The sequence below is a fragment of the Zootermopsis nevadensis genome, unplaced genomic scaffold (assembly GCF_977971745.1).
Source record: "Zootermopsis nevadensis isolate Lab colony 2312 unplaced genomic scaffold, Znev_1.0 Znev_ptg000028l, whole genome shotgun sequence".
Taxonomy (NCBI): domain Eukaryota; kingdom Metazoa; phylum Arthropoda; class Insecta; order Blattodea; family Termopsidae; genus Zootermopsis; species Zootermopsis nevadensis.
Genome location: NW_028259160.1, coordinates 558,887 through 798,412, shown reverse-complemented (window position 1 = coordinate 798,412; position 239,526 = coordinate 558,887). Strand labels below are relative to the sequence as shown.

General features: G+C 38.6%; 2 protein-coding genes and 5 long non-coding RNA genes across 8 annotated transcripts; 5 read left to right on the top strand and 2 right to left on the bottom strand.

Moving 5' to 3' along the window:
- Positions 1-5,042: 5,042 nt before the first annotated feature.
- Positions 5,043-238,777, bottom strand: LOC110831755 (LIM domain only protein 3). Of its 2 annotated transcripts, XM_022068106.2 has the most exons (8): positions 177,617-177,900; positions 176,464-176,772; positions 154,590-154,856; positions 50,468-50,558; positions 49,646-49,783; positions 45,988-46,113; positions 14,843-14,987; positions 5,043-10,118 (listed from the first exon to the last, which is right to left on the bottom strand). In XM_022068106.2, the coding sequence occupies exons 4-8, from the start codon at positions 50,551-50,553 to the stop codon at positions 9,915-9,917; spliced, it is 699 nt and encodes a 232-aa protein (XP_021923798.1). In that variant the 5' UTR covers positions 50,554-50,558; positions 154,590-154,856; positions 176,464-176,772; positions 177,617-177,900; the 3' UTR covers positions 5,043-9,914. The 2 variants fall into 2 exon arrangements, with proteins under 2 accessions (XP_021923798.1, XP_021923800.1); XM_022068108.2 differs by lacking the exons at positions 176,464-176,772; positions 177,617-177,900 and adding an exon at positions 238,458-238,777.
- Positions 27,348-28,534, top strand: LOC110831756 (uncharacterized). Its single transcript, XR_002543695.2, has 2 exons — positions 27,348-27,445; positions 28,295-28,534. It is a non-coding gene; the product is annotated as an uncharacterized LOC110831756 (long non-coding RNA).
- On the top strand, positions 32,322-34,887 carry LOC147872306 (uncharacterized). The gene is made up of 2 exons (XR_015537433.1): positions 32,322-32,419; positions 34,648-34,887. It is a non-coding gene; the product is annotated as an uncharacterized LOC147872306 (long non-coding RNA).
- Positions 38,848-41,161, top strand: LOC147872305 (uncharacterized). The gene is made up of 2 exons (XR_015537378.1): positions 38,848-39,002; positions 40,753-41,161. It is a non-coding gene; the product is annotated as an uncharacterized LOC147872305 (long non-coding RNA).
- Positions 54,437-61,396, top strand: LOC147872304 (uncharacterized). Its single transcript, XR_015537415.1, has 2 exons — positions 54,437-54,728; positions 60,249-61,396. It is a non-coding gene; the product is annotated as an uncharacterized LOC147872304 (long non-coding RNA).
- LOC147872303 (uncharacterized) lies at positions 103,434-106,194 on the top strand. The gene is made up of 3 exons (XR_015537417.1): positions 103,434-103,912; positions 104,915-105,023; positions 106,110-106,194. It is a non-coding gene; the product is annotated as an uncharacterized LOC147872303 (long non-coding RNA).
- LOC110831754 (uncharacterized) lies at positions 103,947-106,206 on the bottom strand. Its single transcript, XM_022068105.2, has 4 exons — positions 106,090-106,206; positions 105,793-105,980; positions 104,663-104,822; positions 103,947-104,561 (listed from the first exon to the last, which is right to left on the bottom strand). The coding sequence occupies exons 2-4, from the start codon at positions 105,974-105,976 to the stop codon at positions 104,021-104,023; spliced, it is 885 nt and encodes a 294-aa protein (XP_021923797.2). The 5' UTR covers positions 105,977-105,980; positions 106,090-106,206; the 3' UTR covers positions 103,947-104,020.
- Positions 238,778-239,526: the final 749 nt, after the last annotated feature.

Genomic DNA, 239,526 nt, shown 5'->3' with positions numbered 1-239,526 from the left:
ACTTCAAGAGGTCATCTTCAGTGGCATCAGACGACCAGCTACGGCCACCGAACACGAGATAAATATCTAAGTGCAAGGTTTACTCCTATGAATAACAGCATCTAGTGCAGTGTCACTTCAAAAATCTTGTCAAATACCTTTTCATTTTTAATTCTGAATCTAGTTTGAACCATTTGACTAAATGTATTAATTTCCCTGATGCCACTGATGATGACCTCCTGAGGTCGAAACGCATATGGCAGTAGTGTCTTTTTTATGGTGTTAATAGTTGTTGGTTTACTTACTCTATATTCTAATACACTACACGGCGTGCAAAGTTTTAAGATTCCATTAAACTACATGGCGCTTCAACCCAGAAGACAGCCATCTTCAGGAAATTCTCTGGCTAGAATCTATTAGAAAGATTTAATGATTCGTGCCGTATATTAAAAGCAAGTTTGAAGTTGACTGGGGTCTGTTGATGTGGAACGCCTATAAAAAATACAAGAAAGAGTCCGGCTTAGCTTCACACAGACCAGTGGCCGTCGCCAGGTAACGGTAAGGCATCTACATACAACACTCCTCTGCTGTAGTGTGCCGACGCAATATCAAAATAGCGGGCCTTAGGAACGTGACATAAGAGATGCCAGCAGGGGTGGCCAATTAGTTATATTGGAAATGACCGGAGGTGGCAAACTCGTGAAAGACATTCTACGGTGCATTGAAAGTATTCAATTCTTAAGCTGGGCAAGGCTCAAGGCGAACTATGATTGCTATCAAAATTGACTGAATATTTTTCGCAATGGATCGTGAATAAAAAACTTGAGGGGCCAAAGTTTAGGATTTGGGGCGAAGTTTACTCACAAAATTTTAGCATGGAAGTTGGAAGTGGGTTTAGAAATTTTACGAGAATAAGACCATCAGATTTTCAATTTTTTTGGAGACTGTTACTGGGTTCAAATTGCCTAGACAGGAAATCTATAACAGTAAATTAAGTTACGTTTTGATTATTTTATTTTTCTTGGTTTATTGATTACATTAAAAAATGTGAACCTTTTATATGCAAATCATCAGGGCACTTTTACGTAGTAATCACCACTTTCAGACTTCTTGGCATTAGCCGTTTTTCATATTGCACCTGTTTATTAAGACACACGAATTTTGATTTTCTTTTCAATAACGTCTACACCAATTTCTATGTCGAAAGGAATTCCTTGACATGCATCATTCATCATATTTCGATTTTATGACCTTTGAAGGACATTCCATAAACATTTTCAGAAGTATTATTGCTATATCAGATTTAACATTTAGTGTCAGGACCACTCTACACCCATAACTAAACGAGGATAAAAAAGTCTCCATAATTTAAATGTGCAAAAGAAAATGTTTTTAACCGAAGATTAAAATTGCAAGAAAAAATAAAAAATATATTTATGTGTTATGTTAAATTATTAGTAATATTTTTAATTTGTTTATATATATTTTTTTTTCAACATCGAAGCACGCAGATCAAACAGACGAACGCTGTTCGCTTTCAAGTTTACCGTTCCGCTACGAAACGTGAAAAGTTCGCATGTTCTCCAAGTAATAAATGCTCACAAGAAAATTTCGACAAACATCGAACTGAGATACATTTCGCCCTAGTCTCTGCCCACATAAATGTTCTGCTCTATGTTGATGATGATAATTTATTGGGTGAAAACATGAATATTGTGACAGAAAAAAGTTGATGCCCCATTAGATGTTAGTAGTGCAGTTGGTCTGGAAGTAAATGTAGATAAAAAGTTGTCAGTGGAACCACGGTTCCGGAGAATTTGACGTAAATACGTCTATACGGAAAGGAAGTTTATATATTGGCTTTATTCTAAATATTTCCTTTATACATGCTTTACAATTGAGCTAATTTTGACTAAGACTTAGCTTATTTAACTTGAATTAGTTACGCTTAAGATGGGTCTGTGGTATTATTATTTATTTAGTGTTCTGTCTGACGACAGGTCCATATGAACAGGATCCTTCCATCCTTTTCTCGGACTGGGACCTGTTCATATACGTTCTTGGCAGATGATCCAGAAGTGGTTTGCCATTGCCTTCTTCTGTGTGTGAATGGAGTAATTGTTGGGATGCCACGGAGGAAAACTCCGTGTTGCCTAGACCACGGCCTTGCCCAACACAAGTTATAAATTCGAACCCGAGACCCCAGGATTACAAGGCCAGCGTTCTAACCGCTAGACCACCGTGGCTGTGGAGATGTGGTAGATGAATGTAATGTAAAATAATGTATTTTAATGTAATGTAATGTTTCCTATGTAACAACAATGCTAAGTGAACAGATGACGTTTCCTAGGTAACATAACAATGAAGTTACACTTTTTCGTAACACTTTTTAGCCGAATGACCCTTCCTCATAGACGTATTTACGTCAAAAAAGTGTTAGTGTCTCGACAAAATCGTGAATGACTCGGTTATAGAGTTAGTTAATTAGAAGGTAAGAATGGGAATCGCATTATTAATAATCAGTCCGGACACGACATTTTGAACTATACTTTGTTTCTCAACGTGTCAAGGCATGCGCAGTTCGTCTATATTTGACAGTACGCGTAAAAAGTGAGAAAACCATGGGTCAGCGTGTACTAAGGGCACTAAAAACCTGATTTCGTAAAACTCTCCGATTTATTTATTGTTTGGTTATGCCTCGTAGCCGACTTTGAGCTTTTGGATTTTCTGGGCAAATTTTCGACACTGGCAGGACTCCTTGTCACAAGGCCTGAATCCATGCAGAACAGCAGGACACAGATATTCGACCGACAATATTACAGTATTATTCATTAATAATAATATTATAAATTTTAAGCGGCATTATGAACAATATCTGAATACTGGGCCCACGTGTGGACCCTTCTACATCTACAGCATGTCTACTGTAATGTGGTATAACAGTTTAATTTTTTACCCACTGAGACATCGAGATGCTTAATGTGACGTCATGCAATTTATATAATCCAACGAAAGAGGTTGAGATGGATGGGACATGTAGCACGCACGATGGAAACAAGAAATGTACACAGAAGGCCCAAAATATTTATATTCTTGAGGGATATTACAAATCAATTTAAATATAATTTAAATAATAATATAAATTAATTTAAAATGTATGCGAGAAATGTGCATCATGTCCAAAATGGGCTCATAATTTACCGTAATAAATAGTGCAGTTTCCCTACTGTCTTTGCACCATGCCATAACAGCATACGGGGCGTGGAAGTAATTCGACAAATTTTATATCTCAACACAAAGTGACCAGTTTCGATCGTTGACCGCTGTAACCCGGTAAACAACTAAAGATTCTAATTGGACAGGAGGCTGGGTGGGCGCCACTGTGTTAGGTACCTATGCGGAAAAGCGACCATTTCTATAATTTGGTTCAGTTTCACAGATTTTCTTGTTATTTACCATTAATATCTAGGCGACTAGGAGAGCAACTGCTTTCTTACCGGATACCGTGTTCTTCAGGTAGTGTCTAGTGGCGTTGGCGGAAAGTAGCCCATATTATTTCTTCTTCATGTTAGGTTAATATCGAGGGAAGCCATGGCAACACAATGAAAATGTGAGCTCGCTCTGTTGCCGACTGCATACATACTCAATCCAGTGTCTTCCTTGTACTGATGGGACCAGATCACCTGATCATAGTGGCACGAGGTGAGGAGCTGAAGGTGCGCGCGCACCTCCACGCTGTTCTATCCTTTCAAAAAACGTTGCCTTAAAGATAGCTGTCTTTTCGGTTATTGTGCCGTGTAGTGTATGGTAGAATTTTACAGACGTTTCGGAGGTGGTTTCAGCCTCAATCATGAAGGCACTCCACATTCTATTGACGGGTAACAGACATTACATTGAAATTAGTAATTTCTTTAAACAGCTATTATGATACCTGGCCGTTCCGTGCACCGACCGGGCCGTGCTGAGTGCATCTGTCTGCAGCACAACGGACAGCTAGCAAGCGAGCTCACTATATTATGAGGATGTGAATTGAGATGTGTTCTGATCACGGTCAAATGTTTAATTTTTACGGCGATGCTGATGAATCTTCAGATTCTATATAACAATAATCATTCTGTGAGATATATTGCCCAGAAAATATACTGCAAATTAATTCTGAATCAGATTTGAGTATCTAATCCTTGGGATGAATATACTTACCATTAGCGTTGAACGTACCGCGACATAAGCAATGCACGACGCACACACAAGTGTCCTTCATCAAATCGCATGCTTCAAGGTCACGGAAGGGCTTAATCCTCCCCCCCCTTCTACCCCGCATACTGCGCGGCTGAAAGTCTGCAGTACAGCGCTGCTAGCTTTGCTTTGCTGCTAGTTCTGAGCTGTCTTCGCTCACCTGGGCACCTATTACTGGTGCAACGGTAATAAGCATTTGATGTGACCTTGAAGCATGAAATTTGGTGGCGGTTGCTACAGACAGTGCTGGCGGAGCCATATGTTACATGGGACAGGGTTCGAGACCCAGCGGGGCTGTCCATGCATCGTGTTTGAAGAATCTATTTAACGACACTTTATCAACTCCATAACTTATAATAATGTCAAATGACGATCTTTATGACGTGGAAATAAGGTAGGCGGAAACAGGTCGTGGCTTATTTTAAGGTACTACCCGGTAACTTTTTGAGAGACTAAGAAAAATTTCGAAGGATATAAAATAAAAATGGCCTTCAGGCCGAGAAGCAGTCTTCTATTAGATCATGTGATGATAAACATAGCGTTAATATACATTGTTTATCGTAGGTCTAATACATGTTAGTATTAGGACAGGTCATGGACCAACACGTTCCTTCTCTTAATTAATGAATTGATCACTAATTAACTTATAATTTATACATTTATTTTACGAAGTTGCCAGTACCTCATACTTTGTAGCGTCGGATGGTTATTGGTTTGAATAATATATTGGAAAAGGCAAGGATGTTCTGTCATTGCTTGTAATATGTTAAGTTCATTATTTAGTAGCTGAACTTTTGATGTTTCTTTAGCTGGGAAGAGAGAGCGTGTCAGGATAACAATATCTACTTTATTTTACATTACACTTAGTCTACAGTTTGGTATACATCTCATTTGTACGTACAGTGCTGCACTCTACTGGCTACATCTCGAAACCATATCACATGTTTGTACACCTGCAGTGTAACACAAGATGGCGCACGAAACAGGAAGCATCAGTCAGCTGTTATCCACATACACGAATTACAGAAGACTTCGGCGCAAGAGAGAATTTACAACTGATTTCAAGGCAAGGAAGCGCCCGCTATCAAAAAGTGCAGTTCCTGTTTTGTGGGCCCCAAATTTCGTAAACTTTAATAAAAGTGTATTACATTATAACTCCAATCCAGAAGTAATTTAAAATCTTGCATAGGACAGAGCAGCCTATAGCGAACCTACAATTTTTCTCAAAACTCATAAATGTTGACGTTTACACTTGTTTTTCGAAATTTATCTGGAGGCACTGAGGAAAATCACGATAAACCTCGCGGTCGAAATTTGACGCGAGGTCCTCCCAAACGCGAAGCTTGAATGCCGATGTCAACTCCGTGATGTATTGCTTGTGGGAAATAAAGAAAAATATAACCGCTATCATATCTCATCCATTTAGGATTTTTGTAACGTCACCAATTCCTTTCAATATTTTATAATTTACATACTACAAGTGTTCACTTTTATCAAACCAAATTTCTGACTATTGACTAAAATAATTATATTTTGGTTTCATATACGTGCATTAGATTACCCTTTCAATGCAATGTTGTTACATAAAAACACTCGCCCCCTCCCCAAATATACCGTATTAACTTTTAATTTTATTTATAACTGATAAACAATTTTGTGTGTCTCGAATGCCTTAGGGCGACAGGTTATAAAAACACGTACCTCATGACATTAACACATTTGGGGGGTTGAAATGTAATAATGTGGCACAATGATAATGTTTCACGGCCCGCAGAAGTTTTTATAAATTAATATGAACATCTTTTATAATTCTCAAAATAATGATTTAACTCGCACCTTTGGGCTACTGAGATAGACGCTTTGAAATGGAGGCAGTAGGAATTTTATATTTACTGATGATGATGATGATGATTATGTTTATACGCTATGTAACTCTTTGAGGGTATAGCAAATTACAGCTTGCTGCATAGATTTTCTTAATTTTATATAGGAATGAAGTTATAATTCACAAATCTCAGGGAAGTGAAAATATGTACAAATATCAGGTGATGTTCTTTTGTTTTATTGTGGTTAAAGATGGCGTCTTATTTTTACGATTGAAGATTCGAAGCTACAAACGGATGAGCATTTCGTGGTGGATTTGGCGATGGTCCTAGTGGAATGATATCAAATCATTCAATATTGAACAATAATGGGACCAGAAGCTGTTTAAGATGTATGCTGAGTTATTTCCCCAGTCAACTGTCGCATGAATAGTTCACATATTGGCCGCTAGAATGCGGGTCACGTCCACTTGCCTTTCTTTAGCTCCGTCATCACATTTTATGAAGCGCTGCTTCGATCAATGCAGTTTACATTTCTGTGCCAGCGCCCAGACAAATGTCCAAGAATTCCTTCACAGAACGTTTTTCCTTAAATCGAAATGCACCGAAGTGTGAACATTTAAAATACCCTATGCAAAATTTTGGAAACTGATTAATTCCTCAAAACGCACTCAGAAACACATTTCCAAGTAAGATTATAAAATAGCTGTCTTGTAGGTTGTAGTGCCGCGTAGTCTGGTAGAAGTCTACCAACGTTTCAGAGATCCCTGCTGCCTCCATCGTCAGAGTAATGAGTAAAATTTACTCATCAGCGCTACAACCCATAAGGCAGCCACCAATTTAAACACAAATTATCATAAATATATGTTCTTTGCGTCGAATGATAGGGCGATGATCCATTATGAATTATTACGAAGAATATGAAAGATTACGGTCAAGGTCTGCTTTAATTCGGTATCCTAGAATTCACCCAGGGCGGACTAATATAAGCCATAAAAAGTCTGGATACCCTGCCTCCTAACTGAGAGACGAACCCGGGAGCTCCCGATTTCAAAGCGGTAATAATTTAAGTCTTCCATCCTCACGGGAGAGAGCATTTAAAATAGCTTAATCTGTCCCGTTCTGCCATTCGTCGCATTTACGGACAAACTAATTCAGTATCACTTTCTTCATTCCATTTGCAACCAGTACTGAAGATGAGTTTCTTCCTTGTAAGTACTGCATGTGGAGGCTTAGCTCCACACATTCTGAAACTCAGCACTAAGCGACTTCCAAGCTGCGTCTAGTATTACCGTAGTTATCCACACAAATGTCCTCTCAACTTTAAACAACTGCATTTATTTTCTCTCAATATGAATATCATTATGCTTTTTCTTTCGCTTTATAGCTCTTGCGATTTTCGGTAGTTTGTAAAACATACCTCATATAAACACTGAATTATTTTAAAATTCGCTTCCATTCACCAACGAAACCGCACATCAGCTGTTTGTCTCTAGTAGGCGTCAAGGCCACAGAAGGGCTTCAGCCCCTCTACCGCTCGGCTCCAAGTCAACAGTACAGCATTGCTAACTCTTCTACGTTACGTGTTCTGCGAGTATTGCCTACAGTCCACGGATCAGGAGAAAACTCCCTGCTAGGAATTCGATATACGCGCATGCGCAAGATTTCGCGGTGAGTGACGACCGATCCTAAAAGCATTCGTTCCACGACCACTGAACGAACAACAGACGACAGGCTCTCATGTTTTCTGATGGGTACAGCTTTAAGATTACCTCACAGTGGCAAAGTTATTTAATCTAGAATATTATGACAACGCCCACAGAACACATTAGAGGTGCACTCACTACACGCTAATCTCAAATGTTTGATGTTTTCAGTCTGTGTGTAGTAGCGTAAAACTCTGACGTATCACACTTCCCACCAATAGCAGCCCTCTAGTCCAGCTGATAAGTAACATTCCCCCCGCACAGCACCAGAAACGACTTCTCGTGATCTGTGGACAGTACATTCGCCTGGACTCCGCTGTTCATGTTGCAAAGTTGTGCGACTTTCCTTTACCTTGAAGCATGTCATTTGGTGACAGATACTACTGGTAGAACACGGTTAAGAAAATATACATGTTTAAGCGACTTTTCGTCGTTGTGGTTTTAAACTCTGGTATTTATAGCGACAGATGGGATATTGCGTACTCGGATCGTTAAGACTCGGAACAATTAGTGTTCCCTAGAGCATTACGGCTGAACATCGGCACTTCGTACCGAGAAAAACAAGATAGCGTTGCTAGAATACGCCCGGTAGTAGAAATAGAATTAATTACCTCAGAGAAACAAGTTCGGGAGTAATTTAAATTTTTTTTTCAACAATTATGTAAATCATAAATACATCTAGAGACAAAACATTTAAATAAACCCACAGCTTTGGGACATCCCCAATCACAGTAGCTACCCCCACTCACTGGACTTTTGTTTTAAACTCGGCACAGAGAAATGTCAGTTCCTTCCCTCCGGAGCTGATATAAGTAGGCCTACGAATTGAATTGCTACACAAAGTTACTCGTAACATGGTTAAGCTTCATCGTACACCCTGCTGAATTTTCTACAGCTCACATAGCTGCTCAAAACCGAGGTCATAAGAAATTCTACTAAAACGAATTAAGTGTTGTTAGTTTGATAATTAACTCTCCATGTCATGTTTATAAGGACAGAAGCACGTTTTGTCGAAGTTACATGTTAGAAGTAGATTTCATCGATACAACAAAATGTCGAATTGTAACGTCGTGAAAAGGATTGAAGACAAGTAAAATCAAGTGTCTTTATTAAAAGAACCTGAAATTCGACGGACTAACTTCTCCCGTTCTGTCTGTGTCAGCTGAAGTGCAAAACATCTTAACCATGACAGTTTTTAAAGATCAGTGTGCAGTAAAATCTTATATCCTGGCGAATCACATGTAGCGCGCCATTTTCAATGACAGCGTGATGCCACGATGGACTCCACTGCCATCTGGTGCCAGACGAGCTAGAGTGAGCAGTTTTGGAAATTGTGCTCGTCTCATAACCTTTGCTTGCAATCGCATGACACTGAGATCGTAAGTTTCATGCACCTTTAAAGGATCACGTAGATTGTTTAAGCAGGACCGTAACCAATCGAGGTCAGGTAATCTGCAGTTTTCGTTTGCTATAATATTTATATGGTTTTGCTTCTATGCTGTGACGCAAAAATTAGCAATCTATTTTTATTGTTCATGATTCATACGCTGTGATCCAATCGGTATTAACAATTAAATTACCCCAATATATATATATAGGGCCAGTTTTGGGTTTCGAACGAGTTTAACATCTCGACAGACGTTTATATTAGCAAGTTGAATAATTATGGCCTTAGTCTCCTTAAAATATGAAATAAAACGATTCAAACAAGTAAACATAGGATAAGTCATAAAAAACACAACGTAATATTCTGTACAGCCATGACCATAAACAATTCGTAGCCCCATTCGAGGTGTTATCTTAAATTTCTGTGATCACAATAATCGACGGTCGTATGTTTAATGACGCCAATATTAATTGTAATATTGATGGTTGAAGGTAATATTTGTTTCCAGAATATAGATGTCCATGCCTTTGACATGTAAACTATACGTACGTCCCACCAGATCACCAAAATAGGCGGAAAAGTTACAAGAATTTCCCAGTGTTTTCATTATTCTTGTACAAAGCCACGGTTTGAAACCATCTCGCTAAGATTAAACTATGTATTACACGAGGAAATGTAACAATTATGTTAAAAATTTCTACCAGAGATCCAGCACCTCCTTCGGCACACACGACACTGTCTGATACGATAAAACGATATTGGCGCCAGTTATTACCAACTATTTCATTTGGTGTCGAAGCTGGGCGCCACGGTGGTAGCTGGAAGAAACCCATTGTTACTGTGGTTCCCCGTCTCGCCGTTAGTAGCGTGTCGATCAACAATGTCGCTGTTACTTCCCAGAGTGCAACGCGGTGGAAGATTACTACTTAAACCGATCACCGTTGATCGTAGAATACCAGTCGCTTCTAAATGGTTAGGTATAGTAATCTGGAACATAAAGAGTGCATTAATTAGGATAAAACGCAAAACATTTGAACTATTTAGAACATTCTGAAATTTTAAACTCTTGCACGAGCGAGCGAGCGTAAAATTGTTTCTTCAAGGAACTGGAAGTGACAATAACTCACTTTGTATATAATTCTATCTCATTAATGCAGTTATACGTTATAATAATTAATTCTGTTGTACTATTATTTATCAATCTCTTGACTTTATGACTGCAAATACTTTCCGTTGCTTAGTTAATCGCTGAAACAAATAACTGGCAGACCCAAGCGATCGACATTTCTGTTAGACATTTTAATTTAAATAAGTATAAAATAACTGTTTATCATTTTCATAGCATGTTTTTATTAAATATTCCGCACGTCAAATCGTACAGAATCATCGAGTAATGAGGCACAATTAATTAAAATACGCATTAACAGCCCTGTAGTTTTCATCTCTTCGCTATGCGGTCTGTATGTCCAGTCAATCTATAAGCTATTTCATAATACTGCTATACCCACTGAGCTAAGCCATTGATTCAGGTAAAAATGTAACTTCCTAGAAAGCTACAATTAGAATCAGTTTTAAGAACAATTTCTGTTATTTCCTCTTACTAAGGGGATCATTAAAAAAAGAGTACAAAATAGTTTGATGATTTGTAAAGATTTTAGAAAAGAAGTAAAGGGAGAAAATTATGATCTCGACGACAACTATTACATCCAAGAGCCTATTATAATTAACTTTGGTGGTCCGAGAAACGCGACGACCCTTTTTTGAGTGCCAGGGTTCCACCCTGGAACTTCTTTAAAGAAAATGACGTAAAATATAGTCGAAGTAGCCGAAGGGCCCTTTATATAATAGACTTATGAGGACAGAGCCTATCTAAAAATCAAGAACAGTTCGTTGTATAAATTCAGGCGAAATATGAAATTATTTGCTACAATATTAAAAAGGCACGCTTTCACTTCAGTAATACGATATTATTTTCACGACTACACTTAAAGGTATGTATTAAACACTGCGCCTGGAAAGGAAAATAAGAACATATGTTATAATATCCAACTTCTATGTTTGAGGAAGGGTTATCCTCTTCAGTTATTTATTTATTTAGTGTTCTGTCTTACGACAGGTCCATATGAACAGGATCCTTCCATCCTTTTCTCGGACTGGGACCTGTTCATATACGGTCTTGGCAGATGATCCAGAAGTGGTTTGCCATTGCCTTCTTCTGTGTGTGAATGGAGTAATTGTTGGGATGCCACGGAGGAAAACTCCGTGTTGCCTAGACCACGGCCTTGCCCAACACAAGTTATAAATTCGGGCACCGCCGAGAATCGAACCCGAGACCCCAGGATTACAAGGCCAGCGTTCTAACCGCTAGAATTTAATGACTTGGTTATATTTCACGTAATGGTATAACTGTAACAGCATCATATCATGTTTAATGACAATTTTCTTTAACCTGGAACACGCGCCTGGAGGAATTTACGTCCAGATTATTGTAAGAAGAAAAGTGAGCCACGATTAGCGTTACATAAAAACGGGGGGGGGGGGGGGGGAATGTCCTGGCCATACAAAATAGTCTCATAGACGAGATTAACATAAGAATGCATAAGTAGTTGTAAAATATTAAGAGTTGAACACAAATGAAACTTATGGCTGACTAAAATGTATCACGATCCAGCTAATGAAGCTGCAAATCCGAACTGCGTGTTCAGCTCACACAAAAAAGAAAAAAAAAAAGAAAGAGGAGAAGAATCATTAGAGCGTGGCAGCGCTGTGAACTAATGTTGTGAGGTTTCCATGTTTGGGGCTCATTTGTCCAGGGTGGAGTCTAAACTGCCCCTTCGCTTCTGATCTGAAGCCTGCAAATTACCCAGCATGCCTTGCAGGTGGCCTGGTTCCCAAGCCAAGGCATCCTAACATAACGCGCGCAAAGCACCGCAGACAAATGACACGCGATTTGAGCCAATTGAGACCTCAAGCGGCACCTCCTACAGGCGATCAGCTGAACTAGCACGACGGAAAAATTCATTCTCTTTCTGAAGGGACGAATGTATCAGCCGTTGACAGTCTGCATCGTGGAATGACTTGTGGAACGACATCGATAATAATACTTTTTAAAATCATTTTACACTGCAAATATTGTGAAATGCAGAATCATCGTGTTCTGAAGATCTTCGGGGGCAGACAGGAGGATGAAGTGGACTGGACACGTAAAACTCACGAGAGAAATAAAAACTGCACACAGATATTTGGTCAGGATATCGGAGGGGCAGAGACAATTTTGGAGACAAAGGTTGATAATATTAAAACTTATCGTCAAAAAAACATCGCGTGAAGGTGTTGAGAATTAATTAAACTGGCTCAGGTTAAAGTCCAAAGTAGGGCTTTTGTGAAAACGGCTTTGGGTCCATTACAGCTATGTAATAATTATCACCTTTTAAGAAACACTCATGGCTACGCAGACAAAAGAATTTTAACTGTGTAAGACGGGATTTCCATAAGTAAGTTCTACAAATAAGTGCTTAATTGAATAAAAATTTCCTTGGATATTATCCATCGTCTCGGAGATGGGACTCTATCTCCGTCTTCAGGTTCCTACACAGTTGGGCCCACTACATAGAGCTAATCCCTATCTCCGGACTAGTCCCATCTCCGAAACGTCGTTTTACGTTTTATATTTACTAGACGATGGATAATATCCAAGGAAATTTTTATTCAATTGACTCTTCACCATCGTCAAGAAGTTTTAGATTTGATATAAATAAGTGCTTGTTCAACCATTCCACTACAGCGATCGTGTGTCGAGGCCTAGTGGAGCGCGGGAATCTGATTAATGACTCAACAGAAGAGACGCGGGTTGTTGCCTGGAGCCCGCGGGTCGATGCCTACCACAGGAGAGGGACGCTATCACAACTGAACGATATCAAGTTTCATGGAAACTCGAAACTTCCACGCTTTCTAGTTCTGTACAGTGGCCGCAACACAACTCGGAGCCTAGGTGGCCTTTAACAGTATACACGTAGGAGGAAATTGAAGACCACAAAGCGATAGAATATACGGATATTCTTTGTACTATCGGTTCCGAAATTATTACGTTTAGGCTGTAAAGCAGCGCGTGTGGGTCAAGGCGTGTGCCTACACTGAACGTTTTTTGTAGTGCCTTTGGTTCATAAAATATAATGGAGCGTGAATGTCAGAGTATCAAATTTCCACAGACTGTCGAAATTAAAAGGAAGAAGTTGTTTTAAGTTGCATTATACATTATGAAGCAAACACCTTACTGTCTTGCTCAGCTTTGCATTTTCACAGCCTCCGTATCTGAATTTATCCAATTTCATAATCGGACTGATCTCAGAGCACTTCGTGGTGCTGGCGAGGATAGCCGAAAGTTATGAGCAATATATACAGAGTCGATTCTCCAATCAGAAACTTCGCTACTAGCCAGTTCATTTAAAACAGATCTAACGTTACAAACAAAAGAAGGGATTTACTGTAAGATAGCAGTTGAATTAATCAAATATAGTTTAAAGAAAAATTCTCCCTTTCATCACGCAATCTTTATATTCAAAAGAAATTCTGTTGAATAAAAACATTCTCATAACCTGACAAATGTTCAATAGTTTTTCTATAAAACAGGCCATGATTAATTTTTATCGGATTTTTTTGTCGTCTTACGGGGTTATAAAACCACAGGAACTGAGACAGAATTGTAAAATATTTTAGGTACGGCCTAGAGCGCCGTAAGAAACAGCTGAATAAAGTTTCGTATGCGCGTAGTCTGCTGGCAGCAATGAAACTCGTAGAAAACCAACGTTTTGTGAAAGTGTGACACGCGCTTGGATTCCAGTTTTTGTCTCCTTTTTATCCCTTTGATTTAGGTGTTGGATATTCCCTGGCACTCGGCCACTGCGTTATCAGCGCCACTAGCTTACAGTGACCGCTCCAGACACTGCGTATCTGATCGTGCGATTGAAAACTAATACGAGGCTTTTCCCCACATGTAGCGAGGCGCATGCGCTGTATGCAATACCTAAGTAGCAAAGGAACTAACGTACTGCGCAAGCTGCTATGCGACTAATACTGCGATCAGTTTATATAATAATTCCTTGCCTTTTACACAACCCGAAGTTTCATTACGGTGTTCGTAAGGGCCCACAAATGATCCCTATCCTAGGCCATATGAATCAAATCCATGTCCCCAAACCCTATTTTCTTACGACCCATTTTAATAAAAAGCTCCATCTTAAAATGGATCTTCCGAGATCCTAACAGACACTTCTCTACCCAATTGTATTTTCCTATCTTTGCATAGTTGCATTAAGAGGATTGTCTCAGCACTTCCAAACTTCGACGCCTCCAAAGACGCATATTTTATTTGCGTAATAAGATTCCTACAATTGATGTAGGCTACGTTGTAGCTCCTATACTCTACGCCAGTGGTATTCGACCTTTTTTGTTCGCGTACCCCCAGATATAATTTCTCTTCAACTTTGTACCCCCAAAGTTGTTGATGTATAATTCAAGTTATACATAGTATATAATCTACATCTAAAATAAATTAAATAAATTACATTACTTATTATTCAGTGTTTATCATAAAATAATTTTTTTTTTAAATTTCACGTACACCCTAAGATGTCTTCGCGTACCCCAGGTTGAATACCACTGCTCTAAGCTACCTGGCGAGTGGAGTAAAAGTGTGGGAGCGGACGTCGTACCGGGTGTTGTGGTAGTTGTCGCTTGATGTGGGCGAGGCTGGGATGGTTGTACGCCGCCATGTTGGCGAACACGAGTCTCTCCTCGTAGTCGTACTCGCAGAGGATCTTGTTGTCACACAGGTAGAAGCGGTCGCCCACACAGAACCTGCAACACAACGTAAACATCGTTACTCTGTACTTAATACGTTATGTCCCGATAGGCTGGGACCACAGGAGAAGAGGTTATTTAGCAAAAAAAACAGGCAACTTTTAACAGGGAAATTTTGGTCTCAAATCACGTGTTTCCAATCTCAAGTTATGGTATTTACTTTGTTCTAGGACGAGCAGCTACGGCGCTGCGCGCTTTATAATAGCAGCCATAAAAAACTTATGATGATGTTGCAACGTTGACATGACAGTTTTTTCTGTAGTACCTGTGTCTCCTTCACTACTGTTTTCTACTACTCTGCAAAAACATCTCCAAGGTTTTTCGACCAATCGCGTTATTCAGCGACGACAGGTCTTCGTGACATACCAAGTGAAGGACCTTGCAGGTTGCACTAATCACGTGTTTCTTTGTTTTTGTTGTTGTTGTTGTTGTTGCAATCGAGTGAGGCTACATCGCTGTGGCACTGGGCTGCCAGCGGTCTTTCTACGAATCTTGTGTATCCCCCAGATGATACGTAATTGAATATGGAACACCAGTGGAATGATAATTACGGGAGGCCTTCGAGAAAATCAAGTCCCACCACAAATAGCACATGGACTTAGGCGTAAATATGGGACTTTTGTTTGGAAATAAAAAAACGCCTGAGCTATGGTACGATCCGAGGGTGTACTGATTTATTTTTTAAAACAGAAACGGTGGTTTAATATTAAATTCAGAAAATACGCTCAGAAAAAAATCCTATTTTCAAGTTTGAAAACTCATAATGTCTTCAGTTTTGTAAAAATAATTCAATAGAGAAACAATTATTTTGTGTAACTCTGAAACGCATTTTCTAACAATGAGGTGAGAACGGAAATTTCTTGCGTTTCAAAACAAAGTTCTATGGAAAATATCAAAACCGAGGAAATTTGTGATTTATGAACCTCCGTTGTCGGTAAGTTCAATACGATGCTTAAAAACATGGACGAATTTCGTAGGAGCTATAAAAGAGGTTAGCGACCAGGGCATCAGTGGGGAAACAATATTCACATTTTAAGGCCGAATGGTAATTATATGTACCACCGACGTTAACGTTCAGTATCTTTGTATCTTGCCCGTAGAGTGTATATATATGGCTTCGTATTGTTCTCAGAACAAACAGCGATCATTTCCTTAAATAGCATTAACCGACTGGTCTTTGTAATGATTGAGTTGTGTTTTCTTTGCGGTACGACATAAATATTTAAATATGTAGACGAGCTTTGGATCCGAAGGGTTAACTTTTTTTTATTAGGTTGTCGTACTTTGGGCAGGTTTCAGCTGAAGTAGGAAGTGATTTTCCGGAGGGATTTCTTTTAATGATTGTGACGAAGCTTCTGAGTATAATGTCGGAGATTTAGTCAGTTGTAGGTGAGTTGCTATGAGGCCGCTGCAGTGGAAACTGAGTTTTCGGAGCGTGCGTCTGATATCGGCCCATCAATATTTAGGGTGTTCAAGAGACTGGGCCCAGCTGCGAGCGGATTTAAACAAACAGTGGGGACCCCTGAAACTTAAGCAGGGGGCAAACGGTGGCACATCACCATTTACTAGGCGATGCATTAAGCCGAATTTTTAGGTTATTGATGAGTATGTAAGGATTTGGAAGGAAGAGGTAGTGACCTATTTGAAGGCAGACCATCTTGGCGTTAATTTAATCCTTTATTAGGTGAAAATATTTTATACACATCTGTACAAAAGTACACAGAAACATATTAGTGATAAAATATTTGTTACTTTTATTTTAATCCAATTTTAACAAAGTACATAAAATAAGATGGTAAAGTTGCGTCATATTGTGATATAATAAGTATATATTAAATCTTGTCCGTCTAATCACAATAATTCTTATTAAATATTAAAATATTACAATAATTAACATTTAAAATATTTAAAATATTAAATGATGTTCCTTATCGAAATATTCGATTTACATTGGACCATCATTTTTCATGTTTAACGACATGTTTCAGTTCCTAAAAGAACCATCCTCAGGTGTATATAATTATATAAAGCTTCAAAACGATAAATAATTCAAATACAATTTTCATACATTATGCTAGCGTGCATTTTTATCAGATTTTATACCAGATATAAAATGATGTTCTTTTCCAGATTTTTATTCCATTTTTAATAACAAACTCGATGTTGTTCTGTATATATACATCATGCTCAATGTGACTTTAGTGTGGGTGAACGTTTTGTTGTTTTTGTATCAGTCTGTAATGTAAATAACATAAAGGTTAAATGAATATTAGTAAAATAGAAAACAAAGTAATATATATTGAAGATAATTTTTGAAACATACCAGAATACTTATATATATATATATATATATATATATATATATAAAGTACATAAAGAAGCGGAGAACATGAAGATGGCTGTCTTCTGGGTTGTTGCGCCGTGTAGTCGGGTAGAAGCCATCTGCAGACTCATCGCCGTGAAAACCTCAAATCCTACAAAGCGGAGGACATCGTAGCCGTCTGATGAGCAAATACCGAACGACAATTAAAAGTATAAATTCGTGCTTCCATCTGTAAGATTTTTGGTAAATCATATTGAACCGGCATCGGTGGTTCGCGTGGCGTGTTGAAACACTGTGGGTTATAAGTAATTAGAAAGCGTTACAAACGCTAATGGAAGTAGACATAGCATACGTCAAGTGCGACAGGCAGTCCCCAGAGAGCAGCACGAGCAGCACGTCCTGCCTGTCAAGAAAGCATGTTTCCCCGACTCAGTAAGACTTGTTTCTCAGCGCGAAGGGGTAAAGTTCGAAAGTCGCTCTCTCTGCTGTGGGTTCAAAACCTGCTCTCCAATATGTGGCACGAAACAAACAAGATGAACTTGCAAATTAACCTCTAGAGTGGTATGAAGACGGAACTGCACATTTTGTTACGCCTGTCTGCTTGTCTACTGTCTAGGTGAGAAAAAGACACAACAGTTTAGGCGAATGACCTCAAGGGACAATGCCATTTGGAATACCGAGAAACAGCTGGTAAGATATGAATAATCGAACGGGCGCTTTCGATAGTGTACTATATAGGTAGATTAGCGATTTTCTGAAAACCAGTTACTTATAAACAGATATTCGTATAGGCCAAATATATAATCGTTTCTTATCGATATTCTTCCTTTAACTAAGGGCGCTTTCCTCTCAGAAAGCTACAACAATAATTTCATTTGCTTTCAGATGTGATGTGGGTCTTAAAAACAAATTATAGTGAATGAAACACATGATAATAATAGTATAATGAAAAAGTAAAGTTTGTCCCGCTATACGCCATGTAGGCGCTTGGGGGGAGTGGAGGTATAGCTCCTCTCTTCCTTGACCTCGGCACTAGATGGGGGTGAGTGGTCAGCATCACGCTCCGGCCGGCTTTACCCCCGGGAAAGGACCCCCGGTACCCATTGTAGAGGAGGCTGGGTGGGCCCCAGAGCCGGTCTGGACGCAGAGACTAGAGGAAAAATCCTCTGCCCCCGTCGGGGACTGAACCCCGGTCGTCCAGCCCGTAGCTAGTCACTATACTGACTGAGCTATCCCGGCTCACAATAGTATAATGTAAGTATCATATTTTGAGGGTGGTACAATAAATGAGCAAGAGTTGAGCGTTACTTGCAGCACGGGAAGGGAACATTTTGGTTGTTGGAAATACTGAACGGAAGAGCTCACTCGGAAGACGTATGCATAAATGAGGGATGTAATTCAGTAATTGATTTTAATCAAACATGGCGAAGTGCACTAGATTCATGTGACATTGGGTAAGAAATATGTAGGCCGGCTCTCGTGAAAACTTTATTGAAGTTTCGGGTACCATAAAACGTGAAGAATTTCTTTGATTAGCTAAACCACTATCATCTTCTCAAGAAGTATTCTGCTACATGGAGTTACATGTGTGTTATAGAAAGTTTCTGTTAAATCTGTAGAAAGACAGAGGTCGGCTTTAGGCCTAAACGATCCGGTACGATATTTAAACTAGGCTAGAAATAAAGTTACCCTTAAAAAAATCGATGTGCGTGTATATATATATATATATATATATATATATATATATATATATATATTTATTGCTATCCATTAACGTCTATAAATAATGCAGTCACTAAATAACCAAGTGAAACCAAAATCAAATTTCATTCTACTTTAGTCGTACCGAGTTTCATTGATATGGATGAAGTAGTATGGACTGTTATATGTGAACAGAAGCCAGGTAGACTGGAGGGTATAGCGAAACTAACACGCGGTTTCCGATTATTTTCGGAAAGCCTCTGAAGAGAAAGATTCTTTTCCTTATCACTTTTATCTGGGGATACTTTTAAAACAAGGACTTTACGCCGATAGAAAGCTGGATTGCGAAACATGAGTGGGGGGCGTAAGAAAAAGAGAGAGACAACTATCACATATGTCACATGGTCTGCTGCTAGTCCCCGGACTAGAAACGTAAAGGTATTGCAGCTTCTGCAAGTCTCTCTGGCGTAGTGTGTTCAGAAAATAGCACGTGACTCCTTGAGAGCGGCGCTGCCACATCGGCTTGGCATTAGAATCACTTATCATACACGTAAGAGGAGAGCGACGATGTGGCAGCTATGCCGACGGGAGAGTAGGAGAAATGGAGTTGTGGAGATTGTTCGATTTTAATATTCTGAGTCGTGGCGAATTTATTTGGGGGCAAGTCCTATTTCGTGGGCTACGTGTAGTACGACACAGAAGATGAAGAGAACTTTAACAAGATTGTAGTTGGATAACTTCAAAGGAGAAGACTTATTGGAAGATCAATATACAAATAAGAAAATTATACTAAAATGAATATTTAAGACATTATAGTGACAAATAAGATATTCCCAACATTACACTGGTGAATGCCTCTCAGGAGGTACAAGACGCGTGCTGTTGCATTTCTCATGGTTCCGACTGTACAAAAGCAGAGTGTGGGATTAGTCACAGCGGCTGCCACAGAACTTTCTGCTCTTTGAGTTTCTAATCGCATCTCCCGATCTGATCCCCCCCCCCCCCATCACACCCCATATAAACCCCGGATCTTGAAGTCAAAGTCGTTCCAATTCGAAAAGCCAAATTGATCTTTGTACATCGAACTAATACGCTGGCGCTGAATTCCAATGTGTATTGTATGTGATATGAATATCCTGTTTTATACACGATCGAGTCTGGAAAATGAAAAACATAGTGACCACGGGGTGCTGCATATGTCCCCCCCAAAATTCAGTTGCTACGTTTAAAAAAATGTTATTTCAGAAACAGAAAAAAACAAACGAGATTAAAAATATGTAATAGAGAAATTCAAGCAATTTATACTCTTGTATAGTTTCAAATTTCAGAAGGGTGGAGCACACAAATAAACACAGTAATGTAAGATATTGAACGAAAAATATTAAAGCAGATTAAATTATTATGTACGTAAGATTTGAGGTATTCACAGCGGTGAGTATGAAGATTTCTGTCTTCTGGGTTGTTGCGCTGTGTAGTCTGGTCGATGTTAACCAACGTTTCAGAGGTCATACTGCCTCCATCATCAGGGCGATGAGTATGAAGATTTCTGTCTTCTGAGTTGTTGCTCTATGTAGTCCGGTAGATATTTACCAACGTTTTGGAGGTCATACTGCCTCCGTCATCGGGGCGATGAAGATTTCTGTCTTCTGGGTTGTTGCGCTGTGTAGTCTGGTCGATGTTAACCAACGTTTCAGAGGTCATACTGCCTCCATCATCAGGGCGATGAGTATGAAGATTTCTATCTTCTGGGTTGTTGCGCTGTGTAGTCTGGTTGATGTTAACCAACGTTTCAGAGGTCATACTGCCTCCATCATCAGGGCGATGAGTATGAAGATTTCTGTCTTCTGAGTTGTTGCTCTATGTAGTCCGGTAGATATTTACCAACGTTTCGGAGGTCATACTGCCTCCGTCATCGGGGCGATGAAGATTTCTGTCTTCTGGGTTGTTGCGCTGTGTAGTCTGGTCGATGTTAACCAACGTTTCAGAGGTCATACTGCCTCCATCATCAGGGCGATGAGTATGAAGATTTCTATCTTCTGGGTTGTTGCGCTGTGTAGTCTGGTCGATGTTTACCAACGTTTCAGAGGTCATACTGCCTCCATCATCAGGGCGATTCTTAGTATGAAGATTTCTGTCTTCTGGGTTGTTGCCCTGTGTAGTCTGGTCGATGTTTACCAACGTTTCAGAGGTCATACTGCCTCCGTCATCAGGGCGATGAATTCATCGCCCTGATGCCATTTTAATATTCTCCATCGTGTGAACCTGACATCGTATATAACTGAAATTTGATCACGGTGACTATGGAATAAAAGTAAAATGAGTTGAGGTGTCGGGTCCAAGTGAAAAGCTTGTTTCAAAATGATCCAGAGTCTGTACGAAAAATACAATGCAACATAACTTTCCACACCAAGGACCTAGACTGTCGCACTAACTCTATAGTACAACAGAAGTCATTTCCTGACTATTTTTCTGCTATAAGAAACAGACACATCGTGTGAACCGCACTTATGGGAACTTCAGCATTTGCTACCAATTCGAGGTTAACTTATGTCGCTACTTGTCGTCATGTGCTTAAAGTCAGTTAACAGATATTATAGACGAAATAAAGGCGAACCAGTTGATGAGGCAGCTAAATTATCATGCAGTTAGTTATTTAGTAGGTAAGTCACTTAGAATGAAAGAACTGTACAGTGAAAAGGATATCAGGAATAAAGAAAGACCGAACAACAGAATGGAGGATAATGCGACACTTAGTCATTTCGTTCGTTTGTTAGTTAGTCAGTTGGTAACGACGTATAGTTTCAAGTTCCAAGGAAAAGCTAAGGAGAACGCGGAACAACGCTTCTCGAGGCTATAGGCACTTTGAAAAATGCCACTCAAGTTTGGAAACTTCAGGAGTAGCGAGAACTTGGGAGAGAATTCTCGCTGCCAGGGTCATGAAACATGCAGCATCGTCCCTGGGGACGCGGCCCTACAATTATCAAGCACGTGTGCCTTCTGCATTACTCAACAGTCACAGATTCGAGTCCGGACACGGGGAATGGCGCAGATTCCTTTGAGACGCTACCAGTTGTTCATTCGGGCAAGAAATTATTCGACTTCATAGAACTGGAAGATTTATTGTCGTGGTCACGCGGGTTTGCCAATGATGGGTTCATTTAACGACGCTCTACAAATGAAATAAGTTATACCGCATCGATTATTCTTGAAAATTTGAAGGAAGCGGTTTTGGACCATTTTAAAATAACGACTCAAAGGAATCATAACAGAAGGACCATCTCCGGTGTATCAGCAGGATTTAAAACACGCGATCTACAATGTATGAAGCAGGAATAAAATTACCATATCCCGACGACCCGTCACAGCCTTTGTGATTTATACCGCTATTAATATTTACACTTTCCACCTGAACTGTTTTGAATGGGTCCAACATTATACTTGCTTATATGGTAGTAATTATTTGTTCTGGTTCAATGATTCTTGCACCATTAAATTTGATATAAATTACACATCTGATAATAACTCTTTGAATTCATGTGATTGAATGCAGAAAGCATTTTCCCCATTTAACTCATTAAAGCACGGTAATAAATGCCTACACCAGCTACTTTAACTTTTAAAACAGTTGATTTTGTCTACAATGCATTTGTGGATTTCGTATGATTATCAGAATAAAATATTAATTAGATAAACGTTATGGTTCCGAGGGTTAAATAACATCCCTATACTTCAAAATCCTATCTGTTATTCCATGTTTAAAACTTTAAGAGCGGAAAATTTAAAATATAAAGTTGTGAACACGAGGCGAGTAGAAATAAGTAAGTAAAATTTAAGTTTGTAATGTTTCAAAACATGTAGGCATGACACTTATTTTACAGATTTTTTAAATTTCCATACGTCAATGGTCTTGATATTCATTTATTGCGCAATATAATTCTACTGCTAAAAAGTTTGTCACTTTGTGTGGAATAAAATTACTTTTTATTATTTTTACGTGAATATATTAATTTATTAACCATTTGTTACAATACAGTTTGGCGTAATTTTGCTGAGATACGAGCCGCCACTTAATAAAGTTGTCTGGTGTATAGTTTTGGTACAAGTCAGCACAGAGAAGAGGTTTTGTATTTATGTTGTTCATAATACACAGTCACCGCTAATAGGTGTTGTATGTCTTATTTTACTAATATATTTGAAGCCGCTTACAAGAATTAGACCCTATGCAATAAAAATTTATCGAAAATTCAGGCAACTCTGATTTTCATGCATTGATGGTTGTAATTGCAAACTATTAGATCGGATTAATAAACACAAAGTTTCGCTTTAACCACAGTCAACGAATGTTACGTCATATTGTAATCTACTTCCTCAAGTCAGTAAGTTGTCTTTCAACAATCAAACTGAAAGGATGTCTATTTCACAAGTGCCTCGAATATTAATTGTGGCATCTCATGTTTAATTAACTTGCCAGAATGCGTTTAGGGATCTATTTAATTACTTTTCCGTGCCACACAAATCGTTCCGCTCGGTGTTAAGTGACGATAGTTTAGCGGATATCAATCAACGTTGTTAAGATCTGGACATTTATAATGTATTTTGTTTTCTGGTTTCAATGTAATTTTATTTTTTGACAAATACAACAAGTGTCAGGAATTGTTTACGTGATTTTTCGACCACTCTCTATATTAATCACCACTAACAGCTGTTATCTGGTGTAATGTTTGAACACATTACAATTTTATCATGGCAGTAATGCGATTTATTATTTGTAATACATTAGCCGCCGCTGGCGTATTGTTTATCGTGTTGTACTGGCTCACCAGCCGCCACTGACATGTTATCTGGTGTATTGTTGGTCTGTCACTATAACTTTGCAGCTAATTCCCTGTCTGTCGTCTTCAAGTTAAGCAACTTAATGCCTGCACATTATCATGTCTGCCCACTTGTCAACTATCTCGCGGTGTGTCTCTACCTGTCAGCATTGTTCCACGAGACGCGTAGCAGGCGATGCACAACTTCGCACAACTGTCTGTCCGTCTGTCGACAAACTGCCCGATTTTATTCCAACATCCGAACTCAATTTCCATAGTCGAGAATAATTAACAAAGCTAGATACATTTTTTTCCCCACAGATTTCAGAATGACAGAAATGTTCAGAGACTTTTCTTGTCAACTTCATCAAATATCAACGGGATGTCGCCCGAAAAAAGTAACTAAGGAACTTCCACATATTGTTGCCACAGTGTGCGTTACAGTTGAAAAACAAACAGACAAATAATTACGCACAAGTCCTGAACGGACCTTAAGACAAATATCATAGAAAATTCCCTGCTCACCACAGCGAGCTTCTGAAATCAACACACGGGAAACTATTTATCTATGATCCGTTTAATATTAAACTATTTCCATCTAGGTTTTCCAAAAGACAACAGAATGCCACGTGTTTTCCCCACTGAAGATCTACTCATTTCATTTTTACCATTCTCGGTCCACGCCATTGTCATCATCACCCTGTTAGTAAGTCGTAAAACCTTTCGAGGTGTAATGCCATCCAGTATGTTCATTATTCTATATCGCAGGACCACATATTATCTGTTTTTTTTTAAATATCCGCAGTCAATGTTCTTCCCCAAGAAGAACAAAAAAGTAAAGTTAAAGCTGTCCCAGCACTTAAAATATCACGTCTTTAAATACAGGCGTACCTCGCTTTATTGCGCTTCGCAGATATTGCGTCTTTTACAAATTGAAGGTTTGTGGCAACCCTGCGTCGAGCAAGTTTATCGGCGCCATTTTTCCAACAGCATGTGCTCACTTCGTGTCTCTGTGACACATTTTGGTAAGTCTCGCAATATTTCAAACTTTTTAATTATTATTTTATCTGTTAATAGACTACAGTACAGTGTAAACATAACGTTTATATGCACTGGAAAACCAAAAAAAATTCGTGTGGCTCGCTTTATTGCGGTGGTCTGGAACCGAACCCGCAATATCTCCGAGGTATGACTGTATAGAGTAGTAGAGGTTCAGCTCCACACACAATTATCTGCATTAGTGGAGGTGAATGATCTGCTTCACGTCCTGGTATCCCTTGGATATGACGTAGAGCGGTTCTGAATGCGATGGAAAACAGATTATCCCAGTCCTCAGCCTAGTCTCTGTTTTGACTCAGTTCGTTGTCCCTAATGGCTTCTCATACTTAACTCTTTTATTACATTGTTTAATCTTTATTTTCTGAAATGCAGATAGGAAAACTGATCACAGTACACCGCAGAAACAAACGTCCGTGATTTTCGTCAATCCACTCGCAGAATTGGACACTGTCGTTTGCCTACTGAACCGCTAGGAGACACGACAGTTCGCTGCACGTGACGCATAGCTAATTGCACTTGTCGGCCACACTAGAGCCACCTGTCGACTACAACTGGCAACCTCTATCCCAGTTATTATGGTTGTGATGTAACATTATCAAGCGGAAAACAACAGCTGCCCCTGGGCGATGCATCTGTGCATTTAGCAGCGATACTAACCTCTATAGTACAAGTTGTTTAGTAAAATTCAAATCTGTGAAGACTTCGGAAATATGTGATCTTATACAAGAATCAGTACAGAATCGGCCTGAAAATAACTACACTGATACCTGTACTTTGACTAACGTACGTAACCACGTACAAGACCACACGGCATCACAACCACAAAACCACCAACAACAACTTCAGCTCGGTGAGAACTTCAACCATCTGATATTGTGGCATAACAGCGGTGTTTGCGTTAATGAAAGTAAGAGAATTTCTGGAACTGAGGTTTCACTCAAATTACCGACGGTGTTAGAGATGAGAAGGAATATTCAGCTGTACAGTTGCCAGTTATGATTGTGCCCTTTGTTCATGTTAAATGTAGAGAAAGGTTTGCAAATGCAAGGTATAAACAATGCAGATAAAGTCTTATGTTTGAAACCAGCGCAAATATCGGGGTTCCTACAAGTGAATATGATGACGAGCACGGATAAGTGAGAGATTTTTATACCACCTTCCACTTGCGATCACTTCGAAATAAACCCAACAGATCGCCAATGCGGACTGCATTAATCTGTCGATGTTCGGCCTTCTGGGTTGAAACGATATGTGAACTTGTAACCCCGAAGATGGAGGCATTATGTTCCTCCGAAAAGTAATATCTACCAAGAAGTTCGCACGGCCTTGCAAACCAAAACATCGATATCGACACATCATCACTGTAAGAACATCTAAGCTCATATGGATTAATCTGGCTACGGCTAGGTGAACTTGATGACAAATTCCTGTTCCATAAAAGACAGATTTTCCTTGCTATGTGAGCGACTATAATTTTTTTTGGCGTTACTATAAGACTGTATATAGTAACTCTAATAAATTATTTGACATCTTAAATCCAGAGGCTTCTAGCGCCATGCATGACGGCAACTTCTCCACCTCGGCTGTAAGGCAGGTAGAGAGTATTTCAGGCGATCCCATGATATTTACCAAAGACCTAAACTTTATCGTACGTAGGCCTCTCTGGGCTTAAAATTAAGATACTGCAGACACAAACCCATTGCACCGGGTAGTTTTTTAGAGTAATGACCGACGTTTCTGAGGAGGTTATTACGCCGTCATCAGATCAGGGCTATGAGTGATGGATAGAGTAAGTTTCTCTGAAACGTCGGACAATATGTGCTAGACTACGCGGCCCAAGATCCCGGAAGACATCTACATTCATATTTTTACGTGTATAAAAAAAGGACGACAGTGTGAATTATTTTGAGCATACGCTTGTTTGTTTACTTCCAGGTAACTTCAGTCTCATAAAATATTATTAACCGTATTAAAAACCCATGGAAAAAAATTTTAGATCGAAAATGAGATCATCGTGTATGAAATGTTATACGAATCCGTTCTTTTGTTCCACAGAGGTAACATTATTGTATACATTTTTGTGTAGTCAATTCATAGGACCATAAATGCAGACCAAATCTTATAAGTACACTTCTAAATTAAAGGTTAACTTTAACAGGAGTGGAAATGTGTACTCCACCGGAGTACAAATATAACCATTTCAGATGATTTCTTTATAGATTTTCCTGCTTAGTTTGTATCGACAAAGATTACATAGTAGGAATATACCAAAATTAATGTACGAAATGGATTATATTATATGAGGTTATTTTTACGGTAATAAAGACTTTAAACGAAACCATCGGAGTTCTGAAGTAGCTGGACAAGGGTTCAATAAACTTTCACTAGTTCACTGCTCAGGGGCAAATTACCGGGTAAACGTCGTTTATCATATAGAGTCAGTAGTGACGCACAAGATGCACCTGTGCCTACAGAAAGCACGCTATATATACTGGCTACAGTACACGCAATTATACCCCAGAAGCATCAGCAGTAGAAACAGCAGAATGTCGATCTACGCGGTAAGTAGCCAGAAAGTTATAAAAGCTGTTGTTATCTCCAGATGGCCGTCTTCTGAGTTGTAACGCCGTGAAATCTCGTAGAAGTTTACCAACGTTTCAGACGTCCTAGCTGTCTCCACATCAGGACCAGACTACACGGCGCTACAACCCAGAAGACAGCCATCTTCGGACTCACGGCCGTCAGGACCTCATATCCTACTGTTGTAATTTCGTGCACAAGTTTGTTTACCAAACAGCGAGAAGGAAGGTGTCTGCAACCCTTCTATTAGATTCTACATCATTATGTAGGCATTCGCTATAAGTACAAGGATATTTGAAAGTCTTCTATATATTCCTGCACTATTTTGTCGTTGTATAGAGCCAATAGAAAATTCTCCCCTAAATTATTGCAAAAGTATTTTGTTCTGTAGGACAAATAGTCCTAGAAATATATTTGAAGCATTCCTCATTTTACGTTCGCGCACCGACGTATCAGTACATTTCGTAAACAGATTTTCCCTGCAAATTTATTAAGTATGTTCTTGTATGCGGTATACATAAAACTAACATTCAAGTTTTTTATGTTAACATGTTCTACATAATAATTAGTCTGATCTTACACAATTGCAAGTAATTAATTAAGTTACTGTCTGGAGCAATGATTAACTTTTTAAATAAAAAAATCCAGTCTGTAATAAACTGACGAACTGGATACGTGATAAACAAAGCAATAATACATTAACCTATTCGACGCTAATCACCTGTCTAATCGATACGACATCCCTCGATGATACGGAATCGAAACATCTCTGCTGCTCCATTATGTACACAAGTTTGTGCGATATGTGATAGTTTTTTGATTTGTTCCAGGTATTTATATTTCTGGCGCTGTGCGCTTGTGCTGTCAGTGTCGAGTACCCGTATGGGAGTTATGGTGGATACGATCTGCTTGCTAACGCCCTCGAAAAACTACAACAGCCCCTGCCACTAAATTCAGCTGCCAAATAACCTGCTTCAGTGGTACGATCTCGTACAGCTAAGACAGATTTCAGCACTGAATTCAGGACAGAAATGTAACGAAAGCTCAAATAAAGTTCTTAGGAATATTTATCTGAGTTTTAACTTTGTTTTTAAACCTGAGCAACTCGTACGGTGTTTAATAGAGATCCATCTTGACGACAGATCACTCGTCTGTGTAATTCAGCTTATCTGACACTACAGAGAAACATCTGTGCAAATGAATGAGGATTTATACGATAAAAATAATCTTCTTGTTCTAGCTATGGTTCTTTGTAATAATTAAACACATTTTACATTGAAATAAGAAGTCGTTGATAGTCGTTGAACTCAGTTTCCTCAATGAGAGTTCACTTTAGATTTGTGGTTTCTGCGTCGATGACTTTAAACCTATTGAACCAAACGTCTCTACATAAACGGAGTACGCATGCAGATCTTCACTTCATCATTGATTTACTAAACGACGTGCATGTATGTTTAATAATCTGAGGATTCCGAAATAAATGTTGACGAACGCACAATTTTTGCACTCATATTTCAATGTTACATTTACCGTGTAAGCAAAATAAATTCGACTTTGAGCCACGTCACAGTAGAAGGGAAGGAAATTCTGAATATTAACTAAAAACATTTCTTCCTTTTTAAGTTAGACGCAATCAGTAGAATTTTGAAAACTGGCTTTTACACAACACTGTATTTTTAGAACCAAAGGCACTATAAAATTATAACAATGAAGGCATAAGCTTTTACCCGCATGAGCTACTTGTAAAGCTTAAATGTAATAATTTCACTTCCGATTGTACAAGCAAAATCTGGGTTATCCCTCAACACGTGTAATTGTTTTCGCGGACTTAGCCCGGTATCAACTAGCTGATACAATAAAATGTTACGTATAACAATACTGAAGCCGGATTGTAAGGAATATTAGGTGGATTAGATACTTGTATCATTGTTATTTACGGTGGTATTGTAACCCGGTCATGCGATAGATATATGGAAATATCGTTATCGAAGCCTCCTTACACACGTGCGTCTTCCTCTTCGATGTTACCTGTATTCCAAGCCCAAATCGTCAAGCTGCGTGCCGCTTGTACAAATCAGAGAGCTACAAATGTTTATTTTTAGTGTCATATTTAAGCAATGCGAATTTGTAAGCGAAAGATAGAGACGGAATTTAGGTGATGGGTTAAAATGTCAAATGGCCATATGATCGAATGGTACTAGAGTTTGAATATTTGTAGTCCTATTTACACGAATTGTGATATATTACAGATTTTTATCATCATCATGTTTCGAAAGAACGTGTATCAGAAATCAAAATTTGGTATGTTTAATTTGCCCATGTAACTTAAACGATTCGCATCGTCACCATATTTGTAATAACTACGTGGCTTATAAACAGAATTTAATATCTAGGTTATATTTGCGATCTGACGTGTCTGGCGCTGATGGTTCATCATTTAAATAGAGTTCATGCCCCCATAATTTTATGTTATAGAAGTTTATCATTTCCCTCAGTCCCTCTGGAAAAATGTTTGAACAGTACCTTCAATTAGACACGATCGCTTCCTTACATGTGTTTTCCAATTACATGTTCATTAATAATTGGTTCGTTCAGAGCTCTAAACTATAATCTGCTGACAACTTCGTTAATTGAAATAACAAATCGTCAAATAAACAAATATGTTTGTAAGTACGTCATGTTGTTATGATCGATTGTAGAATGAGGTTGACTTTATTTACAGTAGCATAACATTCATGGAAAGTCTTATTAAATTTGACTGAATGGTTTATAAGTCAAAATGGAGCACATACACGTTCTAAAATGAAAGTATACTAAGGAATTACCCGTCAACATATTCTCCTTAAAGTTGCACATTAGAAAATATGACAGAAAATTGGCACAGACCCACGGAGGTTTAGCGAAATAGGCCTCTCATTGTCAAAATGCTCAAAGTCTTATTTTTTGTAACGAATTAGAGTAATACGCTTGCTAAATATATTATAAATTGTGTACCAACCACGTAGAATGCAATTCTTATGGGATCCACACACACACAGTATATCTCCCGCATACGTACATATATTTTACTGTATATTATCTCAATATACATATTTCTACACCAACAAATACCTTTAACAATACAGGCCTTCGTCAGTAATGGAAAATGATCTTTTGTTACACTTTGAGAGGAGACGTTTTGCAGAATACCAAAGGAAAATAAATTATGGTTGATCGAACAAAAGGTTTATTTTAAAAATTATAGACTTCAGTTAGATATGTGTGTACGACGGTTTATTCTTACTGTATTAGTAAACACGGGCAATTGTGTGAAAGAATACAAACAAACATGGCGCAGGGAAATGTATAACGAAATGCGTCAAGTCTGAAAGACATGTGGCACTGTTTCGCTCTAGATATTTTCGTTCCACGAACTGAGAGACTGCAAAATGAAATAAACAAGGAACCAACAGTTCAGCACAGATTCACGATAGAACTTTATCGACATTTCAGAGGAACTTGCTGCATTTATTGTTAAAGCGATGAGTAAAACCTGATGATGGAGGCAGAAAGCACGTCTGAGACGTTGATTTATAGCACACTATACGGCATCACAACCTAGAAGTGAATCATCTTCATATTAGCCGCCGTGGGAACCTGAAATATCACCACAGACCAGTTCTGATAACACATTGGCGAGTTCTGAAAACTGAGGTGCATTGACCTGGCAGGAAAGGACAATTATTTTTTTTCGTCGCGTAGCAATGATATGTCAACACAGATGTAAGCGTCACGTTGACTTGAACGCTAAAACAAACAGAAAGCAGCCTCTGTTATGTACAGAATTATCATGTTGTTACGGAGTGATGATTCTGCAGGTTGGGGACTTTGTTGGTATCCGTAATTAGAAAATACGAGAAGTAACACAGATTGAGCTACGTAGAATATTTCTAGGAACAGTCACCGCTGATCGCCCTAGAAGATGCTACTGCATTTAGTCACCGTGAACACTTCAACTTTTACACAAATGTCAAAACAGCTCCACAGTCTGTCCCATGCTCTTTAAGAAATTGGTTGTTATGTAGCTCTAGTGTTCATCGCTGTTATCAGAAACGCTGATATAATTATCGTGTTCACAGCATAATCAATTAACAATATGCAGAAGCAACATCTGTGATAATGAGTATTTTAAATATCGGCAATTAATTAGCGTAATTTTGCTAACTCGAATTATAGAACCGTAATATTGCCTTTATATACTATAATGTATGAAATAAGTGAACAAATAAGCCTAAACGTATATAAAGCCATAATAATAAAAATATTTACCATATATCAAATATTAAACCTGTAGCAATTAATGCAATGAATTTGGAATAATAAATTATTATTATATTATTTCAGGTTATGTGGATCCCTCAACATTGCACTGACTATATTTTTGCAAGTATTAATTAATATAAATTATTTTATATTCGCTGAATTACTATACAGCCGTGGCAAGGGGAAAAGAGTGGACTGAGAAACCATGTTGTGAGGTACTTCAAAATTCTGAAAATAGTGTCTCATAAGACAGAAGATCTTACTTACATACATTTTCAATAGAATCGCATGAAAAATACAGGCTGAAAGCTCATGAAAATTCACAAACTGTGAGACAAAGATTACATAGTAGGAATATACCAAAATTAATGTACGAAATGGATTATATTATATGAGGTTATTTTTACGGTAATAAAGACTTTAAACGAAACCATCGGAGTTCTGAAGTAGCTGGACAAGGGTTCAATAAACTTTCACTAGTTCACTGCTCAGGGGCAAATTACCGGGTAAACGTCGTTTATCATATAGAGTCAGTAGTGACGCACAAGATGCACCTGTGCCTACAGAAAGCACGCTATATATACTGGCTACAGTACACGCAATTATACCCCAGAAGCATCAGCAGTAGAAACAGCAGAATGTCGATCTACGCGGTAAGTAGCCAGAAAGTTATAAAAGCTGTTGTTATCTCCAGATGGCCGTCTTCTGAGTTGTAACGCCGTGAAATCTCGTAGAAGTTTACCAACGTTTCAGACGTCCTAGCTGTCTCCACATCAGGAGCACATACACGTTCTAAAATGAATTTATACTAAGGAATTACCCGTCAACATATACGAGGTGCGATCGGAAAGTTTCCAGACTGTGTCAATAGAGGGCGAACCGGAGGAAGTACGAGCTTCTGCCGCTAGGGGGTGCGGCCTACATTCATAGTGAAACAGTGTGCCAGCCGGCATCATCGAATTAGCATTTGTTTCTTAGTTACGGGCGTTTTGGTAGTGCATTACACCGACCCTCCTGCGATTTCGGAATGGCATGTGCATCAAATTTTGCCAAAGACTCGCCAAAACGGCTACGGAAACCTATGAAATGCTAAAGCAAGCATTTGGCGAGTCCGCAATGGGTCGTGCACAAACGTTTGTGTGGAATTCACGTTTTAAAAATGGCCGAACCTCTGTCGATGATGACGAGCGTTCTGGACGACCATCTTCGAGCACAACGCCCGAAAATGTTACGAAGATTCGGCAGGCCATTCACGAAGATCGACGTCGTACCATCAACGACTTGTGCGACATTGTTGGGATAGGCTATGGGACCTGTCAGCTGTTTCTAAAGGAAGAACTCCACATGCGACGCATCATGACAACGCGCCAGCGCACACCGCCCTCAAAGTTCGGCAGTTTTTGGCCTCAAACACCATGGCCGTCATCCCGCACCCTCCTTATTCGCCGGATTTAGCTCCGTGTGACTTCTTACTCTTCCCAAAGATGAAAATTCAGCTAAAGGGAAGGAGATTTGAGACGACAGAAGAGATTCAGGCAGAATCGCAGATGGTGCTTGACAGGCTGACAAAGAAAGATTTCCAGGGATGCTTCCAGGCTTGGCAGCGGCGCTGGGATCGTTGTGTTCACTCCCATGGGAACTACTTCGAGGGTGATGGATGAATTTAATACCTGAGATAAGTGTACGGGTTTTTATACGCGCAGACTGGGAACCTTTCGATCGCACGTCGTACTCCTTAAAGTTGCACATTAGAAAATATGACAGTAAAATGGCACAGACCCACGGAGTTTTAGCGAAATAGGCCTCTCATTGTCAAAATGCTCAAAGTCTTATTTTTTGTAACGAATTAGAGTAATACGCTTGCTAAATATATTATAAATTGTATACCAACCACGTAGAATGCAATTCTTATGGGATCCACACACACACAGTATATCTTCCGCATACGTACATATATTTTAATGCATATTATCTCAATATACATATTTCTACACCAACAAATACCTTTAACAATACAGGCCTTCGTCAGTAATGGAAAATGATCTTTTGTTACACTTTGAGAGGAGACGTTTTGCAGAATACCAAAGGAAAATAAATTATGGTTGATCGAACAAAAGGTTTATTTTAAAAATTATAGACTTCAGTTAGATATGTGTGTACGACGGTTTATGTCAACACAGATGTAAGCGTCACGTTGACTTGAACGGTAAGACAAACATAAAGCAGCCTCTGTTATGCACAGAATTATCATGTTGTTACGGAGTGATGATTCTGCAGGTTGGGGACTTTGTTGGTATCCGTAATTAGAAAATACGAGAAGTAACACAGATTGAGCTACGTAGAATATTTCTAGGAACAGTCACCGCTGATCGCCCTAGAAGATGCTACTGCATTTAGTCACCGTGAACACTTCAACTTTTACACAAATGTCAAAACAGCTCCACAGTCTGTCCCATGCTCTTTAAGAAATTGGTTGTTATGTAGCTCTAGTGTTCATCGCTGTTATCAGAAACGCTGATATAATTATCGTGTTCACAGCAGAATCAATTAACAATATGCAGAAGCAACATCTGTGATAATGAGTATTTTAAATATCGGCAATTAATTAGCGTAATTTTGCTAACTCGAATTCTAGAACCGTAATATTGCCTTTATACACTATAATGTATGAAATAAGTGAACAAATAAGCCTAAACGTATATAAAGCCATAATAATAAAAATATTTACCATATATCAAATATTAAACCTGTAGCAATTAATGCAATGAATTTGGAATAATAAATTATTATATTATTTCAGGTTATGTGGATCCCTCAACATTGCACTGACTATATTTTTGCAAGATTGTGCGATATGTGATAGTTTTTTGTTTTGTTCCAGGTATTTATATTTCTGGCGCTGTGCGCTTGTGCTGTCAGTGTCGAGTACCCGTATGGGAGTTATGGTGGATACGATCTGCTTGCTAACGCCCTCGAAAAACTACAACAGCCCCTGCCACTGAATTTAGCTGCCAAATAACCTGCTTCAGTGGTACGATCTCGTACAGCTAAGACAGATTTCAGCACTGAATTCAGGACAGAAATGTAACGAAAGCTCAAATAAAGTTCTTAGGAATATTTATCTGAGTTTTAACTTTGTTTTTAAACCTGAGCAACTCATAGGGTGTTTAATAGAGATCCATCTTGACGACAGATCACTCGTCTGTGTAATTCAGCTTATCTGACACTACAGAGAAACATCTGTGCAAATGAATGAGGATTTATACGATAAAAATAATCTTCTTGTTCTAGCTATGGTTCTTTGTAATAATTAAACACATTTTACATTGAAATAAGAAGTCGTTGATAGTCGTTGAACTCAGTTTCCTCAATGAGAGTTCACTTTAGATTTGTGGTTTCTGCGTCGATGACTTTAAACCTATTGAACCAAACGTCTCTACATAAACGGAGTACGCATGCAGATCTTCACTTCATCATTGATTTACTAAACGACGTGCATGTATGTTTAATAATCTGAGGATTCCGAAATAAGCTCAATTAACCGGCTAACAACGCCTATGTGGCTTTGGAAAGGATGTGAAAGGAAGGGGTTGTAGCCAAAAATAAAGTACCTGGATGAACAGAGGAAAACCACGAAATACTTCAGGACAGCTGATCTAAGTGCTGAGATCTGAATTCGGGACGTACTGAATACGATCGAGGAATGCTAACCACTCGGCCATGACACTCGGTATCAACTAGCTGATACAATAAAATGTTACGTATAACAATACTGAAGCCGGATTGTAAGGAATATTAGGTGGATTAGATACTTGTATCATTGTTATTTACGGTGGTATTGTAACCCGGTCATGCGATAGATATTTGGAAATATCGTTATCGAAGCCTCCTTACACACGTGCGTCTTCCTCTTCGATGTTACCTGTATTCCAAGCCCAAATCGTCAAGCTGCGTGCCGCTTGTACAAATCAGAGAGCTACAAATGTTTATTTTTAGTGTCATATTTAAGCAATGCGAATTTGTAAGCGAAAGATAGAGACGGAATTTAGGTGATGGGTTAAAATGTCAAATGGCCATATGATCGAATGGTACTAGAGTTTGAATATTTGTAGTCCTATTTACAGGAATTGTCAGGAATGTATGACCATACTTTATGTTCGGCGATAATCGAACGAATTTCAAAACTTCTTATACCGAAGCACTTGGTGGGTAACTGAAATAATGGCGGAACGAACTGAATGAAGTGTAAAATAGCAGTAATTGTGAGAAGTTTCTCTTCGTAAATTAACCTCTCGGAGGTGCTACACAGCAGCCAGTGAGGACGGCACAACAAACGGAGTTCAATGAATGTCAGCGAACACTTGTTCTTGTAACGTGGTGATAGAGTAGAGTACAAGTGTCCTAAAGCTCACGCAACCTAAAGTTGAATTCCATGTTCATTATCATATTGTAAACAGAAAATTAGCAAACATTAATATTGTAACATGACGATCTTGTTACTTACACATCTTTCGAATTCTTCCACAGACATATCTGAGCTTATAATGTACGAAAATAGTGATTTAAAACATGAATACCAACTAACATATCTGCTTCTACACATCAAGACCCTCTGAATCTACACTAATCAGTTAGCGACAGATAAGATTATATTCAACAGTGTAGATAGTACCATCTACCAGCACTGAAGGCGTTTAAGTACCTGTAATGTGTTTCCATCTCGCGGAAAAAGAACGAATAACTTACAATATTTTAAACAGCCAACAGTTGTCTGTAATGTAGGTAGGCTACATATTGAGGTTATGTTTACATAATTACAACATATTTTGAAATGTTCTCTCACCTGTTTCTCTAGTCGAAAAGTGGTTCAACTTATTTGGTAGATCAACAGCAGGTAATTCGAAAATGTTTACTTACAACAGACGCCGCACTGTTGAAAAGACAATCGACTAAAGAGCAAGGAATACGAAGGAACTGCTTTAAACAACCGATCTGATTCAGTGACCGGAGTCCAGTGTTGCCACCGGGCACGGCAAATTGTAAAGTCTCTATTACACTAACAAAATATTTGCCTTTAAACAGAGGGTTGTGTGACTTTTAGGACGTCCGTATATTATCATCTCAATGAGATGGTTTACAGGAAAAAAAAATCTCCATAGCATTTACATGAAGAATGCGATAAAAATGTTGTAAATGCAGAAAGTGACAATCGCCTATCTAGGTGCGCACTTCACATCAGAATTAAATACATAATTAGGGGAAGGAAAATTACGCGAAGACAAAAAAAAAGAAATTTTAAGAAGAGCACAATCGCTGATTACATTTTAGTCGAGTTTCGTGTCGACTGTCGTGTGTGAAACAAAGTATCTTTAGACAATTATCGGAATTTGATTGCGATTCTCTTCTAAATAACTATTCAACCAGTTACTACTTTAGACCACTCACAATCTTATTGAGAGCTACGTCTACAGTCTACGTAATAATTTCACATCCGACAGTACAAAGAAGACAGGGCAACCTCTCTGTGTGTGTTATGTTCCTTTCACTGTATAATGAACGAAAATGTTTAACACCTTACAATACATGAAGAGTTGCATGTAATTAAGGTTAATCATTGAAATATGTTAAATTATCGAACGTTGAGATGGGCTGGTTATTTTATCAGGATGACCGGTGTGTAACCGAGTGAAACATTGGCTCTTAATAAAAACGTGAGTGGTGTTCGAAAGTGGGGGGAGGGGGGTCGAGTATTACCATGAAAGCTAACAGAAGCAGAAGGAGTGTTTTGAGAAATGTTCCTGACGATAAGAAGGCAGAGAAGAACTGAAGACAAATAGTGATAAAAGAGAAGCATAATAGGTAAAATACGGAGGATGAGACGAGAGTAGTAGGAGAAAAAGATAAGAAAATATAAGTTAAAATAAATTTAAGTAAAACAGAAAGAATTACTCATCCCAGATACATACGAGGTGCGATCGGAAAGTTTCCAGACTGTGTCAATAGAGGGCGAACCGGATGTAGCACGAGCTTCTGCCGCTAGGGGGTGCGGCCTACATTCATAGTGAATCAGTGTGTCAGCCGGCATCATCGAATTAGCATTTGTTTCTTAGTTACGGGCGTTTTGGTAGTGCATTACACCGACCCTCCTGCGATTTCGGAATGGCGTGTGCATCAAATTTTGCCAAAGACTCGCCAAAACCTTGGAAACCTATGAAATGCTAAAGCAAGCATTTGGGGAGTCCGCAATGGGTCGTGCACAAACTTTTGTGTGGCATTCACGTTTTAAAAATGGCCGAACCCCTGTCGATGATGACGAGCGTTCTGGACGACCATCTTCGAGCACAACGCCCGAAAATGTTACGAAGATTCGGCAGGCCATTCACGAAGATGGACGTCGTACCATCAACGACTTGTGCGACATTGTTGGGATAGGCTATGGGACCTGTCAGCTGATTCTAAAGGAAGAACTCCACATGCGACGCATCATGACAACGCGCCAGCGCACACCGCCCTCAAAGTTCGGCAGTTTTTGGCCTCAAACACCATGGCCGTCATCCCGCACCCTCCTTATTCGCCGGATTTAGCTCCGTGTGACTTCTTCCTCTTCCCAAAGATGAGAATTCAGCTAAAGGGAAGGAGATTTGAGACGATAGAAGAGATTCAGGCAGAATCGCAGATGGTGCTTGACAGGCTGACAAAGAAAGATTTCCAGGGATGCTTCCAGGCTTGGCAGCGGCGCTGGGATCGTTGTGTTCACTCCCAGGGGAACTACGTCGAGGGTGATGGATGAATTTAATACCTGAGATAAGTGTACGGGTTTTTATAGGCGCAGTCTTTAAACTTTCCGATCGCATTACGAGAACTCTTGGAATAAAATGGCTCTCGTACACATGGCAACATCAAACAAACACCTTCCGTACAATTTGTTTACGAAGCTGAACGGAAAATTTATCATTCTTTGTCGTAGCAGGAAAAGCATTCAGTAAAGTTAACAGGAGCCGGTGTGTGTCTTATAAACAGAAAGACCAGCTGTTTGATCAGATGGTGTTACCAGTCAGTGTGGAAAACAAGGAAAAATAATTTCAAACTGCAACGGAATATTTGGTGACTCATGGATTGTATTACAATAGTTTGACGAAGGATAGGGTCACGTGAACAATCTATGAGGAGCTACATATAAGGGGCAGAATTTACTGTAGGGTATCGTCAGACAATTCAGCGATGGCAAATTGCGTGGTAAGTACTGAGTCTGTGGGCGGATAAAAGGCTGTACCGACATTTGTCTCATCTTCACGTCGTGTGTGTTTATGAGAAACGAGACTCTGTAGACCGAGTTACGACGCAAAAACAATTATATTGTTGTACGTATGAATTAACCGAAAGTTGGCTAAGCGTTTGAAAACAGAGCTTAGGAGAGACAAAGAGAGAGGATGAGAGACAAAATTGCGAAGTGTGACGAGTAGGATTCGGAGTTCTCACTGTGAGTTCGAAGAGGTCCTCTGAAACGTTGGCCAACTTCTACCTGATGCTACAATAAAGACGCCATCTATTTAAGCATGAGGAGTTCCATAATTTCTTGCTTTAAACAGAATATTATTAGAATGATCAAATCAAGGAGAATGAAATGGGTGGGACATGGAGCACATTTGGGGAGCGGAGAAATTTCAACAAAGTTGTGATTGGAAAGCCTGAAGCATAGATGGGAAGATTATATTTAAGCGGATGTTAGAAAAATAAATTTAGAAGATACGGATTTATTTAACGTCTTAGGATAAGAACAATTGGCGGGCTGTTGTCAATACGGTAAGAATCCTTAGGGATCCTTGAAGGACGAGATATGTCTTAAGTAGCTAACCATACAATGAACATCCAAAGCAGGGGCCCTGCTCCTTGGAGTTAGTTAGTTAGTTAGTTAGTCTTGCAAATGGGAGACACTGTCATGTATTTTGGTTTCTGGCTCTGTACAGTAATATCAAGTTCAGTAAATTTTGACTTCTTGAACAAGGCAAAGACAGCTTTCTCTTTACTTTGTTACACTTTATAATGTATAAGTACGAGGCGCGTCCCAAAAGTAAGTTTCCCACTCGTCCCACAGCTAGCAAACCTTATATTGCGCGAAGCGACTGTGCGTACGTGATAGAGCAATGACGTAGCATGGCGCATGCACTAACGGAACTTCCCGCGTTCTCACAGTAGCATCGTTGCAGCTGTTGAAGCTGGAGGTTCTTATTCCAGCTCCCGCCGACTGTGAAGTGCGGTCAGTGATAACGCTAGGCCGCACACGGCTCGACGGACAGCAAGTCTCCTGCAGGAGTTCAGCTGGGAGGTGTTTAATCATTCACCCTACAGCCCGGACCTCGCTCCCAGTGATTTCCATCTTTTCCTACACCTCAAGAAATTCCTGTCCGGTCAGCGTCAGCGTTTTGAGAATGACAGAGAGGCGGAGATGGTTGTCACACAGTGGTTCCAATCCCAGGCGGCAGACTTCTACGACACAGGTATTCAAAAGTTGGTCCCACGGTATGACAAATGTCTCAATTCCGGTGGCGAATATGTTGAAAAATAGCTGGACACTTGCTGTATCTGTTGCAATAAATATTTCCATGAAATTGTGTTTTGTTTCTGTAAACGGCCCCAGGGAAACTTACTTTGAGGACGAGCCTCGTAAAACACCTGTAGCTAATAAAGCGTCTTTAAATAATCAAAAACCGAAAGATAAATATTAAATCCGGGCGATCGATGGAAAAAAAACAGAAAAAATGTTTATACCACGCTTTCTTTTAAGATGGCTGCCTTCTAGGTTGTTGCGTCATACAGGCTGGTAGAAGTTTACCGACGTTTCAGAGGTGCTTGCTGCCTTCATTATCGCCCTGATAATGGAGACAGTAATTTCTACCAAACTACACTATGGAATAACCTTGAAGACAATCATTTTCATACTCGCCGCCGTGAGAACCTCAAATCAAACGTGTTATTTTGTTTTCAGACACTTCTCTTCCTAGCAGCCCTTGTCTCAGTAGTCGTGGCTCACCCACCATGGAGATCGCACCACGCACATGAGTGGGGCAGAAACCACTTTCCCGGTTACTTCGGCTATCACGGTCAGCCAGAGATCATCGTCATTGTTAAGGAGAAAACACCAGCTCCCGTAACCTCAACTACTGCGGCCCCTGCAACTACCATCAGTACAGCTGGAACTACAGTTGGAACTACTCTCGGTACAGCTGCACCTGGTACAACAGGTTAATCGTAAAAATGCAAGCCCCAACAAAATGGCTGACCGTCTTCTGCAAAGCCTTGGCAATCCTCATATCTTCTGGAACGGATTAAGCAAACTCCATTCACTTTTCTGTACACCTGGATTTTTGAAACTAAAATAAATTATGCATCCTGAACTGTAATGTTTTTTTTCTGTGTTTTCACGTAAATAGCGATCAATTCTCGGGAAGGAACAACATTGTGTAACTCGGGGTTGTTCACCGATGTCACACAGACCCGCTGCTGTACTATATTCTATGTAATAAACCGGTAATCTTTCCTGCCTATCATCCACATAAGTACAGAGCATTCTGACAGACAATGTGTGTGTTGGTTTTGCTGATTTAATACAATAGTCGTGAAATATATCACAATATTATGTTAAATTCGACTATTAACATTTTAAATTTGCTCTCAACATTAAAGTATTTACAGAAATACTTAAAAAATATCAACCTCTCCACTTTTTATGAAATTAACTTTTTAATATTGTAGAATATCCGACATAGTGTAAAAGTATTACGGTGAAAGTGTGTAATTCGGTTATTTGACATAATAACTGTATATTCCTTACCAAATTACTTGAAATACGTAACAGCCTATTTTTTACATTTATTTTCAGTTAATTCAGTCATTTAACTATCCTCTGTGTTACGCTACAAAACTTAAGCAGTCACAAAATTGTCTTTAAATAACCCAGTATTTACCCATCCGAGTACTTCTGAACATTACGCAATACTCTCAGTACCAGGTGACCTGTGTGAATTACGTACTTTTCTGTCATATAACGTCCTAAACCATCCGAAAACTTGGATTATGAACGATGGACTTCGCTCTTGTTCACTACAGAGCAGTTTAGTCTAGCTAAGGTTATTTAGACACCTTCGCAAACTGCTCTAATCAGATCCCGGGATGAATAAGATGGCGTCACAAGATCAATGGGCGACTCCCTCATTCAGAAATGCACTGAAACTAAAGCCCAGCGTTCTATTGCGAAAGCTGTCAACTGTCATGAACGCGCTCTTGTAGACAGTTGACTGTCGAGAGAGCGCTTTCACAGGGACTTGGGAGGAACAATTGAAGGTGACAGCGCGTGATAATATAGTTATCTGCTCCAGCTTATTGAGTGTTTCGGAGAATTAGCAGGATACAGTAAGCCGAATGCAACAGGGGACTACGTCTTGTAGCCCGGAATGTCACAGCTGGCACGAATTTCAGTTGCGTGGAATGATACGAGGCGCGTCCACAAAGTAAGTTTCCCACTCGTCCCACAGCTAGCAAACCTTATATTGAGCGAAGCGACTGTGCGTACGTGATAGAGCAATGACGTAGCATGGCGCATGCACTAACGGAACTTCCCGCGTTCTCACAGTAGCATCGTTGCAGCTGTTGAAGATGGAGGTTCTTATTCCAGCTCCCGCCGACTGTGAAGTGCGGTCAGTGATAACGCTAGGCCGCACACGGCTCGACGGACAGCAAGTCTCCTGCAGGAGTTCAGCTGGGAGGTGTTTAATCATTCACCCTACAGCCCGGACCTCGCTCCCAGTGATTTCCATCTTTTCCTACACCTCAAGAAATTCCTGTCCGGTCAGCGTCAGCGTTTTGAGAATGACAGAGAGGCGGAGATGGTTGTCACACAGTGGTTCCAATCCCAGGCGGCAGACTTCTACGACACAGGTATTCAAAAGTTGGTCCCACGGTATGACAAATGTCTCAATTCCGGTGGCGAATATGTTGAAAAATAGCTGGACACTTGCTGTATCTGTTGCAATAAATATTTCCATGAAATTGTGTTTTGTTTCTGTAAACGGCCCCAGGGAAACTTACTTTGAGGACGCGCCTCGTAGTATTGCCATCTTACAGGTTTCGCAAACAGCTAATAACTAACCCCATACGCAGTTTAATGTTTTAATTCTCTAGTTAGTTGATGTTTGAACGCCATAAGTTATGAACTGTGACATAAAAGAAAGATAACGAAAATGATGAATTGCTATGAATACAGATGATATTAAATTGTGACCTATTTCAATGTAGCGCAACAGAATCTTACTGAAGTGACGGAGGAAAATCACGAAACGCGTTATTTGCGAAAAACTCTGTCTACGTGCCAGTGTTTCAAGTGAGAAAAATGCATCAAAGATAAAGGAGTAGATTATACGCACATTTTCGCTGGATTCAAATATGTTAAATATTTTTGTGTACCCTGTACAAAGTTCTTATTCGTTACAATTACTAAAAAAAAAACAACGACAGGACTGCAGAATGATTAGCAGAATTAGCAAGAGGGCGGAGACAATTTGAAGCCGAATATCATCTAAATAATGTTCAGTAACTTTGTCCGGTACCGCAAAGTAAGCACAAAACGTCGTCATAAAAATATCAACTGTTTAATGATATTAGTGGAAATAATCCATATTTACGGTGAGAATTACAAGAAACCTGAAAAAACAAAATTCTCAGCTACTGATCATTGAAACAGGTGTTAAAAATAGTTCCCAACAGTCTTCAAGGGTCATTGAGGAGGCTTACTCATTATCAAACATTGTTACTTATCAAATTAAGATGGACGGAGCATGTAACACGCATGATTACATCAAGAATGCATTAAAAAATGTTGTCTCAAAAATCAAAAAAAAAAGTCAATAGTATTGAAATGGATTCTGAGATACAAGTCGTGACTTTCCGATTGGATTTAGCTAGCAGCGATTGAATTACGGTTTCAAATAACAGCAGCGGAACTACTTGAACAGCTAAGTTGGGAAATTGGAATTTACGTGACGCAGAGACGAAACTTGTCTCGAGACTGCGTGTGGTCAGGTTATAATGAATAATGAATGAGTGGCGACTTAGGTCATCAAGGTCATAGCGTGACATCTAACCATTCACGCTGTATTTGGCCGGAAGCGGTATTAAAACTTGCCAGTTCGAGACAGCGACCTGGGGCGTGATCCCAGGGGAAGCCCCACATTTGAATCGTCTTTACTTATTACGCAACTTTATGCCTGTACCGGACTCAAAATATTTTTTCCTACGTCTCGTTGCTCTTACCCTTAAAGCTCCTAATTTTTGTACTTAAATTTCATCTTCAACAATTATATAAAATCTAAAACTTCTTGACGATGGTGAAGAGTCAATTGAATAAAAATTTCCTTGGATATTATCCATCGTCTAGTAATAAAACGTAAAAAACGTAAAACGACGTTTCGGAGATGGGACTCTATCTCCGTCTTCAGGTTCCTACTCAGTTGGGCCCACTAGATAGAGCTAATCCCTATCTCCGGACGATAATATCCAAGTAAATTTTTATTCAATTCAACAATTATATCTAAATTAATTTCAAACCCATCCTTTGTATTTTACTCTCTTCGAAAATATGTCTGGTACTAAATTTCTGCTGCAGAATTACGAGTGATGAAAAATATCCTGTATTTACTACCTTTCGCCTCTTACATGGTCGAATTATACATATCGGTACGATTTTCGATATGAACAGCATAAGAGTGACGTCATCTCAAACATTTATGCTATAAAAATAAGTTATAAATAACGGAAACATAGAAAAAGCTTAATTTATTATATTACTTTATTGTACATAGTAAGATAAAAACATGGCGACCGTGCGGAACACGTATCGACCATTTTTTCTCATTACGATAACTATTATATTATCACGAACCACCGAAGACATGTGTCTGAAATTTGATGTGGCGTTGTTATACATTTTGTGCGGACATTTTTGTATGTAGAATAACATACGAGACGGTTTCATGAATATTTTCTTGTTGAAACGTAACCAATTACGTAATTATTCTCGGCGTAAATGCCGTTGGTCCCAATTCCTGTGAGCAGCACCGTAGCATGTCCCCCCCCCCCCGGGCCGTGTTTCAAGTCGCCCGGTGACCTCGACAATCAGCTGACCTGATCTCTCGTCGTTTATTCAACCCTAAACCGATCTCGAATGCAATTAAAACAGAGCGGCACGCTATTATGCATTTTGCGTGGACATTTTATTAAGGAGAAAAGAGCACATAGCGTATTTATTATAGTTTACTTAGTGACCATGTTTGGGGATATTAATGGCTTCTCACACGGAACACTTGCTAATAAACTGCGCATCAGACCAGTGTTTGTCAGCTCTTCAGATGAAAATCATTCGGCTAAACGAACTTGTTATGATCTGAATATATTACACTTAATATATGAACACTTAAAATTATTTTTTATTTTGACTTTTGAACACAGGATAGTTTCGAAATGTAGCTCAGGGTTTAGTTGTGTTTATTAACTAAATACGTGACACGTAATTGTATCACGTGTCGCTAAACACAAAACTCACGTGGCAGAAAAATCCAAGTAACAAAGACTATCAATAAGATCTTTAGTAGCATTCGTTCAAAATTTTACAGTGCAAGTACGATGATTCATCACCTCAGAATTAATTCTCAGGTGTAGGTGCGTTTGGTCTAAAGACGATGGAGTCAGTGCGCATGCTCCATGCTTTCAGTAATCTCCCCCCCCCCCCCCCCCCGCCTTTGGACAGAGAACGCATTAGCTGTCCTTGGGATATTCATAGTGCTGTGTTTCTATACGGAGACAAGTCGATGTTTCAAATGAAGATGTAAACATTCATTCAAGAACACTGCACCCTTCAAAGCTATGCATAAAGCTGACTATAGAAGCCGATAAAATATTCAAACTGTCATAAAATATATTAAATAAAAATACTGACATTTGTACGAATAACCATCTACACCATAAATTATCACAAATACTTCTATGTAATTAATAATTCGAGGAATTAACTTTGGGAAATGTTTCTTTCAAATACGCAAGAACACAAAAAAAATTCAAAGGACGCGTTAATGTTGATGTCATAATTTAACGATTTCGATTATTCAAATCCTAAGACATGACGAAATAACTCCGAAAATTACATTTTCAGTAAAGAAGAATAAGCACTGACCTGTGATTGCACTGCTGACAGGCGAAGCACTCCAGGTGATAGACGTTGTTCCTGGCCCTCATCACCATCTCGAAGGCCGGGATCACTTTAGAGCACGCAGCGCAGTGTCCAGTGTTGCCAAACAACCTGCAAAGATATAACATAAATCAAGTTGCCAGTGTAACTTTTACGTGCCTAAAGTTGTGACATTTATATAACGTTTAAAACACAAAATGCATTACAGGCTTAAAGGCCGAAACTGGTTGATACAGTTTAAGAAAATAATCGCTCTTGATTGCGAAAATCATGAAAACTACATATATCAAATACAAAGTTAATGATGGTTAAAGTAATTGATACAGGTTTAAACTGGCTAGGGACAGTGTCCGAGAGTAAGCTTTTACGTTTGACTGTATTCATCTGCTTCATGGTAGGGACAAGTGGCGGGCTCTTGTGAACGCGTTAATAAACCTTTAGGTTCTATGAAAGTTGCTAAATTTATTGACTATATGTTAGAAAGCCAGTTGGTGAACCCGTTCGCCATTCACCTAGTCAGTCATGTATTAGTTCGTTTATCTATACGTTTCTGTACTTCCCCAACGATTGTGTACAATGTATTTAACTTGTCTTGTCTACTCGTTATCTCCGAATCGCTCATTCAAACTCCAAACAGCAAGTCGTGCTGAATGTTTCTCACCCCTGGAGTGGCAGTCGATAAATCAGAGTAGCATTTAGCCATCATAACACATAAAGCTTTTCTTTTGTTTGCACAAGGCTACAACATTTCCAGTGGACACTCACAGATGGCGACATCTGTCACACAAACCCCGATATCGTAAAGGACCACACCGGACTTTATGTCCAAACAAATATTTACACTTGCTGGTCTGTTAGCAGAAGGAATTACTGTGATAGCTGCTATAATTTTAAATTGGTTTGTTCTAGCTTCCTTAAGGGCGGCCACAAAGTTTATATTCATAGGCAGAAACTGTTCTGTGCAAAGCTTAACTAAGGTTTTCACCGACAGATTCTAATATTACTAGTATTTTCTGTCATAAAAGTAACGCTAGTAGAAGTTATGAATTCATACTTTCGGGAAACGATTTTCGAAATGACTTCACAAATCAAGATTATTGATTTATTAAATATAATATAATTTAAATATTAACTTAAGGTTTAAATGCTAATTTTGCTAAATTGCAGGCAATATGAAATATAGATCCTAAAGAAGAGACCATTTTGAGCTGTAATTTTTCAATTTATACCCCTTTACCCTGGCACCGGCAAATCATTACGCACTGATGCAACTTGTATCTGCGTTCATAACACTGCGCAACAAATTTTTGGGTCATTTCTTGTTATGGGCATGAAAGTAAGTTTGCGTTTTTACATTTTGGAGTGCTAAACACGGAAATAGTGCTTAAATTGGCAGATTGGCTCTTGTTTTCGTAAAAAAAAATAGTTTGTTATATTTATACAAGGTATTTCTTAGTTATATAGCAATAAGATATAAGTTACGAACATACTTTTGTCAAACACAGCGCCTTTTCGCCTTTCGCGTGTATTTAGGTTCTGGAGCATCCCTTTTCACCATAAAACAATAATCGGCTAACATGCCGGCACTCAATTTGCTTTTGTATCTTTGCTCCATCGCTGAGATGTCTTGATGAAAACGCTCACCATGTTCGTCGCTGAGGGCACGACAGTTTGACGGGAATAAATCCAGGTGTGAGTACAAGAAATGTTTCTTCAATGACATGTTTTCCATAAGAAGTCAGTGAGTTCACCTCCAGTTTGATAGAATTCATCACAGTCTTTATTTCGACTACGAAATGTTGTCACTTTCACAGAGTGACCTAGAAGATTACATTGTTGTAGCCTCGAGGCCAAAAGCTCTGCCGTATTCTTCGGCAGTTCAAGATCCCTGATGAGGTCATTAAGCTCGCTTTCTGTGATCGTATGTGTTTCAGAAGGATAGAGGCTCGTACAAAATGGTGGATCCCTTGACGTAAATAGCTCCGTGTATATCAAGCTCAACATGAACATCATCAGTGGCTTCATCGTCATCGGAGTCCACAGAAAGACTTTCGGGTGGTACAGGAATAGGTAGTAGTTCACCGTGAGGGACGGGGCGAATTGCAGATGGCTCCCTCCATACCATGGGCACTGCTAAAGGCACAGAACGTCCCATACGATTCACCCACGCGTTGAGTTTTGACGAACAGGTAGTGCAGCTTACGTGTGGAGCCCAGTTCTTGACCTAATCGCCTACTTTACACCCAAAGTACAATTTGTAAGCCTTTTTTATGGACTGAGTTAACTTACACTTTCTAGAAGCAAACGTGACTTCTCCACGTACGTAACAGAAGTTATCAGGACTATTCACACAATTACATGAGACAAATACTGCGGAAGAAGTAGGAATCTCACAGAACATGGCCGGATTCGATGAATAGCTCAAGAGTTGAAGACGCATTTGAGGCGGCAACAACTTATCACGTAATACAGAGCGGGATGACTGTTGCTGCTCACGTTTAAGAGCCTGGTGGTACTATAACTGATGATAATGTAGAGAAAATCGCTAATATGAGACCCCAACCGTAAACAGCATCCTAAAAATTAGTCAAGATTGGTTAGTTTCGTTTTCATAACATTTTACGTGTCCAACATTGTAATCTCCATTACCTTAAAGTTGTCTTCACATAGCGAATGTTTCGCATCGTCGCTTTGTTTGCAGTTTTAAATATAGTTTCCATGTAGGCCTTAATTTATTCTAGCATCCTACCAGTTTTGCATGTCTTCCTATAATTATAGACAACGAAACGTATACTATGACGATTCAGTGTTGCTGTCAATGTGAATACTCCGACATTTCAGGATGTTACACGCAGAGCCGCTAGTGTCGCTCCTACGCGGCCTTGCTGTTGCTACTGGTATCGGCGGGCACACGATACAACGGGCCGTGTCTTATCTGTACGTGCTTGGCCGTAGAATCTTAGCTGGCCACGGTATTAGGCCCAAAGCTTCAAAGTTATTACCTCAAAAGTCCGCTATTGCACACTATTCAAAGTTGGTCTGTCCGGTCCATGAAATAAAGTTACCATCTTCATGACTACTGCGTCCTATTCAAAAAAGCAGTTTTTTTATATTTTCCCATTGCATGCTAGGGCTTGTACGTCCAACCCAAAATAATTTTCCAGATATTAGTTGTTTTTGATTTCCAGTCAATTAAACTAAAATTTCTTAATCAGACCATAACATGATTTAAAATTTATTCAAGGCATTGACGTCAAAATGGTTGCTATCTGCTCGATATGAGGAAGATGAAAAATGCAACAAGAATTTTTGGCATTTTCTAATCATGCAGGGATGGAAATGGGAAGACAATATTAAAATTTTTATGAATTTGAGAGGATGATCGAATTGGCTTATAACAATATTCTGTGGAGATTTTAAGCACCTGAGGTGGAAGGACAAGGGCGAATCCTTAGGACCCTCTGGCTAAGGGAACTGACTCTGACGAGAATAATGGCACTTGGAACTCTCAGGCTGTAGTTACAGCAACTGGTGTAAGGGACGGGTAATCCTGAGAAGAAAAGTCCGCTACGTTCCGGGCTATGGGAGAGTGTAGTTACACTTTCAATTTGAAAATTTATTCACATTGAAGCCTCAACTGTACCTGAGGTAGTCTCTCCTGCAGAGGATGAGGTCCGCCTTCGTGTAGAGCGTGGAGCCTACCTCTCCCAGTCTGCAGTCGCAGCAACCGCACTTGAGACAGTCCTCGTGCCAGAAGAGGTCCAGCGCCTTCAGCAGAAACCTGCAATGGCAGTCAATTCAAAGTCCGCTGACAGCACAGGGCAGTGTTACTTTTTGGCTTCAGTCGGTTTATAGTGGGCCAGAAGCAAAATCAAATTTTAGTTTTGAGCATCAGTCAACCAAACGTAGCGCCGGACAAAATTATATTTCATGGGATCTTCAGTTGTTTCAATGAAAACCTCAATTACGTAAAAAAAGAATATATAATTTATTAAGTCGGCGACGTTCATAATATAACGACAGTTCGCATGTTATTGTCGTCAAAGGCACAATGATTTTGTAATGGGTTATCTTGTGGCCAATTTACGTTTTGTACTCGCGGATTACATACCGATGTTTCGAAGGCTGTGACTCAAGGAAGAATATAATTTATCCAAATTTGTTTCTGATACTTTGTACACGTGTCAGAATAACCCTGTTCTGACTAAGCAAATAAAACCTTGTTTTATTATCACTCGACATGTCTCACTTTCATGTAACTCAGTACTCTTATAAGACACAAATAAATGTATATCGATACTTTGGACAGTAGTCACAAATGAAACAGCCTTTTACTTTTGTGTTTTCTAATATGACTTCTTTCCACTCAGTTAATACAAGGGGTTATCTATATATAGTACAGATTTTAACTGCAAGCTACTTGGCCCACTTCAATTCGACTGAATCATGTGGAGACGAATCTAACCTTTCTGTGATCTTCTTGCCGCAGCCAGCACACTCTTGCGGTGAAGTGTTCTTCTGCGTCTCCGCTTTCACATCCATCGTCATCATGACACCTGGAAGAAAAAATCAGGGTCTAATCAGTCAAACTGCTTCTTCTGCATTGATTTGTAAAACTCAGCTTAAATAATCACCAACCGTTTCCATGCTGATTAATTTTTTAAAAAGCCCCTGTTATATTTTACCCATAAAACCTAATTATTCGTATTACTGGAAAGCTAGGAACAGATTTATAAGATGATGGCGGGTCACATTAATTTCGATTACATTTTGAAGTAACTAACTCCATAGTACATAGTCCTTTTTGAAAGCTAATAGTCGCCCAATCTTCTACGAAATCCGAACGTTCATTATCATGTTCTCAAGACCCCGTCAACGGAACGTAACGTCAAGTCAACGCCTAACTTTTCCGAAAGGTTACTTTCGTCAGATTTTTAAGCATTATTTTATACGAATGTTTCATATCTTTCTTGCGTGCTAAATGCCTGACTATTCTCATCCTCCGTGATCTGATCTTCCTAACAATCTTAGGCGAAGAACACAAACTATTTTTGATGTAGAAACTGCACAAAAAACTCGAATGCTAGTGACACTGGCGTCACCTGCAACGCTGAGGACAGTTTCGGCAGAGATTCGTGTTCAGTCGGGAGAGATCGGGCCTCGTGCAATCATTTTCCACTGGACGTACTTGAAACTGCTGGAAACTCTGTCAGCATCTGCTGTGAGTGAACGAACTGCTCAAAGCAGACCGCGCCGCTTTGTAATTGATAACTAATGTTATCGTAGTGAACACAGTTAAAATCGGAACGACACTCTGTGTCACTGTTGATGTATATTTCTGCTGGCATCATCAGCAAAACCATGCAGAAAATACAGAGTTCATTTTAGAGGCCGTACGGACTGTTAAATAAAATCGAATTATGACGTCACCATTTTCGAATCGCTTGAGCAGTACTTAATTCCATCCTTACATATTGTGCTGCACCTCATTATGAATTTTTTATACACCAAAATATTCTCCTCAAAATGAATTTGTCCTTAAAAGTAAGTGACCAGGTTCACACGCACATAAAAACAAGTAAAATACAAATGTAATAATTTTAGATAGCAAATGGAAAGGTAAAAGGTTTTCTGACTGGATGGTAGCAAACACGCCTCAGATTGAAAAAGAAATACCAAATATCGCTTGCGTAGGTTATAAAAAGTTAATGAACGAAGATTCAATGCAGAAAAGAAGGCAAAGTACAGAGTTTTCGTGAAACTGTGGCGTTACAATAAAGTGGATGGGGTGTCTTAGCGGACGTCAGCAAATGGATGAATCTTCCTTGGGTTTGTAGAGATAATGTCAGAGGAAGGGGGTTTCGCAAGGGTGGCTGAAGTCCGATTCATAAGCCGGCAGAGAAGTGACTTATTTGAAGTTACTCCAACTGGACTCGTTGGGGTGCAACCGCAGCGCCACGCTCGGCAGACAGCGCAAACAAATAGCCCTAGTTGTGCAGACCGCAGACACAACTTGTACGTTCCGGTATGAGCCGCCAGGAGCGCTGTTCCAAACAAAAGAAGCAGCGGAAATATAGCTACTTGCATGCTGACTGTCGATAAATTAGACAAATAAAATATTTTACGATTTATGTGCATACGTAAAGACACAAAAATCGGTAAGAACGAAACGCTTTCTGTGGTCTAAACGCTGAATGGATTAGAAGGCTATGTGGGCCTCATAACCGGTCAAAACGCGGCGATGAAAACAAACTTTTATACTATTACTGGAAATGTAACTCCAACAAGGATTTATCCAATGGGGAAAATGGGCAGCTGCCCGGGGAACCCTGATTTTAGAAGCCCCACTGTGTGAGCTTCGACACGATATGCCCAAACATTGCCAAACTATGCAATCACCTCTTAATATTATATTTTCGTATTTCTAGTCTATGCTACAGCAAGTTTCCAATAATTACGTCACATGTCACTAACATACAGACGAATAAACCGTTCCCTTTTGTGATTTAACATGTCAGAAACACAATACGTAGAAGAAAAGAAAATGGGCGATGTAAGTGGCAAGATTTTACTTTGTCCAGGATCCACTGTTGAAATAATACGGCTCTAAATCCTGCATTTTATAGTTATAAGGTTATATTTTGTTCACGACATTTCAGAAACAATTTCTAGATGAAATGTAGAACACAATTATATGATTCAATTTCGACTAGTAGCAGCTGAATTTGTTGAAAGATAATTTTTATTTCGTGCAAGAGATACAGATACCTTGAACTTCATAATTTGTACTTTTACCCAACGGTATTAAACCAATTCAAGCAGATCATAAGATCTAATACAGAAGAATGCCCTTCACATATAAAAATTGACTTGGAAGGATATCAGAATTTCTCGACTTTCACAACCAAAAACCCGAATGAGTACGTAGAAAATATTTTTTTGGAGGACAATATGCAAGAACGTCTTTTACATACGCAGAACCGTTCAGAAATTATAGAAAATTTAATCTCTATATTCTCATAAGCATAGGCCAAATGTATATGTAACCAGTATATTTTTGAAATACACATGCAATCATTTTCTTCGTATTTGTAAAACCGTTCCAAAAAAGACGATCACTTCGATCAATCGATTGTCACAACCTTCGAATAGTAGCTTTCTCCAGTGATGAATTTCTAGTCTGATATTTGTTTAATATGTCCCTGTCTAATCATCCGTCTATGAATTGTCAAAAACACTAGTCACTCACAAGAAGGAGGTTACTATTTGTTTCTGCGCCAGCTGGTGGAGCGAGTTGTGTGGTTTGAATTTTCAAGTGGACCTGAGGGGAAAACCCGCCACACGTCATTCCTATGGCCCCCCAGCAGCTGCTGCTGCCATCTACCGCAATATCAGACGACAAAGCGACTCTCATGTGTTTGTAGATGAGCAAAGTTCCCTAAAACTAGGAGCTCTGTTTGATCGTAAATATTGCTCGGAATACACAGAGAAATTATTGCTATACTGTCTGAAAGTGAGTCGTCAGCTTTCTCGTACTAACACTTACAGAGACTTTCAGTGTTTATTACTAAAACGTTTCAGTCTGACTAAGGACCCACAGAATATATATAACTGAGGCAGTTTTTTTTAAAAAAAATATAGTATTTTAAATAAAATTTTGTTTTTTAGTATTTTCATAGTAACTTACGATCGCCACCACTGAAAATCCTGAAACAGTTAATGAGTTAAAATTCCTCAAGATTACAGTGAATATTTTATTACACCTACACTTAGACTTAAGTTATATATTTGTTTAAAAACACGTCTTAAAACATCTCAAGTTTAAAATTTAAAATGTATCGGTGAAGAATGAGACTCGAAAATGGGTATCATTTCTATTTCTTACTCATGAAAACTACACCCTCCCCAATTACTCACCAAAATGAAAAAGTCTGATACTTCCTAGCATTTAGAAATACTTTTGTTTTCTATTTATCAGTTTCTAGCATTATTCTAACAATCATTTTCTAGAGACACATTTCATTTACATTTGATATTTAGTTTATTAAAAATTGATGTAGAAGATTAATGTAATATACACATGTGATTTAAGAAATTACGGAATTTAATTATTTTTGGGAAAATTATATTAAGAAATACCTTAGGAGGCAGCATGTTACCTAGTGTAATACATGAACAACTTAGATACAGTTCTTTGTTACGAGTCCAGGCAAGAGCCTGGTCAGAGTACAAATCACAGCAGAAGGCGAAGTGCCGGCTGGTCTGGCCTATTATTAGATGAGAATTAGACATCGATGGAACAATGACTGACAGCGGAAAGCCTATCAGCTGAAGTTCTTGGGTCGAAAGCATCTGTGCAAATACTCGACTCGTGGGATGACGAACACGGAGTTCGCAGCGACTATGTGAGCTCAGTGCAGTTGTATTACAGAAGTTACACGAACAAGAGAATGGAAAGTCAGATTACATCTTTCATTGGGTAGTTGAAAAATGTGTGAAGTTTGTGGAGACGACAAAGTTGGTAAAGTGGAAGATGGATCATGCGAGATAGTGTAGGTAGCTGCGCCATCTTGATACAAGCGAAACCATTCCAGCAGGTTCACCGACAAGCCGATACAGAACAGAGCGAGTCTGTGCAAAGTCGTCTGGTACGACTGAATCTTTCTAGACATCTGTACCTGATGGAGCTGTGGTCAGTTTCAGGATCTTAGCCATCTTGCTAGCCGGTAAATAGCTCTAGGAATAATGCACAGGCGCTAACACCATAAGAAACTGGGCCAACTGAACCCAGTCAACACTTAATTTTTTAAAGGGTCCGAGGTTTTGTAATCTGTTTATTTTCTTTGGTCTTTCAAACTGATTCTACGTGTATTCTTCATTCACCCATGCATGCTAGATGTCCTTCCAAGTCATTGATCTTGAGTCAATCTCCGTAATTATATTAAGCGAAGAGTACAAATTATGAAGTCTCTGTAAGCAATTTTCCCCAGGTTTTTGCTAATTTCTTCTTCTCAGATCCACTTACTTTCCCGGGATCTTGTTCTCAGACACCATAAGTGTATCTTCTCCTCCTACGGTAAGACGGCCTATTTTATAAACATAAAAATGAACAGCAAAATCATGCTTTTGTGGACTTTAATCTGCAAAAGTAGATATTCTGAAACGACTGTTAGAAAAAAGGTTTTCCGAATTTAATCTGTTCCTTATTGTATTCGTAAATAAAATTTAAAAATGCTAAATTCGTTATAAGATATTTAAATTTGCCATACTTTGGAAGGATTTGTTGGTTATAACAGGCCCTATAATATTGTTACGCATTCAGTTGACGAAACAAAAAATATGGGTATTTAATAATTTTCACTGCATTCTCTTCTAAACAACCATCTTCATTAATAGAGTCTAATAGAGTTCTTTGGTTTTTTATGTTATCAGTACTTTCGACCAATAAATTACCAGCATCAGTATAGATTAGAAGAAGTAAGAGTCCCATTTCAATTCGAGTCATCTTCAGCTATTTCGTTTAAAAAAAATTTTGATCAGCCATACCTTTTCAGCTTTAGGTCTATACCAAATTCAGTAAAAATGTGATCACAATATTAGTCTCCGTGTCACTCTTACAGTCGGTATACAGCTGATGTACTGTCCCATTATAATTCAGTTCATCCAGGATCTTGAAAATATTTCAATTTGTTTTAAAAATTCTTCTGTGATACTCTATAGTAGTCGTCATCAATTGGTCACAGAAAAATCGTGCAACGTTGCAACACGTGTTGAAATCCAGCACGATTTAAAAGTTGCCTGTACTTGATAAAACAGCGAAAAGGATGCATGAATATCCTTGCGTTTAAAAACACTGAAAATTTATCTTCTGTGCGGGAACGCTACAAACAGAAAAGAGAACATGAAGAAGCAGATAAATAGAAAAAGGTAGAGAGATAAAAGAGAGTACAATAGCAAGGTTACATGAGAGAAAGACGAAGGGGGAGTGGGCGAACGGAAGACAGAAAGAAAAGTAAGGATAACTGAGGAATTACGTTGTCTTATACGAGAAGTAGCGTGTGTGAAGTGCAATCGATAAATATAACATGAAAACGAGGTGTAGCGGATAAGAAGCTGCTGTTCTGTTATCACTGACAGGGCACGTATAAATTATGTTCAGCAACCAGCTGCTGAGACGGACGGAAGAATAGCTTGTTGTTAGGCTGGAACCACAGCCCCTGCTTTGCTGGCCACAACCAGAAGATACGTCTGCCTGTCTGTGGTCAGTCGACCGATTTATGTGCGGAAAGTCCACTCGAGCACCGGCCATAAATTGCACCTCAACCAACAGTCGGGTTCCGAAGGTTTGACCGATTTCTGTAAAACGCTTAACATTAAAATTCGCCTATCGGGTGACATCGAATTATCACAAGAAGATGATAATTACGAAAGAGATTGAAAAAGTAAGGGCAGTATTGGAATATTTTCGCTGTATGATTGGCAACACTTCTGAGGTACGGCCATGCCGTAGCTCAAGGTCACACGGGTGGACTTAACTGTTAGTGTGGTTGGTGACAAACAATTACGCCCATACTCGATATACATTTAATGATGCATCTCTGTCCGTTTTGCTTTTTAATTCAACCAATAGAAACTCGCAGTTGCATGTTGCTTGACATAGGTGAAATCCTCTAGTGGCACATTCATTATACACCTCACCCACTCGGAAGGAAAGAATGACAAACAATGAAGTGCGTACGAGTGGATCGAATTGTTTAAAAGCAGTCTAAACAACGTTGCTGAAACAGACAAATGAGGACGCCCATCCACATCCAAAACACATAAAAACCTTGTGTGATCAAACAACGATTCTTAGAAACTGAAGGGTAACTATTAGGGAAATTTCTGCAAGATTGCATATTAATGTTTTAACTTTCTGGCGCTAAGCAATACTGTAGCAACAAACTTTACACCACAAGCACAGATAAACTACAACTAGACCCTACTCGCAGCATAATACTCTCTGACTTGTACCTACAGTATGACCAGGCCTCAGAAATACTACCAATCACACGACAAAAAAATTTACCATTATTTCCCTTACTGGCATGTGTCTCCATATAACTTTGTGTGCTTCCGTGTTTATATTTTATCCTACAGATTTGACATTTTATACGGAGAGATCGCTCTAAACTACACTTATTTTTTCACATATAAAACAACGACAAGACGGAAGCGGAAAATAATTTTATCTCTTCGAGGTGGCCACTTCAGGATCGAAACGCCGGATAATATTTAATTTCTTTATCAAACCAACTTGCGACTGTTTCAACTATTGACCTGTCTTGTGCCTTACGCCCAGCAAACAGGCACGGGTTTGAGCTTTGGCATGGTCATATAGTTCCATAGCTCATTCTGTTATTTCTGATATTGTTTCAATATTTGAAAAATACATATCTCAGCCTTGCCCATTTCTGCAGGTTCACTGACACTAGAAATCAGGACATTTATCTTCTCCTGATTTTGTATTTATAACATATTTCTCACAGTATAAAGTGCAGTAATTTAGACGAATTTTGAGCAACACTAGAAACATCTCATAATTTTTTATTTATAATTTATTTCTCACAGTATAAAGTGCAGTAATTTAGACGAATTTTGAGCTACACTAGAAACATCTCATAATTTTTTATTTATAACACATTTCTCACACTATAAAGTGCAGTAATTTAGACGAATTTTGAGCTACACTAGAAACAGCTCATATTTTTTTATTTATAACACATTTCTCACACTATAAAGTGCAGTAATTTAGACGAATTTTGAGCTACACTAGAAACATCTCATAATTTTTTATTTATAATTTATTTATCACAGTATAAAGTGCAGTAATTTAGACGAATTTTGAGCTACACTAGAAACATCTCATAATTTTGTATTTACAATTTATTTCTCATAATTTAAAGTGATAAAACTAAATATCCTTCCAGTGCAATAATTAAGATGAAATTTGAGCCAAACAAAAAACATCTAATAATGTTCGTTTACAGTTCAAATACAAATATATGTCACTGTCATAAACACGCTCTAAAACTCTTACACAGACAACTGCAAACATTACGGTGAGATATTTGCTATGATGAGAGGAAAGCTGAGTAAACAGTGTTAGCACGCACATGCACGTTAACATGATCGCAGGTCAACAATTTGGGGGGAAAAACTTGTTTTATTTAAGCTTCGGATAAAGCACATGTGGCTAGTAACGCATTCTCTTCTCGGCGTTCATAAATTCAAACAACTGGCCTTTCACGATGTGTAACTTATGTCACGAATTATTGATTTATTATTTAACTATCCTGTAACTCTTACTATTGTTATTTATTATACTGTATCATGAAATAAAAACTTTAATTCTTGTAGCAATGGATTATTATCCCAGTTTATAGCCGATAGATTTTAAATTGTATTCAATAACAACTCTGGGGCATGTAACGTTTGTACCAATTTGCAAATGGGTGTCTTATAGGATGTTAAACTGTGTAATCTAGTAGATATTCATTGGCACTTTAGAGGAGTTTACGACATCCGTCTTCGGTGTGATGACACCTTGACTATGGGGACAGTAAGCTCCTCTGAAACGTCGGTGAACATCTTCCAGACTACAGAACATTGGGGATAAAGGCAAATTCTTAAGGAGAAACGTCATGATCTAAGTTGTTCACGTAATATTTTTGAAACATGGTTGACAAATCTTTTACAAAATATGATTATTATACAGCCTAATGTACAAGTGATTAGATTCACACTGAAATTTATTTTAATATAGAACATTTTAGAGACAAATATCGTAACTCTATTCCAAAACTCAAACCTGCCATGAATTTAACAGAAAGAAACTGCCCATTTCCCGCATGCTTAATTAATTATCTGAGTTACTTAATGACACTTTAATAAGTACATTTTGAACAGAACGATATAATAATATATGTAACACGTATTAAGAACAAAATGTATTTCAGAATAGATAACAATGGGATAGATTTCTTGGCGGAACTGGAATATATGAGATTCTGATGACATAAGGGTTCCGATACAAAGTGTATAATCCCAATTATTTTAAGGGTAAAATATTACTTGGTACACCATATTAATTCAAACGATGTCCTGATGAACGATTCATGACATAATCAATATTTCATTGAAGTTTTCTGTCTTCTGGGATGTTGCGCTGTGTAGATTCATCGCCCTGATGACGGAGGCAGTATGACCTTTGAAACGTTGGTAGACATCTACCATACTACACGGCGCAACAACCCAGAAGCCAGAAATCTTCATACTCACCGCTGTGAAAACCTCAAATCATACAAATATTTAATTGCCACAGAAATGTTATTTCTAAAATTTACATTAAACTGATTCAACTTTATTGGCGTGTTCAAAGTTTTGAGTCACTAATAACAACTGCACCTGCTTTGACTTCAAACCCATCAGCCAACTAAGCAACATTTTCCAGCTTTGATACAACGGAACAAACGTCTTTCTAGTACAGTTTGCAGCACGAAACATTCCCGTAGGCCTGTGTAACAAAACAAGTTACAGTTTCCAGGTATCTAAACACTAAAACCAATCTGATTTGTTTGCGAGCCAATCCTTCAATTTCTGGTAATAAAAAAAGCTGTTAGAGACAGTGGGTAATGTCGCATGCACCCCAGGCAATAATTGTGATTATTTAAACCCAGGCAATCCATGGCAGCACACAAAAAGCGAATTAACTGCCCTGATTGGCTGACGTACCCCCCTCTCAATAATCGCTTGCTCAGCAAGGCCCCCCATCCACCCTCTCCCAGCCGCAATTAACGCTGTGTTGCTGGATTATCTCACACACAGTTCTCCATTACCTCCGACTCCACTATGAATTACTCTCGCCATTATTTAATTTTTTCTGTTCAACTGGAGAGAAGTCCCGATAATTGAGACTACAATACGAATAGCGAATTTATGACGACACATGAAACATTTTCCAATTCTCTGCGTGCTTGGACCATTCGATCAATCGATTGGTTCTTCATTATCGACGGACACGTTGTTTCACGGGCGATACGCTGATACGCTTTTGGGGGAGGGGGGGTACTTGTCTTGATCCTACTGTTGCGTAGTCCCACACTGTATTTTTTTGAATCTGCAGTCAAATAAAAATGAATCAATGGGGGAAACATAAACTGAGCAATGTTTTAAATATTTGTATATCGATTTGTTGTCTGTTTCAGTTATGTGCAGCTGTGGCCATTCCTCCGACACAAACACGACCAGGAGTTTAAAAGAAATTGTCTGCTAGATCACAATTCATAAAGTCTACTTAGTCTCTGCTTCATGTGGAGGCCTATTTTACGTAAAAATAGAACAGAAGTCAAAACATGTAGTGTGGCTCGCGAAAACGTTCAGCTAGGCCTAATATCAATAAGAACATTACTCTTTGTCAGTTTTTATATCCCATGCATAATGCAGATAAAGAATTTTTAAAAAAGGAACATCGAGATAAAAGAATTCATTCACTGAAGTTTTGGCAGACGTTACAACATTTGAGAGATCCTCGCAACCTCCATTAACAGAGCGATCACGTATCGCCCTGATGATGGAGGCAGAAAGGATCTCCGAAATGTCAGTAAACTTCTACCGCACTACACGGTGGTACAAGCAAGAAGACAGCCAGCCATCTTAGTAAACTTTTCAATTTAAATTTTCACAATTGAAGTGCACATTATATTTGGGGCTATATTAAATTCGGGAAAATACTATATAGCCTATTATATATAATTGTGGTAGTGTAGTGCCACTGTGGTCTAGCGGTTAGAACGCTGGCCTTGTAATCCTGGGGTCTCGGGTTCGATTCCCGGCGGTGCCCGAATTTATAACTTGTGTTGGGCAAGGCCGTGGTCTAGGCAACACGGAGTTTTCCTCCGTGGCATCCCAACAATTACTCCATTCACACACAGAAGAAGGCAATGGCAAACCACTTCTGGATCATCTGCCAAGAACGCATATGAACAGGTCCCAGTCCGAGAAAAGGATGGAAGGATCCTGTTCATATGGACCTGTCGTCAGACAGAACACTAAATAATAATAAGATGAGGTGGTCTAGCGGTTAGAACGCTGACCTTGTAATCCTGGGGTCTCGGGTTCGAATTTATAACTTGTGTTGGGCAAGGCCGTGGTCTAGGCAACACGGAGTTTTCCTCTGTGGCATCCCAACAATTACTCCATTCACACACAGAAGAAGGCAATGGCAAACCACTTCTGGATCATCTGCCAAGAACGTATATGAACAGGTCCCAGTCCGAGAAAAGGATGGAAGGATCCTGTTCATATGGACCTGTCGTCAGACAGAACACTAAATAATAATAATAATAATAATTAATTGAGAGCCTATTGTGGTATTTTGGATTATGACGCCTCGTAATCATGTCGGTGGCTATGAATATTTCGGAGCAACATATCGCTTCCATCATCAGGGTTGTTGAATTTTTTTTTTCGTTTTGGTACATGAAACATGTCTGCGAAATAGCTGAGTAAAAGATATGAAACGAAAATAATACAAGTTAGAAAGATACGAAGGTCGATGTAAGTGAAGTGACAGGGGAAGGAAGAAAATGCACATTAAAAAGCTAGGAATCACAGCAACACTGGAGAGGAAATGGTCCTGCGGATGAAGAGACTGAATGCGGAATATCTCCATATTGATGGAGCTGCCTGCCAGCATTTATCAGTTCTGAAAATTAATGTCTTATTTTTCCACTCCGTGCTCCCAGTCCAGCTATCTCTCAACTTTTATCGTTTCTCTCATTTTTCCTCTTTGTGCTCGAGTTTAATTCCGCCTTGTGACGCACGTCACAATGCTATCTGTTCGACAAGAAGTGCGTCTGACAGCTACAGGGGAACGGCGCGCCCTGCGGTTAATTGACGAACTACTTACATTCCGCATAAAAACTTCTCACAACACGTTTTATTCAGTTAAAGTTTCGTAACTTGATTGTTTTAAATTATTCTACGGGCTATTTAACTATTTTACGTTTTTATTAATTTTTATAATGAACCACCTCTCGTTAAAACGCGTTAAATTCATTTACTTTCAACTGACAAGACACAACCAACGGTTCTCAAACTGATGTTCATTGCTATGGTCAAGATAGGGCGGTTCAGGCACCGCCCTGAAAATTTTAAAATAATATAGGCATTGTAGCATGAAAGAAGGGGGGTTGTGAGCCCACCTCACGCACACACACACACACACACACACAAATAAGAAATAGACAGTATACCGCTCTAGAAATTTGAAATATTATACATATAAGAGCCAGAGAAAATACTAAATTATTTTATCTATTATTAAAATTCCCCATATTAAATAATTTGCTGGTTACTCGTTTTCTGTGGGTCTTATATTGCAGTTCTGCACTTAAAAATGTAAACCTATCATTAAGTGGCGACTAGAACGAGTCCATGCCAAAATTCAATTCAATTCAATCATAATTCTTATAACATCCCTGTGCTCAAATAAGTCTCCGAAGTTACATTAAGGGGTGGAGGTAACATTTCGCTTGTTATTAACCTCAACAGCAGATGAATGTTAATGGTCAACATCACCCCCCACCCCCACCCAGTAACTGCATCTACCTTAGTGGATATCCGAGGGTTCATTTGATCGGAGAGTATTTGGGCACAGTGCCCCTGCCGGAAATCGAATACCACCCATCAATTCTGCAGCCATTCACGTTATTGAGTGAGTATTCCGGGTCACAATGGCAAATTTCCGATATAAAAAATGTAAGGTATGAAACTATGACATTCTTCTCTCGTAAAATATATTGCCTTCTGGCTATTATAATGTTGTTATCCTAATAATTAAACAGTAAGACACACGTTCCATCTAAATAAAGCATTTTGTATATTGTAATCAGTGTCTCGCATAATCCAAGATTCGTTTGAATTTCTTTGTGAATGTTATTTAAACTATTCCATTTCAAATCCCACAAAAATGTTTTCTCTCGTAATACAAAGCGTATGTACAGTAGTTAAAATCTGTACACCAATCTCAATAGAGTAGTAAAGATTATCTCAAACCAACGCGATGTTCGAGAGTGATAATCGACTCTGTAAGGCGGAGTGATATAAAGTTACACAGCGTTAAATACCGGTGTGCACATTTCATGCAGAATTCCACGTAGGCTGTGAAACTTTATACCGCGGTGTCGTACCTCGTTGAGAGAACCTTAAATACTTACAAAATGAGTTATTTACCACTTCTCATAAATCATTGGCTTTGGTCTTGTTTTACTGCAAATACAAACCCGTTATTGGAAAGGTAATCACACTACAGATACCAACCACGCCGTAAAGTTAGAAGTTATTACACTTGCATTTCATTAGATATTAACCGTGTCGAACAATATTTATCATAAATTTTGTGCATTATAATTAGGTCTATATTTTGGAAACATGATACGATTTTCAGGAAAAAATTCAACTTAACGTAAAATGCAGATAAAGTTCTTACCGCTAATATTAACAACAACAACGACAATAAATTCGCTCAAAAATGTTTATTGTCGACATCCCTAAAGCAAACTTAACCAAGAATCGCCAAGAAATAATCGAACATACAGACATGGCCTCCTCTGTTTGTGATCTTGTAGTTCAGTGTGAATAATGCGTATTATCAAATTCCACCAATGTTAACGGTATTTGACTCAACTACAGTTATTTACGCAGATTGGTAGCACAGACGTAAGTGTTTTAGTTCACAAGGCTGCATGAACCGTAGAACAGAATGAGCTGTTAATATGTTCACAGCTGATGAGTAAATAAAGACTTGGAAGCAGAATGTAGTGGCTACCAAAAAGCTAACTACGCACGCGCAAAACATACTCCCTTGGCTGGTTAAACAATTACTGTGTAAGAAACGCAATGCTGGGTATGATTAACAGTGCCTTCGAACTAAAACGGTGGTGCACTTACGCAAACGGGATTTCTGTAGTGGGGAAGACTTTGACTACTCAGACAAGGGACAACTGTTGCTGGTGGGAGATTATTACCTCATGAGAAGGATTTTGGTTGGTTGGCTCTCTGGGATTTGAACACAAAAATGATTACTTTATTTGGCTAATGGTCTCTGTGACTTTGGGGGGAAATCACTTTAGTTGAAGGCTTCCAAAACTGGGAAGGACTTGTAGTAATCCTTTTGAATTAAACCCTGGCATTTGACTTACAACTGAGGAAAAGCACGAGAAACCTTAGTCAGGGTAGCCGAATAGTTAGACCGCTCGCTGCGCCGACTTTGCCGTCTTTTCAGGAACAACCTTGGCTGGTCTATTAAACATCAACCCCCTCGCTTGTCCGTGGTCGGCACAAGTGCCTTTTAAGTTGAGTCGAAATTCTTAGTCAGTGCTTTTATATGGTCGGCGAAGAAACTCCAGATCTGGCATGCGTAATCCATCACAGACTGATGCGCTGTTTGTAGAGCACACAACTTCTGACGGACAAGATGCTTCTACCGTTAAGGAGGGGACCAAGCACGCACAATCGTTGAGCTGCCTTCTTTGCCACCTGCGGTGCTCTTCGATAATCCTCCAAGTCCGTAACCAGAGCTCCAGTCTACTGAGACAGGACTCCAGATAATCGACAAGAAGCGATGGACTACGGGACGTGGCTACGAGAACCGTGTCATTCTGAAGGCTGTCGGCCAGGGTGTCATCTTCTAATGCGACTGATCCCTGCTACTTCAGAATTGCAGTGTATCGCTCCACCGTACGTTTCTCCACTCGTTCAGCAGATTGGTCACCGACCTCTGGAGGCGGTTAATCTGAGCCTTCAGAGCAGGAACCGCGCTGTGACCTGTCAGCCTCTTTCTGGGTCAGAGTGGTTCAAGTCGGGAAAAGGCTTAACAGGGACCGATTTGGGTGCTGGCAGGCGCGTTGAGACGTCATCTTTTCGGCCGCGTTCCCCTTGAGTAAGCAGCGCCCGGTTAAGTTGTGGTAGATAAAGAAATAGGTTTGGCAAGGCAAACCTCTGGCCGAACCAATGAGAGAGAGGAGAATATGAATTGAGGGGGGGGGGGGGCAGTCGGAAACATTAGAACAGAGGTTAAGATCGTCTATGCCACACTAACATTCTCACATCACAGGCAACTGGTATTAGTTACTTTTGTGCGCGCAATCAGCACTAGCAGTGACAAGTAAAAATCGTAGTCCCAGCTGTAATAATCATTCGTATTACCGTTCAAGTAAAACGAGATCTGACCCATTCGTACAATATCACGAAGTTGTTACAGTTCTGTCAGTGAAATGTTCGCAATTGCTGTGCCCAGAACGGCTTTGTGGCCCACGTAGCCTCTTGTCCAAATACACGAACGAATAAATGCGACGGTAGCGCATGGCTTTATTTGTGTGACTCTGCGTAACTAAACGGCTTGTTGTTGAGTACAGGGAGGATTAAACTTAAGTAAGTTGCATTCCGCCTCCTCCTTTAGTGGGCTATTTTACGAAATTTAATTAGCCTATATAAATAACCATGACGATGTTAATGTTTAATTTGCAAAAAAATGAATTACGTCTTATTTATAGTTTCTACTGATGAACACTGCAATAAATTGTAACTGTAATGAAAGACAATTAGGCAGACTTTCCATAGGCTTAGTTGCTGTTCCTGGGCTAGAGGTAGCATTGAAAGGGTTAATTATTTCATCATTTAAGATATTTAAGTTGATGTATAGCGCTAACATAATAGAAATACTATATAGCAAATAAATCTAAATTCAAATCCTTCAGTAGCCTGAGACGCGTTAACCGAAGAGTGATTGTGTTCTTAATGCTAATTTAGGCAGCACAACTTAGCTTGCGAGTCACACTGCTTCCACGTTTATGCCAGCAAAGAGGGTTCTATTAAACAAACCCGCATGTAGAAAGTAAATTCTATTGTGAAACAAATTTCCTCTGGAGAAGTATTTTGACTGTGATGTCCCGAGGGAGACTGCCTCAGCACATCCATAAGGTTGAATATTGCGTGGCAGCAGAAAGGTGGAGATAGCATCTTGATGGAGCACCCCTATATACAACGCCCTAATGGACACCATTTTGTGGCTGGATGGGGTGGAAGGCAGGTCTTTCATTGAATATTTATCCTGAAAACGACTACCACGATTACAACCCGCTTCAGTGGAGATATCAGAGCATCCCCAGGGTTATAACGGCCTCTGGCGACTGTTTCGTTCAAACTAACTCCAGCAGGTGTAATGACTCGGTTGTCAGAGTCTCGTTTGTAGGTACCAGACGGTGAAGTTATCCTCAAGGTAGGATTATTACATACGCCCTACGACTTATACTCAATTTGATTGGCCTTTGACTACATTTTTATATGTAAGCAGATATGGAATCTTAAAAATTGTCAGGTGACATTTTTATTTTAAATTTAATTGAAAAAATTAAGTTTGATCAATGGTGCGTCATTGACTATTTACAAATAATGACATCAGCAATAAATTATTTTATTGATCTCGATGCAACACTGCAGAAGACCATCGTCTTACTTGTCGCCGTGTGAACCTCATTTCTCGCCAATGAATATATAATTTCACAACTTAATTTTGAATAATATATAACGGATCACGTTGCAAAAATTGTTTAACAAAAGGCACATTTGGAAAGAATTTACTCAAATATGGTTTATGAGATCTTATATATTAATTGGGGGTCCGCAATGGCCGCGTGGACTGAGGCGTGGGCCTTGTGCCGCTTGGTCACTGGGACCGTGGGTTCGAATCCCACTGAAGCCATGGATGTTTGTCCGCGTTTTTCTGTGTTGTGCCGTCCTGTGTACAGGTAGAGGCCTTGAGAAGGGCCGATCCCTCGTCCAAGGAGTCCTACCGAATGTCTATAGATCAAGCCAACGAAAAGTTGGGACAAGTGCTCAGGCACTTGAAGAACGGGTCGTTCCCAGTATCCCCAGTAAATATTAATTACGTAGTCGCTGCATTGTGATTAAACACTCAATGCATATATTTATCAGATTGTAAGAGGTCTACAGATGTTTTGAACCTCAGTGTCGGAGATGAATAAGAGGCTCAATTTGCACTGTACCAGATTAGAACACTTGGACACGATTTTACTGAACTGGTATACTATATGAACATCTAGGTTCCTGTTTTAAGAAATTCTTTCAGATACTATGGAATAATTAATATTTAATGATAGATATTAACTACTTTCACATAGCCATCATATTATAGCAATTATAGGTAATAAGAGAACTCCCCATTGAAATCATCAGTGATATGAAAATGTTAATACAGGAATTTTATCTGATAAATATAATTCCAGAGAAATTCATTTCTTAATCTAATATATTAATACAACTCACATTCAGAATTGAATCGTTTAGGCTAAAGATTACAAATAAAGTACCATTATTTCTTTTATAAACCAAAATTTAACTCTTGCATATTAAGGCAGTGGCTCCATTTCCAAGAAAGCGACTGTTTTCTGAACTGTAGCGCCGTATATCGTGGTTGAAGTTTACGGACGTTTCAGAGGTTCCTGCTACCTTCATTATCAGGGCTTCTAGGTCCTCGACTGACCCTGACTCTACCCCCACCGGTCCGGCAAAGGCGCTGTCTTGACTGACGGCGTCCTTTGTCTCGAACCGATTCCATACGCGCAGTTTAACCATCACTCTAAAGTTGGATGTAGTAGGGACCTCTGAAACGTCCGTCAACTTCTACCAATTACACGACGCAATAATGAAGAAGACAACCATCTTTGTATTAACAGTCGTGAAAACCTAAAATCTAACTTATAAGTATTTCATATTTATTTTATGACCAAGAAATAATGATGTCCCTTGTATCACTGAAGACGTTGTTAAGACTTGCCAAACAATAACTCATTTATCCACATCAATCATTCACAGAATATAAATAATGTACGGAAACAAAATGTGCTCTCCCGTCCATGGACTTCATAATTCTGTACAATGCAGCAAAACAGATTTGCACGTGTAAATGCTCTACAACAGAACAACACCCGTAAGAAATTATCTTTTCTCACAATTTGTAATACCTTACATAACTCAATATAACTACGCACAATCAATTCCAAAATTGAAAAGTGCTTCAGAATCTGCTTGCCTTTAGAAGCTTCCAGAAGAAATCACGCAAATCGTTAGTCATATTTCCTTTCAAGTCAGACTGGGTGCTATTCTCGCACTGTGTTCTGAATTATCGAAATCTCGTGAAATTTACATATCGATACTGTGTCGAATGTTCTGAAGTCCTACGAAGCAGCAGAACAAATTTCTGTCAGTAGCTTATATCAGCGTATCTCAATGTGCCAAAAGCGTTTTCTGTCCTAAACATTAATTATATTTTACCTGACAAGTGCACTGAAATTATCGAATTTTGATCTTCATGTTTGTATTTAATCTTCTGCCCGATCGAGGATTTTAATGGATTTTCTCAGTTCCTCGAAGCAAGTACTAGGATAATACATTAAATTAGCTACAACGGCTTGATTTCACATTATTTAAAATTAATTATTCGTTATGTAGACTTAGCTACTTGTAGTAAATTTAAATAAACCACAAATACATACACACTTTAAAATTAAAATATAAAAGTTATAATATTATTGAATTAAGATCCCACTGGAAACGTAACATTTTTAATATTGTAATTATTTTCTTTTAAAGAAGGATTTATGATGCATTTGAATTAAAAGTTTACAAATATTAATAAATTCAGTTCCACGCCTAGCCTGAATCACAAAGTTCCTCAGTCTCTCATGTGAAATCTTACGTTCAAGAGATTTCAACAATGTGTGTCCCTTACTAAGGTCGACGCTTGATTTCAAGTATTTGTTACCAGTTATTCGACTCTTCTGACTACAATTCTAAAGATTCAATGCCACTTCACAATTACATAGTTGGTAGTCCTGTGTTATGTAAAGTCAGCGATGTGCAGGGCAACTTGGATCGGTACAGTGATCAGACAAGACATGGGGAACTTGATAATGGCGGCCGCCCTTATCCCGGGGCGCACGCCAGACATTAATCCCCTGCTCGGGCTCTTAATCCTGCAATCAGGAGCGCCCTTTTCCTCACGTCCCGTGATTAGCCCGGAATTATAGTTTTTGTTGTGAAATGTATGCGCTGAGGCACGTCGACTGGACGCAAGACAATCTCCTACGTGAGCAGAATCCAACTTTTTTACCCCTGGAATACAAATTTAAAACTCGTAATATTGTTTTCCTTTGTGTTGGCTAATGTTGTTTTAAAAATCTGCGCATGCGATGTCATCAAGTCAGCACTGGGTGTAATATGCAGTCTGAAATGTTTAGATTAAAGAATTTGCTACTACCGACTTTTATTTTTCATTTTCGACACCAAATTTTGTAATGAAAGGATCTTTCTCCCATAATTTAAGACCAAAGAACCAGAATGTTACGTAGTTCTGAGGTACAACACGTGAAGAAATTGAAAACATAAATATTTCTAGAAATTACGAGACAACAGAGCCATAGGATAACCATTGAGCCCAAGAAAGACTTAAAGACTTTCGTAGGCTACAGTCTTGAAGTGTGTACCAGGTATAGATGAGACGATAATATTATAATGTATCGAGAAAATAAGGCATGACTGGATTTAACTGATTCAGAACGCCAGACTATGGAAATTTGTCCGAACTACGTAAAACGGACTCCTACTATGCAGAATTTGAGGTTTTCACGACGGTAAGTATGAAGATGGCTGTCTTCTGGGTTGTTGCGCCGTGTAGTCATCGCCCTGATGATGGAGGCAGCAAGGACCTCTGAAACGTCAGACTACACGGCGCAACAACCCAGAAGACAGCCATCTTCAGACAACTACAAGTCGACAAGCTAATAGTACTGCCATTTCTCTTTTCAAAGTCGATAGCTTTACGAAGATAAATTTCATGAAATATGTACAAAAATAAACATTTATGAGCTCAAATTCTGTTATTAAACAGCTACTATGCTCTTTCTAATGACGATGTCGCCATGTTTCCAAGCTTTAATACTACGTCTTATAGGGCAAGCTTGCTTTGTATTTCAAAATATGTTGGAAGCTTCAGTTAGCCCTTACAGTGCGAGGGACTTTGAAGGTAAACAGCAAACAGCCTGTGACGTCAGCACCAACGAAGTAAAACGATTTATCTGATGATGACTTGTGAGATGACCAAACATCTCGTAAGTTGTTGAAACATAATTCAGTGAGTATACGAGGGTTTAATAAGGCAGTAATAATACGGCAATGTTTGGAAAATAAACTCTGTGCGTGATGAGCATGGTTGCCTAATTTTCACTCTAAAATTACTGTCAGTTTACACGAAAACGTGGCCCAGTTTTATAAATATAAAATTTTATTTAAATTAAGCCCGAATCTCTGGACACCCATTCATTCAAGTATCTCTTGCACACGTAACTATAAATGTGTGCAAGAATTTCTAAATATTTTACTCAAGAAATTATGTCTTTCTCGTTATCCTCTCACATGCTGCAGAGAAATAAACATGAACAGAAAAATGAATATAAGAATTATTCGGTGTCGTAGAATAAAGTTGGCGTTGGACATTAGATAAAGAAAATAAGTGAAGGGTACAATTACGTAACAAAACCTCTTAATTTTCACTCTTCACACAATATTTTAGGGCGATGAAGTCAGGGATGATGGACGAGGCATATAGAAAGTATGAGGGGAATAAGAAATCTTATCAGTAAGTCTTCCGAGAAGAAACTGTCTGCAGTGCTTGCACCTTAATCAGAGCATAATTGTAAACTTTATCTCGGAAAAATACGATGCGAGTGTTCTTAATTCATTTCGCTCGGGGTTTGGTTCATTGGCGTACGTTTATCAATACCGTCTTGAACCTTCGGAAACTTCTTCATGAGCTTTTCAAAAAATATTACGCACCATGCGATTAGACTCCTAGCGTAGTTTCGCTCAGTGGATCTGAATGAAGGTAACAATGAAGACAGTACTTTATTTGTCACCAAGTTAAACATATCAGAGTCGAAACAGATTTTCACATTTGCCTTTTGTTACATAGTACTTCTGTTTTCAAAACCCTGAGAATATTTATAAATTTCTCATATTATTTGTTCAACCCTGCTATATACGCTGAACTAACGTGCTTTGTCCACCCCTGTAAACTAGTGCTTTTATCCAGCACTGTGCTGCGGGTAGGTCGTTATTTGGACATTAGGTGGGCAACCACCAGATTGCCTTCAATACCCACCACCGCCGCAGTCAGGGCGCTGCCGTCGCCACAAAGAACAGCGCGGCCATTAAGGGTGCAAATCGCCTGTCACGCCCGACTCAATTACGATCTTATCGCAATCCTATAATAGATGACACTTATTTCCCGCCCGCCCGGAGCGTTTTCGAGCGAACTCTCGTCTACTCTACTACAATATTTTTGTTAACACCGCTATAATTTAGGATAACCAAACACAATTTTGTTCTTCAACTCATAAATGGGCTTCTTAGAAATAACAAAAGAGAACAGCCATAAACCTGGGGAGCAGGTAAATTTATTGCGTGTTCAACGGTTGTACAAAGAGCAGCATTTAATTTAATTTCATCACATGTTTGCATTGTTCAATTCGCCTCAGTACAATAAAAGTACATTTTATGCGAGCAATTATAAATTTGGACAATGACAAACGTGTCAGGCAGACTAGAATCAAGGTGACCAACCACTGTATGCATATAACAATGTACGGAATTTGTTGAATCAAAAAGTTCCTGTATTCACAAAAAAAAAAGTTTTAAAATCAGAATTGAGTGGAATAATACATATCGGATGAAATTAAAACGCAACTAGTTCATACGACAAAGTCTGTACATAAGTGCAGACGTGAAATATTGTAGTGTTCGTCTAGGATTCAGTTCCATCGTCTTTATTTGTGTTAATTTAGCATATTTTCGAAGCATTTGTTATTATAATTATCATAATTATCATTATTCCTCATAGTTCAGTCCATAAGGACTATGGACTTGATAGTCGGGGCTCAAATTCAGACAGGAGTGTTGAGATGTTCTTCTGCACAGCTGTGGCCAGAAGGGCTCTCAATTTCATCCAGCACAGACTCTGACCTTCGTCTAATGGCGACGTGAAGAATGCGTGGAGCTTGGGCTTTCCGTCATCCCCCCTCTTCGCCGTCATAATCAACAGCAACACTTATTATTTATATGTCTCTCGTACATGCGATACGTAATAGCGGATGTCTCTTACAATCCGCATATTTGTAACAGGGTTCATAAACCAATTTGACAAATATTTGTAAGTGTTATGTAGTAATTAATCATAATATAACAAGAAAAACACCTGAATAAGGCACAGCAATGGAAGTAAAACTTTCCGATAATCTGGGCTTGAACCCAGGGCCCCTGACTTCGTCGGAGAACTCTTGAAAACAATAATATATGCGGGTAGATTACGTAGTTACGTAAATAATACACAAAGATATAGAAAGACAGGAACAACTCAATTTTCTAGCAACTCACTCGCAAATGTCAGAAATGAGGGAGAACACATTAGTCGAAGCGATTTGGCAACTCTGGACACCAATGTCTTTTCTCCCAGCTTTGCGTTTACAATAATGATCTACATAAAGGGAATGTAATTGTGTTTAACAAGAGATACTGGGAAATTTAATGAGTGTACTGTGCAGTTAGCACCACTGGATTGGAGTGAGGAATCAATTTTTAAGATGTTGGCACACATTGCATTTCGTCTACCTACCATTACAAACATTACGGCACAGCAGTACGTTACAAAGACACGCAAAAATGAGCTCTACTGATCTTGACACGCGTGGGGAAACAAGTAGCGTCTGAAGTCCAGATATCGAATTCCGGTATTTAGAGCCATCGTGAGCTTAAGACCGTTAACATCCACCACTTTTATCACATATGTATGTTTTATGTATGTGCATCCGCGTGTATGTATATAAGCCTGTGTTCATGATTTGTATATTTGGATACGTTTCTCAATGTTGAAGACACTTGTCATCCATCCACTATCGGCAGGATAATCACAGAAATGCAGTATTTATGTTGCGTCAGTCTGTACGAAAAATTCAAAACTAATTACGATATATCAGATTAATCCGAACGGCCATAGTGTGCTGTATGTACGGTCTCACTAATTCTTTCCAGAGAGTTACCGTTGCAGAGACATGGCAATTCGTCGAACCGGGAACAAAATAATAAATTTATTCTGAATATTCGGCCTTCAGGAAGAGACGAGGATATCGGATTAAAATTACATACTCACTTCTTTTGTTACCAGACAGCTGAGCGACACTAGCGGCTAATCATGGAAAAGCGACCCTATTCAGAAACAAATGAATTCATCGCGTGGAGCGTGACTGTGCGACCCCTAGTGACGCGTCCACGTGGTCTCTTTAAGAATTAATCCGATTTATTAGCGTCACTTTAAACATGGTGCGTCCACTTTATATATTTTATTATAAAAACGCCTAGCGTCTGTTTCCTGGTGTGCAACATAGGGCGACAGATACATGCCCGGCTTCTACTGCAGAAACACGCTGCTGAGAAGTCATATTAATTTACAGCGTACATTGTCAAAAGCAAACGCCAAATAATGCCATGTAAAGTTATCTTTTAATCTTCCGACATGTTAATCGTTCTTAAGGATGTTGTATCAACGGTGGCATCAAACTTAAGAATGTTTCGAGCCTTATTTGCGCTTCTCACACGATTCATTCGTGACGTATTTATGCAAAGGGAAAAAAATTAACGTTTTTTATAAATGTTAATAATTAAAACAGTACAAAAACGCTAAACTACTAACTTCAGAAAAATATGCTTTAGTACATGAGATTATTGCGGTAATGATAATAATAACAATAATAATTTATTAAAACCGAAAACCATGAATTTTAAGATTAACTCTTTGCCTTTTTGAAAATCAAAGATTCACGACTGTGTTCAGAAATCCTACCATTATACCCCACTACACATAGCCACTTGAATCGAAAATTTACATTATTCTTCCACGTACAGAACAAAATATTAATTTTGCAATTCGTAGTGAACTGTAAACTGAGTTTCTTCAGTGAGGCTGCGGACATGTCGCCACGTGACAGGGCGTCGCATTAACATAACAGTGCGTCCGGAAGTGACGTCCCTTCGTCTCAAGTGCTGATATTCCGATCGAGATTGTGACTTGGTTTTGTTATGCAGACAACCAACGCTCCCACGCGGCTTTCAGACACAACAGGGTTGAGACTTCTCGCGATCAGCGTTGGACATATCAAACATTAAATAAATTTGACCATAAGAACTACCAGACCTACTTGAATTCGATATATCCGTTATATAGCAATGAAACTGTTAAAATTAGCATGTAACATCCTATTAATTGGTTCCAGTAGGCAGGGACAACATTTTAAATAAAACAATCTGTGTGATATTTTACAATTCATCGTTTATACAACTAGAAGTTTTATAAACTACGAAAGTGAGATAGCATAGTTAATTAATCTAACCCCAATGAACAGTGTCACTTTTGAGAGACTGATAGTCACTCAAATGAAAAAAAATTCCTTCGTTATGGAATCACGAAGGTTCACTACTTTGAGACTAGGTCAACCAGGGATCACAACAAGCGAGGGGTAATATAAAGGTTAGATTACGAAATTAACTTGTCAAAATGGAAGTGTTTCAGAATTGTTCCAATGACTGACATTAAAATTACCGGTGATGGATCTTTGAGTTATTCTATGAGAGGTTTAGTTGAAATAAAAAGTTTTCAGGATGTTTTCCATCGTGTAATAAAATCATAAAATTGCACGACGTTTCGGAAATGGGACTCTATCTCCGTCCTCAGGTATCCCTACTCAGTTGGACCCAATAAATAAAGAGCTAATCCCTATCTCCGGAGATACAGTCATATCTCCGAAACGTCGTGCAATTTATGATTTTATTAGAAGATGGGAAACACCCAGATAAAACTTTTTATTTTAAAAACGCACCATCGTACCAACTTTTAGATTTGAGAGGCTTAGTTGGTCGATTTTAATTGCACAAATGTTCCAGAACGACCCTAAAATATCCATCGGCTGTTCACCAGAAGAAAGTAAAATTGCCTGGTCCGCGTATTATAATCTTTGAGTGGGAGTGTAGGTAGAACTCCACTCAGTCTTAATCTTGGTGTTGGATGGAATTGGTAAGTTTGACGCTGGGACTGCCCCAGTCGGATCCAAGACGGGAATCAACCTTCGGTCACCCAGCCTGCAGTCTCTTACCGCCATTCTGTTACTGGAGGGAACTTGGCAGGCTGTCATAACTCGTACTGAAAGAATATCAAATAGACCTAAGCCGAGACGATGCTGCCATCTGGCATGACTATCCCGGTTAATGAGGGCTGCAGAGTGGATATCCTTGTAATCTTAATGCACTGGACGCAAGTTCCACCACGGATTAGAGAACCTCAAGATATAGTCGGTAAGGTAGGTGACTGTGATTATCGATTTCCGATATGAGTCTCATGAAGCAAAGCGAAACTTAAGCGTGTTCTATAACTCAGCATCAGCACCGCCTGGTGTTAAAATGTTGTTGACGAGATAATGATATTGAAATAACTTGCAATTAGTAAAATTCTTCGTGTTTAAAAAGCGCTGTAGTTATTTTTTTTTCCTTTTTATGACTCACCGTAATAGCAATTCATGTCACGAACGTTAGTATCCACACATGTACTAACTAACGAACTTGTAACAGAAGTCGTAATTTCAACACCAAGATTAAGCAACCATACAGGGCTTAATGTATAGTCCATTAAACATGTGACTACGTCAAATGACGGCGAGGAGTTCAACTCCATCTATCGACAGAACGCTTAGACTACGTGATATCAGGCGCTGTGCGAATATGTAGGCCTTCTTCAAACCTTTAGTTGGAGATGAAAGTAAAATTGTTGGAAATTGTTCAATCTATAACATTATCTACAAGTTTTTAAAAGTTCTTATTAACATATCTGCTATAGGGCGCCTAAAAATATGCACGCACCTGAAGTCAGTATTAAAAACGAAGCTGTTATAATGTAAGAAACTGCTGATATACTGTTCTAGGTTTTACTTGTGAATTACGGGCTGGGGTCATAATAATTCGTTAAAAACAAAATCAGTTTCACGTTTCTCTGCGTGGATATTTATACGACGAAAAGTCGTCCGTCGATAACATTTTTGTACAACGGACGACTTCGCCACGTGCAACTTTTTGTAACAAATTGCTTTGTTGGTTGCATTTTAAATTCCACTTGCCGTACATAACACGTCACGTGTTGACGATCAAAGTACCAGCAGTCGGTCGCTTCAGCAGGGACATTAACACTGCATTGCGTCGCTACCGACCCGAAAACATTGCAAGAGAAAGCTGGCATTCTAAACACGGCTGACAAATTCCACTTCAAAATTATAAACAGTAATAAACACACACAGGCCCAATGAACTAGTTAAAATTGCGTTCAAGAATATTCGATCCTACGAGCTTGTTAAAGCTGTCATGCCGGTTATAAAGTATTTGAAGGGAATGCGTTTAATGTAGAAACTATGGCCAATCTGTCGCCATGCTTAACGACACTGGATATTATCAGATGCAATTTAAGTGTTAGTTATTATAGAAACTTACTTCTCTCTCCATAATTACGAAAACACGGTTAATAATAATACAAATACTGACACGTGAGCCAAAATGTTACGGAAGATTTCTGTCTTCTGGGTTGTTGCGCTGTGTAGCCTGGTCGATGTTAACCAACGTTTTAGAGGTCATACTGCCTCCGTCATCAGAGTATGAAGATTTCTGTCTTCTGGGTTGTTGCGCTGTGTAGCCTGGTCGATGTTAACCAACGTTTCAGAGGTCATACTGCCACCGTCATCAGAGTATGAAGATTTCTGTCTTCTGGGTTGTTGCGCTGTGTAGTCTGGTCGATGTTAACCAACGTTTCAGAGGTCATACTGCCTCCGTCATCAGAGTGTGAAGATTTCTGTCTTCTGGCTTGTTGCGCTGTGTAGTCTGGTAGATGTTAACCAACGTTTCAGAGGTCATACTGCCTCCATCATCAGGGCGATGAGTATGAAGATTTCTGTCTTCTGGGTTGTTGCGTTGTGTAGTCTGGTCGATGTTAACCAACGTTTCAGAGGTCATACTGCCTCCGTCATCAGAGTATGAAGATTTCTGTCTTCTGGGTTGTTGCGCTGTGTAGTCTGGTCGATGTTAACCAACGTTTCAGAGGTCATACTGCCTCCGTCATCAGAGTGTGAAGATTTCTGTCTTCTGGCTTGTTGCGCTGTGTAGTCTGGTAGATGTTAACCAACGTTTCAGAGGTCATACTGCCTCCATCATCAGGGCGATGAGTATGAAGATTTCTGTCTTCTGGGTTGTTGCGTTGTGTAGTCTGGTCGATGTTAACCAACGTTTCAGAGGCCATACTGCCTCCGTCATCAGAGTATGAAGATTTCTGTCTTCTAGGTTGTTGGGCTGTGTAGTCTGGTCGATGTTTTCCAACGTTTCAGAGGTCATACTGCCTCCGTCATCAGGGCGATGAATTCAGACTATACAGCGCAACAACCCAGAAGACAGAAATCTTCATACTCACCGCTGTGAAAACCTCGAATCATACAAAATGTTACTGATTTGAAACCTGGCGCGGTAAATTAGCAGAAGCATTACAGTAATGAGGTCTCACAGCGTTCATGCTTACGTGCAAATATTGTCGATTAATATCCAACTATTGATGTTAGGTAACGAGGACAAGAACTTTACCCCCGACCCTCACTATACGCGACACTGCGCAATAAAGGCGAATAATGGCAGTGCTAATTCAAGTAATTATAAAGCAGCTGTGTCAACAGAAATTACTGCCAGTTTTGTTTACGTTTCTCTAATAATCCGCTCATAACTGAGAACTATTGAATATACGATAATAATTCAATTCAATTAATTTATTAACTAGCTTGACAACGGCTGATAAGACAATTAAATGCAACTACTAAAAACACTATTAACAATTAAAGGATATTATAGAGAAAGGGAAATATGCGGTTAAACGGGTGAATAATATCAGTAGGAAAAATACGACATGTGTTAAAGATGATAATATTCCTACAGACTTCATGGGAGCAGAAACATATTTGACTGAGGAATGACCTTGAAGTTACAATGCACATTTTGATTTATCCATCAGACATGCGCAGAATAACAGTATTAAAATCTAACCTAAACCAATGCTGAGTGCACTCCAAACCTGCACTTCCTAGAGCGATACGATATATTTCAATATTTTATAATTTCATTTTCTCTGTAAGGTAAGAATCAAAATGGCTGCTGACTTGTTTCGGTGCCGGACAGAACACAGTTTTAATTACATACTTCTCGTTGAAAGTAATAACCACCACGAGCATTGATTGCACCTCCTTCAACTGAATAGCTTGGAAATTAATGCATGAATACCAACACCCTCACTCTTTTGTTAATAAAATTTCCCCTCTTCTGCGACTGTTTCAATCTTACACTGCAGAAATGTCTTCCGTTTTTCATAATAACGCACTGTCCAGGAACACTGCATGAGAGCGCTGGATGGCTTTGTAAGCCCAAAATCCTGTAATTGACTGACTGACTGACTAATCTACTAAACACGTATCACAGATAGAAACATTGAGACTATAATAAAAAGTAGTTACGTAGTCGGGCTGTCAAAGTAACGTTCAAAATATTTCCGTGAACGCCAGGCAATTTGCGTGTCCCAGCCGTCTTGAACCACTTTCTTCGGATTCATGACTTTTCGCTTGTCGGTGTATTACCACTTCAGGTTTCTTTCCTTTGAAAAACGTAGTTTCTGCCTGCCAATTTTAGATAATTGAATATGTCCATTTTCTTATCATATTCAAAGCTGTGAGTGGGATACCATTTGTGGGGCGTTAGAATGAAGGCCAATTTTATGTTGCCTGTAGCAGCCAGCCACGGACCCTGTCTTGAGGCAGTGGCGTTAGTCCACACCTCAAATCCTTCCTCTTCAAGATCGTCTTCAACAGTATCCTCCCTTCTAATATGAATATAATTTTGATGTGTTACCATCTTTAGTAAATATTTGAAATTATTCACATTTGTAAGCTTTCTTTACATTGTGATTGTTCTTACCTTGCAGTAACTAGTCTTGGACAGCTTACTAATGGTTTTACCCGATTTATTTCTAGACCAACCTCCTTCTTAGGCACGTAATATATATATAGTTTCTTTGTATTATTTACAGTAATATAATGTATGTTTCCATTCAGTATAATTCATTTCAGTTTAAACCATCATCAAACACCAATGATACATGAGAAACCACAAAAAATGGATTTAGACAAGTGTGTTATGTTTTAGAACGCAGGTTCCATAAAACACGATTAAAGTAACGAACATTAAACCTACAATGTAGAGGAACTGTGGTCTTTGAAGTGTTAATGCAACTCTTTCTTTCTTGTGTGTCTAATGCGGATACATGAGTCCTGGGTTCAGTCCCGGGCGATCTCAAATTAAATTCATGATATATAAGTATTTTCTCCGATTAATTTTGTCTTCCTGTTAAATATCATTAATCTGTTTCTCCAAATTTACGTTATCACCGTCTCACGAGATGCCAGTAGCCCTGACCAAGCAGCACATTATCATACGCTAATCCCGAGTTACAGGCTTCAACTCTGACCTGACATTTATTTGGTCTCGTATTGTAGATGCAATATTTATTTTATGTTTGTGTTCCTGCTGCCATGATCTTCCTCGGGGATTGACATGTGTCATTAGCATGTGTCATGTAGTTTGGATTCATGTTTGGAAAATATATATACCTATGTTCTATAAATTCAATGCTTTAGAGTTTTCTAAGTGGCGTTCCTTTAAAACTTGGTACATACAAATTCAATAATTGTTTAAAAATAAATATTACCAGCCACTATTCGCTTGAGAATCAGAAGTGCAACTTAATGTGAAGAGAAATTCTTTTCACCAAAATGTCTAAACTTTCTAAAAATATTTAGATCTCTAGGTATTTGATAACTTAATTTAATTTAAATAAATAGATACCCTGAATAAACTTGGAAATTTAATTGTAGATTTTACCAAAATGAGAATTTATAAATAAAACTGCCATTAATATGCATCAAAGGAGGACACCGCTGATGTGAAGCGACGGACAGATGGACTGTATATGACACGTTCTATACAATGTTTAACAGCATTATGTAGGCTTATGATTATTAACTTGTTCTGCTGTAAAGAAGGTGGGACAAAATTTTATCAGGTTAAAAATAAGGAAAATATCTGAACCGAAGAGAAAGAAACAAGTATGAGTGGAAACTTCATTATTTATAATATTATTTTTGTTTTTCTTTAAATAAACGAGAATCGCTGTGTCACGTATATAAGAAGAAACGTCATTTGAGAATTTACAGCAAAACAGCAGCTAGTAATAAATACTAGTAGTAAGAATGATGCAATTAAATTCTTTAATATCAGTGTGCTTCATCAACAGCCAAATAATAATAACAATAACTATTATTATTATTATTATTGTTATTATTACAACTACTAATACTAACTCTGTGCGGTCGAGTCCTTCTTGACAAGGTAGAGGTCGCGCGAGAAGTAATGTCACCTGCGCAAAGGACTGATTTTGGTCGTATGAGATGGACTCGTCCGAGCACGCGCTAGAGGGGTGTCAGCTTCAGTTCGTTTGTAGCTCTAGCTGTGTTTAGTTCGGTGCGTCACCGCAGCTGAGGCCGTGCGACCTCCTCCCCTACTACTTTACTCCCCTCTCTCGGCTAACACATCGCGCATTTAGGTGGACACGACTACTCGCGCGACCTCTAATACTCGTTCAGAAAGCAAACAATTCCCCGCCTTTCATGGAAACTTAAGATCCATTACCATATTCACAAAATGTCACCATTACAAAGTACCACGCGGCAAATTAATCCTGTTCATACCTACCATATTTCTTTACGACCCGTTTTAATATCTCCTAAAGGCCTTGACAATTCCACTAAATTCTTTATTCTGATGATATTAATAATGCTATATTGACATCAGATAAATGTGTCCAAATAGGATTGCTGTAAGACCAAATGACGGGTGTAGTCGATCACAATCAGCGTCTCAAGATTGCTGCCCTGTTCCTGCATTGAGGGGTTCTGCAGTGCTAATAAACACATCACGAAGGCTAAAGTTGCTCATCAACGTTTTCAATGGCGACGGAAATGAAGCCATGCATCACAAGGAGAAAAGGATGATAATACACAATAAATTGCATGGGGAACTCCATACGGAGTGTTGGTATGGGGTAGTCTTGTGGTGCGATACACCAAACACGACCTTATTGATAACAATGAAACAAACAACAACTGGCAATGGTAGCTAGCTGAAGTTATGATCATCTATTTAATCCACTGGAAGTGCTGCCAACAGTTCTTGAGTCACCCCAGATCTATCACTTCCACTAAATCGGACCACAAGCCACAACAGTTGAAGCTCATGGCTGATTCCTCCTTGTTGTCATATTTAAACAGCCAAAGACAGTGTCACAGAATAATGAACAGACCTTTGACGCAGAGAGTAAACAAGGTGTCTCGCATCTGCGCTTTCAACTTCTTTTCACATTTATGTTGGTAATCCTCTTCTTGGCTGCTATCGTTTTCAGAACGCATGGTACTACATAACAGTGTTGCCATATCTTGGGATGCGGAATTTGGGCCTCGCTGTCCTATACCTAAATCTGAAAACGTTGCATTTTATCTCAAACTCCGAATACTATAGCTGTGGTGACAGATGGTATCCTCTGCTGCATGTGATGGTGTTTTGTTTTGAGGTAACTGCCTGTCTTTGGGCTCTCGGTTTGTTTAACGACACTTTGTCAACTGCACACATTATGAATGACAAATTATAAGGATTATATAAGGAGAAACCATGATATGCCGAACCAGTCTCTGTCTGAAGCAGCCTATGAAAACCGTATACATCTTTAGCAAGGCTAACCAGTTTTCATACCAAGATATACACACGGGACTTTATGCCAACCACAACACCGCGACGTCCTGTACCAGGTAACAAATAACTCTCCCAGATCTGACGGTACGGAATATTTTGTGTTAATTCCTAGTATCCCTTTGGTATAAATGAAGTCCAGTGTGACCAACTGACGGAAAGTCTCGCGAAATGTGATTACACCTAATTACACTCAGAAACATGTACAAATAGGGCTTTACAAAAGTTTATATTAATTCTGATTGCTTCAGAGAAATTTTAGTGCAGGCACCACAACAAATTATCCACTATGCTGAATTTTTTTATTATTATTATTTATCTCTGTGTGTCAAGTGAACGGACAACGAAATAGTCATGTCTGATGTTGGACTTCAACTTCTCAAAATATTACGTGTTTTGGTTAAAACTCGTGTGGGATTTATGCTGAAAGCTACAGAATAAATGGTTTCTTGCCTGCATATGCCCACTCTGCATGCAGCTCATATTACAAAAATTGGCACCTTGCAGAGTTTACATTTGTATTGATAGCCTACAAACAAAGGAAATCTTATATAGCGTTCTTGTAGATGTTCGACCTTAACCTCAATTCGGACCATCTTCAGCCACTGGCTACGTGGGGACTATTATGCGACTGTCACAAGAATCATACATGTAGCCGTGTATTAGATTCGTATTTAAAAGTTCACACCATAGAAACACGTATCAGCGCAGCAGCAGAAGGAAATAAAAATGTCCGTCAGACAATAGATTGCGGGACACAACCACCGGAAACTATGCGACGCTGGAGCCATCTTCCGGGAAGCGGGAGTATGCAGGAAGTGATGTGGCGAATATTTCAAACCGTGAGAACAATGGAAAAGCGCACCCCGCGACACATATTAAAATGCGCATTGTTTTGTGTCCTGGGTTCCGGTTGTGAGGGGCGGGGGGGGGGGGGGGTTAGTGTGCATTATCTCGCGTTCTAACGTCACATGGAAGCATAAAGAAACAACAATAACGTTGGCATGGATACCAATTTGGACATTCACCAACTTTCTTTTTTGTTTGTGTCGGTGGATTACTGAATTGAGATATCGAATTGCCCGCCAAGCAGTGGTGTTTGGTGGGCTGTTAATTCATCTCTATGGGACAAAACATTATGATTTATTTCCAGATTAACTTGTTCTATTACTATAGAGAGCAGAAAACAGCACAAGAACTCGTGTAATCAAACAATTCATTATTATTGATACACGTTCCAGGCTTATCGTGTAGGTTCAGTGGAAACCGTAAGTTCGACAATCGTCAGACTGACTTCGCGTATCGCCGAAGTATCTCTTTGCAGCCGACCTAGATCGTCCACCGTTCGTGATCACCACCAAAGCGATAAGATCTCGGTAGATTTTCAGTGACAATTATAATGTTACTTGTGCTTTACATTTCAAAAGTAATTTTATTCCATAGTTTTCAAGGAGAGGTATCGTTTATCGTACTTATTAATTTTAAATTTCCAATAACGGGAAACTAAAATGAATAGTCGTCAACCAGTGAAGATGTAAATCATAATGTATAATAATTGCAAACAAAATACGGCAGTGGACTATATTTCACAATAAAAGCGATAATCAACGAATAGGTAGACCAACTGTTACCAGTGCCGTATTTGAAAAAAATAAAATAAAATAATTTGGTTCTCTAATTTCTCGTGTATGTTTAATTGGACGAGACTGTACGGCTGTATAATAGCGCGTAGTGCTATTACATTACCCCGCATTGATGTATGAATCAGAAAGTTAATTCGTCCGTGCACGGAACTAGTCTAGCACTTTACCGTCATCTTAGGTAAAAGGACAACTGTGTAGAGCCAGAGTCAAACCCAAAGCGACACGCTAATTCCATGAAATACCACTTAGTATCAGACGACAAATACAATAACAAAATTTTGCCCGAAGAACATGGAAATACCATCAAATATCCCAACTTGTTGGGGTCTACATTTATTTAATTAAACTCAGTCAGTATAGTGACTAGCTACGGGCTGGACGACAGGGGTTCGATCCCCGACGGGGGCAGAGGATTTTTCCTCTAGCCTCTGCGTCCAGACCGGTTCTGCCTCCTACCCAGTGGGTACCGGGATCCTTTCCCGGGGGTAAAGCCGGCCGGGGCGTGATGCTGACCACTCACCCCCATCTAGTGCCGAGGTCAAGGAAGAGAGGAGCTATACCTCCACTCCCCCCAAACGCCTACATGGCGTATAGCGGGACAAACTTACTTTAAATATCCATGAAAGTGTAACAACAAATAAACTGCATGCATCTTGTCAGCATCTGTTGTTAAATTCTATTTTACTTTCATGAGTAATTTTAGCTATAGTTATAATAGCAACTTTAACCACAGACAACAATTTTCATCCCAAAATTATCAACTTTCGATAACCATAATGAGAATGTTCAATTAAGATATTTATAATATACGAGATCTGAGGTTCTTACAGCGGCGAGGATGTCGATTTAGTCCTGAGTTGTTATACCATGTGAACTTGACGTTTCGGAGGAACATGCTAATTATTGCCGTATTAGGACAACATAAATACTTAAAGTCTTATATGTCACGTATCACACGATGAAGTATTTGTGTGTTCTGCAAAGATGACAATAAACATATAAACCGTAGTTCATAACATGACAGTTCAGCATAATCCTAACATGCAGTCTTAACTTCTTTCACCCCCGAAGATGGAGGAATATTATTTTCCGAAACGTTGATACCTACAAGTCCATACTGTGTTACTAACCGAAATACATTTTATTTTTGCAGTAATTACAATTCCAAGCAGATGGTAGATTTTACTGTACACATAAGAGGACCAGCTGTTTCAGGGTTTAAATTTTTGCCGTTAGATAAAAACAGTTACATGAGAAGGTTAAGAAATTAAGCTGAGCACCAAATATGATGTGTTCCGAAATTTTTTAAAAACGTAAACTCAGAAGAACACTGCATATCTTAATAAGCTTCATGATAAAATTGAGAGAAAAATAAATTGTGGAAATTGTTATTATACGGATCTAATTCGCTATCATAGCATTTTCGATAATTTTTTCATTTGGATTGTAACGCCCGTTCGACTTGTGGTTAGTAACATTTCGGAAGAACACCATCCTCTCACTGCCTTGTCAATCTTAAATTTCAAGTGTTGTCATTATGCCTACTTTACAAAACACTTCGCAGCGTGTGTATATAAGAGGTGATAAAGTAGGATTTTATGAAGATATCCGTCTTCTGGGTTATTGCGCTGTGTAGTCTGGTCGATGTTAACCAACGTTTCAGAGGTCATACTGCCTCCATCATCAGGGCGATGAGTATGAAGATTTCTGTCTTCTGGGTTGTTGCGCTGTGTAGTCTGGTCGATGTTAACCAACGTTTCGGAGGTCATACTGCCTCCGTCATCAGGGCGATCGCCCTGATGACGGAGGCAGTATGACCTCTGAAACGTTGGTTAACATCGACCAGACTACACAGCGCAACAACCCAGAAGACGGAAATCTTCATACTCACCGCTGTGAGAACCTCAAGTCTTACATAGGATTTTATGTTTACACGGCGGTGAACTCGAAGATAGCTTGTCTTCTGGTTTGTAGCGCCGTGTACTGTGGTAAAAGTCTGTCAACGTTTCAGAGATCCTTGCTGCGTACATTATTAGGGCGATAAATCCCTGTTGTTGGAGACGTCAAAGACCTCAACTTCTACCTGACTACAAGGTGCTGCAACCCAATCCAGAAGACAGCCATCTTTTAGTGAAGAATGGTTGGCCACGCAGAAATAAGGCGCAAACTTAGATTCACTAGGTGTTCTGTTTCTGAGGCGTGTACGAATGGAAAAATGAAATGTATAACGCAATTTAGACTGGTTTTTCAAAGGCACAACTTAACCATTGCATAGGCCATGGTAGTATTGTTTTGTTTCATCTGTACTTCAACGATCATACTGTTAGGTTAAATTAGGTTAAGGTTAGGTTAGGAGAAAGAATCTTGAATTACGTCTCGTCTTCTTCCCCATTTTAATTTCATCAAAATTTTATCTCATTCGATGGCAAAGAAGCTTCTGTGCAGTGGTGTTCGAAGCAACCAACCACGCTGTGGTTTGTTCATCCCTGGAGCGGACGCAATGACGTCACAAAAGAGAAGCGACTAGAAAACAAAAGCGTCTTCAGGAAATCCTCATTAGAGGGCAGCGGCAGCGGCAGGGGATGCTATTTAATTTTAAAATTAGAACCTGCATTGTCGGGTAAGCCATGCTATTTTCTCGTTCACATGACAGTGAAGGGAACAATTAATTGGAAGCTGTCTTTTGTACACAATCCAATAACAATATTTGCAGTTCCCTTCCGGTAGTGGGCTGATTCAAAATGCATGTTTCAGGAAGCGATTTACAGACTGACGGCAAATAACCTCACTTTTTGAAGTCTGCGTGGCAGAATAAGTTCGTAAAATGAATTCATCGAGGCCGGCTCCAAAGAAATATCTTTGAGGTTTTCAACCCATCAAGTTAATTTATTACAGATAAAAATCTAGTGATGCCGGAGATAAACGTATATGAGGGTCATAGGACTACATTTTGCTTTAATAAAGTAAATCAATAATAAAGATATTACCCTGGGCAGAAGCATACGAATTATTAAAACGATACTTGTATATCTTAATGAGATCTGTTCTTTAAATAATGAACGAATTGTTTGTACGATCAATGAGTTTTGAGAAAATCGATAAAGTTCGATATGACATTCATACAGAGTAAATTATATGGTGGACATACATGCAGATTGATGAAAATGAGATTTTCCCTAATATCGGTAGAGTTGTCTCTCCAAACAAAATCCAACTGACATGTTTTAAATTTAATGGACGTACAGACATGACTTTATCAACATAAATTTTCGTTACACAGGGAATTTCCAACCTAATAACCAATGGGTCACAGAATTTCTTAAGCATTTTCACAGCGTCTACTGAGGTAATATGTTTAACGTAGACGGTTTGTGGAGAAGCATTAACTCAGATTGTTTTGAAGCTAATTGATTAGGGACGTAAGATAATGAACTACGAAGTACAGAAATGAACCTACACAACAAGAAAGGATAAAGCAGGATTTGAGGTTTTCACTGCGGCGAGAATGAACATGGGTTAAGATTGAGATAGAAAACTCCCGTTAAACGACGTTAAACTTCTACTAGACTATACTGCGCTCTTATCCAGAAGACAGCCAACTTAAATTAAAGGCGAAGTCCGTGGTACTTATTAAGCACCACGCTGGAAATACGTGTTTGTTAGTGGACGTATAGCCGGACTCTTTCTTGGTCTTGGCACTAGATAAGGGTGTGTTTAACTTCACGGCACTGATGCTTAAACCCCCGTTTAAAAGGAGTCCTGTATCAATTGATAGGAAAAAGGTGTGTTATTTTTTCCTCGCGTTAATTAACAGACGACTGAAACCAAGCGCAGGAACATGTTTATAAGTTACAGAAGCGTGCAAACTATTTGGCGCGTAAGCGACTGCTAGTAGCAGCTGGTAACAGTCGCGGCTGAAGACTTATCTCAGGTTTCAATTTTGGATTGCAGTTCAAGTTGTCTACTCGAGTCCAGAGTCTAGTTCGTTTTCAAAAAACTAGCTGAATCGCTACCAGTTTACTAGAATTGTGACATCACTCACACGTAACGTTGTTTGCCGACACCTACACAAATTTTGATTAATAAATGTGATGGAAGGAGACCACGTGGGAAAGTGTGGTGGATAATTCAATTCAATTCATTTATTTAAGTGTCTGCCAACAGCATGAAGCCAATTACAGGCAAACACTGATAATACATACGATAATAATGAAATAAAAATGAAAAATATTACACAAACAGATTAACTAAACTTATACATGTACAGTATTAAATATGACAGCCAAATACACGCAAGCCCAAAATAGAAACAGTATTATACACAAAGAAAAAAAAATAGTAATACTAACAACGGATTCAGAAAGTTAAACGAAATGGTGCGGTCGGCATTGTGATAAAGACACTGAGAGTTTTAAAGCAACAACTGGTTCAGATGAGTGATTGATTACCTGTAGGATACTGAGAAATTAGTTAAGCACTTCGGTGAAGTTGTTACATTATTAGCTAATTAGCTCAGTGAACGAGCAGACAGCAACGAAGAAATGCGGTCCAATGCAGTTCTGTTGTTACAGCTTCTGTATCATAGTCGTGTGGTGGACTTTCAGCTCAAGTGTTTTCATTAAAGTCTTATGGTATTTTTCAGTCACTCCCGGTATGAGATAGCATCTTAAATTGGTCACGGTCTCTTCCAATGCATCCCTTCCAAAATATTATTGACCATTATCCTTCCAACCGGAGCTTATAGTACAATTTACACAACTTATAATAACTTATTAGACGGATCTACATGATACAGGACTGCAAGACACTGATATATGAAATACGCCAGAGATTCAGAAGGTACGCCACTGATTCACGAATAGCGTGGAGTGCAAGTGTCAATCAAGAGGGATGGGTCTTCCGATAATATTTTGAAATGAATGTGGGCTTGTTGCAAAACGACGGTCGAGGGTCCTCTGCCCACCATAATCGGATGACGGGAGTTTTTCCTACCCTCCACCAGAGGACTCGTATGTTCCAACGAATGATGAGACATAAATACAAACAAAATGTGATCCGGGATTAGCAGTTGGAAGGGGGGGATGGTCAGCAGTGTACAACCAGAGGATAGAACGTGCACATAACTTGTTCTGGAAAGAAAGTTGTAGAAACAGAGAGCAAGAAATGGTCTATTTTCGACCCTGGACAGAAGAGCTTAGCAGAATGTTAGCAAGATGTCGTAGTAAAGTAACCAGAGACGTGGACTTAAAATTATTCATTATCAGGACTTTTTCCATCGTCTGTTCTTTAAAACCACGACTTTTTTTGAGGCTGGTTCTGTCTCCGTCTTCAGGTGAGAGGTACCTACTCTGTTGGGTCCCTTAGGTAGAGCTGGTCCAGTGACAGAGACTAACTCTATCTAAGGGACCCAACAGAGTAGGTACCTCTCACCTGAAGACGGAGACAGAACCAGCCTCCGAAACGTCGTGGTTTCAAAGAACAGACTATGGAAACACTTCTGATAATGAATAATTTAAAGTGTATACTACCGTCGTCAAAACCCTTTAGAATTGAAGAGACATGGAACTATACTATCTAAGTAAAACATCACGTAGCTAACACATTATATAACCAGTTAATCGATTAACCAGCTGTTTAGCTCAAATTAAGAACCAAAATAAGCAGCTAAGTTATTAGTAAAGCAACCTAAAAAATATATAAGCATTTACACTCGTCTTTCCCCAAATCTGTAAACATTTATTTTTATTATCGATTAACTTAAAAATAAATAACGATTGAAATTGTTTAAGCATCTAAAAAAAAGCAACTGTTTTATTTCTCTGGCAGAAAATAACGAATTGAATGCCGCTTCACAATTGTATTTGGTCACGTAACTATGATCAAATAAGAATTATATCGGTGTAGATGTTGGCCAATAAAATTATAAGCTATTTTCGTATTTAAATTAACATAAATCTACAGGATTATAATTGAGCAGAAATTATGAAAGTATTGACAAGAAATGTTCTTGACTGCATTGGGAAACAAATAGATCCATGTAACAATTATAGAAAAATATTCAAGCGAGTTGTTATACGAGGCGCGTCCCAAAAGTAAGTTTCCCACTCGTCCCACAGCTAGCAAACCTTATATTGAGCGAAGCGACTGTGCGTACGTGATAGAGCAATGACGTAGCATGGCGCATGCACTAACGGTACTTCCCGCGTTCTCACAGTAGCATCGTTGCAGCTGTTGAAGATGGAGGTTCTTATTCCAGTTCCCGCCGACTGTGAAGTGCGGTCAGTGATAACGCTAGGCCGCACACGGCTCGACGGACAGCAAGTCTCCTGCAGGAGTTCAGCTGGGAGGTGTTTAATCATCCACCCTACAGCCCGGACCTCGCTCCCAGTGATTTCCATCTTTTCCTACACCTCAAGAAATTCCTGTCCGGTCAGCGTCAGCGTTTTGAGAATGACAGAGAGGCGGAGATGGTTGTCACACAGTGGTTCCAATCCCAGGCGGCAGACTTCTACGACACAGGTATTCAAAAGTTGGTCCCACGGTATGACAAATGTCTCAATTCCGGTGGCGAATATGTTGAAAAATAGCTGGACACTTGCTGTATCTGTTGCAATAAATATTTCCATGAAATTGTGTTTTGTTTCTGTAAACGGCCCCAGGAAAACTTACTTTAAGGACGAGCCTCGTACGTTCAAGCAACTGCTGACAGTCAAGTTTTGTGAAGATGCAAGAACTTTAGTTATCCCACATCAAAAATCTGCTATGACATGTCATCAACGGATAATTTTATCAACCTGGTCCTCTATCTAAACTGTGTCCAGTTTGCTCAATTTTGAGGCTCTAAGATGCAGTATCTACAGCGGAAATTATTAACTAACTAACTAACTAAAAATAACCAACAAAGTTAACTATTCCGATTAATAATTAAATCTCTGAACTATACGCTGTAAGTTAAGCATGACTTCTAAAGTAGGTAAAGCCATTCCCTTACGTGCTATGTAGGCACACGAGGGAGAGGAGGACATTAAAAGGGGGTGAGTGGTCAGCATCACGCCCCGGCCGCATTTTACCCCCGGGGAAATACCCCCGGTACCCATTGTACAGGGGGTTGGGTGGGCCCCAAAACCAGTATGGACACAGAGACTAGAGTAAAAATCTTCTGGAGCCGTCGGGGATCGAACCCCGGTCGTCCAGTCCTTAGCCACTTATACTGACTGAGCTAACATCATACACATCTTACCGCTTAACATCAAATTATGAATAATCAATGAATATATTTGAAATTTGATGTTTTCATGGGGGCGGGTTGAATCGATATTATTCTTTTAGTCTTTGTGGACTTGTAGATGAAGACCAGTGTTTCGGAGAAACGTACTGTTTATATCTTCAGGGCTAAAAATGGAGAAAACTTGTTTTACAGAAAACATAGTATCTACCTAAAAATCCATACGGCGCCAAAACTAAGAATAAGGATGCTCATATTTGACATAAATAGAACTGAGAAGAATACAAACAGATAACATTCTTTTTCGTAGAAAATTTCATGTTTCGTAAAGAAAAATACAAAAGTATCTATTTGGTTCTAAAGTGTAGTGCTCAGGCACTTGAAGAACGGGTAGCAGAATCTATAGTGTAATAAATGGAATTAAAATAATCGGTATTAGTTCGTACAAATCCAGATAACGTAACTGCAAACCGAGTGCTAACAGAGGCGCCAAGTTGTGCGCGGTCCGGACTGTCAAACAGCGCTGAGTGAGCTAATCGATCCTGCACCTAATTAAAACACAGGGGAATGACAATGGATGGCTAATTAAAAGACTGCCCGCACAAAGCTAGCGTGATGTCGCCTGTTGATACTGCTACTTGGCAAAATATATGACTGCAAACCAGTGTTAATTAATAAACAGTTAATTAACCGGTTTCCATGACGCAATTTATATTTTGGGGTGGGGGAGACAATTTCAAAAAAAGAGGTATATGCGAAAAGATTTTTACGACAGGAGTTAGGTCATATTTCAACTGGGACAGTAGGTTTAAATTAAAGTGGACACCAGACAAGCGTCAATCACAAGAGAGTCAGAGTGAAAACAGATTCTACTTTTAATGATATCAATGCTCCAAAGCACGTGTTGGGATTCGTTTTAAACTGGAAGACGGATTAACTAACATTCACTTCGTCGATTCTAGTAGGACACGGCCAAGCGTCTTCTGGGTTGTTGCGCTTTGTAGTCTGGTAGAATTTTACCGACGCTAATCGCCCTGAAGATGGAACCTTCAAGCGTCGGTAATCTTCTATCAGACTACACGACGCAACAACCCAGTTGAAAGCCATCTGCATACTCATCGCCCTGAGAACCTCAATTCTGTGTTGCGAGCGCCTAACACAGACCACACGCGTCACTCAGGTGTTGGAGTAGTTGCCTAAATAGCACGGCGGCGAATAGGAATATGACATGACCTTGAGACGGTTTGTGCTATGAAACTGGTTTTTGTCCAGTCCACTAAATGTAGAAAAGTTACCTAATTATAGTGACCCTTCGAAAAACATAAACAGCTGTTCACACAGAATTTACGTACTCAAAACTGAAATCAAATTAAGAAGCAATGAAAAACAAGGAGAGAGAAAAATACAAATTTTCAGTACTGATAAAGAAATGTAGACGATAAAGCTGGGCAGGTCCACGTATTGTGAAGATTTAGCAAGAAATGCAATTTCCTTCACAAACAAGCGCCTAGTGTCTTCTGAAACTGACTGGGCTTTCATGTATTAATTACACCGACCAGTGGGAGTATCTCATGCAATAATCGTGTGCCACCGCTACTCCAGCAGACCGTGACAGCCTTTAACCTGGCATTTAACAAAGGGCAACTGACCTTCACGTCTCATGCTGCAAGAGAACCTTATAGCTGCAATAATAATGTTTACATGCCGTGACAAAGAAGGAAGCTCACAGTAGGTGAATTTATTTATTCATTTATTTATCTGTAGATGATTTAACGGCCCTATACGGGGCTCAGACTGTGTAGTATTGAATGATGAGCAATGAATCTAAAAGTATATGGAAGTGATAGTGGCCTAATTTAAGATTATATCAAGATATTTGCCTGGAGGGACTGAGAAACACAACGGAAAACCTCAGTTAGGATAGTCGGTCTCCAGGGTAGGAATTTGAATCGGGACCACCCGAGTACAAAGCCACAGAGCTAGTCTTTTATCAGTAAAGCTCGGTCTGAAAGAAGTGGACCATAATTTTTAGTAGCGTTTCCAGTAATTGTACGATAAAGTTGGAAATTACTTGCAAAATATGTGGATGCCACTCTGTAAAGAACTATACATTTACTGGTGTAATAAGTGCATAATGTAAAATGCAAATTTCGTTAAAGTGAATGTCATATAAACATCTTTTTCTACGCTTGAACGTCGTGTGTACTGATTTAGGATTAACGGAGTTGGTCGCAGACAAAAATGTGATTGTCAAATCGAGTTCTAGGTGAGATTGCAGGTTCTCGCGGGGGGGGGGAAGAATAAGATGACTGTCTTCTGGGATGTTTCGCCATGTAGTCTGGTAGACGTTAACCGACGTTTCAGATATTCTTGGTGCCTCCATCATCACTTGTCATTCTGACAGCACGGTGCAACATCCCAAACACAGTCATCTTCGAAGGTTTTCGACATTGCGATGGGCATACATAAGTACATTTCAAATTCTCTTGATCAGAAGGCTGATTTAAGTTTAGGCCCTAACTGAGGTGGCTTATATGTAGTGATTCCAAAGCTAAGAAAAGTAATTCCGAACAAGAAAGAGACGGAACGGGTGGGCCTACTTAAGATGAAGAAACTTCCTTATGAACGACAGAGTTCCACACATAAAGTAGGGGAGGATGGTTCTCAAAATTGAAAATATATTAAATATGCTACCAAATTAAGCCTACTGTTGTAGACGGTTTCAAATATTGCTCAATAGTTAAAAGAAAATTTTCCTTAGTTAAATACTTAGAACTGTTTTGCCTCAGTAAACTTTTAGTGTCAGGTTTAATTAATACTGTTACGTTACACATTTATCCGCTGAAGTGCTCATCAGTATGACGCAACACAATTCGTGATATGACGCACTTCATTAAGGACTGAGCTAAACGGTGCTCACAGCGATAGGTATTGTCAAATGCTGACGAGGTTAACATGTGTATTCATCATATAGGTTGATACAGTACTGTAAAAATTTTACACTGGCAATATAAAGAACACGTTTCTCTTTCAATGACTTTTTCTGCTACAAATCTTGTGTTATTAATGCCATATTGAAATGGCAATCGGCTCGTGCGCAGATAGTCATAAGATTAAATCCTAATTGATAAGAGTATTCTCAACGTAAATGTGGGTGTGGTTCATATTATTATTTGAAAAGAAATTAGTATATAAGTTCAGAGCTTGTCTTGATTAAATTTAGACATAATGTTGGACGTAACCTAAAATATTTCACCGTCACAAATTCTGTAACTGTTCACTAATGAACAATAATTAATATTGAATTTTGTAATTATAGGGTATGTTTATGATTACCTCCATAACAAATTTCAAATGCGTACCTCCAGCGGTTAATTATCGCAATAAAACTGAAAGCTAAACACAGATTTCACGAAACCATAATGTTATTGTTTTAAATCCTACACAAAGTTATTTTCACCAAACGTTGTATATTCTGATCTGTTACAATATATTATTTCAGGTAAATGTCGCTAGTGTCGCTTTTAGCTCACAACGTCGTCCGTTCGCCATGTTGTTATTACAGATTTTTATTACAGAACTGAAAACAATTTGGTGTTCGTGTCACATCCAGTACCATAACTTTCACACCAAATTTCGTGTGTATGTGTCAGTTATTTAGTAAGACAAGTAAGAACTCGCACACACGAAAAAAAATATATATATTACCGGCAATGTATAGAATGCCTGAAGTCAGTAGGCAAAGTAAATTGTAATGTTGATATTGTTTTGTTGTGTGAATTAAAATTAATCAAAGTCGATTGGATAAGCTGTCAAGATGGAGGTTGTTCAAGATAGTCGCGTAAACACCAAGCTTCTAAATCTGAACATAACAAAAGTCTTTGAGATTTAAAAAAAATTGTTTTATATACTAACCTAACCTAACCTAACCTAACAAACGTTTTGAGAATTAAATAAATTGTTTTATAGTAAGTTTTTTCAAATATAAAAGATAAAATAAAACTGTATAAATCGTATTATAGAAACTTCTTTGTTATATACTTTGCCTAAAGAATCTGAGGCATTTTATAAAATTCCCACGTATTCTATAGAATACCTGGGCAAAGCATAAAATAAACTGTTAGTTTCATACATTGCCTAAAATCTATAGACATTTTATAAAATACCCGGGCATTCCATAGAATGCCTGAATTTCATACTTTGCCTACTGACTTTAGGCATTATATACATTGCCGGTAACATATACACAAATTATATGCCGATCTTATAAGCACACTTTCTTTCCGTCTTTAACGAGAAAAGAAAATTGTAAACACGACGTAATTTATACGAGTAGCACAAAAATATCCGGCAGTACCTTCAACGGTTTTATTTAAGAGACTTGTCGCACTATTTATTGCAAGAAAATGACGATAATAATCAAGGTTTTAGTTTTCAGGGCCACGCAGAAAACAATATAAACTATACGCTTCGTGCAAGACTGTGTATATGTGATTATACGAAATACTTTCAGTGAAAAGAATAAAGAAACTGGCTTTGTATTCGTAACAAGAAATACTGTTTGGAGCAAATTAAGTGATGTAGGATGTACTTACATTTCTTCAGCCCACTAATATCTTTATTCTGCTTTCCTTATAACCATCACAAATTGCAATTGGTCTCTGTACATAATACACTGTCATTCACTAAGCACGAACCATTAACACAAATCATCTTTAACTTCAAGAATAAACAGCATATTCGGTTAGCAACGAGAAACTATATGAATGAAACAGATTAATGTCGACCGAGCGACTGTCAGCTATTTTTGTGACGTGTAGAATGTTTAATGGCAGCTCGGGCCGTCTGATCGCTGTCAAATCGTCAAGATCTGGTCGTCACTGCCTTATGGATAATTCACGGAGGACAGAAAGACAGGGTGGCTGCCAAAACTTTCTCCAGAGATGTGATTCAGCTTAATTGATTTCAATATTTATGAACCGTCTACAAAGAATATGAGAATTTTGCGTGTAGCACAACATGACCTTACGATGACGTTACTCACGGAAGGAAAGTAATGGCCAAACAAAATAGACCTATATCAATAGTTTATAGTCTATAAGCTGTAGTAACATCTCGCGTTACGGACATGGAAAACATTTCATTTCTAGGATTACCTGAGAGTTTATTAATTTGTATTGCGTTTCACGAGCACTTTCATCAATTTTAATATTTATAATTACACGTAAATTCTCAATCAATAAATTTCAATATTATTTAGGAAGAGACATGATTCGCTTCCACTTAACATTATCACGATGACTGTCAGTAAACATATGAAGAGTTTTAAGAAATTTCAAAACTGTTAAAAGAGGATATGAGAATATACAATTGGAAATTATCGCAACGGAAACGACCGAAATGGTCACTTTTTTTTAAATGAACTGAGGTATTGAAATCATAGCAATAATCAGGGTCAAATGCGCCTTTCTCCACACGAATCACTTAAATCCAAATCTTAACCGTGCAATGGGCAGCCTTGTGTATATTCTGTTTTCGTAAAAAACTGCACGAGTTCCGAAATAATGTTATTTTACTGCCAAACTCGCTACTAGGAAGCAATGGAACTCACAACGGCATGAATAAGCAACCCACAGGTAAAAGGGGAGAAAAGATTAATGTTACTCTAAAAAATAAAAGTAATTTTTGTGTGTGAAACAAAATACTAGTAGCGGGATTATATGTGAAACTAATACACTTACATTAACACTAAATACTGAGGGCGAGAGAGATAGTTAAAATAACTTACACTGATTTGAAAAAAAATGTGTTTGTTCTTTAAAAGTGTGTCTGTAGGATTTGCAAATGTTCTGCCTCGTCCCTGATTCTGAAACTTATCTCTACACTAAGGCAGTTTAATGCATGGGATTCAGTTCCCAGCAAAATGGAGTTACACATTCAGATACGGGACATTGTCCCCCCCCCCTCCCGCTGTTCACATGTGAACATCGCTTATCTGTCTCTTCTGCTACATTTACCTTGCGTGGGCTGTGGGGGAGGAGGAGTGGGCGCCGATGGCAGCCACGCAAATAAGCTCTCGAAAAGAAACGCTGTCACAGTCCCTTAACGACGCTCGTAACGATTAAATAGAGGCGTCACACCGTGTAATTAGCGATCCCACAAGATGTCTGGGTTCTGATGAAAGTAGTTAGGTCCTTGGCACAATATTTTGTACCTTAAGAAACATAGAAGCTTGACATTATTTATTATAATGCTTCATTCTTGAGTTTAAAATACATCCAGCCTACATTTGTACCCCTCACAGCAATTTTACGTCGAAATTTACTTCTTAACACTGTAACTATCGACTATATAATTAACTTTGGCAATTAAGATGGCTGTCTGCTGGGTTATTTCGCCACGTAGTCTGGTAGAAGTTTACCTATGTTTCAGAGGTCCTTGCTGCCTCCATCATCAGGGCGATGGCTCATCGTCCTCATATGTACTATACATGTATGCGTGAATTCATATTGAACTTTTAACTAGAGGATGCTGTGTAGAATATTTGGACCGAAACGAAAGAAAGTTATAGAACGCTGGAAAGATCTGTTCAATGGATATTCATAACTCTTACTTGTCGCCAACAGTGACGATGGGCGGAACATATAGAATGTATGAAGATATGAAAAATGCACATAAATTTTCGTTAAAAAAATGAACGGTACAAAGAACTATGTGGTAATAGGCCTACACGACAGAATGGCTTTTGAAGAAATAGGGCAGAATGTTATATTAAATCAAAGTGGCTCAAAACAGAGAGCAGTGGTGGGCTTTTGTGAACCTCAGTGTTCAATAAAACACGGAAAGTTTGTTGACTATGTAAGCAACTATTACGTTCTCACGAACAACTTTGTTCCACTGAGGTGGTTACCTTACAAACACTGCGTCTCGCAGGATAACAAAGTTGGCTTCGGACGGACTGCGTAGGTGGACCTGAATTTGTAGCCCTTAAACCAAGTTTTGTCTGAAAGTTTCGTGGTTTTCCCGAATAAGTCCTGCTGAGCGTCGGGATTTAAGCACAGCTTCCGCTGTGATCTCGATCTAACGTCTGCAGTCGATTCTGTGTCCTTAAACACTCGAGTGAAGGAATATGGCTGACCGCGAAACTGGTGTCCCTTCTTTGAACTAACAATTATTGTCATTCAATGACTGTGCTTCTACAGACCCGGAATTAGTTAAAAAACTACGAATTGTGTAAAAATATTTGGAAAGGGTCGATAATGGCGAATATCGAATTCCATCCCCGGCGTTCGGATACATAAATTTAGTAAAATGACGCAAATCTCAGTGAGACAGACAGTAGATTGATTATCCGAGATTCAAAACGGGTACCTCCCGAATAAATTCATTGATGATTATATCTACACAAAGAAATCGGTCTGAATGAGGAAAACATCTGGCGAAACACTTCGTTATGTCAGGCCCAAACGTCGGGCTACGTTTGTGTTTAAAAATGCTGTTTTCTAAGTTTATTCTCTCAAACAGTGAAAACAAAGCAAAGTACAAATCTGTGTAGAAAAGGTTTATCTTCTTTTAAGGAACAGAAAAAAACATTCCGTTCTTCATTTGTTTGTCTTTAATTTCAATTATTTAATAACAACGCATAAGCATTAAGACCGGTAACGTTTTTAATAATTCCAGCATCGCACGTCCCATGGCGCCACCGTCAGATTAGTTCCTTCATGTGTCTTGTGTTTGAGATTAGTTTTAATAATTGACACTGCAAATGGACAGCTCTACCCTCTGACAAAACAAGGGAAATGAAGTTTGGTTTCGTCACATGACTCACTGTTGCCTGTGTCTGTCGACGAATGAAAGAAGTGTTTCACACAAGCGCGGACCGATGACAGTTCCAACATTTATCGCAAGGAGCAGCACTTCCAATCTACTGCCATAGCGTATGCTTACTTGCATAATTAGAATTTAGATACAACTCTACAAATTCCATCCCACGTGTCACAGGACTCCTAAACCTCATTATACTGGCCAGTATGTGTGATGACATCGTCAAGTTATGAACTCTATTCTCTACACGACTGCATGCAGAACGCCACATTGCTGTATACAGGATCTGAGGTCTTCACGGCGACCGAGTTTAGACAACGATAGTTCAACACAGTCTATGAAGGCAGCGCTTTCTTCTGAAGCGTTTGTACACAACCGAAAGACTTCATCAACTCAGAGAACTAATTTCTGAACAATTTTCACATTTTAGGATTAGATTATAGTATGTAAGTTCGCAATTCCGCAGCTGAAGTTTGAAGAAGTGCATCCTAATAGTAGCAAATATTGTATTAATGTGCTACATGCATAGAAACTTCAGGTTTTTGTGAACTTAAAAGAGTTCTACATTCCTCCATCAAAACATGGAATGCATTCTCCTTCTTCTTCATTATCACAGCTACATACCCAGCCCATCGGATGCCCTTTAATTTAACTATTATAATACTAGACGTTAATAAACATCTACTGTCTTTGTTATATAACAGGGTTATCATACATACACAGTCCACTTAATGCCTTCCTCTACGATCAAATTTCTATTTTTAAAGACTTGCAATTTGGCCTTACTGCTCTGCGCAAATCATAAACGACGTTTCTCAAACACGAAAGAAAAAAGGGCTGTTACAGTTCCTTTTTAGCTTATAACCTGAATTTATTTTTCTATGGTTAGGGTTTTATTTCGTCTACCAACCCCGAAGTTGGAGGATCACCTCTTGTCGGCTGTCCGAAGTGCTCATTCATAGGACTATATTCGCCTTATGGATGTGCAGATAGGAAAACAAAATCGCAGAGACCCCTTGTAAATTAATTCTGTGAACGGTTAGTGATCCATTTGAATCTCAGTAGTATTCACATCTGATCTCCCATTCAGCTATGATAAATGTTATTACGCATGAAGAAAAGTCGACTACCAGATCATATCTACGCATGCGCTGTCACACAGTGACTCACCATTTTTTCAACAATCGATTTTAAACATATCGCATCATATTCAATTACGACGTGACATCACTTCCTTTTGTGTGCGTTATCTGGCCACTTCCGTCCCACCACACAAACACAGAAGGTGCTGATGGATGGTCCTAACATGGTTAAATGGGGCGGATTCTCTGATTCGGCGTGCAGCTGATGTCGCGAACTGATTAGACTACCATGTCAGTGAAGTAGGACTCCGGAGACCCAGTTAAAAAGTCGGATGTCAAATATTGTATTTCATTCAGTTACCACAAGCTCGGGAAATGTAACATTAAGAACTGTGTCAGGCCATGTTATAGCTCAGGCGGTTCGCCACAGTCTATATGAGATATGTGGTGGACAAAGGGGCACCGGGACAGGTTCTCTCCGAGTCCTTAGATTTCCTCTGTCTGTATATTCAACCTGGGGTACGCGAAGACATCTTAAGTGGTACATGAAATTTAAAAAAAAATACATATTATTTTATGATAAACACTGAATAATCAGTAATGTAATTTATTTAATTTATTTTAGATGTAGATTATATATTATGTATAATTTGAATTGTACACCAACAACTTTGGGGGAACAAAGTTGGAAGAGAAATTATCGCCTGTGTAACTTTACAGGCGTCGTCCGAGGTATCCAGTCACATCAGAACCCTGAAGATGGGGACAGAGTTGGTTCCCGAAACGTCGGTTTACTACGGTAACCTGTTAACGCGGCTGATTGCCCGAGAAGATTTTATTGATTGTGCTCGCAGCGAAAGTTTCAAATCCTATATTCTCCGAGATTATGTTACACATTTCTCACACACTCAGTGCCTCAGGCCTTGTACCAGTTCCTTTCGTGGTTCCTTAACACCGGGAGAAGCACAGAATTTGCCGCGATCGCTGTGTCCAATCATCTCGTAATTTTTCAACTGGCGTTTAACAACCCGTTCAGTTGCCTCATCGTCATTACATGAATACACGGCGGGGTGTTCCGGCGTCGAACCCGCTGCCCGCGTATCGCTGACTGCGCCGATAATAAAATACAACAAGTGAATGCCGCTGTATAAAAAGGCGGAATTTCATTAGCACTGCGTGACTGGCAGTGCGTGGGAGGCGGAGGTGGGGGGGGACAATCGATTACTTGGTCGATTAATTCACAGGGAGCTTCAAGTACTCGATCACGGGGTAATTTACCTCCAGCCCCTCGGAAACCAGTCTTGCACGTGAACCAGCCCCCAAAACCAATACCCATTAATACTAACCCCTTACTCTATTTATAAAGTTGTGTCAAACAAAACACAGGCCAGTGAAGGCTTAATCGCGTTACCGGTACGTGTTGCCATCTAGACGCGAGCTTCAAAGTGAGAAATGATCGGTAAATCCCGTTAACTCAGCAGACTGGATGCGTCTCAATCGCTAAAGATGCACAAATACTTTGTGTAACACAGCATGTACACTAAGGAAGACAGACAGCCATCGTTCGCGTGTTTGCGCATGTGCAGTAGGACCGTCGCCACGTTCAAACTTACGGAACAAAACTTGTAGGAATTTTAACCAACACAAATTCATATGAATGTTGTAAATTACAAAGCTTCTTCTCATGCAATTTATTGTTTGTATTCTCTTATTATTCAGCTTATCTTATGTACAAATTTTCTTCTCGAAACTGTGTTGTCAATCAACTTCTTTCCAGATAGACCAAGAATCATACTCGTACAAAAAAAATCATCATTCAGTTGTTTTCTATATTTGAATATCAATGCTTTTGTAACAAGATAGGAAAGAATGATAGAATAGCAGAAAATATTTCCTGCATTTAATATCCTCTTTATAAAGGATAATTATCCTTTCAATTTATTACTGTCGTACGCAGATACTCATATTACTACTGTCCCGGATTCTGATGGTGATTAATGAACCAGAATGTTTCTGATTTTAATTCCGTTGATTAAAGAGCGATCTGTCCTACATGGCATTTTAAAGCCTGAGAAACCGAACACTTTTAAAGTTATTTAAGACACAGACACTACATGTTAGTTTTTGTGACATGTCTTCGAATAAAAACGTATGTAGATTGTTCTTGTCTGAAAGGTGTACGTCACAAATAATACGTATGAGTGAGTGAAGTTAAAGATCCACACATTTTTAATCTCGATATTAGACGGGGAATCACGCCACATGGAATAGGGGAGCCAGAGATAGTGACATATTTTAATCAAGACTACAACAAAATAGTCACTTTTCAGTGCTGCCACTATCAAGTCGCGCTCCGCCCTGTCTCCCCGTAAATGCGTACGGTTTCATGTCCAGCAAACAAGCTAGAGTTGTTGACCGCTAATGTTACCTTTCTAGCCGCTCCGTCTTATCAGCGGCCCGCGGTTATCACCGCAAATCTTTCACAGGCGTGAGCATTTTCAGTTCTGACTTTGTTTCACAAAAGTAATGTTTATGGGAAGAGACGAGAGAGGTATCGACTGTCGTCATAACATTCTCTGGGAAACGATTTCTATGTGGAGTTTAATTAGATCTTCATGCTTGTGATTAGAAGATATCTTAGATTGCTTTCACACGTGAGCCGGCATACAGCTCATGCGGAGGCGATAAGCAGTCCAGAGTTCGGATCTCATGACCATCCGCTAGAGTTACCAACTTTACTCAGTCCCTCCAGCAACATATTTTCAGTGTATTAGCAGCGTTCATCAAATCATGTTGCGACCTGAAGTAATAGTAATATTTTAGAGCATAAATATTATAAATGATTAATAAATAGTACCTATTACAAACAACTTAATGCAGTTTTCCCCCCCACAATATGACTCTCCCGTATAAATGCGTTGGCTAGACTGGCTCGATCTGCAGCTCACTGAGCCTCGTCTGAAAGGGTTCCATGTCAAAGATGGCGAAACTCTCCCCGCCAGTAGCCGCTCACACAGGTTCAGCGGCTCTCGTCTGAAAGAGCGCAATGCATTTTGCTGGGATTTCTATCCCCCACCAGTCGCTTCAGCTCACATGAGCCGCTAGCCGAGAAGCTCTGGCTAATGTGCGGGGTTATGGGTGACGTCATGCCGTGCGACAGAGAGAAAGATACACATTCTGTACATCATAATAAAAGAATGATTCTGCTGTCCATTCCGAAAAAAATACATTTCCTAGAAATAATTTTATTCTGTTAGAATTTGTGCCAATTCAGATGTGTCTGTTCGATCGGAATCCTAGTCATTGTCACTACTGTTACTGTCGATCGAGCATTATCTACTGTTACTGATGCTGCAACCTAAAATCTCAACAGCTGTATGTTTTCGCTATGAACAATAAAGATTTCCCTCCTGCTACCAACACTTCCAAGAAATGTAGGAACCTCTCCCCGCCACTTCAAGAGTTCAGAAAGTTACTTAGTGGTTTTTTACAAGGCTATAAAATGTCTGTTGTTGTGGACAGGCATTAGTGGCGGGCCCTTGCAAACGGCAATAGACATTTGGTTACCAAGAGACGAACAGAATTATTGACTATCAAGGCGACTGGTTAACTGTGGAAGAATTCTCGATACATTCACGCTAACTGCTATGAGCCAGTGAGTCACTGATCATGCCGAGCTCACGTGACCCAACACTAGAATTACCAACTTCGCCCAGTCTCTCAAAAGACATTTTCTGTGTATTAGTGCTGTTCGACAAGTCGCGGAACTTGAAGAAGAGGTTACTTTGGCTACGCTGGCTTTAAAAAAGCAAGTAAGAAGAGCAGAAGAGTGTGGGTGCATCCCATTTTCAGTGGTAGACAAACACACGGCAGTTCTTATACATTGTATGACGAACTGAGGCAAGATGATAAGTTTTTTTAATTACTTCCGTATGTTAATTGCATCATTTTATGAGATGTAAAATACCTTAAAGGGCTCCTTTCGTGAGATATACAAGTATGAGGAGACGTATCCTACTTGAGGAGAAAATTTTTGTGACAAAGAGGTGAGAAAAGTACTCCATTTTTATAACACTAGTTTATTTAAAAATAACAGTTATCAAAGAACAACAGAAACAAATTATTATTCTGAATGGAAAATTCTACAGTCTACTTTAGTTATCATGATGGCTAGAAGTGGCGCTGAGGGTAGGAGATGGCTCTGAAGACGATGCCACATATGAGCTCCGTGTAGGCCGGGGCACATCGGCCACCTCCATAAAATTACATGTTTCGCTAATACTCGGCATATTTTGATCATTTCGTACGTTAAAATAGCATGGTGGAACAAAATGAGATGTAGGTATTAGTTGAGTGTATTTCATAACCACCTGCATCACTTCTGTCCTCATCTGTAGTTTAAGATCGTCTGGCACTTTTTTTACATGAGACAACAGAGACAAAAGAAAGTGTTTGTCCTCATCATCCGTAAATTCTTCTTGAAGTTTAGCTTCCATATCAAATATTTTCTTCTCTGCCTTAGCCTTCTGTGACAGACTTCGATTCCGGACATCACAGATATTTTCTACTGTGTCCTTTGTCTTCTTTGAACGTTTTACCCCTGAGGGTACATGTGAAGACGATGCAGAGTTCTGTGGCTGTAGTTGTCCATCATTTTTGCTTCTTTGTAGTGACTGGTTGATGTTTGAAATTGTCCTGGGGGTTGGGGGTGGAAGAAATATTAAAACCTATATAAACTCAAGTCAAGGAAAAAACACGTTACTTTTTGCAAATCACTTATAAAACAGGTACTTAACTGTTTATTTGATACAACTGGTAGTAGGAATGACAACATATCGTAATACGGATATTTTGTCCGTTTTTCTGATCCATTTCCGGATTTAAGCATTTTTAGCTTCGACACTTCTCGTACGAATGCCAACCTGAGATTTTTCCATTTTTTTTGAAGCTCCAGCCCTGTAATTGATACTTAAGATTTAAATAACACTCCGATTCGTAAGAAACATTTCTAATGTAAGTATTAATAAAGGTAATATCCCATTTTTCAGGTAGCCAGCTACTGGGTGCACTTTGATCGAACTGCATTATATCTGCAATATATGAATATTTACTCCTAGTAAAATAATTGAGGATGAATGATTTGAGGTTTTCACAGCGGTGAGTATGAAGACAGAAATATTCATCATTCAGGATGTTTGCAAAAAAAAAAAAATACCTTAATGAAAATTGTATGCCTGAACCAAACGAAATAAAAATGGTTACAAAATTACTCATGACTTCAACTAGAAATTATATTTTCCCAACTGCCTAGGAGCAATCGATGGCAAACATACGTATTATCATACCAGAAGATACTGGATTTCTATACTACAATTATAAAACTACGATGCTCAGTATGGTTGTAAAATTGTAGATATTGGTTCGTACGGAAAATGTTCAGATTCGTCAATTTTTCAATCCTTAATTTTCTGTGAAAAACTGAAAAAGCGATTAGTAAAAATCACAGTTCCTGAACCACTTACAAAAACCCTCGAACTGAAATGTGCACTGTTCTTTGTTGGTAACGAGGCATTTGGTCTTTCTCAGAACATCATTTGACCCTAAGCAAGCAACAGTTTTAACTTTTAAAAAAAGTGTTAAGTTACAGCTATTTTGGTAAGTCACTAATAAACAGACGACCTTCCACAGACATCTGAATGTGTCGGAGGAATTTGCTACAAATATTATCAAGGCTTGTGTCATATTGCGCTGCTTTGTACGAGTCAGAGATGGCTTTAATTTTGAAGATACCTTTTACTGTGAGATTGCCACACATCACCCAGTGAAATATCCCAAAGTTATACAAATTATCTTCAATAATTACTTCACAGGCGCATGAGAAGTACATTAGCATCTAGCCAGATGTAAGGAATACAAAGATACATACCAATATCTCTCCGTTTCTTCTCAACCATTTCATCAAAATCTGCGTAATGAATTCGACAGATTTCTAGCCAACATGCGTGTTTCTTTAACCTGTCGCTGTATTCTTGGGAAGAGGAATCCCAAATGGACGGTCGATCACGAACGTTACGTATAAAGTGTTCGACGTCGAATGCTAATTTCTCCATTTCCCTCAGGGAAAAAAAAAATCAAGCACAAATTCTTGCTTATACATTATATAAAATGATAATATTTTATAGTATAATTATCAGTAATTAATAAATAGTACATATATACTTACTGGGGATCTTTTGTCCACAGAATAAGCACGCTCGAGTGTAAATGCGTTGGGTACACAGGCTAGATCTGCAGCTCACTGAACGCAGAGTGCAACGTGTTCCTGTTAAAGCCAGCAGCTGCTGCTAGCTGGAAGAGCTACATAATAGCGCATGAGCCTGGCTCACAACTTCCCCTGCTCTCGTGTTCAAGGACACCACGCATTTTGCCGAGAATCCTGTTCACAGCTGTCGCTTCAGCTCTCGTGAGCCACTCGCATGAACTACGTGTGTGTGAGAGAGTGAGAGAGAGAGAGGAACGGAGAGAGATAGAAAGCGAGAGAGAGGGACGGGGAGAGGGAGAGGGAGGGACGGAGAGAGAGGGAGAGAGAACGGCAAAAGCTGTTGTTACCGTTTGAAGTTTCCGAGACCGTTTTCATACGAAGCAGTCCTCAAAACTAACGTAGACTTGCACGAAAAAATCCCGTGTAAACAACGGGAAGTTGAATGACCCCAAAACAGAGGTCATATTTCTTGTGTCACTCAACGGACTCGCTGTTCGCTGTGTAAACGCTACAAGGTTTAAACTTCTGAATGATATATTATAAGTTTATATTAAAATAAAAGAGTGTAGAGGTATGTTATGATGAACGGTTTGTTACCTCGAGCATATTTGAAGAACTTAACATTTCTTTTTAAGAACTTAGAAACAGTTAACTAGAATAGTGTCTGGGGAGAGAACGCAGATGTTTTTACGAATTGCGCATGCACTAAAAAGGAATTTTATGCCATTGCTGGTCCTGACAGTGAAGAGGTTCTAAACAATCATGAGGGAAAGGTTAAATTTAGACTACGAAGGTGAAGATAAAACAGAATTAACGAGCATTTATTTGAACAGCTGTAATCTACTGATAATTATAATAGGGACAAGCTGTGTTCTTCTGTCTTTAAAAAATACTGAGATGGATCCCAAGTTCTTAGTTACTACTGTCCACTTCTCATGCTGCCCTTCAAATTTAAATGTATCAAAAGCCTCTTACTTTAGACGCCAATAAATTACGCACATCCTATTGACATGGATGGCATGAGATTAAAGACGTCAGTGTATTTTATTTATCACACATTGTTTTCTGTGTAATCTTACTCCTCTGCCACTCTTCCAAATTCTGTTATTTGCTTCAAAGTGTTAATGGAGTTTCTCTCGTACGTATTAAGCCATGACACACGCTAATGTGAGCAGAAAGCAAAGTCACGTTAAGAGAAAACGCATTATTGATGGACTAAATCGGTCGTGACCCGAGACACTTGTTGACACGACGGGAGACTCAATGTCTCTAGCAGATGGCTTGGTGATGGCAGTAAAACAAATTAAATCAACTGAGATAGCCACTGTTCCTAACGTAAGTAGTCGATAGAACGTAGTTTTATAACTGAATTGAACCCGACACTCCGGCGCAGTAACAGAATTCCCCAAAGAGCAGTTTGTTTTATGGCTTGTGTAAAGTTTAAAAAACGCACCCCCAACCAACAAATCGTAATCACGTTACTTCAGCGCCAGAGGGTTGTTCCACTCCGCCGACCCGCAACGCCACCCCCCCCCCCCCACAGATTCAAACTCCTCCTGAGAGCGAAATCGATTGATTTGTCGCCTGGCTAATATACAACCCGCAGTAGCCACCTTATCTACCGCGATAAGGTAAGGAAGGGACGGACCACATGGATTGTTGGTGCGCGAGCGAATTCAGTAAAGTCACAAGGAATAAATTAATGAATAAATTAACACATAAATAAATTTCTGAATGAGTCAGTAATTCGATAAATGGATTAATCAGTTACGTAATAGCAGAATTACAAATCATATAATTTTATGAATTACCTAGAAAATTAATTCTTCTGGGTTATGCGCCGTTTAGATTGGCAACGGTTTACCGACGTTTCAGAGGTGGTTGCTGCGTCCATCATAAGGGCGTTGTTCGCCCTTTTGGGAGTAGAGTTACATTATCTAACAATCCCTTCGTTTGAATACCGTCACTTAAAACAAACTCTAACGATCAATTAATTTTTAGGTCACTTTGTACCCTGGCAACACTCAAATCAGACTGTTACTTTACAGCTGTATACATGATGCCAAATCTTGCCAACGGGAACCAACAGATGACAGCATAACATTTGCGTTTGCAAAAATCCGCTTTACAATGGCGCGGGCTAAAAGTTTAGACATGCAAAGAATTTCACGGATCGTTTTAGATATCAGAGCCATCAGCGACAGACAGGTACTAAGAAGGAGCTCAGAAAACGGAGACATGAGTACGCATGTCAAGGCACGTGTAGTACCGTTTCCCTCCGACAGGAGACAGAAGCCATGTTCAAAGACTAGTTCGTGGAAAGGAACAAAGACGGAGCACTTCTGCATTTTGCATAACGAGTTGTTGGATGTTTAAACTCTCCCACCCTTATCTCTCAATTTCAAATCACTATCGAGTTATTAGTGGCCCTGTCACTATTACAGGGTGTGTTTCAACATCCGTGTATGAGACGATGTGGACCATTCTGTACGATAGCTGACTCCGGGTTCAATTACCATCAGGTGGAGTTTATTTCAGTACTGCTGTGTCCAAATCCGCCCTGGATCGACACATTCTCAACTAAAATTTACACACGGTCGCAGTCGCTGTGGATAAATCGGAGAAAGCTTGAAGCTGACCACTCAAACATAACCTTTTACTAAAGTCATGAATGCGTGGAGTTTTACCTCCACACTCTTTCTGCATTGTACTTAGACACAGAAACAAGATATCTTCATAAAGGATAATTCTATAAATAGGCTTATATTTATATCTGCTATTATATGACTCTGAAAGTAAAATTAGTTTATAAAAAGTAATGTTTTGTGTTCCTCATTGTCCTACAGGACAAAACCAGTTTCCTAAAATATGCAAACGTCATTCGGAGTCGCCGAGTATCAAAATGACGTGTCTTTAAGCAGACGTTATAGTGCGAAACCTAACCAATGTTGCATTATGCCTTGGAAATCTACTGGCAGTATGGCGAGATCATGTGTGAAAGAGGGTGACATTTCTCATAGGGCTTATTTTCGTAAGTGGTGCAAATAGATTTATAACACGAGGTAAATTTCCTTATTCAACAGTTCTGCCCCTATTTGACACTTTCCACCCTAAACTTTCCTCTGACATATAGTTATCATCATTTTCTTTATTTATTTTTTTTAGTGTTCTGTCTGACGACAGGTCCATATGAACAGGATCCTTCCATCCTTTTCTCGGACTGGGACCTGTTCATATACGTTCTTGGCAGATGATCCAGAAGTGGTTTGCCATTGCCTTCTTCTGTGTGTGAATGGAGTAATTGTTGGGATGCCACGGAGGGAAACTCCGTGTTGCCTAGACCACGGCCTTGCCCAACACAAGTTATAAATCTGAGCACCACCGGGAATTGAACCCGAGACCCCAGGATTACAAGGCCAGCGTTCTAACCGCTAGACCACCTCATCTTATTATTATTTAGTGTTCTGTCTGACGACAGGTCCATATGAACAGGATCCTTCCATCCTTTTCTCGGACTGGGACCTGTTCATATACGTTCTTGGCAGATGATCCAGAAGTGGTTTGCCATTGCCTTCTTCTGTGTGTGAATGGAGTAATTGTTGGGAAGCCACAGAGGAAAACTCCGTGTTGCCTAGACCACGGCCTTGCCCAACACAAGTTATAATTCGAACCCGAGACCCCAGGATTACAAGGCCAGCCTTCTAACCGCTAGACCACCGTGGTACAGTTATCATCATACTGAACTGTAATTTATTCTTCTGTAAATTTCACCAGCTCTTACATTAATTGACAAAAAACACAATGATGTTTTATATCCATGCTAAACATGCCACAGTATTATCACTGCTCAGAAAACAACGAATACCAAAAACGTTCATATGAGAAATAGTTCACGTTGTTTATATCCAACAATATATACAGCATTGCCAACAATATTTTTGCTACTAAAATTACCCACGATTTGACTTTTCTTCTTGTGTCTAGTTCAAATACACGTTCCAAACACATTTACAATGACAGCAATTTTGCTAAAAGTATAAAATAGAAAGAATTTTGTGTAGAAAATATAATTTAACAGCTGTAGATTTCACCCTCTACTTAAGATGGTTGACAGAATTTATGTAGACTCTGGTATTTTCATATGAAGAATATTATTACCTATTAAAGCACATATTGAACTTCTTGGTACAATAAATTTCATATGCATCTTCAAAGGTATAGACAAACGTTTCAGATGTCTCTTACCCACACCGATGATTAAAAAAAAAATATGTTACGCTAAGCCAATTCTAAAATTATAACTTAAAGTCCACGCATAGCCCCACTCTGTTGTCACGACACGAAGATAACGTTGAATCAGACTTTTTAAACAGCCTGTAGTTTACAATTATGAATGTCAAGCGTCTTTAAAGTCAAACTCTTCCGCTTGGCTGCGCCACGTCAGCTACACCTGTATCCGCGGGGCTTCTGGTCCCTTACACAAACAGGAAGGCCAACATTAGGTAGGTCTTGGCGTGGCCTCTGTTGGGCACGGTATAAACTACATTACACACGAACGTGTGACGAAATAAACAAGCACGTAAATGTACGCGTAGCGTAACAATTGCGACGCGCTGATTAAGAGCTACGACGCGCTGAGCCAGAAACTGACCTTAGCGAATGGGACCAGTGAAGTCAGAGTTGTCTGGGTCGCTGGGGATTCCCCAGACAACCGTGTTATAAAGTTAACCGTGGTAACTGTAATAACTGAGGCAGCCTGAGGTTTCCCCAACTCAGTTACTTGCGAATACACAACACAAATTGGACACTGAAAATTCATAACAATCCACCATAACATTTTGATGTACTTATCTAAAATAATTTGTTGTCATAATAAATTCGAGATTTTGACTGCCCTAATACAGGTCTAAATACTAAGAAAGATAATTTTAAGCCTTTATAGAATTATAAATTTCAAAATTCCCACACTCGAAATTCCAACCTAAATTTCCTCAACCGAAAATAAAGAAACCAAACCTAGCATAACACGTTTTATCTTAATCTAGACGTAACCTAAATTAACATAACTGAATCTAACGTGTCCTAACCCGTCCCATGAAAAACAATCTTAATATACAAGAACACTTCCGCTTACTCCCACTTACATGAACACGAACCACGATAAACATAGTATCCCCGTTAAATATTCAAATAACGCATAATAAAGGTTGCCAATGGTAATCATGGTAACTATTGCAAACAAAAAAAATCCCACTATGGCTACCAGATTGTAACATTTCAATGCCCACATCACAAATTTCTTAATCCGTCATTTTATCACCACTCATAGGATATTCAATATTACGAATCTGAGGTCGTGCAAAATTTCACAACCTCCACAACTAATTTAATCCAAATACGCCCAGTGTTTTTCGAGTTAAATCGACTGGAAAGACGGAAGTACGGACGGACAAACAGACGCGACGAACCCGTAATGAGTACTTGTTATGCGCTTCGTGCAAAGAACACACAATAACTTTTAAGTAACTACCATTCTACTGCATTTAGATGGCTTGCGCAGTGTCCAAACCTGCAAAGAATCACATGTATGCGACGTTCTTATTAAAGATTTTGCGTCATCTGTCACTACTAGTACTGAGTTGCATAAACACAGAACAAGTCCTTCATATGATTCCGATGGAAACACCCACGCACGGACATCAAGAACTCTTATAAAACCATAAGATTAAGGTATCAGAAATCAAACATCTCTACTTGAAGATCGATAGTTTTTGAAACAAATGCTTAAGAGCTGTGATGAGTTTTCACTTGTTCCCTTTCTATGTACTTTCTAGATACTTCAATACAATGCACTGTAAAACGATCGGACAGTAGCTAGATGGCAGGTCAATCGCCCGGTACTTGGACAAGCATTACGATGACGCACCTAATAATATTGCACTAGAGACTTCTTTTAAATTATTTATGTCCATGTAAATATTTAAAACAGGTAACATACTAATTTTATATATACTAACAGGTATTATTCAAGACAATTACTCTCTTTTGAATTCAAGGCGAGATATGTAAAACAATTTATGTAAGTAAAAGACACTAACGTATGGTAATGTTCAAACAATAGACGCAAATTTTATTGAATTTAGTCAAAATCTTTCAAAGGGCTCAAAAAGACACAGGTCTATGTTTACGCAAATTTTGTTTGGAGTCCCAAATGTAGTAAACTATAGAGAATGCAACTCACACGTTGTTGCCTAAAACATTTAGACATTTTGTCTCCATAGTTTCGTTCTGTTCGTGACGATAGTCTGGTCTGGTTAAAAGGAGACCAGGTACGGCACAATTAGTATTTAAACGCCTTATGACCACGTGTCGCCAAGTACGTAAATAACACATAGACGGATTGTGGTTTATTTTGAGGTAGTCTACTAACAGCGCTGGTCTGAAAAGATTCAGTAAAACCACGAATACATCACTCGCGATATTCGGTCACGGTTCCAAGATTTGAACTCGGCACTTATTGAATACGAAGCAAGAATTATAAGCAGTAGATCATGACGTACGGTAGTTGCTGTTCATAAGGGCTTAATGTAAGTGATGGCTGTACAAAAATGTCACAATCTGCCAAAAAAGAAGGTAAGGTTTATTGCTATAAATCGTTCAGTTCAACATACCAAATTTCATCCATATTCATTGCATAATTTTAACTCGTTTACCTGCGGGAAGATGGACCAACATGGTGAAACTAACAGGTATTTTTCAAAATTATTTTTACAAAATGTACCTAAAACTACGTACATTCCTACATCTTCAGCAGAAAAGTTTTGGGGCAACAGATACACGCAAAGAACTTCTGTACAAATATGGAATATTGTATTTAACGTGGTTTATAAAATAACATACAAACAGCACGTGTAGACGTCGTCTCAGAAGAGCGCGTAGCGGCCTCTTTCTGTTAAAGGACTCATAGCATTTCAGACGAATAAGCGACGTAAAACGTGTAAACAAATGCAGAGGAAGACAGAGAAAATAATTTACTTTGATAATGAACTCAAGATGAAGGTAACGCCAACCCAATACAACGGTCAATGAAACAACTGGGGATTCTGTATGTGTTTGAAAGTACCTGAGACACCGTCAACTTCTCCGACACACTTGCGAAGTGTGTAGTCTGCATTACAGGAGACGTTACTACTAACATCCTGAACTAAATTATTTTTGAGTCTTAAACTGAGAATATGAGAAAACAAAACTTAATTTGAATCCATTAAAATGTGGCATCTTCCTCTCAATATTCTGTGTCTGACCACTAAAAAATGCCACAAATTGCGGTTGTGGGTGATTTTACGTTGGCCTTTAAAATAGAACAGTTTACACTTGTGACCAATTTGAAAATTCTAAACTCTGACCGGGCATCACATAAAATGACAACGAAAGTTACATTTTGTTTTCTGACGTTTCATTATAGAGTTTTAATTGTCGAAAGAATCAAATTGTATTATTCGTTCTAGACTAGAAGTATAGCAATGAATATTTCTAGGACTTGCATTCCTTTTAAATATTTCATTGGCTAAGCGTCTCATTTTCTTTGCGAGTGTAAAAATGTCATTAACGTTCCTTTAACAAGATTAGTCCACAAACGGGATTTGGGTGTGCGTTAGCCCGCGGGCCACGGTTTGTGTGCAGAGTGCTGTATGTAGGCAGTTACTGCGGTAATCCACTCACTTCTTGTTTTCAACCCCACCGAATTCCTTTACATAGCAGCCCCCTTTGATCGTTTCACAAGACTCAACAAAGCCGCGTTATGGAGTTCTTGTACAAATTTAAAACCTAATTTACGAGTTTGTAAGCTAGAGTCTCAGCTACAGGATGACTAACAAAGCAGAGAACTTTTCTTTATACCCCACTAAAGTCCTAAACGCTGAAATGTGCAAAAAGACAAGAAGAATAATATAAGAAATAAAATATAAGACCAAAAAGATTTCTTCACATCAAAAATTGAATCTAAAAGCATAACGAGATCAGGTTGCCGTAAGGCTAAATGTATCCTGCGCATTGGAAGAATTTGCGGTTTGTTGTGTTGCCAGTAGCGAATATAATTCTTTAAATAACCAAATATATCGATCACTTCCTCCCACTCACATATATAAGAACTGCGTTCTCCCACGTTCACCCACCAAAGCGTCATTTTTGACTTTTTGTTTATTATTTTGCGTAAAGCGGACCCGTATGAGGAGTGGACATCTAATACCGAAATTAAAAATCCTGGAAGCCATATCTCCACTCCTCTATGTCGCGGTCCTTAGTTTAGCGCCAGGGACGAGTATTCTGTGTCTCGATAGAAGACAATGAAAGAATTATAAAACGGTTTTTAATGATGAATAGATCAGTCTTCCAAACTGAGGTCTTCTGCGTCCTGAAGCCATACTGACTTCTGAGCAGTCAACAACATTTCGGAGCAGCAAACTGCTTGATACACAGAAATGCGACCTAAATTCTCGTAGCCATGAAAACTTCAAATATAAAATTAATAGATGATATGATATTTTTGCAAGAAGTTCAAAACTGTCTGTCCGTCAGTCTGCATGTCCGCGTTAGTCAACTCGGTAACCATGGTATACATAAGAAACTAACCTAACCACGGTAACCAAGACAAACATATCAATCATGGAATCCGTCATATTCAAGGAAATAATTGTAGTCAAGGTGACTAAGGAAACCATGGTAACCTTTTAATCGATGTCAAAATAAGAATATTCATGAGAACGTTTAACGAAAATCAGTTCCTTAGCACCATTTAGATGTCACTGGATCATTTATGTACAGAATGACTGTTGAACACCGTAATGCTGTCCAAACATCTTTAAATTCTTTGTTATGGAACCAAGAAGTTACCGTGTTTACAAATACCCGTAACCGTGAAATGTATGTAGAAGTACATACTACACGTGCGTTATTAAACAACCCCGTAACAATTTACCTCAATATCGCTGTAATTTACATAAATCTACTTCAAAGAAGGAAGTTCGAATCGTGAAATGTAACTCACGAGCCGCCACTGACCCGAAACGTTATGAGCTACGTCATAACCGGAGAAGCTAAGAAGTTGGCAGCCCTTGATCCGCTTTCGCTATGATTTCTACTTACCTCCACATCTGTATTAATACAGACAACTTTTCCCGTGATTCAGTGTGACTTTTATTGTTACAATAGCTCTTCTCGCTTACCGTTGCTGTGGGCCACAAATCACAGAATCGCTGCTGCACGGAGCACGCGGGCGCAATATACGACAGAAACTTTCTCTCCCTTTTTGGGTGTTGATAGCTAACTTGCCTTAAACCAATGACACCATTAAGAATCCATTATTCTCAAGTAATGATGAATACAGTTTATTTAGAGAATTTGTAAAGAATACATTTGTTGATTAACTTCTGGGTTTTGGTTCCGTGTTGACTCGTCGATAGATGCCAACGTTTCGAACAAATATACTGTTCCCTTCTTCAGGGTTTTAGCCATTCTGAAACGTTGGAATCTACCGACGCGGCTATACGGCGCTAAAACCCAGAAGAACATTAACATCATCACAGAAGTAAAAACGCCAAATCTATGTACAGGTATTGACGCATATTAGTAACATTTATAACATATCTTTCATCTCATCTTCTGGTCTTCGTCAGTTCATTTATCTATTTCTGCCTACGGTTCTTTATTTCCGTCTACATTCTACTGTTTTTCTTCTTCCCGTTTTATAATTCCTCTATTCCTTCCACTTCTTCAGTCTCATTATTTTACTATTTTGCTATTGACATTGGTAAGGTCAAACACTTTTATGCCTTCGTTGTCCCAAGTGAAGGTATACTGGAGAGGTCGCTTCTAAATTTTTAATTATCATAATCGAAATTGCTCAAATAAGCTTTAATGAATTTGGAAATTAGGTATTTACAGTAAAATCTGACCGGCAAGATTAATTTTTGTTCATATATGCCCTAAGTACATTACACGAAACTCAAATATCACTTAAGAAATACGCCATAAATGGCTCAACATTTAAGTAATTAGTACATAGATAGGAAACAAATTAAACTTCGAAGACCGTTCACAAAGGAGTCTTCAGTCCTTGGCAGCCACAAGCTTACTCCATTCTGATGGTTCAATGAATAACAGTTAGGCATTCCAGATTTTCTGGTAAATCATAGTTCATCACACTTTTATCCTCAACCATTAGGCAGTCGCCTATATCAACTATAAATTATATTTACCACCTAATTAAAATTAAATGACTTCATTTTTCTCACAATATTTCTATGGGTTTCCTCTGATTCTCAGGAAACAGCAATTATTTCCCTAATCGGTATTAAAAAATAATTTTTTGTGAAGGGGGTTTGTGCTTTCTTCGAGGAACGAAATTAATCTTTAACTAACACTTAGATGAACTTAATGCGGCAAACTATCTCTGCAAACGTCTTCTATTTCACTCTATTATTTAGCAAATGTTGATATTTTTCCCAACTTCCAAAGTGTTACTACATTCCTTCGTGTATCAATTATTCAAAATTATTTCCTTGCTGTGGAGGCCACAAAATCATGTTTACATATTAATCGAAATATTAATTTTAACACACTGAAATCAAAAAATCAAAATCCCATTACCTCTGTCTCAAATTTCTACTTTTTATCATCCCAAAAATCTTCACTTCTATTTCATCATTATAAAAAGGACAAGGAGGCAAAGCCTGGAAAACTTATAAATTATGCTCTTTCTGCTTCCAGAAACGAGACTAGAAAATTTAATTCGTATCGAAACACAGTTTCAAAATGCGTTCTTTGAGTAATTTTAATTTCCGAATGCGTCTAGCTCTCGGAAAAAGACTTGTAAAGAAAGATTAAAAAGTTAAAAAGGCTCCCAACTTTACCAAATTTATGCCAACCTAACCCATTCGAACACAACAAAACGTAAGATATCATTTTCCCACTCAACGTATCCTAACCAAACCTAAACCAACCTAACCTTACCAAAAGGGGGATCTCGCCTACCCGTCCTGCGCGCGCATCTTGCCTTCGGGCGAGTAATTTCTAGAAGTATCTCGTGCGATATTGTGTAAAACGGAAAATCAAACCGTTCTCCACGGTTTCCTCTACGTCGCGAGACATATATATATATATATAGAAACAGTACGTAATATCTCTTTATTATCAATTTTGCAACTGTACATTGAAATAGCTGTATCTCGGAATCGTTCGAAATAGGACTCATGTACTACATATACACTTTTTCGCTTAGAATGACCTCCCAGAATATTGAACTTCCATCCTTGGACATCCTGTATATAGGTATTGCAGAAAACGACAGCACTGGTATAAAGCAGCTAAGGAGACGCAAACCGATTTGACTGTGAACTGCTACAAGAAGAGAACAACTGTTACCAGGGCAGCAGCTAGCAGACGATAGAGAGAGCAAGACTTGTGATTTATAAATGTAATGAACTGCAGTCAAGGAGATAATTGTTTGTAATTATCTTGAGATTAATAAACCCATATTTCAAGCAAAGAACATCCCAACTGTCAGAGTCAGCCAGTAATTTTTGTTACAATACAAAACAACAGGCACATTATGATTTTGTATATTTTAATATTTACGGCTAAAAAAATTAGGAGGCAAATATAAATATTCTGAACTAAATAGAATTAAACGTTTGCAGAGCTAACAGCACTTTCAATTATTTATGCAACAGAAAATACAAAAATTCCAAGTACACATTACAGTATTCTGATAAACATCGACCAAATATTTAAAATGCAACCAAAATAACCAGTCTTCAGGACCCGGTAACCGATACCACGTTTGTTATAAATTTGCTTGTCGCCTGTATTTATAATTAAAATATATGATTATTTGAAATAAACATTCAACTTATTCAAGAAGAATGAAGGCAATTTATGTGGGATTATATTGGACTGAATATATATATTTATTTTAAAGCTCCTAATCTGTTGGCATCTTTTAATAGAATCAATCAATTTGTTATAAGTTTAATTGTTTGCTGACACATTTTTGTCCTATGAAAATAAAAGCTACGCAACAGTCAATACATATCGATAGTAAGATCTTGTATCGACTTGCGACTGGAAGCGACTGTTGCCATGTCCATTCCGCAGAACGTCAACTGTTTATCTTTAGTGCTTCCATAAAAATGATTTGTTTTTCTTGTTTTACTCCTGTACCGCGGTATCTCGCCTTGATTCATGCTTTGTCTTCATCTCGCTTCCCCTTCTGAGGTCTTCAGAGTCGCCGAACAGCGAGTCTTCAGACCCTGCCGCAACCACGAGGCAAATAAACATGTGTGATAACTAACTCCTGAGTGAGACAGTTGTTTGACGACTGCCGAAAACTTATTTCCTGTTTATTAAAAGGAGTTCTTAGAGGAAATACTTTTGAACAAAAATTAAAATGTTGGATTACGTCAACATTATTATATACGAGGCGCGTCCTCAAAGTAAGTTTCCCACTCGTCCCACAGCTAGCAAACCTTATATTGCGCGAAGCGACTGTGCGTACGTGATAGAGCAATGACGTAGCATGGCGCATGCACTAACGGCACTTCCCGCGTTCTCACAGTAGCATCGTTGCAGCTGTTGAAGATGGAGGTTCTTATTCCAGCTCCCGCCGACTGTGAAGTGCGGTCAGTGATAACGCTAGGCCGCACACGGCTCGACGGACAGCAAGTCTCCTGCAGGAGTTCAGCTGGGAGGTGTTTAATCATCCACCCTACAGCCCGGACCTCGCTCCCAGTGATTTCCATCTTTTCCTACACCTCAAGAAATTCCTGTCCGGTCAGCGTCAGCGTTTTGAGAATGACAGAGAGGCGGAGATGGTTGTCACACAGTGGTTCCAATCCCAGGCGGCAGACTTCTACGACACAGGTATTCAAAAGTTGGTCCCACGGTATGACCAATGTCTCAATTCCGGTGGCGAATATGTTGAAAAATAGCTGGACACTTGCTGTATCTGTTGCAATAAATATTTCCATGAAATTGTGTTTTGTTTCTGTAAACGGCCCCAGGGAAACTTACTTTGTGGACGAGCCTCGTAGTAAGGAGACAACAAGCTTGCTGTTAAACAGAACAGTCAACATCACTAAGAAATAAATAATAATTCAAAATTTAAGACAAAATTAGTTCTGAACCGATGTTGCTATCCTAGATAACAAAAGTTGCACGTATCTCAAAAATCTATTATCTTGCGCATACGTGATTTCACGTGCCTGCTTCAGCGGCGCTAGTGTCGCAACGACCTTCTAAGTCCGAACGCCCACCATAGTATTATTTCTGACTGTAGGCAATAAAAGAATACAGTTTTTGGCGGTGTTCAATGCGATAAAGTAATACTGTTTCATAAAAATCGGCTGACTGGTTCAATAATTGAAATAGAGAAGGTAAACATACATAAAACATTATGTTTTCGTATGCGTTTCCACATGAAACGAAAATAGGCTTACAACATTTTTCTTATTTCCCTACGAGACAACCTAAAACAGTGAGTTCTTTGATAACTATTACTTCCCTGATTCTGGTCGGAACTGCATGACTCACAGCCAAGTGCTACAAGATTTACCCGGTATTCAAGTATCGCTCAACTGAAACATTAAAAACAACTCAGCTACTTTATTATAGCAGCCGGACAGTTTAGCTCTGGTTTTATGATTGTAAGCACTAGAATTAATACTTTCCTATGTATTTCTCTGTCTTTATACACCAAAATTACGTACGTAATCATCTCTCCCATCTAATCCACACAACCTTTATCTTAAATTTCAGTACTTTTAGAAAAGGTGATCTGTAAAAATTACGAAGCTCTTCCCGAAGCATTATAATATCTCACACCCTTACTTCATCCTTCTAAAGTCCACGTATTCTCCTGAATACTCTGTTTTCAGACACTAGTAATTTATGTTTAGTCTCAAAGTTTCAGCCTGTGTTTCATTAGGACACGAAAGAACTCTCACGGACCAGTTAGAAGCTGAAAGAAAACCAAGGCGCCATCTGCCTCTGCAGAGAAAGTTGTATTGAAAACAAGAAAAATAGAACATGAAAACTTATTTCCATTTATTCTCACTTCTAAAGAACCACAAATAAATTAGTGTTTGCTGGAGGAGCATAGATAAATGTTTTCGTTGGGATAAACGCTACAGGCAACATCTGCTGCTAGAATAAGTAATTCAGAATGAAAGAACGCCAGCAATTATAACACCAGAAGCTGAATATATTATCAAGGACACAAATCTCTTAGTGCAGAAAAATTTGTAATTAGCCGTGACCGCCATCGGCTCTGCAGCTGTCTGTTAAACCACCTCAGTCGGTCACATGCGAAGATCTATTCCACAGATGCATGTTACTGCAGAGAATATGGGAAAATTTGAAGACTGAAGTAAGAAATAGAAAGGTTTCCTTAGCAGATCCATTTGCCTTTGCACTATAACAAAGCATAACTGGACCCTGTAAATATCTACGAATTATGTCTGTCTGTCACAAAGTATGATGATCACCACCAGGTGAAATTGAAATCAGCAGACAAGCAGAACTTTATATGTTCTTGAAAAACAAGGACCTTCTCATTGAAATACAGAGAATGTGGAAAATGAAAGCAAAAGTAATCCCAGCAACTGGAACTGTCTCCAAACCACTTATAAAATATTTGGTCAACATCCCGGGCGAACACGACATCAGGGAACTTCAGAAAACTACCATTTTAGGATCTTCATACATCATTCGAAAGACGCTGTCGTAAAATATATAGTCAAATCTAACACTAAAACTATATAATACATGTAACACGTATTAAAAACAAAATGCATTTCGGAAATAGCTACTGCATGTCTCGGGTACATGGAAGTAAATACCCTATAAAGTGGTGAATAGATGAAATAATAATAATAATTCAGTTAAATTCAATTCAATTGTTTGTTCTGACGTCCTAACTTAACAGCTACACGAGCCAATTGCAGTGAGCACAAAAATATACATATAATAATTAAAATTATTGTAATAATACGACCATGATGTTGTGTGGTTGATCACTGTCGTTGTCATGCACACAAGTTTCAAACTGCTGTATGATTATATAGTTACTGCTTCTTCAAAGTGTCTTATCTCATTGTCCCATAGCCAAGATAAATTTTACGCATGTATGTTTTACGTCTCTCTCAGCACGTCAGATTATACAGCGTCGACTGAAAAGGTGTAAATGAATAATGAATTAGATGTGGTATGGAAGGAATCAGTGATAGTCCAAGGAACTGTAGCAAGATTTTAACGTAGATACTGAGGGAAACCACGAAAACTCTCCGCTTGGAATGCTGGTCTCCGGGCCGAGATTTGAATCTTGGATCTCGTAAATACGAAGTAGCAGTATTGGCCATTCGATTATGACATTCGGTGACTCAGATGATGGTTTAAGAACTTGTGGGTAAGTTGGTATAAAGTTAACAGTGCAGGAAAGCTGAACAACCGAACAGCTGTTCCATAGACGTAACGTATTTCATGATTTCTTGTGCATTTTATTTTATTTGTACATAATTTGGGCAATAAACATACAGATAAAAAACGATGAAACTCTGCAATAAAGGCAACTTAACAGTGTACTGGACTTTTACACGTCTATTAACTGCACTCAATATCTAAATTATAGTCTGGGAATGACTCAAAAATACACAACGCTCAGAAGAAGAGAAGTTAATAAAACGATCTCGTGAGCTTACATGTGGAGTGAGAAGGAAAACTAAAGAATCTGAAGTGCAAGGAGGAGAAAGTCACTGTGAACGCAGAGAATATGGGGAGACCAACTTGTTAGGAACATGCTTAACACTGGAGTGAAGAAAATGGTAAGAGATTCGCAAGAAGCAGTGGAAAAAGGAAATAATATGTGAGAATTCCCAGTCATATCGTTTGTTTATAAATGCAGTAAAAATGGAAATGATGAAAGAAGTTCCTAATTTTGAAACTGGTAAGACAGATTCAATGTAATAGAATCAGTTATAGCCCCACTAATGGTACATGCACCTTGTCGTGGTGAGGGGGCCGAGTACCTCAGTGACCCCAAGAGCTACTGGTAGGGTCTCCCAAGCCAGATTGGTCGAGGGGGAGAGGTTAGACTAAGACAGGTACCCTGGTCCTCCAGGTTGGGGGTTGGTCGCAAGGCTAACAACCTTGCACAGTAAAAAGGAAGATGTTTCGAAACCTCGATCAAAGCCTCGGACAGAATGGACCTAAAAATAGGACCAAATGGATGAGGAGAATTGAGGAGGCCATGGACCCAATACGGACCGGAGAGCCATAGAAGAAGAAGAAGAACAAGTATCAGTTATAGACCTTATTCGATAATCTGGAACCCAATTTACACAGTCCCGTGTAGTAATAATTTCATAGGTTAGTTTTAAGCTTAGATTTAAATCATGATTTGAATTATGTATTGTCTGTCGCAATTATCCAATGCAGTTGATTCGATTTAAATTCACAAATTAGTTAATTTAATCACACACCATAAATTCACGGCGAGACCCCTTCGAACTAGATTATATTTAAAGATAAGAATTAGGTTCTTCATTATCATAAAGTTATAATTGTCCACACTCTTATTTTCTCTTTCTTCTTAGTCGCCTATCTCAGAACTCTCAAAACTCAAAATTACGAGTCAATTATAAAGTGCACGCTGCTTTCTGATCGTCCTGTTACAGGAACAATAATGCAACCCCATACTTCAATGTGGTTAACTAGATAAAAAATGATCTGCACTTGAACAATGAGTAACACCGATAGTTATTTGTTTGCGTGTTTATGTAGATAGCGCTAGGAGTCAGCAGCAGCGCCAGCTCTCAACTGTCAACAGAGTGCGTGGCAGGGAGATAACATGGCGCCGCCCGATCTGAGGATGATAGGGCAGGAAGTGAGGTTAGGTCAAACAGAGCTTAATTACCCTTTTATTCGGACAATCAAAAATAGTGTGAGGGATGGTAGGGTGGCTATCTGGCCGTCCACACAATCAGTTTGCGTTTGGTGGATAACTGACGAGGCAAAGAGTTACAGGATCTGGCCGCTCCGAGGCACATATAATATTTCGCAAGAAACAGCATCGGTGGTTTGTGGATGTTTCTGTTTTGTTTTACACACATTATTTCAGCAATACGTTTTAAAAATCTGTACAATTTACACGCGTTAGGCCATTTACAATCACCGTAAATCCATGTTGCCTAGATTTAAACGCGGTGTAACTATGTTACCATTAATAAATGTCTGATATAGCGTAGACTGTCGCTGGTGTCTTTCGAGTATCTGATATTTAAGTTAAAATGTACTACTATTATTGTACAGTACATGCCACTTTTTTCGTTATATACAAATGGTTAAAATGTACATAAAACAAACTCAGAAGAAGTGAAGAACCAGGCTCAATCAGTAACTTATCAACAGTGAAAAAGGTGAGAAAAAATGGTAATATTTTAATAGTTATAATTTAGTATTCACAGTTTAGTCTTTCAATTGGAAGATCTAGTAACAAGCCCTGATGATGGAGGCAGTATGACCTCTGAAACGTTCGTTAACATCTACCAGACTACACAGCGCAACAACCCAGAAGACAGAAATCTTTATACTCTGATGACGGAGGCAGTATGACCTCTGAAACGTTGGTAAACATCGACCAGACTACACAGCGCAACAACCCAGAAGACAGAAATCTTTATACTCTGATGACGGAGGCAGTACGACCTCTGAAACGTTGGTTATCATCTACCAGACTACACGGCGCAACAACCCAGAAGACAGAAATCTTCATACTCATCGCCCTGATGACGGAGGCAGTATGACCTCTGAAACGTTGGTTAACATCGACCAGGCTACACAGCGCAACAACCCAGAAGACAGAAATCTTCATACTCTGATGACGGAGGCAGTATGACCTCTGAAACGTTGGTTAACATCGATCAGACTACACAGCGCAATAACCCAGAAGACGGAAATCTTCAAATATTTCTTGTTACCTGGTAACAGTGAAGTAGTTTGTGAAGATAGTCGAAGACCCGGAGATGGATTTTGTACGTCCCCGAAAAATGTATATATACCGGGACATGAGTAAATTTTCAAGACTGGCTCTTACGTAAAAACTATTAATTTATTGTTTTATTTTGTTATAACTTTTGTGCTTGTGGATGATAAAGACTATTCTTGTGCTGTTGTTTGAGTCCTTCTTGCCCCTGCTGTTGTATATCTCCCTCGATGGGACTGCAGTGTTGTATTACAAAGCCTGCACATTGATCAAAGTAACACAACAGGATATGTCCGCGGTTCGCTCCCGGGTGGGGGACCGTACAGTCAACAACAGACAAAAGAAAGGCGCACTGCGATTAGCGTGGACCGGTACAGAATGTATTCTACATTACATAAGCAATGGGCTGGCTGCAGAACAGGAAACAATGACCTTTCAGAAACTTATCGATAGATCGAGATGAATATGGGACTATTTTAACTCTTTATCTCTGAAGTGGGGAAACGTTGTGTTTTCTTTGGCGTAGTCACTAAAATTTTAAGTATTAATTAGACGAGCTTCGACATCAAAGTATTAAAAATGAAACAAAACAGGTTTTGAAGCTATGACATGGAGAGAAATGGCTTCGAAACTCAGACTCAGGTTGAAAAAAAATATTCTAAGTGAAGCAGCTTCCAGTGAGCGGCAAAGATATAATGTTATATGTGTAGACCTAAATAAAAAATACATATAGGCTGAAAAATTTGCATGGATGAATTAAAGAATTTATAAAATCTGTATAATTTATATCAGAGACAGTCTTATGCTTCAAACTCCTGTATAAATTAATACATATACAGGATTTTTATAAATTGTGTGAAAACTAACAGCGAGGAAACAGGCTTTAGCATAATCAAAAAGATTCAATCAAACTTAGTCCAAAAGTGCGTAATATACAAGTTACAGAGGATAAATATTCAAGCTTATAATGCTATAACATATCAGACACATGAAATGTTTGACTAAGGGAGAATTCTCTTGTAGGATTTGAGTTTTACACAGCTGTGAGTATGAAGATTCCTGTCTTCTGCTTTGTTAGGCCGTGTAGTATGGTAGATGTCCACCAACGTTTCAGAGGTCATCGGAGGCAGCATGACTTCTGAAACGCTGTAATATAAAAAATACAAGCTCGTTCCATCTGCCTGTACCACTTTAAATTTTTAACCACTTCAAGAATCTTCACGTAACGCTTCACACAGAGGGTCATTATTATCGTGCAACTCACAGAATCGTGCTCAGACACGTGACTAGTCAATCTTACGAAAATCGGATTCGATCCACTATTATGCCCTTACGTAATTATCCATCTATGTATTCTCGATGCATCCCCAAACAATGCGTCAGCCAGCAACGCGGTGGCCCATCGTAACAGTAACCTGACAGAAACAAATATTTCAGAACACTTCGGTTGTTCATCACTTTAAAGACACATTTTCAACTCTGTGCATGTTATACGAGCAAAATTCCACTACATTCATGATTCACATTCAGCTTACGTTGTGATTTCATACACAGTTTTAAAACACGGCGATCCGCTTTGACTTAAACACAGAATCAATTTTCCCACCTGGCCAAAGGAGTAAAACAGTTGCGTATCCAAACCAGTTCATCAATCTCCGCGAGATCTCCAACGTTTTACTTGAATAAATGTGAAATATGACCGCAGACTGTGGTGTTCTTAGCTGTGTTGCCGTGTAGCCTCTTAGGAGGTTACCGAAGACTGCATCTTCAGAGTATAATTAAACGGTAAGCGATACGTCCCTCCGAAACGTCGGTAGATTTCACGTCTGAGCTCCACTACTCACAAATAGCTCAGTCACTGAACATATCTAGTGCCGAGGTTAATTGCCCTTAGGGCAGCGTCATATAAACGCGCATGCGTAATAGAAATTTCCTCTTCTGCATGTTGTCAGCTGTTACATCTTACTTATCTTGCGTTCATAGTACTACAAGCTTCTAGCAGCTTCGGCTACTGCACCGGAGGATCTCGCCTCATCTCGAATCGTGTGAGACATTGACAGTGCTTTTAAATTCGCAGGCACCAGATTGGGTCAGTCGTGTGAAAGCGAGATATAAGCTGGTTTTAGTGCACCGGTGAAACTGTGGTGTATTAAGTATGTGTCAAGGCGTGAATAAGAGAACGGAAAGGTGTGTGAAGTCTGGTCATATATGTACTTTATGAGCTATCAAAGCTGCCATGAAAACAATATGTTGTGGCAATAGGGGGTAACGAGCCTAATTTAAAGAAACCACAGTTTAATCACTGATTCTGTTCCAATACTCCGGTGAGTCCGGGTGGAATTGCGTTTTGATGTCCGTGCCTTTACCTTAATTTTGCAAGTTGTAGATAAATATCCCGCCACGGTGGTTTAGCGGTTAGAACGCTGGCCTTGTAATCCTGGGGTCTCGGGTTCGAATTTATAACTTGTGTTGGGCAAGGCCGTGGTCTAGGCAACACGGAGTTTTCCTCCGTGGCATCCCAACAATTACTCCATTCACACACAGAAGAAGGCTATGGCAAACCAATTCTGGATCATCTGCCAAGAACGTATATGAACAGGCCCCAGTCCGAGAAAAGGATGGAAGGATGCTGTTCATATGGACCTGTCGTCAGACAGAACACTAAATAATAATAAGATGAGGTGGTCTAGCGGTTAGAACGCTGGCCTTGTAATCCTGGGGGTCTCGGGTTCGATTCCCGGCGGTGCCCGAATTTATAACTTGTGTTGGGCAAGGCCGTGGTCTAGGCAACACGGAGTTTTCCTCCGTGGCATCCCAACAATTACTCCATTCACACACAGAAGAAGGCAATGGCAAACCACTTCTGGATCATCTGCCAAGAACGTATATGAACAGGCCCCAGTCCGAGAAAAGGATGGAAGGATCCTGTTGGTAATAAGTCGCCAAGCTCCTGTAAAGGAGGACGCGTAATAAAGGCTTTGTTTTCTGTTTATTTCATACTGTGACCGATTAAAATGTAATTAGAAGCAGTAGAATTCCATCTATTTTAAGCAGGTATGTTGCTTTCTGCTAACGTTAATGATAGAAAGTTGGAGTGTTCATCTGGAACTCATAACGTCCCTCTGCCATATCCATGATCCAGGCAGTAAAGTGACTGAATGGGGGCTGACCGGCTGAACGAGGTTTGATTCTCGGCAGGGGTCCGATATTGCATTTTCGCAACAGTCGCATCCAGACCGGTTTTGAGGCTTCTCCCAGCTTAACACCCAATAGGTGCCAGAGGTTAATTCCGAGAGATAAATGACGAGTGTGAAGTTTGCCACTCATCTCATTTGGTGCAGAAATTAATGACATTCCTTTTGCAGAGCAAAGACGCGAATGTAGTTCTGCCTCTTTTGTCGTCACTCCCTTTCAGACCTTGGAGTGTGAGTTCGAGCCTTAGCACTGATCTCAGAAAATGCATTTCATCAGCTTTAATTCTTGTTATAAGCTATTATTCTTCATGTTTATTTTCTTGTTTTAAAACTGTACTTTCAACAACGGGGGACTTTGTTAACAGTGACGTATAAAATATTATTTGTAATTTCATTTCCGTTTTATTGCATTCATCCATCAGAGCATAATTTTGTTACAATTTCTTCCAGCCTTTTTTTTAAAAGACGAAGGCGTCTTAAGATTTGTGGCACTACGTTTCATTTATACAGTTCACTTACTTTTTAACTTTTTAAATTTAGTAATACTTCTCAGATGATTTAATGAACTGCTGTCGAGAGATGAAGAGTTAAGACAGATAGATAATATGAGAGCAGAATTAATGGACTAAGTAATTGTGCGATGCGAGATCGGACCGCACAGAAAACGAACATGAATACATTTATAATTTATTCGACTCAGACAAATAGTTTGATAGAAACGGCCATGACAACGTCTATATACTTTTAAGCCCGTGGTGCGTAAGTTGCTGTTAATGTCACAAAGAATCTGCGAAATGTATCGGAAAAAATAACACAATGTTCTTAATTACAAATAATCCCGGAAGTGCTAATCATAACGTTGTACATAGTGCCTTTTTGCGTTTTCGTATCACATTTCGCGATTTCTGTTTTGTGTTGTTTTGTTCGCACCGTTAACTGTCACAGCGGTGTAACGAGCATTCTTCAGGTTATGTTTTGTGTATCTTGTGTTTTCACACCGGAAATTAATGGCGGACTTGTCTCGTTTTGGTGCTCATGTGTGTGGTATGTAGTGGGGAGAGGGAGTATCATATGCACATCATGCGTTGCGGTGTGCGAGCGGCAATTGTTTGTGACGTGCAGCTAATTGGACGTCTGTCTCTTGTTGTAGTTCCGTGTGTCGCCGCTGTTGGCGCTGCTACCCCCGTTATGATTGATGCGTCTGCACAAGACAGGTGACACTCGAAAATTAATTAATGTAAATGTTCCCCGGCTCCGATTATTCATATCAGTCAAACCAAACAGGGCATTCGATAATCGATTAGAGCCAGAATACAGTCGAAACAATGAACATGCGATTGAGAGGGGGGGAGGGGCGGAGGGGACAAAGAAGCGACAATCGTTTAATTCACTTCCAGAGTAGGAATCTACTTTCCTATCTTTGGTTCAGGTACAGCGGGGAGATTCTATACACCTTTATCATCAAAACTACGGAAAGAATTTCGGTTAAATTTGGTATTGATATTTGCCTGCATTTGTTTAGCTGGTTATGAATGTTATCAGTACATTACACTAGAGCAGGGGTGGGGAACCTGCGGCCCTAAGGCCACATGTGGCCTTCTAGGTCTTTAAGTGCGGCCTTTAGACTGAATCCAAATTTTACAGAACACGATAATGTCGTATGCATTACGCTCAGGCATGTGGCACTGCCCACAACGCCAACTAGTGAGTTGCGATGTAAGAATGCCAACAGTTGCCGAGCGGGATGCGTGCGTGGCTTCCCTAGAGAAATCCCCACTGAAACTTGCATTATTACCATAGGAACGGGACGACCCCTGATCGAACGTGCGGAAGGACGAGAGTGAAGTAGGTTGAGAGAAATTCATAGGTCGTTGTCGCCTAAACTTTTCTAGCTTTTATCCACATCTTAAATCAACATTGTTAAATAACCCCGAACGTCATAGCTGAAATCAAATTCCGAAAAGACCAATTATTTTCCCTAATTAAAAAGCGAGCGGTCGAAGGAGTTATTCATTTTAATAGTATTCTATTTTACTTTCTGCATTAATCCGTTCCGATGTACAGACGTGCGTTACTATTGAACCTCTAAATCGGATCTTTCATCAACAATATTACACCATAAAGGCTTTCTACCACAGAGTGTAACACCTGTTTTAACTAGCAATAACATGTTCCCACAATGCATTTATAGGCGTAAACCCAAGTTCCAGTCTATTCTCACACTAAACAGCAAATCTTTCCTAAATATTAACCGAATAGACATTTAGTATTTTTTATTAAAGGTCGAAATCGATTTGTGAAATACTGTTCAGATAAGATTCACTTGTCCATTGCCAAAGGTTCCCAGAAGTTACCCGCTGGTACTTCTGGTAAGGATACAAAATGAATAGAAAGTGTATTAATGGTAGAAGTCTGAGACAGCGAGAGGAATTTTGATTTACTGATTAATGTACGGTAAAATGATAATTCGGAACGATAAATTGTTTAGTGGTTTCCACAGCAAAGGAAGCAAATCCGATGAATGGATGTTCCTACTGTATTTGTTATTAATTCTTAGTTTTACCTTGCTTCGTTCATACCCCCTTGCCTCTACCATCTCAGGTTAGGTGATCCTGGCCTCAGGAGGACCAAAATGGCCTCGAAGGGCTTCGCCGTCACGAGTTAGACAACTTCAGACACTTCAGCCATAGGATTTCTTATATAACCTCTGGGGTTTTACCACATAGAGCCTACTTGAGGATGCTAGTTTCGTTGGGGCTTGGCCCCCAGCGATAGACTAAAATTTGATAAAGGCAAAGAAAACATGTCTCGCTCTTCGTTCTGAACACAACAAAAATAACATGACAGGTTCATCTCCACACATAATTTGTACTTTTACGATTAGAAAAGTCTACTTATTAAACACTGCCAAATTACGAAGCCGGTCCAACATTGGCGACTTTGCCCTATATGGGGTTCGCGGAAGAGAAGTCTGAGGGAATGGGCGAATCACAGACGAGGAATATCCCGCACGGAGCCATGTTAATATTTTGCCCGATCTGGAAAGAAATGAACTAAAGTGCTATCAGGGTACAGCCGGAGACAGACACGTTATCCCACCCCTTCTACTATTGAGGGATGGAATGTCACGAAATATCCTTATGCACAGGAAGAGGGAAATAATGCCGAACACTTATGAAAGAGGGACATTTTCTGTGTGACTGCCTTCGTATAACAGCATTAAATAAGACCTTAGTTACAGGATGGCCAACTTGTGAATTAAAATATCCGTCAGAATCTGGCTGTCAAGAGACGGAGGGAGGCAACAACCCTTAATGAGAAATCCAACGAGGGGTGAAGATAAGAGAGTACAACCCTTACTTTTCTTCTGCCCATTCATTTCTATCTCTTGAAATTTTTCTACAGTAGCTTGTAAAACAATTATTTTTTTGTTGGCGAAAAACAAGCGAACACTCACAAGTAGTGATGATAATTCCACTTCGGAGAGAAAGCAGATAAAATTAAAATTAAACCCGTCCCTTCCATTATACAGTACAGTAGCTTCCCCTCTTAGCGCTACAGTGTCCTATGTAGCAGCGGAGTTTTTGAAGCGTAGAGCGTCAGAAAGTAGGAGTGACTGGAAATGGGAGGATCACGGGAAAACAAACAGCCCCTGACGCTGTACCACTGAGAAACAGAGGTGGAATGAAGGTAAAGATCTGTTTTCTTCCATATTAATATAATGTTAAGTTGGTTCTGAGCCTCACGACGTGACCGGTTTAAAATTGGCAAACGAGATTCGAGCAGCCCCATGACGTCGAGGTTCTTAACAAGCCACTCTGCTGAGCTACCACACAAGAACAACAACGACAATAATAATAATTCAACTAATACCGCAGACAGAACCTAAATACAGTCAATTGAATAAAAATTTACTTGGATATTATCCATCGTCTAGTAATAAAACGTAAAAAACGTAAAACGACGTTTCGGAGATGAGGCTCTATCTCCGTCTTCAGGTTCCTACTCAGTTGGGCCCACTAGATAGAGCTAATCCCTATCTCCGGATATTTACTAGACGATGGATAATATCCAAGAAAATTTTTATTCAATTGACTCTTCACCATCGTCAAGAAGTTTTAGATTTGCTAAATACAGTGTTTTACCGTGCATTCCATTCAAGCCTCGATAATGTTTTCTGTAATAAAATAACCCTTTGGTTTTCCAAAGTTTCTCTAAGTAACGCATTACTCGCTGTAATTATTTCTACCGGCGAAACAAAATAAAAATAAAGACAATCACTAGAATGGAAGTCTGTTGAGTCTTCCACACCAAGTTTATAAAGTGAGTAATTAATGTATATACTGTGTCTGTCTGAGCCTGTCTCCTAACTAAATTACTCGTCAGATTTAGGATTAAATGCAGTACTAGCGATGAACAGTAATGTTTCTTCGGGAAATTTAACTTTGTGACGTTCTCCAAAACTGATTCATCGTGCACGAAAGTAGTACATGGCGTAAAATATATATTTCAATAAAAACTTTGACAATTCTTTGTAACTACCGAAGTACATAAAGTAGAGTATTTCTTAAGAAGCTACTGGTAAGCTCAGCTAGTCAGAAAATTCCCGTCATATATGAGACACATTAGTTTATTACCTTCTTCAGAAAATCCGCCAACTGCATAAATTCAGTCCACACCCTCCTGCTATATTTCACTAAGATGCGATCTGATATAAAATCATGCCATCTACGCCTAGTTCTTCCTAGTTGTGTCTTTCCGTCAGACTTCCCAACCTAAATGTAGGGATTCATTATTTTTCATACGTAATATGTGTCATGCCCATCTCATTTTCCTTTATTTAATAGTCCTATGAATATCTGGTGAGCCACGGTGGTCTAGCGGTTAGAACGCTGGCCTTGTAATCCTGGGGTCTCGGGTTCGATTCCCGGCGGTGCCCAAATTTATAACTTGTGTTGGACAAGGCCGTGGTCTAGGCAACACGGAGTTTTCCTCCGGGGGCTTCCCCGGTTTCTCCGTGGCTTCCCAACAATTACTCCATTCACACACAGAAGAAGGCAATAACAAACCACTTCTGGATCATCTGGCAAGAACGTATATGAACAGGTCCCAGTCCGAGAAAAGGATGGAAGGATCCTGTTCATATGGACCTGTCGTCAGACAGAACACTAAATAATAATAAATGAATATCTGGTGAAGAGTACAAATTATAAAGCTCTTTTGTGTAACATGTCTCTTATCAAACATACTCATTTTCCAATAAAATCTTCTCGGGCAATCAGCCGCGTTAACTGGTTACCGTACTAAACCGACGTTTCGGGAACAAACTCTGTCCCCATCATCAGGGTTCTGATGTTACTAAAGATACAGTACGTCTACGGATAAACCGGAAAGCGCAATTATCACAGGGAAGTAATTTTCAGCAGCACTTTTACACAGATATGTTATTTTATTACTTTAATAGATCGATTCTTGACTCTTATCGGGAAAATCTTGTAGCGCTTGGTGGTGAGTCATGCAATTCTTCTCGATATCCGGGAAGTGACAGTTATTTTCTGCTATTCAATGAAGTCACCAATCCACTTTTTCCACATCGTGTATCGCTAGAATACCAAAATCAAGGATTGTTGACAAATTCAAAGATCTCAATGGGCTATAGACTTTGTGAGTAACAAAAAAACACAGCATTAATAATATAAGCTGACGCAACCTGTCCTTTAAGATTCGGTGCTATTAAAATTCAGAGACCATTCGCGGCAGATAGAGTTACACAGTGAATTCTGATAGTGGCTTCGCGTAAGCAGGAGTGGCATAAGTCCAGACCGCAACGCAGTGGCGCCATCATAGCCGCAAATTCAAAACATCTGACGACTATTAAAAATTAACACACCGTCGGTTGTGCGTGAGTGGTTCGATTAGATATCAGATTTGTACGAATTTAATTCGCCACCAGACATACCAAAAACTCCAAATAGTACACCTTAATGGGAAAATTACAAATAATTGATTACATATCAATTACACAAAGCTCATTAAACAAAGCTTCTAGTAATATTCCTCAAAAACAAACATTAACGTTCCTCGCTGTCACAAATGCTCATTAAGTTAGGGAAAATACGGTATCAAATTTTCAACCAATGGCCAGTCACTCTGATAAACGTCATTTAGCGGAGATAACACAGGTATTCATTTTTCTACTTTTATTATTTTAATACTAGCGGAAAATGCCCGTTAACATTCAATGGGGATAATTCCTTTCGTATCTTCTTTCCTTAACCCGGTTTTTACTTTTATTTACCAATTTCGTGCCCGAATCTCCTTTTCTATTTTCCCCCTTTCCTCTCCCATTCCTGCTGTTTCGATATTTACAATACTTTTCGACACTCTTCTAAAAGTTGCATAATGGTGGCAGCATTTTGTCAATCACTTGGCGTGCTTAATGGATTTTATAACATTTTATCTGACATCTTATGTAATATTATTCTCCCTTCTACGCCTGGATCTTTCAAATTCTTGCTTCCTTGAGATTTCTGAACAATGCAAACTGGAGAAAAATTTGGGTTACGTATATTACACGAGAACGTAATAGTTAGACGTAGCGGCACAGGGTGACACAGAATCTTAGATACAGAACTTATTGCACATGATATTCGATGACATAATTTCAAAATTTCAGTCTTATTTCTGAAGTCATTCTGAGTGGGAAATGTCGATAAACATGAGTCAAATTCTCAGCGGTTTCGTAGCCAAGAATATAAAATAAAGAAGATTTTAACGACACTAATTACGATAAATTGAACTTCTACCGGTGACGTGACACTCGATATTTCAATCGAAACGTGACGGTGTTCCTGAATGAGAAGTTTCTCGACCGACAGATTGGTCGTGGTGGTCTGCTGAACTGGCCACTGATACCACCGGACCTCACATCCGTAGATTTTAATATATGGGGTTGAATTTAAACATGGTGCATGAAAACAAGATGAATAGAATAAAGGAATTAAATTGTTGAATATTCTATACTACAAGACGTAAGAATTACTGTGGTGATCGATGTAAGGTGAATATCGTTTTGAAATTCAAATATTCGTAGATCCGTAACCATTGAGAATCAGTCCTATGTTCATATGACATTTCGGACTGGGTATGACGACAGAAATAAAACAATGAAGAACCAGAATAAAACCACCGGTCACACTGTAGGAAGTCAATTTACGGACCTGTGGGGGGGGGGGGGGGGGGGGCTATCCAGTGAGACAAACTCTATATGATGAGAGATGAATTTGTAGTCGCTTAGTGATTTATCAGCTTATTTTACTAACCCTAATATCAAGTAAAACCTACAAGCGTTTAGTTCCATCTGAAGGCTATAGTAACAGAAAATATAAATGAGATAGTATAGCTGCGTCATATTGTGATATTAATTAAAATAATTATTATATTTGTTTACCGTCAGATCACAATAAAATAGTAAGATAAGATAATTAAAATGATTAAAATATCATCTCATGTTCCATATCGAGCATTCACAACATGTTTCGGCTTATCAAACCGTCATCAGGTGTAAATTATAAACTTTTAAACTCAAATTACAATTATTTATAATTTTTACAATTTTATAATTTTATCATCTTTTTCAGTATATTTAATGGAAGTTGTGTCTAGATATTATTAATATAACATTATTGTTGAGGTGGTGTTATTGATGTTTATACCAGTCTGTGAAGTAAAAGATTCGAAAATATTAATGAAATATTATTGAATATAAACCTTCAAGTATGTAATGATGTGCGTTAGGGTCCGAACCGGCGACCTATCGAATAAGAGGAATGTTGAAGTGCAGCAGCAGAATCAAATTCAACCGTAATTATTTCAGTTCTGTGGTTGTTCTATTGGTATAAGGCCAATAAATATCGAGCTATGGTGGAGGAGTCTTGGACCGGGGCCAATACAAGACAAACATGGCCATAAATACGCCTCTGCTACCATTATTGTCGGGAATAGGTGACTCTCCGACACCTCGCCACTTGTGCGACCAGAAAAGTGGCTACAAAGGGGTTGCCAACATCGTGACACTCATAAATGCGTTATGGTGCTCAAACATTTTGAAGCCAAAGGAGCTTTTAGGTAGATTTATGGATTTCACAGCGGTGAGTGTGAAGATGACTGTCCATCTTTAGGGCGGTGCACTGATGATGGAGGCAGCAAGCACTAATGAAACCTCATCGGCTTCTGCCAGACTACAAAGCACAACAACCCAAAGGATAGTCGCCTTCGACCTCTTTACGTGTAGATATAAGGATATTATTAAAAGAGTTGTAAGATGAATAGTTTGGGCTAAACTGAACTGGATCAGGTGACAATGAAGGGTTATTTTGTACTTAGTAGCAAAATGTCGGGTACTTCAACTAAAATGTTGCATGTGTCCCATAAGAAGATTTAACAAAGTGTTGAGTTTTTCGGAATTTAAGAATAATTATGCAGGTTCGTACTCTGACAGGTTGGCCTCTAATTAATACAGATTGTACCTACTGAAAATGTGCATGACGACATATCTTTGACGACTTCATTGCTTGCTTTCACTTAAGAAACATCTTTCTGTCAGCAAATTAAATGTACTTCGTAACGTTAGGAGTATTTTCAATTAATGACAGAATAAAAAGACGCAAACAAGATTGGTTAGAACACGTAGAAAGAATGAAAGAAGGACGAATACCGAAACAGGCCCTTTGGGATAGACCTATAAGAAGACTAGATCCTCGAAGACCACGTCAAAGATGGATTTCATGGAAGCCGGAACAGGCCATCGGCCTAATCCATGACCTGGAGGAGGAGAAGAAAGAGAACGTCTGTAATTTATATTTGCTGCATTGTATTTAATTAGCAGTTAATATAAAGCTTGCTGACATGAGCTGTTGCTATTAAGAAGGGAACAGAAGAGCTGGCAATTCTAAACAGCATAACTAGCTCGTAAAAAGGAAAATGGCGGAAGTCATCTTATGACGCTCTGTGATTAAAATGAAAATGAAACCATTGCAAAATGTGTAAATCAGTGTTTCTCAATGCGTGACACATGTACCACATATAACACACTGTGACAGAAAATGTTTCCACAGAAAGCAAAATGTAATATCTCAGATTTTAATATTTGGCCCATAATTTTTACTTTCTCTGCCAGAAGTGTAATAATAATAATAATAATATAATTATAATTTAGCTAAGTACAGCACATCGTAGTAACCTGATTTAAAGAAGGCGTTTAAACTTTAAAGTTATAAATTATGCTACCATGGTTAGATATGCAGCCAGAATTTTGAATTTATATCTGAATGTTCTGTTGTTAAATTAAAGATATGTGTTTCTGGGTACAAAAATATTTTGTTTATATTATTATACATTTGCTGCTGTTGAAACAAAGATGTTTTGTTATCTCGGGCGAATATCGTCAAAGGATAATTCTCTATAACGACGAAATTAATAAAGAATATAAAAGAAATATTTTTGTTAAACATTACGGCAAAGGAGATCTTACTGAAGACGAGTTTCTGTTTGCTATGTCTTCAACAGAAAAGTTAAATTGGGACTTTATTATCAAATAATAACAGGTGTTATTGTGTGGAACATTATGTGTAGAAGAACAAATAAGACATAAAGGGGGGAAAACTGATGTGAGGAACAGCGTTGTGAAAAAATTGTATGGAAAATAAAAGAGAATCAGCGGTAGGTAAAAAAGCATTGTTTCAACGGATTTCTGACAATATGACAGGTATGACTGCACCATTGTATGATATTGCACTATTATCTAAAAAAAATAAAGGAATTATACTACGAGGTATTAAAATCAAGCGGAGTTTACAATCGGTATTAAAAAGTTCTGACGACAGATGTATCGAAGAATAGGTCCTCAATATATTATCGTCATAGTTAACTGTAACACGGTATTTATAATAAATACTTTTCGACTGACGCTCTAATCAACATAAAGTATTTGAAATTTTAAAGAACGAAAGTAATCTATTTTCTATACCTGGAGAGAAAATAAATGCACTGGATACACATATACAAACGGAAGTTATTAAAATAAAATGTACTTTAAATTATAAGGACATTTTGAAGAACATTCTTAATTTGTGAAGCAGATGATGCTAAGCAGTCTAGGAAGTTATTAAAATTTTTCGTAACTTAGAAATTTTTCACATGCATATCTCTGCGAAGTCATTGTCGGTAACGAGACAACCAGTGACAAGCATCGATGTCGTCTTTCGAACTATAACGTTAAAACATGGTGACTTCTAGAAAAACAAAATTTCAGCCTTACATTGATAGATTGGTTGGAGAAAAGCAAATACAAAAACTTTATAATGTTTTTAATAAACTATTTTTTAAAATATTTGTTTTAATATGCGAATTTGCAAATTTATTTATGTGAAGTTGTAGAAATATAGCCTAGTTAGGCCCATAATAACTCAGTAGCAAATCACATTTTTATCTTGAAAGTGAAACGTGTTAAGGATATGGTTTAGAAACTTTATTTTGTCCAAAAATAACTTTAAGTGAAAGATCATAATATGTCCTCATAGATGTAATCACTGATTCGATTATTGCCTCTTTCACAAGCACGGAAGTTCGAAATTATACCAGAATCAACTTTATGTAGTCAGCGATTCATCGATAAGTAGTCTGAATCTAACCAAGCCCTTCACCAGCTACTAATTCTCTCTCTCTCTCACTACGAGGTGCTTTTCGCGTGAGCAGCACAATAGATTGGCGGGTTGCCTATGTCGATAAATGTGATGAGAATTGCAGTCCTCCAGTCCTGCAGGGGCAGCATTAACTTCGCTATCGGAATGGCGGATACATTACTGTGAAGACAGACGCAATATACGTGTTCAGTTGAGATTCGACAAGTGGTACTACACCAGTGTTCAGCCGGAAGAGATTAAGCGAGACTGCAAGTAGCTAAAATCTGTCAGACACCTGCGAGGCCTGGTTGGTCTTCTGTAAAAGGGTTTTATGATTCTACACAACAAAGCCGAAGAATTGACCGATATTCTTCTAACGTAGCCTAAACGTTCACCATCGCTGAGAATTAATTATTACGCAAAACAATGCAATGCTATTAACATAACCTCACAAAATATTTAATACGATCCTGCCATCTGTATGTTCTTTCCACGATCCTGTCTGTAGTACTTACTGCAAGTCTTATGAATACTACATCACTTTCCTCGGCATTCTGATCTACAAACACAACCGTAAATTTCCTGTTCTATCCGCAAAGAATCGTCATAAAAGCCATTATGTTCCTCCCCCACTACACCCTTCGTTTCCCTTTGCATTCGCGGTAGACAATAATGCGTGTTCCCTGGGGAAGTGGTGTGCTCTATCGGAAACAGGCGGTACTAGTGAAACATTCCATTGAGCATCAACAATGTATCCCCTGGATTAGCGGCAATCTGCATAGCAATGCTGGCAACAGATTGAGCTATTGGTAATTTATACTGTGGTATGGCAGAAATCCTGCGGCGATAAAATGTACAGAATGTGGGTCGGGAGCCATTGTAGGCAAGAACTGCAGTTTCTTCTCATAAGGCTCAACATTCGTGTTTGAATAAAATGAGAACCCCCCCCCGTCACACACACACAAAACTGAGTTCGTTTTATATTCGGTAATTTGGCAAGAGAAAATACCCTAACTGTATTAACTTAGCGGTAATATACCGCGCCATAAATTTTTAATTGCGTAGTCTAAAGCGACTCCACGGTGGTCTAGCGGTTAGAACGCTGGCCTTGTAATCCTGGGGTCTCGGGATCGATTCCCGGCGGTGCCAGAATTTATAACTTGTGTTGGGCAAGGCCGTGGTCTAGGCAACACGGAGTTTTCCTCCGTGGCATCCCAACAATTACTCCATTCACACACAGAAGAAGGCAATGGCAAACCACTTCTGGATCATCTGCCAAGAACGTATATGAACAGGTCCCAGTCCGAGAAAAGGATGGAAGGATCCTGTTCATATGGACCTGTCGTCAGACAGAACACTAAATAATAAATAAGTCTAAAGCGAGATTCATATTCGGGTAAATGATAGACATAATTATGATAGAAGATAAGGCGAGTGATTTGCTTAAGGAATCGAGTTATGAAATCAGTAACTTTGTCACTAGCGATAGTGTTAGAATAGTGCACCTCGTTATCACAAATGGGGTTGTAAAAACCGAGTCACGGAAATATAAATTCAATATTTGTAGCGAGGCGCATGCTGCTGATTTAGTGGACAATTATACAAGACTGGTGCTTGGGAAATATCGATACAAATATTTCGTTTAAATTTCTTTTTATGTTCACAATCGTGCATCTGAAGGAAAAATAATAATTATTTCAGAATTATGATCAACTCCAACAAAATTCCTAACTTCAGCAACTTAACCCAGTTCTCATTTCCCTTAAGACCCACTTTAATATTATTACACGTATATTTAGCTCACGGTGCAATTCCGTACAGAATACTGACGTAACTCCTTCACTAAATGACCAAAATATCCTCATGACAAGAGACTGACTGAAGGTTAGGTATACAGTTTCTTGCAACATTCGTTGACTTACACAGAAGGTATAAAGATACAAAGTAAACTCTCCCCCGTCGAATTTCAACGGGCCAGTCCACTAGCACGCTAATAGGCATGTACGTATGCATCAGACGAAGGAAGACAGTTACATTGTACGAAGAACTAGACAAAGTTACTGAAAATATATAAGAATTATAACTTGATTGCTGGAGATATAAATGCTGGAGTCAGAGATAAAAATATCACATGGAACAAAGACCAACGGATAATAACAATGAGAGATTTCGCTGCTTGCAATAATACAAAGACAAGTAATGGATGTACATCATTCGAAATGAATATGCGTAAACATATAATAAATTCTTATCGGGCTAACAGCTGTTTCAGGTGGCTGAAAGGTTAAAAAAGAAACGTCTTCAGTAATTTTAGCACCCTGAGGATCAGGACGGAGACGGTTCCGATAAGAATTTATTATATTAAATAGATGTGAAAACTTTGGATCACACGTGCGTAAGTATACATGAACAACCAGAGGGCAAATGGACATGACTGATTATGTAATATAACAGAAAAGTAGGTCCACTTGTAAGGGATAGAAGAATATCGAATTTAAACTCTTACTGTCAGTTACCAATATCTGAAACAGATATCTTAACAAGCTGGAGAAGAAATAAGTTAGAAAGAGGATAATAAAGTATATGGACCGTACCTCCTTCACACAGAGACCATTAAAACATCCTTATACAATTCCGGACTGAAATAAACATGTAGAAAACAAAAATTCAAAAGTACGAGACAAAGAAAATGAGGAATCAATTAAAGAGAAGAGAGAGGAACCACAAAAAGACATAAAAAGTATAAAACACAAAGAAGTCAACCTTCATCGAGTGTTCGATAACTTGCAGTCAAATGATTTAGGGCCACAATCAGTTATATAGGTTGTAATATATGGGATTAATTAAGTTAATAATAAATAAGGGTCGCAGTGACCGCGCGGTCTGAGGCGTGGGCCTTGTGCCGCTTGGTCACTGGGACCGTGGGTTCGAATCCCACTCAAGCCATGGATGTCTGTGTTGTGCCGTCCTGTGTAGAGGTAGAGGCCTTGCGACGGTCCGATCCCTCGTCCAAGGAGTCCTACCGAATGTCTATAGATCAAGCCAACGAAAACGTTGGGACCCGCAGTGCTCAGACACTTAAAGAACAGGTCGACCAAGTATCGGAAATATAAGTAATAATAAATGAACGAATGAATTGGTTGATGGCCGTAAGGCTAACTCAGCATTTACTTTTCCTAGTTTGATAGGATGAAACTCTCTCTAGGTTGTGTCTACGGCCTGCTTGTTAATTCGATTTCTTGTAGAAAATGTCACCTGACTATTTACTAAATCACACAGTTTTGTTACAGCATTCAGAACTTTGATTACTATCACGAGATCGATTTACGTTTGTTGCGATACGTAAACATCCTACACCCCATGGCACTCAATTCCTTTAGGTTATAAATTTTTCTTTCAGGTTTCTAGGTTATAAATTTGTGTTTAAGATTTTTAAATTATAAATTTGTGTTTCGAGTTTTTATTTTACATATTTTGTTTCAGGATTTTAGATTATAAATTTGTGTTTCAGGTTTTTAAGTTATAAATTTATGTCTTAGTACAGCTGCGAATGTTACGTGTCAACCACATAACTTAGGAATATAATACATCCCCAGTCGATCTCTAACTCTTGATTGGCTAATATAGTTACAAGATATAATCAAGAAGTACGTAACAAGATCTCATATTTCCTGTAGGTCTTGGGATCGATGACAAACACGGCCAATTTAATTCAAAAACAGAGAAAAAATCGTTACATATAAAAAACAGTTTGTCTCACAATTTTTTCAATTACCGAGTAAGTGACAAACAATGAAATAAAATATTAATTTCGCTTCGAACATCAATTTCCAAAATTTAACGGCGAAACAAGGTAAATCCCTACATTAATTACATTCTCACTTATAAGTTGAGATGAACTTAGCACCAGAAGCGGATATGCCTAATACGTTGATAAATGGAACATACAAAAGTAAACAATTTAGAATATGAAACCGCATACACACTGATAAACTAACATGTAAATTAATATTGAAATTAATGAAATTATGTAAATGACACCAAAGTACAAAAGCTTGACAAAGGAATAAAATATCAATATGCAAATTAATTAAGCGAAATTAAATGATGCTTTGATGAGCGGTTACAATAGCCTAGTCATGTGGCAGAATGGAAAATGTACGGTCAAACCCCTTTAGAGCGCCACAAAAATATTGGCGCTAAAGTGGGGGTAAAGGTAAATGCATTTTGTATTTAATTTGTCGGTGCATTTTTATTTATTAATGTATCAAAGTGACATACGGCATGTAAAATATTGTAGTTACGACCTTGAGAGTAAAATAAAAGGCAAAAGTAGAGAATTTGTGTCCGTACTTAACGGATTTGTAACAGTAATAGCATCTTTACTGCCATCTCATTTTTGAACAAAATACAAATAATATCTAAAAGTTTTTCTCCCTCAAAAAACAATTTCAAACTTCCAGACGTCTTGTTCGTATTTAAACTGAGAGATATTTCCATCAAAGTACCGACTAGTGGATTTACTCAACAAAAGAAATAAATAGTTTACTGGCTTGTACCGTGATATTTTTTTAACACGAAAATTTCTTATCATTTTTCAACTATAATTTAGCACTGCTCTCTACCAAGTGCAACTGACCGAGTTTATAAGCGCCTGCATAGGTATCGGCAAACAACTTGACATGTAGAAATTTATAGCTATTCTACACGTAACTGAAAACGCTTCAGACTGTTGCTTAGACTGCACGACTTGAACTGCTATCAAGAATTGAAAACTTAGGATAAATGTTTTTAGCATGGCTTGGCAAAGACCGCGAACGTTTCGGTGCATCACGAGCCAAGTGGTTTGCCAAAAGTTATGCGCGTGTTCCTTGTTTCGTTACAAGTCAGGGGATTATTTTCAAACTGAACGCTGCTTTGGCACTGTGTGTTAATTACTCAAAGAACACGGGTTTAAGACACTCACATTACACACGAGTCCACTAGCCCTATTAAAATATAGAAAGGATGTTGATCTGTAACGGTTCTAACAGAATTTTTGGAATGATACCCATTTCTATCTGCCACGGTGGTCTAGCGATTAGAACGCTGGCCTTGTAATCCTGGGGGTCTCGGGTTCGATTCCCGGCGGTGCCCGAATTTATAACTTGTGTTGGGCAAGGCCGTGGTCTAGGCAACACGGAGTTTTCCTCCGTGGCATCCCAACAATTACTCCATTCACACTCACACAGAAGAAGGCAATGGCAAACCACTTCTGGATCATCTGCCAAGAACGTATATGAACAGGTCCCAGTCCGAGAAAAGGATGGAAGGATCCTGTTCATATGGACCTGTCGTCAGACAGAACACTAAATAATAATAAGATGAGGTGGTCTAGCGGTTAGAACGCTGGCCTTGTAATCCTGGGGTCTCGGGTTCGATTCCCGGCGGTGCCAGAATTTATGACTTGTGTTGGGCAAGGCCGTGGTCTAGGCAACATGGACTTTTCCTCCGTGGCATCCCAACAATTACTCCATTCACACACAGAAGAAGGCAATGGCAAACCACTTCTGGATCATCTGCCAAGAACGTATATGAACAGGTCCCAGTCCGAGAAGAGAAAAGGATGGAAGGATCCTGTTCATATGGACCTGTCGTCAGACAGAACACTAAATAAATAAAATGCCCATTTATATATGCAGCTTATTCTACGTAATATTACCATTTTTAAATAAACGACTCCTCAGGAAAATGGTTTACGTACTTTATTTCCTGATTTTGGAATGTAACCATTTATACATTACTCACCACAAAACGCTATTGGTGATTTCTCACCTGAATAGATTTAATTTGTCATCACAGAAATTGGTGTTCAGTAGCAACTGGGTGGTATTGCAGGGAGGTTTCTGTATAACCGATGGAATCAAAAATGTCGCTCAATCGGACTTCATTATAATGCTTAACGGTACATTTGTGTTGCCACAGCTGTTGATGGATAGCGGCTAGAGCGTGTGGCGCTTAATCGGAGGTTTTCTTTTATTTATTTAGGGTTTATTTAACTACGCTCTCCGTATCTAGACTACAGGCCAGTGAGTGGAGAATTCCCTTCGAAATTACAAAGGATATTACAGACAAGAGTTTTGAAATAATTTGATAACGTATAATAAATTCTTCTCGGGCTACCAGCCGTGCAAGGTGGCTTAATGAAGATGATCGCCCTGATGATGGAGGCAGCAAAGATTTCTGAAACTCCGGTAAACTTCTACCAGACTACACGGCGCAACAACCTAGAAGACACCCATCTTTAAAATTAAATTATTTATACTTGCATATTATAATTTTTCTGCGTCATACACCGATTTGATCTTCGGTATTTCTTATTCCGAATGTTTTTTTATGTAGGCCTATACAGATACAATTTTTTAAAAAAGGATTCTTTACAATTTGAATCGTCACAAAAAATGAATTTCCAAAATTGTTTTTCTCGCTTACTGCATCATATTCACAGGTTTACATCTGGAAGGACGGAAGCAAAATGTTTTCAGGACATTCCATCACTTTGCAAGGACACTGATTCTTTTCTCTTTTTCAAGACCTTTGCCTTATGGAGATTTTTCAGGTATTCACACTCTCTGACGGACTTTTGTGGGACTCCTTGAACAAGGCCGTCTCAAGGATTTGCCTACACAGAGAAACATAACAAGAAGGGCCCACGGATACACTTCTAACTTTCGAATGGTATTCGAACTGATGTTAACAGTTTTGTAAAATTCTTGATATGGCAGGTAAACGTTTTTGCATTGATTAGTAGCGAGTTCAGTGGCGTGCAGAAATGTTTTCAGCGTTGGACGAGCCGTCACTGCTGTCATTAAGGCTGCTAATTGCAACGTTTTATCAACGCACGTTCTCTGAAGCTTACGGGTACAATTTTTCTCCCCCGTCCTGCTCCCTTCCGCTGTCCCTGGTCTGGTCGTCGCGCGGTTATTATTCTGTGCTGAGCACAGCGCACCACGAGGTGCAAGACTGACACATGTCGGTCATACATCATCGTTGTTTAGTCATAACAAGTAGCCGGTTACACCGACGAAGAAGGAAAGTAGCAAAGAAAATGGGGAGCTTCGTCCTGAAGATGTCACCTCTCCCCATACAAATTACCCTCTGCTACTTAATTTTAATTTATAATTATATTATTAATTATTTTATATATATGCACCGAAATACATTTTTTCCGGAAGAACCCGCATTGAATTCGGCCGACTCACTAAATATAGTTGTGTTTTCACTCAATGTCTCCAGACTTTCAAATACGCCATGGTAGCCATCTTTCTATCGCGTTTAATAGAATGTGTAGCTGAAACTATGTCGTTAAACTACCAAACAATCAAATCATCAAGACGGCTGCATTTTGGGTAGTTGCACCATGTAATTTGGAAGAAGTTCATCGCCGTTTCAGTGGCGCAACAACAGAATAGACACATTTTCATATTTGCCGTCATAAAAATCTGAACTCTCACTTGTTTTTCTTGTAATTTTATTTCTAACAATGTCCAAAACCTTAAAGTTAATTTACTGTTAATTTGGTAGATAAAAAGTTGTCAGTGGACCCACGGTTCCGGAGAATTTGACGTAAATACGTCTATACGGAAAGGAAGTTTATATATTGGCTTTATTATAAATATTTCCTTTATAAATGCTTTACAATTGAGTAAAGTTTGATTAAGACTTTGCTTATTTAACTTGAATTAGTTACGCTTAAAATGGGCCTGTGGTAGATGAATGTAATGTAAAGTAATGAAATGTAATGTAACGTTTCCTAGGTAACAATAATGCCGAGTAAACACGACGTTCCCTAGGTAACCATTGTTATCGGATCTTACACATTTTCCTGTTACACTTTTTCGTTTCCCTTTTTCGTTACACTTTTTTGCCGAATTACCCTTCCTTATAGACGTATTTACGTCAAAAACTTGGAAATAAGTCGCTGTAGCCAGTTAAATACTACCAATATAATTAATTACCTCTCTACTTTCCCCTAAATAACTAATCTTACGTTGATGTAACTTAGCATTTTTCGTAATACATTTGCTTCTGGAATAATTTACGTCCATAAGGTAGTTTATTTCGGAATATTTGTGGTTTATGATTCAGACATAAAGTTGTAATACTTTTAAAGTTCTTTGATGAAATCAAGTGTCTTAAGATTTATGCTGTTTACAAAGAAAGATCTAGGAACATCAAAGGTGTTCCAAATAACCTGAACCTTAGTGCGTTGACCTGCTGAGCAACCAGTAGCGCAAACTGAACAGAACGTAGAGTGCGATAGCGGTCTTTAAGTGTAATGTGAGTAATGAAGGTCTGAGTGCATTATCATAAGAGTGCGTTGTGAATAAACAGATTATTGACAAATGAGGCCGTGAAACTATCTGAATTACGAAGACACTTGGAAAATAATCATGAAGAAAATGTTAAAAACTGTATCGAATTTTTTCAAAAATCAAGAGATTCGACAAAGAAGGAAATTGATTAAAATCACAACGAGTTCCTGCAATTAAAATGCTGTGAAAACTTCATACAATCGCTTAAGAACTGGTATTACCTGCTGCTAAGACCATAGTTAGTGAAATTGTCGGATAAAAAAAGCAGCGAAAGATTTAAATTTGGTGTCACTGTCTAACAACACGGTAAACAAGCGAACTGACAAAATTTCAGATAACGCAGAAGAATTAGTAAAAGTACGGACATCGCAAACAAATGTCATTTGCTGTGTTATGTTAGATACGAGTTTGAGTTAAAAATTATTGAAGAATTATTCTTCTGCCGCTCTTTGACACACAATTTATGAAGAGTTGTACAACACTTTAAACGAATTTCTGACGTCAAGTGGATTTCAGTTGTCCAAATGCGTAGTAATCAGCACAGGTGGGGAGCTGGACTCATTGCACGAGCAAGGGGGGGGGGGGGGAAACCCTTCAGTTACAGAATTAAACTCTCAGAAATAAAACCAAATATTGGAAAGCTAGTCGCTGAGACGCTGCATCAATTTTCCCATCTTAATTTAAATTATAATTTTGTATATTTTTCGTTTGTGAATTAAATAAAATATTTCGTAATTTGTGTATTGTCTGTGTACTTTCTGTGTGTTGTTTTGAAGTTCATATTGTAGAAATGGCTTAGGGGTCCGTGGCTTCCGGTAGTGATTCAGCGGGGGGTCCACATAAATCAAAACGTTAAAAACCGCTCATTTAAGGAACTAACCAGAAGCCTAAGCTTCGAAAAAAGGTGACAACAGAACACAGAGAAACATTCGTGGATATATAATTTTAAAGGCCTATGACCGTACAAACCGTGATCAACCGCCTATGTTGATCTTGTGAGTCGTGGTGCCGTGGAGACAGTACGTTCCTCCGAAAAGCTGGTGTTTTCCTGAAAGTTCACATGGCGATACAACCAAAAATATCGATATAAACATCTTCATCGTCGTGAGAACTTCATAAATTATCTGATAAACCGGTTTATTATGAAGAAAAATAAATCGATTTTGATAAATGCAATAAACATCCCAATACAATATTGACTTAGAGGATGAATATTATGTGACAGATTTGTGCAAGTCCATATTTTTGAAACACACTACTCAATTTGCTGTTATTTGAATACACTACAATGAAAGGCTGAAGAACGACAAACTATTACATAATATTACTCAATAATATCTGTAAAATTTACACGACAACGTAAAACAAATTACACAGTTGCTATTCCGAAACGCACGCTTTAAAATTTCCTTTTAAAATCCCGCTAAAATTAGTGAAACCATTCATATAAACAGTGTAGGCTTATTTGTTACATTCCATCTTTCACAAGATTCTTTTAATATTGTCAAAATTAAGTAATGATCTACATAAATTAAAATTCTAGCTGTTTCCTATTGTCCAACTTCACAGTTTGCAGTCAGTTATATTAAAGGTCTCTGATATGAAAATTCCATCAATATCCTTCGCAACAGACGAACAGACAAATATATCGAAGTCATAAGACATGCTTCATTTATCGATATGTGTAAAGAACACCCGCATGCAGACACGAGGAAACTCGCTAACATTAAGACTATAAATCGGCAGCGCTCACTGTACCAACATAACAGCCAGTAATTCCACTGTTCTGTTATTTTTCATAAGTTTCAAGCCGACCACTTTACAGGAAATTAAAACAAACAGCTTGCGAGAGCTGTAATGCGGGTAATTTGCCTCTAGTAAATGTTAAACAACCTGGGAACTGAGGTGAGGCACACTGCAGAAATACTATTGCGGAACTTTGTACTGCAGCAAATATGACTTAGGTAAAGATAATCTCGTTTAACAAATTTCAACAAGTTTTGACGGCCTACAAGACGGAATAATATTATGTCATTACGATGTAACGGACTTTAAAGGCGAGATCATTATAACGTATGGTTTTGTCGGTATTTAAAAGTATACATGGAATATATCTGTACACTTTTCATCCGGTCGCCATGTTAGTCACGCTTAAAATGTAAAAATACATTGAATTATATTACTTCGAGCACAGACTAATATTTATTGCTGCACAACGACATTTTTGTTGGAACAGAGAAAATTAATAAATTTTGCACGGAATACCAACAAAAATATTTTTAATTTTGGCCCTTCATATTTTATTCATAGAGTAAAAACATTTTATTAACAGGAAAATAATTTCAGATGAGACATGCCTAAGTGTGGTGTCCCGAAATGTTTGCGAGCCAAATAGTGATCAATTCACTCTACCAGCCATCTCGCCGTAAACAGTCAGGGATTGGTTCAAAACCGTCAATTTAACTCCTATTAAAGACAACTCTCTTAGCTGTACTTGGCATTTAAAAATTTGTGGTATTATCCACTGACGTATGAAAGCAATTGTAAAAATGATAGGCCTAGTGGAATTTAATAAAACTCACCAAATATATTCATTCAGTTCGTTTTATTTTTTACACGAGAATAAAACGTATTTTGACTCTGTAAAATCAAAACTGCTACGTTAATAAAAACGTAATAATTATTTCGCCATCCGGTATAAAGCGGATTTTAAAGACTACATGACGTACAGATAGAATAATTTTGATTTCCCACCTGTATCACATTTTACATTTTCAAAGCAGGACGTAAAATACTTGTTTACCGATCATACCGTTAGTACAGACAAGTACATCAGTTCGCTGATGTCATGCCAATCCTCTGATGAGGGTGTGGAGGGGTGGGGATTGTGATAGACAAACAAAACAGATGAAATACAAATACGGGCCGTAATTAGGCACACAGCGCCCGCTTTTAAGAAGCCGCCGGCGGCCTGTGGGTGCATCGATTTGTCTGTCTCGCGGTGGGTGGTCTTCATTTATTCAATGTTACGTAATTTGATCTATTACACGTCTGGTTGTAATTCACAGGGCAAGGCGCAGAGCTAAATTAATGACGATCACACTTGTCGTGTAGGAACAAACAAGAAAATTTGTAAAAAAAAAAAAAAAAACTTTGCTGATGATGACGTAAAGGACGATTATGATACTTTGGTAGGGTATTGTCCATTATTAGTTATGTAAACCTGTGAAATTAATTTTTAAAAAGAAATAGTTCGTTTCGGAGAACAATTTTTTCTCCGTCTTCAGGCAAGAATGTACATGTTTTGAGGTACCTATTGGGTAAAAAACGTCTTCATTACTGGGCCACATAACAAGCACATTCTTTCTTGAATAAGAAACAGATTCAGTCCCTGAAACATAGTAAATTTTATAATTCTAATGTTTTAATTTGTAAATAACTGATAATAGATAACACCTTACCAATATATCATAATAAAGTATACGTATGATTTTCAGGGCAAAAGGTGAATATTTGCCGAAACGGAATTAACCAATTAGCATGCGTTGTGTTTTCTTTGAGGTAAGTACTGAATTTATGAATATTATTTAATGAAATGTGCATTTTAAATCTTCCAAGTTGCCACTGCAAGCCTCTCATGCAGCCTTCCCGATTTAAATTCATCAAGATCCCACCCCCTCCAGCCAAAACCGCTAAATTACGTACTAAACTTCCAAATTAATAACTTCAGCATTTTCTAATATACAGATCAAAATTCCGTCGTTTCTACACTTTAAATGGGGATAGAAGAATGGTAAACGATTCATTAACATGTACAATAATTAATATACTAAATCCGCCACGATTACAAACAATAAATAATGTAAAATATTCTCACAACCGAACATTACATATTTGACAAAACCGAACAGTTTAGGTTAGCGATAACGATCTTTAATTTCTTCAATGGGTTCATCCTTTGAATCTAGTCAGTGCTACCACATACCCCAACCGACATTTTAACGGCCTCTCCATGGAAATGCATGTGTACTACCTTCTTAATCCATATTCACCCTTCACTTAAAATCATCTAATCCTTTTCCAAACAAAATGCAATTGAAACACAGTCGTTAAATATTACACTAATCTGTCATCTATGTGAATACGTGAGCGTAAATCCGTTTCCAGTTTTGAGATGGTTTGAAGCAAATTGTAACTCGCAGAATTACACACACTGTGATGAGCTGAGACTAGAGACTTGATTTGGGAAAAGCGAAAAGTAGAAACCACATGTCAGAGTTACTGCCTGCAGGCAGAAGAACTTTTGTAACAAGAAGCGAGCTGGGAGTCACTGTCATGCCACTCAAGGTCACCTCAACCTCCTACATTTTAATTTCCTACAACCTGTAATAACATGGAAATGCGAATTTATGAAGAGAGAGCGACACTAGCGACACTTTATACAGGTTCCTTGAAGAGACGTAATTTTAGAAATCGAGTCATTTGAACGACTGCAAATTCTATTATCGCATGATTAATATTAAGTGGCAAAATGAATTATAAATCTTATTGGACTGAAGATAAGGTAATCATGTAGCATTGTGGGTTATCACCCCGACATTTTTTGAGAAAACACGTCGAACCGAAACACGACTGTAAAGGCTATCATACCGTTTTGTGTTCATGACCTCTTATCTACGTAGATTACATTGTATAAGATCGAATAATTGTCATAGTTATTTCCGGTTGCCTAGAATTTCTGAATAAAACCTCGAAAATCCTTATTATTTATAGTCTCGTCCTACATTTATATCCGAATACTGGACGCCCATAACAAGAAATGACACAATGAAAAGCTAAATAAACTCGGTAGCTACTAAAATATGGTCTAGAAATAAATTAATTTACAAGTTTTGAAATTGATAAACTGTTTTGTATAAAATAAAGACGTAAGAATTTAGTAATGGATACGATTTCATATAAACATAACTATTAACGATGTAAAGATCTCATTTTGATGTAGTAAACTACCCGGCGAGGCGTGCCTGCTTCTTGTAGGACGCGGCTAAGTGCCTTAGGAAGACACGCCATCCGTCAGGATTTCAAGCCAGATCCTGTGAAGAAACGATTATTCCAAAAACGACTAGGCCCTCTCGCTGTGATCTACGGAACAAAATGCTTATCATGTGTCAAAATTCCACTTGTTTCATACCACTTCTTTCGTCTATACTGATACAGAAATATAAATTACGCTGAAGTACAATATATTTCTACTACCACTGAAAGCATTCTCTGACGTAGACGTTACACCAACATTGTCAACGGTGAAGGATCTTCAATGAATGCTAATAGACTATTTGTTCAGGTAGTGAATACATTTCTAGCTCAAATGAATCTGAAAAAAAAACATTATAAACCCCGCAATTTATGCTTATAATGAGTAGGTTTGTCCAGCTCCAACTATAAATTATTCTAATATTATCCTTCCATCTAAAGAATCTGTTCTTCAAAACCTTTATTGACTAACGAAAAATATTTGTTTTATGTTTATCTATACGATCTATATTTCAAGATTATCTCATCCATTTATAAAACCCACGCAACGTTGAAATTCACGGGCACAGACAACGCAACCACGGCTTACCGTAGACCAACAACGGAAACCTCAACTCAGGCCAGTGGACATAAGCTAAGTAACTCAATTTAGATAATACACCAACGTCCAGTGTGGTATTGCATGAAATATGGTTTTATAAAGTGCGACCTTTATGATTTATAACAAACCATCGTCTTATAAATTGCATGATTTAATAGACAGACTAATGAATTAATGTTTTTGCCAATGACGGTGACCTCTTGAGATCGAAACGCTTTTGGCACCAAGTGTTTTTTCAAGGTGTAAACAATTTTGTTTGTATTTTATATATTTTAGATAAATATCCGCATTGGCCGCGCGGTCTGAGGCGCGGGCCTTGTTCCGCTTGGTCGCTGGGACCGTGGGTTCGAATCCCGCTCAAGCCATGGATGTTTGTGCTGTCCTGTGTAGAGGTAGAGGCCTTGCGACGGGCCGATCCCTCGTCCAAGGAGTCCTACCAAAATGTCTATAGATCAAGCCAACGAAAAGTTTGGACCCGCAGTGCTCAGGCACTTGAAGAACGGGTCGTTCCCAGTATCCCAGATAAATATTCAACACTGCACGGTATGCAAAGTTTTAATTTCATACATTTAAACTTATCACCGTGACAACGTTGGTTGAAAAGCAAACATTCTCTAAATAATTAGATGGACATCAAATTGAAACATGTTAGATTCGAGGTTTTCACGGCAGTGAACTTGTTCATGTTGGTCTTTTGGGTTCTAACGTCGTGTGGACTTGCAAGCAGATACCACTGTTTCTTCAGTTTACCATCGACAACCCTGAAGATGGAGATAGTATGTTTCTCCGAAATTTTTAAATCTAACTGCATATCCGAGCAGTGTTTGAACCCAGAAGGCCAACATGGAAAGAAATGAAGACTGGCATCGCACAAATCTAAAAGTGATCAAAGTTATCTGAGACTCTAATTTCAAATGAATAACCTGAATCTTAAAATAACATCTGAAAGTAATTTAAAAACGGATGGATCTAGCATTTAGTAGAACGAAAAAAGACACGTGGCCGAGAATAGCGTGAATTTATACAAATAGGAGCGGACAACAAAAAGAAAGCTAGGGAGGTGTTGCCCAGATATGCAGAGGCAGAATGTCTGGGTCCATTGCTAATCATGCAGCTAAAATTTCAGAACACCCATAACACAGAATATTTAAAACAAAATTTTTACAAATAATCACGTGTCCAAGAGTGCAATATTGGTCTAGGGACCACAGAGTTTATTTGGCCTATGACATATTTTAAAAATTTCAATTTTTTCCCCTTTACTGTACATTTAGCAATAACAGTGAGAAGAATATTAACGTTAAATATAAACACGCTTGCAGTAAATATTCTGAAGCAACAAATTCAATGATCGTTTCCAATATTAAGTCACTATTCGGCCGACAGAGGAGCTCAATTAATATCACATACTGTGTGCTGGTTTCATTGGAATTAATGCACTTTACGTATTTTGGATCTGATGGTGTGTTCCATATAGTAAACCCAATAGCACATACCAGCCATTCAAAAAGCAGATAACACGAAGATACGGTATAACCAATGTCAATACATACATCCAATGTTAGAACTGCGTCTATCATCAAGAATACTTCTTAATACCATATTTACTCCGTATTAAAACAACGTATTCGATGTATCGATGGTAATAATGTGTGGACACAAAGTTTAAATAAAAAACAAAACAAATGCGTTTCTGTTACTTAAATATATGTTATATATGTTTCGTATGTCCTGCATTTTCTGAAATAAATATAATCTGTAATGTCCAGCGGAATGATGATTGTAAACCATGAATTATGAAAACGTTAAAGGAAGCGATCTTGGCTTATTTTGAAGTAATGTAAGAGAATTGTATCGCAGATATTTATGAAATCTTTGTAGAAACTTAGTTAAGACACCCAATATCATTACTCGGTTCGAACCTAAGACTTCACTTCAAAAAAACTTGAAAACTGACGATTGTAGTCACTGGATGTTAAGCTGCTTACAAACATAAATGCCTGAAACGGTTTCCTGAGTACATAAGAGATCAAATATTTCTCAATCGTACACGGCGGTTGAATGGTTAGCATTTCAGAAGTTCCTTGCTTCGAATTTTAGATCTGAGGTCGGCTATTTTGACTGACGTGGTTTTCTTCAATTCTTTCGAGTGAATGATTCAATAGCGCTTTGAATCAGGAAATAACAGCGGATTGTTCTTAATTAACCATTATTTCCGATCTAACTTGACACTGTATAACATCAAGAATTGGATAAACGTAATTAAACATTCTCGTGACCTAATTTTGTACACAAAACATGTGTATCGTAGAATACAATGAACAAATTTTTTGGTGTTCAGTTCAAACAAATTCTTAAATATTCCAGCAGTTAGAAGGTGTCGATCATATTTTATAACCAAACCAAATAAAGAAAAATATCATTACTAGATGTGAACCCTAATAAAAATAGATTTCTCATTAACAAAGACAATGAAATGACTCATTAGTAATGGGAAACTTAAAGTTTTCCTAAGGATTCTGTTTGTTGGAAGAAAATTAACCTCATTTGCACTGTACTCACTCAACGGCTTACAAGAAGATCAGCAGTTTCGTTGGAGCTACGAACCGCAGACATGTCCCGCGAAGACTGGCTTCTGATCACGTGGTCCCTGTAGTCACGTGGAAAAGGCGACTCAGAGGAAGGACGTCGCGGCGCCGAGATCTGGCGTCTACTGAAGGCGTCGTCGTCCAGATGCAGCGCAGACACGACGCGGGAGGAGGGGCCTGGCCGCGCCGGTCCGACACCAGGGGGCGTGGACATCCGAGGAGGAGGTCCTGAAGTCGAATCCTGCAAAGGCATGCGTGTTCCTTTAATTCTGACCGGGAATAGAATACAGGTGTGCCCATGAATAGAACCTCGTAACAGGTGTTATTCTTGCAAGAGGTCCTGATATGGGGTTCTTTTATTGTAAGCTTCATCGTTGGTAACTCTGAGACGAGATAAAACGTGGTACAGTTTTTTTATGTCGGTCGTCCAAAACACGAAATTCCAAAGGAGAGATGCTGAGACAGAAACTTGAAACATCCTAGAATATTCTGGCAAGCAAAATATATTTTATCTATGAGGCAATACTTGGCAGATTTCTTTGATGCAGTGTAAACTTAGAAACACATTAAATGAAGCAATTACATTTTGCAGTCACATTAGATTTGAATTTGTTTATCTGACGTTGAATATGAATGATTGCAGTTCAATTCAAATCAAAATTTTTAAGCTACAATGTATAAATTAAACCGTCCTTGCTTAATTTGAGAATGTAAATTGGTATGTTACTGTCGTTCTGAAATAGTTGAGGTTCTCCACATTTTCGGAGCACTGGTTATGTAGGGTCTACGAATCTGCAGGGAATATTATTATTTTTACATTCTAGAGACGGGTCATAATCTTCATACAGCGCCTCCAACTTCCGACCCGCGGGCCACATTCAGCATGAGACCACTGGTAACTAGACCCGCTAAATTATATATTGATTTGTCAGTAAGTATTGTTAACTGATTTACTTTCTTTACTTAGTAGGGTTTAAAAAAACGTGATTCTATTATCGTCTGCTGCTTCACGAACAGGTGGCACACATGCTGTTTGCCTTAAAACCCTACAGCAAGACGTAAGATTTCCACGTAAAAGTATGTCAGATACAAATTATTGCAGGTTAAAATTTAAAATAATATATAACTCTATAGTAATTTGTGAACATTTTAATATAATGTACACAGGTTGATTCAAAATATTAGGGCCAAACTGAAGGAGCGTATAGAGGGACTCAGAGAGGACAAATTTCGAATAGGTATCCAAGTCCTCCGAAGTTTTCCTGAGTCAGTCGAGGCCATTGAGGATAGGAAAGTCAGATAACATACCGCTGAGATAATCGTACTTTGCTATTCTCCTACTAGCTTAATTTTGTTTTTTATTAATGTACAAGGATTACATTAGCAATCTTACAAACCAGGAGCTTCTGCGCTCACAAATAATCAACACGAGACTACAAAAACAGCAATAAACCAGTCACTATCAACTCACAAACACAATGTAAACAGCCCAGGGGCCTCTGTAGAATCTGACGGGATACGTGTGATTCAAAATTAAGCTAGTAGGAGGATAGCAAAGTACGATTATCTCAGCGGTATGTTATCTGACTTCCCTGCCTTCAATAGCCTCGACTGACTCAGGATAACTTCGGAGGACATGAATTCCTATTCGAAAGTTGTTCTCTCTGAGTCCCTCCTTCAGTTTGGCCCTAACCTTTTGAATCAAACTGTATTTGAGCTCGTACTACAGTCATTTGTCATTTCTGAATAAAAATTGTTAAAGACAAGGAAAGTTGACAATTAGATTAAAAAATAGTACCAGGAAGTTTTTCTGAGATCTTGGGTCCAATAGGAAAACAGTTCTTGGGCTAAGGGGGGGAAAATGCTGGACCATCCTGATGTGATACATTTCTCCATAGATCCTCTATAAACACTTGTAGACATAGTAATAAGTCGAAACAGATAGAACTATTCCAAATAACAAACCAAATATTATAATCCGAGACAAAAATGGAACTTGACTATTAATTGATATAGCAATACGAAGAAGGAAGCGGAGAAGATCTTGAAATACAGCAAATGTGGAAAGTAAAAGCAAAATTAATCGCAATAAACATGGGAGCAACTGGAACTGTTTCCAAGTCACTCAAAATATATTTGGCCAACAGCCCGATCGAACACTATACCAGGAAACTTCAGAAAACTACCATTTTAGGATCTTCGTACATCATTCGAAAGACGCTGTCGTAAAATATATAGTTAGCCCTCACAATTAAACTATATAATACATGTAACACGTATTAAAAAACAAAATGTATTTCGGAAATACCTGCTGCAGTATGTACCTCAGAGGCAAGGTTTTCCTTAGGTACATAGAAGTAAAATGGTGAATAGATGGAATAATATCAATAAATATTTGGCCAACATCCTGGGAGAACACGACATGAGGGAACTTCAGTAAAACCGCCATTCTAGGAACATCACACATCATTCGAAAGACGCCCATGTAAAATATAGCCTCATGCAAAATCTGTTTAATGCATGTAACACGTATGAACAAACAAAATGTATTTCAGAAATAGCTGTTGCATTATGTACCTCAGGGCAAAGGTTTGCCTTACGTACATAGAAGTAGCCTGTAAAATGGCGAACAGATTTAATAATAATAATAACAACAAAGGAACTATAACCATATTAGTATTAGTTACTTTAGTTGTAAGATTTGTACACCGAAAGCGATAAATTCAGACGTGGTCCGTGATCTCTTAATTCAGGGACGGGCAGGTTCCACAGCCATTTCGGAAGTCTTGGAGCCGGATCTTCGAGGAATCGAAGCAGTGACACCTGTCAGTCGGAGCAGACCTCAAGACGAAGACGCGTGACCGAGTCCCGACAATATTTGGATAAGCAAATGAGTTTGCCCTGCTAATTGCTACTCCTATTTTATATCGCACAGATGGCGCGATGAACGTGCGAGCAGAAAGGGACTTAAGGACTTCGTCACTGACAAAGATCGCTTGTTTAGGCATCACGTGGCGAACGAATAAATGAATTGGCTAGGGACTGGAAGGCTGTGGTTCGGTTATGACCAGATGCGGGCAGGAATTCTTCTACCACTGCATCTACTCTGGCTCTGGAGCCTCCCCCCCCCCCTTTTCCTACCTAATGGGAACCAGGGGACAAAGCAGCCAGTGCACGGATCTGACCTTGAGTTACATTTATGTCGTGGCTGGACTTCTGGGATGTAACGCCTTGTGGACTTGTAGGTAGATAGAGACAGTATGTTCCTCCTGAACATCTACCCACAAGTTTACATGGCCTTTCAACACAAAATCTTTACCATCGTCAATATTTAAAATTCACCTTTATTGAATACAGGTATTAAGCGTGTGCAAATCCACACGGAACACGCGGAGTGCAGGGAACAGATTTGTTTGTCTGCGAATTGCAATAGCAGCAGCAAATAAGAACATCCCGGCAAGGAAGGGAAAGCAAACAAAAAAGGAATGAGACAGAAATTCACGAACTAACAACGACAATAACAATAATAACATAAAAGTAAAACTGGTTTATTTATATGAAGACAAATGCTGGAAGTGTTGGCGTTCGTCTGCAAGGACCCCAACGCAACCTGTGACACTGTCGCACTGCCGTGTCCTGATTGACGCAGTCTGCAACAAATATTTGTCTCACGCCCTCAGGCGATAAAATAATAACCAAGATGTGATGTGATGACGTCATCACTTCTCCAGCAAGCCGGTAAAATCGCTTCCTGCAAGTGATGGCATTGCTTTGGGAATACATACAAGAATGTGACAATTATTGTGCACTCATGCAAATAGTTTCCTTGTCACCAACAAAGACATCAGATTTAATATTCTCCCCACAGTTATATTTAAATTCCTATTTCCTTCCTCTATAATAAAATGTAACAGACAAAGCTGGAAATATAATTTTCTTTCCAATGCACTTGTTCTTAAAAAACGCTGTTTATAATTTTGTTTACCTCACTGCTAATTACATTAATTTATCACGAACATAAATCTGTTGTACCACAGGTAATCAAACAAAACAGTAAAATACAATTTGTTATATCAAATTAAACATTCATCAAACAAATAATATCTGCAGACAAACGTTATAAATCATATATATAAAATCATCATTTTTTGTGGCATGTAAACATAGTTACATAGTTAAGACAAGATATATCTCTCAAAAAAATTACAGATGATTTCTTGATGCGTGAAAAGTAATTAAATAGACTGTGCACTTTTAGTGTAAACCAGAAATTACAAATTTATAAAAATTCGTAAATTACTGCTGATGGTGGGACACGAAAACTAACATGATCTCACAGTCCTGTATTCAGTTCATTCTGTATCTACAAACATAAAATACGTCACTCTGACGGATAAAAGATAAATGTCTTCTCTAACAAGAAATAGATCATATATGATTTTAATTACGTTAAAATTGCATTCGTGAACACAATAATACATTACAAGATAGGTAAATTATCCCAGCGTTGATACAAATGCATTGTATTCAGTCAGTACCAGGTTCGAATCTTGTTTACTGCACGTGACTTGAGGGCCAATTTATGGAGTAAATTAAGGGCGAATTCTACTACACATAATGACAAATACGGAATAAAATAATGTGTCTGAGGAAATACCTGGTTAGTTCATTGAAACGACCATCTTTTCTTCCTGTGTCCGTTCCTGTTCACCTTACGTAGTAAACATTTCGCCATTTCATTTGGATTTACATTATCGCTGCGGTGTTACTTATTAGTAAATAAAGTATTTCGAAATATTCTTAAGAATTACAGAACAGTCAAACGTGCTCATTTTGCTGTCTTCAGGATATTTTCAGAGAGCATGAAAATATATTGGGGCAGAGAGACTGTTGGGAGTTGCAACGACTTCAGTGATAAGTTGCGGAACGCAGCTGCCACCTCCCGGCAAGAGCTACAAGATTTTTCCAACACGAGTCAAGAAACTCTTCATAAAACAATAAAATTAACTTTCCCATATTATAAGAGGCGATACGATTTAAGTAGTTTGAAATTTACAGCTTTGTCGTTTTAACTGCTGATGATTTCGGGATGACAGTCTCTTGAATAAGGCGTCTCAGTGATTTTTGTGGTAACCTAGCCCCTATTTCGTCTATTGAATTCAGTGAAAACGTGGTGTATTTTAGCAGCGTATTCTTGTCCAGAAGTAACCCAATAGACGCGAATTTCTTAATATTTTAAGGATGCCAATTGTGCTTGAAACTTTGATCCCGGAAAATTTACGACGAAATTTTATCTGACACTCCGGAAGAGGTACAATTCACGATTCATAAAAAAAACACGTTATTCTACAATATATAGAAATATATCAACACACACACACACAACATTAATCAGTGCTAACATACACTAGACACAGCTGCATTATTGTGTGAATAATTATAGTGACAGTTGTTATTAGCGCTTGGTGATGAGTAATGCAGTTGTTGCTAGAAGTCTGGATGTGATAGTTGCGTTCCAATTTATTAGTAAAAGCGCTGTACAAAAAAGTGTTGCTGAAGAGACGTAAATAAATATACAGAGAACATTATTTTAAACACCTGAAGGGAAGTTAAATTTAACTGGAAGAATGAAATAAACACTCAGCCATTAATATTATCCGCCAAATATTATTACCGCAAAAAAAGAATGCGATGTGAAATGGGGGTGCAGCACGCATGGGGTATAAGAAACACACGAAGTATCTTTGTTTGAAAATTCACGGAGTTAAGACGTCATGAACAGCTGAAAATGGATGACCTTCCTACTTGGGGGTTGGACGATACTGACCTCATCATAAAAAGTTATGTTTTATGGAATATGGGACTCGAACATGGACCTGCTGTTTGAAGTGTCGTAAACAACGGAAAGTATAAATGAGATCTGGAAATGTTAGAAGTCTCTTTAAATCACGTTCTTTGAAAACAAGAGCTTGTGGGTTGTACCGCCATGTAGCCTGGTAGAAATTTACCGACGTTTCAGATGTCCATGTTGTTTCCATCATCAGGACGATAATGATAAAGATGTAGAGTGGTAGACTTTGTCACATTAAAATGTATTTTACAGTAATTCCAGCATTATAAATTCATTTGGAGTTCTTGAGGGGACATCACAAAATCGGATTCATCGGCTTTTAGTAGATAAAACGCAGGAATTAAATTGATATACGGTCTTTTGGAGGCGCTGGCAGCAATCATGACCTCTATCTGGTAGTAACAGAAGTCGGGAGAAACTGTCGGTAAGTGAGCCATCAGCGTAAAGTTTGATCAACGAGTACACCAAGAAGCTAAGCGACGCAAAAGTTAACGAACTATATTGGAAAGAACATCAAATCTTCATCCAGAGTCTAGGACATTAAGAGTTACAGCAGCATAAACCATGGTTAGATGAGTAAGAAATTGTCTGCAATGATTTCAGAATCCGAAACGAATGCAGATAATATGAATCGACATGTAAGACTTTATGTCTTACATGTCGATTCATATAAAAACAATAAAAGGATGGTATTTCAAACACGAAAGAACACGATGTTAACAAAAATATTAGGAAATAAAATATTAAATACTTTTATAGAATCACATATACATTTCAGAAGGACTATAAACCTACTTAAACTTACACAAACACGTAAAAGGCAAACCACTTACAGATTACCGAAGTATATTATGTCGAGACATCACTTCAGTGAACTGTGAGCATAAATGGCACGTTCTTCGTTGAATCACACACACAAAAAGGAGCTGTTAGGTTATGTATTCACTGTAGACTTTTTTGAATTGGTGTTGCCGTAGGTAGAATAATTATTAAATCTCTCAGAATGAATTAAATAACACTACATGAGAGTTCTCTACCAAGATATAATCTAAATGGGGCTGTTCTGCTCTACACTAGCTGGCAGTGTGAACAACACGCAGAGTACTCTAGTGGCTGTCACTAGTTTTGCTCGATGGTATACGTACTATGCAAGTTCAGCTTTCTCTTTATGTTTCATCTAAATGGTGATTGTTATTTATGTTTTATTTGTAACAGAAATTTAAATCCTACAATACGAACATAAACAACATCCACTTTCTAACCCACACTTTTTATTTCTTTAAAAACTTTTCCCTTTTTGTGATTGTATAACAACAGTAGCAGCAGCTAACTGGAACGTGACACGCAACAGGATCTACTATTAAGTAATTGACCTTCTACTCGGCGATGAATCATGCAGGTTTACACAGATGCATGTTAAAATAATCTATCATAAACCTAAACAGATCAACATTAAGTGAAAGGTAACATAAATCTTGATCTCACTTCAATAGACGACTCTCCAAACCAAAGTTACCAGAGCCATTTGATAAAGTATGACGGACATCATTAATTACGCTAATTTACTCAGTACTAACACACACAAAGACCGCTTTATTTATATATTTATTAATGTATTTGCTTGCCACCAACAGAGAGAAGCTATCCGATTAGAGGAGACTTCGAAATGTAATACAGAACATGTATGTTATACGAAAAATAAATAAAAACAAAATAATTATATATTTTTTTAATAAAATGTGAAAAATATTCAATTATCCGACACTTACGCAAGCTTTATGACGTACAATAGAGTTCAATGATAGACTGAAATAAAATTTAGGTTATTTCTCTGCAGCGATATTCTATGCATTACATATTCTAATCAATGTGAAGTCATTCGCCATTACAGTTTCTAAGTTACTTTTCTCAGTATGATTGCAACATAAGAGCAAAACACAAACGACTTAAAACGACAGGAAAGTTGACGTAAAAATGATTAAAAATATTTTGATTGTTTGTTGAAAGAAACAAGTCGAAAATATCCTACAATATATGTCCTGAGACGCTTGGTTTTCGAAATACACGTCACCGTCAAATGGGGTAATACATAAAACGCATTATCGACCTTCTACTGCTCCACAGGAATACGAGCCACAATATCCTAGTCGACGTCATCCAGACGCTAATGTGTATCGGCGAGTGGAGAAGCGTATCAGTGAGAAAGAACTTTGTAACACCCACGGCACATGTGCTTGCTGGTCGCCCGCGGACCCACGGACGCCAATGAAGACGGAACCATGGAGAAGCTCACGTGATATCACACGAGAACTGAGACTGTCCCAACCGATGGTGCTCGACGTAGTTCATGACGAACAATTGCATCAAAACCATTACTTACGGAGTGCACATCTGTTTCAACACGATCGCCCTCTTCAGATGCAATTTTTCGAATGGCTGCGCGTTGCGGATAAGCTCATTTTACGCAAAACTGTGTGGACAGATGAAGCGTTTTTTTTTTAAGAGTCAGAGTGTGTACAGCGTCTACCACAGTCACCTCTGGGCATGTGATAATCCTCGTGAATGACTGTTCAGCGACATCGTGAATTTCTGGAAAATTCTACCAGGGCCGTGAGGCAGAGGTTGTGATTTCAGCACGACGAAGCTCCAGGGCATTATGAGGAAGATGATCGGCAATGATTTAACGCAACATATCCAGGAAGGTGGATCGGACTTGAAGGACCGATTGCATGACGTACTCGGTCGCTGACTGATTTTTTTTTTTTCCTGTTATTACGATTGAAAGGGTACGTTTACGCGGTCCGTCCCGGGACTATTGAAGATCTCAGAACCGCTGTGTCAACGGTAATGCCATCATGACAAGGAGTGCTCATGATTACGCCTGTAACTACGAAGCGCCGATCGTTTATAATTTTATAGCTTGCGCCATTTGACTGTGTCGCATATAATATTATTAAATGTACACATTTCGAAATCTTGTTTAATTCATAAGTTTATACACTGCTTGACATAACAATCAAACTAAGTTTCAGTCTACCGGCGACAGTTCACAGTCGCTGTGCTAGATTCTTTATCCTGTCACAGCAGATTGCATAAATGCCTGGAAAAGATTACGTTAGTAATAAAATTACATTCTTCTAATAAAAAAGCATTGGGTATATATATATATATATATATTATATATTATATATTCCAAAATTATTTAACAACTCTCTTTGAATTACTGAGGTTAAAACTTTGTGAAATAAAAAATTGGGACGTGATCACGAATGATGCTAACACAAGGATCTAGAAGGAGATGTTCGTAGACTATCTGAAGGAACCATGTCTATATTCGTGTGTAAACACTGAGTAAAATCATGAGAAATTGTGTCGAAAGTCGAAGGTACTATGCAAACACTTGTCTAAAGCATTACCGCTACACTAACCTTTTAAATTACTTTCTGCTGTTGTTTAGACGGAACAGCTGTAAATGTCAAGTTTGAATTAAATACAATTTTGAGAAATAATTTAATGCCGTCGCAATATTTTCATGTCACCGTTACACTATTTTGGAATCACACAGCGTAAAGACATGAATTTTCTGCTGCTGAGGAACATTTATATAAATATAGTTATATTATGTAACCTTAAGAGCAAACAATCGCTAAAAATGTTTCAATTAAACAAAAATAAATATGTAGATTGAGATCTATAAGGTTAAATTGCGTTATTGCGCAAAAGACTTAAAGGTAGTGAATAGTAGCTGTTTATATACTTAAAGTTAAATGTAGTTTTGTTTACTGTCCAGTATATTATCAATTTTTTTCCGGCCGTCGACCATTATATTAAATCCAACGCGGCCCACGTTAATGAAAAGGTTGCGACCCCTGGTACAATTTATGTGATTGTATTAAAAGTTTGTATTGAAACGCATGTTTTGATGTTACTTAATTATGCAATTTATATACACGTAGGTGTAACTCAAAATAACTGCATATTTAGTAAGGATACACGTGAGATTCGGCCTTCAATAACAGTAATGTGAGGAATCTCAGCGTATGTTCGAAGAACCTCAGCATGTCTAGACATTTTTCCAATCGTGATTAAGAATACAAAAATTATACTCACGTCATTTCTGCGTTCTTTATTCAATAGATGGACGGACATACGGATGGTAAAACCGGCTGACATTCTTATGTCTTTATGAAGGAACGCGGTAAAGCTAAGGATTTATTCAGAACACATAAATGGATAACTGTCCTGGTAGAAGGATTGATACAATGGATGAATGGACGGACGGATGGACGAACTGTAACAATTTTAAAACGTCATAACACTCCCAATTAATTCATCGGTACAACGATGCACGGGGAATCTTGGCTATTGTCGTGCCATCTGGTGCCAGACGACCGTCCTAACTGCCGCGGCTCGCGTCTCTGCTGTCATGTGTCGCTAAATATTCCCCGCTTAGCACTGTAAATTTACTGACGTTTCAGGGGATCTAGATAAAACCTTTTTCGAGATCGAAGTAACTGGAGAAACGAACACAGACCAATGAAAATACATCACCAAATTTAACTTTTAAATACGCAGGCTACTACTATGAATTTCATAAGTGTTTCAATTGTTACTACGAAATATGCATAGACTTCTTTCTGTAATTAAACTAATGCACAATTTTCGATTAAGAAGTGTAAATGTAAAGGACCCAAATTCCGTAAGGGCGGCAATACATTTTGAATTTAATTTTTGTTTTAAAAACACCCGAAAAAAAAACTAATTTACGAAGGAATATTGTTTTTATCTTCTTGAGTTTTCAATATTATGGGCCGGGAATTCACTGCTTATAGGAAGAAATTGAAAACGAAATTATTATCTGGACAGAATGAGTGAAGGAAGAATATAACAGAACAAAGAATAAGTTGATAACCTGAGAGACGCTAAAGGGAGAAAAAAGTGAAGCTTCTCAGCTCGGGCTCATATAATATCTGGGAGCACTTTTGTATTTATAAATACGAGTACTCACTTACTCAATGATAACTTTTAAAGGTTATGTAAGTTAGGGAAAATTCTTAATAATTGGAGCACACAAAAACATAGCTGCACTTAACCAAGTCAAAATTTGTAATTTACAAAACTTCGAGGTTAATCGGCTGGTACTACCGGTTCCGGGCTCGATTCCGGTCTGAATGTCCGCAGTCATACTTCAGAGATTCCGACTAGTTTGTGCCGACAAATACTGAGTTCGTAACTTAAAATTCTTTACCCACCCTTCCCAATTCACTGTCGGTAATAATCCTACCATTCTGATACACGAAACAGCTAGATGACAAATATTTTTATTTATTTAACGACGTTCTTCAGTAGCTCAGTCTACATAACGTCGATAGTAGAAATAGTTTATAAATGTTTCAATACGTTTTACGTTTTCTACTTATCATTACGATGAAGCATTTGAACTGTTGTGCTAAATAAATTGGCACAAAATTTAAAGGCCCACAGGTCACGCTTAAAATAAATTATTCTGGAAATAGAAAATTTGCTGGAAACGTCTCTTTTTATGTGCTGGGGCCTATCAAAAGACCTTTGTCGTCGGAACTGTAAATTAACTGTGATCAATATCGGTACAGAATTAAGAATAAATCAGCGACAGCGTAAATTTTATCTTCACCTATTGATAACACTGACGGGTTGTTACAATTTGGGCCGATTTATTGGACATATTTTTACGAAATTTCGTCTATATCATTCCAATCAGATATTTTTTGCTAACTCAGAAGCTGAGAGGTGGTTGTCCAACTACTGAGCTAGTTTTTAGCTCGTAAAGTAACCGGAGTGAATTATTTCCTACTGACAAGCCTTCAAGTAAACGTTACGAACCAGAGGCCTGAACGGGAGATTCACCTAACCCATGACAGGAAGATGATGATAACAATGATAATGATAATTCCAATCAGAAATTGTTTAGTAAAGACAAATAGATTTACCAGACTCAACAACTGGCATGAAGGATGGAAACATTATGGTCGTTTTAATATTCAGCATAAGAGCAAACTCACTAGCCTGGGTTTCAGTAATTTGTAGTGAACGTTACAAATGAATTTCAGGCTTCACACGGATTAGGCAGGCGGACAGACTGATACCGGACACTGGGCACTGATACACCCCTTGGGGGCGGGGTGTCTTGTACCAGCGACTAACATATTAATTTTCAAACTAATTGAATTTTGTGGCGGGCTGAAAATCAGTCACACAGCTGACGCTTGGTGCACCGCTGCCCTGCAAGCAATAAGGGCATAAGTGTCGCCGATGGCGAGAAGGGTGGTGTCTCTTTCAAGACACGTTTTGTAAGGACATAACCCTAACCAAACGACGGAGGAAATAGGAAACACGAAGGAAGTTAAAACATCAGAATGCCAAACGTTTATAACAAATGAGAAAACATATTTAAGGGTATTAATATTTATTCGCAGTGAAAAGCGAACGACATGCGAACAGAATTAAAAGATAAACGATGAAACAAAGAAATAAAGAAAGGCTGGAAAGAAAGAACGAAATAAATAAACCAGTAGCAAATAGAAAAATGCAGGATGAAAGATGCGATATACTATTAATAATTCAATACATTGCGCACTTTTGTTTAGTACGCGTCGTCACCATATTTTCGCGGCAGGTGGGATTTTGATGCAGATGGCTCTCGTAACTTGGCAGTAGTGTCGCTCTCTATTGTGCATCTCCGTAAACTGAGTGACACACATAAACCGCTCCGTAACTTCCGAGTAATGAAGAAAGGCAACCTGAATCTAGTCGTTCTTTGTTTATAAATGGAAACCACTTACACATAACGCTCTGCACTGTGTGTAGCTTCTCCCCAATGTAAACTGATACAGCTTCCAACGATATTGACGTAATCGAGATACAAAATGGTTGCGAAGTACTTGAAGACTGTCTCGTTCGTTGTCGTGACAAAATACAGGCCTATTCACTTAACGTTTACTAAAGAATGGAGGGTATTTAGATGGACAAGTAGGTCATTTAGGAAGTGTATGAATTGTGGGGAGTGCAAACCACAAAATATTCTATTGCTAAGATAATCAGACGTAGGAAGTAAGAATGAGCTATCCATAAAGATCAGATAGATGAGATGTGGAGCGCATACATAAATTTGGTGAGAAAGTCGACTGAAAAGCAACCATTTCTTCTGCACTGTTTTGATAAGTGGTCGAGATAATCGAATGGCAATAAAAACATTTCACTGCAATTATTCTTTCAGTAATTACATTAACTGAATCTGTGACTTCAGTTTTAATTTTAAAATATTTTCAAACAGTATTCTACAGCCCATACAGCATAAATGATGAAACACAGTATATAAGGGACAAGTCTACTTTACAACACCAACAACAAATAACAAAAGAACATCAGATAATTACCGCAACTTTCACCTGAAACACATAAAGAAATAAATCGACTGTTTAACATACGTGATCAACCTTTAAGGAGATCACAAGATTCTTGCTAAATATGGAATAAAGACGACATACCGGCTGGTCAGTAAAAATATCAACATTTTGAGACACTGTGGTGTCCTACGTGTTGGTTAGACGGAATGAATATACAAGAACACATTCCTCCTCACACACGCCTGTCAACCGGTCCGCGGATATTCCAGTGAAACAACTGTAATACTAATAACACATCGGCGCTAAATTGCTCTAATATCCTGATTAAAAAAATGTTCCAGTAAGCAGTATGACGCTCAAGGTAAAACCGAATTGAATGGTCGGTAAAAGTGATGTTTTGGACGTCTATATTTCAATAAAATTATGACTTTTCGGAAACTGGATCTTCTTACCTCTTCAGGTAAAAATTGGATGGACAGAAAACTTAGATGTTGGGCCCCCTGGTTGATCCAGCCTCAGACGTATAAATATGGACGATGAACAAAGCTCAGAACACAACTTTTACAGATAATAACGCATTATCGTCAAAAAACTTCCAGACTTCACAACTTGATGGTTTTGCCCGCTAAGTTGGAACTGACACCGCCGTCACTAACCTTCCTTCAAAACGTTATATCACGCTCACACTAAACGTTAATTAACAATCAGACAGGACAAGGTTTGATTGGGTTCCCTTCTAAGCCCGACATCACATAGACGCCAACATGTATTATAAAGACCGAATTTGATTGGTCTACACTACTGTGATTTCGGCGATGAGAGGTAAAAAAGCCACTGTCAATATCCGTACCAAAGCATTCATAACACGTCGTATCAGTGTGCAAAGAACGAACAAATATCCCGACATAGAATACCGTTTTAACAAATAGCTATGTTGTGTGACGTCGAACGGTAGAATTATGATCTGGGAAGAATTACAAAAAAAAAAAAAAAAAAAAAAATTGATATTTTACACTTTAAAATACTATCGAAATTTTCGAGGATACCACAAAAATCCTTCAGTAAGAATATCTATGTTAAAGCGAAGGTAGAACCCGGCACTGGACAACGCAGAGAGTATGACCTCGCTTTTGAACTCTTCAGTCTATGGGGTGGAGTGATGCAGGTTTTAACGCAAGGCTTACGGGGCAGATCTAAATTTAAAAACACGATAAATGAACATCAAGTGAGGCAAAAACATTAACTAATATTAAAAGGTTATTGTTTATAGAAGGCGGGGGGATCTTGATTGGCTTCTTGTTTACAATTTATATTGCTAATTGGCAGTCCGACCTTCAGGAGATATTACACTGAAAATCAACTTCAGTCTCAAATATGCAATATTTGTATTTAATTTACAAATATAACCCGCGGGTCAGATTGTATGAAAATCGCTGGAAGCGAGGGGATGACCCAGGTTACTGGTAGTCAAACTTTTTGTGTCACTGAACTTTATTTTTGAAATCATTTATACTGACTTTCCACATTAAGCGGAGGCATAAACTTAGCATGTTTTTAAACTACTTCCGCCCTACTTCTTTCTAAGAACAAGCTACTAAGGGCATCCGTCCTTAACCAAATCTTTTCTTGAAATAAACAGTGCTGACATACACAGATGTCTTTTTTATTACGTCACACATCCCTCACAAACACTTAATTAAGACTTTTAAGAAGTGCTTGGACTATTTTCGTACTTAAGAGACACTCTAAAGAATAACCGAGTACTTTAATTTCTAAACCAGTATGTACTTGGTATTAAAATTAAGCTTTAAAAAAACACAACGATGTGATATCAAACACAGTCTATTGTTTACTGCCGTGGCACCCTATAAATTATAAAATAAAAGTAAAGCCGTCCCGCTACACGCCATGTAGGTCGTTTGGGGGGAGAGGCGGTATAGCTCCTACTCATTCTTGACTTCGGCACTAGATGGGGTGAGTGGTCAGCATCACGCCCCGGCCGGCTTTACCCCCGGGAAAGCACCCCGGTACCCATTGTAGAGGAGACTGGGTGGGCCCCAGAGCCGGTCTGGACGCAGAGGCTAGAGGAAAAATCCTCTGCCCCCGTCGGGGATCGAACCCCAGTCGTCCAGCCCGTAGCCAGTCACTATACTGCCTAGCGACGATTAAGCAATAGACGGAGATCGCTTCATGCATTATGGATCCATACTGTCTCCTACTGGACATGAACTAGACAATTTCTTATACTGTCCTAATACTGTTATGGTGATTAAATAAAGTAGGATGGCATGAACGGTGTACGTAACACATGTAGGGGAAATGAGAAATGAGTACAAAATTTTGGCAGGAAATAATTACGTGGAAAGTCTAAGTATAGCTATGATATGGATTACAAAGAAATACAGAGTGTGAACTAGGTTCAATAGGCTTATGATAGGATTCAATGCCTAAATTCAGAGAAAACTTGGGGTTCAATAAAAGAAGAAGATAATGTACCAATAAGTTATTCAGGTAGAGAGATGGCTACATTTTCTACATTGAGTACATAAGATAAAAGAGACATATTTTGCAACTGTTATCTTACGATAAAACCTCAGTAAAAGACAATAACCCATCTAGTATCAATCCAGTGACCTACATGTATTGATCACGTAGAGTGGCGTTACAAAGTTGGTCAAACTGAATCCCTTCAGTAGACTGACATTATCTCCACCATAACCTCAATGTTGTCTCCGGACTGTTACTACATTAATGTGAAGGAAGATAAGGAGACGCAGCGCCCCTGCAGGCGTCTTGCGACAATAATACCCTTTTTACCAAGAAACTTTGATGCAAACGATCAACAAGGACGGGAAATCTGTCCTCGTGCTTTGAATTACTGCCTTGTGCAGAGAGACATTTAACACAAACGGTATAGAAATTAATGGACAGACACACACGCCTGCACTACTTGTAAAGACGAACTTCATATCGTGTAGAATTTACTTTCCAAATGAGAAGAACAATAATTTGTATGGCTGCAGTGTTATTTTTACGATTCAAACAGATCTACGCAAATATAACGCGTAGCATAGATGGTTGTTCGTAAATAACAAATCGTAAACGATGAATAGCAAAGGATAGGAATGGAAGCGGTTTGGACTTCTCCATTAACCTCACTATTTACGAGATGATAATGTTGCGTCATATTGTGATGATTATAATTGTTTAATTTTAACCGTCTAATCACAATAAAATATTTTATTAAATATTAAAATATTATTATTACAATTAACATTTAATATTTAAAATATTTAATATATTTTAATATATTTTAAATATTTTAAATATTAAATGTTAATTGTAATAATATTTTAATATTTAATAAAATATTTTATTGTGATTAGACGGTTAAAACTCACTATTTACATAAAAGGACTTGAAAGTACCGCAGACTTCCTCAACAAGATGGTCGGTATCCTAGACGGAATTCGAACCTGGGACCTCCGGATACGAAGGGCCTAGGTGTGAGGGTTAAGATTAACGGAATGAATTCTCTGACGTCTCTCTCACCACATGTGTCTCGCTCGATTGATTCTTGCTTGTACAACTATTATGATTCAACTATGCATATGACCTTGTAGAGTCAAAATCTGCTTCATTGCTTCAAATTTCAACGTGGAACACAACGCAAAGAATACATTTCAAAGCAATAAATTGATTTGTATCAGGGAGTCACCAGTTCTCATAATCTCAGCTATATCACGTAATATTAAAACTCAAGTTTATCTTTAATTTCCTCAGTCTTTAAATGTAAAATCCGGGAAGTGTTTTATAACAGGTCAAATTCGCATTCATTATCCTTGTTTTAAATTCACAGTACATAACCATTCTATCGTCACATTTAACGTTAAATAAACTACAGACGATACAGTATCGTAAGATACTATGCCAACTACGTGGAATAAATTTCAGTATTACAGACTGAAATAAGGTATCCGTGTGATTAACGTTTTTCAAGTTATGATCGAGATATATCGATTTCAAACAGGCCCTTCTTTCTTCCTTAATTTGTATGCCATTATCAGTTGTCTTCCCATCTTGGTTCTTTAAGTTAACCATCTGTAGCTTCCTTCAAACCTTAGTTATTACTTGCCGTGAACATAAGATAAAAGAATGCACTCCTTTCCCTACTGAAACTCTCAGAGAAATTCCAATTCCTGGCGCGCTGCCGCCATATGTAATGGCAGACATCAATATCTGCTACTTGAAAAATGAGCATCATCCCTCGAAATTACGATCAATTTTGAAAGCGAGTCCATAATTGACTGAGGATAAGTGACTGTCGTCACCAAGAAAGCAATGCCACATTACTCAGAAACACTAACGTCGATTCAACGATGCAGTGGCGGCTTTTGAAACAATAAATATATACTTTTTTTACACTTTTAATTTGCACTGTTTGCCATTTCTTACTTAGAATTGCAAGAATCTGTTGTTTAAATAGTTCTCGTTTTAGGTCTACTGTACTAGTCTACGTATCGACGGATCGACACTATTCTGCTGAACGCGTAATAGGAAATAGGCTTAAATGTAACATGTAATGCGACTAAGTAAATATTCGTCTATTGGCCAAACAAAACAATTTGAACTCGAGGCGTCTGTTTTGTTCCGATTCGAAATTAAAATTTATGAAAATTTTAGCAGTTTTTCAATGAGGAATGGCCAATCGCAAGGTCTCTTCCTGAGCAACGGAACACGACACAGAGAACAGCGTATATTCAAGCCCTGAACTAGATTCAAACCCGTGCTTTCAGTATTTTGCGCGGGCACTATGATCGGTACAAAATTAATGTACTTATATACTTTATAAATTAATTTAAAAATTTGTGCTCCAAATGTCGCTAAACAAAACGAATACTAGATCTACATATGACCTTTTTACGATTAACATTTTAAAAATTGAGACTTCCCACGTGACGAACGGTGTTGTTTACACGGTGTATGGGATCAAAATTTAAAATTCATATTCATATTTAATTTTGCCGTAATAATAAAACTGTACACGAAAACATTACGTGATATAATGCACAGAACATAGAAAGAACTTTGCTGAGGTTTCAAAGCAATGAAGATAAAATCATACAAATTTAATCAAGTCAGAACTCATACATATTACTTTCATGTTGAACCTGCTTCTGTACTATGTTCAGTAGTTTTAAGTTTGTATAAATGAATGCTCAGGGCTCGTTCAAATATATTCATACGACCGAATTCCACTCGACTTATAAACTCTTTATTATTGCTGGAAGTTATATTAGTCAATGTCTGCGTGAAAATTCAGTTTCAAATCTCTATCCGAATACTGCAACTTAGCTTATGATAAGAAGTAATTAGAAATATTTTCACATTCAAGCAATAATATGAGCGAAATTATTAACTGCTTCGTAAACAAAACATCCCATCTTCTGCAGAAATTCTCAAATCGCTCATTTCGACAAATTGATTCAAGTCATAAAACCACCTTACAATGTATTTTCCATGGATCAGGCACTTTATGTATGTTCAAGTCATAGACACACTTTCCTTCGTTTACCCCTTAATACTCGTACTTTGACTGAATCCCGCAGAAATAATCCTAGCAGTGTTAAAACAGTAAGAATCACAAACAAACGACACATAACATAATATGAGAACATTTCTGTAAAGATATTTTTTTTCAAAAATGAATATAAACCTACCTCGTCGTATTTGTGAATCCTGAAAAGCGAAAATTTTGTATACCTAAGAATTACATAATTTATGATAATTATCTGATTGAGAAAATGGCTCTAGTGACGCGTTCAGTTGAGCATAAAAAGACGCTACTGATGAAAATTCTGACATCGAATATTTGTAATTGTGAAACTTCAGCCTGACATCGCAGCACAAATTATGACACCATGAACCACACATTAACATCTCTGAGGCGATATACATAGCATGAAAATATATTTCTTTATTAGCCGTCACCAAATTACATTCTTGAAGACCACGGAATGACTTCACTCTTAAACGTGAGGCTCTAAGTCTTCAGCAGAGCGTTGCCAACTTCGCTACACTGCGAGTTCTGGGCCTTACTCACTCGCCAGGTCTCTGCTGTTCGTGTTTCAGCGTAGCGCCATTTTTCTGTGACCTTGAAGCATGCAGTTTGTGACGATTACTATAGAATCTTCAACTTTCTTTCTACCTTCCCTTGTATGTGACGTCACCCACCGACACAGCTAGATTTAAGGCCATGTACACAATGCCCTGGCAGTTGCAAAATGCTTCCTGTTCAGCGATCCTGCCGGAACTTCGTGGGTCTTCGTAATAATATCGACTTCCACGTTGGGAGCTCAGAGAAAAGATGTGGTTTTCTTAGCACTGACTGTTTTTATCTGAGAATGTTCGAATGGTTAGTTGCTGAGCTTAGCACAGGACCGTCATGTGGTCATCGTGTTTTGCAGTGATGCCAACCTCGTTTGGATGACAGGTAGTTTGTAATTTACAGCGGGCGCCCCACGACTCTAAAAAATAATTATATAACGATTATGTTCCCGTATATGATGTACAAACTTGCTAAGCTGGAAATATCGCGAGACTGTGACAAATAATCGGACAATTAGAAATTTAAAACTATTTGCGAGTATTTTAAACTTCTCGCGGGCACCCACAAACCTTTCCCTGGGCAGGCGAGGTGCCTGCTGGAATACGGTTGGCGGTCCTGGCAGTGCAACTTCTCAAATGATAGGCGTAAATTCTTTTATTGTTTTGATGCACTATGTGAGTGTTAAGATGTACTCCGTGGTCAGATCTCAGAGCACCCAGTACTCTTTCACCATTGCTATCTAAACAAGACTGGAAAAACTGCAGTCCATATAGGAGTACACTGGGTTTCTACATGCACTCCTTTCACCTTGGTGATCTGAACGTTTCTCGTTCTACCGAATAGCTTAAATAAATATCACAGATCTTAAAAATTCGATTTTTGGCACTAATTATTCTTTTTCTTATCATAAACTGGTTGTTGAGATGATACCATTGTTTCAAAAACAGGATCTTGACATTAAATATAAATATATATATATTTCTATTGTGGTCAGTTTTCGAAATGCCAAAACAATCCTAAGCGGGTTTCGAGCCCCGAAAGACTCTTCCTAGTTTCAAGTAATAAGCATACCAAGTTTGGTGCAAATCAATATACCCGTTCTCGATCACACACACATAATTTCATATATAAGGTCAGAAACTCTTAAATAGGTCAATATCCGAAGGGCACAATATACCTTCAGTTTGCTAATGACCCTCTAATTTTAAGTAAAGTATACACAAAACAAAACACTCTAATAATCTAAGTAGACACCCGCTTTTCATTTCAAACTTGGCAAACTTCATGTTGTTAAAGCAATATTCCGACATGAACAGCGAAAAACTTGTTCTGGAAGCAGATTATCATACGATCGACGCCAGGTGAAATCAGAATATTTGTTTCTTGCAATTTTAAATGTTACAAATTATTATTATCCCATCTATTCACCACTTTATGGGGTATGTACTTCCATGTACCCGAGACAGACCTTGTCCCTAAGGTACATAGGGCAGCAGCCATTTCCGGGATGCATATTGTTTTTAGCAAGTGACACATGTATTATATAATTTTATTTTATGAAAGCGTCTTTCGAATGATATTTGAAGTTCCCAAAATGGCGGTCTTCTGAAGTTCCCTGATGTCGTGTTCGCCCGGAAAGTTGGCCAAATATTTCCTGAGTGACCTGGAGACAGTTCCTGTCGCTCCTATAACTATTGGGATTACTTTTGATTGAACCTTCCACATTCTCTGTATTTCTATGAGAAGGTCCTTCTATTTTAAGATCTTCTCTGCTTCCTTCTTAATAATAATAATTTATTATTATTTAGTGTTCTGTCTGACGCAGGTCCATATGAACAGGATCCTTCCATCCTTTTCTCGGACTGGGACCTGTTCATATACGTTCTTGGCAGATGATCCAGAAGTGGTTTGCCATTGCCTTCTTCTGTGTGTGAATGGAGTAATTGTTGGGATGCCACGGAGGAAAACTCCGTGTTGCCTAGACCACGGCCTTGCCCAACACAAATAATTATTACTTATTATTGTTTGCCTTAGTATTGTAAGATTTGTATTGTTGTTAGTGCTTGGCTGTTATTGGCCTATTCGACTGTTGTCAAGCACTTTAATAAATGAATTTGAATTGAATTGAATCATCACCAAGAATTTAATTGAAGTATTTATAATATTCACCTGACAGGGATAAAAGAACACGAGGCTAAAAAGGATGAACAATGAAGAGATTCATATTTCGTACTTTTCCCTGGAGACTGTGCTGATCAAATCACGGAGAATGTGATCGGCGGGGCATGTAGCAAGCATGGGATAGAAGAGAAGTGCGTACGAAAGAAGAGAGCACTTTGAAGACCTAGGCGATAATGGAACTTTAGGAAATAATGGCGGAGGATATGATCTGGATTAATCTGGCTCAGAATAAAGCTTGGATACTGAGAGGGAATTCAGATTGGCGGTTGCGTTATTCGACATTTTTACAGGTCACAGAAACCACAAAAGTGAGAATACTTACGGATGTTATATGTGGAATAACGACGTCTAGTCCGTATGGATGCACATATCTTCGTAAGTCACTATGGCACTTCACAGTTTTTCAATATCACAGCGTTGTATATTCAGGAGTATCCACACTTTTACACAAAACATAACACTAATTTCCAGGCATTAAAATATACAGACAAATATTTGTCCATTGGACGAGATCCTCAAACAGTGTTAACTATTTGATCTTTGTAATGTTAAAATGTTGTGTTTTCTTTTACGTACGGACTGTTCTCAAATATTATTTAGGAGAGCTCGGCTACTCAACGTTTCATCCCACCTTTCAAATACCTTACATTTACTAAAACAAACCTACCTCTAGAAGAAATACGAGCGGACCATCAAAGCCTCAAATCAAAATATATGTCCCCCTCTCCACTAAGACATTAGTGTCTATCGCTACTCCCTCCAATTTCTCTTCTATCTCTTACAAAGTTGTCCTACTGTCACTGAAGTAGACCTAGTTCTAAGCTACAACGTGGGATTGTGTTCCCGAATAGATTAAACTTCAGTTTTAATACATCCGTGACCTTCACACTGTAAAGTAAATACCCAAAACCACACAAGCAGAATAAACACACGTAATCCTCTTCACTAAACACCGAAACATTTGCGGAACTGCCTGCCAGTGTGGCCAAATATTACAAAAGTAATTTCATGTCTAAGATCGTAACTATCGATACGACTAGCAGAGCCATCTGATGATGATTTTTCTAAATGCGTTCTGCATTTATTTATCGTATTGGAAAATGAAATAAATGGACATTGATATCGATAAAAGAAACAAGTAACGTCTAAGTCCTTTCAAAGACAACAAAAATATATTTCGTAGGCTCCATTACATGAAATCTGATGACCCAAATTTTGAACTAATAGTGGCCGTGTGCAAAGAACGATACACTCTGTTCAAGACACTAGGTTTTAGCAAGACAAACATAATATTGTTATGTGAGATCTGCCATCATAAATTTATATTCCTACAGCCAGCTGGAACTTATTCTTCCGAGAGATCATTGAACTGACCGCAGACTTCACAGAATATTACGTGCCCTGCGTAAGAAAGTTATTTATTATTTTTAATTTCAAGTTATTATTCTAATGGGACATACATCATAAGCTTTTACCTGCTGTAGAAACCGTCACCAAATTGAAAGCTTCAACGCCACGGAAGGACTCTCTCCCCCCCCCCCTTTCCACGCGGCTACAAACTACCGTTGGAGTGTTCCTAGCCCTTCTACGCTGCTATAGGTCTTCCAGAGTGAAGCTTGTGACTATAGCCTTGCAATATTTGCTAAACGCGTGAGGTGTTCGTTTGTCAGAAGCAAAATTATCCATTCTGTTGAATAACACAAAATCAAGCTTCAAGAAAGCACCGTTAAACACCAACACCTGTTAACTCTTCTTTTGATAGCACAGTACTGCACTCAAAATCACGACGTACACAAGCCATGCAACTGATGTAGTGGCTGTTCCGTCTACCGTACACTATCCCGCTGATTATTAAATAAAAGTACATTTTATTGGATGAAATTTAAACATTTAAATAAACTCTAAACACTTGAAATGTACTACGAATTGATTAAAGTACATTATTACGAAATACAGTCGTACTGCAACTCTCGGATTTGTAAATGTAAACATATCCGTAGAGGGTGAGAGCAATGGAAGTAAAAGCTTTGAAGAACCCGTGCGCTTCGCTCTTATATCTGGATTGTTCATTGTTCTGAGCTGTTTTCACACGCTTGGACACCGTCGCATCGATGTATGATTTTGCTGTGACCTTGGATGATGCAGATTGGTTATAGTTGATAATTTAATGAAAGCGATGCAGCTCGTTCTGTCTCATATAGTGATTGAGTTAACAACATGCAGGTGTTTGAACATATGGACGGGTTCCTCCATGCAGCATAAACAAATGATTTCTTTGGTAGGAGAGCTTTAATGTTTAACATCTCTACCACTAAACTTCACCTTTGCATCAAATCCATAGCCAGTACACACAAATTATGAATATAATTAACAAGACTCGTATTTTTGTACACTGAGCATTATACAAACGGTTAATGTTGTTCCTTTTAAATTATGAATTTTTGGTGTGTTCATGCCTTAGCGTAAGTGAAGAACATTACACGAGCCCACATGTCTGCCAATTATAATACACTAAAATGTGTTTATTTTCTTATTAACCTCGGTTTTGCAGGGTTAAATCAGCTCCTGTCCGCTGGAGAAAGTGGTCAATCGATACCTATCGATACAAAACTTACGATACATAAAAAACTATGTTTTGTTATCGAGGCTTCACATCTCGTAATATTTATCCTGTACGACATCAAGACGAAATGATTTTTTCTTTCAAATATGTGAGACAGAGCCTAGCAGAGAAAATCCAAATTAACGACAGTTTATCCTCTAAGTATATTCACCAACTTAATTAACAATCTGTTACTCTGAATTCTGCTTATAGGGGTACGTATAATTTCCAGAGTAAACAGTGATTAATTGTTTGCATAAACAACATTAACAAATTTATCTTCGTAATGGAGAAATGTTGTGTTTTCTTTCCAGTAGGAAATTATCTCCAAATAGGCAATTATTTAAATAAGCTTCGACTTCAAAGGATTAATATAAAACATAAACAATTAATCGTTTAACGTTCAAAATCGAGCATTGAATCTTGTTTGGAAAATCACGACTCATTTGACATTTTGGCCAACTTATGTCTCCTTTGCAGATAATGCAGCGGACAGTGTAGCAAGTAATGAAACCATCTTCGGAAACAAAAATAGTACAAAAACCCAGCCAGTCACTTGGTATAATCTGAATGTTCAGATTTACAAAACTTTGTTATGAGGTATAAAACCTTTCTTGCGAATCATGATACCTCAGTTTCCCTCCAGAGGCCCTTCTTATCGGTCGCACAATGCGATAATTATCTCTCGCCTTAGACTGCTCCCTGCGGTGGAGCGGCCATTTTCCTGAAGACAACATTCAGGTTATAGTCAGCTCTTATTACAACAATAGGAGATAAAGCGTTGGAACAAGAAGTGACAAGTTGGCCGGGTGGAGGGGGGGGGTACTTTGCTTTAGTCGCTACAGGATGATTCATAACAAGAAACACCAACAAGATTTACAAAAGAAAATAATGCCCCGTCAACTTCTTTCTAGATTATTTTGTCTCAGATATATGGTTTAGAAACCACATAAAACCACTAATACCAAACATGATAGTCCAGTCTTATGATGTCAGTATGCAACCAGTTTCCCTTAAAAGAGCTACCTGTCTGTATGATCTACTAACAACCAGTCTGCAGTCACGTCTTAATATTTGGTAGCAAATAATCAATGTTCATTAGTGCGTGGCTCCATCATACTCATGTTACTGATCAAAGAGGTAGGCTGATAAAGCAGGCAATAATCAGAGATAGAGGAGAAAATAAAGGTTAGGAAGCAGAATATAAAGAAATAATCAACAAATTACAAGGAAAGAAAATAAACAAGGGAAGAAGGAAACTGTGAGATCAGAGGAGAAATCACATAGCCTACCTTCGTAAAACCAATTCACAGAATTCCAGTCCTATTAATCGTGAGCTATGTTTAGATATTTCAAGCATGAAATCCAACTGTACGATATTCTTTAAGTAATTGGTTAGGGTCCTGCGATCAAATCCAACTTACGTCACATTTCTTATTATTATTTGTAACTGTAAGTATGTTATATAAATTATTATTTTCTTTTATATTTTTTAAGAGCTTCTTACTTGAGTGTAGATTCTGCCTCCGTTAAACATGTCATTAAACCCTCAAAGTCTAGCACCATTGTCATATTTGTAATTGTTGACTTACAAGCAATGTTCAATGCATAATTTTCAGATGTTTTGATAATCTCCCCATATGCTACATCATATACTTAGATTGTATGGTCTATTGGTTAAGTTTGTCAAACTGTAAGATAAGACAGTCTACACTTTTGCACTGTCGCCATGTTATTGTATTATGGTTTACAAAAAAAATAGCCTTTCTAGAATGTTATGCATGTTTTATCACACATAACTTCAGGATCATTGAGTTTCACTAGTATAGCGTCCACCTCATAAGTTCGAGCGTCCACCATGTTATTGTTACGTATTGCAGGAGATTAAAATGCACGAGCTTGTAGTGGCCTCTAATGGAATATCGTTTGTGCCAAATTTTATGGCTGCTGCTTCAAAAGTTAAAAGAGGGGACACGCAGAATCATATTCGTCACGTAAGTTCAATTTCTTTCCGTATAAAATAAGAAGAGCGGACATTCGGACGATGAGAGGAAGAAATAGAGAAGACAGATAAAGAAATAAACACGAGCTAAACATTGCCTTAATAAAAAGGATTTGTTTCAAGTTGTGAACATATTCCACTGACGGTGGGTTCCATTTCTGAGATGTTAATACAAGTTGTACAGTTGTACGTGGAAGTAGGGAGGAATTCACTGCCGCTCCGCCAGATAGCGCACAAGTTCCTCTAACAGCCCCCGAAAGAGTAATCACAGATAATAGCTAGTCGAGTCTCTCTTGTTTGTTTTCCAAACTCTATAATAACGCGTTTCTTCGGGAGTCCTTAATATAAATTATCAGACTCCCTTCCTAATTATTCGCTAGTTTCGTCCTGTTATATTCTTGAAACGTTCTACAGCAAAGAGACGCTGTGATATTTCCCACAACTGCCTCTGTTTATACGTGCAGTTTCAGTCTCGTTGTTTGTGATGCGTGGATTTTTCTCTCATGCAATGAATTTTATGATTAAATATACGTATATTTGTTGAAAGTCTTTTTGTGGCCGTACGATGGCTGCTTATATACGATAATGATTTCTCTTAAATTGTCATTGTCTCCACTCAAGGTTTAAAGACTATAAAATGACCTTACGATCAGCGGCTACTTCAAGTACGTGGTATGATTTTTTTCTATTGTCTTTTAAATATATATTTAAAGCCGATTTTTATAATAGAAAGCACAGAAGTCTCAATGTGTCATGTTTAGTGAAGGCTGGTCATTTGGGGTTTCTGGTTCATTTGGGGTTTTAATTAGGAATTAATATTTTTTTGTTTAATATTTTTGTTAAAAACACATCTTTATTCTCTATGCAAGCAAAGACAGATGATGCACTTGTGGGTGTGTGCGTGCACGTGAGAAATTTTTAGAAGAAAAAAAAATCAGATAAGTGGAATAACGGCACAAATCACTAATCAAATTGTCGCATTCTCTTTCCTGCTAGATATGAGAAATTCGTTGCTCGTTTACCACGCTTCATAACGTCACATGCCTATTTTAACGCATTATTCTATTAATTAATAAGGCCGTAGTTGTAGTGCACGCCTCACTATAAATAACACTTATTTTCTTCACATATTCTCAAATAATTTACTGCGTAATATGTCTGCAAACGTTTAAGCAGTAACGTTTATAATACTTGACAAATTATCATAATCGAATATAAAGTTTTTAGGTGAAATTATAGGAAAATATTAAAGATATGTTTGAATAAATATGATACACAGATAATTTTTTGTGAAAAAGAACAAATTATCTACAAAATAAAATAAGGGATAAGAGACCGTTTTTCCATTGAATTAACTCAATAACCATAATGTAGAGCGGATGAATACCCGCTTATCAATATCGCCATCAAAACAATAATATTTTAACTGCGTTCTGTGGTGTGCCGCATGCGAGCTTTTGAATTAAACGAAATGAAGTTGAGAAGTAAAATAAACATTTCATTTGTCTGCAAGGTCTCCTAATTCTTCATTCATACACAGTCCAGCGCGGCGCTGCCTTCAGTTGACTTGCGATAAGAGCTCCAGCAATCCAGATTTACTGCGGGATTTAGATAACGAGGGATCACATACATATTACTTATTCCGCAATCTGCCGGCAGAGGGCTGTGGTCGCTCCAAACACACAGGAGCGGAAGGCTTTGGCCTTTAAACATTATTAGACTTAATACCTCGATTTTGTCCGCTTGACGGTTTCAGATAAATCAGAACACAGAAGCCTTCACAGCATAGGATGTGTAGTAAGTCCTGACAACCTTAGCCTGGACTTAGGATTACTATATGACACTATAATAACTAATGAGGTTATGTAACACCAGACCAGTGTTTCACAGCGAGTGGTCAGTAAAATCTAGTTAGTATCACACTAAACTTGTATAGAACGAAAACCTGGTAACAGAAAATTGTCTTCAGCGGAACCTGACTCTGTCCCCACTAATATCGAGCCGAAAATAGTATAAAAGTACCTCAAATAAAGGAATATTGCGTAACAGAAAATTAGAGTTTAACGGAATATAATACAATTAAATGCGTACTGAGTTATGTACACACGATTTCCATGTTACGTTCATATGGCGAGTAATCTGCATTGGCACATTTGTGTCGCAAATACATTGGTTATACGCGAGGAAGTTAGGAGGAGACTAAATTCCGGAAATGCTTGCTACTTCTCAGTCCAAAATATTTTGTCTTCCCGTCTGATTTCTAAGAACCTGAAAATTAAAGTATACAAAACAATAATTTTGCCGAATGTTTTGTATGTGTGTGAAATATGGTCTCTCACTCAGAGGGAGGAACACAGATTGCAGGTGTTTGAGAATAGGGTGTTGAGGAGGATATTTGGGCCTAGGAGAGAAGACGATGGGGCATGGAGAAAACTGCACAATGACGAGCTTAAAAATCTGTACTGCTCCCCCAGTATTGTCAGGGTGATTAAGTCGAGAAGAATGAGATGGGCGGGGAATGTAGCGCACATGGATGGGACAAGAGGTGTGCACCGGGTACTGGTTGGGAAACCTGAAGGGAAGAGACCGCTGGGGAGACCTAGACGTAGATGGGAGGATAATCTCAGGCGGGATCTATGGGAGATAGGAGTTGAAGGAGACTGAATTTTGTTGGCCCAGGACAGGGTCCGGTGGAGGGCTTTGGTTAATTCGGTGATGAACCTTCGGGTTCGGTAAGCCATCTGGTTAGTTAGTTTATATGCGACGTGAAAGAAATCACTTCAACTCATAGCTGTCATGATCAGGGTCGTGCCCCCTTTTTAAATTATACCATGGAATTTGCATTACAACTGAGGACAAGCACGGAAAACTTCAGTCAGAATAGACAAGTAGATCATTTGTTGCACCGACGTAGCCGACTTTTTAGGGACAGCCTTGGCTGGAGTACTGGACATCAGTGCCAATCGGTTGACCGTGCGTGACTTCATTCAGCCCTTGGTCGGGACAAGTGTCTTCCAAGTTGAGCTACTTTCTTTCCCACCTGGCTGACGTGTACCGATCACGTAAGCCCGGTGTCAAGGATTACCTTAAGATACCACGCTGTTTCGACCCATAAAATCGGCTCTCCGAGAAACAGCACTGCTCTGTTCTTTTGAATACAAAATATTGACAGTTACATTTGGTCGTATAAACACTAATAACGCACATTTTTGGAATCAAATAAGTATGAGAGTTCCAGATGTGGCTCCGCGCCCTGATGACGGAGGCAGCGAGGACCTCAGAAACGTCTGTAAAATTCTACCAAACTACACAGCGCAACAAGCCAGAAGACAGCCATCTTTAAACTAAAATATGCCACGGTCGATCTCACACAATCTTACCAATTATTCATCCACAGTCACTCTGTTATACGACTAGTCGCAACCTAGACAGACGAAAAGGTTTTTTTTTTGAACCAAAAAACAAATAACTCGCAAATTTTTAAATTATTAATTTTTATTTAATTCATTTCGTCCTCTACATTAGTATTCGTCTTTGTTTCGTTTCGATGTGGGCTGTTAATTGACTTAACTACATCGAAATGGAATATTCTGTGATATATATTAAGCTTCATAAAACTCTGTGAATTAGTTTAAAAGTTGTTACAACAGAAGACGTTAATATCTGTGACGGTAAAATTCCATTTAGTAACCGAAGTGCAAACCACATAATTTAGCTCGTGACATTTCGTGAACTTTTTCCGACGAATTGTACTTCACAGCCTGTCAATAGGATGGTTTGTGTTGGCTGCGTGGCAATCTAATTTCCTAATTGGCCAACTTTTATTTCTGTTTCAGACAGACATAAACATCTACTGTATACGAATATGCCACTATTGCATTAAGTATCTTCTAAACCAAAACAGAAGCAACAAGGGAATGCGCAACGTTATAGGCGTTTGTTTGTTTGCAAATGGGCGAACTTCTTGCCTCCAGAGTGCAGATGGCTTGTGACTTCTGGATACTGGGATACTGGGAACGACCCGTTCTTCAAGTGCCTGAGCACTGCGGGTCCCAACTTTTCGTTGGCTTGATCTGTATACATTCGGTAGGACTCCTTGGATGAGGGATCGGCCCGTCGCAAGGCCTCTACCTGTACACAGGACAGCACAACACAGAAAAACGCAGACAAACATCCATGGCTTGAGTGGGATTCGAACCCACGGTCCATGCCTCAGACCGCGCGGCCAATCCGGACCCCTTGTAACTTCTAACCTCTACTTATCCACTAGGCTGTCAATCACACCACTAACAGCTTTACCATTAATTTCTGAAAGCAGTCTGAAAATGTTCCCTGTGTTTATTGTGTGTACAAGAATCCGCGTTTATTTTCGAATTTACATAAATTTATTTGCTTTTTGTTATGAATAAATTCGGAATAAAACTGGATATTTGTTTTGAAGCTTTCATTAGTATAATGTATTCTTCTCAGGCTACCAGCCACGCCAGGTACCTCACAGCGTCAGCGCGTCAATATCTGATTCAAAGCCAAGGATTAATTATAAACTGAGGAACGTCGATTTCTCGATATATTTTTACGTATATGACGTAACGTTGCTTTGTTTTCTGTGAGCATATGTCAATATATATTTACATGCAGCAGTTCTAGATCTCTTTGTTTGTTTGTTTGTTTATGAAACTACCGTACTGTGAAATAACTACTACTATTCTACTTTGAATTTCTCTAGAATATTTGAATTTATTATTTGACGTCCTTCCAAAAAAAATGTCCAATTTATTTTTTCTGTGGGCTAGTAACTTATTTTTTGTTTCAGAATCATGACGGATTCGATGTTTTAAATATGATACACTATTTACAGTTTTTGCTTTAGTGCTTTGGTAAAACTTATGGCACATACTATGTCCAACTTTCTGTCCGTACAAAGTATCCACTAATTTTGGCGAAATTTGATACACGACATTTAAACTGGATACAACACAAGCGATACTTAATTTAGAGCCAGTATTCTTTCATATGTGTTAGCATAATATCACGACTATAGGTATAGAAGTTTCAAATTAAAGATTTATTGACAAATTAAGATAATAATGTTATTTCAACGAATTTTTTCAACTGAAATTAACATTTTAAGAGAAACATCGGCTACAGTTTACTGAATAATTTTTCAAAAACAAAGTCGAGGTTCTCTGATTAAAACTATGTTATACTGAAAATGAATTTGCAGAACAGGAAAAAAGCAACGTTTATAACTGATGTTAGTGTATTTCGGTGTCAAGATATTGGAAAAGTATGTACATTTGATTGCAATGCAGTCAAGTCTAAAATAAATAATCTGTGCCAATATGATTGGCTCAGGATGAGATGTAATTTGGGGCTTCTAAAGTGATATAGATTATAACGAGGAAATCAATTTAGGGACACAGTTCGATATATATCGAATATTTCCGCCAAGTACATTGTTCTCAATATAAAAAGTACAGCGACCACGTATATTGAAAATTCTACACCAAGACTTTCACAAACTACATTTAATTACAAGCTGTAACTGTGCAGCTCTGAACTAGTGGCGAATTCTGGTGTTGTGGTTGTGAAGTTTCAATAAGGCAGACGCCAATGATGGCCGGTTTCTGGCAAAGTGGTCGTTTCTAATTACACACACAAACATATATCCGGCTTAAGTATAGTTCGCTGTTAATTTAATTAGTATGAACATAAACTTGACATAAGTTATCATGATGAGGCGGGCGATCAAAGCTCAGGACAGGTAGGCAAACCTCTCGACTTGTTTGTTTAACATGATTACGTATTTCCTTGAAAGCCAGACTTCATAGAATGGTATACCGGCCCAGATACTTTGATCTTAAGAAATATATTCTATGAACATTTACATATAGACGTATGTCTTTGTCAGTTAGAAGTTAGGATTTACAACTATCCTAACTTGTTACTTAAGTATGATTTGAGGTTTTCACAGCGATGAGTATGAAGATTTCTGTCTTCTGGGTTGTTGCGCTGTGTAGTATGGTCGATGTTTACCAACGTTTCAGAGGTCATACTGCCTCGGTGATCAGGGCGCCCTGATCACGGAGGCAGTACGCGTTGGTAAACATCTACCATACTACACGGCGCATCAACCCAGAAGACAGAAATCTTCATACTTAAGGTTTTGCGGACTAAATCTCCCGATCTGCTCCAATTAAGATTTATATCCTCCAACTGTGAATCTTTTACATTCTTCGTAACTTAATAGGACTCCTTGGAATCATAATCGACCAACCGCAACGTCACTACATTAGAAGATATCGCAGCCCAAACAACGCCAGTGGAATTCTAAGACGCGACAGCAGCATTCGAGCGAACCTGTAGCGTCCACGTTCTCAGACCGTGCGGTTGTTACGATATCCGCCTTCTTGTTTCATATTTACATATATTTTGTCCTCTTCCGTTACATTTATTTCTAAACTTTCACTTCTACATTTCTCTTTCTGTCCTATCAAGTTCCGGGCCAAATTACACTCACTTTCTTTCTGTAAATTGAATTGTGGTCTTCTTCGACGAAGACCATCTCGACTTCCTCTGGTTGTACGACAAGATACAGGATTACTTTTCGTTATAGTCTTCATTCATGTCATCCAGACGCTGTCTTCAAAGTCTACGTCTCCCGCGGCAGCGTTTTGTAGCTAAGATTAAACAGAAGGCCAATTAGCCATCTCCACAGCGAAGTCTTCTTGAGAATCGAATAGTCACTCAGCTGATCGAATCATTCCCGCTTTTATAGAAACTTAAGATTTATTATCAGCTATCAGATGGACTATATCCTGAAATCTTCAGTCGACAATATCACGTACTTTATTCTCAACAACCATTTTAATATTATATTCCCATCTTAATTTGGACGTCCTACCCGGTAAGTGCTTCACTAATCTAGGATATTATATATGGACGCTAGTATTCACAGCTGAAACAGATGTCACACTCCACATAGACTCTAGGCTCCATTGTATTATGGCTGTAAGGTCAAATGAACGGTATTGCAAATTTTGTGCCGAATTTTGGTTACTGGGTTCTGAACCAGATCTGACTGCCCTCTTTACGCCAGTTCGGACCAGCAATATCAGGCATGCTCTCTGATTTGTGTACACGTTAAGTTTAAAGTTAAAGTTTTGTGTCCACATGAACGCCTCTACTTTGTTTGACGTCATAATGATTGATACTGTTAACTGCAGAAATCACCATGAAGCCCATAGTAATTACGCATATGCAAAATTCAAGAGACAGAAATGTCTGCAAGATTTCTGCCATAGATTCTCATGGACCGAAATTACGTACAACTTCATAAAAATATAAATCAACTGTAGAGTGTCTGGAATAAATATAGGCCTACTATTCATGATTCTTAAAATGGAGTTTCTAGTTTTATTGTGTAGGTGAATTTTAACGACGGCGAATTTAAATATTATAAGTCAAATGATTAAAATTGCGAAATATAACTGAAAGAAAACGGGATATTTGTACACACTTAGCTGCAATAAGATGTGGATAATACAAAACACTCCTCAACACAATTTTAACGACAATCTTAATCGCAATATTAGCGATGAATCACCCTGATGACGGAGGCAGTATGACCTCAGAAACGTTGGTGGACATCTTACAGACTACACAGCGCAACAACCCAGAAGACTGAAATCTTCAGACTTACCGCCGTGAAAATCTCAAATCACGCACTAGTAACTTGGAACTTTGGAACCATCACAGTATTTGCTTGCAGACAGAGGAAGACAATGAAGACTTGTGTCAAAATGGCCTGTTATAGAATCTTCTGTATATTTACCGGATAACAGCCAATAGTAGGAAAATAAAAGAATACAGAATTTCCATAGATGTCATAAACACGTGTGTCTTTGCTTTATTAATAATTAATTTGAGTGCAATACGTTAACAGAATTATAATTTACAGGTAACTGTCATTTAATATAATAACAAAGGTACAAAATTGGTGTGGAAACAACAGCATCAGCTGACGGATTTATTAGCAGAATTAATTCTGAATAAGTGACAATACCAAATGATTGCGTTGAATTAAATGACTCATTCGACGCAGCTTAACCAAGTACTTAGGTTATTGTTTATTAATCATTTTACACCTTTGAAGTTCATTGGTAGATATATGTGCTTCCAAGAGAACACATTAGGCCTATTTACCTTTCAGACTTTGATTCCTTTAAAGACGGCCTATTTGTGAACATGGTCTTGGGAACTAAAAGAGATCTTTCATTGAACTTGTGAGAAAATTGTTTTTTTCATTAGAGGCCATGTGTATTACCGGAATTCTTTAAAGGCCTGTTTAATCCAAAAATTATTCATTAAATTAATTATTATAAATTATAAGTTTATGTCGTAAATTTAGCAAACTTTATTCCTCAAAGATTTTTTATATTTATAACATTTGTCCCATAGTTTTAGATAAAATCTTAATTGGATATATTCTCTACAGTCTGTAAATCTGTAAGTAGCTGATGATTATTCAATGCGAACTACAGCAATAAATTCAATACGATTTATAAAGTGATTTTAAATAGCAATCACTGCTAATTTGTTAACCATTCCGTATTTAAAATATATAATATAATTCAGGTCTATACACAAACTTTATTTACAGATGTTAAAATTTAAAATTTAAAATTTGCGCTATTCATCGTTACTACGATGTTACAATACTGCGCCTTCATTTTACTACATGTTTCGATGCGTAGCATCATCTTCAGGTTTTTCCTTTAAAACTACTTTATATTACAATGCAAGTTTTTCATTTATTTATCTGTTTTGTAAATTATTATAGTATGTGCTCTGTTGATCTTCTTATTTTATTTTATGTATCTTATGTTTGTTTTTCATTATTCTGTGAATAAATTAATTAACATATGAGTTATTTATTTATATGTAAATAAGTTTGGAATATTGTTGTATATTTGTAAATTTGTAATTTGTAAATTTTAACATCTGTAAATAAAGTTTGTGTATAGACCTGAATTATATTATATATTTTAATTATAAAACACAAACATGACGCATTTAAACTTTAAACATTCCGTATTTGCTGCAGATAACAGAATCTTCATAACAGAGAATTAATTATCACATGTATATCAATATGCTTATTACAACTCGAAAATCTATGCAGACCTTTGATAAATGCAGTAAGTAAAAAACAATTAGAGCTTAGAATAAAAGGATTACACATACAGTACTTATGATTATTTCAGTACAATAACCACGAGCAACAAACACAGATGTGCAAACAGCGAGGGAAGATAAAAACTAAAAATACAAACAGGTTTCAAGACTGAAAATTGCATCGAGGTGACTCATGTTAAATATCAAACAATGGAATATTGCGACTAATAAAAAAACCACGAAATTCCCTAAAAATAATATTCACTTCAAATGCAAACATCTTCACAGTGCACTATAAAATTAGATTATTCTGCAAAACGTTCCTTCTTATGGTATTCTGCACCGTAAGGGCGAGCCCTGCGCGGATTATATCGACTGGGTGCTTCATTAGCTTCTCGACTCTTAATTAACGATATCAAAAAAAACGCGTCTTTTGAAGGCAGTGGCGCACTGGCTACAGACCACCAGTATTAGTTTGGATCGTTTTCCTTCCTTGCATAGCTGACAGTAAATCACTCAGTCGAGAAAAATTTCACGTGTATCAGAACAAAATGTTCATTACCATCTAACAAAATTCTAACAGCTGACTCTTTCTTCGCAAGTTGTTTCCTAGTCTATTCTTCTACATTTTATTATAAGCATTTTAATATTATCTCCTCGCATATACTAAGGCTGATAAATTATCTCTTACCCTGAGGACATCAGATCAAAAACTAGTTAGTTGTTTTTATTTTACCACACATTATTCGTGTCACGAGTCTCTTCTTTCAATTACGGATACATATATGAAGCTCCAATAGCGTAATTTTTATACCACCTAAGGTCTGCATGTTCTACCAGAACTTTGTTTTAACATACCTTCAATATGTGTACTTCGTTAGGGCGAGAAACGGAGTCCCACACACAAAATCAGTGAGGTAATGTTAGATTTCAGGTACTCACGGTGGTAAAGACGTTTTTCTGGGCTGAAGATGGAGACAGTACGTTTTTTCGAAACGTTAGTTCTACCTACGAATTCACATGACGTCACAGCCCAAAAGAACAACATCTCCAGTTTAATAAAAATGTGGGCACGGGGAAACAATTCAGTCCTATTTGCTTGAATTCGACATTTAACCTTTACGAATGGCAAAAGTTACGTCTGATTCTATCTCTTCATTTGATATAATGTCATGTTATACGCTCTAATAGTCATACTTTAAGGGTAGTAGTTTTCTTTGTCGTCAGTTCTAAAAGTTTTTACATTGTCACTTACGACTGCTGTTTGTTACGTCACAAGGTCGAGCCGCCAGTGGAGTCTGGCAGAGGGGGGGAGTCCCTTGTTACAGCGATTTGCAATTAAGGGCCCCCTAAACATCCCATGCAAATCTACAGTCATTACTCTTTCCTTAGACACAATCTGCAATGAAAATCTAATAATGGCCACCTTCGTTAGACCTTATCGAGTTACAATTGAATAACTTTAACTCCTACTTGTAGTTAAACGTGAGCTTAAAACGTTAGTTTACGTTGTTCAGCTAACACTGAGGATCCGAAGTGGGTACCCAGGCTTACAAAGCCTCGTCTTTAGGAGACGTTCGGCCACAGAAATCGGTACCTTTAGGTAACTCCGGGGTAAGGACACTATAGTTCAACCATCTTTTGAGTAAAGTGAGTCTTGACGGAAAAATCACATCCTTAGTCTTCGATATTCATTTTAATATTATCTTTGCATTTACTTACATCATACATTTCGTAGCCTAGAAATAAATTACTCGATACTGGAAATCAGACAGATGCCAGGAAGGCAAATTTTATTTGCTTGTGGTTGATTTAACTACATTTGCAATTAATATTATTATATAACATCAAGTGATAGAATTATAAAGACTTGAAAAGACTATAGATTGAATACGTCATAGACTACCTTAAAGAAATAGCCAGGAATTTACCTGGAGAGACTGTGAGAAAATTTCACTAAAGATTGGCAGTCTCCGGGCCGAGATTTGAAACCAAAACCTTCATCAACAACCAGTGAATATCATATAAACTTTCAGATATCCATCTACAGCGTCTGAATTAATGTGTACTGTGAATTCGTACGCTTTCTGTGTAGTGTCGACATTGTAACTCAGCAGCACTGGAAGCGTGAATATATAAGGATAGCAGAAGAGTAGGGGCAGAGAGAGAATTGGAGGGGGATGGGGGGGGGGCAGAAAGAGCATCTTATATTTATAAGGTTCCCAGGCAATGCCCGCTCGTCCTTCTGGTAAGGATAAAGTGAGAGTGAAGACGTCAAGGTGATAATTAATTGCAGAAACGACTAAAATTTTTGAATTGATTATTACAAAATGCTGAAGCTATAATCTAGAAATTTGGTACATAATTTAGCGGCATCGACGTGAGGGGGGGAGTAAATTATATGTAGAAACGTGCGTTATAAGTCTCGTACCATTTGATTCTGGCGGACCGTTTAGAGAACACACGCGCGCTGCGGGTTGCGTGTCATTGAGCGAAGGAGTTTAATATAATATTTAACTCAGAAATATTTTGTTAACTTCTATAAGCATATGAACATCTCCGATCTATGTCGCACTGAACACTCACTAACGTTTTAGGGTTACTGAGCGTCTGAAAGATGGAAGACACCAACGTCTCCTTCCACATCCCCTTCATCAGATTCTACGAAAAATAAATGTATTTCATAATCGTCGTGAAATAAGTCGAGCACTTCTCACTATTTGCCCGAGAAACAATCACGTGACGTTCGTCACCCCTGGGGGTCTCTGCCCCTCCATGTGGGAACGCCCTGTTTCGATTTGTCTGTCTCATTTTTGGCATTGTCTCCCGCAGTGCTGCCCTCCACGTCAGTGTTTTGTTAATTAAGAGAGGGGGTTAATTAAGCTTAACAAGTTACTCAACAAAGTTTGGGTGGCGTATCAGGGCACCCCGGCTAATATTCGCAAGGGAAATGCCGCAGGCGGGGGACTGCAACCAGCAATTACGGCCTTCGTATCGCTAGAAAACAGAATCAAATATACCTCCTTTGTATGATTATTCATTTTGTCTGTTTCTATTAAGCTCACGCACAGTGGCAAACGAGAATTTTAGAATGCCAACAGAATCGCTCTTCTATGCTTTTAACATCACAGGGTCTAGAAGACAACAGACGTTTCGGTCGCAAAGTTGATCGATACGTTAAACTATGCTGATATTTGTTTGGAACGTGTGGTAAGGTTGAATATAAGATTTAAATTAGAGTCACTAAATTTTAAGGGTCCAAGCTATTTAATTGAATAAGTGTCTTAGAAATGTGTTTCTGTCTGCAGTTGAAAGAATTTTCTGTACAAGAAGTCAAAGTAAACGCTGAATAGGCTACATGTATTATTGCAAAGAGAGTTTTACTTTTCTTACGACAGCGAGTATGAATATGGCGACGTGTGGACATTCCAGGAGTACTTGCTGCCTCCATTATCAGGGCGAAAAGTACTCATCGCTTTGACGATGATTTAAGAACTAAGAAGTCAGACACTTTGATATTCCTATTTTGAACACTATTTCTCACACAGTTTAAGAAACGTGTGAACTGCTCAGATATTTTTGATTGGAGAGGGAATGAAAATTTGGAACGACTTAGAACGAAAATATAAAATAAGAAACAGGACGTAACTAAGAAAAGGAAGAAACAGAAGGAAAGAAACATAAAGAAAAGTAAGCTCTCTTCTGGGTTGTAACGTCGTGTAGTCTGATAGAATTTTATCAGCGTTTCGGAGATACTTGCTACAGCCATCATCAGGGTCTCCATCATAGCCCTGATGGTAGAACGAGTAAGCTTATCGAAAATGTAGGTACATGTCAGACAAATTACAAGGCTCTACAACCCAGATGACAGCTTTATCCTTACTCATCGCAGTGAGAAATTAAAATCCTTCTGTGAGAATACTAAATAACATGAAAAATAAATGTAACCTTATCTTAGCAGTAATCGTAATGTTGGAAAGGGACTCACTTGCCAGAGGAGCCCGTTCCAACACAACCTCCTTGCCGAGTGCGCTCGAGTGAGGCTGGGGTCTTAGCGAGGAACAAACTTTATGGAGTAAAATCCGGATGGGAGAGGAGCTGGTCAATTATCTCACAGAATACTGGTATTAGCCTGCACTTACGTCACGACCACTGTGCTACGTCACACTTCCAGCTGTTTGTCTTACAACGATAACAGCTGAATCACTGATTCGAATTCTGACACTTTTTTTTACAGAACATCAGATCGGGCCACTGATACTTAGTCTGGATGGTAACTTCTACGTTGTATGCTATTAAATGACCACCGGCCTAAACCAGTAATTTTACGCATGTGATAACATTACCTCCTAAAGTAACTCATTGAACATCTCCGTCATATATTATCTATAAAGAAAGTTACGCATTGAAGACAGCAATGTTTTATTTCAGTTGTTTGTCAAAATCTAACTATGTTTAATAAACAAGTCATTATAATCGTTTTATCGTTACGTTCTCAAAAGATTATGTTAATATAAAGCAAGTGTTACCTCAAAAGCCTGTTATGACGTAAAGCAGGATGATTTCAGCTTTAATGCACAAAGGTTCTGTATGACACATTTTGTACATTTTAATAATACAGCAAACAAGATAAATTTCTAGTTTAATTAAGCCTTCTTTACCTGTCCGTTTAAGCTTAAACTTATAATTCTTTTTCATTTTTATGCTACGAAGCAAATGTAACAGTCCCACACACAAATGGACAGTGAACCTCAGATGCGGAGAGTTCATGTTAACCGTGTTAGCTCGGAGGATTTAATTAATCTAAAATAATTATAATTTATAATAATAATTATGAATTGTTAATACCGATATTAGGAAGAATGTTTGACTTGGATTCATCCGGCGCAGGATACAGGTAAGTGGTGGGCTCTTGTAAACATGGTAATAAACTTTCAGTTCCATAAGTTACGGGTAATTTCTGGACTGATTGAATGTAGTATTAACTTCTGATTGGCTCTGTTCATGAAGTTAGTTGATTACTAGTTTGAAACACCTTATTATGTAGATTACGTATCTCATTAGTTATTAACACTTTTCACTTTGCATGTATAATCAAATGGACATCTTATAAAAGTTAAGTTTAAATTCGCTTAAGACTGTGAACACAGTTAAGCGGCCATGTTATTTAGATTGTTTTGGAGTTGATAGAGTTTAATTAAAGTTTGTATGCATATATAAATTAAATACGTTCGAATATCTGCCATTGAAATTTCACCGTTTATGGTATACACCATGTTTATTCCGCAAACTTCTAAGTGAAACTTTAACTATTTTCACATCGATAGTTTTAAATAAAATTTAGTACAGTTTCTTCTGTATTTTTTTACACGGAAGCAAAAGGTTTTAAATATTTTAAAATAGATTTATATTGTAAGACTTGAGGTTCTCACAGCGGTGAGTATGAAGATTTCCGTCTTCTGGGTTGTTGCGCTGTATAGTCTGGTCGATGTTTACCAACGTTTCTGGGGTCATACTGCCTCCATCATCAGGGCGATGAGTATGAAGATTTCTGTCTTCTGGGTTGTTGCGCTGTGTAGTCTGGTCGATGTTTACCAACGTTTCTGGGGTCATACTGCCTCCGTCATCAGGGCGATGAATATGCCAATTGGATGGAGGGGGGCTAGGTTTATAGGAGCTGGACCGTGGATGGAGTAGCCTGATGGATTCATCGCCCTGATGACGGAGGCAGCATGACCTCTGAAACGTTGGTTAACATCGACCAGACTACACAGCGCAACAACCCAAAGACGGAAATCTTCATACTCTGATGACGGAGGCAGTAGGACCTCTGAAACGTTGGTTAACATCGACCAGACTACACAGCGCAACAACCCAGAAGACGGAAATCTTCGATTTATATTAATTAAGAGCACATATTTCTTTGAATTAATTAATAATACACAGGCCACATAGCCTAGATGGAAGCAGATGAATGTTTATCTGAGCGAGATATATCGTATATAACTCTGAGGGAAGCAAGCGAAGAATTTGAAGTTGTAATTGGTCTACGCGCACTGCATTATGTTAGCACGTAACGCAGAGAAATGTCACTACCGTTGTCTGGTCCAAAGCTTCTGCTATGTTTCGATCCAACCCTCGCTTTGAATGCTATAAATTGGAATTAGCTTTATCCCGCCATAATTGGCTAATACTGGACTGACACATGCACACAACAGTAACACACATAGCTGCCAACATAAGACGAACAACTGAACGTCACTAGATTACAGCTGTAAGGATGTTCTGATAACCATGACACGAATGTGCACACAGGCTCCACTCTTTCGTAATCTAGAAATTAGATCTGTGTTTCATAAATAGTGTGCCACTATTACGTTTCAGGTGTGACGTAAATTTTTGTAATAAATTTTATATTTGCAAGTTGTAATTTTAAAATGACAATGTTTTAACTTTCGTAATTAGAATTCGTAATACAAACACACACGAGCTGGTCCATCATCAATAGTTTTATTCAACACGTGTTATGTTTTAATATGTCTTCGTTCTTGTAGGGTAGAAGCCCTTTTATGTAGATACACATTTATGACCATATATTTCCATTTTCGTGAGACGAAATTTTGTGGTGTGCTACCATTTGTCTTTGATGAATTAGCGTGTTCAGCATATAAAAAGATTGCGTAATACTATACTGTAAAATGGTAAGTGATCAGATTGATGCAAAGGTCGCTTCAACTCCTATGGAAGAATCAAACATTTCTAAACACCAGCCTGCACTCAAGACGTGACCGTCTAGTCTGTAGACAAAAATTGTTCATGTTCCTAAGCACTACTTTATGGAGTGAGAGGGTGGTTTGGAGGCAAATATCCATATGGTCTTAACATCGGCACTGAATGGAAAGAAATTGTTGACGTCGACCTATGGCCGCTTTGTCCCTTGTAACCATTAACAAGACGCTGTGTTATCTTGATGTTGATATCAATGCGGTGGCGTAGAGAAATCTCCATGATTCTGCTAAGAATAAAATTCTGAATTTCTCAGCACTTTGCTATCTGCGAACGTCTCGAAAACTGGATCTGTTTTCGTCCTCAGATGTAGTGAATTTATGCACCTACTCAGTTGGGCCAATTTAAGAATTAGTGGTCATTTAAACGAACTCAAGGGAATAGATGTCCATCTTCACTACATCTGAGGACGAAAACAGATCCAGTTTTCGAAAATTCTGTAAGTTTTTAGAATACTAGAAGATGGAAAAGGTTAAAAATCTCAGTATGTAATCAAAATTTTAATACGCCATTGTCAGAATCCTTTAGAATCAAGATCTACAGCTGACCCTGTACCAAAGTAGCACGGTGCAAGGTCACATAGGGGACAATTAGACAAAACTTTGTAAAAAATAATAGCTTCACGCTTCGGCCGTCTTCCTGCCGAGACATGTGGCGCTGTCTGGATACGAAGCTGCAGGTGCCGTCTTTGGTTAAGTTATCCACGCCTGCAGTCATGTGAATAGTCCACACGCAACACACGGGGCGATACAGATATCGTAGCTCTATTGTTTTAAAATTAATTAGCCACCGATATACGTATGTATTCAAAGTTAATGAAGAATACCATTATAGAATTTTTCCAACTTCATATCTATCGGTTTTGCGTTAAAATTTGGTTTAATTCTGGCTGTCGGTAATTACATTCTTTGCAATAAATGTGAAATGTCTGCGATACGGAGTTTCGAAAGTTCAAGGGCACTGAATTGGATCGGAATAGAGTGATGAGGACATTACTTTAATTGACGGTAACACAAATGACACAGAATCTTATCAGAGGTCAGTAACCTATCTAGAAGTGACCGATATGAAGATAAAATCAATTGCATGTTCATTGTCTCTTCACAGACTACAGAGAAAAATCCTAGGACATTAAACATTGCTATAAATCAATGGAAAGTTTATCGAAGTTCCAATATTTACGAACGAGAGATAAAATCACAACTATAACTATGATAAAATTAAGAGCATAATAAATCTAATAATTAGTGTTTGTACCATTCAGTTAAATATAATTAATTCTCATTCTCCAATGTAAGGATACAAATCAAATAACTTCACAGAATAGCGTGATTTTACTGGTGTGAAATTTAGTCTTTCACCTTAAAAGAAGATCACAGATCGAGTACAGAGAGGAATATATGGACCTAACAGAGAGTAAGTAACAAAAGACTAGAAAAAATACATGTGGGAAATCGTCTTTTTCATATATCGCTTGTTATTGCTAAGGTGATAAACTTGACAAAGTCGAACATACAGCATTAATAACAGTAATACCACAATAATTTGTTATTATTTTTCCACCTGTTTTACTTGCATTGTCTTTAACCTCTTCTTACAGCGAAGTCCTGGGTTCTCACAAAGATCAGCCTATGTGGGATTAGCGGTGGTCATAGAGACACTAGGATAAGTTTCTATCCGAGATCTTTGGTTTCCCCTGGCTACCATACCACCGCTGCTCCATACTCAGTCATGTATCACCAGGCGGTCGCAGTTCTACAAAGGCATCGCTTCAATCCATTGCAAAAACAATCATGTAACAAGTTGATTGCTTATAGCAAAGGTTCTCAACCTTTTCAAGAACTACGATCACATTTACCGATTCAAAAATAATTTATTGAAATTCATAATAATTTATATAAAAAAAAGACAACTACGTTAACATTTCAAACCGGTCCTCTTATATTACGCAGTAAATTTCTGTAACAAAATTACATAATCAACATTTATTTTACTGTATTAAAATCTGTTGTCGCCATTTTCATAACCGTCTAGGTGTTTATTGGTAAGAGGCACCCTAGTTCATTTCTTATTGTTCTTCACTGAACTGAACAGTTGCTCACAGCAACAGGTAGTCAGCTCCAAATACTGACATCATTAACATAACGTGTCTTCAGACTTCAGGTTACTTAACTGTATTCATTATACATGATAACCCAATATTATTAAAACAAACGCGGGCCGCATGTAACATGTTAACGGGCGGTAAGTTGAGACCCCTTGTTCTACGAAATTAATTTTCCAGTTTTGATCCCTGGGGCAGGATTTCTCTCGTCGCCACCACTGCGCCCAGATCAGCTCTGGGACTCCCAAAGTTTGCGCCTTTGTACTTTGGATAAAACATCTGTGCGCTCACCTTTATCTAGTGCCGAGGTTTTTAATCTCCACCGACATATGTGCCTTCAACTTTACATTTCTTCATATCTTCTTCATGAAATGGCCGTTTTCTGGGCTGTTGCGCCGTGTTGTCTAGTAGAAGTTCACCAACCCTGATGATGGAAGCAGCAATTACTTCCGAAACGTCGGTAAAATTTTATAAGACTTTATAGCGCAATCAACCCAGAAGACAGTCATCTACAGTCGATAACCTATCCGGGGCCAAATTTTAAATCCCATCACCTGCGTCGAAACGTCTCCATGCTTACTAGTGATGTTGATGATAAGCTTGGCTTCAAGGAATTCTGAAGCCGTTTTAATATCAAAATAGCGATGGCGCTTCCCATTTTCAGCGGTGATTCATAGGAAAGCAATCCCCGTGCGTGACGAGAGTCAACTGTATATTTCTGTGCATACGAGTACATTTAGCAATTAAGTACATATTACATCTGATATTATCCATAACTGGCAACATATAAATATTTAACAAAAGTACAGAGGTTCATTACGTCAAGACGAGACATACACGTGATCTTCAAAGACCAAACGATAATCGTACAGCCTGTTGAATTATATAGATCAGTGGTATTCAATCTGGGGTCTTCATCGTGGTTGACGAGTGGACAGCGCGATGTTGGACACTAAACTCTTGGGTTTGTGACATCCATTCCAGAACTATCTCTTCGAGTTTTGGTGTCCGGAGAGTGCGCGGTCAACACCCGTCCAAAGGCAGTGATTGATAGGACGTTGCCATTCATCCTCCTCTTACTGTCTGGATGGCGGCGTCCTGGATAAATTTCTGCATAAATCCTAGCTGCATTAACTTCTAGCCTGTACTGGGAATGTTCAAAAATTGCTTTTTTTTAACATTTATTGAAGATGTAGAACCTCTCACTTCTGACACATCCTTGTTAAACGGACCGTGGGTGTCGTGGAACACAGTTTGAGAAACACTACTCTGCCCCGCTTCAAGATCGGCTCTTTCCCGTTCCACCAAGATCTTTATACCAATTGCCTCCTATTGGAAGAGTTCGTAACAAATGGCGTTTTAAAACCATGAATTAAATGAGCTAATAATTCGCCGCACTATTAACAACACCACGTTCACCTTTCGCCCCATTATCAAGTTTCGACTGCACCTCCTCCCTACCGCCCCACTTTTATATACGAGCTGCAGGATTACGCTGTTGCAATCCGAATTGATGGGCCGGCTTAAAGTGCGGCTTATGGCGCAAGATGTGCACGAATTACAACTTGACAACGTCGCCGGGATCAGGGCCCATATATTACAGGACTAAACTGATCCCTGTTTACCTGCCGCTGTGTTTACACACCGAATAAAACCGGCCCTGATAACGCACGGGTCCAAGTGGCCGAGCATCCGGCCAGTGGCGTGCTGCTTCCGGTCCGGTATAAACATTACTGCCGGTCAGTGGCGTACATACTCAGTTCAGTGGCGGTGTTGAACCATGTACAGAGTAAATACGACCTGTCAATGACAAGAACCGGTCATTGGTAGAATTTATCATAAAATTTGGTCAGAGTTAAACGGAAAGACTGTTGAGGGAATATCTCAGTTCGGAGAGGGTCTTCCTTCTAGGGAGAGAATTCCGTTTCATGCCATTTTATCCTATTTTAAGCCAACGAAATCCAGAACAAACCTTCACAACATAATTTATAGAAAATTAATTTTATAATATTTTCTTATCGTATATCAAGAGCTCTCAAGTTCTCTTTTACCCTCAAGATTTCAGACGAATCTTAAACAATCCGTGCTACATGCCCTGCTCACCTAATTCTACTTATTTTGGCCGCCATAATGATATTTGAAGAGGAAATCAAATTTGTAAAGCTCCTCATTACACTCTTTTCCAACTTTCTATTGCGTTCGCCCTACTAGTCAAAATATTCTTCCCACCTCCATGTTCTCAAATACTCCGAATCTACGTTCAACCTCTGATGCGCCACATCTCGTACTGAGCGTTATCGAACATCTAAGAATGCACTACTTGCTGCCTTCTGGGAGATTATGTAACAGTTGGACGTTTTTAGAAGCCTTGGCTTATAAACGGCAGGTATAGGTAGTTTATGGCCGGTGGAATTCTTAAGGGGAAGGCTAGGAGCGAGTCACTTGTGCGATGGTATAATGCTGACTGCACTGAGGAGCTTGTCTGACTGAACGCCCAAACAAAAGAAATACACTGACCGTGCCACCTCAGGTACACAGAGTAGGCCCGTCCGCCAGCTTGGAATTTTCAAGGGGAAGGCTAGGAGCGAGTCACTGACTGCACCGAGGAGCTTGTCTGACTGAACGCCCAAACAAAAGAAATACACTGACCGTGCCACCTCAGGTACACAGAGTAGGCCCGTCCGCCAGCTTGGAATTTTCAAGGGGAAGGCTAGGAGCGAGTCACTGACTGCACCGAGGAGCTTGTCTGACTGAACGCCCAAACAAAAGAAATACACTGACCGTGCCACCTCGGGTACACAGACTAGGCCCGTCCGCCAGCTTGGAATTTTCAAGGGGAAGGCTAGGAGCGAGTCACTGACTGCACCGAGGAGCTTGTGTGACGAACGCCCAAACAAAAGAAATGCACTGACCGTGCCACCTCAGGTACACAGAGTAGGCCCGTCCGCCAGCTCCACCGGCCAAAAACTACTACGCCGACTATAGCTGAAGGGTTTTTCCGTTCCACAAAATTTGTGACCACTGTTTAACGAATCTTTTGGAGGAAATTCCACAAATCCGTCCATGTGCGGATTCAGTTTGCTTTCTCGTCATCAGTCGCCATGTTAATGAATTTTTGGTTGTGACGCCGTTTATCCCTGTATGTGGTTATAGTCGTTTAAGAGGAACATGCTGCCTCGAATCCTGCAAACATATTTCCCTTGTAGTTTGGTAGGTCAGATATTACCAAAAAGGAATACAATTCTCTGACGACAGGTCCTGTCCATGTCACAGAGCAAATATGTTCATGGTGGATAACACTTGCGTAAGCAAAATAAGCATTGACCTGCTCATTGATCTTTCGCTTTTACCTTTTCTCACGTTCTCTCTCACCCCGCGCCGTCCCGGAGGACTAAAGACCTCGAACCCTTACTATAGTGAAACCACCAATGTATGACGCGTCCTGGGTGACCGGCTTTCGATTCTCGACAGTATCAGAGATTCTTCCTTCGGAACCTTGTCCAGGCCGACTCTGGAGTCCTGCCTTCTATCCGATGGGTATCAGAGGTTTTTTCCTGGGGTGGAACTACCGGGGCGCTGACAACCTCCTTCTAGCACCAAGGTCAGAAATATATGGAGCTGTACCTCCAGTCCCCATAACTATTCGTGTTGCGGTGCAAACAATAGAGCCAATACCGGAACCAGAACCTTTACTTGAACAAGAGTGGCGCACTGTTATGAACACGACACTTAACCTTCAAGTTCTATAAAAGGCGGGGAAGTTGTTGGTCAGTTGAGCTACTGTCAGATTCTGAGGGACTCTATTCCATGAAATTAGTTTCGTTTATTATATTTTATCATGTTATTAGATTTCTGATACTTTTATTGGCATCATTATTCACAGTTTTATTGTCGTCAGGAATTGCGCCGGAGTTGTCAGTGGTAATGAAGACGGTTCAGCTGTGGTGCCGTGCAATTAGTGGCTTCACACGCGCTGCGGTCTACTGGCTACGTCATCAACCACAGCCACCAGTGCACTCTATGATCCGTGCTGTCAACTGCAACACACTCGCCCAGAAATGCATGCAACTGGCTGGCCAGTGTATGGGTTGTATGTAATGTTACGCACACTCTAGTATAGAACTTGGTAATATTTTTTCAGAGGCAATCAGCATCCACACTGAACCACACGCCTATAAATGCACGCATCTCTTAATGTACATTAGTATTTTATATTTTTCTTACAGAAATTTTAATGCTGTTAACGGCATCATACAGAATGTTCCCTCGATAAATTCATAAACTTAACCAGTCAAAAACTGTCTAGCCTTTATTAAATCAGAAAATTTATGAATTAATTAAAAATCATGTGACCTATAGTTATTTTAAACATCACGTTTCTGACTACGTTTAACTCTGTTATATTTAATATTATCTAATACGGGTCTCTGTCGCCTAAGTGGTATCATTCTTGGCGTTGTGTAATAATGTTATATCCAATTATAGTTATCCCATGCGTTATGCATGTCCTACCCATAGTTACCTTTGTTTCTATCATAGTAATTATATTAGCACAACGCTTCGAGCTGGATCTCTGTACACTGCTAAGTTAAACTGTTCGGATACCGATATCGGATAATATTGATTTCTTTCACAACAAATTGCGTCTTACTAGGTTCACCTGTTCTGCTACCGCAGCGCTCAAATCAGACAATCAGCCCCGGTTTCCCCAAACGATGGAAATGTTCTCCACGTACCAGGTATCTCACGCCCCCCGCGGGTAACACTAGAACTAACGACCCTCAACTGCACTCAATTACGTGGTATCTCGGGGCCTCGGGCCCTCAGCAGGGACCACTAACGTCTAGTTCTTGGAACGATCGTTTGAGGCCGCGGGAAGCAAATCAAACGTTCGAGAGAATCTGTCTTTATGAACGCAGTGGTACAGCCGTTCGTCCTGTTAGTAACGCGGCTTAAACATACTGAACGTTAATCGGTCGGCACTTAGCCCCGTGGCCAATGCGGACTAATCATTTTAGCTTTATTATTTACAAAATAAGAACACAAACAAACAGGCAAATGGTTATTATAAACGTAAACTCAGCAAAGTAACTAGTGTATACGTTATTTTTTGATGACAGACTTAGTGAGTTGAAAGTCCATAATGTAATGCAATCTGTTGCCCAAGAAACCTACAATTTGTCCATCTTCCACCTCTACTTCTTTATACTAAAACAGATCTTCGCGTCTTTACTCACAACATCGATTCTAATATTATTCTCCCAATGCTTTTAAGCACGATGATTTCTGTCTTCTGGGCTGTTACATCGTGTGGTCTGATAGTGAAGTTTCATAGGTGCTTGCTCGCCTAATTATAGAGGCAGCAAGCACTTCTGAAACGTCGGTAGACTTCTACCAGACTACACGGCTCAGCCTTCTAGGAAGACAGAGTTTCGCACTCGTAGCCGTGCGGAAATGAAATCTAGCTTTTAAACATGTTTTATCACAGAATTTCAGCCAACATCTCTCGTTTTACCCTTCCTCTACAGCACATAGACATAACTCACCTTCTTTTCACTATTGGAAATTCTTCGTTACGTAATATCCTCCATTTTCCATTTAATACTCCACCGTCATACACTGTAACTAGGACAAAAGAGCGTATACTCCCGCGGCGAGTCGTGAAACAAATGAAAGCATTATTCCGCGTAAGACTCGCCGCTGGATTAAGAAACCGATAAGGAAAGGCGCGAGTTTTATAAGCCGCCACATTAACAGACGAGAAGTGCAGGAAATGATACAGATAAAAGTGTTGAACTCGGACATTTTTTATTCTGAAAGGGGTGTTTCTTGTGAAGCAAGTTAATCGCATTGTTTTGTTTAGGAACTTGTTAATGTTCGCACACCTTGATTAAAGCTACTGCCTGCTCAGTGGAGAAGGAAAAAGAAGATACATTATATAATATATCTAAGTGGTAGTTACGAGAAGAAAAGTGGCACAAGAAGCAATGCTATTTTCACAGTGACGATTCCAAAGGAAACAGTTCATATACTTTACTATTTCGAGTTCTTTCGTTCCGTGTTTACTTTTAAATACTATTATACCAACAGATTTTAACATATTTTTTAATAATTTATTTGGCATAAGCCTTTCGGTTACATTAAACTTGTTCAGTGTTATATTCATAAAATGGCATAGGTATGACTATGAATTTAAATGTATAAGAGGACCAGATGTATTACAAATGCATAATAATGTGTTGGTAAATTAATATAATAATATATCATTCTGTCCATATTTTGAATTTCTATATACTGATGTTTTTTTCTCACTTCTGCTTTAAGATGCTTTTCAGGGGAAACACCTTTATAGACACAAAGTCAACTTCCTGGTCTAAGAGTTTAACCAAGTGTCGAGTCGATATATCGACATGGAAATTTCTGTGAATGTTTTTAAAGCAAAAACTAAAAAAAATGCTTTAAGCCTGAACGTCACACTGAAGAATGGTAACTAGCCTCATACAGACTTGTAACTAGTAATAAGACCGAAAGGGCACAGAAAATTGACCTTATGAAAGTTTACAGATTTAATTTAAATATTTACATCCATCACATCTATATCTGCGGGCTGAATGACAAGAGTTCGATTTTCTTTTCCATACCGGCTCTGGAGTCCACTTTGTCTCCTATTCGGGGAGTTAAAACCCACTGGTGGTACATTTTTACAGTTGAAAATTTAACTGCTCTTAATAGACTCTCAGTAAGCATAGCTTACACGAATTATATTACTTGTCATTCCCAAATTATTCCCAAATCTTTAATATTTTTAAGTTAGGCTGTTAGTCGGTCTTATTTTCCCAGCTGTGCAAAATTTAAAACTTTGAATTGTGACCAATAAAATCGTCCGATAAGAAATGACTTGTATCAGGTACGTAATGATGAATGTTTCATCGTTACTTGACGGGAATATTAGCCTGTATTATATAGGATCTTCTAAAAAGATGTATATACAATAAATTAATGAAATAAAGGCATTTTAATAAACTATACCATTGCATACATTAGAATTTGCAATTAGTGAATTAGCGAATCTTGTGTAGGTGTTTAAAATGTCCACAGTTAGCTTTGTGGCACAGTTGAATGCTGTGAGCAGCTGACCTAATCTTGTTCCTGGGACGGATGCTGAAGGTCGTTCAATTTCTTACCGGGGCACTCGAAGTGTTTCTGGCTTGTCCTGTACAGCGTCATTCAAGAATCTCACAAGAAGAAGTCAGGTGGGGTTAAATTCTGGCGATCGTGGAGGTACTCAATCGACCCTCCGCCATTTTGCGTATCTGAATCATGGGAAAAGATATCGAAGTGCCATCTGGTATGTGTAGTTCATACTTCATTCCTCTCGTAAACACAACACACGGAGAGCGATAACAAGGTAAATATTCCGTGTTATAATGTGTATACATTTTTTTGTGGAACCTGTATTGTTGATAAAATAAAGAATTATTTATCTAATCAATAAATAAAGGTACGAAGGAAAATAAAAAAAACAGACCGTTCTGCCACGTAACTGTTTAATGATGTTATTGGTTAAATAATGAACACTAATTTTTCCTTATTAATTCTACAGTCAGTGGTGGGGTGTTTGTAACAATCTTATTTCGACTTGAAGATGTACACATAATAATTACGTTAGAAATTAATAGATTTTATAACAAATAGTCAGTAGTAAACTGAGAATATTTGTGATATTTTGTTTCCGTATATTCTTTGGATAAGCTGAGATATTAACTTGAAATAAGTCGCATACTATTAAGATCACAACAAATATTGATCTTCATAACTCAATAGACGCTTCATGGCAATGTATTCATGCAAATTTATTAATCCTTTCCATGTTTACGATCTTTCCTATAAATAATAGTTAACATCGTCTACAAATGTTCTATTTACTCTTTACGTTTTATGACGTATGATAACTCAATCAACTGAGTGAAATAACTCAGTTTAAGAAAGAATTAGAATTCATATAACACGTTTGTGCCCTTGTTGCACAAAACCGCAATGAATCACGTTTTGCCTAATCCACAGGCGAAACTATAAAGGGATAAGTTGGTTATTTGCATGGCGATAAGACTTAATTAATATCTATTACGAAATTAAGAGACTCGGCGCGAATTCTCCCACTCACAAGAGAGAAAATAAAATGTCACTTATGCATTGCTCTTGCGCGAGAGAAGAAGATAAAAGAGTGGATTATAACCTCACAATTAAGCAACAACCACGTGATCGCAAAATAAATGCAGAGATTTGTATCAGGATATATGTACTTATTAAATTTGTCATTTTAAAGCAGAAAGTGGTGCATGAATCAGAGAATCTCTAAGAATACAGTACAAACGCCCACTCACCCGCTCAGTTATACAATTCAAAGGCGAAAGTTATTTGCTTGTTTTCTAGTAATATTACCATACACATAAAGTAAATCACTATAAAACGATTTAAGAATCATAGCATCTCTCCTAAGACCACGTAACCTTTGAAGTTGATGGAGCGTCAATAAATAACGAATAAACAGCAATAGTAACATACTGGAGGACAAACACTCACACGAAGATGACTGTCTTCTGGGGTTTTAAGCATTGTAGTCACGTAGAAGTTTACCAACATTTTAGGCATTACTGCCTCCATCATCAAGGCGATGAGATCAGTAAACTTCTACCAGACCACACGGCGCAACAACCCAGAACACTGTCATCGTCACCGTCAGAACCTGAAATCTCACAAACACACGGACATGTTCCATGAATTGAAGAATTGTGGTCGAAAAAATGTGCCCTCTTATAACCTTCAAGTTTTAATAGTTGTATTGGTATTTCATTATGTTGTTGGATTTTATTTTCTATACACCGAGACAGATGAAGAACTAGCCTTCGAACTAGCTTTCGAACTGGAGAGCCTGGAGTTGTGGAGAATTCATTAAGCACCAATACTAATTACCTTGAAACAACAAATCAGTCATTGTTTTTAATTTCGTCGATAAATATTGTTACTTTGTTAAATTGTAAAGGGTCTTTTGTGATGTTATCAGAATGCCTTGCATTATTTTCGTTTTTGCATATGACGCAAGGAATTGTAAACATTTGCATTACCTAATTATTTCTTTTGTTTTTTTTATATTTCCCTTTAATGCTATTTTAACGCCACAAATATTCTGAAACATCGGTCAGTACCTTCCAAAGAAATAAAATCTTCAATTTGGTTTGGTCTAGAACACGCTAAAATAATCATATATTTGTAGGATTTGTGGTTTTCACGGTGGTGAGTTTGAAGATGGCTGTCTTCCGTGTTGTTGTGCCGTGTAGTCTGGTAAAGGTTTACCGACGTTTCGGTGGTCCTTGCTGCCTCCATCATCAGGGCAATGAGTACTCAGAAGACAACCATCTTCAAACACGTAATTGACAGGAACAAATATTATCAGGCCTCTTCTGATTCTTAGATTAAGCATAAAAGTTGTGTTATATAACACTTGTAATGGTTGCCATGACGAACAACTTCTGACTGAGATCTAGCCTAATATGAATCTGGATGAAAATTTTCAAAATCTTACAATTTAGATTTTTTGTATCAGTTAATCTATAAAGACAAACCTCAGTCGCTGGATCAGTTACTAAAATTGAACTTGAATTGAGAGTCTTTTTAATGTTATGTGTTGCTAGAGCCAAATACGTTATTCTTGAAGTTGTTATGGGTGTGAATTCTATTCCATGTAAACAGCAGTGATTTAAGTTTTCAACACGAACAGACAGACGGATAATTTTCCTGTTCTTCATTGAATCTACAGCTTTCTAACTGAAATAGTTGAAGGGTAAATTTAGGTTGATTTTTAACTAACACTTTCACGTCAGATCACAGCAAATGTAACTATGAAATATAAGATCTTGGTTCTGAAGAAATGGGACACTGAAAGACTGGAAATATAACAAATCAGGTTTTTAAGAACCTTGCTTTGTATTACATTAGACAGTTAATAAAATACAGTCAACGGGTAGAAATAGAACGTTCCAAATATTATCAACGAAACATAAGGCTATAAAATACACAGCATTAAGACAGAATCTTAATTCAGGCACTAAAATACAAATCACTGTGAAGACGAGACATGGGCGGTTGGAGATAATATTGCGAAAAAAACTACATGCTTAGGGCTTAGAAACAGGGAATATACAACACATTAGGAAATGTACGCATGGCGCAACAGTTCTGTCGCTTCAACCAGAATTTGAACGTGACATTTCTGAATGACTGCGGAATTCTAGGGAGAGACCACTCAATCCACCAATTTACTTGTGAACCCTAAAACACATGTAGGTCTTTATGTAAAGTGTCCGTTATTGTTGTCAGATTTAACCTAAAATTATAATTAAAAATATCCACAGAACTGTAGGAATCTATTTAGTTGTCTTTCACACAGAATGTAAAATCTTACTGAATTTAATAATTTGATTTATTCGAACTGAAAACGACAACCAAGTGAATTTTAATCACTCATTAAAACAAACAAAATAACAAATTAAGGTTTTGTATAAAACAAATAATATCGAAAAAATTATCATAAAAATAAGATCCAAATATATCTACAAAATGCGGGCACCTAGCACATCTGAAACGTCGGTAAACGTCTGTGAGACTGCATAGCGCAACAAACCATAAGACAGTTATCTTTATATTCGCCGCCATGAGAACTTCAAATCTTACAATGTTATATAAAATATTTGTATGCAAAATACAATTTGTATTAAAAATATCGATGTTCTTGCAATAAACAATGGCAGCAGAAATATATTTAGCTGAGAGATTGGTCTGAAACTGTGATGTACCTCGTACATCAATGAGAATTAAAGCATCTAGATGCTAAAGCATCTGGAACAAAGTGCTGAGTGATTCAATCCGGCTAGCATGCCTTCATAATTATTGCAACACACGCCAAGAAAGATTCTGCAGTAGAATCAGGCAGCAAATTTTCTTTGTACTATCGATGTTGGTATATTTAAGTTCCAGGTAATATATACATATTCGTTTTAAGCAACACAAGAGCGCTGTATAAACACAAACTTTGTGTTGTGAAAGAAATATGCAAGCTAATTTGTTAATTAAATGGAACACCTAAATTGAGAACGTCTGTAGTCAAAGCGATGAAGAGATTGTATCTTGCAGTCCAATAGAACTTCAAGAACTTTAACAGAAAGTAAAATAAAATTGTTACGTAACGTGTATTTAAATTTAATGCTAATAATTTTACGAGTAAAGAACATAAACACATTTTAGTAGCATTAAAAATCTTACCAATTTAGACAAGCCAATTTTAAATAACAAATAACAGTATTTTAAAAAAAGTTACGGTCATTAACATTAATAATTATTATTATCAAGTCGTAAGCAGAGCAGAGGTACTTAGAATAAAAACAAATACGTACTCAATGATTATGTTAAAAATCTAGGGTCTTAAAGGAGATCTCAATGGAACTACAGACTTCATAATGCACGGTAAGAAACGGGCTCAGACATACGAACAGGAGATGGTCTGGTGGTGAAATTGGTACGATACAAAGTAATGTAAGCACAGTTAACAAGATTACAAAGAATAAAGGCACAGAAACATTGTCAAGAGCTTAAAATAAAATATAATTAATATTACTCTGTCGTGTATATATATATATATATATATATATATATATATATATATATATATACTTTTATTTTTTATTTGTAGTGTTCTGTCTGACGACAGGTCCATATGAACAGGATCCTTCCATCCTTTTCTCGGACTGGGACCTGTTCATATACGTTCTTGGCAGATGATCCAGAAGTGGTTTGCCATTGCCTTCTTCTGTGTGTGAATGAAGTAATTGTTGGGATGCCACGGAGAAACCGGGGAAGCCACACGTCACAGGTGTACCAACAAATGCTTTCAGGATTTTGGATGGATAATCACTTGGAAAGCGGTCATTTGTAAGACTCAGAGGAAAAAGGAAATATAATATTAAAATGGCTCCTTGGAAGATGTATTGAGAGGCTGGTAGTGGATAGAACTGGCTCAGGATGTTGTTGATATTAGCAATGATATAGAATAATAATAATAATGATTATGATGATGTCTTGGGTACAATGCTTTGAAACTGGTTGTGCGAAGACACGAAATCACAACTTGTGAGACCGGGGGGGGGGGGGGGAGCCCCTCGCTCCCGCGAGGTTTGCAAACTTGTGTTGTATCTGCAGATGTATTAGCGCTTGTAGCGCGCGTTCAGAAGTTGGAAGTAACGTCAACTGTGGGAGTGGCGACATTTGCGTTTATGAAAATGGCCCTCAAGAGAGAGACAGAGAGCGCCCTTGGGTATGAAAAATAAGTTTTACAATATTGCAGCAGTTCAACTGTTTACACTGACGTGGGAACTCAACACGGGATGCGATTGAGTCCACATAGCAGAACAGATTTAAGAATTTATCTGCAGAGGGCACTGTTTCTGCATTTCCGTCTCTAAGTTGCATTGGACGGAAAATATTTGAAGTACAGTTAATTGAAAAAGTACCATCACTTATCTTTCCTAATATAAAGGGGTTTAAAACCCTGTATATTCCTGTCACGAGGAAGTTAAACCATATCTCGCAGGAAACAATATTCAAGAACTGGTCAACGTCAATGGCCAGCGTGCGACAATTTCACGAACAAATTCAACAAAAATAATGTACACAAATGTATGAAAATTATTAACATACACACTTATGTATAATTAACATAATTACACCAAAAAGTGACAAAGTTGAATTGTTTCGAAATTACGTAAGAAATCTAAATTGTTTAAAGAAGGAAAAATGGGATTAAATTAAACAAATGCTTGTTAAAATTCACATTAGACTCTTTTGTCTTCCCGTCTACTGTCTAAAACCTCAAAAATTAGCCTTTACAAAGCTGTATTTGTATCTGTTAATCTGAAACTAGATCCCTCCACCCTAAGAAACATTAACTGAGTGTGTTTTCAGGACAAAACGTAGAGAATATTTACGCATAACAGAGGAGTAGCAGAAAGATGGAGAAATTATAAAATTTAAAGCCTCACAGTCTCTACTCTTCACCAAACATTCATTTCATGCATCAAGGAACATGTAGAAAGCCTAAACGAAACAGTCCACTTGAAAGAACTAAGAGTAGATGGGAGAATATTTAAATGTATAGTAAGTAGTGTGTGAGGGCGTTAACTGGGCTTAGCTGTCTCAGGACAGGGTCCAGTGGCGGGGTTTTGTGAAAACTAATGAAACTTCAAGCCTCATAGCAGACCAAGTTATCAAGGTCTGTGCATTGGTGTTGGTTTACAGACATCAATGATCTCACAATCTTGACAAAAATATTGTAATATTTCCACGATCACACTTCACTGTTCTCGTCGAATGGTAGCAGCTTATTTTAACTGGAAATATAACTCAAGAATGGGAAAAAACAAAACGCATGTTTAATTTCTCTGGTTTATCTCGAGGCTCAGGATTTTTTTTTTTAGAAATATTGATCCTTCGGAGACCTGAAATACGCCACTTTTCACTTTTCTGCATCGCCCCTTGGATAGAGAGACAGGCAGAGGAGCGAAGCGCACGGGTTGGGAAGAAAGACCATCAAACAGCCGCATTGTGGCGAGCTAATTTTCCTCCACAATTACCTCCCGATTACGACTCCAAACTCACTCTGCCTAATCACAGTCCGTGTAAACTGCCTAATCACTTTACCTATATTTGTCTATCGTTCACGCCCCCATGTTTCAATTATGACACAAAACCATGACTGTCTTCCTTTTAAAATACGCCAATCATTCTTAAGTTTTCATCTCATCTCTTTTATATATTTTTAAATAAATTTTTATAATTTTCTTTGGGTAGCAGTCTCCGGACTGAGGTTTTAACCCAGGATCTCCCGTATACGAAGCAAAAGTGCTAACTCTGACCGAAGTTATTCGGCATTTTTCATTAAGTTAGGCTACGACCGGTTCCTTCCAAATCCTTTCTTATCCACTATCATCCTTTCATCCGGATATTTTTGGTGTAGATACTGAAAGCGCCATTAGATAAATTTTAAATAAAATATATATTATTATTTTATTTACATGTTACTTTACTATCTCGACTCTCAGACTGTAATGTGATGACAGTCTTCTGGGTTCTTGTGCCGTGTAGTCAGGTAAAAGTTTATCGACGTTTCAGAGGTGCTCGCTGTTTGAATCATGAACGGGGCAGTTAATGGAAGCAGCAAAAATCTGTGAAACCTCGCTAAATTTCTATCAGAATACACGTCACAAGAAAAATATTGTGTTCTTAATTAAAACCTTTTGACTGTGCATTCACTTACTGTTAAAATTATGCATAAAATTTTATTACGTAGAAATTTATGGGTTTAAATATACAAACTATGATTAATTATTCTTTTTGGAATGTAACATATAAAGATTATAGGCTAGATATTAAATGACAACAAGGTCGATCAAATCGCTTATAATGATCGACTGATCGATAAATGTATTTAGGTTAATTCGCACCGTTAGAGAAAAACGCAGAGAAGAGTGACAAATTAGCAATTCAAAAGTTAATACACAATCATAAATAAGATCTGCGCAAGCTGGCGTCGTCATGCCGGAGTGGATTATAAGTTTGTCTCGCAACAATTACTGGTGTGTTGTGGCCATGTTGTAATCTGCAGCGGCGCTGCGTTAATGTTTCCCTGGCCGCTCATCTTCCTTATCGCCTGCTTCTTACTGCAGTTCATTGCCTCTGCCCGAAGGCCGGGTGAGGGGGATCCCCTTCCACCACAGCACAGGCGGGCGAGTCATAGCAACATCACGACGTACAGCGCAGAAACAGTTGTGCTGTATATCCGATTAAATCGGTAAGGAATTCTCGATCTGCATATCCTCGTTTAAAGTAATATTGATTTTCGTCAGCGCACACACATTTTGTGACCTTTGTTACTGATGTGGGAAACGATAATTTTGTCAAGTATTTTGTGCTGCTGTGAAAATCGACCTATTAGGTTAAATATGGGAGATAAATTACAAAAATATTCAGGGATTTTTTCCCTCGGCACGTCCGTCTATTTAATGCAAATATAATCACACTTGCACTACATGCTTCAGGCTCACAAGGACATCACCAAGTGAATATTTTAGTATCAGGAGGTCTTGGGACTAAGTTGCGGTCTTATTAATCTGTACCATGGATCCAAATGTTGGTTATAATCACAGTTTTGTCTCTTAGGACATGAAGGGACCTTTTTTAACATTACATAAAAATGAGAACAGATTTATTTATGTTTATATTCGTAATAAATTTAATGGGATATTGAATATATTTGACATAAAAATATCAGTTATAAATAGTGTTTAAAGTCAGAGTTATTATTAAAATAGAATTAGAATACCGCATAAGAAGGGATCGTGTGATAATTACATAAATTGTATCGTCCTGGCGTATTTGGTATAGCGAAAATTGTGCACAGAAATTGAATTGTTTAATTACTGATACAGCTTCTGATAACCTGGACTTTTATTTTGAAATATTTGAAGGAAATAAGGCGTCAGAAATGTTTCCCAGTGTCTGTTAAGTCCAGAATGTTAGGTTCTTCTATACTCTCTTCGCAATGCAGAGATATAACCCGCGAAGTGCGCCATCATGAATATTTAATGTGAAGCAAACAGGAGACGCCATAGGCCAATACGAAAATCGTCAGCTGCTGCCCTCATCATGCACAGAATTTGGACTGATTCCTTTTTTTTTTTTTTTTTTTTGTAAAGTATTATATAAAAGCCTTGAGTATCCTTTAGTAAAATTTGCCTAATAATGGGTACACTCTTTTAAGCCTCAAAGTCACCTATTATTCTACGTCGTTAAATACTCATTTAAATTGTAAAATGTCTCGCACACTGTGAGGAAGCAAATAGCCATATTTCACGCAAGTAAAATTCTGGTACGAGGTATATTTTGGTAAAAATCTGCCGAGGAATTAGCTGTACAAGTTAAAACACACGAGGAACAAACAAGTAAGAGAGTAATCTCAACACGAAGTAGAATCTTTTAATTGATCTGTGAATATCCAATTTTTTGTGGTTAACTTTTGTAATTAAGTACCAATAAACTTACTTATTTAAATACAAAGAGTTAGTTAGTAGGCTAAGACCTTAATTTTGACTACGTTTTTCTGAGACACCGATGCATATTTCGATTTCTGTGTAAAATGTTCCTGTAAGAATATTATAACAGAGACAGAGGATTCAAATTTTAGATCAGTCCCATTCTCACGTGCGTCACTTCTTGACACTTAACTGACTGACACAAATTTTTAATTTGATTGGCAGGAAAAAGAAAACGATAACTGTTGCTGACACATACAAAACTCAGCTTCTAATTGATTCTCGTTTCAACACAGGTCACTCAACACTGTCTAAAATTTCTGCAAGAAACCATAAAGAGTTATAAAATGGCTTCTGAAGAACTTTGAGAGGTTTTTCCAAAACCCTTGAGGGATATGGCGGTGGCATTAACGGTGATGTCGCGTCCATTCAAATGCGATGTTCTGCTGACGGCTCTTGTAGTTTCCAAATTATCCTACAGAGAGTGAACAAGCAGGATGAGTGTCATGGGAGCGGTTTCATGGTCACTGCTACTTAGATTGCTACCCGCACTGCAGCGCTCGTGGTGGGACGCCGTGAACTCATTTTCTGACTCCAGAAATTCTCGTCCAGGTAACCACATAATTAGTTGAATTCATTACCGATAGAAAGCAGTACTTTCTACTTCCATTTCTATGTATATAATTAATATCTTCTTGGATTATTCTTTTCTGGAGACCATGATTTTAATTTGATGAAAGCAATACACTTAACTGGAAACTTCTTGTCACGACAGAATTTCGTAAATATTTTAATTATTATTCGTTTTAATGATTTTCGTCAGGTTCTCTAGTCAAACTTTAAAATAGTCCATCACCATTTTATTCCACAATAACGTTATTTATAAACATTTGTCTGTTTCGCATGCGACAATGTATAATTGGTGAAATTGATACAGTGATATTGAATAATTAAAGCAAAACACGTATAAAACTTTATAACAATAAATATGGTGTCATAATTGTGAAACAGGCGTTTCATACATATTTAAAAATAATTTAAATAATATCAAAGGGAGTGTTTGTGGTTTAACTTCTTTTATGATTTAGAAACATTCCGAAGTGTTATTAACTATATATATATTATCTTCACGAACATGTTCTTCTTCAGGCAGTGCAATCAGCCCGTTGTGACTCCAGCTTCTGTGAATATATATTTACGTCTTCAGATAAGTCTCAGTCTCTCTGGCCAACATTTTAACACATCCTTTGGTAGCCGACCGTCTTCCAAAATTATGCTCGTTCTAATGCTTCTCTGTTATAAATGCTGCATTTACATAAGTTTCGCATAATATTTTCATTCCTCAGATTATATTTGCTTGTTCCTTCTAATGCTGTTCTCAATAATCTAATTTCTATCGCTTGGGGCTCTTTTCTAAAGCTGTTCATAATTTGCTGCCATAAACTCATCCTTGAACGGCAACTATTTCACAAACTTTGATGTGTAATTCAGTTTAAAACGTAATTTATATAATGTATTTCCGCCTATCAGCCGTGTCCGTTAAAAATAAACATTTCAAGGGTCAGATCTGTCCACATCGTCAGGGTTTGATATAAACGTTGATCCATACCGCCCCCACATTACCTGAAAAGTCGATTTTTAGTCAACTGATACGTCTGATAGCCCGGGAAAATTTTACTAACATTAGTAACCAGTAAAGCTTTTAGATCTTACATGTAATTCTCTACTGTCGAGAGACGATGATACACATTTCTTTCACTGATCTTCCGAAACGCTACATAAATCCAGACTAAAAGGAGTGCCTCTTGATGAGTTACCTCGTAAAGATTGTCGTCACTTGACTGCTGACGGTGTTATTGGGTGAGGAACCGAGACTTAATAAGACATCTGAAATACAAAGCTGTTTGAAATCGGGAGATGCGTGGTTCAAATCCCGGCCTGACACCGAGGAGTTCCGTGTTTCTGCTAGGCCCCTCAGTGGCCAGCAAAGCTACAACTTCTTATCCATCTCTCTGCAGCTGAAGCAACACGGAAAAGGAGACAAGATACAAACTTCTCGTGCCTTTCTTTTCTGGTTCCTTAATTCTTTTATTCGTCGTTTTCATTAACCTTAGTTATTTCCTTGTCGTATGTGTTTCGTTCCCTAGTCCTCGATTCCCTGCCGTCTCTCCCCATACTCCGCCTGTGACGTCACAGAGTTTGAGTCTTTGTTCATAAAAGTACTCTCTTCTTACCCCCCCTCTTATTCTTGTGGTCTTCTATGTCTTTCTTTACTTCTTACTTCTCATACTTTACTCCGTCATATATTTTCGTCATACCTGTTTCTTTCTTTTTAAATCTTTCATTCTCGTATTACGTATTATATTTCTTGGCTAAGTTCCAATATCACTGGCAATTTCTGTATATGTGTGTAGCCCCAATACTGAACGAAATGACACTCTTTGTTCTTAATTAAAACAACAGTGTCACTTCTAAAGCGATACGGCCCTCGACGTGTCCACACCAGTGCAAATGTTGTAGTCTGCTGTTAAATGAAACCTTCAGCAGGTAGAATCGAACGAAGTTTCGAATGGAATTGTCAGTGGGTCGTTCCACGAACGTGTCTCTGGCGAAGTGGCGCACAATTACCGTGCTCTTTACATTCTGAAACTGCTGTTCCGAGATTACACGCGTGGGGGCAGTGTCGTCGTTATTAGCGCAATAAAGCTGAAGGCAACGGCAAATACGAGTAATCAAACTGAAATTGACAGGCAGAACAGGAAAACATTTGGCACTAACGCGTTCTTTGTTAGCTTGAACGGGAACTCGGTCCATTTTAAAAAAAACGATTCGACTCCGATTTTGCAGTGTGGCAGTGAATCTTCCTCTGACTCCCTGGACAACATATTAGGCGTCTAAACATCACAGTTTCCTGGTAATACAAAAATTTTGTTTGCCATAAGTCTCACAGAAGCAAGACCATACAGTCTCTGGAGTACTTCAGTTGGTAGTGTATTTACCGACAGTGTGGGCGTCTGCGGTTCGATTCCCACCAACATGATTTTTTAATAAAAGTATCTTAAATGGCTTTGAAAGTCATAAAATTTAATTTATGTTTTAATTCTCTATTTTGTTACTTTATTAATATTTGATAACGAAGAATTAATATGGCATTATTGCAACAGTTTTTTTTAATTCAGCAGCTTCGACTTTTTCTTCAAAAGTCGCACTGTCATTAGTGCTAATATATTTTGCCACGTGACTGATTTAGAGTCTTTTTCCTGCAGATGCCTCCAAGAGGAATTTTTTTTTTATTTTGAAAAACCAGCTACACTGCTGTCGTTTTCAAACATGAATTAAGGAAGAAATAAAATGTATAAATAAAAGCAGATTTCAAATAAGCACCCTCATATCCAGACTTTTAAACCAACAGTGAAGAAAGTGGAAAATGAAATGTTACATTTCAAAGAAACAGAGGAATGTAGACTCCTAATATTTCGGCCTGAAATTCAGAGGAGGGTTTCAACCGACTCTCCTTAGTGTTCCGAAGGATTAGAATTTGAGAAATGTGTAGTCTCGGTTGCTACCTGCATCACATCAAAGTGTTTAGGTCGATCTGTTACGGCCAAAGGAAATATGCATTTCGTTAAAATTATATTTTACATTTTCAGTTCAAAGCCAGCGTGGCAAATGTTACCGCCTTTTTTTTAGAGCATTGGGAAATACTAATGTCGCTAGTGACGTTATCATTTAGGAGAAAAATATATTAAGATTGTATAAAGTTCGGGCGGCAATTTTAATTGAAATTTGTTTAGTGCTTCAAACGTTATTATAAAATATAGGTACAAAGTCACACGCAGACCTGTCATTTAGAAAGGAGTGTAAGATAAGAAATGCACAGGCAATAAATCAAACGGAAAACCAATCTTTCAGCAAAACTAGACAGCCAATACAGAGGAACCCAGAAAATGCGACGTGGTGTAAATTTTTGCATATTTCATTAACTGTTACTACAAAATATGTCGATCCCAGTGTCTCGCGGTCTGGGATGTGGGCATTGATCTTTCGGACAGCAGGACCATGGGTTCGAGTCTCACTCAAGTAATGGACGTTTGCCCACGTCTTTCTGTTTTGTACTTTCCTGTATTGATAGAGGCCTTGTCACACGTTTATCACTCGTCCAGGGAGTCATACCAAATGTTTAAACAGATTAAGGAACTTCCCATCTGTGAGAAGATAGAGAGAGAAAATGCATCACAACTACTTTCATAAAGATATCCGTCTTCTGGGTTATTGCGCTGTGTAGTCTGGTCGATGTTAACCAACGTTTCAGAGGTCATACTGCCTCCGTCATCAGGGCGATGAATCGCCCTGATGACTGAGGCAGTATGACCTCTGAAACTTTGGTAAACATCGACCAGACTACACAGCGCAACAACCCAGAAGACGGAAATCTTCATACTCACCGCTGTGAAAACCTCAAATCTTACATGCTTTCATAAACATTACGTACAAATGTCGTTGAAATATGACTTTAAATGTTTTGTCAAGTTATGGAGGATTTCGTTCTCTTCTAGCGAGCAGTAAGGGAACTAATCCCTCAATAACGCTCCATGTATTGAGCGGTCTCAAAGATCGTACATCACCTCAACCATCACTCATTTGTTTCAAAACATTTCCAATCGCACCCACAAGATAGCAGTACTAACCAATGCACTAGAGGCAATTATGTCCTGCGGAAGATGTATGTTGGCACAACCTTGGTTCACGCCTCTAGACAGGCATTTGTTTGTCGTGGGCCATAACTCAGCAGCCGTCTACAGTCCGCCCAGTCGGTACAAAATATCCCTACCGCCCCTACAAAGTGTAGTTGATTAAAATTCCAACACAGGAAACAATTCGTCCCATTCTTTACCCTTGCAGAACATATCACAAATCCATCCTGTGCCACCCCAACCCTCAAGTGGCTCGAGAACTGCAACTTTTAACAACAAAAATTAAAAAAAAAATAATAAAACATCGCTTTGAAAAAGCACGGGTCGGACAGACCATCCTGCAATGCGGAAAGAGGTCACCATTTTTCCACACCGAAGAACTTGGAAATTGGAATTAGTAATCACTAAACCGAAGGGGACAAATGCGAGAGAAAAGTAACCTACTGCTTCTACCGTTAGATAGCACCGCAGTCGCTCTACATGCTGAAAAATGGTTCAAATGTATTGCTTCAAATATTTCATTCACTGCTGCAAACTGAATTCTGGTTCTTTCCAGATTCTGAAAGAAACACAGCGTCACGTGGAGGGGTATGGTGGCCTTTGAAATGTACTATCCTATTATTTGTAAAGAGAAATGGAGGAAACTCACGGATAATCAAAGGCAAATTGCTAGCGTCTCCTTAGGTTCTACTGTCATAATAAACGCACCACCACAACACAGAAATGTAAGCAGATCTCATTTGACTAAAAATCGAAAACGTTTGTTACTTCAGCAAAAAGAAACAAGGAAACAAAAGAGAAAGATATGCTACATCCATCTTCAGAGTTGCAAATTTTTCTAAAAATTATTTTTCCTGCAATTTTATGTTCGTATCTCGTCGCATGCAAGTAACTTTATTTTAGTTACTTTGTAAGTAACTTCATACCATATAACGAACCGGGGGAGCTCAGTCAGAAGAGTGTCGGACTACGATCTGGACGACAGGGGTTCGATCTCCGTCAGGAACAAAGGATTTTTCTCCTAGCAGCCGCGTCCAGACCGACTCTTTGGGCCAGAAGTGTCTTATCCATTGGATAATGGGATACATCGTAGCCGGGGCGTGACGTTGACCACTTACCCCCATCTAGCTCCAAGATAAGAAAGAGTAGAAAATATACCCCCTCTCCTCCTCAAGCACATTCATGGCGTGTAGCGGGACACTCTTACGTTTAACACCGCATGAAAGCCACTTTTAATTCTATGAAACAGCTACCTGATTCCCAATATGGCGTGCAATCTTTTCGTGACGTATTTCGATTGACACAGTTGCTGAAAAATTAATCGCAAGTTTTACCTCCATATTAGAATTGTTTATCCTCAATTCGTAAGCCGAAACATGTTCAGGTATCGTCTGACAGTAGCGTGTTGTTCTGGGTGGAGATATTACAGTTGCCCGATACGCAGGTTATGTTCGATGATAAAACTATGACATGTTGTTGCATGTAGGCGACTGCAGTAATGCGGTCTGTATCCCTCCCCTGCACTTTGCGCTAGAGATCCGACAGCTGCAACAGAATATGTTTGTCATGGGGCCTTGGGCTCTGCAGTATTGTAATATGAGTCAGCTGCAAAACAGAGTCAAAGCTGACTGTATTGTATCCAGTGCTGTGTTCTAATGCTTACAAGATTTTAATTATTTTCTTAGGTTAAGTGTTTATTTCAAAACTCAAAGGCAAATAAGCAGACTTAACTAATCGTAATCATAGTTAAACAACTTCCATGAAATAAATTCAGCTTTGTGTCCTACAAAACTGTATTTTAAATAACTATACGCAAGACAATGATTAATGGTCAACTTTACGGTCCATCAGCTAGAAATCTGCGTATATATTCCCTGTTACACATCTGATTTAGGTTAGGTTAGGTAAGTATGGTGGCATGAGATTCGAGTCCTGAAATGATCAAATTTTATTGTTCATTTCCGCCTGTCGCTCTTTCGAACACGCTTGGAAGTGAGTGATCTCTTGTAATGTTATCAGTCCAACACTTGATGACATTGGAGTAAATAACATGACCGCCTTGTCAATGCATTTGGCCTATATGGACAGTTCAGTTGGTAAGGCTACATGACAAAAAAGTTTTGCTTTACTTTAAAACATTATTTCGGCTTTCGATAGGAAGTACTGAAGAAAACGGACAAATCTATCAGATGAGCCTGCCTTGTAAAAGTATTTCAAACAAAATTATTCAGAAAATAAGATAGGCGATTAATGACTCATTTATTAATGATGGGATCATTTCCTAAAAGTCTATCTTAATACGCATAAAGGATCAGATTTTGACATTGAATAAATGACAAAATGAATTGACGGAAATCGAACAGAAGACTGTTTCCATGAAGGCCCGGAGTCCCGTGTTTTCCTGACATGACGACTTTTGGTATACATTTGTCTGTCTTAATGGGCAATGTTCTTTTGGTTTCTGTAAACCCCTCTGCTACAGCCTATAAAAAGTAAGAATTATAATGGACAAAAATACACCTTTACCCAATATTTTGTATTGATGTGAAACGTTTTCTCTCACGTTATGACACGAACATAAATTGAGGGCGTTTGAAAACGGGGTGCTTAAGAGAATATTTGGACTGAAGAGGGATTAAGTGACGGGAGGCTGAGGGAATCTGCATAATAAGGATGGCTTCATAATTTTTATTCTACACCTGATGTTATTAAGATGATCAAGTCAAGAAGAATCAAATACACAGGGCATGTGACCATAGAGAAGATGAAAAATGCGTATAGAATTTTTGTTGGAATTCGCGAATGGAAGAGATCACTCACAAGACCTGTCTATCTTAGAGATATGTTACGGTTCTACCAGTGTGTGAAAGGGTCAATTGTAGATTTTTGTAAACGCGGGGAGACATTTCGGGTTCCATAATACAGACCATGTTTAAACTGCTTTAAGTGTGTGAAGTTTTAATAAAGAACCTCTGCCGTGAGTCCGTTATTAACTTCCGTAAATAATTTAGATATTTCAGAAGGCGGAATGAAATAAGTAGGTCCTTTTTGGTTCAAAACAAGCAACTAACAGCAAATACGATATCCCTGTATCTTTGAACAAGTATATACATGTAATTACAGGACTGATTCGTCTTTCTTATAAATTTTCTTCTATGTATCAGTCTGAATTCCCTTGACCTTAACCTCGACAGAAGAACGTCGGGTAAACGTTCTTAAGCAGATGATAACAATGTTGTTTCTCGATAATTACTAGCCAGTCTTAACGCTCTGATATAAATGCCTACAACAATAAATATCGTATATATTATTCTGCAAATGTTTCCTTATTCAAAATACAATTTTAAGTTTGTTTGCTTTATAACGTCTTATTTCGTCCTGGTTTGAATTAATTATACCGTAATTTGGTCAGTAACTCATAATTTATACCAGTGGTATCCAACCTGGGGTACGCGAAGACATCTTAGGGAGTACGTGAAATTAAAAAAAATATATATATTATTTTATTATAAGCACTGAATAATCAGGGCCAGATTCAATACATTATTTTGGATGTAATTTATTTAATTTATTTTAGATGTGGATTATATACTACGTATAACTTGAATTATACACCAACAACTTTGAGGGGAACAAAGTTAAAGAGAAATTATATCTGGGGGTACGCGAACAAAAAGGGTTGAATACAACTTTTCAAATACAATATCAGCTTAAGCAGAGATAGGCACAATTACTAACGACTCAGCTGTATTTATTTCAATGTGCATAATGTCACAAAACGCATGTACTTCAAACAGCGGGTAAAAGTAATTCTTCCATCTGCCCAAAATACTGTGGGAATCTGCAAGCACCATTCTTATTTTCCACCAACTTACTGCAACTAAAAGCGTTTAATATTCAAGTGTTCGTCCACATTCAGATAGACTATTAAGGAACCTGCAGATTTGTGACCCTGTTCAGAAAATCCCGCCAGTGGACAGAAAGCTGAATTAGTTCAGTCCACTTCCTATCTTTGACATCCTACGCAATGCAGACAGCTCCCCGATGCTTTAAGCTGATCACTCATCTTGCCCGCAGAACTGTCAAGTTCCTGGTTGATGAACAGCCCTGTCCGTTGCCAGAGACAGGAGCGCCGTCACAGACTGCTGTCAAGTTCCTGAATTAGCCGCATGGTGGCGACTAAAAATTCTATGGCAACAAGACATCTGTGACACCTCTCAAGTCAGCTGCTAATTGTTGCTTCGGCGTTCTTTTTGTACAGGGAGAACCGCAAATATTTCACCTATTCTACTGTAATGCGTTTCCTTCCGTTGTGGTAAGGCTTGAAATTTGCTGCAAAGTTTGTGTGGACTAATTAATATTGCAACAGATGTTACAGTTTTCACATCGCTCTATTTAAAAACCTTTCTCTGCTGGGCATGGCATTCTTAATTCAAAAGTCCTGTCCCCTCTGATATGAATATGTTTGTTGCTTGAGAAGATCAGTAAAAGAAACGAATACACTATCTCAACAGTCACAGAACTTCACTTCCCAATAATAAAAGTTAGGTCTGTACCTTACCATGAAGTTTTCGTTATTAACTATCACCATGAAAGGGAGCATTGCCTGAGAAGTTATGCGACCCGAAGGCTCATTTGACTGTGTTCAAGTGAGCCTGATATTGCTATATATTCAAAAAGTATCGTCTAATTGCTAGACTCTGTATATGATTTCGTAACTTGCTTGTGGTTGATTGTAAAGACTTTTCAGAACCCCTTCCAACTCCAAAGCATGGGACCACCCCTTGTCTACTTTCATCCACTGCTTGTTCAATATATTCGCAGCGACTTTCCATATGTGGAGGCCTGCAAAGCTGTCGTCTTACTACAGACTAAAATAACAAGCATAATGTTATGACCGAGTTCCTGCTTTGTAATCAAGATATTCCAAATAAAAATCTCTGCCCGAAGGAGGCTGCCTTAGCCTTTTCTCTACCTTCAGGCAAATTCAGAGATATTACTTAAGTTGGGTCACAACCGCTTCCTTCCATACAATTCTTACTCAATTTCTTTATTTATATTTATTTAGTGTTCTGTCTGAGGACAGGTCCATATGAACAGGATCCGTCCATCCTTTTCTCGGACTGGGACCTGTTCATATACGTTCTTGGCAGATGATCCAGAAGTGGTTTGCCATTGCCTTCTTCTGTGTGTGAATGGAGTAATTGTTGGGATGCCACGGAGGAAAACTCCGTGTTGCCTAGACCACGGCCTTGCCTAACACAAGTTATAAATTCGGGCACCGCCGGGAATCGAACCCGAGACCCCAGCGTTCTAACCGCTAGACCACCGTGGCTATATTCTTACTGAATACTCATCAATAATGTTCTCATTACACGATACATTTTCTGAGTTAAATGTCCCATCCATAAATAGACGGATAACTTTCTTTATACAAGGAACAGTATAAAAGAGTTAAAAATCTTATTCGTTTTGCCATAAGTTTGTATAGAAAATCACTGTCTACCTGTTCGCAGTTATTCCAAGAACGTAAACAGTCTTGATAAATATGATACCGTCTGTACAAGTGATTAGAATTTAGCTGCAATGATTTTGAATCTGATACCGGGAACAAATACGGTCGGTGAAGCAGGAGACATCACATATTAGTGGTATTAAACGAGAAGTCCAAATATCCGCTAGATGGTTTATAAAACTTGTCTGCAGTCATACGACTTCTGACAGCCTCGCTGCTTGTCCGTTTCCACTGCCCTGTGAATCCTCGTGTTGCTAGGTACCCAGTGTGTAAACTCACCTCCAGTTTAAATTTTTATGCGGTGTCTTAAGTTTTTCAATAGCTCACGTGACAGGGCCCAATGTGATGGAGTTCATTAAAAGTCTCGACGCAAGCAAAAAAGTGCCGCATTAATGGTTTAATGGCCCGTCGCTAAGTTTTAAATGACATTCAGCCGCTGTCGGCCAGAGGGCAGACCGACAGGATACTTTACCGCGTGCTGCATAATTCACAGCTCCACAACCGGCCTGCCATCTGCCGGCCAAACAAATAACCAAAACAAATGTATGGCTAAAACAAATGAGAGGCGCCAACAACTGTTGTGTCCCGCGCTGGGATGTGTTTGTGTGACGAGTTTTCTGAAACGTTTCTACAAATGCCCCAAAAAAATATTTTTGGAAAGGAAAATGCAGTTTTTTTGGTATGTGTGGGGGCGATCATGAGTTCAGTCAGCAACATGACCGGGTTCGATTCCCAACAAGAGCAGTGCTTCTAACTTCATCACCATTCATTTCAAAATGTTACCGAGGTTTGAAAGTTTGGAACTTTGTATCAACTCCTTTAACATCCCAATACAGCATGTTACTTGTGTACATCGGCAGCTTTATCAAGAAAGCTAATCAAAGCACGAGAAACTATAAATATAACACAATTCTGGTATGGGAACACACAAATTGTAATTCTTCACGTTTTATGCACACGCACAAGGTAATTTATCTTGTCGCTAAATTATATAAAAAAAAATTAATCCATCAACGTGTTGTAAGTCCTCCCAGTTTCTGTTATCTTGGGGCTGTTTAATTCGCTTCAAATTTCAGAAAATAAATTACGAAGGTCAATTTTAATATTATCCTCCCCACTTACTCCAAAGTGACACTTATGAGGTCACATGACCTGAACATCTCCTACATCATCAGTGCTGACAGTAACAAACTCTTTGCAGACACACTCGAACCACAGACAAAGCTTAAAATATAGCAAGAATATCAGCGCAAAGTGACGTGAGTCATCTGTTTATTCCGCCAGCTACAAATGTTCTCAACAACGAAGAAATTAGACAGGTATAGATGAGGCCGAGGGGCAGACGCTCTGTATATCGTGAGAATCACTTCACGTGCTCCACGGGAAAGCCCGTGTGTGCGCGCGCGTTCGTTGGCCGTATCTGTGGCATAACAGAGAACAGGCTTGAACCAAGGACATTAAGATACAATACCTTTACTCGGTCATTAAAGCGATCAGATCAGTGCTCGCCCCCCTCTCGATGTTATGACGGAACACACCCTTCCGACGCGGCGCGGCGGGAGGAAAGCAGTCCATTTCTTTAGCAACCGCACAGAAACACGTTTCTATGCCATTTTACTTTCCAGTAAAGGGAAGCCTCCGCTCTTGCAATATTTAGCTCCTACCAGTAAAACCAACACGGCGGAGGGTTAATTTCTGGCTTCAGAGAGAGAATATTAGAATATGTTAAAATGGTGTACAACGGAAGCATGTAGCTGTTTATGAACCTTAACAAACAGATGGTTAAATAACAGCACATTAACGGTTTTAATTACGTCCTGGATTAAATAATACATACGTGCTCATACACGTTCAGATAACGGTGCTTGAGTTCCTGGTCTTGCGCTCCGACATCTTATAGTTATTAAACTATTCATTAATTACATTATTCTGTACTGCTGCTACTTAAAAGTGTAATATGCTTTCCGGGTTGTTGTGCAGTGTAGTGTGGTACACGATTACTGACGTTTTAGGGCATCTTTTATCAGTAAGCACCTCTGAAACGTCGGCATACTACGACATAACCCAGAAGAGAATCAACTTTGTATTAGCCACCATGACAACCTTAAGCCTCACTTAGATTATAGGTTGACGACATCAACAAACAACTAAAGTTTCAGAGAAATGTCAACAAGTGATCTTCCTACGGCACTCCCACTGCACATAGAAATATGCGATGTCTTACCTCCAAGGACTTTCGATATACGTAAAGGTTCTAAGGGATGAATATAATGGAAATGATGGGCAAGTTTCTCATAATAATACGCCGGTACACGTTTAACTTACAGTACTCGTAAAGTACAGTAAGGGCCAGATTACTTGCTACCTGAGCTCCAAAGTGTTTTAGATAGTTGTACTCGGCACGGCCTGGTCGGTGAATGGAACGGCCGGGTAGAACGGGTAGGAAAAGCGTGGAGGTGCGCGCGCAATTCTTATCACCTTGCTCCTCACCCACGCGCCAAGAACTTGCAAGTAATCTGGTCCTTACTAAATGAGGCTCTAGTTCACTCCGCTAACCCACAGTTGTTACTGACAGACACACAGACATGTGACGAATCAAAAACAACAAATTTCTACCTTCATTGTCCTGTTCGTCTTTCTTTCGTCTAACAACACAACACCGCATCGTGTAGGTGTGGATCTGGTGGCAAAGTGTTACAAAGCGGTCGCCCCGCAGTGAGCTCGTGTGTTCCGCTGCTAACCACAAAGAGTGGCGTCACCCTGTGCAAATCTGCTGTCAACCCAGATTCAATTACGATTTTATCTGTAAAATAGATGACAGTTATTTCCAGGGACTCCATGAAGAGACGAGGGTGGCAAGCGATTCCCGACTTTATGCTCCCGTAGCTGTGTGCGCTCGGCTCAACTGTTTTGAAACACTCTAGGCTAATTCACTTGTCGCCCCATCTTCAGCCTAACGACGTTAAAAACTCCGTGTCCACTCCACGGTCCTTGCGTTGACTCCCGGGGCTATACTCAGTTGGGAAGTTTGCGGTTCGCTTGGTTTCCTGTGGTATTTACTGGGTGTTTCGCAATTTAGTACGCAATATGAATAGTACGTAATTATTGCAAAACATTCACTACAAGGACTGATACGTTTTTTGGCAGCGAAGAAAAGTATCTGCTGGATGTTGCACGGTACATCCAATTGCAACGCGGTTGAGTACAGCGCAGATTCGATTATACGCGGTCTGACAAATATGCTGTAGTGGCACACGAAGAATTACACTGATGTCTAAGAATCCAAATACGGTTTAGCTTTTGGTATGTATTTGTACAAAGATGTTGGGTTTTTTATTCGGCGTATGTTCGCGATTACCTCCTCCCGCGTCATTCGCCCCCTCTTCGTCTCACAAACCTTACGAACGGCGATCTCAGTATCGCTTACGCTGTGACTTTGTTAATTATCATAGTTTTGTTTTCCTCGTATTTCGTTATTCATGAAATTGCCTTGGACAGAATTATGGAATCAAAGCGTAGACGTAAATTTGATAATGAAACCAAGAAAAGTTGGAAGGTTATGAAAATAGATGAGACAAAGATTCTAGATACTTTGCGGGGCGGTAAGTGGGCAACAGTATTTGGCCTAACATTCCGGTGATATTCTTAATGATTAACTATCCTATATTGTTTAACATTCATAAATGAATTACAGTATATTATTTTTCATTTATGTGTTCCCGGTTTGCCATTAATCTCATATAGTATGGAGTTCGTTCAACGCAAATCACAGAACGTATGTGTTCCCTGCGTTGGACAATCATTTACTATTTTTGCTATTTGATTTTTTTCTAAATTATCTCCAAGAATGCTGAAAATTGTAACGATGGCATGATTCACAGAATGTTCGAAAATAAGCGAAATTTATGTTTTTCGTGCAACCATATTTTGAGACTTCAGATGGGTTTTCCGCCCTTCAGTTCTGTCGTCGGTAGTCACACTCCAAAATGTGTAAATTTCTGCTACCGAGTGATTTACAGTCTTAGTTGAAAGAAAGATGTGCCTAGAAATAACTGTGAAATTTTTCATGGTTTTGTTAGTGATATATTCGCCACGTAGCTCGTTGTGTTGAACTAAGTAACTAAGCAATGCTAATAGTGGAACCTACTGTAAAGATATCACTGTTAAGAACATTACGGAGACAGAAAGATAATATTAAAATTGTTCCTTATTATACGTAAAGTGATCCAAAATGGGATGAAGAATGAAAATGGTGAACGCTGTGGAACACTTTGGTGTGCACTGACGTACCCCTGCGGGCATCTAACGTGGAGCCTACCCCCACTTTTTACATACGCCCTATGTCTTCGAAGTTGGAGCACGTGAGATCTGACCTCTCGCTGTTTAAAATGTACAGATTTTAAATTCTGCATTTATTAGGCAATTCAGTAAAACATCCACTGGTTACATAACCCGTATAAGGTTATTAGAATTAACGCAGACGTTTCGGCAAGTACCAGTTCTATTCATCACAATTTATGTATCAAAAACTTCATAAAGGATTTTAAGTGTGCCTTCCGGTCATTTAATACTTACTACTTCAACTGCAGAGATAAAAAAAATTACTGCATGTAATGGGACTGGAAAGTGATCATTATTAAAGATGAATAGATAAGGAGGTGGAAGGAAACGGTCCAGTAGACTTCAAAGTTCTATTCCTGGCTCTTGGCGACACGCCGAGTGACTCACGGTTCCGTCACAAAGTGACCAGCAGTGTCGCCCTCATCTGGCTTTCGCGGTAATTTCATTTTAAAATGCTGTGCTTCGTATCAGTAATCTGTTGGTTGCCCAGCGCACTATCTCGCGGCCACAATGAGAAGCCTAATTTCATTGCGAACCCATTAGAGAAAGGCGATATCTCCACTGAAGAACACCCATAGTGCAGCATTCTGCAGCCAGGGTGGAGCGTGGAGTCAGTTTATAGCTCAATGCAAATACTACACCAGGCGTAGCAACTTCTTATTACCGAGGATCACATTGGCTGGCTATTCGAGTCTTTTCCGAAGGTCTTGGACAGAAAGCAAAACTCTTTTTCTTTAATTCAAAGAACATAGGCCTAAAACCCGTAGTCAATTGAAAACGATAGCTGTATTTCTCCATAGAATTAACTTTATTGTAAAGACATTGTTTATTAGCTTTTAGACAGTTTTGGTATCAAGTAATTGTTAATTTTTATAACCTCAATTATTAATATCAAAATAATTTAAATTTCATGCGGTTTGGAAAAGGCACATTGTAACTTTGGGCACTAACGACACTATCTTGACTTTATAGGCGTACATATACAAGTTTTATTCATTAAAATCTTTGCCCTTCTGTCAATGGTTAATTCCCATTACATGTGATTGAACTCGTAAAAATGTTTGGCCACGTTCGACCCGCAGGCTGCTAATCACTAGACTACAGTAACAACTTCCATTAGACACCCCTACGAAGTTAATAGTCTCGTCGCATACACTGTATTCACAGGTTGAATTAAATTTCATTGCTAATTCTTTAGGGTCAGAATGGCTGAACTCATTTCACTTGGATTTATAAGAGATAAGCCATAAATTGATACAGGATTTATGAAATTTTTCAGTTCCCCTGAGACATATGCTATATTAAAATAGGTTACTTTTTACAAATACGTCAGATCTTTCATAAAGTTACAGTAAAATATGTAGCAAACAAGGAGGTAATACATGAAGTAAAAGTTAGAATTGGCTGTCTTCTGGAATACTGGTGGTCGGCCGACTACCCGTTGACACGTCCCAGAAGACAGCCACCTTCATACTGGAAGCCTTGAGAACCACAAATCTCACCAATTAATTAGAATTGCCCCAAGAATCAGCTGATGAAGTCTTAATATTTTATCTCGGAACACTCTAATGTGTCAAAGAGACATGACAACAGACCACAAAATTTCGCCTCACGGAAACTGGGTACGAAATTGTACATGACCATAAATATGTACGCACATATAAATCCTTACCCTATAAGAATGCAGGCATAAGAAAACATAACATAAGACATGTTCAATAAAACTATCAATGTTTATCCAGTGTGTGTGTTACAGTTTTTAATTACGAAACACAATACATTGCCTTGTTTCTGACTATAACGTGGGAATATGCAATTTCTCGTAAAAATTCGTGGCACACAGGTTGAGGAACACTGTTATCTAGTGACCCACGCAGTCTGAAGAGTCACTTTTGAACTAACTAGTGTCCTTTTTAGTAAAATTTGACACGAATTCTGTAGAAACACCAAAATGTTTTCTCATATACATTTAATTCTTCAGTCACGTGCGTGCACCATGTGACAAACTCAGTGTTCACGTGAAGTACCCAATATGGTCTTCTTCTGTTTCGGCTTCCTAGTCACTACCAGACGAACAAACATTCTCCTTGTCTGATATAATGGAGATTAAAACCAAGGTACTCCCTCCTGTGTGTTTATCGTTGATCAGCAAGAAACTGTTTACCTGAAACTTATTACATGCAACCAAGATGGCGCAACTGAAGCTCAGACTACACACAACAGTGTGGAGAAACAATTTTTTTGTGTTATTTATTTCATGGTAGTAGGATGTATCTGGTTTCCTCTGTCTATGACCCGACTAATATTCTAAAATCATTACAGCGTCTCGAAAACTGGACTTATTTCCGTTCTCACGTTAAAAAGTTGCGAGTGCCAATGTAGTTATAAAACTCTGCTGTCAATCACATGACCTTTCACCGGTAAAGGAACTACGCAATTTATAAAGCATTTCGTTCGGAATTCTAACTGGTGGACAAAATCTAGAAAAGCAGTTAATAGTAAATTATGAAATATCTGCTTCTAGGATTCCACACTTCGTGTCGGTAGTGTACCAGCTGTATAAAAGTGCGAATTGAAATTTTTTGGTATCGTTGAATGTTGGCGGTACAAACTTAATGCCAGCAGTGTGTCTGGTAGTGAGATGAATTTTATACCATTCCGCAGTCAACACTGAAACACATCGCCCTGTTGCGCATCATTATTCCTTCGAAAGTAAACATGTGATGTTAATTACAGAATCCAAAATTCTGTCTGTGTGTCGCGTCGCAAAGCTAAAGGGGGACCTGCACCGCCGGATGCAGCACTGGACCAGAACTTGCGAGGGTTGCAGGGGGGGGGGGGGGGGGAAGCTAATGTCCAGGTCTAAAACTTTCTCCGGACGTGATGACGATAATTCTGCCGCCACTCGCCTGCGGCGCCCCTGTCGGAAGACAGCAAGAGTGGCACAGGTGTCTCTGAGGCGTCCCAGGATACGTAGGTAGCGTCATGCAATACGATGGACGCGGGTTTATAGCTCATCCCATTCACGTATCCACCCGCCTGAACCAAACCCAAGTTAAAAGCCCAGAGCCGGCAATGTAGAAGCCTACCCGGCCAGCAGATATTGCTGCAAACAAATTCTGCATTCGAAAGTTCTGTTCTCGTACAATAGAAATATGAAACTACACTTTATAACGTACGAGCTGGGCGGCTGGCACTTCGACTCATAGCAATAAACTTCTTTACTTAGAATATTCTACCTTGAATTTGAATGTCTCGCAAAACCGGCCATTCGGAAAACCGATAGAAAATGGAAAAATAATATTAAAATTTATAAAAGCAAACAGCTGAATGTAATCTTTGGTTTCACAAATTAAAATCTGTGATTACAGTTCAGTACTGGTTCCAATTAAATTTAGAGGAGAAACCACTGGTATGACAACTTTGTGACAATTGAAGATCTCCGAACGACCACCACGAATTGAACAAACGACGGATTAAGTCAGAGTAGAACTTCAACACAGCATAGACATCTGTCGCTTGACGTCATGACGCACACACTGAACACGTGAAATCTCGAAGTGTTTCTGCACATCCTGAAGTCATTTTACTTCTGTAACCGCCTTGGTTCATCAAATATAGCACATCGTAATATTCTTATTCAATCTGATGTGTGACTGTAGCGTCAGAACCTGCAATGGGCAATACACCTCGCTGAAGACTTGTTCCCACAATATGGCCTCGCAAATCTCCTCCCCGCTGTGATGTAACTTTGATTTTGCAATGGGCGAAACATGTTTCGCTTTTGCACTCAGTGTGATGTCACGACATGGCCGGATACCACACTAAGCGGCCCTCTTAATAATCCGTTCGGCGGAGGGAAGGGATTTGTACTCTTGAACACAGCACAGGCTGCTGGTATCGATATATCGCCGTCAACAGTCGATATTAAAAACAAAGGATTCTAAAGCGAGTTCGAAAGGAGTAACTCAAGTCAACAAAGAAGAAAACTGATGTACCGACTGGAACCTATGAGTAAGCTATGACAGAACGAAGCAAAGGACATTAGATAATTTGTACTCTTCGGCCATTTTTGTTTAAGTGCGTGGAACGAAGAGCACGCACATAGGGAATTAAGAATCAGCAGATGAACATCTCTCAGGAGACATGCAAGACTTCATTTAGATTGTAGGAAGACGTAGTGTTCCATTTCTAGCGGATGTGACTACACGCCTGTGGATATTAGCTGGGTGGGGTGCTACAAAGTTTCGGAACGAGAATGGAGTGTAAGAGGCTAGTGAGGGGGAGGAATTATAGCGAGCAGGGTGTGGGAGGGAGCAAGGCTTCTTCACAAGATTTACATAGGATTATTTACTTGATACGCCCAACGTATCTTTTTTCCCAAAAACTTGCGTCGCAAGAGAAGGCGTGTAATTGGGAACTGTTTTTACACTGACAGGGATTAAGAACTTCGGATCTCTCTTTTTACTTTCCTCCCTTTTCCTCAGTCACACCACGCAAATCCCCTCCCCCCCAGCCCGTTTTCTCCCATCGTACTACCATCGTGTCCTTGTTATAACACTCATTGGAATATTTATGGCTGATGCAGCGCTGTTAAACAAGATATACCTTCTTCTTTCTCATATTGAATTTGATTTATTTTCCCTTCCTGTACTCTAAATATTTTAAGTTTTATTTTCTTCATTTCGCTTCTTATATTCCCAGTCCGTTCCTCTACATTCCTCATCGCTTCCTTCCCGTTCCTTACCTTCATACCCTTTTAGACCGGCTGTGTATATGCACTTAATTTTTCCTTAGATCTTACCCCCCCCCCCCTTCGCTTGTTCCTACGTAATTATGACTTCGTGTGTGCAAAACATTCAACCTCCTTTCCAAAAGCCCCATTCCTCAAGAAGCCACTTGTTTGCAATGTTCGATGTTTCTACGTGTTGTTTCAAGCATCAGTTTGGATAGATGAACCATTCCATTACAAGAACTAGACAATGAATAACACTTCCTACATAAGAATCAGTAATACGAACGCTTGAGGACGTCACATTTTTTGTTCTAAACTAAAATCCTATTATTAATGTCAACACCAACAGAGGACAGTTCAGATCTCAAGCTGTGACAGAACCGTCTTCAGGAAGGTAGCTCGTAACGCAGTTGGTTCAAATCACCTGACGATAAACAAGACGCATGTCCATTTCACGATTCGTTTACCAAAATCGAGTAATGCCTGTTTGTGTTGCCTGCGGGCGTGGCGCCACCAGCGGGAACGGAGTGTACGCGATGAAGGACGGTAATGGAGGATTAACGGGGAATCCCCAGGGCTTTACTCGAGACAGAAGAGGGTTTAAACAAACGGGCGATTAGTAGACTCAGGAGGCGGCGAGCGGATAGCAGATTTATGGTTCCTGTAAGCCGGCATTTTTCTGCATTAAATGACATTACAACGATCTACAACTTGGACGGAGAGCACCGAAAGACGAAGATGCAGCGTCTAGCTGTCTGAGTCTGCTCCAGGAGTAACACACTCTTTATTTCTTCAGAATTTGAAATCCTCGCATACGAAAAATGAGAAAAAATATGGAAGGGAAGGAAAGATAAATATGAATAAATGTAAATATGTAGAAAATAAAACAGGAAAACTAATACTGTCATTAAATTGTTAAAGCTCCCTGCTGGGTATTTTATAGCGCTGGTCAGAGTAAACAATTTTCACTATGTCCCTTCAGTTGACACTAGTTTTATAAGAAAATAATAGCTTTTCTTACAACTAGTATCTTCTTATACCTGGTATTAAATTATTTAATATTTTTGCTTTAAATAATACGAGAAAATCCGTAGTAGATTTGCAATCTAAAACTACTCGCGTGGCATTGGTTGAAGAAAATGTGTAGGCATGCAAGTGATATCACGCTACACAGTTCTACGTCCCGATAAAACATGGCGACAGATTTCTGAGTTTTCTGAAGTACCTCCTTGTATATTGAACGTAAAAGGATTCGGTCGTGCGTTAGTTAAATTTGTAAATCAGAATTAAAGAATTCCTACGACATTAAAACTAAAATAAAACTATTCTCTCATAATGTGGGAGATTTCAAGCAAGCAAATATTTGTAAACATGTTTGATTTACAATACGAAGAGCCATGTGATGAAGCTGAAGTCGATAGTCGCATAGATTTTTACATGTATCCGTTTACTTGAGTCGTTTTAACACGCAAACGCATGTAGGTAAATTTTGTGTAAATATTCGTTGCCCATATGAGCGTGTCAGCCATTCTGCCGTCTCGCTTCATTTGTTCCGACAGTCAACTTTTATCATGTTTCCTCCTGAATGCTAGTTCGCTTTACACTCGCTAAATCTGTTGTAACGTGGCGCCCTTATCAGACCATATTTCCATGGCCAACTCTACAGACACTTTTCGTTTTTACAACTGAGTATCTTAGAGCTTAGTTATGCATTGGGGTCGGAATTCGATCACAGGACAGCGACAAATCGCATGAGAATTTGGAGTAATAATTACTATAGCATTTACATTAAGACTTTAAAATGCAACTAGACCAACGCTCTGAGAATCATACATGTTAGTGTTTGTGTTGACTCGTATCGGTAAAACCTGGAAGCACTTGGTGGTGAGTCATGCAGTTCCAACCGGGAAATGACAGTTGCGTTCAGCTTTGCCAGTTAACGCACTGTATAACCATTACATTGGGCTATCACAGGTAGCATGAGACAAATACCAGTATTCGGAACTACGCAACAATTCTGTTTGAAGATTTTATCCAACATTCTATTGTTTTATTAAAATTAATGGTAATACAGAATAATCCCACTGACAGGGCAGTGGCCTACGTAAATCGAAGCACGTACGTACGGCCTAAAGATGATAATATTTAGAATCGAAACATTTAATATATCGACAACGCCTATAACCTCGTTAAAATGTACGTACAACAACATAGAGCAGTGACACAAACTATAACTACGGTATTTTGATAAAGAAAGAACAAATAGCTAAGTTCTAATATAAATTAAAACAAAGTATTCACATTTATTTAGTCTGTTACCGCATAAAATAAATAAAATTACAGTGGGCTTAAAATACATCGCCAAATACTTCAGGATCCTAAAATGTGCCACATCATTGGCAAGTGCATTTAGTGATTGTATGGTATTATTGTACTACATTTGAGAACAAATGACGTTTTTAAAGTGATGCTGCACACAAGGCCTTGTCCTGCCAGCAGAGAAATCGGCTTACGACGTAATAAGACAAATAACCACGATCCGACAGTAACAATTCATAAAGTTGCCTAGCAACGCACCCACACCATTTCCAGTCGAAGTCAATACAATACGTGAAGCCAGTGTTCAGAAATCGATCCTGAATATGAGACAGACAGACAGACACACTAGGTTTACTGGGACTCGATAATTCTGTAATTACAGTTCTGTTTCGATTGCCCTCTTTACGCTGAACGATAGGCATTTGTATAACGGAAAGCCGTCTCTACCGGAGCGTTTTGTAAACTCGATACGTACGTGTGTGTAATGGTTCGCAAATCCCCCGATAGAAGTAAAATACAACTGGCGCGTGACGAAGCGCTTTTATGACAACGCGGATAGGATTTCTCAAGTAACATGACGGTGATGTCACTTTGTGGCAGAGGCGTTGAGGTGTACAACTCAAGTGAGCCATGCTGGTTTCAGGAACACCGACCAAATGTTTTCTTTGTCAAGAAGTTTTTTCTTTCACACTGAAACACTGTATTCAATTAGACCACTAGTGTTCAATACATGATTATCCGTACTTCACATTGCGGTCAGCGCAGAAATTACATAATGAACGAGTAAAAATATAAACACTTACAATCTATCAGATTGGAGGCCGAGAAGTTTCTCATTTTCTTGAAACCTTAAAATTAAACGTGTGAATCATTTGAACGTTCACTTGGAGCCGGGAAGCTGCGGACTGAAAGACAGGGGTTTGATTCTCGTCATATGCCATCGCTTATTGAATGGCTCTGCGGTCCACCCAGCCTCCTAAACGATGGCTTCGGGGGGATTAAGAGGCCGTAGTCTGAAGATGATTGCCCATCTTCATCTAGCACTTAGTTTAAGAATGCACGGAAATACACCTCCATGACCTCATACTCCATCACAGCGTAGCGCGTAGGTACAGAGCCAATTTGGGATTGTTCAGTGTGTAACAAACGCTTCCGCTGTGTTCATTAAAACATTCAGCTCTTTAATAGCAATACCAGGAAGTTTAATACCGCTAATAAAAGAAACCTTGTAACTGGACACGATCTCAAGTCTTCCATCTGCCTGTCATTATCAGAATTTTTATCTTTAATAGTCATTTCAGTCTTATCCTTATGTTTTTTTTCGGTATCTAGCATTATTCAAGAATTACCCACTATAAGGGCGATATTCCTAATGATGGAAAAATCAAGCACCCCTGAAACGTCGGTAATCTTCTACCAGACTACACAGCGCAACCCATCAAACAGCCATCATAATAATCTTATCCGTGAGAACCTCAGATCTCGTCTATCCACAATTCCTTAGGCTACGTGTACACCCAATCGCTCAGATACTCGTAATGTAATGTCCTAAACTGCTGGCTTAATCGTTGTGAAGTGTAAATATTTTCCTCAGTACTTCTCTCTTAAACAACTGTAATCTACTTTATTATCCCCGAAGCGTTTAAGTTTAATAATAACCACACAAATCAAGTGGTGTGTTTTGCTTTGTGTATCTCAGCACTTGGATAAGTGAAGGCAGTGAATGTTATTTAACATTATCATTAGTTTTAATGTTATAAAGGCTTGTGATCACTGAATCAGACAAATTCAGTCCTAAATAATATTCTAACCAGAATCAAAAACCTTAACACAACCTGGTCATTGGTATTTTTCCAATATATTACTACATTTCAAGGTTATTTATATAGACAAATGTCTTACCTCTCAAACTTCGTTGAAGTAAACTTCATGTCTTCCAATTTGTCCTGCGGTCGTTAAACACTTCATGCAATAAACACTTTCAGGCACTAATCTGTTGCAAAGCGTTGTAGCAGAGAGGATTAATAATAATCACAAATATGTACCTTGCGCCATCTGACCACAACAAGAAACGACCCTGAAGTTCGTGTGACGAACGCTCCGTCCGAGAGTAAGCCGGGAATTGAGCACACAAGAAGCGTAACAAGATGGCAGCTGCAGTGACGTCATGAACAGTTGAAACTCGTCTCCGCGGAGGCCAGGACTGGTATAAACGGACACCGTTCTTAGAAGAATGTACGAATGGGGATGGGTGACCGTTTCTAAAATGACTATTTCTAGATGTTTAGGTGCGGCGTTTGGAAAATTTCTTTTAAACTACGAACCTATTGGTTTGATAAAACTCAATATGATAGACGCACACAAAATTTGTAGAATGTGGTCTTCTGGGATGAAGATAGGAACGATAATTTCCTCCGAAACGTTTGTAACTGCCCACGGCGCCATGACAAAGAAGACAAAAACCTACATTTTAAACTCTACGAGAACCTCAGATATCAGATATACCAGGCTTTTGATTTGCTTTGGTTGAGTTAATTTTAAGGAAAACTTAATTTTAAAACCTAAGTGAAATTTTAAGTCTTTCGGGTCCTTGAACATATTTCGACAAAACTTAATACAGCCTACCCTACTTCAATGATAAGGAACTATCGTAATTTTATTCGCTTTATATGTTTTCTGAAAACTGGAGAGCTCTTTTTGGGCAGAGCAATTGACCTGTCGTAAGACAGAACACTGAATTAAAAAAAAAGTTTTTTTGCCAATTTTACTGAGGGGCTCGCTCGGTAACTATTCCGACCACACCACAGTTTTGTCTTGTCACTGATTTCGAGAAAATAATTAGTACCCACAACAAAAATATCTATTAACGTGTACCACTGATAGCGTCGTCCAAGCTCCATGTCGTGTACGTGTTGTCCTTCATAGTAACGCGTTGCCTATGGTTAGACACGAGACACATGGGCAACAAACC

Bases quoted from the DNA above. Each gene is read 5' to 3' on its own strand.
- LOC110831755 (XM_022068108.2), bottom strand. From the start codon at position 50,553: ATGATGACGATGGATGTGAAAGCGGAGACGCAGAAGAACACTTCACCG. The intron at 49,784-50,467 runs GTTAGATTCGTC...CTGCCATTGCAG, and splicing joins GGCAAGAAGATCACAGAAAG to GTTTCTGCTGAAGGCGCTGG. The intron at 46,114-49,645 runs GTACAGTTGAGG...ATATCTTTGCAG, and splicing joins TGCAGGAGAGACTACCTCAG to GTTGTTTGGCAACACTGGAC.
- LOC110831754 (XM_022068105.2), bottom strand. From the start codon at position 105,976: ATGGAGAAATTAGCATTCGACGTCGAACACTTTATACGTAACGTTCGT. The intron at 104,823-105,792 runs GTATGTATCTTT...TATCAATTACAG, and splicing joins GAAGAAACGGAGAGATATTG to GGCTGGAGCTTCAAAAAAAA. The intron at 104,562-104,662 runs GTTAAGTACCTG...CCCAACCCCCAG, and splicing joins CCAGTTGTATCAAATAAACA to GACAATTTCAAACATCAACC.